This window comes from Hyperolius riggenbachi, chromosome 9 (genome assembly GCF_040937935.1).
Source record: "Hyperolius riggenbachi isolate aHypRig1 chromosome 9, aHypRig1.pri, whole genome shotgun sequence".
Taxonomy (NCBI): Eukaryota; Metazoa; Chordata; class Amphibia; order Anura; family Hyperoliidae; genus Hyperolius; species Hyperolius riggenbachi.
The window spans coordinates 73,770,571-74,012,350 of NC_090654.1; the positions used below are offsets into that span (position 1 = coordinate 73,770,571).

The window sequence follows — 241,780 nt, forward strand, 5'->3', positions numbered from 1 at the left end:
TCTCTCCGCAGAACTTTAAAGCTCTGTGTGTAACCCTTCCAATGCTGGTCTAGTAAAAAAAAAATGCTGGTTGCATATAATATGCTGTAAATAATGTTTTAGAGCAAAGTTGATATACAGGGTTATATTCCGCTTTAAGCCCTCGGTCGTTTTCACTTTATGCATCCGAGCAATGTTCACCTCCTATTCATTCGCCTATAACTTTATCACTACTTATCACAATGAACTGATCTATATCTTGTTTTTTCAGCCACCAATTAGGCTTTCTTTGGGTGGTACATTTTGCTAAGAGCTACCTTACTGTAGATACATTTTAACAGTAAGAATAAGAAAAAAAACGGAAAAAAAACATTATTTCTCAGTTTTCGGCCATTATAGTGTTAAAATAATACATGCCTCCATAATTAAAACCCACATATTGTATTTGCCCACTTGTCCCGGTTATTTCACCGTTTAACCACTTGCCGACCGCACGCTTATACCGTGCGTCGGCAAAGTGGCAGCTGCAGGACCAGCGACGCAGTACTGCGTCGCCAGCTGCAGGCTAATTAATCAGGAAGCAGCCGCTCGCGCGAGCGGCTGCTTCCTGTCAATTCACGGCGGGGGGCTCCGTGAATAGCCTGCGGGCCGCCGATGGCGGCTCGCAGGCTAAATGTAAATACAAGCGGAAGTAATCCGCTTTGTTTACATTTGTACGGCGCTGCTGCGCAGCAGCGCCGTAAGGCAGATCGGCGATCCCCGGCCAATCAGCGGCCGGGGATCACCTCCATGTGACAGGGGACAGCCTGTCACTGGCTGCACAGGACGGATAGCGTCCTGTGCAGCCTCGATCGCCGGGGGGGCAGCAGGTAGGAGAGGGAGGGGGGAATTTCGCCGCGGAGGGGGGCTTTGAGGTGCCCCCCCCCCCGCATCACCCAGCAGGCAGAAGAGATCAGACCCCCCCAGCACATCATCCCCATAGGGGGGAAAAAAGGGGGGCAATCTGATCTCTCTGCCTGCTACCTGATCTGTGCTGGGGGCTGCAGAGCCCACCCAGCACAGATCAGTAAAAACAGCGCTGGTCCTTAAGGGGGGGTAAAGGGTGGGTCACCAAGTGGTTAAATTATGTCCCTCCCAATCACAATGTATGGCGACAATATTTTATTTGGAAATAAACGAGCATTTTTCCCATTTTGCATCCATCACTATTTACAAGCTTATATATATATATATATATATATATATATATATATATATATATATATATATATATATATATATATAAATAAATAGAAATATTTCATCTTTACACAGATATTTAAAAAGTTTAGACCCTTAGGTAAATATTTATGTTTTGTTTTTTTTGTAATTGTAATTTTTTTTTTTTTATTATTAACCATTTTATGTGGGTATTTTTGGGAGGGTGGAATGTAAATAGTATTTGGCCGTGGGAGCGCACATGTCCTCCTTGACATAGAACTACGTCAAGGAGGACAAAGTGGTTAAAGACTGGGTTCCACTGTTCCCCGCAGGTGAATATACTTTCAATAACTGTATTTTAACATTTAGTACAGAGTTCAAGGTATGTATGTATATATATATATATATATATATATATATATATATATATATATATATATATATATATATATATATATACATACACACACACACACACACACACACAGAACGGAGTCCCTAGTATCCAGCACCAGCGGGGTGTCGGCTGACACCAGGTACATGTGCTTGCCAGTTGCTTGCACAACCTACTGCTAACGCACAAAGCTTCCTCCCAAATACTCACCGGGCTTCCAGTGATGTCTTTCATTCTTCCTGTTACTCCTAGTGGCTTTCCGGCATGCTCTGTGCATGGAAGCCGGCATGTCACCTGACCTGCATGGGGGTCACATGACACGCTGTTACCTGTGCATAGACGCTGGAAGCCGCTAGAAGCCCTCTAGGAGCTACAGGAAGGCTACAAGATGTGGCTGGAGGCTCAGTGAGTATTTTCATGCCTGCAAACACCCCCAAACAAAATCCATATTATCCCCTCAGGCATGCTGGTTAGCTGACACTTTTGGATGCCTGAGTTCCAGATAACGGAGACTTTGCTGTGTAAATATAATTAGCGAAGCCAAAAAACAAGCGATAGCTGGAGATTCGAGCATTTCTGACATTTAATTTGCCATTGATAAATGCACCGAAGCTGTGCATGCAGACAGAGCCATGTAGATCTTTTCCCTATACTCCCAGTGGTGATGACTTTGAGTAGAGCTGCTTTGCTGCTAGACAAATAAGCCGCAAGGGTTATTCAAATTTACTAAAGCAGCTGCTACACACTCCGTTGCATCACCTGATTGAGTCGTTAGATAGAGGCAAGGCTGACTACAATATATTAGGAAATGATTAAAGTGGACCTGAACTTTTGCACAGGACTGAAGAAATACATAGAGAATTGCAACCTAGTGTTGGGCGAACAGTGTTCGCCACTGTTCGGGTTCTGCAGAACATCACCCTGTTCGGGTGATGTTCGAGTTCGACCGAACACCTGATGGTGTTCGGCCAAACCGTTCGGCCATATGGCCGAACTAAGAGCACATGGCCGAACGTTCCCCGAACGTTCGGCTAGCGCTGTGATTGGCCGAACGGGTCACGTGGTTCGGACCCGAACGCGCTCTGATTGGCCGAACGGGTCACATCATTTCTCCGCCATTTGTCTGTGGGTTTAGCTTTGGGTAGGCAGGCAGGGTAGTTCTCTCTCCAGCCAGGCTAGCCAGGGTCCCCCCAGTCATTGTGTCGCTGCTGGGAACAGTAGTACACCGCTCACCCACACTATATAGCATTGTGTTTACTGCCACTCTGTGTACACCGCTCACCCACCACTGTATAGCATTGTGTTTACTGCCACTCTGTGTCTCTGCTGGGAACAGTAGTACACCGCTCACCCGCCACTGTATAGCATTGTGCTCTGTGTCGCTGCTGGGAATAGTAGTACACCGCTCACCCACCACTGTATAGCATTGTGCTCTGTGTCGCTGCTGGGAATAGTAATACACCGCTCACCCACCACTGTATAGCATTGTGCTCTGTGTCGCTGCTGGGAATAGTAGCACACCGCTCACCCACCACTATATAGCATTTCTGTACTGCCACTGTACTACTGCCAGTCAGCGTGTACTTTAAGGATAAGTGAAATGAAGAAGAAATCCTGTGAAAGAGGGAGGGGCAAGGGAAGAGGTGTTTCCCCTGACGGTTCACGTACAGGCCACAGTGGAGCACCGAAGAAAACCCACTCAATACCGCCCATGTTGTCCAGGAAATCAACCCTCACAAATCCAAAAGAACAGGACCAGATAATTAATTGGATGACCTCTCAAGCGTCCAGCAGTGGGTTAAGCAGCACCAGCACATCACGCACGAGGTCCGAGTCCTCAGCCAGTTACAAGGAGCCAGTGGGCACAAAGCTGACACAACCACGCACACAACTGCCATATAACCAGTCCGAAGAATTTCCTCAGGACACAATGGGGTATTCGCAGGAGCTATTCCCAGCCCAACAAACTTCCACCTTTCAAAGGTCAATGGAACAGCCAGAAATGTTGTGCCCGGATTCACAACCATTTACTGTGGGAAATGCACTGCGCACTGAAATGCAAGGCGAGTCCGAGGACTTTGAAACCCAAATCCCAGAGCAAGTTGGGCAGGAGGGGTTTCAATTGCAGGAGGTCGGCCGAGAAAATCTGGAAGACGACGTTGGAGTGAGCTGCGCAGAGGTTGTTCTGGGGAGCTCTACTCCACGGCGGCGGCCCACAATCACATATGACGAGTTTGAGGAGATGGAAGAGGAGGGTTTGGACAATGTGGACACAGACCCAGATTTTGTATGTGAAGGAGAACATCGCCGTCGTAGCAGCACAGATGAGTCTGTTGAAGAACCCACTGCTGCACGAGTTCGCCTTGTGCCACAAGGTAGGTGGCGCGAAATTTCAGGCACCACAAGCGTGGAAGTTCAAGTGAGACGCAAAAGAGGCACAAACAGAAATCGCCAGCAAGGCAGGTGCTCCAAAGTCTGGCCTTTCTTTGAAGACTGCAGTGAGGATGGTACCATGGTGATTTGCAAGGTGTGCAAGACCCGCCTGAGCAGGGGGAAAAATATTAACAACCTCTCCACCACCAGCATGACCCGCCACATGGTATCCAAACATCCCACTCTGTGGGCAAACGCGGCAGGACAGGGTACCAGCAACACTGCCTCCCTTGGGGTCACCAGACTCACCACCAGACCCTCCTCAGCAGCAGCAGTAGCCCAGTCATTGCGTGGTTCACAACAACATTCACAAACATCAGACGACGCTGACACTGTCACTTTCCGGAATAGTGCTCTTGAGGTCTCCCAGTCTTCATCAAACACAACAACCAACAGCCCTTCAGTGTGCAGCCCTACGGTTCAGTTGTCTGTCTCGGAGATGTTGGAGCGCAAGAGGAAATTGCCAGCAAATGACCCCCGGGCCGTGGCACTAACAGCCACGCTTCTGGCCTGCGAAATGCTGCCATATCGAGTGGTGGAGACAAACAGCTTCAAGGGCATGATGTCAGTGGCCATCCCACGTTACGTGGTTCCCAGCCGCTACCACTTTGCGCGCTCTGCAGTGCCTGAGTTGCATGAGCACGTGGTCAGCAAAATAACCCGAAGCTTGAAGAATGCCGTTGCCTGCAAGGTTCACCTCACCACTGACACCTGGACGAGTGCGTTCGGCCAGGGTCGATACATCTCCCTTACCGCGCACTGGGTGAACCTTGTGGAGCCTGGCAGCGATTCCTCACCTGCTACGGCGCGGATGTTGCCCACGCCGCAAACAGCTGCACCGCCGTCCCTCCCACTGCACAACACAGCACCTACCTCTCTGACTCCTTCTCCTCCAACGCATCTCAAAGCTGTACCTCATCCGGAAACGCTAACCCAGCAGCAGTAGGATCGTGGAAGCAGTGCAGCACAGCTGTTGGCATGCGTCAGCAAGCGTTGCTGAAGCTGATCTGCCTTGGGGATAAGCAGCACACAGGGGAGGAAATTTGGAGGGGAATAAAGGAACAGACGGATTTGTGGCTGGCACCGCTGGACCTGAAACCGGGCATGGTTGTGTGTGATAATGGGAGTAATCTCATTCGCGCTTTAAGGTTGGCTAAGCTGACACACATCCCTTGCCTGGCACACGTGATGAACCTAGTAGTTCAGCGGTTCCTGAGGACATACCCAAGCGTGGCCGATCTTCTGTTGAAGGTGCGACGAGTGGCCAAACATTGTAGAAATTTCAGTACTGATTCGGGGGCACTCGCCAAGATGCAGGAGCGCTTCAACCTCCCCCACCATCGCTTGCTGTGTGATGTCCCTACGCGCTGGAATTCTACGCTGCACATACTAGCCCGCTTTTGCGAGCAGAAGAGTGCAGTGGTCCAGTACATGACGGCGCAGTACCGAGGCGCATCCGGACAGCTGCCAAGCTTCTGTGGATCTGCCAAGTCCTCCAAAATTTTGAGCAATCCATGTTGCTTGTGAGCAGTGACAACTCTTCAGTCAGCATTACCATACCACTGCTGTGTTTACTGAAGAAGTCAATGTTGAAAATCAAGGAAACAGCTGTCATGATGCAACTGGGGGAATCTGAAGGAGAAAACGATCAGCGTGATGATACCAACATCAGGCCATCTGCCTCAGGAAACGCTGGCCCCAGCAGCTATGACGAAGAAGAGGAGGAGGAACAGCTGGAGTTGGAGCAGGAATTTCATGCCACCACTGACGAGGGCCAGAGCGGTGCACGTTGGACTTCCACAATTCAGCGCGAATGGTCAGCAGAAGCAGACCAGGAAGAAGGTGACGACTATGATGCATCACAACTATCACTACGCTCACAAGAGGATGATGAGGATTCTGGCAGGACTCTGGCACACATGGCTCAATTCATGCTAGACTGCATTGAACGCGACCTACGCATTGTGCGCATTCTGGACAACACCAATTACTGGGTTTATACCCTTCTGGATCCACGGTACAAACACAATGTTCCAAAACTGCTTGAAGAAAGAGTCAGACAGGTCAAAATGGAAGAATACCAGCAGGCCCTTGTGGAGACTTTAGAGAGGAGATTGACATCCTCCCCCTCCTCTAGCCAGTTGTACGCCAACAGACTGACTTCCGCAAACCCAGGACGACCAGGAGGGCAGCAAACAACACAAGCCGCAGCTAGTGCCCAGAAGGGAATGGTATCGGCAGTGTCCTTGGAGTGGGAAAATTTTCTGACACCCATGCAGCAGCCCACAGAACAGCAAGCGTGCAGATCCACCTCCAACACCGATCGCCTGGAGAAGATGGTCAAGGACTACATGTCAGATGGCGTAGCTGTGTTGAACAATCCATCTGCACCCTTCAACTATTGGGTATCGAAGCTAGACACCTGGCACGAACTGGCAATGTACGCAATAGAGGTGCTGACTTGCCCGGCAGCCAGCGTTATGTCGGAACGCTGTTTCAGTGCTGCCGGAGGCATTGTCACAGATCGGTGTATCCGCCTCTCCACAGAAAATGCAGACCGTCTGACTCAAATTAAAATGAATCAATCCTGGATTGGAAACGACTACGCAACACTCCCGGACCCCAACCAAGTAACATGAACAACGAACATCTGTGATGGGTGAGCGTTTCCGGTCCCTGTTTATTGAACCTCTCATCTGTATTACATTTATGACTGCATGGCGACAAAATGCATTGCTATCCGCACGCTTCTTGTCCTCATGCAAGGCCTGGGTTGCGCCTCAAAGCGTGGCCTTCTCCTCCTGCGCCTCCTCCTGTTCCATCACGTGTGCTGCTGCTGGGTTAGCGTTGCCGGTCCCTTTTTACGGAACCTCTTATCTGTATTACATTTATGACTGCATGGCGACAAAATGCATTGCTATCCGCACGCTTCTTGTTCTCATGCAAGGCCTGGGTTGCGCCTGAAAGCGTGGCCTTCTCCTCCTGCGCCTCCTCCTGTTCCATCACGTGTGCTGCTGCTGGGTTAGCGTTGCCGGTCCCTTTTTACGGAACCTCTTATCTGTATTACATTTATGACTGCATGGCGACAAAATGCATTGCTATCCGCACGCTTCTTGTCCTTATGCAAGGCCTGGGTTGTTGTGTCTCAAAGCGTGGCCTTCTCCTCCTGCGCCGCCCTCCTCCTGTTCCATCACGTGTGCTGCTGCTGGGTTAGCGTTACCGGTCCCTTTTCCTGGAACCTCTTATCTGTATTACATTTATGACTGCATGGCGATAAAAAGCATGTTACCTGTGCAAAGAAAAATGACATTTTCCACATTTAAAAGACATTTTTTCCTTTGAAACTTTACAATCAATTTTCTCAAAAACTATAAGCTCTTTTTCAAATATTTTTTTCCCTCTTGTACCCACTCCCAAGGTGCACATACCCTGCAAATTTGGGGTATGTAGCATGTAAGGAAGCTTTACAAAGCACGAAAGTTCGGGTCCCCATTGACTTCCATTATGTTCGGAGTTCGGCGCGAACACCCGAACATCGCGGCCATGTTCGGCGAACGTTCGCGAATCCGAACATCCAGGTGTTCGCCCAACACTAATTGCACCCTGTATGTATTTAGAGAGTTTAGCCTGTTTAATTCCCCCTTATTTGTGTCTAATCACAAGTTGTAATCTGATCTCTCCCCTGTGTCACATAACTGCCTATGGCAGAGATGGCAATTAGTATTAGGTGTAACAAAGAAATGTTTTTTGTTTAAAGGCTATTATGCTGTTGCGTATCTTTTAGAGCAGACACGACGTTCTGAGTTCAGGTCCGCTATAATGAGAATGAACCTCCCTCCAGTGACTCTGAAAGCAAGATGAAATGGTGAAATACAGAATTTGACACATCTGATTATAGATTTCTTGCCGAGAGGAAAGGTGGGGGTGAGACATGAACTTCTTTTAGAAGCAAGGTGTGAAGTTGGTCAGATGCAAATGTGGAAGCTAGAAAATAGAAACATGGCTTTTAAAATACATTTTTATTCTTGATTTAGATATTGAAGGCAATTCTATATAGGAAGAAGCAGTCATCTGGTCCAGAAGGATGCAGAAGATACAGGTTGGGGTTCCAAATGTGGTAACTAAGGGGAGGGAGGAGCAGAGTGATGCTGGGAATACACTGGTCGATTCTGGCGCTCGATTCTGCGACCGATCGTTTTGCCCACTTGATTCTCTTATCTTCCGCTCGTTTTTCTTATATTTTTTTAATTCACTTCAATGAGAAATCAAGTGGCAAAACGATTGAACGGTGATCGGACATTATCTATCGAGCCATCTTAATGGCTCAAAATCGAGCCATGTATTCCCAGCATAAGGCTCGAAACTTTGGATTGTAAGAGTTCAACATCTCAGGATGCTTAAGCCTGGTACATACTTTCAATCGTGATTGGCCAATCACTGACCAATTTACCACCTGTATGTAACAGGAGACTGGATTTACATATGACAGTGTGAAAAAGGGAAGTTTTTTGCATATGTGGTTGCATTTGTGTAATGCATTCTTAATGCGTTTTGCATTCCACATCTGCGAATCACAGGTGCGATTTGGCTGCGTTCGTATGCGTTTGCGGTCCATTAATTGCAATTTTATTTACCTGGGTGACCCCATAATGGCATATATTTGGAGAGACAAAATGGTAAACTAAATTTCTTTCTGTACATCAGTACACATAAAAAGGCAATAGAACTTGGAAAAACAAAAAATGGAATCTTGTGAGGGGCCTCTAGATGGGAGTCTCTAAGCTGTATCCTGTTTAGCTTAAAGGGAACCTGAAGCAAGTAAAATTATTTAAAATAAACACATGGGGCTTGATTCACAAAGCCGTGCAAACTGTTTAGCACGGGTTTGCTAAACAGTTAGCACGTGAAGTGCCGTTCGCGGACCTTTGCGTGTGCAAAGTGCCGCGATTCGCACGATCGCGGCACTTTGCGCGCGCAAAAGTCCGCGAACGGCACTTCACGTGCTAACTGTTAGCACACCCGTGCTAAACAGTTTGCACGGCTTTGTGAATCAAGCTCATGATGTAGCTGCAAATGAATATTACACACTAACCTCACCATCAGTTCCTCTCAGAAGCTCACCATTTTCTTCTTACAGTGATCCCTTCCAGTTCTGACAATATTTTGTCTGAACTGATATATACCAGTTGCTGTTAGTTATATATATTAGCAGCGGTCAGTTACAACTGAATGTGCAAGGTAATGTCCATGTTTCCCTATGGCTCAAGTGGGTGATATTACAGTTTAACAGTGTGTTGACCAGGAAGTTGTTATGGGGTAATGGCCTTTTTTAAAATGAAGGATGGAGAATTTCATTGATCACAGTCGACAAATGGGACGCAGGAAAGGACAAAGAGATGGAGGAGTAGACTACACAGAAGGTAAGTATGACCTGTGTATTGTTATTTTAACTTTTTTTATTTTCAGTTCAGGTTCTCTTTAAGCAGTTCAGCCTTTCTGGACGAGGATGTTTGTCCAGATAGGCACTGCTGCTGCAGCGCGGTGCGCGCGATCGGGCAGGCTCCCGCCGCCTGCCGCTAGCCCCCCAATCAGTGAATGGGAATATAGTTCCCATTCACCGATCTAAGTGTTCTGCAGAAAAACCGACGATCTCTCATCAGAGACCGCCGTCTTTCTGCCAAAAAAAAGTTCCCCGTCCTCTTTCTAGTTCCTGGATGCGAGATTGTTCGCATCCAGGACTTTTTTGACTGTGGCCGTCTTGTGGCCAAATAGTAAACTACACCCGCATACATTTTTTTATTAAACAATTACATTATTTTACATTTAAAATTAGCGTTTTCCCTCCCACACCAAAAATTACCCAAATACAATTTTTAATAAAAAAAAACAAAAAACATAAATAGTTACCTAAGGGTCTGAACTTTTTAAATATGCATGTCAAGAGAGTATATTATTATATTATTTAAAATTATAAGCCTGTAAATAGTGGTGGCTGCAAATTGAAAAAATGCACCTTTATTTCTAAATAAAATATTGGCGCCAAAAATTATGATAGGCACAGCATTTAACCACCCTGGCGTTCTATTAACTGCGCCAGGGTGGTGGCACAGCAGTTTTTTTTTTAAATATATATTTTTTTAAATCATGTAGCTAGCCTAGCGCTAGCTACATGATGCCCCCCTCCCTGCGGCGTCCGGCGTGTACCTTCGATCGCCACCGATGCGAGCCCTTCTAAGGAAACGGGATTCCTGAACGGGATTTCCTTTAGGGCTTCCCCCGTCGCCATGACGACAATCGTGATGATGTCAACGACGTTGTGACGTTAGACGGAGTCCCGATCCACCCCTCAGCGCTGCCTGGCACTGATTGGCCAGGCTGCGCAGGGGTCTCGGCGGGGGTCGTTACACGGCGGCAAGCGGCGGCAATCGGGACCAGCACGCAGCAAGCAAAGTGCTTTCTGCGTGTTTTAAAAAAAATTTGTGAAAATCGGCCCAGCGGGGCCTGAGCGGCGCCCTCCGGCGGTCATGGATGAGCTGAGCTTGTCCATACCGCCAAGTGTAACGGTCGGTGTCGGCACACAGAGAGTATCTGATTATTGGTGATCTGCAGTATCACCAACAATACAGATATATACAGTACCTGATTATTAGTGATCTGCAGAATCACCAATAATACAAGTATGGCTAACCTCTGGACACCAAATAAAGTGTAAGTGTTTGGGTGCAACCGTAACTTTAATAGTTTGAAGAAACCTCACAAGAGGGGCTGGTGAGGTACAATCAGTACACGCAGCGTGCACTCGCGTACAAGTTCCAGCAATCTGGAGAACCAATACTGAAGAGGCTGAATCTCCCGGGGAGCGGGTGATTCAGAATATACTGCTGGCAAATGAACACCCATGGGGCGGGTGAGTCAAACTGTACTGCAGCCTAAGAGATACAGTAATACTAAAATGACAGATACCTAGTGAGCAGGTAATTAAGGCTGAACTATAGCCTAGCAGAGTTGCTAAACCAGTGGAGCTGGCGCAGTACACACCTCACCAATGGCGAGGGCCCACTGGCGAGTAGAATGGTCAGGCAGGCAAGGGTCGGTAACAGAGAGGTACGTATCGGTACAAAATCGTGAGACAAGAGAGTAAACGGTAATCAGGCAGAGGTTCAGCAACAGGAAGATACGTATCGGCACAGAATCGTGAGACAAGAGAGTAAACGGTAATCAGGCAGAGGTTCAGCAACAGGTAGACAGATGGGCGAAAGTACAGGATCAGAAGGCAGGATCAGAGTCAGAGGAAATAGCTAAGAGTCATACACAGGAGATCAATACAGTAGTAATATCCTAGTCTGGGTGTGAAATCCGTGGCATCAACACCCGGGAACTAGTCTACAAATAACAATAGCAATACAGCAATCCTAGACTAGGTATGAAATCCTTAGTATCAACACCAGGGAACTAGCCTAAGGTCTGCGCGCTAACACGCAAGTATTCACTACAACAGACAATACCAAAATGAAGCCCGAAGGCTTATGAAGCAGAGGAGACCCCACCGGCACACCCCTCCAGGATCAACCAATCCTGGGCGCCGTGGGACTCCTCTGACGTCAGCCGACCAGCCGGTCAGCTGACGCCTCTCCTCCCAGAATAAAGGACCTGTCTGTGCGCGCGCCCGCGCAAGACAGCGACCCTGTGTGTGGAGGAAAGCCCTACACGCCGAGAAGACGGGCAGGTGCACAGAGACGGCGGCTGCGGCGGCGGAGGCGTTCGCCGCAGTCGACGTCCCCCAGGTCCCCTCCGTGGAGGCAGCTGCAGCGACGGCACCGGTGTAATAACCGGGACAAATGGGCAAATAAAATACATGAGTTTTAATTACGGTAGCGTATATTAATTTCAAACTTTAATCGCCAAAAAACTGAGAAATGATTTTTTTTCATTTCTTTCTTAATCTTCCTGTTAAAATGGATTTAGAAATAAATAATTCTTAGCAAAATGTACCACCCAAAGAAAGCCTAATTGGTGGCGGAAAAAACCCAGATATAGATCACTTCATTGCGATAAGTAGTGATAAAGTTATTGGCACACGAATGGGAGGTGATCGTTGTTTGGATGCATAAGGTTTTCGACACTGTGGGGCTAAACCGGTTATCGCTACCTAAGGTAAGCACAGAGGTTTATTCATGCTGAATCCACATACCTCCAAAGCAGGTTATATCGGTGCCCAGCGCTCAAGCTGGGCACTGTCATAGCAGCAATGCTATGCTACGCGCCTCGCGTAAGGTTAATTTGGGGATCCAGTGATCACCAGACCCCGAATTACACATCCGATAGTATTTAGCGCCACCGGGGTATTGAGCATCAGCAGGGTGAGCCGTCATACCGCTTACCCTGCACCCAGCTCACTGGTGGTGCAAACATACGTACGCGATACCTCCTCTCCCTATCACCTCCATAATCACTCTTTGAGAACGCTGAGATCATTGCATCCAGAGCCAGTGACCTGTTGTGGGAGCATCTATCGGCTAATACTGGTAAAACTTCAAAGGTAATTCCAAGGACATGTTGGAGGTCAGACAACGTAAAAGTTTAACAGGACACCCGGGCAATGATTATTTTCTTTTTTTCCTCTGTGACGCACAATGACCAGGGTGAGGTTTTCTCCTCTTACTGAGGCACAACCACTAGCATCCAGCATTCAAGTGACCCAATTAATCATTTATTCTCCTATCAATCTTTCTCTTTACAATACAGCTTAAAAATATTTACTCACCACTGTTTTCCAGCTGATGAGTAACCCGGGTGTTAAGGAGCTCGGAGTGTGAAATTACTGGTGCACACGGTAACCTGTGCTTAAAATACCCATCAGTAGCAAAAATAAATAATCCAAGTTCATTTTCAGAATTGGTATTTCCTAGGATTGACAAACTATTTATAAAAAGGTCATTATTGCTGCTTATAAAGACAAAAATCAGAAGAAAACTTTCCTTTACTTGCTCTGCTCTCTGCCATGTTCTATGTATTTTCTTCAAGGATACCTGATCCAGGCAAAGCTACCTAAGATACTCACCAGAGATACATATGTTCATGCTGGATCCAAACTCCTCTGTGCGTTGTCTGTTACTGTCCTCGTTCCCCCCAGCCCTGTAGTCAATCCTTGTAAAAATAAGTAGTGATAGGAGAGAACATCACTACAACCATGCCTCTTCCTGACTGAAAATTTAGTCCAGTGTAATTTTTTTCGTTCCATAGTGGTCATGCTGGGCCGCTCCGAACGGCGGCCATGTATTTACCTCTCTGGCTCCAGCTCAGGTACAGTAGTGCCTCTCGGCTTGGGGATCAATCTACTGCGCAGGCATGAAAGAGCTTTGCACCCACAGCAACTTAGTAGTAACCATTGGACTTTGGCACCCACTGGATTCTTAAAACCTACTGTACCTTAGTAGCCATTGCACCTTAGCACCCCCTGCAACTTGGCACCCATTGATGCTTAGTACCCAATGTACTTAAGCACCCATTGGACTTGGCACACATTGACGCTTAGCACCCAGAGCAACAGATTTTACAAAACCTTAAATCGTGTACATTTGCATTTTTTTGACTTTCCATTAGCTATATCGTAATATTTTTGTTTTTGATGTTATAGAAAAAAAATATGAAAAAAATGAAAAATCTAAGTATCAACAATGGGTCAGATCTAAATACATATATATCAGGTATGACTAAAATCTTTTCAACAGAGCCGATCATCGTTTTCCTTGGTTTAATTCTATAAAACTGATTAAACTGATCAGCTTCTTGTGGAAAAAGATTTGATAAAACTAAAAGATAAGTAGAACACAATAATCTGTATGTGGCTACCTTGAGTCAGCTATAACTTTTCACTTTAGAATAGGCAAACTTCTGTAACTCATCAAGGCTCCACTGAGTAACATTAGAGAGTAGCCTGTGCTGATGAGCTGATCTACAGTATTTACTATACAGCCTTATGGTTGGATAAGGAATCAGTGGCCCATTACAGGGTCACTTTAAAATGGGTTTCAACTTTCAAAAATAAAAATTTGGCAAAAAATAGTGCCCCAGAAATACATGTAACCCCCTTTTTTTCTAAAGTAGGTTCCTATATGTCCCCAAACTTTTTTTTTCTTCTTACCTGGTCTTGGGGCCTTTGCCTAACTGCAAGAACTGTGCAGTGCCAGCAGAATTGTGGGAAGTTTTTTAAGCTACAGAAACAAGCTTATCTCAGCATGCAAATAACACAAATTTTCTTATTTCTGATAAGATAAGGACACTATGGCCAGAAAGTAATTGCATTCCCCCTCCTTTTGAAGATTTTACACAGTGATGTAAGCCTGTTCTCTAGGTGTTGTTTGATGTGGGAGGGACAGTAAGTAGGGTGGAAAAATTAACATTGAGTTGGGTTGTAAAAAAAAATAAAAAATTGGGGGGCAGAAGTAATGTCAGAGAAACCAGCAGAAATATTTTCATATCAAATTCTACTAAATTTGAAAGTAAACACTAAAAACAACAGGATAGGCAAGATAAATAAGTAATTTCTTATTAGATTTATTTATTTTATATCACTTATTATAGAGTTTCATGTCACTTTAATGAGTTCCTGCAAAATGGGCATTTTAAAATGTCCTGTTCTTTTGCACTTTTTAGTGCAAAACAGACAATTGGAAATGATCTGTTTTGCAGGGGAGACCATTTGGATACACCCACCAGTGCTGCGCGCGCGGGTGAGGGGTACGTGTGCGTACGTGCACGTGTGGGCACCTTCCGCCGACAATGGGCTGGCAGGAATTGGTTAATCTGTTGACTCTCCAGTCTCTCCTTCTGGCCTTTTCCTGTATAAAGGTGGGTACAAACGTCAGATAAAAGTCTTTGGAATATGAAAGAACACAGACCAATTTTACCCCCTTCCATGTAGTATGAGAGCCATACTCTACACAGATTATTCTATGGAGCTGAACTCCCCATCAGATACAAATCTTTGCAAGATCCTGCACACACAGATGCTGTACACATTCAACAGATCAATATCTGCAAAAGATCTGTTCCTGCAAAAGATCCGTTTCTGCAAAATGCATTCAAAGTCTATGATATCTGCAGATCTCATACACACCTTGTTTAACAGACATTCATCTGCAGATCAGACAATTATCTGCAGATCCAACCTGGTGGATCTGATCTGCAGATAATTGTCCATTAAACAAGGTGTGTATGATGATCTGCAGATATCATAGACTATGAATGCATTTTGCAGAAACGGATCTTTTGCAGGAACAGATCTTTTGCAGATATTGATCTGTTGCATGTGTACAGCATCTTTGTGTGCAGCATCTTGCAAAGATTTTTATCTGATGGGGAGGTCAGCTCCATAGAATAGACTGTGTAGGTATGGCTCCAGGGCCGGATTTCTGGAAAGGCCAGAAAGGCCACGGCCTAGGGCGATAAAATTAGATAAGATAAGAAGGGCGGCATGACTTGGAGAGAGAAGAGGTCATATGTCAAAGTAAATCATCTCTTCTGGTCCCGCAGCACAGCCAGCCAGCGCCCTGCTCTGCACTAATAGCTGAATTCCACAGTTCCCCAATCCCTGCATCTCTCTCTCTCACTTCCTGATGTGTTAAAACAATCAGGATCAATCATATCGGTCATCTGATAATCCATTCCTTTCTTTGTATGATAGACTTACAGATCGATGTGAGAAATACCAGGGATTTACATTACAAAGCAGATAGAACTAAGTTCCGCTGAGTTTTAATGCCAAGCATTCCCAAACATCAGAGAGCTCGGCAGTTTCTTCACCACTTTTACAACTTTGACACTGACCTCAGCTAATTTATCTAATCCTAATTTATGACTGTTTTAGCAGTGGCTCGGCAGTTTCTTCACCACTTTTACAACTTTGACACTGACCTCAGCTAATTTATCTAATCCTAATTTATGACTGTTTTAGCAGTGGTCGCTTCTCTTCCTTAGTTAACTCTTTCCTGACTCATTTTCTGTCTTCCAGCTCCTACCATCTATGAGACTGCAGGATAAAAAATGCTGTTTTCTTCCCTTTCATTGCTAAATTGTCATTTTAAATGACACCTGAGCAGTGGTGCTCATCCAATATTTGGGTATCCGAACTACCCAGATAATCTGAACTTTTTCCACTATCCGAACTTTGAATAGCAATTCGGATATTTTTTTAAAATCTGCACTATCCGAGAAAACTCGGATTTCCCATCTGAGAGAGAGATTTTAAGTCCCCACATCATTAAAAAAAACATGATGTTACATGCCTCATTTACCCTAAAAAACGTTTTAAAGGCAATTTAAATAAGCCTTCTTTGTTCCCGTATACTGCCAATATGTTAGAGCACACCACCATATGTACATTCAGCATTCAAAAGAGATGCATAGATTTTTCAGCAAATATAAATAAATGTCATTCAGATGCTTTAAAGTGAAGCTGAACTCTTGCACAGGACAGAAGGAAAACAGAGAAATGTACCCTGTATGTATTTCGAGAGCCTGTCTAATTCCCCCTCCTCTGTGTCACAAGTTGTAATTTAATCTCTACACTGTGTCACCTGACTGCCACAACAGCTAAGCTCATTTGAAAGCACAGGATGTTAAACATATGTCTGCTTCCATAAAAGCAGGAAGTAGACACACTGCAGATTTATTGCAGGATTTGTATCAGCTGTAACAAAAAATTTTTTATTGAAAGGTTATGTTGTTGCGTATCTTTTAGAGCAGAGAGGAAGTTCTGAGTTCAGGTCCACTGTAATTACAACAGAACATCCAAAGTGGGTCTTGACAGGATGTTTTCTACTTACCTGTTCTCTGTTTTGGATGGGCTTCTCTCCATTGCACTGCCCTGCCACCTGTTGGTGGCTCCGACTGCAGCCAGTCGCACAGAGGACAAAGAAGCAGCGCATGCTCTGGCCACTCGCGCTCCCTGTCACCTGTATGTGGCTCTGACTGCAGCCAGTCGCACAGAGGACAAAGAAGCAGCGCATGCTCTGGCCACTCGCGCTCCCTGTCAGTCACCTGTATGTGGCTCTGACTGCAGCCAGTCGCACAGAGGACAAAGAAGCAGCGCATGCTCTGGCCACTCGCGCTCCCTGTCACCTGTATGTGGCTCTGACTGCAGCCAGTCGCACAGAGGACAAAGAAGCAGTGCATGCTCTGGCCACTCGCGCTCCCTGTCACCTGTATGTGGCTCTGACTGCAGCCAGTCGCACAGAGGACAAAGAAGCAGCGCATGCTCTGGCCACTCGCGCTCCCTGTCACCTGTATGTGGCTCTGACTGCAGCCAGTCGCACAGAGGACAAAGAAGCAGCGCATGCTCTGGCCACTCGCGCTCCCTGTAATATCTCGCTCCTGCCCAGATGTGCTCAGCAACTGAGGCCGGTACAGTGTTATGCATTCTTGACAAGTACCGGTCATACATCAGCGTCATTTCTTAAGTATGCATGCCCAGAACACTATCGGCTGCTGTGCACATTCGGGCAGGAGCGCAAATTACAGGAATTATTTGTTGAATAGGGGGTAGAGCAGAGCAGCACAACTGAAATGAGCCCATTCAGACCAGTGATCGCTAGTCAGAGTGTTGGACAATTTTTTTTTGGGGGGGGCGCTTGGTGACAGCAGGCCTAGGGCACTGGAAAGTACAAATCCGGCCCTGTATGGCTCTCATACTACATAGAAGAGGGTAAAATTGGTCTGTGATCTTTCATTTTCCAAAGACTTTTATCTGACGTGTGTACCCACCTTAAGTTTCATTTACACCTGCTGACAGAGTCTGGTGGGTATATGTTATAATGTTAGAATTCTATTTGTTTGTTTTTTATTCTGCATGCTCTAAAAAAGTTTGAACTAGTGTGGTACATTAATTTCCGTCTTAGGAAGTTGTTGAGCAATTTCACTTGTGCAAATGGGGAAAAGAGGGGTGAAGGAGAATAGATAAAATTAGGTTAAAAACAATAAATTAAGTAATCAGGAGCTGACTTACCTCATGGATGACAAATTGTAATGAAAGAAAAGCACATTTTATCAGACAAGGTCGGCGCATTTTATGGGCTCACCCCGCTTCATCAGGCCCAGTATTTTTGCCAAAACAATAATGCAGCTGAGCTTTGAGCTCTTATTGTTTGAGCACACACATTTGGCCTGAAGAAGTGGTTAAGCCCACGAAATGCATCACCGTTTCCTAATACAAATGTTTTTTTTCAATCACAATTTGTCATCCGTGAGGTTAGTCACCGCCTAATTATTTTATTGGTTTTTAACCTAGTTTTATCTACTCTCCCCGGCACCTCTTTCCCCCATTTGTATTATTAAACTCCCATTGGGAGCTTTACAAAATGCCAGGCATTAACAGGTTTGGCTGGAGCCCCTATTTCTTTGTAAGAGACAAACCACCCCAAGTAGATCCAGCAATCACCCCAGTGGAGACGGGTTTATAATCTCCACTGGCCTATTTGGTTGGTTGTCCTCATTAGCAACCTGATTTTGTGACTCTACAATGCAAAAACATAACCTACGGCACCATCTGGAACCCCATGTTTTTTTTGAAGGTGCAACATCATCTCATCCCCCTGCAATTTCACTTGTGGGCATCCTGTAATCCACACACTGACACAAGTATGTCACTTTAAGTGATGAAAAGCTGGTTATTGGGAACCAAGCCTGGAAGATGGGCACGACTGCCCGGCTGTCACACCATGCTGTGTGTCATTGTCATATGCAGAGGACAGCCGTGTCGCTGACAAGGTGAGATACAATCTGGTCACATGCTCCGGATCATTTATTGGGCCATGGCTTAGGCTGGCAAATCCATGACAAGAACGAATTAAATGATTAGACATGACTGGCAAGTCACACCTTTGTTTAACAGCGCTAGAATGGATAGCTAGGCCAAGGACACAGAGGTTTTTATGCCAGCCACCTGGGTGTTCTGTTCCTGAAGAACATGGAGCATTCAGAACTGTGCTAGGTGGTAAAACACTGCAACCAATCAGAAATAAGGCTGGTCTGTTACCATGCAAGTTTTGTCTTAGTGGGCCTGTCACAAAAAGATCATCTTACACAAGAATCAGTGAGGTATAGCTCTGTATCACTTAGTGCCAGGTTTATTATGCATCAATTGAAGTGGGATTCCTCTTCTGTTAAACACACTTAAAGAGAACTTGAACTGAATATAAAAAGTCAAAATAACCATACACAAGTCATACTTACCTCCCGTGTAGTCTACCCCTCAATCTCTTTCTCCTCCTGCGTCCCATTTGTCCTCTGTGATCAATGGAATTCTCCGTCCTCCATTTTAAAAATGGCCGTTAGCCCATAACAGCTTCCTGGTCAGCACACTGTTAAACTGTAATATCGCCCACTTGAGCCATAGGGAAACACGGACATTACCTTGCAGATTCAGTTGTAACTGCCAGCTGCTGATATATAACTGACCGCAACTGGTATATTTCAACTCTGACAAAATATTGTCAGAACTGGAAGGGATCACTGTAAGAAGAAAATGCTGAGCTTGAGAGGAACTGATGGCGAGGTTAGTATGTAATATTAATTTGCAGCTACATCATGTGTTTATTTTAAATAATTTTACTCGCTTCAGGTTCCCTTTAAACAATCTGATCACTGCTGAACAAGTCTTTTATTTAATGTTATACAAAAATGAACTTGAACGAATTTCTAAAAATAATATTAAACTCAAAGTGCACCTGTCTGCAACCGTAATCTGGAGTGCCAACTGCCCAGAAGTTCCTATGTTCCTGCACAGTGCAGGAGTCCCTATTACCTTCTTTGCCACATGGACTGATAAGTGACTGACAACAGGCTGTGATTAATCTATCTGGCTGTTTCAGCCAAAATCACGTTGGAATATTTTAAGCATATAAATATGTAAACAAGCTGAGATATTTGCCATTAATCCTTGCAATGAAATAGAAAAAAAATTGAGGCTTCTTTACTGCCTGACCGACACCTTTAAAGGGAATCTGAAGTGAAAATAAACTTATGATATAATGATTTGTATGTGTAACACAGCTAAGAAATAAGACATTAGTAGCACAGATATGAGTCTCATATTGTTTCCAGTACAGGAAGAGTTAAGAAACTTCAGTTATCTATGCAAAAGAGCTGTGAGCTCTGCGACTTTATAAAGTCCTGGACTTTCGAAGCACTTATCTCAACTGTCTCATTGTTTCTTCTTTGTTTTTTCTGCAGAGAAAAGTTCAAACGGTCAGTAGCCTGCTCTGTGAAATCATTTAAACTGCTGAGTGTATTGTGGAAACTGCAATTATTAGAGAATGATGTAGTTATATAAGAAAAAAAGCTAAATACCTAAAAATAAGATACAATTTTCTTTGCTAATGTTCTATTAATTATCTGTACTCTTGTTATGGGTGTAAAGATGATGATGTCCATGCTTGTTTTATGACCCTTGTAAAACGGGCCTCAGGATGTGTCACCACTTTTAAGCAAGGAGAGGGAAACAAAAGTTGGCCTAGAGATAAAAAAAAAAAAGTATAAGTCCTGAACAGAAGCCGGTGATATTATTTTTAGGGGCAGCATAACAGCAGCATAGAACGGGAGGTAAAGTATTTCAGTTTACCTCCTTACCGGTAATCCCGAGTCAGGCTCAGTCCAGAATTCCGCAGCTCAGAGCGGTAATCCCGAGCTGGATCCATGGGAGGGGTGTAATGTGCAGGGCTGCCGTAGATTTATCTAGCGGTATGATATTTAAAGGGGATCCGAGATGAAAAACTAAATATAACAAGTGACTTGTCTATATATCTAATCTAAAGTTTTGATAGTTTACACAGCAAATCTATCTTCAAACCGCTTCAACAGTATATTAATATTTTTTCCTGTGATACAATGGGAGCAGACATGTTTTCTGCTTGTCACTATTACACAATTACACACACAGGCAAGCTTATCTGTATATAGGCATGCTAATCTGCATATTCTGTGAAAACTCCACTCTTATCTCCTCCATTACACAGGCAACTGATCTGTATCTGCACTGCAGCTCTCAGATTGTAAAAACTCTGCCTCTGAAATCTATAGCTAGTAACACCTTTTTCACCTGCCCAGACTGAAATCCCACAATCCCTTGCAAGCGCCAAGGCACTCTGGAGAAGCTGTGGGTGTGGCTTGATTAGTTTATAGGAAATTAGAGTATTAAAACAAAAAAACAAGTATTTGGCATGAGGAATGCCCTATAAACTATACGTAAGGAACACAATTATGCAAGGAGTAAAAGTTCATCTCGGATCCACTTTAAGTTCTAAAAGCACGTGAAAAAATTGTATCACTTTCAGACACTAAAATCCGTAAATATAACGGCAGGGAGGAAGTACTGTTTGTCTATCTCATATAACCCCATCCACTTAAAGCTAATGAGTACCAGTTTTAAAAAAAAAGTCAGATACTCATCGTAGGAGAGGGAGGCTCTGGGTCCCATAGAGCACTCCCTCTTCCCTCCTGCTACTGTCCTGGCTTCCCCGTAGTGGTATTCGACTGTTTCGGCAAAATACCGCTGTCTCCCGGCCAAAGGGAGACTTCGGAAGTGCTTCGAGAGCCCGAGTGCTCCCGAAGACTGGCCGCTCTACACTGCGCACGCCCTCTATGACGCACTCGTGTGTGCGCCGCCTGTCTTCGGGAGGACTCTTCAATCCTTAAAATAACTCCAGAGTTAAAGGCAGGCTGTTTATTAACTGCGTGTGAAAATAACTACAGCGGAGGTAAATTAACTACAGAGAAGGTAACTTAAAGCGGAATATAACCCTGCATTTCAACTTTGCTCTAAAACATTATTTACAGCATATTATATGCAAAAAGCATTTTTTTTTTACTAGACCAGCATTGGAAGGGTTAAACACAGAGGATTTAAGTTCCATGCAGACGTTCAGATAGTTACATTCTATTTAGTTATATGTATATATTTAGAAATGTTACACTCTTTGGCTGTCCTCCAACTCCTTCTTGGTGAGAGAAATGAGTCACAATAAACACTTAGATACATTTATGTAAACAAAAAGTATCTAACTCAAGTTTGGATGCCTCTGCAGAAATCTCCAGGGACTTTAAAGCCCTGTGTAACCCTTGCAATGCTGTTCTAGTAAAAAAAAAAAATGCTGGTTGCATATAATATACTGTAAATAATGTTTTAGAGCAAAGTTGAAATGCAGGATTATAGTCCGCTTTAAGGAATGGAGAGAGAAGATAACTATCATTGTGTGGAGGTAAGTTTTCTCTCGCCTTATCTCCAGCATGATATTAGTGAATTGAGGCCATTATTCGATGTTAAAGTGGTATGAAACTCAGCATTTCTTATTTGCTTTGCGTTGTTCTGAAAGATTTACAGCATAAAATCTACCATCCAAAAAAAAACAACCTTTGTAGCAGAACAGCATTCAAAAACAACTTTCTTCTTCAATGGAAAGCTTGCTGCTGCATCCAAAGAGGTGATAACATTATCTTTTGTTTACATTCCTAAAATTAGCTCTCTCTGCTGTAGAAGCAGAGCTGATTAGTGATCACTAGACAGATTTTAAACACTTCAGCCCACAGTGTTGTTCACTTTATGCATCCGAGCAACTTTCACCTCCCATTCATTCGCCAATAACTTTATCACTACTTATCACACTAAAATGATCTATATCTTGTTTTTTCCACCACTATTTGCTAAAAATTATTTTATTCTAAATCCATTTTAACAGTAAGATTAAGAAAGAAATGGAAAAAATGTATTATTTCTCAGCTTTTGTCCATCACAGTTTGAAATTAATACACGCTACCGTAATTAAAACCCATGTATTTTATTTGCCCATTTGTCCCGGTTATTACACCATTTAAATTATGTCCCTATCACAATTTATGGCGTCGATATTTTATTTGGAAATAAAGGTGCATTTTTTAAAATTTGCATCCAACACTATTTACCAGCCTATAGTTAATAAAATTATATTAACATACTCTCTTGTAATGCTGGGGAGGCATACTTTCTGACCACCCAGAACAACAAGGCTAAGTAGCTGGATAACGGAAGATGCTATACAGATGGACACAGGAGTAATGAACAAGGGAGCAAGATTGCCCAGAGGAACTACAGCTCCGGGTCGCCCCTCAGGGTAGATACTATGTAATTAAATACACAACAGACGTAGTCTGTAACAGGCTTGGGTCATACACGATAGATTAGATGGCAGTAATACAGAAGGGCTAGGCAAATTCGTAGTCAAGAGGAAGGCAAGGGTCAGAACACAAACAATACACAATATTACAATACTGACTGACTAGAGTACATATATATCGCGCTGATGCGCAATATATGAAATGTAGCTCTCAAATAACTCACTAGCTAAAGCACAAGTAATGACTATTAACAAGACAGACAACAGACAGACAGACTGCTTATCCAATCTAGTCGCTGCTTCAGCGACAGCAACATTCACACTGATAGACAAGACTAATGCTGGGAATACAAGTTTCGTTTTTACCTTCGTTTTAGCCTTCGATTCGTTCAGTAAACGAATCGAGTGTTGAAAATGTATGTGAAAATAGTCATAATCTCATTATAGTTTCAATTAATAGACCCCAAAAACGAACGACTAGTGATCGAACATGTTTGATATTATCTCTCTTTATCCATCTAATCGAGCCATTGGTAGGCTTGATGGCTGTTCAGATCGATTATATATTCGTTTATGTTAGTCCGTCCCTGTAAAAAGGGATTTTCGTTTCGTTTCTTTGCAGCCTTCGATCATTGGAAAAACGAAACCATCAGAATCAAAAAAAAACAAAAAAAACCATGGGTGGTGATATTAACTGTACGTTCGATTATTTCGGGAACGAAAAGGACAAAAGGCACAATCGAAACGAAGGCTAAAACGAAAGCAAAAACGAAACGTGTATTCCCAGCATAAGGCCTCTTGCACACTGCAAGCAATTCCGATTCAGATTCCGCTTTTTAATCTGTTTTTACATCCGATTCAGATTCCGATTTGCAGTGTGCAGGGAGCAAACTGCAAATCTGAATATGAATCGGATGTAAAAACTGATTAAAAAGCGGAATCTGAATCGCTTGCAGTGTTCAAGAGGCCTAACAAGTAGGAGCGTAACTAATGGCAGCCGATCACTGCAGTGCTTTCCAGGGGGACAGCAGTGTCCCCAGTACACTTCTGCCTTAGATCACAGCGGTTTCACCGTCTAACAGTCTCTTAGCGGTGATCGCCGCTGGAAGGTTGATGGCGGAGCAGAGCTCAGTCATTGATGCAGAGATGCGCGCATATGCGATCTCCTGCAAATCCCCACCCCAGGACTTAATAAGCTTTGTGAATCATGCCCTATGTAACCACAGACCAGCACCCGGAGTACTGCAATCAATGCGATAGCCCCATAGGAACATCATTGCATCTGTATTGTGATGTTATACTGTCTGTTGCGATGCAACAGACATAGGCCTAGTGTTCACTTAATTATATTTTCACACCTTGTCATATAAGGCCTTTTTAACTACCAACAATAAGAAAATATTTAAAATAATTTTGATAGTATTTTTTCCAATTGTAAAATGCTGAAAAGTTAGATTAAAGAAAATATAACATTTATCTCCTGAAGAGTCAGCAGCAGCTACTTTAAATCACTATACTACAAAAATGAACTTTTTGTAACAATTTTAAAATTCAACTTTTGCACATGATAGACAAATGCAAGGACTTGATAACCGACATTTGTCAACAGCATGTGCTTGGAACTGAACCCTGATCTCTCTGAACAGTTATAGTGACGGTTGTATTTTACAGAAAGCCACCATGCAATTTTTTATTGAATCCCAGCTATCTAGGAATGCATTAAACCAGAATGCGGATCATGGATCTACTGTACAATCACTTATGGAGACAGCTTTCAGCAATTTTTTTTCTTTTAATATGATAGCGAGCTAAACGTTAAGCACTTAAAATTATAATTATTTGTTTTTACAAAGTTGAGGTTTACTAGATCACTTATGGCATTCTTACAAGAGATTCCTTAGAATCACTGAACATGTTTTAGTAGACCAAGCACAATATTCAATGTATTTGTCTATTTTTACCAAATCCTTGAAACCTACTGATGTGTATTTGGCTTCCCAGAATACTGGCCATTCTGTGTGTAGCAGTGAGAGGTGTCAGACAGCAACGGGATTCCCACCATCTTCAGCTATACACCTGTGTACTGCCCATGTACTGTATACTCCAGGAATAGTACATCTCTCACAGGTAACCGCTTGAGGACAGTCCAGAAGTAACAAAAGTCAGGGTTTTTTTTTTCTCTTTTGAGTCCCGATCAAGAATAGCCTCCAACTTCAGGTTAAATTCTTCAAATAAAGGCAATTTCAAGCAAACCTGATGTGGGAAGAATACGCAGGTTGTCATCTTTATTCCTTGAGGAATTAGATAACCCGAGCTGAAGGGGGTAAAATAATTAAAAACTTACTTAGGGCTACCTCCAGTCCCATGACCACCGTTTGTCTTCCTCACCATCCTTTCAGGTGGCTGTTTGCCTACAGTCAGCCCCGGTAAACCTTGTTCAGTCCCACCCATCACCGGAAGAGATCTATGCAGTTCATAGACTTACATTATATGCGATTTTACAAGTATTTTCTGCTATGGGGCAGACCGTATGCTGGTATAAAAACAAAAAGAAAGCTAAATCTTTATTTAAAGGGAACCTAAACTGAGAAGGATGTGGATTTTTCCTTTTAAAATAATACCAGTTGCCTGACTCTCCTGCTGATCCTGTGCCTCTAATACTATTAGCCATACATCCTAAACAAGCATGCAGATCAGGTGCTCTGACTGAAGTCAGACTGGATTAGCTGCATGCTTGTTTCAGGTGTGTGATTCAGCCACTACTGCATCCAAAGAGATCAGCAGGATGCCAGGTAACTAGTATAGTTTAAAAGGAAACATCCATATCCCTCTCCGTTTAGGTTCCCTTTAAGCAGACCATATGTTATTCAGATAAGTGTGCTCCCTGCTTCACAGTATTAGAGACAGCACCAGCACAGAAGTCAGACAACCAAGGCAATTAGAGCTATACACCCCTCCCCACACCCTCGCTCTACCAGTAAGATGAATTTGGTTATCCCCAGGATCCACTTAAAGGATACATCCAGGCAGAATAAAAAGAAAAAAACATTTACCTGGGGCTTCCTCCAGCTCCTAGCAGCCATCCTGTGCCCTCACCGCAGCTCCAGTGGCTCCCAGTATCCTCCACTGCAGAAGCCAACTTCGCCAGGTCGGCTTCCTGTGCATATCACCATGTGGGTCATGTGGTCTGGCCAACGTTATCAGGTCTGTTCTGCATTTGCATAGTACAATCTTGATCACGTCAGCCAGACCACGTGACCCGTTCAGTGGAATGCACAAGAAGCCGACCTCTGCCGCGGAGAACACCAGGATTCACCGGAGCTGCGGCAAGGGCACAGGACGGCTGCCAGGTGCTGGAGGAAGCCCCACGTAAGTGGATTTTGTTTTTTTTATTCTGCCTGGAAAACATTTGGTGGTCGGGCCCTTTACTATGCAGCCCCTACTCTATAGAACTCACTTCCACAATTAGTGTGAGAGGCTCCTTCTCTGGACAGCTGTAAGAAAAGGCTAAAAATCCACCGCTTCTCCTGAGCCTTTGAGACTGCAGAATTCAGGGTCACAGCGCTTTGATTTCCCAGAGAAAAGTGCTATAACAATATTATGATTCAAAATATCCCTAGTCTCAGAAGATATAGGACATTATGGGTTTTCAGGTGGTTAAGCTGAGTGCAATAGCCCATTAGTGGAAATCGCTTACATTTTATCCTAAAATATTATCAAAGCCATTGCGACTAATTTCACAGTGGCCATTGTACTGCATATTCTGCAATAGCAGGAATACAGTAGATGGGACTGCAGCGCCGCACATTGTGTTGGGTACAGCGAAGCATACAGTGAATGAACTGTATACTTCAATTCTACTGTTACAGTAATGTGCTGCATGTAGTGCATTACAATACTGCAACCATTTATACCACAACACATGCCAAACTGTGATCATTGCATAGGTGGTGCATTGCAGCAAGCCACACTGCAAAGCAGCCATTACACCACACCAGGGCTGTGGAGTCGGTACAAAGATCATCCAACTCCACAGGTCTATGACACCACTGACTCCAGGTACCCAAAATGACTCCAACTCAGACTCCTTAGTCTAATACTTACCAGGGCTGTGGATTTGGTACAAAGTCATCCGACATCCAGTTTATGAAATCATCAACTCCAGGTACCCAAAATTGCTCTGACGCCAACACCCTGCACCACACACCTGTGAACACGGCCTTCGCGTGTTCACTCTCCTCCAGTTTAACCTCCATCCTATATCCTCTAGCCACTTACTAATTACAGCTGTGCATAGGGATTGAAAGAACCATAAAGCAGCAGAAATCTATACTTATCAAGACGATCTAGTCCCTTTCAGTGTGGTAAGCATACTGAGATAGTAAAGAGTTGCCGCAGAACTGATCCAGTCACCCCCCCCCCCCACACACACACACACACTTTGCAGAGTAGTAGGGCTCTGGGGTTTACACAAAATCCAGGGTGTGAAGTATGCAAGAATTCTAGTTTTCCAATAAAAAAATAAATAAATGTGTAGCATTTTTTACATCGAGTTAGCCAAAGCTCTCACTCAGCTCTTACTTTGCCGTTATGCCAGTGGCCTTAATCTGTGAGCAGCTACCAGAAATAGACTGTTTGCATGCTCAATGAGATGGTCATGTTTTCAAACTGCAGACTACTATAATTTACCAAAGCTAATACGAAGCTAAGATTTCAAATCTGGTTAAAAAAAATACAAGCACGGCTGTGGAGTCGAATTTAGGATACCTGGTGTCAGAGTCTTCATAAACTGAGTGGAGTGTTATACTTTCAATGAGTCAAAACCACATAAAATGCATTTTAACATGCATACCTACTAAACACACGACAAAGTAACCCTCCCTCTCATTTACAATCCTGTAATAAAAAAAAAAAATGAGTGAACTCTGACAGGAAGGCTTAAAAAGATTGCAGTCTAAAATAAGAAGGGATCAATGGCAAAAAAGCAAGAGGCTAGATAATGGTGCACCACGCCATCTAGTGGTCAAAGTTCTACAAGCCGATGTGAGATTTATTGTGGCATCTCAGATATATTTTATATTAAAAAAAATAAATAAAAAAAATAAATAAAAAACCACACACAAAGTAATTTCAGTCAGCTCCAGCAAAGGTTTAGTTGACAGGTTACAAAAAGAATAAGCATCGGCAACAATATATACTGAAAGGGCACTTTTACAGCAAAACCAAACTTCTTAGATACAGTAAAACCTGTATGACTTCTACTGCCGACAATCAAATATAAAAAGTAAACTGTGTGGACTTTCACAAAAGCACAGATGGGGGAAAAAAAATTCTTGACACTGGCATCTGCCAGCAAGTTAAAGAAAAAACAAGATTCAGTAATGTTAACATTGAAGAATGGGCGTGCCAGTGCAGAACTGGTGTGTGCAATAGACAGCCACATCAGCTATAGGCAACCTTCAGCACTGTAGCTGATTAGCTATCACAAGTTCCTGAAAGATTTTGCATCACCAGTTCACAAGGTATGCTGGAACTTGTAGTTTCTATCATATGATGGGTTTGTTCATTGTCATTCATTACAAGGGCCTCCGTATGGAACAACAAAAGCCCACTTTAGAAGAGCGTGTCCAGGATTTAGGTGTGAAGAGAAGGAGCGCGGTTACTGAATTCTTGGCCTGTTGTGGTAGTTTTCAGCAGAATACATCATCCTACTCTTAGAGGAGGAGCTACAAGAACAACACCATCACCTCGAACAAACAGCATGGGGATGTTCCTCTTTGTAGACTGTAAGAGAGAGAGAGAGACAGGCAGATACTTCATTAAATAGTGCATACAGGGCAAAAAGCCACAATGTTTGACAACATAGAACTTGTATACCCTTGTGGGACTAGAAGATCCTGTAGCAAAAAAAAAAGTGTCCCTGGGGGGTACTTAACTCGTGAGGGGGAAGCCTCTGGATCCCCTTCGCAGCTTCCACCGTCCCACAGTGGTCTCGCTGGGCCCCTCCAAACGGTGGCCACGTAAATATTTACCTTCCCCAGCTCCGGCACAGGATCAGGCGGAAATAGCCGATCCCAGTCAGGTCTGCTCTACTGCGCAGCTTGCCTGACAAGTTGTCAGCTGTGAGTTTGGAGGGGCCCAGCGAGACCACCGTGGGAAGGAGGAGAACTGGGGAAGCCTCAATAGGATCCAGAGGATTCCCCCTCCCAAGGTAAATAACCCCCAGAGGCACAATTTTTTTTTTATTACAGTCTATTTAGGGGGGGGGGGGGGGGGGGGGGCGTGAATAGAAATGAAATGGTTTACCTATATAGTGTTCTCCCCAAGCTTGGCTAATTCTGGTTAGCGCCCGGCTGTCATAGCTCCCTTATCAGGGCAGCACATAGAGAAGATGTGGGGCGAGCCAGCAGGGCAGTGAATATTAAAAAGAGAACCAGAGACGAGGCGCCCTCATGTATTTTTCCTTATAAATCAGTAGAAACATGACAGTAAACACCTAATTTGCTCTTTGTTTCATTGTTCTCTGTTTAATCTGACTTATCACCTCTGATAAGAATCCCCGACTGAGCATTCAGTCTGGCTTTGCTATGGAATGATTATAGCCGAGTCTGTCTTCCCTGGTGTCTTTTCAAGCCCAAGCCTGCCCCCTTGTGGCTCTGCTATAAGGACTGAGCTATAATCATTCCCAGAAAAGCCAGACTGAATGCTCAGTCAGGAGATTCTTATCCCAGCTGATAACAGACACTTTTAGCAGTGAGGATGAAACGGAGAGCAGGGTAGGCGTTTTCTCTAATGTTCCCACTGATATATATGGTAAAATACATGAGGGTGCTTTGTCTCTGGTTCCCTTTAAGAGGTGGGATCACACACACTCACAGCTCTCTGGGCCCGCATGTCAGCAGCAGATTGGGAGAAACATCGTCTCCTGTACCAGTGTACTGTGCTGCTGCCCCCCAGAGTTTGCTGCCTGAAATTACCATCATGCAAACCTGAATCATGCAATTCACACAACAAACTCTGGTTCAGCAGCGCTATTCACAGGCACATTGAACAAACTTTCTCAAACTGCTGCTGACACACAGACTGGAAAGACGCACGGGAGCATCCCACCTATTACCGGTAATTATGTGCTGCTTTCCTGTCTGGCCCCGTCTCCTCATCATGCTGCTGCCATACCAGAGAAAAGCTTCTCTTATCTGGAGGTGTGTTTGTTAGTCTGAAGGAGAGGCAGGAGCACCTAATGAAGTATATTAATAAATGGGTGCTAAAGACCATTAGGGAAGCGAGACTTTCTCCTGCCTGAGAGTGCGATTCTAAAGATAGCTTAAAGACAGACGGTGAGTCCACAGCATATCCCTAGCAGAAATGCTGTGCCCTGTCACATGTCCAGCCACATCTTCCAATCACCGATGTGCATCTGTTCCACTGCCACCGTCAAGTCCCCGCTGCCATTCAGGTCCTGTGCTGCTTCACCATCATTCAGCTCACTGCACAGGAGACTCGGGCACTTTATAGACTGGAGTCCTGGCAGAAGCAGGTGGACATCGAATTACACTAAAAATCCTGCCTAGCAACAGCGAAGATTCTCACTGGTCCACAACACAGTGAACCAATGAGAATCCTTGTTGCCAAGCACGATTCTAGTTTTTTGTAGTCTAATGGGAGCCTGCTTTTGCCCTGGTTCCGATCCAGTGTTATCCCCAGGACTAATTCGGTGTGCGGGCCGCCCGGCTGTTTTAAATCACCGCCCAGGTGGCATCATGTGCCCAGCTAGGGTGCCCCATGGGTGATTAATTGGCAGGGGTGATGTGAGGGGCAGACACGCGATGCTGTGCACTTACTGTAATATGTGCTCTATGCACCCGCACCGCTACCTGACTTCCGCCCCTCCACGTCATGTGCATGCATCTTGTTTGCTCTGTCTGCTGCTGCTCCAGTAGGTGTGTGCTGATTGGTGCTGGGCTCACCCTGGCTGGCTGTTGTCAGTCACGCCAAGTTGGGTAGAGTTGCTCCACCCCCTCCCCAGTAGGTGCCTGCCGATTGCCTGCACAGAATATTTGTGAATCGCGGTCGCTGGATACGGTGGCCACCATCTTGGTTTCGGCGACAGGCCTGGAACGCGAGTTATATAGAAGCATAGAGGGCGCCATTGTGGCCGGGAACACGAAGAATCACTCGCATTCCCGGCTCCTGTCGCCAAAACAGGAAGTGGCTGCCGGCGGGGGCCAGGAGCATCTGATGGAGTCGGCGTGGGCACGATACAGCTGCAGGGGGGGTGCTGGGAGCCCCAGGTGAGTAAAATTTTTTTTTTTTTTTTTTTTTTTTACAGAGACTTAAGTGTCCCTTTAAGCCATAGACCCTGAACTAGCATGCAGATCGGATGTTGGACAAATCTGACGACATTAGCTGCATGCTTGTTTCAGTGTGCGATTTAGACCCTACTGCCCAGAAAGATCGTCAGCACTGCCAGGAAACCGGCATTGTTTAAAAGAGTTAATCAGCCAAAATCTACAAAATGAGCTTTGCTCATCTGGGGCTTTCTCCAGCCTCTTGCAGCCAACTGTCCCACGCCGACCGCTCCACCGTCCTGATCTCTGAGCACGGTGCGGAGCCGACCCGTCCTCACTGCGCTAACCGAGCCTGCACAGTAAGACGCGTACAAGGTGGGCTTGATTGACAGCGACGGTTAGCACAGTAGAGACTCCGCACCGTGCTCGGAGACCGGGATGGCAGATCGGAGCGGTCGGCGTGGGACAGTTGGCTGCAAGGGGCTGGAGAAAGCCCCAGGTAAGTAAAGCTCATGTTATAGATTTTGGCCGATAACTCCTTTAAAAGGAAACAAACATGGCAGATTTCATAGGTCTCATACCTCAGGTTTCTTTTAAGTTGAGAATAGCTGGTTTTAGAATACATGACTACTGTACTTACAAATAATCTCACAGAAACGATTTGTAAGTAGTGTGTAAACTAATACCGATGTGGAGACGTTGCTGGTGTGAAAAAACAGCACATTTTCAGGTTTTGGCTTTGAATCCAATAAAGAGGTAGATATAATCATGTTACACTTCCATACCTTATAAATCTCCTCATAGGTTTCCTCGTCAATCTCAATGGTGGTCACAGTTTCCTCCACATCCCCAAGTATCATGTTTAAGTGCTGATCATAAGCCTGTATGAACAGGATAAGAAATAAAATGAAGACCACATGGTTACTTTGAACCTGTAGATGGATCATAGGGACTCACATGTAAGCGTCCTCTGAGCTCTCGATCATTTCTCATCTTCACGTAAATCCGCTCATCTAAGCTCAGCCGGATCAAGTCCAGAGGCTCCTCCACAGTGTTGGTAGTCGGCTGCAATTCACAAATATAAGTTAGAAGGAAAGCATCTGTAAAGCCTTTTCCTGACAAACTACTGCTAAACAGTAACCACCGACCTCTATCCAACACTCCAAGATTCTGACAAAATGATCTGAGAGAGAGTTAGTGTCATTACTATATATACCCTGTAAGGCCTCGTTTGGAATGCAAACGCATGTGATTGCACACTCTGCATTGCGCTGCTGATCCCGTTCATTAGGGAATGAGATAAGCGATGCGCTGTGCGGAAAAATGCACGCAGCAGTGGGATAGCACATCGCACTACTATGCAGCACCCAAAGTCTGAAGGTCAGAAGTGCTGTCTATGCACTTCTGATGTTCTTCCTGATCACACACACCATACACGCAGCTGAAATACACACGGCAGTGTGTGTAGTGAAGAAGGCCTAAAGCGCTGCACAAGATGCAGGCACTCATGCATACCTCTCACATAAGGCGGCCAGAGAGGATTGGAGGGTGTGAATACTGATATGTAGCACTCAAAAAAATTCTAAGATCTGGTACCAGGGGCATAGCTACAAACCATCATGCCCCCCTATGAAAACCACCTTAGCAAGTGCAGCAAATTGCCACAAGTGTGGTCTTTTTATTCCCTCCTCCCCCAACAGTTGTGGCAAACTTTCCCCCACCCATAACAAATGCCATTTCAAACCCCAAGAAATTGAGGTTAACAAGCAAGCCGGATCTTTACCTATTCCCAACACCCGAGCACTGCCTGATTGCATGGTTTTCCCCCACCCTTTGGAAGCCACTTTTTTGTTCATTCTTCCTCCATGACCCCACCCTGTAGCAACAGACACGGGGCTAGCCTGAAGGCTGACAACGCATCTGTACAGCATCGGCAGTCCTCTGTTGCTCAAGAAATCATGTACCCGTCCCTGCCAGGAGACAGATGTCCCTCCGGTGTGTATGGGGCTAGTATTGGTTCAAGTGAGCAGGCAAGAAAGTGGATAGGGAAATTCAACTAATGGATGGACAACACCCTCTCAAACAGCTTGTTTTCAGATAGGTTGTAGTAATACACCAACAATAATCTGCCAATTTCAGTGCTTCAAGTTGCAGACAGAGAACTATGCCCTATGGACTTTCTCACTGCCTCACCTCAACCACACTAGCTACTGAGCTTTAGCTAGTTCGTGTCATCAAACACCCCCTCCCTCACTGTAAGGGCCGGTTCACACGGACGGCAGGCGGCGTCTACCACCAAGCGTTCGGGACCCATCGGCTAAACGCTCCCATTCAAGTGAATGGGAGCGTTTAGCATTGCGCGGTTACCGTCGATAGCATAAGCGTGGCGTTCCAATCCCGATTTAACGCGTCGTTTCGGCCGTCCCTAGAAGCCGCATGCGACGTCCAGGGACGGCTAGCCGACGTGGCTTCATGTCCCCCTGCGGGGAGGAGAAACGCCGATCGCGACGATCTCAGTACTGCCGCCAGCGAACAGGACGTCACAGGACGACACGACTTCCTGGCCGCCCCAACGCCGCCTGCCGTCCTTGTGAACCGGCCCTTAGTGTGGCCTGTATACAAATGTAAAGCCTAGTAAGTGTTGCCTTTACACATATTCCTCTCCCCTCCCTGGAATGTCCAGCCTGTATTCAAATAAATCACATGAGTGTTCAATCTCATGTGTTGAGAAAAGTAGATCAGGTAAAAGGCCTGAAGGTGTCCCCCTCCCCCATTTACAAACAGAGGTAAAGATCAGCCAACTGCATAAGGCCAAAAGAGTATGCCTGCAAAAAACCCCCAAAAAATAAGGATAACTATGGCAAATAAATTTGTCTAAAGGCTAGTACACACTAGCAATTTTGATTGGCCAATGATTAGTCAATTTTAACCACCTCCATGTAGTATGAGGGTCAAACAGATTTTCAATTCTATGCAGATTATATAGGTAAATGGTCATACTACATGGAGATGGTAAAATTGACCAATGATTGGTCTATCAAAATTGCTAGTGTGTACTAGGCTTTACTCTTCACCACACTATCCAAAGCTAAAACTTCTAATTGAGCTGGTACTGATAGCTGGAAGCAATCAGATAATCACTTCCTCTCATACTATGGCTATCATTCATAAAAGGCTGTGCAGGGGAAAAAAAATGGCCGTGAAAGTACCGCATTTGGTATTTTACACTTTTGTATGCCAATTCATAAACATCTTCACAGCTGCAATAGAAGTGCTGTGTTTTACCGAAGCCTCCGTTGCCCCATGGTGTGCCTCCAAGACCCCCCTGCACGCCGCTATACCCCCCGCAGTGCTGGCGACACGCAGCGTGTCGCCAGCACAATGTTTACCTCTGCCTGTCTGTTAGCGCCGCTCCCCCACATCGGCGCTACCCGCCCGCGTCACTTCCCTCCAATCAGCGGGAAGGAAGGGACGCGGGCAGCGCCGATACGGAGGAGGCGGGGGAGCGGCGCTAACAGACAGGCAGAGGTAAACATTGTGCTAGCGACACGCTGCGTGTCACCAGCACTGCGGGGGTATGGCGGCGCGCAGGGGGGTCTTGGAGGCACACCATGGGGCAACGGAGGCTGGTGTTAGTGTGCACAACCAGCCTCTGTGCCCCACTATCATAAGTAAATCCCACCTCGAGTTCTCTTTAATCTACTTAATTGACTCAGCGTAGAAGAACTTCCATAAACTTAACACATGGCAGGCTTTTTGATGTGAAATACACAGCCTAAGGTATTCAGGGGAAGCCTTGTTTGTTCCACTCTCGCTGCTGCTGCATGGGAGATCTCACTGCTTCTGCTTTTCAGTCTCCATTAACTTTGCTCTTATCGTTCTTTTATCACCTCTTCAAAGCAGGCGGTATGTTCCGTGCCATTACCGCCTGCTCTAATCTTTATTAATTGACATTTACTGACGTGTTGAGGTACCGGTAATTACCGCACAAGTTGGTAATTTACTTCACTGCTCCAAAATTTCAGCTTTTCATGCGGTACCTGCTTTTATGAATTGACATTTTGCAAAGTGCTCGGTAAAGTCAGCTGTTTTCTGCATTACCGCATAATGCAATGCTTTATGAATGATAGCCAATGCTCCAGGTAATACAAACATGGATTCAAGTAACTTAAATGTACCATTCCTACAAAGCAGCAAATGGACATCTAGTGTCAGGCACAGTGAGAAAGGACTCCCATACAGGACCCACCTTGCAGTGCTGGGTCCCAAGTCCCAATCAAAGCTCTATTTGCACATAGTTTGTATGTTCTCATGTCTGCATGGGTTTGCTCTGGACACTGCAGTTTCCTCCAACATCCCAAAAACATTTAGAAGTTGGCACGAGTCCAGTTAAGGTGACCCAGCAAGAAAAGGGAACAGTTCTCCAATCACAGCACAACGCATTATGATTGGTCGAACAGTGTAATATTTGTAGAGTAAATACTGTGGCGCCCCACTTCACCGTGAACAATAAAATTGCCGCTGTGTTAGGATAAATCCTTGTATCCAAGTAGTCAATATTCTAGTTGCAGTTCACAGCGCAGGTATATTCTTTCTTAAATATCTTTCCACTCCACCATCTGTATGCACTCAAAGTGCAAAGGTTTATCCCCGGATGATGGCAGATAGCCAAAACTTGTCGGGACATGAGCGGGCAGAACGGAGCAGGGTCGATTACAGAGTTTTAGTACCACATTGGGCTCTATTCTCAAAGAGCCAAATTTTCCGCAAAATGTTACCGCTATATTCCCGCCAGCAGTAAACTCTGCATTTTTTCCACATTCACTAATATTTTCCGCATGCGGGGAAAATGATGCGGAAACAGCCATTATTCATGCGGGAATCATGCGGTAAAAAGGTCGCATGAAAAAGTTTAAAAAAAAAAAAAAAAAGTTAAAGTCCAGCAAGCACAGCCCTTAAGCCTCCAGACTTCATTAAAGTCAATGGGATGCAGAATATATCACCTACTATTTGTAGGTGATAAAAAAAAAAAAAAAAAAGACGGTAATTAACGACGAAATGGTGCGCCTGAACATTTTTGAGAATTGATCTTTTATTGCGGAAAATACCGACTTTTGCAGAAATTTTTCCGCATGAATCCTGCACTTTTACCACACTTTTTCCGCATGCGGAAAAAAACATGCGGAACATTTTGAGAATTCCAACTTGACGGTATTTTGGGTGCAAACTTCCCGCATGCACTTTACCGCATGCGGGAAGTCTTTGAGAATAGAGCCCATTGGGTGGGAAGCGCTACACACCTGGGGAGGGTCCTAAGTGGATTAGGGCCCTCTAGAAGTAAGGGTTTACCTCGTATCACCTGTACTGCCCTTTTTATCCAGAAATAAACAAGAACTGATATTATCCACTGAAAGCATCCCGATTTGCTTTTTTTGCACTTTGAGTGCATACAGGTGGTGGAGTGGAAAGATATACATCTAAGGAAGACTATACCTGCGCTGTGAACTGCTACTCGAATAGTGTAATATGCTTATCATGTTATAGACTACAAAGAATAGGATTATGATAGGATATTAGATTGTGAGCGCCTCTGAGGGAGTTAGGGACCTATGCACTCTGTAAAGTGCTGCAGAAGATTTCATCTATACATGTTGAGTTATGATAGAGTGAAAACTATTTCATTTGGTTTACAAGTCTAGTCACATAGAAGGCAACACTGTCCTATGTCAGTGACTGGAGATGCACTGGAAATGAATGAGGATTGCAATGGTTGTTCAGCCAACCACTCCAGCTCATGGACTCTCTCCGCGCCTCTGTGACTCAGCCCGTCAGTATATAATGGGAGACCCCGGCTTCACACTGCGGAGGTGAGAAAGTATGGGAATTCATTCAACCCCACCAAGGCAACCCATTCCCACCTGCTCTCCATCGTCCGCCATGCTGCAGGTGGCGCGCACCGGAAGTAGTCAGTGTGTAGGAGAAAATAAATCGCGCTCTCGCGAGATATACGCGTCTGACAGGAGAGGAGCCGGCGCGTCAAATCAGATGCGCGCTGCGGGTCATGTGACTTCCTGCGGGTTTGTTATACAACAGCAGCATGTGAGAGCTGTCTATAGGGGGTACCGGGGAAGATGGGGAAGAAGACTGGAGTGCTGGAGAGACCCAATGGGGGGAAGAGACTGCGGGAACCGGAGCGGCCCAATGAGGGGAAGACAGCGCGGAGACAGCCAGCCAAGCGAGCTCAGGGTGAGGGGGGAGCTCAGCAGCCAATCACAGTGCAGCATTCATCACTAGGGAGGGTGTCATCTGCAAGCCAACAGCTGATTGGTTCATACGTCTGCAGTTATTATTTTTATATTTATTATCTTTGGTATGAAAGATGATCAGCGAGATGCTAATATTCTAAGCTATTCTAAGCTGCATGCAATTTGCATCAAAGTCAGAAAATTAACATTTTATTGATCACTTGTCAGTTATCTTTTTTAGGGGGGATCATCAGGTACTAAAATAAGCAGGGTCTGTACTTTGCATGGGGCTAATTAGATAAAATCATTTTATGCATATTTAATAACTCAAATCGATAAAAGAAGCCAGGCTGGCACTGCTGCAGTAAACATGTGTGCTTTATTGGTAGGCAGGTATCAGCAACTTGGCATAAATTGCATCTCAAAAACAGATATTGTGCATACCATGATTCCGGGGAGACGGCTGTTTTGCACCAACCAGTGCTTCCTCCGAGGCTTTGTTGACATGGGGTTTTATTTTTGTCATGAGATTTAGGCGATGTTCACAGTGGTCAGTTGCATAATTCACACGTTATAATGACTGTGAACTGCAATGGATGGACCGAGTTAGAATAACATGATCCGCTACTGTGAACTGGCCAATACAATTGTATGGGCAGTGAGTTGACATGCAGAATTATTCTGCAACCCAACTGACCACTGTGAACAGGGCATTACTCATATTGATGCAGTTGGGAAATGGGCCAATTAAATGCAGTACCTGATAAATTTGATTGGACCAATTCCTGACTGTATGTACACTCAAATTGATTACTGTCTCATGGACCTTCTCTAGTAATGACTGATTACTCAAACTCTCAGTTTATTAATTGAACTGTGTTAGCCATCAGTAAGGGCCCATTTCTGCAGAGGTGCCTGGCTCTTCTACTGACCACATATGCTATTGCTCCGTTGTTATTGCCTGATGAAGCGGGATCAAACCTGCAAAACGCGTTGCATATTTGGAGTTCATAAATAAAATAAATTGACTGTCTTTACTACAGTCGTTGTGTGTCTACTTGGAGGAAGTAAGTCCACCACTACAGTGTTCTCCCCAGAATTTTTTTCCAGCCGGGTGGCATGAAAAAGTAGCCGGGTGGGTTGAGATGAAAATGCAGGGCAACTCTGCTTACAGCATAGAAGGAGGTGAGCCGATGACAGCCGGGTGGTCACCAAATCTAGCCGGGTGGAGCACCCGGCTAAAAGAGCCTGGGGAGAACACTGCACTACCTCCTCTATTTACCAAAAATTTGTTTTTTAAGCTCATTTAGCTTCCTTTTATCCTTTTGTTCTCCTGCATTATATTTAGTCCACCCTGGGTGGAGGGTTGAACCCCTTTTTTCTCATCTACAGTGAGCTACTTCTTATTACTGAGTGGGGTCAGGAATATCTCCCCACCTGCCTTTACAGTGGTTGCCTAATGGTAACCCTGGTTTGTGAGTATTAATATTTACTCTATTTAGTAACCATTTACCAGTACATATTACACTATTGGGGCTCTTGGTGTTCCTTGTTTTTAGCTAAGACCCTTTGTTTACTCAATCCTACCATAACTGAGACTCTGCTTGTCACAGAGGCATCATAAATTCTGAGTTCAAGAGTTAGCTTTTGATGTTGCATGTATATAGCACTTTTTAGCATACAGAATTCAAGTCTGATGAAGGCAGAATAGCCAAAAGCTTACGCTTATTCTTTTATGTTAGGTAATAAACTGTATCATCTTGATTCATAACTTCTTGCTCAGTAACATCTATCTGTTCTAGGGCTAATTTACAGCGACTGTGCTGTCACACCCTATTGCCACCCAGATATGGTGCCAATACAGTGTAATGGAAATGCATAACACCCTGCTGCATACATTTTCAGCATACGGCAGTTCCATCGCCATTACAATGACAAAGGCATAAGATATGCCTGGCAACAGATGCGTGGATGCAGCCCATTTACTGTAAACCGGCCTTAACTGTGCAAAGTTATAGTTCTGAACCTGCTAATTCTGGATGAAGTAGAACTAAAAACACTATGGGCAAGTCTAATTTAACATTTAACTGTAATTTATTATATCAAATCCCCCTTTCCAGGCCCAAATGTTTTAGCATAGTCGGGCTGCAGCACATCATGCCTTTGTAAGCGAAGCAAAGAAAAGAGTCATCAAAGGCACAATGTACTGCTGCCTGACTGTGCTTGTCCTTCCTGTCATTCCCCAAGTGCACGTTTCCTTGCTTTGTTTACCTTGATAAAGGGTACATTGTTGCCACGAAATGTCAGATTTGTATTAAGCAGCAAAAAAATAAATAAATTCTTCTGCAATGTTGGAGTGCCTTTACATTATGACAGGTTCATTCAGAAACCACAACTTGAGCACCCAATGATTTATTTATGGGCTACGCCATACAGAGCGCATCATCGTCACTTTCTCTACCATTAAAGTAGAATGAAGTCAGCCGACACCATCCGGATGGTGTCGGCTGACTTCCTTCTACTTCGTGAATCGTCTGGAGTACTGTTGGACACAGCCTAGGCACATCCCATACTGGCAACAGGAGGAGTGCATCACACTACCTAGTTCTACACTTTCTCTACCATTAAATAAATCACGAAGATATTGGCCACTGCTTGCAACACTATAGTCAGTGCTATTTAACTGCAATCTTCTCAGACTGCCCAAGTAGAAGAAACATCCACACTAACAAACTTACTAGCTGTACTTAGCTGCTTCCCATGTCCTGTGTATGACACTGTGTAGCCACAGTCCAGTCAGAGTGCCCATGTTGAAAGCACCTACAGTGGCAAGTGAGCATCAGAACCAGACCATGTAGCAATGGAAGAATAAGACTTGGTCTGATGAATAATGTTTCCCCAGGCCTCAGAGTTCCCCAGATCTCAATCCAACCGAGAATATGTGTGATGTGCAGACCCGTAGAATTATGCCAATTTACATGAAGAAGAAAAAAAAAAAGTTGGCACTACGGCTGCTATCCATATGACAGTTCATATCATTACCAAGGGATCGTCAAGGAAACTTAACTCACCCCTATTACAGTTCTGCGTGCTCTGGAGCAAAAAGCAATGTGATGTAGCAAACAATAGAACATGAAAGCCATCGCGTATGGCTGCTGATCACGTGATCACTACGATCGCCGGCGGATAGTAGTGATCACTTTGACAGCGGCGGCAGCAGGGGGGGAAAGAAGAGGATCCACTCACCTTCCTGCCGTTCCAGCAACGATCGACACCCCCCTCTGCTCTGGCCGGCATCTCTGCTCTGTCTGATGTCCGCGCCGGGTCCCGGCTTGATGACGTCATCAAGCTGCGACCTGGACCTGAGCGTCATTTGGAGCGGAGATGCCGGCTGGAGAAGAGGTGGCTACCGCGGCTCATCACTGGAGCCTGGAAGGTGAGTGAAAGCTGCCAGCTACAGGGGGGACACCTGCCTCCATGGGGGACACCATGCCCAGCCAGCCACAGACGGGATCCGGCCACCCGACACCCCCCCCCCGCCCCCACCCCCCCGAAACGTGCCCCCCCCCCAAATGTGCCCCCCCCATGCAAATTGCCCTGGTCCATAAAGGGGGTTAGGCGGCCGGCCCCGAAGTGGTTAAACTTCCTGCCGGGACAGGAAGAAGTGAAGCCTGCCGGACTCGGAGCCCAGCGGAGAAGGAGCAGCGGGGACACGTGCCGGCGGAGCAGGTAATGTATTGCCGCTGTATTGCGTCGGCTGTCGGACATTCGAACGCCGTTATCGACGCACTCCCGACCCGCCGGCGATCGAGCAAAATCTTCCGCACGGACGGGAATGATCGATTTTGGTCAGAAATCGATCGTTCGGTCAACGTTTGCGCAACGATTGTATATCGGCAGGAAAATCGTTAGGTGTATGGGCCCCTTAAAGGGAAGGTCCAAGCAAAATAAAAAAATGAGTTTCACTTACCTGGGGCTTCTACCAGCCCCATGCAGCCATCCTGTGCCCGCATAGCCACTCACTGCTGCTCCAGTACCCCGCTGGCAGCTTACCGACCTGGGAGGTCGGCGGGCCGCATTGCGTACATTTTTACGCATTCCCGCTAGTGCAGGAACATTAACACATACATTTTTACGCGTTAGTGGTTTAATGCATACATTTTTACGCATTGATCCACTAACGCATAAAAATGTATGTGTTAATGTTACTGCATTACCTGGAATGCGTAAAAATGTACGCAATGCGTCCCGCCGACCTCCGAGGTCGGCAAGCTGTCAGCGGGGGACTGGAGCAGCAGTGAGTGACTACGAGGGCACAGGATGGCTGCATGGGGCTGGTAGAAGCCCCAGGTAAGTGAAACTCATTTTTTTATTTTGCTTGGACCTTCCCTTTAACAAGACACAGAAAGGCAGCTTGCAAACCCAGAGAGCTAATATTGCAAAAAATGGTTCACAATCTATTTCAAAACATTTTGCATTGAAAATGATGATATATTCAACACCATTTGCACAACAACAAAAAATCACAAGCCTGAATTATGCAGGTACACATGAAGGTACACATGATGCAATTTTCTGTCAAATTTACTGCCAGATCAGTTATTTCCAACATGTCCAATCTGATTTCCAATTGATCGAGTGATTGATTTTCCGTTCACTTCTATGAAAAAATAATTTGAAAAATTGATGGGAAAACAGATTGGACATGTTGGAAATATACAATCTGACAGTAAATCTGTCAGAAATACCCATACTGTATTTTGGCATTTTTTGTTTGCTGAAAGAGAACCCGAGGTGTGTTTAAAGAATGTTATCTGCATACAGAGGCTGGATCTGCCTATACAGCCCAGCCTCTGTTGCTATCCCAAACCCCACTAAGGTCCCCCTGCACTCTGCAATCCCTCATAAATCACAGCCATGCTGTGAGGCTGTGTTTACATCTGTAGTGTCAGTCTCAGCTGCTCCCCCGCCTCCTGCATAGCTCCGGTCCCTGCCCCGTCCCTTCCCTCCAATCAGCAGGAAGGGATGGGATGCAGGCGGGGAGAGCAGCAGACTGACACTATAGAGATAAACACAGCCAGCTCTGACAAGCTGTTTGTCAGCAGCGTGGCTGTGATTTATGAGGGATTGCAGAGTGCAGGGGGACCTTAGGGGGGTTTGGGATAGCAACAGAGGCTGGGCTGTATAGGCAGATCCAGCCTCTGTATGCAGATAATATTCTTCAAACCCACCTCGGGTTCTCTTGAACTGCCAGGCTTCTGGAGTGCATAGGAAGGCTTGGCTGTTTGTACTACAGTTTAGGAAAATGTCAGTGCACTGTGAGGTACTTGACTGCACAAACCTGCAAAAATAGAGATTTCTGCCAACTTTTAAAAATAAATTCAGTGATGTTTATGTGGATACATGCAATGGTGAAACATTTATCCTTGAAGAGTAAATGTGTGGATTCTAGAGCATGTTGGGGGCATTTAGCTTCCTTGCATTAATGGAGCTTTCAGAACATGCTGGGAATTGTAGTACCTTAGTCACTAGTGTTGTGTCTGTACAAGCAGTATCAGTAGCTAACCACTTCTGGTTTCTGTTTGTGCCTTGAACTTGCAGATGGCAAGGGAGATGTGCCTGAAGATGAAACGTCACCTCAGAAGAAAAGCAGAACTTCAGCCCCAAGTGGCAAAGCCACAAAAAAGGCAGTTAGAAATGATAGCAAGACAACAGGTGGAGAGAAGGCAGCAAAGACAACTCCAAAGACTAGAAAGGTTGCTGACAAAGCAATAAAACCAGAAAGTGGAGAGAAGGCAGCAAAGACAATTCCAAAGACTAGAAAGGTTGCTGACAAAGCAATAAAACCAGAAAGTGGAAAGAAGGCAGCAAAGACAACTCCAAAGACCAAAAAGGTTGCTGACAAATCAGTAAAACCAGAAGGTGGAGAGAAGGCAGCAAAGAAAACCCCAAAGACTAAAAAGGTTGCCGACAAAGCAATAAAACCAGAAGACATGGAGAAAGAAATTGAGTGAGTCCTGAAAGCAAATGATTCATGTGGAATTGTTCAGAGAAAACACACTTTGGGAGGGATAGTAAGGCTGCCATATTTATTTCCTTTAAAAAAAAATACTAGTTGCCTGGCTGTCCTGCTGATCTCTTGGGCTGCAGTAGTGTCTGGATCACACACCTGAAACAAGCATGCAGATAATCTAGTCAGACTTCAGTCAGAAACATGGGTAGCACAGTGGTGTAGTGGCTAGCACACTCGCCTTGCTGGTTTGGGTCCCAGTTCGAATCCCAGCTAGGGAACTATCTGCCAGGAGTTTGTATGTTCTTCCTGTGCTTGCGTGGGTTTCCTCCAGCACTTTGGTTTCTTCCCACATCCCAAAAATATACAGATAAGTTAATTGGATTCCTCCTAAATTGGCCTTAGACTACGATACATACACTACAAGATACATACATAAATGTATGGCTATGGTAGGGATTAGATTGTGAGCTCCTCTGAGTAATGGGATTTGGAAAGATCCCCTTTAGAGGTGCGATCGGGCAGTCCCAATATAGGCAACTCTATATTCCACTATGTAGATAAAAGACAAAAAAGAGAGAGCACTCTATGAAAGATCTGTCGGTCTGTATAATGTCCTGTCCAGGACAGGCCTCACCTGATTCAATTGTGGCTGTTTGCAGAAACCAGCCAGAGAAGACGTGTCCCTTTTAGGCCAGCCAGGGACCAAGCGATCACGGAGGGGGCCAGATGTAGAGTCCCCCAGGGGAGGCAGCACAGACTCCTTTGTTAGATGGCGTTGGTCCGGGTATGTATAGGGGACGCCGACTCAACCCAAGTGTGGTAGTAATGGGGAGTGGCGACCTCCCAGCTATAGCCGTTAGCAGATGTAGGCAGGGTAATGATCATCATGCGGTTACTAGGCAGTGCTGCAGCGACTGAAGTATTCAAACAGCGAGAAATGCTAGGTGGCTTGGAAAGACTTATTGTGCATACAAGATAAAGGGGGGTACAGACAACGCGTTTCACGGAGGATCAGCCTCCGTTTCCTCAGGTCAGTCAAACCTAGCATTTCCCGATGTTTGAATACTTCAGTCGCTGCAGCACTGCCTAGTAACCGCATAATGCCCATTACCCTGCCTTTATAGCTAGGAAGACACCGCTCCCCATTACTGCCACACTTGTGTTGAGTCAGCGTCCCCTATACATGGACCAATGCCATCCAACGAAGGAGTCTGGGCTGCCTCCCCTGGGGGACTACATCTGGCCACCTCTGTGATAGCTCGGTCCCTGGCTGGCCTGAAAGGGACACGTCTTCTCTGGCTGGTTTCTGCAAACAGCCACAATTGAATAAGGTGAGACCTGTCCTGGGCAGGACAATATACAGATTGACAAATCTTTCATAGAGAGCTCTCTCTTTTTGTCTTTTATCTCAGTTAAGTGACAAGACACTATACTCTGTAAAAGCTGCAGAAGATGTTGGCACTATATAAATGCAAAATAATAATCTGCATGCTTTTTCAGGGTCTATGGCTAAGGCTGCTTTCACAGTGGGACGTTACCGGTGCACGTTAGAGCAGCCTGTAACGCAGCCCAACTCACAGTAATGAAAAATCAATGGGCTGTTCACAGTGCCCACGTTGCGTTACAGTGTAATGCTGGGCATACACTATTCGTTTTTTACTTATCAATCGAGCCGCTGATGGCTCGATTGATAATATCCGACAGGTCCGATGACCCGCCGGATAGATTTCCCGCTCGATCCCCACGGGTGGACAATAGCGGGGAATCAAGCGGAAGATAAGGAGCTCCCGCGGGGAAGATGGGCGGGAGTCGATCCAGCGGCTATACGAGCCGCCGGGTCGACTCGTCTATGCCCAGCATAACGCTGCACGTTCAAAGAAAGTGCAGCATGCTCTGCGTTATAGGCGCTTTTAGCCGCGTTAGCCTGTTTGCACATACTCCGTGCAGGAGAGGAGGAGGGGAGAGTCCGCTATTGTCCCTAGCCGCATGGCTAATTAATATTCACTGCACTGTGTGACGTGCAGCGTTTACTTCCTGGAGCGGCCGCTTTGTGTGGCGATTGACTGGCGGGACCACGTGATGCAGAGTTTTCCGATCACGTGGTCTCCACAGTCTTTGGACGCATGCGCCGTTTTCATTCTACCAGTATCCGAGTTTGGCGTTGCGTTAGGGGAACGTTATGCGACCTTAACGCCCCCTCTAACGCAACGTCTCTGTGTGAAAGAGGCCTAAAAGTATTAGAAACAGGATCAGCAAGATAGCCAGGGAACTGGTTTTGTTTAAAAGGAAATAAATATCCCTTGCTCGGTTCAGCTGTCCTTTAAAGCAAATCTCTACCCTGGAACAAAACTTTGCATTTGTGATCTTAGCAGGCAGCAGTACTAGTTGTTATCCAGCTAGTCATTTTCCTGGTTTTATTCAGTCTTTTTGTAAAACTCCATTATTTCCTCTAGTTAAGTAAACCTAGTTGAACTGTTTAACATGCCCCTAGGGGCCCATTGACTCTTTGCTGATTGCCGGAAAACAGCAGAGCCCTGCTGCAGAAGCGCTTCTCAAGTAATCCTATGGGATTACTCTACCTGCAGTGATTGCAGCGCATTTACGATTATCACTGATCGCAAACGCATACATGCAGCATTTTACCGGTGGTTGCGTCGCGATTCTTATTCACTGGAATCAGAATTGATAATCTCAGTTGCGTAAAATCACAGAATAGCGCAACACAAAATCGCGATTTTGCGTTCTCGAGTGTAAACGGGGCCTCAATAATCTTATTACTGGTAAGAGTAATTAAGAATTCTCATTGTCTTTGGGATGTTTGTTGATACCCACCTGTACAAGATCAGCACTGGGCCAGCCTGTTGATTTTATTACTATTATGTGAGATAACCATCTATATTATCTGTTGTGTGTTGCGCAGAGATTTGCTAAGTTTGGAGACTAAAGCAGCCATTCCAGTTGTGGTTATAAAAGACAGCAGCAGTTCGGAGGAAGCAGAGGACAGTGACGAGGAGTGGGAAGAAGTGGAAGGTATTACTGACTTTTTCAAATTTAGCACTTGTTGTGTCTGATTTATTTATGTTGTCATATTGGTGTTAATTTAAAATTTTATTTATTTTAAAAACGTGTTTACTAACTTTAACTTCCTGTCCTGCATTGTGGAGTGTGGTAGTCAAGTTTTTCTTGTGTAAGGCTAGGTCCACACTAGGTCCGTTGCAGATCGGATCCGTTTTAAATAGATCTGTTTTTCAAATGTTTTTTTCTTCGCCGCGTCACTGCCTGCAATGCCGCCCTCTATACTTCGGAGGGCGGCATTGCAGGCAGTGATGCGGCGAGCGAAAGTAGAGAAAAGGTAAGCTCCTCGTTTTGCTGCATACAAACGTTGTAATTACTTTTGCTCAAACTAGCTGGAGGGGATAGCGGGGACAGGGGACCCAGGTGAGGGGGAACGTCCCGCCGATCGCTGCCACACCCGTCCTGGCTGCTATCACCCTACAGCATGGTGGCCCCCTCTCTCCACAGCCTGTGACACAGAAACTGATCCGTTTCTGTGTCCAAATCTGCCTGTGTAGACGGGGATCCATTTTTCCATTGCCTGCCACTACCCCTGCGTGTATCAGGATCCAGATCCATTGCGTGAAAATGCAGCAGATCCGGACCTTCCGTTCAGGTTTTAAAAACGTTTCCCCGCAAACACCGACAGATCTATTTTTTGTTTGGGTGAAGACAGCTGCTATTTTTAACATTGCTATCCGTGGCTCCGGTTTTGATCAGGTTTTAAAAACGGAGCCATGGATATGTTTCCGGACCCAATGTGGACCAGGCCTAAGGGAATTGTCCCAGAAGTCCATATGCTTCTGCACTGCTTTTACCTTCCATTTTACCTGCTTATATCCATATTATTGTTATTAATACTTTTAGTGGCTGAGAAATTGTAACGAGGACGGGTTCTGCCTATTTCTTCCATTAGGCTTGGAAGCAAATGTGACTTGTCTGAAATTTATGTTTTTTCCACTTATCATTGATATGCTTCCTTCACATCACACTTCTCTACAGGGTGGAGACTGATAGTTGTCCATGCTCTTTGTGTTAGGCTCGGTTCCCACTTATAATTCCCACAGTGTAGTGTTCGCTCTGATGGTCTGCAGTGATGCGGCTGGAGCCTGTGGCAGATGCGCTCCCCATAGGTTATATGAGGGAACACATCCGTCTGGCCCGGGATTATTGTGGACTGCACAAAAGTGCGGCCCGCTTACTGCAACGTATCCCGCTGATCCATTGCAGCATGACAAGTGTGAACGGCTCTTATGTTATATATAGCATAAATATCATAGATTTTCTGTTAAGGGGCCCATACACTGGTCGATTTCAGCCATCGATCGATCAGATATCGATTCTATCAAATTCCCAGATCGATTGATTTGCGGCCGATTTCGATCGATTTGATCGAACTGACAGGATGGAAAATCTAGGTCGATCTGCTGCTGGCAGCAGATCAATGGCCCAGAGGGTTGCATTGGATCTAATTGTGCAACACAGCATTTAGATCAATTTCCAACAGATTTCATTCTGAAATCTATTGGAAATCTGTTCCTAGTGTGTGGCACACATCAGATAGATTCCTGTCAGATTCAACTTGACAGACATCTGACAGAAATCTATCTGGGTACACTCGTTACCTTTTTTCGTGCAATTTTGCGACCGATCGTTTTTTCGGCACGATTCCGCACTCGATTCTCTTATCTTAATTAGTTTTTATTATCTTTTTCCATTCACCACTATGAGAAATCGAGTGCGGGAAAGATCCGGAGCAATATCGGACATGACGGATTTTATCTATCTGATCCATCTATTGCACAGAAAATCGTACCGTTTGTACCCAGCATAAGGCATTAGGCTGCTGCTGCTTTGTCTGTGCTCATTTAAGGTGATTGCATATCTCACTTGAAGAAGCTAAGGGAAGCAGTGATTGGTTCCTTTCTTTGTTTGCCCAGGCAGGACTAGTTTGTTGTCAGCACAAGGAAAACACAGATTAATCCACCCTTCTTATGTTTAGAGCGAAGAGCCTAATTCCCCTTAAGTTGCAAGTAATCACAATTATAATTTGAGCTCTCAGCTGTGTTAGCGCAGGAATCTTGTCTGCCTCAGCTAATTTGTCAACACGGGATGTTAACCCTTTGTCTGCTTCCATGAAAGCAGGAAGTAGCCACACTGCAGATTTATTGCAGGAGTTCTTTGGGCTGCAACAAATGTTTTTCTGTACAGGTTATTATGCTGTTGCTTATCTTTTAGAGCAGAGAGGAAGTTCTGAGTTAAGGTCCACTGTGAAAAATGTGTTTAGTATTCCTTTTTTTGTCTTGCGAGCTGTAGAGATTCCTGCACTAGGAAACTGCGTGCTTGTGATCAGAAGCATGGGAGGGAATGGTATGGTCCACTTCATCATGCTCATCAGAGTGTCTGGAAAAATGAGCAGTTTCTGTTTTCTGTATTAAATCATGGTATCATCCCTTTTCAGTTGAATACTGGCCTTGACAATTGTATTCTGTATTCAGTTTGTTGATACAGGAAGTATAAACAATTCTGCTTTCAGGCACTATATACCATACATGACAAACTCTCTGGCCCATGGACCAAATCAAGTTTGGTCGGCAAGTGGTTTTCTTAAAGGGAAGATCCGCGCTGTTCATAAAAAACAAACTGCACTCACCTGGGGCTTCTTCCAGCTCCTGGCAGTCGATCGGTGCCCTCGGCGCAGCTCCTCTCCCTCCGGCCGTCCATCGCTAAAGAAGCCATCCTCGCCGGGTCTGCGTCATGTGCGTTTCACGGCGCGGGTCACATGATGTGCATGCCGTCATCGGGTCTCTACTGCGCAGGCGCAGTAGTTCTGCGCCTGCGCAGTAGAGACCCGATGACTTCTCTACACCATGTGACCCCCCCGCCGGGGAGTGCATGGAAGCCGACCTGGCTTCTTCACCGCTGGACGCCCGGAGGGAGAGGAGCTGCGCCGAGGGCACCGATCGACTGCCAGGAGCTGGAAGAAGCCCCAGGTGAGTGCAGTTTTGTTTTTTTTTTTTTTTTTTTTTTTTTTTTTTTTTTTTTTTTTTTTTTTTTTAGCACCGTGAACCTTCCCTTTAAAGGGAACCTAAACTGAGAGGGATATGGATGTTTCCTTTTAAACAATACCACAATTTCTATCTGTTCAGAACTAAATGAGCCAACATTGGAGTCATTACAAGCCTCAACATCTGCTGATCAGGAGACTTCTGCAAAGCCGGTGGAGATAGAGATTGAGACAGCAGAGGCAGAAAAGAAAAGACTTAAGAGGTAGGAGCCCAAGGTTTCCTGCACCAGTAGGTGCCGTGGTGATGGGAGAGGTTTGGCAAATGGACACATCACTGGCATCCTGGATAGATGGTAGAAACGGGCAATGACTAATCAGTTTTTTCAGGCCTTTTAGTTTACTATTATGATTGTTGGGGTTTTGCTACTCTGTAATTTTGCATAAGTGAAGTGTGGAACCGTGGGAATTGACATATATTGTAGGCACTCAAGGTCCTAGGGTGTTTAAGTATTTCCCTAATAACCTTTCAAGAGGTCTCTTGGCTGGACTACAGCCTCTTCCCAGCTTATAGAGGAACTGTACCGAAAATAACAGTATTAATAAAATTGCTTATTGTTTACAATATTCACTGATAGATTTTTTTTAGTCAGTGTTTGCCCATTGGAGAAATGTTGGGTACCTGGAGTCTGAGTCAATGGTTTCAATAAACTGAGGAGTCGAAGCCTGATGATTTTTGAACCAAATCGATAGCCTTTGTGAAAATTAAACTAATGAGTCGGAGTCCAGGAGTCGAAGCAATTTTGGGTATCTAGAGTCTGAGTCGGTGGTTTCATAAACGCAGGAGTTGGAGTTGGATGATTTTTTTTACCGTCTCCACAGTCCTGCAGGTAATCAGTACGGAATGTTCGTTTACTGAGAGTTCTATGCACAGAGGGAGGTATTGCTTGCTTGGCAGTTGGAAAAAGCCATCATTTCTCACAATGCAATTAGAGTCACAGACAGCAAACTGTCAGGCCCATGGTCATGGCATGGCACTTTGGGAGGGGTGGGGATTATGAACCCATATCCACTCAGTTTAAAAAGTCATCTTTGTAAAAAACAAAAAACTTTTAAAAGGGTGGTAGAGGTGGACTTGCCTCCAGGTAGTCAGACTCACAGGCCCATATGCAATTCACCTTTTCACCTGAGTTTTCTCCCAGGTGATATTTTCCCAACTTCTAAATAAATGCCTTTCACACCACCAGCAAGCAAATACTCAAAATAATTTTGACAGTACTTTTTCACCTACTGTTTGGTACTTTTTCCATTGCAAAGTGATAAAAAGTTCATTTAAATTGGAGATGAAAATGTATCTCCTAGGAGAAAACTCAGGTGAAAAAGTGAATTGCATATGGGCCACAGTGTCTAAAAGTAGTTCTTTATGCAAAAGATAAGAGAAAACAGTAACAACAACAACTCCACTGCAACGCGTTTCATGGCCGTACCCGCTTCCTCAGGCAATAAAATGGAGCATCTGGGAGGCATAAAACAGTATGATCAGGATGAAGAATTTTACAGTAGTAATAATAAACTAAGATGTATAAATATTAATCATGTAATAACATGAAAAACATTCATATTCTCATGGTCTTCTCTTCATACAAAGCTAAAAGCAAAACATCCAATGAATATAATTCTAGACCAAAGATAGAGTAACCTCTGGATGCTTAATTGTAGAAATCAAATATGCTAAAATGTCGCAATCCACAGGTATTAAAACCTAACAACTCCCGGTGGAGTGCAATACAGAAGAGTAAGTGAATGATATTAACATAATTGGGACCATCGGGGTGCAGTAAGTACTAGAGCTGCAATATGCACTATGCACAAGGTTGTAATGAGCACTAAAACCCCCCATGGCTGCAGCAACCACAATCAGACCCCAATGCAATAGAATAGATGACTGAAAATACTGTAATCCAAACTCATCCGGGGATAATATGCAGATTAGTAAATAATAGATGATGGATGACGCCATTCAATTATACCTGCTAATCCAAGCAAAAAGCCTGGCACCTCTGTGGCGAGCAAGCTGGAAGTGCTTTTGCGCTGGCGCCAGGCTTTTTGCTTGGATTAACAGGTATGATTTAATAGTGTTATCCATCTTCTATTATTTACTAACTAGGCTACCTAAGTCCGTTTAAAAATAGGCTCTAGGTAGTCATTTAACCGCGCATGCTCGCCGCGCTCCCCCTCGCCGCGTGCGCACACCCGCGTGCACACACGGCCACCCTGCTCCCTGGCCTCAGCTCCCGTCCCAACGGCTTTCTGTACTGCGCACATGCGCAGTAGAAAAAAAGCTTCGGACGGACAGACAGGGAAAGTGGATGACGCAGGGACAGTTAGGTTTTATTGTATAGAATCTGCATATTATCCCCGGATGATTTTGGATTATAGTATTTTCAGTCATCTATTCTATTGCACTGGTGGTGTCTGATTGTGGTTGCTTGCAGTCATGGGGATTTTTTAGTGCTTACTGCAACCTTGTGCTTAGTGTGTTGGAAGTATCAACAGGATTATTACCTAAACTGCAGTATAGTAAAACAACCACAAGCTGTCACTCTCTGTAAAATGGGATGATGATCTCGTTGGCCTTGTTGTTTTCTGTATTCACTCGGCGTTCCTCTCTGTTCTAAGTAAGCTGCATTTCCTGGATGGTGGTGTATGATTTATTGGAGTCGAGGAGTCAGAGCAGTTTTGGGCACCTGTAGTCGGTGGTTCCATAAACTGAGGAATCTTGAGTCGGGATTTGGATGAGCTCCACAGCCTTGGTAAGTATTACACTAAAGAGTTGGAGTCGAGGAGTCAGATTTTGGGAACCTAGAGTCAGTGGTTTCACAAACTGAGTCGTCGGATGATTTTTCTAATGACTCCACAGCCCTGATTGCAGCTCTAGTACTTACTGCACCCCTATGGTCCCAATTATGTTAATCTCAATCACTTACTCTTCTGCATTGCCCTTCACCGGGAGTTTATTTGTAGCCATGCATGGTTATTCACATGTCCAAGTATATATTAGAGCCAGTGCACACCTAAAAGCGCTAGCGTAATCGCAAAAACGCTCAGCACTTTTAGAAGTGATTTTTCTAGTGATTCTAGACATGTGCCTAGCCATTTTCTATTGAAACCTAGTTATTTTGGGAGCGTTTTGGTGTAGCGATTATACAGTAGAGCTGCAAGTGTACTTGTTTTGTATAAGAAAAAACGCTTGGAAACTTGCTGTGCTCTAGTGTTTTTCAGAGTGCTTTTCCGCTTTCCCATACTAAACATTGAGGCTGAATTGCCTCAGAAATCAGCAGAAATGCTGCAGGACCTGCGTTTGCTTTTGGAAAAAAAAAATCGCTCTGGTGAGCTCCATCCCATTGCAATACATTAGCCAAGAGCTTTTTAAAGCTCTAGCATTTTTAAAAGAGCTCAGAAGCGCTCTTGGTGTGCATCAGCCCTTAGTTTTTATAAGGTTTTTATGTTTTAATAGCTGTGGATTGTGACATTTTCTGGATTTAAGTTTCCAGCATATCTCATTTTTCCATGTACCGTATGTCTTTGGTCTAGATTTATATTCATTGGATGTTCTGATTTTAGCTTTGTATGAAGAGAAGACCATGAGAACATGAACATGTTTTTTATGTTATTACATGATTGTTTATATATTTTAGTTTATGATTGCTACTGTAAAATTCATCATCCTGAGCATACTGTTTTATGCCTCCCAGATGCTCCGATAATTGCCTGAGGAAGTGGGTACGCCCGAGAAACTTGTCACAGTGGAGTTGTTGTTGTTACTGTTTTATCTTTTGAATAAAGAACTACTTTGTTAAAGCAATATACAGTGTCTGACTACCTGGAGGCAAGACCACCACTACCTCCCTTTTAAACCATTTTTAACTCTAATTTGGCATCTCAGTTTCAATGATCACCAATAGTGGACAATGGTAGAGATTGAGGAGGGGTGTATCCCCATTATACCTTCTACTACAGAGAGCGACTTTGAGAGTGGGCATGATTTTATGATACCCACCTGTCTATACAGTGGTTACTCTGGTGGTAACCCACTTTTGTGAGTATTAATCTAGAGTGACGACTTGACGAACAACTACAAATTTATATTTCGTTACTCAACTGGTGAACAACTAATATGTGCTAGTTAGTAATGAAAGTCGTTGAAAAGTCATAGCAGACTTCTGTACACATTGCCATGTTGGACACAACTTCTCTCAGTTGTTTGTCAAGTCAATCCAACAGTTGGATTGACTTGAGCTGCGTCTTATCAGTGATAAGGCCTTGTAGTTTGCACATCTTTTACTTGACAAAAATCGTCCAACTTCTTCAAGTTGTTTGATAATCGTGCATTTAAAAGACTTGTTGAGCGTGTGTATGAGCCTTTAGGACAGGTCTAGTGTTCACTGTATGACTGATGATAATTGTTTAAATTTAACAGGGAGAAAAGGAAGGCAGAGTTTGCTGCCTATCTGCGCAGAATGATGAATCGCTTCAGCAAGGATCTCCGAGAAGACACTCATAAGGTGAGAACTGATAAAGGGGCGAGAAAGAGCATATCCTGGAGAGCAGCAACCAAGCATTGCCTTAGGGGAGCAGCACTGGTACTACCAATGCTGGGAAGTAGAACATTAAAGTAGTCTTCTATGTGAACTATAGATGTTTCCAGTCTTATGTATATTTTTTGAATGCCCTTCCACACACATCTGTCACTCTCCAACATTTGAAATCTTGAAATGCTTCCTCAAAACTTACTTTTTCCAACAAGGATATGCGCTAAGCTCTATCTTCAGCCATTCACCTTTTGACCTCTGGCCAAGTTGTACTTCTTTACTAGATAACCTAAAACCACACTGCCTGTACGAATACAGCATACTCCCCCCCCCCCCCCCCCCACCTTTAGATCAGGGCTATCAAACGCAAGCACGTAAGGGTTCAAAATTTAGAACACAGTCTAAGTTGTGGGCCAAATTGTTTATTAATGAGGATCTGTAATAGAGGAAGCCTCTGGATCCTAACGAGGCTTCCCCCGTCCTCCAATGTCCTTGCAATCCAGCGATGCAGTCCCCCGAACCGCGGCAATGTAAATATTTACCTACCGTGATCCTGCACAGGCTTACTGGCAGCTCTTTGTTCGGGTAAGGAGGAAATAGCCGAACTCGATCGTATCCGGTCTATTGTGCAGGCACGAGTCCTTTGCGCCTGCGCAGTAGAGCGGATACGATCAGGCTCAGCTATTTCCGCCTACCTCGAACAAAGAGTTACCAGTACTCCTGTGCAGGATCGCGGAGAGGAAAATAAATCTTTGCTTGCCGTGGGTGGATTCGGGGGGAGCCAGCGCTAGATTCCTCCAAACTTCAGAGGTCAGGGAAGCCTCATTGGGACCCTGAGGCTTCCCCCTCCCCTAAATTACAGAGTCTTTTTAACCTTCTGCCGCCCGCGTCAGGTTGACACGGCTGTCCCCATGGGGGACAAGAGAGCGATCGGCTCTCATAGGCAGAAGCCTATGACAGCCGATCCCCATAATTGGCTGGCTGTGGGGAGGGAGGGAGGGAAGAAATTTAAAGTAACGGGTTTAAAAAAAAAAATAAAAAAATATTTATTTAAAAAAAAATAAACATGGGGGGAGCGATCAGACCCCTCCAACAGAGAGCTCTGTTGGTGGGGAGAAAAGGAGGAGGGGGGGAATCACTTGTGTGCTGAGTTGTGCGGCCCTGCAGCTTGGCCTTAAAGCTGCAGTGGGCAATTTTGCTAAAAATGGCCTGGTCACTAGGGGGGTTTAGCCCTGCAGTTCTCAAGTGGTTAAGAATTAACATTTATCAAACAGTCTCAAATAAAGTGGCATAACTCTTCTGCAGTGGGTAGTGCAGTGGAGTAGTTTTATATTTTCCTGCTGCAATGCTGCATCAGGCCTCCTGCTTACATTTGGCTGTGAATGCATGTCACGTGATCAGGAGTAGGAGGTTTGGAAGCATAGAGCCAGCAGCTGGAGCAGGTAAGCAGGTAACTATTCTAGTGCTCTGCTGCACTACAATGTAGTAAAGGTGTGTGTGTGTGTGTGTGTGTGTGCGTGCGTGCGTGCGATGCACATATGAATCTCTTGAGGGCCACATAAAATGGCAATTTGACACCTGTACTTTAGACTGTAAGCTCGCGAGGGCAGGGCACTCTCACCCTTTTTTGTCTTGGAATTAGTTATTCATTACGTAGATTACACTCTGTTATACATCATATTTATCATGTTACATTTGTCACTATAATTCTCAATTCCATATCTTGTACCAGTGTCCATATGTGATGTATACCATTGTCTGTACAGTACTGTTATGTACCCTGTGTCTATTTTTCTTACTTAGTACAGCGGACGTAATTTGTTGGCGCTTTATAAATTAATAATAATAGAAAAGTACAATCATAAGCAGGATAAACGTTTTTATGAACAATATCCAAGATTATTTGTGCATCTCCTTTTCTGTAATAGCAATTGCTAAACATAATAATGTAAGTAAAACAAAAAGTGAAAGAATTACTGTACCTCCGACGTTTATTGGTGCTCTGAGCTGATTGCAGGCTTGTGTATTGCTCCAGGTGCACATCATCTGCCTCCTGGCCAATGGCTTTTATCGCAGTAATATATGCAACTCACCTGATCTCCAGGCTGCGGCGCTGTCTGTTGTTCCCGTCAGGTTTGCTAATATCCCGGCAGCTAGAGTGGACGTGGTGTATTTGACCAACTTAGTGAAGTGGTAAGTCCATCTACATTTGGGGTAGCACCAGACCACTTCAGATATGTAGTATTTGCTGTGATCATGCGACTAAGGCTGGTTTCACAGTGGGACGTTACAGGCGCACGTTAGAGCAGCCTGTAACGCAGCCCACCGCACAGTAATGAAAAATCAATAGGGCTGTTCACAGTGCCCACGTTGCGTTACATTGTAACGCTGCGTCACAAGACAGCGTACTGCATGCAGTACTTTAGACGCGGCTGAGCCGCGTTAGACTGCTTGCACATGCTCAGTAATCTTGTGGAGGAGCGGAGAGCGGCCAGGCACATGGCTAATTAATATGCACTGCACGTTGTGACGTGCAGTGTTTACTTCCTAGAGCGGTCGCTCTGTGCGGCGATTGGCCGGCGGGACCACGTGATGCCGCATGCGCACAAGAGTGCGCATCACGGCATCACTGACGCCAGAGTGAGCTGCACAACGAGGCTCACTCTGACATCCAGATCCAGCACCACCAGGCGTTCCGTTAGGGGGACGTTATGCGGCCTTAACGCCCCCTCTAACGCAACGTCCTGGTGTGAAATTAGCCTAAAGGTGCGTACACACCTCTAATCTTTATAAATATGGTTCATTTTACCACCTCCAGGTAGTATAAGAGCTTACCTACACAATCTATTCATAGTATTTAAAACCTGTTGGCCCTCATACTAGAAGGAAGTGGTAAAATTAGCCAATCAAAATTGGATGTGTGTACTTAGCTCACATTGACAGTTGTTTTAAACCTCTGAGAGCCGAGCGCCGAAGCTGGGCGCCGTCATAGCAGCAATGCTATGATGCGCGGCCCGCGTAGCGGTAATTACATCTCCCTCCAAGTTGCGACAACTCAGAGGGGGAATAGTATTTAACGCCGCCTCGGAGTTTAGCGGCAGCGGGGAGAGCCGTCATTCAGCTCTCCCTGCGCCAAACTGAGTGGCGCCGTGATAATATGTACCCCAGTTTCCAGGCATTTGCATGATAGCATATCACTATTTACTTTACCAGCACTCCTGTTGCATTTATATTTTTAAGTAGTCTCAACTGTGCTGCCCCTTACCACTGAGCGGTTACCATTTTTGTGCCTCTTTAATGGTAATATAATACTTGCCTGTGGTTTACCACCCTCAAGATCATCCATGTGAGTTTAGCCTGAACTTTAAAGAAAACCTGAACTGAAAATTAAAAGTCAAAATAAACATACATAGGCCACACGTACCTCCCGTGTAGTCTACTCCTCAATCTCACTCTCCTCTCCTGCGTCCTGTTTGTCCACTGTGAACAAGAGATTTCTCCGTCCTCCATGTTGAAAATGACCATTACCCCATAACAGCTTTCTGGTCAGCACACTATTAAACTGTAACATCGCCCACTTGAGCCATAGGGAAACATGGACATTAAAGGCCACATCAGTTGTCCACTTAGCTATAACTGACAGCAACTGATATATAACTGACAGCAACTGATATATAACTGACAGAAACTGATATATTTCAGTTCTGACAAAATGTTGTCCGAACTAGAAGGGATGATTGTCAGAAGAAATTGGTGAAAATGGTGAGGAACTGATGGCAAGGTAACTATTTAATGTTCATTTGAAGTTACCTCATGTGTTTATTTTAAATAATTTTACTCAGTACAGGTTCCCTTTAAAGGACACCAGAGCTGAACCATACAATAAAAACAGGGGGGAGCAGGCATGTATATGGAGTAGTCCTCCTGCCAACTGCTCCTCTTGTTCTCCTCCTCCCCTCTCTTTTCTTGCGCAAATGCCCACTGCAGGTACTTCCTGGTTGGCCGGGTCGGGAGCGCTCTGCACATGATGTACCGTACTCGTGATGCCATGCGCAGACCTCTCCCAGCCATGGGCCTACTTCATATACATGCTCGTTTTTACTATATGGTTCAGCTCTGGTATCTTTATTTGCTGTTGTTTGACAAGCAAAAAAAAAAAAAATTGCATGAGAAGCTCACAGGAACCCCCCATGTTGACAGGTTTACGTCTACATTCACCCTGAATCCTGAGATGTCGCTGGATGAGCGGGAGCCTCTGTCCACCACTCTGGAGAGGAGGTTCGGGGCGTATGGCGTCAGAGATGCAGAAGAAATGGTTCATGTAAGGACAAAACCTTGCTCATTACAATGCATTATGGGTGGTATTTTGTGGTCATTTGCTGGCTGCTTCTCTTGTTCTATGCAATGCTTGTTCTGGGTTATGATTTAGAACCTATTATGCAGGCCACTTATGTACAGATTTGAATACTACCTCGTCAAACTATCAGTGTTTAGAATGGTTGTATGTTTTGATTTTTTTATTATCATTATCGAATAGATCTGAATGTTCTTTTCTTTTTCTTTTTTTTTTGCTGTAATGCCTGTAATTTCTACTTTAGCACCAGTGCTTTCCTGGCATAGTACACCACTTCCCCCATGAGAGATCATTTATAACTCCTAGCATACAGGTCTTAAATAAAAGAACTACAGGCAATTGCAAGGTCTCCTATATGAAGTGAGTTGTTAACCAGAGGACAATACCAGACACAATGTAAATAGTCAGCCTGTGAGGCCCCACACTTAAAGCAGCAATCATTATGTTTAGTACTCATGTTGCCAACCTGAGGGGGGAAAGATAGACCTGATGATACTACTTTTAATATGTGTAGTCTGTCTTGTTCAATTCTCTGCCCAATAGTATGGACTGTCCTTTGCAGGTGGGGAGAGGAAGAATACATCAGCAATCAGCTAAATAAATACCATACAGTCATGTACTAAAGGGGCAGGACTCCTGTACAAGCATCCTGTGAAAAGATTGTTGGCACTAAGCTTAAAGCTCAACACACACCATACAATCTTGGTTGTACAGATTTACTAAATCTATGTAGTATAAGGGCCAACAGATTAAAAATACCTTGAATGATCGATTGGATAAGCTCTTATACTACATGAAAGTGGTAAGATTGAACAACCCAGATTGTATGGTGTGTGTTGAGCCTTAGGCTCACAGTGTTCAGCTGCATTCCAGAATAATGCTGCATGTCCGCTTACTGCCCATACATTTCTATGAGCCTGATCACAGTACTGCGTTGTAACTGATTGCATTATTCTAACTCGCTGTATGCTGGCTTTGTATTAAAGTCTATGTCCAGTCTCTATTGCAGTTTACACACATTATAATACGTGCCTTATGCAACCGACCAATGTGAATCCAACCTAAAGGTGGCCACACACCTTGCAATTAAAAGATCCAATTTTAACCGATTTGATAAATATGATCGGTTGTCCCTAAAAATCGAAATTTTTTTTTCCATTGGACATGTTGGAAACTTCAGACCAATATTATCAAGAATTGTATGGTGTTGCGTGATGGAGTGTGAAATTGTATTCAACCAGAAAAAAATTGTATGCGATTATTCAGTGGATACCAAACTTTATTTAATCACTTTTTTTCTCTTGATTTTTCTTCTAACCAACCAATTTTTGGGAGTTTACAATCTTTTATCCCAACATTGCAGCAATCTCGAAAATACGTGTGTTGTACCTCGAAGATTCTGATCGAAACTTCTGATCAATCGGAAATTTGGATCAGAATGCTCAAATTGAATTTAAAATAAAAAATGTATGGCATTGGCTACCTTTAGGTTAGGTTCACAGTGGGATGTTGCAGAGCCATGTTATAACATTTTATAACACCGCTTACCACCCTGCAATAAAAAGTCTATGGGATGTAAGCATTGCATGGTAAAGTCTTGTGTTATGGTAACATTGCACACGTTACCAGGTACAGGGAAGCATACTTTTCATTGCCTGTATGCGTTACTGTATGCGACGGTAACGCATTTTTTTTGCATTGCATTGTAAAGCTGCATTGCGACTAACGTCACATCACAATGCAACGTCCCACTGTGACCCTAGCCTTAGTCTTTTGTGTTTTCTTTGTGTTATACAGTTTAGTACAGAAAATACTGTATGCAAATCTATAATCAGATATGATGTAAGCTGATGGATAATTTCCCTCTATGATCTCTCTCACCTCTGCAGCTATTCCTGATCCTCCTCCGAGCTTTACAGCTGCTGAGCCGCCTGGTCCTGTCGCTGCAGCCCATCCCGCTGAAGGAGCCCCCGGCCAAAGTAAGATCTGCTCCTCTTTCCTGCCTTCAGGCCTTTCTTCCAAGCAAGCCTTGCTGCTGTCCCACCAGTGTTAATAAAGTCTTTCAAACTGTCTTGGTGTATTGACCACCAATTCTTGTTTCTGTGATCCACTCCAGACTTACTTTGAATAATCCTATTCACCAGTGATTCCCTGAAAAGAAAATGTAAAATTCTTCTTTTGCTTAACCGGTTCAGCGCCGCAGTGCCGAAAATCTCATGCATCCGAGCAACGTTCACCTCCCATTCATTCGCCTATAACTTTATTGCTCCTTATCACAATGAATTGATCTATATCTTGTTTTTTCCGCCACCAATTAGGCTTTCTTTGGGGGGGTACATTTTGCTAAGAGCCACTTTACTGTAAATGCATTTTAACAGGAAGAATAAGAAAAAAACGGAAAAAAATCATTATTTCTCAGTTTTTGGCCATTATAGTTTGAAATTAATATACGCTACCGTAATTAAAACGCATGTATTTTATTTGCCCATATGTCCCGGTTATTACACCGTTTAAACGATGTCCCTATCACAATTTATGGTGCCGATATTTCATTTAGAAGTAAAGGTGCATTTTTTTCAATTTGCGTCCATCACTATTTATAAGCTTATAATTTTAAATAATATAATAACATATTCTCTTGACATGCATAATTAAAAAGTTCAGACCCTTGGGTAACTATTTATGATGATTTTTTTTTTTTTTTTTTTTTTTTAAATAAAAAAAGTGTATGTGGGTAATTTTTGGTGTGGGAGGGAAACTGCTAATTTTAAATGTAAAATTATATATTTTTTTTAATCAAAAATGTATGTGGGTGCAGTTTACTATTTGGCCACAAGATGGCCACAGTGAAAAAAGTCCTGGATGCGAACGATCTCGCATCCAGGAACTAAAATGCTGGGGAAAAGTTTCCTGGGGGCAGATATACCACGCTCTCTGGAGAGAAAGCATCGGTATTTCTGCGGGGACGCTAGATCGGTGAATGGGAATTATATTCCCATTCACTGATCGGGGGGCTAGCGGCGGGCGGCCCGATCGCGCGCACCACGCAGGTAAAACAGCAGTGCCTATCTGGACGAGGAAACTCGTCCAGATAGGCCGAACTGGTTAAAGGGAGTTGGAAGCGAAAATGAAAAAAAAAAACTCAGATACTTACCTAAGGAGATGTAAGGCTCTGGGTCCTATTGCGCCTTCCCGTTCCTCTCCTTCTCCCGTTGTTCCTGTACTGGCTCTCCCTATAGCAGTCTCTGACTGCTCTCTTCCACTTCGTGTGGGCTTCCGGAGCACTTGGACTCGCGCATGCGCAGTACAGGCCGCCACACCGTCAATCTGCGGTGTGAAGCCGGCCTTAGGGATAATAGCCATATGACTAGAGGGAAACCTTTTTCCAGGCCACATCACAGCTCATTTTAAGACCAACTGATTTTCTTTAGCTGAGTCTTTTTTTTTCAAGCATGTAAATCCACTCCAGCTCCTATATACTTCCTCATGAAGTAGAAAGTATGTGAGAGCTGGAATGCGACATGGAAGGCAGCAAACAGAGGCAGCGACAAGGGTGAGTTAACAACCCCTGCTGCTGATGTGCGAAGATTCGGGTTTTCATTGGAATAATTTGGAACAAGGGTCTGAATTTTAACATTCCAAACATATCAACACTAATCTTGAACTCGTGCTCTGTTGTAGGTGAAACGCAACCCCAAAGCAAAGCCAGCTGCTAAAAAAACCACAAGCAAGTCACAAAAATCCCAGAAATCCGCTAAAGGGAAATCGAAGACAGGCCCAGGTCCAAAAAAACGGGGAAGGCTGAAACAGGAAGAGGAGGCTTCTTGGGAAAGTGGGGAGGATAAAAATCCCAACAATGGAAAAACTGGTAAAAAAGCCAGAAAATCAGTCAAAAAAAGTGCTAAAGATGACAGCAGTGAGGAAGAGGAAAAGAGCTTGAAAGTTGAGAGCGATGAGGATGTCAAGGCAAAAACTGGACCCAAAAACAAGCTTCGGAGAAGAACGGCCTCTAAGGTTTCTTATAAGGAAGAAAGTGACAGTGGCACAGGTGGTAGTGGCTCTGATTTCTCCTACAGTGGTAGCGAGGAGAGCGACTTCTCAGACTGGGATGAGTCCTTTGAAAAAAAAGTAAAGCAAGACACCAGTCTTTTGAACCAGAGTAAAAGGAAGTCAGGCGAGGGAACAACAAAAAGCCCTGGGCAGCCTAAAGCTAAGAGCTCCCCAAAGACCAACAGCGGTGAGCCAAAGAGGAGAGGTAAGATCATCTCATCAGATGAGGAGGAGTTGGAGGTGGAGGAGGTCACGCCAGCAAGCCCTAGTGGCAGTGATCAGTGGCTGGAAGTCTACTTGGAGAAGGAGGAGAAGTGGATCTGTGTTGATTGTGTTCATGGGAAAGTCAATCGGCCATCAATGTGCTTCAAGGCTGCCACCAAGCCAGTCACTTACGTGGTGGGGATCGATAACACCGGCAGAGTGAAGGATGTGACCAGGAGATATGATCCGGAGTTTATGACAGGTAGTCGCAAACGACGTGTGGATCAGGAGTGGTGGGAAGAGACCTTGATGCCTTATAAGAATACTGACATGGAACGAGAGGATCGGGAAGATGCAGAGGTAGGGACAGGGATACTGTTTTTTGATTGTATCTTTATAATGATAACAATACTCTTAATCTCTGATGAGTTGATTCTCTTTTGCCTGCAGTTTGAAGCTAAATTACTAGAGCAGCCACTGCCAACCTCTATCAACGAATTTAAAAATCATCCATTGTATGCCTTAAAGAGACATCTACTGAAATATGAAGCTATCTACCCAGACACTGCTGCTGTCCTAGGCTACTGCCGAGGGGAGGAGGTCTATTCCAGGTAAGTCTGGCTTAAACTGATTGATATATATATATATATATATATATATATATATATATATATATATATATATATATATATATATATATATATATATATATATATATATACAGGGGTTGGACAAAATAATGGAAACACCTAACGTTTTGGCATCATAACCTTTGAACATGTTTTAAGCAATCAAAACTTGAAATATGTTAAATTTTTTTGTTTATAATTATTGTAATTTGCTATGTATAACTAAAACACTTGTTTTTTACAGATATTTAAATCAAAGTTGGTTATAATTTATAAAAATGGCAGATCTCTCAGACATTCAAAGAGGCCAAATTGTTGGTGCTCGTATGGCAGCTGCTACTGTAACAGAAACTGCCCGAATGCTTGTCATTTCCAGAGGTACTGACTAAAAAGTAATGACAGTGTAACGATCGGTGTCAGCACGTAGAGAAAATCTGATTATTGGTGATCTGCAGTATCACCAAGAATGCAGATATATACCTGATTATTGATGATCTGCAGAATCACCGATAATACAGATATATTGCTAACCTCTGGACACCTATATAGTGTGAGTGTTTGGTGCAACAATAATAACTTTGAGTGAGGACCACCCGAGGAGCAGGTGGTCCTTGGCAGTATGAGAAATACCTCCCTTTGGAAGTGCAGAGATCTTGCAGCAGCCTGAGACATCCAAGGGGGCGGAGTCCCAGGCTGAGTAGCAAGAAGACCCGGTGGCTAGTGACCCCTGGAAGATGGGCGTCACAAGCAGGTCTGGAGGATAACACAAATGATAATACAGTTCCCTAGTCTTGGGTGCGAGGTCCGTGGTCTCAGCACCCTGGAACTAGTCTGGAGTATAACACAAATGATAATACAGTTCCCTAGTCTTGGATGCGAGATCCGTGGTCTCAGCACCCTGGAACTAGTCTGGAGTATAACACAAATGATAATACAGTTCCCTAGTCTTGGATGCGAAGTCCGTGGTCTCAGCACCCTGGAACTAGTCTGGAGTATAACACAAATGATAATACAGTTCCCTAGTCTTGGATGCGAGGTCCGTGGTCTCAGCACCCTGGAACTAGTCTGGAGTATAACACAAATGATAAACAAAAGTAATCTGGCTCAGTGTGAATTCCCAGGTCCTTCTGGTTCAAACACACTGTAGTATCTGACTATGGTCTGAATGCTTCCACGTAAGTGTTCGCAATGGCAGACAACTTGAGACTGACCAGCAATAACTATATATAGAGCGGCGCTCCCCGGCGCCACCCATCGCTGATCAACCAATAGCCACTCTCTCTGAGATCAGCTGACCAACCTGGTCAGCTGATCCCTCCTCGTTTGTCATAAAGGTTCTGCCTCTCAGCACGCGCGACAACCAGCAACTGGCAAGCAAGCTATATATATAGTTGCAGGACTCTGCCGCCCCGCCCGAGCCACTCAGCCAATCAGGAGTCCAGCAGGAATCAGCTGATCGTCCTGATCAGCTGATCCATCTCCTGCTGGCATAAAGGTCCTGACTTCTGGCTCGGGCGCGTAGTTCTCCATCCAGGTGCACTAACAGACCCAGCCACACCAGACGCACGCTGCTGCGTGCAAACCGCCGTGTTAGGCGCGGAAACAGCCGCCTTGCTGCCAGTACATGCGGCGGCTTTTCCGCGTTTTCTCACAGACGGCCTTTGAAAGAGAAGGAAAAACGGCCTCAGCAAAGCACAGTTGTGGCTGAAAGTCGAAGTTGTCTGAGAGAGACCATCGGACTCTAAATCGAATTGTTAGAAAAGCTCGCAAGACCACGGCTCCTAAAATCACTGCAGAGCTGAATGAATACCTACAGAACCCAGTTTCCACAAAAACTGTTCATCGGGAGCTGCACAAATCTGGTTTCCACGGAAGAACTGCAATTAGAAAACCTCTGCTCTCAAAGACAAATGTTTCAAAGCATTTAGAGTGGTGTAGAAACAACCAGAATTGGTCCCTCGAGCAGTGGAAAAATGTGATTTTCTCTGACGAATCATCGTTTACCTTCTTTCCGACCTTCGGCCGATTGTACGTTTGGAGATAGCCGAAAGAAGCATGGCGGGGGTTCTGTGATGATCTGGGGTGCAATTTCTTGGAAATCTGCCGGGCCAATGATTTCCCTTCATGGAAGAATTAACAGTCGAGACTATTTAGGAATTTTGGGCGACCAAGTTCATCCTATGGTTCAAGAACTGTTTCCAAAGGGGAATGCCATCTTTCAATATGATAATGGCCCAATCCATACAGCTAGAATTGTTAAAGAATGACACGAGGAACATTCTAATGAAGTTGAGCATCTCATCTGGCCACCACAATCTACAGACCTCAACATTATTGAGCATTTATGGTCGTTATTAGAGATTCAAGTAAGAAGTCGATTTCCGCCGCCATCCCCTCTAAAAGAACTGGAGGGTGTTTTAACTTAAGAATGGGCTAAAATTCCTTTGGAAACAATTCGCAATTTGTATGAATCAATACCTCGGAGAATTGAGGCTGTAATTGCCGCAAAAGGACGACCTACACCATATTAAAATATATTTTGTTGATTCACAAGGTGTTTCCATTATTCTGTCTAACCCCTATCTATCTATATATATATATATATAACACACACACACACACACACACACACACACACACACACACACACACACACACACACACTCACTCACTCACTCACTCACTCACTCACTCACTCACTCACTCACTCACTCACTCACTCACTCACACTCTCTCTCTCTCTCTCTCTCATGGTTCAGTGACAGAGGAGGTTAGTAATGAATTTTCTGCATTTTCTGAGACAGCTAAAAACAAATAGGATGTGCACAGTTTAATGCCCAGGACTGATTGACACTTACCTCTTTCACTGATCACACCATTCTCTCTGCATGTGTTCCATAGATCCTGTATTCATACGCTGCATTCCAGAGACACTTGGCTGAAGGAGGCCCGCGTGGTGCGGCTCGGGGAGGTACCTTACAAGGTAACACAACTTGCTGGGAATTGTACATGGCTGGTGTACAGGATATTTCAGAGGCTCATGTGTGTAGGTAATGAGCCTTTGTCAGTTGCCCATATTTCCTTAGAGCAGCAAAATCTTTACTACCTTAGGCCTGAAACCCACTGCAAAACGCTATCGCTAATCGCAAGCGCTAGCATTTAGTATGAGCAGTTTGTCAGCGGTTTCATGAGCATTTTAGGAAGTGATTTTACAAAGTGTATCAATTTGTCTGCGATTGTGTAGCGATTAGCGTTTTAAAGTCTGATTGGTCCTTTCAAATAATTTTAATTTTGTTACAGTGTGTGGTAACGTTAAAACGCTAGCAAAATCGCTCCGTGCAGGTTTTGATGAGCGATTACGTCAGCGTTTATATACTTTACATTGAACAAAATGCTGCATGTCCTGCGTTTGCGATTTGAGGAATTGCAAACGTTCCAGTGGAAGTTGCCCCATCCATTTACATTAGCTGAGCATTTTGGCCAAACGCTAGCGTTCTGTAACGCTCCACAAATGCTCTCAAAATCGCCCTTGTGGGTTCCAGCCCTTACAGTGATTAGGAGGGCAAGTCTATGAATAAATATGCTAAATCACTTCCCAGCTGCCCTTTAAAGGGAGCCTGATGTAAGAGACATATGGAGGCTGACATATTTATTTCCTTTTAAACAATGCACATTACCTGGCTGTCCTGCTGAGTCTCTGCCTCTAATGCTTTTCGCCATAGATCCTCGACAAGCATGCAGATCAGATGTCTCTGACAAAATCTGACTAGATTAGCTGCATGCTTGTTTCAGGTGTGTCATGTGACACTACTGATCCCAGAACGCACAGGACTGCCAGGCACCTAGTATTGTTTGAAGGGAACACAATGTGAGAGGGATATGGAGCTGCAATATTTATTTCCTTGTAAACAATGCCAGTTGCCTGACAGCCCTGCTGATCATCTGGCATAAGTAGTGTTTGAGTCAAAACACTAGAACAAGCATTTGGCTAATCCAGTACCTGATCTACTGCAAGCTTGTTCAGGGTCTATGGCTAAAAGTATTAGAGACACAGGATCAGAAGGACAGCCAGGCAACTAGTATTGTTTAAAAGGAAATCAATATGGCAGCATCCATATGTCTCTCACCTCGGGTTCCTTTTAATCTTTGTTGATGAGCCACAACATTTAAACCAATGACAGGTGAAGTGAATAATGCCAATTACCTCATTACAAATAGCGCCTGTCAAGGGGTGGAGATGTACTAAACATCAAGTGACCCATCAGTTCACTGGCATCAGGTTTATGGATACTCGGGACGCATTAATGAACTTGGGGTATGAATGCTAGCCAGACTGGTCCGATCCAACAAGAGAGCTACTGTAGCACAGATTGCTGTAAGACTGGTGTGCATGACAGGAAGGTGTCCGAACACAAAGTACGTCAAATCGTGCTGCATGTGGCGCTGTCTAGCAGCAGAGCCATCACAGTGCTCAAAATGAATCCCTGTCTACAGCTTACAGCACCCACAACTGACACATGGGCATCAGAGCTGGACCATAGAGTAGTGGGAGGAAGCAAGGGCGTGGCTTGGTGTGATGAATCCGATTTTCTTTGGCCTCCATATTTCCCAGATCTAAAGCTGCGTACACACGTATGAGGCTAGCGGCCTGTTCTGATGCTCTTGAGGCGGGGGGGGGGGGGGGGGGGTGATGCAGGAGTGAACAATGCACTCTGCCAAATCGATCTGCCAAGTTGATTACTGGCCTAGGCGTCAGGGGGGCCACTGTATGCACGTTATATTCTTGGCACAGATGTTCATTATTGACCGCCTTAGCTGAGTGTCATCTAGTGCAGAGTTCCCCAAACCTGTCCTCAAGGCACAGTACATGTTTTGCAGAACACCACAAACATGCACAGGTGAGGTAATTAGTGTCTCAGCAGCGCTGATTAACTACCTCTGTGGATTTCCACAAAACATGCACTGTTGGTGGGCCTTGAGGACAGGGTTGGAGAACACTGAGATTCTAGTGTATGTATGACGCCTAAAGCAAACCCAAGCCGGCATTAACAAATAAAAGTTAGATACTTAGCTAAGAGGGAAGCCTCTGGAACAGCCTTCTTGACCCCACCGCCGCTGGCCTGGACCCTCTTTTATTTACTTCCTGGCACCTTTTATTTAGCTCCTCTTTGGGCACAAGCACAGATGTACTTTGTCAGCGCAAGTATGGCCGCACCTGGGCAGTAGTGTGGAGCTGCTTGTGGATAAGTGGCTTCGGCTTGCTGTGCGGATCTGGGTGCTGCCGCATTCCTACACAGCGGGGATTATTGCCATGCGAAATATCCGGCAAGCTCTTGTGGGATATGAGGGTCTGTTGAGGTTGAGATGGGAAGCCTCTGGACTTTTTTTTAGCTGCTTGGATTCACTTTAAATGACAACTGAAGTGTAAGTGATATGGAGGCTGCCATATTTATTTCCTGTTAAGCAATACCAGTTACCTGGCATACTGCTGATCCTCTGCCTCTAATACTTTTAGCCACAGACCGTGAACAAGCATGCAGCAGATCAGGTTTTTCTAACAATATCAGATCGGTGAAGATTAGCTGCATGCTTGTTTCTGGTGTTATTCAGACACTTTAGAAGCCAAATAGATCGGAAGGGCTGCCAGGCAACTGGTATTTTTTAAAAGGAAATAAATATGGCAGCCTCCATATACCTTTCACTTCAGTTGTCCTTTAAGTCCAGAAAAGAATCTTTGGGATGTGCTGGGAAAACAAGTTTCATCCTTACACCCACCATATAACTTACGTCAGCCACACACAGGTCAGGTTTTTGTCTTTTTTGTTTTTTTGTTCAACCAGAAAAAAATAGTTTCTCCCTAGATTTTACTGTTTGAAAAGTAATTTGAATTAGTTGTACACTATTCAATTTCCTGAAAATACAGTCACAATTTTCCGCCATGGTCAATCAGATAATTATCGGAAAATGTTTTTTTATTTAGCGAAACAGTAATGGTCTATGATTGAATTATTGATCAGAGGACAATCTTGAGCTGATTTGGCATAATAATAAGTCTGTTTATCTTTGTAAGCCCTCCCCATCTCAGGGGGCCAGGGTCACTCCAGGGTCACTTGCTTCATGTCAATGTCTTTCTTGATGTCCTTCTGCACAGATGGTGAGAGGGTTCTCTAATCGAGCGAGGAAGGCCCGTATGGCAGATCCAGAGAAGAGGGAAAGTAATGACCTTGCTCTGTTTGGCCCGTGGCAGACGGAGGATTTCCAGCCGCCTGTCGCCGTGGATGGGAAGGTAAGACGCTCTGTCCTCCGTCATGTACGGCCAATCACTCTCCCAGGGTCACCATGAATGACAGACATAACCACATAGTGTTAGGCTATAGATTGTCCACCATGTGTGCAGATACCTTCTTTCCTTTGAGCCCAGAGTACAGGGACTACATACATGTGATTTGCATGCACAGTTATTTGGGTGCCAGGCATTGCTGGTATATCGGTAATGTGCCACTACCAATAATCTATCACTTTTGGGAAGGGGTTTCGGTTCTGTTCAATTGACCAGCTATACCTTTTCAGTTCCATGCTCCTTCCTAGCACCTATCCTCCCCTCTAATGTAAACCGCTTCCTGTAGTCTATCCCTAACCGTCCTCCCCTCCTGGCAGTGTTTCCTATCGCCTAGTCTTAATTCCAATCCCTTTTTGCGATCACGTTTGTCCCTGCAACACTTAAAGGGGAACTATAGTAAGAGGTATACGGAGGCTGCCATATTTATTTCCTTTTAATAAATACCAGTTGCCTGGCAGCCCTGCTGGTCTATTTCTCTGCAGTAGTATGTGAATAACACCAGAAACAAGCATGCAGCTAAACTTGTCAGATCTGACTTTAAAGTCAGAAACACCTGATCTGCTGCATGCTTGTTCAGGGGCTATGGCTAATAGTATTAGAGGCAGAGGATCAGCAGAGCTGCCAGGCAACTGGTATTGCTTAAAAGGAAATAAACATGGCAGCCTCCATATAACTCTTTTCAGTTCCCCTTTAAAGTGGACCTGAACTCGTGCACAGGACAGAAGGAAAACCAATTGAAATGCACTCTGTATGTACCGGTATTTAGAGAGTTTAGCCTGTCTAATTTCTGTGTCTAATCACATGTTGTAATTTGATCTCTCCCGTGTCACCTGACTGCCACCGCAGCTAATTTGAAAGTCCATGATGCTAACAATATGTCTGCCTCCACGAAGCAGGAAGCAGAAACACTGCACATTTATTGTAGGATTTGTATCAGGTGTAACAAAGATATGTTTTTCTTTAAAGGTTATTATGCTGTTGCTTATGTTTTAGAGCAGAGAGGAAGTTCTGAGTTCAGGTCCGCTTTCATTTTTTTGATGTCCTGGGGGAAGTGGGTGTTCATTACAAAATTCTGCAGGGGCAGGAATTTCGGAGGGTCTCTACCTCCTCGCACTGAAGCAAAGAGGGTACACGGTTTTATTCAGCAATACCGCCACCTAGTGGCAGCTATTTTTCTTAAGGTGGTCTATGTCCAACATTGGACCTATGTTGTAAAATGCTAATGTTGGACATGGTCTGACATAGACATGGAAAGGGTTACATTTAACCTCCCCTTGCCCTATTCCCTAAGGCCTCTTTTACACTATACACTGAAAACTGATGCGTTTTAACTTTCCATAGCAGCGCATTGTGAAAAAGCTTTTAGTTAAAATGCGTATAGTGCGAACTGAGCCATAGGAAAACATGGGCATTACTTTGAAAATCACTTGTCCTGTCATTTATAACTGAGAGCAACTGACTAAGTGTAAAAGCAGCCTTCGGGTCTTTTTACACTATATCAGTTGCTGTCAGTTGCAACTGAAAGTACAACTGTTGTGTAGTCCTGTATCCATGTGTTCCTGAGGCCTCTTTCACGCTGTACACTGAAAAACTGAAGCTTTTTCACAATGCACTGCTATGGAGAAAAAAATGCATTAAAATGCAACGGAACGCACAGCAACGCATTGGGCTCGATTCACAAAGCGGTGATAACTCAGTTATCACGCCTAAAAGACTTTAGGCGTGATAACCTTTGCACTAGCAAAGTTATCACCGCTTTGTGCTCTAACTCGCGCGAAGCTACCGCGCGTACGCGCGCAAAGTCCCATAGGGCTTAATGGGCGCTTCGCGCGTAGCGCACCGCGCTAAGCACGTAAAACTTTGCGCGCGGGAGTTCGCGCGAATTCCTTCAGATCACGGCTAAACTAAGTTTAGGCGTGATATAGGACTTTTCACAGGCGTGCAAAGTGTTTGCACCGCTTTGTGAATCAGGCCCATTATGTGTAAAATGGTCCTTACACTTAGCTCCCGTTTAAGCACCATCTACACGATACGATTCTTTATGCGATTTGATTACGATTCTATTTACGGTCTGATTAAATCTGACATGTCCGACCGAGATTCAATGGCAAATCGAATTGAATCGAATTGAATCCCGATCGGACATGTCAGATTTAATTAGATCGTAAATAGAATCGTAATTAAATCGCATAAAGAATCGTATCGTGTAGATTGGGCTTTACACTTAAAGTGAACCTGAACTGAGTAAAATTATTTAAAATAAACACGATGTACCTGCAAATTAATATTACATACTTACCTCACCATCCGTTTCTCTGAGAAGCTCACCATTTTCTTCTTACAATGATATGCTTCAGTTCTGACAAAATCTTGTCAGATTTAGAAGGTATCAGTTGCTGTCAGTTATTCATCAGTTACTGTCAGTTATAACTGAAAGGACAATTGTTGTGCAAGGTAATGTCCATGTTTTTCTATGGCTCAAGTGCTCGATATTACATATTACAGTTTAATAGTGTGCTGATCAGGAAGCTGTTATGGGGTAATGGGAATTTTCAAAATGGAGGGTGGAGAATTCCATTGATCACAGCGGACAAACAGGACGCAGGAGAGGAGAAAGAGATTGATAAGTAGACTACATGGGAGGTAAGTATGACCTGTGTATGTTTATTTTGACTTTTAATTTTCAGTTCAGGTTTGCTTTAAAGCGGAACTGAAGATTACTGTAAAACAAACAGTTTCACTTACCTGGGGCTTCCCCCCATGCTCCCAGCAGCCGCCCTGTCCTGCGCCGGTCCTCCATGATCCTTTGTTCTCCCGCCGCCAGCTAGTTTCGTTACCGTCGACTTGTAAGTCGACGGCAACTGCGTCTGGGCCATGCTTATCTTTCTTCGCCTTACCGTCCTGCAGTGGACGGTAGGACCGGCGTGGGACAGGATGCGGAAGCCCCAGGTAAGTAAAACAGTTTTTACAGTAATCTTCCGTTCTGTTTTAATGCATTGGTATGCATTGTTGTTGTTTTTTTTTCTCCACAGCAGCGCATTGTGAAATAGCTTTGTTAAAACGTGTATAGTGGGAACTGAGCCATAGGGAAACATGGACATTATTTTAAAAAAATCAGTTGTCCTTTCAGTTATAACTGAGAGCAACTGATTAAGTGTAAAAGCACCATGACTCTCCTAAAAATAATACTCAACTTCTAGCGAACACTCCTTTTCTGTAGTTTTTACTGCTGGCATTTAGCACTTGTTCTTGGCTATATTTATAGCTGCTGTCAAGCATCTAACAGTTTTATGGATTAAATGGGACACCGGAATTCGGTTCTAGAATAGCTGAACGCAGTCGGTGAAAGTAGAGTAGCTGAGCGCCATCATTCAAGCGGAGTACCCGGAACCGCCAAGCTGCTGACTTGCAGTTTTTCCCCAGCACTTAAAAAAGAGGCTAGATTGAACATGTTGCTTTATAGCTGCCCTCTGCAACTTCACAAAGCACAGCCAGTTTGCATTGTGCCCTGCAGCGTTATTTCCTAAGTGGGTGGGTGAAGCCTAATCGCAACAGAAGGTGGCCCATTTCATCTCTGCTCAAACTGTCCTAAGCACAGCCAGCCCAACGTAGAATGGGCTCAGTTTTGTGTTGGTATTGATGCATCTATTTACCTTTATCTAGTATAAGTCTAGAAATGTAGGTATGATTTGTCACAGGAGCCCTGGTGGCTGGAACGCGAAATGCCTTCCAAACGGTTCCAGCGCACAGATCGTGCAAACTGGGGTCGCAGTCAATGCGAAGAAACCGTTGGGAATTGGCCGCAGACAAACCAGAAGGGAGCCTGTGGGTTACGGAAATACACTTTACACACTATTTCAGGGTATATCTGCCACCACCGACTGACTGTGGTCCCTACCGACTGACTGACTGATCCTGCAAATAAAACGGTTAAAACACGCTGTATTCTGTCTAGATATCAACAATTGTATCGACTCCTCAGAGACCTGAGTTCAGTTTCTGTGTATGGCTGTATAGCAGGTGTAGCGGAACAGTAAACGACTTTGATAAAGTCTTTATTTACGTGCAATATAAATAATTAATATATATACAGACAATCATTAAAATCAACAATTATAGAAACATTAATAGCCAGTATGAAATAAAAAGGGAGAAAATACTTAGGGTTTGTGGAAATATGTCCGTTCTGGGAAAATCATAAAGTTCTTGGTTCAGTTCAGTTAGTAACAAAGTTCTTTTGTACTAAAGCAAGTCCAAACAAGATGGCTACCACTTGTTCCTCAAAGTGGCAGCAGCTCTCATGAAGGTGGAAATGGAGGAATGAGGGAAGGGTCCCTCGCAGACACTTTTGAACAATGTACATCTTTGGGTGGAGTCTCAAGTACAGCCCAGGGGTTGGACAGGGGCGGTTAGCTCCCTGGGTGGGTTTCCCATACCCACCAAATATGACATTTGTCATATCTCGGCTTACGCTTTCCGCACACGCATGACCATCACATATTCATATGCCTCAGAATATGCCAGTTCATATGATACCAAACTTGCTTAGGGTAGAGGATTCAGTCCCTGAGAAGTTTAATAACTGGGTTGTAGGGGCCCCGGGCCCCTCTCGTCTGGTATCAAGAGATTCAGCATGACCCTACGGATCCAATGATACTGCTCTCATAACTACCCTATTTACGGTATTCTGTAAATAGGCAAAAAATTATATAATACCTGCATCTGCCCTTGCGGTACTCGTCAGTCTGTGGGAAGCAGGTTTGGAATAGGCTTCCTGCTGGGAGTAGCTTCCTGGCTCTCCCTGTATGAAAAGGCTCACCAAATGGTGGGCAATTGACATCTGCCTGAGGTAATTAAAAATAAACATTCTTCCTGGACGCAGGCCTGGCCCAAGCTAATTAACAAATCAAAAGACCTCCTGCACCTAAGTACTGCTAGCTCTCTGCTGAGACAAGAGAGAGCCCAGATTGACTGCAGATGCTCCTACACAACCAATCTAGATTCTATCGATCTTAACCGCATCGATGCAGAGAATCGATTGCGATCGCATGTTCTGCACGGGCGGTTCAAGGACGCGGCTGCGGCTATGCAACCGTCCGTCACATGATTCACTTCCTAAAAGTATAGAGGTCGACTTATACACGAGTCACGGGCAACACTGAGCACACTGAGTAATGTTTGTACTAATAGTGACATTCCCATGTGCAGCAATTTACCTAGTGGTAAGCGATACTTTGAGGAAAGGAAATGCCAAGAAAAAACAGGTCTGAAAGTCCTGACCACAACAATTACCAAGGAAAGGGGCAGGGGTGAAATACTGGGCTGCATAAAAGGGAGAATAATTGCAGCACTTGGGGGCCTGGAGGAGGTATTGGCTGCACTTAAGGGGCAGGAGGAGTTAATGGCTGCAATACCGTATGCAGTGCAGTCATTAACCCTTCCTCAGCCCCAAGTGTAGCCATTAACTTTGCTGGGTAGACTTATACTTCAGTCAGTAAAAAAAAATCTAGCTTAAAGTGGTCTAACACCCAGCATTTCAACTTTGCTTTAAAAGATTGCTTACAGCTTATAAACTATTATGCCAGATTTTTTTTTTAGCAGAAATTCACTGAATGGATTAAACATGACATTTTAGTGCTGCATTTAGCTAGAAATGCTCCTCGTGCTTGCTTGTTTAGTTACAAATGTATCTATCTACAATGTAACAAACAAATACTGCTCTGAGAGAACAAAGAGGGCTTCCCCAGCAGGCTTTTCAAAGGTCTATTTGTATTACAAATAAAGATACATTTTGTAACTACAGATAAGAACGGGTGCGGATTCCTAGTTAAATCCAACACTAAAATGTCATGTTTAACCCATTCAGTGAATTTCTGCTTAAAAAAAATCTGGCATAATAGTTTGTAAGCTGTAAGCAATCTTTTAAAGCAAAGTTGTAATGCTGGGTGTTAAACCGCTTTAAAGAGGAACTCCAGTGAAAATAATGTAGTAAAAAAAAGTGCTTCATTTTTACCATAATTATGTATAAATGATTTAGTCAGTGTTTGCTCATTGTAAAATCTTTCCTCTCCCCGATTTACATTCTGACATTTATTACAGCTATTTCCTGTCTGTGAACCTTGTTACATTGTAACAAACTGCCAAAAGTACCGCGGTCCCAGAGCTTCTTGTGGGAGGGGTTTCAGCACAAAATCAGTCATACAGCGCCCCCTGATGGCCTGTTTGTGAAAAGCATTATATTTCTCATGTAAAAGGGGGTATCCGCTACTGATTGGGATAAAGTTCAATTCTAGGTTGGAGTTTCTCTTTAAGAGGGTTGACTATACTGTACTGTATACTCTACTTGCAAGGCCGGCGCTACCATAGAGGCAAAGGGGGCAATTGCCCCAGGAGCCTGTGGGGGCCCCCAAGGTGCACCTCCTCCCCTCCAGCAGTGGTGCCCTATGAGAAATGGGATGCTGTGTGTATACTCCGAATAGGAAAAGGAGGAGTTGAATAATAGGAACCCCAAAAATACCTTTACGGGACATGAGATGGACACCTAATGATATTGTGTGACGGGAGGGGGGATTTGATCGGGGCTGACAGATGGCTCTGGGGGTGATTGGTTGCAAGGGGGGCATCACGGGGGCCTCCAAGTGACTTTTGCCCCAGGGCCCTATTGTAACTTGCACCGGCCCTGTGTACTTGTATCTACTGTAGTATAAATAAATCTTTTTTCAGTTCATGTTTCGAAACTTTTCATTGCAAGGCTTCCTTTTTTTTTCACTCTGCAGGTTCCACGTAACGAGTTTGGAAACGTTTACCTGTTTAAACCCTGCATGCTTCCGATTGGCTGTGTCCACCTACAACTTCCCAATCTGCACCGTGTAGCCAGGAAGCTGGACATTGACTGCGTCAGCGCCATCACCGGATTCGACTTCCACGGTGGCTACTCACACCCTGTGTAAGGCTGAGCGGCCCCCTGCCATAAGCATTGGGGTTTGTACTGAATTCATCTAGCATAAGTAGCAGTTACACCCCATCCAGGACAATCAGGCCTGTGCTTGATTCTGCTTGGTTTTGTCTGAATAGCTCTAGTTGCCTTTAGTAACTAGATAGAAGTTGCCACATTGTCAATAACATCCCATTAACACAACACAGCTAGAAATGTTCACATTGTATCTTATAACATGCACAGGACTCTGTCTTTGCTGAAATTAAAAAAGAAACCGTGACCAAGAATTGAATTTCATCCCAATCAGTAACTGACACCCCCTTTTACATGAGAAATCTATTACTTTTCCCAAACTAATCATCAGGGGGCACTGTATGGCTGATATTGTGGTGAAACTCCCACAAGAAATCTGAGGACCATGGTCCTGGCAGTTTCCTGTCTGTGAACCTCATTGCATTGTGGCAAATAGCTGTTTACAGCTGTTTCCAACTGTCAAAAAAACAAGCAGCAGCTACATCATCTGCCAGCAGTCAAAATGTCACCATGTGATAAATGTCAGAATGTAAATCGGGGAGAAGAAAGATTTTACAACTTTCAGTTTTTTCAGTTTGGCACTGACTAAATCATTTATACATAATTTTTATAAAAATGAAGCACTTTTTTTTATTACATTATTTTCACTGGAGTTCCTCTTTAAGCGATGGCCTTAAAATGAACTTTAAAGCAGACCTGAACTCAGAACTTCCTCTCTACGCTAAAAGATAAGCAACAGCATAACTTTCAAACAAAAACACTTCTTTGTTACAGCTGATACAAATCCTGCAGTTAAAGAGACGCTGGAGCGAGTAAAAAACTTGCTTCTTCTCTTATATTCAGCAGGGGCATGTGTGCCCCTGCTAAACCGCCGCTATCCCGCCGCACAACGGGGGTCCCTTACCCCCCAATTTCTCCCCCCCCCCCCCCCTGCAAAATCTACGACCAATTTGGTCGTAGATTTTGCTGCTTCTAGAGGCAGGGCTAATGGCTGCAGCCCTGCCTCACAGCGCATCTATCAGCGGCGCATCGCCGCCTCTCCCCCGCCCCTCTCAGTGAAGGAAGACTTGAGAGGGGCTGGGATGAGGCGGAGATACGCGCTGACAGACGCGTGAGAGGCAGGGCTGCAGCGGTTAGCCCTGCCTCAATGCGGAAGAGATCCCCGGCGAGAATGGAGGGGATTTGGGGGGTTAGGGACCCCCGTTGTGCGGCGCGATAGCGGCGGTTTAGCAGGGGCACACATGCCCCTGCTGAATATAAGAGAAGAAGCGAGTTTTATACTCGCTTCAGATTCTCTTTAATCTGCAGTTTGTCTACTTCCTGCTTTCACAGAAGCAGACATATTAACATCCTGTGCTTTTCAATTAGCCTCTCTGCCATGGCAGTCAGGTGACAGCTGAGGGGGATCAAATTACAAGTTGTGTTTAGTCATAGATAAGGGGATTTAGACAGGCTAAATTCTCTAAATACATACAGGGAGCATTTATCCTGTGTTTTCCTTCTGTCCTCTGCAAGAGTTCAGGTCCAAGTGAAAAACAATATTTGCCCATTTACTTACCTGGGGCTTCTTCCAGCCTCCTGAAGTCCTCCTGCTCCCTCGCCGTGATTCTGCGCGCAGCCGTTCCTCCGCTGACCCCTCCATAATCCGGCCACTGCACATCTGTGGTGCGCCGGCCACGTGTCTCCAATATTGTGCACCTGAGTTTGGGAGCATGTTGGAGGTGGCACACAGTGTAGCACATCCAGCATTGGAGGCGAACACCAAAGGAGCGGCTGAGTGCTGGATGATGGCAGCGAGAGACCAGGAGACCTTCAGGGGGCTGGAAGAAGCCCCAGGTACGTAAATATTTTGGTTTTTTTTTTCCTTTTTCGGTTTAACGCAAACTTAAAAACCAACCACAGCAGCAGTACTATGGAGCACACATTATCCAGACAAGTAGCTGCACAGATCAGGAACCACTATTGCTCAGTAAGCACACCTGCACTAATCCAGTAACTGGCTGCAATTTTTAACTCTGATCTGCCAGTTTCTATTAAAAACATTGTCTAGCAGGTATTTTGTTGCCATATATATAAAACCAAGTACGCAAAATTAAAGTGGGGCTTGCCACTAAAGGATAACTGTATGTGCAAGAACTATTTACAAGGGCCCAAAGAATCATGGAAAAGAAATGTATGAGATGGGTAACTATATCTGTAAACCTAATCCTGAATGTAACTGTCCTGGAGTCCCTGAATCTTATTTTATATTTTAAGGGTTGAAAACCAAGGTTTGAAGTTTCAGCCAGATATAACCTCAAACTGACATGGCTGCTGTTAATTTGGGTCCCACACAGAGAAATGATGACTTATTGGACTTTTCATTACTGTCCTGCTATCATGATTGTTTGCCCAGCCACACAAGTTTCATGTCCTGTAATTTAGTTTTCAGGAGTGCTGCCATTGCAGAGATCATGCATTAGTTTATTAACCCCTGCAAGGAGCAAAAAATAAATACAAAATGGAATACACATTTTGGTAGAATTGATACTATTTGTAGACATTTCTCTCATCATGGCAGGTCACTTTAGGTATGCTAACTATCCCTTCAGACTGTAAAGCAGATGAGAGGGAGTGTGGATGGCTGGAGATGATTGTTTTTGTTTAGATTTCCCATTGAATTGTTTAGTTATAGCCAGCTATACTGCTCAGCCTGCAGATCATGAAATTCTCCATGAGTGAGCACACTGTATGACCCCTTAGCCACTTTATCCTTATATGTAATGCTGTCGTCTCCGATTTGATCTCCAGAACGGATGGTTATATAGTATGCGAGGAGCACAAAGACATCTTACTGACAGCCTGGGAGAATGAACAGGTGGAGATAGAGCGTAAACAGAAAGAGGTGAGTCAAAGAACAGTCTTCCTACCATGGTAATATAAAATAACATCTGGAGAGATAATGCAGAGTTATCATCAAAGCTCTGGAGTTGGTACAAAAATTATCCGACTCCAGGTAACCAAAATTACTCCGACTCCCTAGTCTATCACTTACCAGGGCTGTAGAGTTGGTGAAAAAATCTTCCAACTCTGACTCCTCAGTTTATGAAACCGACTCCAACTCCAGGTACCCAGATTAGCTCCGACTCAGACTCCGTTTCAGACTGCACAGCCCTAGTTACTCCTGCAGTAAGATTTCTGATGACGCCTGGTCTTCCTCATCTGTAATCTACGGGATTCTTCTGCTCCCCAGCAGTGACAAAGAAGCATCCAGTGAGATCTAAGGGTCTACACATGACACCCCTTCCAGTAATCAAACAATGGCAAACAATAATCTGGTCTCTTCTCCAAGAGGTCCTCTATGCCATGCCCCTTCCAGTTGGGGAAGCTTTGGTGAGGGCAGCTTTGTTTAATGGCTCTGTTAGATCAGTCGCTTCATGGTTTGGGGAGGGGTGTGATTTAGAGGGAGAAAAAAAAAAGACCAAGGCCTATTAGAAATTTCAGATGGAGGGAAAGAATTTGCTTTCACCCTATAGATTTTTTTTTTTTTTTTTTAACCAGAGATATGCCTCCTGTGTTTGCTTGCTTGCTGCCAGGCTGTAAGAATTGAGTGCCGTCTGCTTTGCTGGCAGAGAAGGCCAGTTAGCCCTGACGTAACAGTACAGTTAGAGCAAAGCTGTTGGTGAAAATATCCTTTGCAATAAGTTTGGATACCGTAACAAATGATGGGTTTCCTTTTGTGTTGTAGAAGCGGGAGAAGCGAGCTTTGGGGAACTGGAAGTTGCTGGTGAAGGGACTTCTGATCCGTGAGAGGTTAAAAGCTCGCTATGGCAAGAAGGTGAGATGATTACTGCCAATAAATATCTGCTCAAAGGGGGAACTACAGGAATGTTTGTGTTATTTAAAGTGAAACTTGAAGTGAAGATAAACAATTGTATCTTTTCCCCTACTCTTAAAAATGACTTTTAGATATGCCACAGTTTTATGTTTAAAAATGTAAAGTTTATTTATTTTTGTCTTGGTTCAATGACACAGTCTGTCCTGTGTCTCAGAGTGTTAAAATATGTGCTATTGTCCTTTTTAGCTTTCCTGTGCTCTTAGAAGCCCAGTTCTCTGCCAGGAAAGTATTTTATGGTTGTAATTCCTTATCAGTGAGGGACGCTATAGTCTGAATGGAGAAAAACTTGTCACTTACATAGAGTATTAACTCTTCTGGACAGGACAAAAAAAAAAAAAAAGCACAGCATATTTATTTGTGTGCTAGGCACTGCACATACACGTCTATCTCATCATGTCACTTATAGGAAACCTAAGATGGGATAAATTGGGTGGGGCTTACTCCAGGCCTATGAGGTGCAAGGGCTCCCTCGCTCCATTCACTTGATATGCCCCCACTGTAATCTGGCCGGTCGCACGCACACGACTGGCCCGATTACTGGGAGAGATATTGAGTGAACGGAGAGGAGAGGGAGGCAGCCCACACACCTCCTGGGGCTGGAGAGAGCCCAGGTAAGTATAAATACACCTAATTATCCCATCTCAGGTACACTTTAAGATTCCCTTTAAAGTGAAACTCCAGTTTTGATCAATGAGAAAGCCTTTTAGTTCAGCTCTATATAGTGCTAGAATAAGCGGGAGATGTGGTTTTAATTTTCTTCACTTGTTTTTGACTATGTAAAATAGAACCATTCCATAGTGTTCCTAACAGACATTTTAGATGAATCAAGGCTGCTGCCAGTCACTTAAAGAGAACCCGAGGTGGGTTTGAAGAATATTATCTGCATACAGAGGATGGATCTGCCTATACAGCCCAGCCTCTGTTGCTATCCCAAACCCCCTTAAGGTCCCCCTGCACTCTGCAATCCCTCATAAATCACAGCCACGCTGCTGACAAACAGCTTGTCAGAGCTGGCTGTGTTTATCTCTATAGTGTCAGTCTGCTGCTCTCCCCGCCTCCTGCAGAACTCCAGTCCCCGCCTGCATCCCTTCCCTCCCTGCTGATTGGAGGGAAGGGACGGGGGCAGGGACCGGAGCTATGCAGGAGGGGCGGGGGAGCAGCTGAGACTGACACTACAGATGTAAACACAGCCTCACAGCACGGCTGTGATTTATGAGGGATTGCAGAGTGCAGGGGGACCTTAGTGGGGTTTGGGATAGTAACAGAGGCTGTATAGGCAGATCCAGCCTCTGTATGCAGATAACATTCTTTAAACACACCTCGGGTTCTCTTTAAAGCCCAGCCATACGCTCGCGTTGCTTGGCAACATAGGTAGTGGGTTACAAAAATTCTCAGCACCTCTGTCGCTATGTAGTTACATAGAATGGGAAAGGTCTGCATTGTGCACAAAGTGCATGCAGCAGTGCGTGGTCAGACCATAACTGTGCCCAACAGACACTCCTGAGCAAGGTAAGTGTACCCAGGTCCTTAGTTTATGTGTGGCCTATGAACAGAAAAGCCTGGTTACCTGTGGCCACCTTAATTATCAGGCAATAATTAACTTGTGTACATGGCTTTAATGTACAAACTGGCCTGCAACTCAGCCAACTGCTAGGGGGAACACATTTCAATAAGTGGGGTTAGGACACAAAAGAGAAGACAATGCTTTTTAAAGGGTACCTAAATAAAACAAAAGTGCCCAGTTTAGCTTGCCTGGAGCTTTTTCCAGCCCCCTGCAGTCCTTCAGGTGTCCTGCAGTCATTCCGCTCTGCCCCTCCAAAAGCTGGCTGACCGCGACAGTCACAGGCTACTCAGTCACGCTCCCATTACTGGGAGTGTTCTGAGCATACTTTAGGTTTCCCTTTAAAAGATTGGGTGGACAGGGAACCACTTTCCATCTCATTGGCCTAGCAGTCATGCTGTAAATTCCTATGACTGACTTATGCTGGACTCCAGATTCAAAAGACCAGGGCCCATATGCAATTAAGTTTTTCACCTGATTTATCTCCTAGGAGATAATTTTCATCTTCCCTGTAAACTAAATTTTCAGCATTTTGCAATTGAAAAAGTACCCAAACGTTGGTGAAAAAGTACTATCAAATCTATTTTGAGTATTTTCTTGCTCGTTGGCAACTTAAAAGGCATTTTATGATAAGGTGTAAAAATATCACCTAGGTGAAAAGTCAGGAGAAAAAGTGAATTGCATATGGCCCCAAGTCTCTCTCTTTCGCCCCCACCCCCCTCGCCTCTCATAGGGCTAAATGCTGGGGAGTGAAGTTTGGAAGGCGTGGCCCTCCCAAGAGTAGCTCATTCATTGGGGGATCTACAAGAAGATGCAGCAGGCATGTGACCACCACTGGAATGGGAATTTGATACCTCCCAGGCTCTCGTCTTCTCTTACTCTGAACTCCATTATTTCATTCTCTCATTGCAGGATGCAGATAATTCACACTCTGCATTGGGGGAAGGAGGATTCTCATCTGATGAGGAGGAAGCGGCAGCAGCGACTGAGACACCAGCTCAAGACACGACCGTCTCCTGGCCTCAGAACAGGCAGGCTGAGGAACGGACGGGGAAAGCCAAGCAGAAAAGCAGGAGGGAAAAGAAGGGGGAGGAAAAGAACTTGTTCCCGTTTGAGAAAATCTGATGTTATCAATGCTTTTTGTCCAGACAGGACACTGGGAGACTACACGTCTTAAGGCAGACCCCCCTGGCACCTGTGGCAAGTGAAGAAATCCAGGATGACCAAGACCTAGGGATGGTCAATGAGCTGCAAACCATTCCTAGATGCAGATTTTATGCAAATTTGTGCAGCTTAAAAGTGGGCCAATCAAACACAAAAGCGCTTGATGTGGGTGGTCCAATTCCAAGCTGTATAAATGTGCATAAAATTTGCATTAAGTAAGTTTTGTTAGCATCTCATTGACCATTCCTTTCAAAAACTAAGTCTATTCCATTTCATACAACTGACATGAGTAGAATGCTATTAATACTTTTCAATGGATGTAAAGATAGTTTTGTGTGTACAAAAAAAAAAAAAAAAAAAATCCACACTTTTTTTCACCATAATAAAACCATATTTGTAGAAGTTTGGAAATGTTTGACAGAAATCAGACACAGATATGGGGTACTCATGTGGGAGAAATTCATGTAGAACTGACCAGTCATGTGCCCATGCAGGAAGTGAGTTACTGTATGATCACACTGCTCCATTCATTCCTATGAAGGGGGCAAAGAACCAGCATATATAAGGCGGAGCTAGTATGTTTGAGGCTAGCCATCGTGAAAGTCCATAGGTAACCGTCCTCCTCACAGCAACATCTAGAACTTGACCTATTTTAACTGGCTGAATAGTGTGGGTGTATTAGTACTACAAGCTATCTGAAATTCAGCAGTTAAAGAGGGTGCCTTAGGCTGCTTTCACAGTGAGACGTTACAGGCGCATGTTAGTGCAGCTTGTAACGCTGCCCACCGCACAGCAATGAAAAAATCAATGGGCTGTTCATTGTGCCCATGGTCAGAATCAGAATCAAGTTTATTTCGCCAAGCATGACTGGGTCATGCCCGGAATTGGGTTGGGCACAGACAGAGAACTCAGCAGCAAAAACAAAAGCAAGAAGACAATGAGAAGGCAACAAGTACACATCTAACATCAACCATAACATCTAACAACAACGACAGCAGCAGCAACCAATGGATGACGTATTACAGTGAAGAAGCAATAGTACAGTGGTAGATGTAGCTTAAACAAGGGAGGCACTCATTTGGGGCAATGGTGGCTGGAAAGCAGGGCACATCAAACACATATGGTATAACTACCGGCCTGAGGAGGGGAGCCAGTGAATGGTATTCAAGAGTTCAACGGCAGCAGGGAAGAAGGAGTTCATGTGCCTAGCTGTCTTGGTGGAAATGGACCGTAGCCTTCTGCCGGATGGGAGCACGTTTTAGTATCGGTGGCCTGGGTGTGAGCGGTCATTTGCAATCATTTGTGCTCTGGAACGCAGTCTGGAGTTGTAGAGGAGGTCAAGCGAGGGGAGTGGTTTCCCAATGATTCTCTCCGCTGACCTGATGACCCTCTGAAGCTTGTATTTGTCTCTGTTTGAGGAACCAGCATACCACACCAGAATGGAGGTGCAGATGACGGATTCTATAGTGGCAGAGTAGAAGTTTGACATAAGCTCCTGTTCCATTCCAAATTTCCTCAGTTGACGAAGGAAGAAGAGTCTTTGTTGGGCCTTCCTCTGTGTGGTGCTCGTGTGAGTCTTCCAGCCCAGGTCACTGGAGATTTGAATTCCCAGGAGGCGGACACTAGATACCTTTCCAACCTCTGTGCCGTCAATGAAGATTGTGGGGTGGGGGCCTGCTTCCTGAAGTCAATAACCATCTCAACGGTTTTGGTTGTGTTGAGGACCAGCTTGTTTTCCTTGCACCATCGACAAATGCTATCGACTTGTTGACGATAGTCATGCTCATCATTTTTGGTCACAAGACCAATGATGGTGGTGTCGTCAGCAAATTTGACGACCTTGACTGAGTCTGCTGTGGATCTGCAGTTGTTGGTGTAGACGGAAAACAGAATTGGGGACAGGACGCAGCCCTGTGAGGCACCTGTGTTGGTAGACCTTGCTTGGGAGGAAATCTTGCCCAGCTTGACGACTTGTGATCTGTTGGTCAAGAAGTCTGTGAGCCAGTTGTAGGGTCGAGTGGACGTCAAGTGCCTCCAGGTTGTTCTGGAGGATGCAAGGGCAGATTGTATTAAATGCTAAGCTGAAGTTGAGAAGGAGGATTCCGGCGTATGAGTCAGGTTTATCCAGGTGATCACTGATAAGCGCTAGGCAGATGTTGATGGCATCGTCAGTGGACCTGTTTGCTCTGTACGCGAACTGGAACGGGTCTAGTCGGGGTAGCGTGGAGTTCTTGAGTTCAGATAGGACTGCCTTTTCTAAGGTCTTCATGATGACTGAGGTGAGGGCCACAGGCCTGTAGTTATTCAGGTCGGATATGCCTTGCTTTTTGGGGACAGGGATGATTGTGGACCTCTTGAAGCATTTGGGGACTCTGCCCTCCTGTAGGGACTTGGCATAGATGGAGGAGAGTATGTGCAGAGTTACAGAGTAACGCTGCACGTTCGTTTGAAGTGCAGCATACTGTGCGTTCTAGCGGCTTAAGCCACGTTAGACTGTATGCACATGCTCAGTATGGGTTTTTTTTTATTTCAGGGGCGGAGAGGAGGCGGGGAGAGACCGCTACATAGCCAGGCACATGGCTACTTGACATTCACTGCACTTGCAGTGTTTGCTTCTTGGAGCGGCCGCTGATTGGCTGGCGGGACCACGTGATGCGGAGAGCTCCGCTCACGTGGTCTCCGCAGCGCCTCCGACAGAGCAGGCGCACCGAGAGTAGAGATGGGAAGTCCGGATCTTTTCAATGATTCGAATCGGATCATTCAAAAAGATCCGAATCTCAAATCATTTTACTAGGGAAGCATTCGGGGGAAATGACTAGCAGGACAGGACTTTCCCTGCAGTAGACAGAGAACGAGAGGGGATGGACACAGAAGGGGAGATGGTGAACAGAGAAGGGAGGAGGTGAACGAAGAGGGGTGAGCAGAGAGCAGAAATGTTTTTTGCACACATTACCCACACGTTGCAATCATATGCTTTAAATATATTTCACCTATATGTTCATCTGTATAATTTGAATGCAAACGTCTCACAGTGAAAGAAAGCATTCCCCAATGTGTCCTTTTCTCACCTCCAACACTCATCATAAATTTAGGGAGAAGTTAAGTGCAGCTGTTTAGAGCTAAGTGCAGGAGGATCATATTGCACTGCAATCACAGTGCCTGCCCTGTCATTCTAGCCCAGCACGCTGTCTGCAAAGTTACTGAGCTGTGCTTCTGAGCCAAAACTTTCCCATTTGTTCACTATGCACAACTAGGGAACAGACAGCCTAAAATGAGCAGCACATTACAGCCAGTATGTGTGCTCTACACATATCTGGCAGTGGCACCCATGTCCCCTCTCTCATCTACCTGTCCCTGCAAGGCTGGCTCCCCTCCAACTGAGCGATCCATCTCTGCTCCCAGGACCCCGATGCCCGCTGAGAGTGGGGTGTGCCGCTCCTGGCTCCACCCCCTTTGTGAACCGAATCGTTGATCCGGATGATTCAACTCACATAAGATTTGTATCAAAGATCCGAATCATTCATGATCCGGACAACACTAACCAAGAGCTGCTTGTAACGTGGCTCTTGGTAGCGTCCTGCTCCAACACCACCAGGTGTTGCGTTAGGGGCACGTTATGTGCTCTATAACATCCCCTAAACGCAACGTCTTGGTGAGAGAGCAGCCTTAACCACCAATCAGGTTAGTGGAATTTCCCTATGGACTTTATCACTGGTTTACCTCAACCGTAGTAGTGCCCACAAGACTATGATCTGAAAGTTTCAGGGACCTTGAAACCACATCCTGAAGGGGATTCCACAAATGCATAGTTTCCTTTGAATTCTCCCCAGAAATCTCATAGGAGGTATAATTATGTTGGCGGTGGGGAGGAGGGTTAGAACAATTCCGCAGTATGTAATCAAAATCCATTTTTAATCATGTTATAGTGGACATGTGACGTCGGAACCTGTGGGAAAAGAATAGGCATGCTGGGTAGCCAAGGCATCTTCAAGGACTAGAACATATTCACCTGAGCAGCTTTATTGTCCTGTCTGCTCCTGACATCCATTCACCAGTGTGCTACTAATGTGTCCCTCACACTGCCAGGCTGTGAATCAGTTGCACCCTCTGTGACAATCCAGATCATGGGTGTGGCACTGTGAAGGGCAGTGGCATGGTGGTAGTTTAGAAAGGGGGGGGGGCTTTTTTTTACAGACTCAGCACTCCTGGACCAGGAGGCAAATTATTTGAGGTATGCTTTTAATTCCTAGTTCTTGGTTTGTTTTTAACCTGTAAGTAGAATAGTAAGAGCCCGTTTCCACTACAGCGAATCTGCATGCGGTTTCTGCATGCAGATTCGCATAAGCAATAGAAGTGGATGAGCCTGTTTCCACTTGTGCGGGATTCTGTGCGGTTTGTCGTGCAGAAAAAAATCTGCACGGCAGACCCATCAGAATTCGCACACCACACTCGCGATTCGTCGGTAATGTAACTAAATAGAAAAACTGCAAGCCTTTTAGTCTTTCGGTTTTCCATGCGTTTTCGCGTGCGTTTACTCTTAAAAACCCATGTCAATGCATGCCGGCATTGACATGGTTAAAATTGCATAGCACAAACCGCGAGTGATTCCGCATGAAAAAACGCATACAAACGCTAACGAAACCGCACCCACATGTGGATTCATTAGCGCGATTTTCACCAAAAAATCATGCCACAGCAGTGGAAACAGGCCCTAAGTGGTGGTACATGTTCAGAGCCTATGGGCAAACACCTCTAACCTTGCCCACCCATATGTGCTTTGCTTCTAACAATCTGCATTGTAAAAGGGAGAGCAAGGCGGAGAGGACTATAGATGGCAGCACTTGCCACAATGGTGGGCTGGAGCTGTACTTACTAGCAGTAATGTGGGGAAAACCCGTAGGAACCTTGGCACCTACATGCCTGATTGGAAAGGTGATCTTGCATAGAGCCTGAATCCACAGTTCTGGGTGACCTTTAACATTATCCGATGTGCTGTATCTAGTAAGAAAAAATATTGTACTCACGGCTCATGTTATACACGGGGTCTACTTGTCATCTATCTCATTTCAGATCTGTCTAGTATAATTCTAAATTGCAGAAAATCTAGGCCGCTACTACGGTAGGCTCTGCCTGCATTCCACTCACTTCTACAACTAAACCAACAGCTGGCCAGCTGAGGCAGGAGGGATGTCAGGGTTGCAGATTTTCCTGGAGGGTTCTACTGACCTTCCCCACTTACCAGTTGGATTAGTATTAACAATAATAATTTAGGTCACTAATCAAGTGATGTACAATTCCAAGCTACTGTGCTGTTCTTCATGTGTAATGATAGCATGTCTAAAAATTAAAGACAGAAAAAAAAAACACATACACAGAGTTGGTAGAAAAGCCTTATATTTGGACAGAAATCACAACAAACTTCAAGCGTTTTATACATAATGACCTACCATGTGTCCCCCCCCCCCCCCAGTGATGTGACACACAGATTGCTGGAGGGACTCGCACACTGCAGAGCTCTGGGCTTCTTTCCACAACCTTTACTGTGGGGCAGTCCTGCTCACTTTAGTTACAATGGAAGATTAGAAATACAAAAATTTGGAAAAAGGATAATGGGGATGGTCAATAAGATGCAAATTTCGAGTTAATGCAGTGTTATGCAGCTTGAACATGAAGCAATCAAATTTTGCTGAGAAAATTTTGATTGGTCCATTTTCAAGCTGCATAAATTTGCATGTAAAATTTGCATTTATTTGTGATGGCGCCAATACTACAGTACTCTGACATTGCAAAAAGGTCCCAAGTAAGCTGATGGCACCTCTTCTTCAGTACTTCACCACTAACCCCCAATACAACAGTTTCTTGCCAAAAGTAAACACTACCAACCACATATTATAAAGTTGTCAATTTTTCTAGGCTCAAAAAGTGCATTCTGGAACAGCAGTATCTCCAACTGTAAAAACCTCAGATTTACATATGCTTATTGGCCTTTAGGCTGGATTCTCACTGTGCATTGCAGAACGCACCATGCTATGGCAATACATCTTAAAGAAAGAAAAAACTATTAAAAAACTGCGACTGCAGAAAAATGCTGTGGCAGTATTCAAGAGGGAGCATGTCTAATCCTGTCTTTTCTGTAACAGAGTCAATTTCTAAAGATGTATTCACGTTACTCTACTATAAATTCTGGGGAATGTGCTGACGGCGTGGAATTTTTTTTTTTTTTACACTTCAAGTCCACTTTAAGGGTTAGTGAATATAAATGTTTGAGTCCAGTTAGCTTTCCGAGGTAACCTGAACAAGGGTCTGTGTACACCTAACACCCCCACACTTTTAGGCCTCTTTCAGAGTGCGACGTTAAAGTCGCACATTAAAACAACACGTAACGCAGAATAACTCACAGCAATGAAAAATGAATGGCCTGTTCACAGTGCAGACGTTGCATTGGTGTCTTAACGCTGCATGTTAACTGAAAATGCTGTGCGTTATACACGTTTTTTAGCTGCGTTAGACTGTTTGCACATGCTCAATAAGACTTGGCGACATACTCTTCATTGCCTGTGTTTTCTACTGTATATGCTGTATGCGTTGGTAACGCTGCATTGCAACTTTTTGGCCACGTGGCATGTTAGTTTAACGCTGCATCAAACCGCAACGTCCTAATGTGAAAGTAGCCTCAAGTACAAGCGATTTGAAAAGCTCTTACTAATGCAATGGTATGGGGGATTTTTATAAAATCACATTGCTTAAGTGAGATCACACCCATAGCATTACATTAGCAAGAGCGTTTAATATCACAAGCGCTTAGAAAAAGCTCTTGCAGTGTGAACCAGCCAGAAGTCTTGGGGAACTAAAATTTAGATAAACAAAAGAATTTCATGTGCAAAATAAAAAAGGTTTAAATATTTAAAACCCATGAGAATGCAGCAGTTTTTGTAGTGAAAATGACTCCTATTGCTAGGAGCGGAACACATGCAGCCTGCTCATTCTGATTTTGCTTCTCTACAATACACAGACTGTACCTAAAATGGGTAAGAATGGGCGAGTTTTAGGAGTAATACAAAAGTGCAACTGAACAAAAAAGGCTTGTGGATCGGAGGTAAAAGGCTACTAGCATAAGTCGTCTTTGGCAACAGAGGAGCAATAACATGAAAAAATCCAGCTCAGTATAAAAAAAGAAATGGTGCATTAAAACGCATATCTGTACACTAGCGATGGTCAAGTAGATGCAAATAACTCAAAGTTGATGCAAATTTATGCCAATGTTTATGCAGCTTAATTAAACCAATCAAATCCTGCTGATGTAAAATTAGACTGGTTCATTTACATCTACTTGACCATCATCACTACTGTGTGATGCCATCACAGAAACATGCTGTGGGCCCAGAAGATTCACAACTGCACACTTGACAAATGAAAAAGTGCACGCAAGTGTACGTTCCTTCTCCACCATGCTGAGTATACGATCAGAATGGGGCTCAAGTAGCCCAAACGCATGCTATAAGTGGCCATTGCAGATCTTTGCAGAAAGCTATGAACCATCTGGCTTCCGGACAGACCCTGACCTGAAACAAGGCTGCAGACAGCGAGGGACTGTGCCATAATTACAGTAAGGAATTGTAGGTCAGTGTCATAAGTTGCTAGGTCTGCAATGGCAGCTTTCATAGCAATCTAAGTGTACAGTTCCTTTAACACTATGTAAAACCTTTAAAAAGGGCACGTCTGGAAATGTATTCTTTGCATTTTATTTATGTTTAGCAGGTAAAAAAAAATTCAAAACCTGAACAAGGTAAATTTAATACAAATCAAGAAGAACAGAATATATAACCGTGAACCGAAACAAGTACTTGTTTCACAGGCCAAATATGCTTCCCGCTGCAATACAATCGGCCTCCTCTCCTCTCTGGATTCAGTTGCATCCTTGTCATATGTTATAGATAGCATGCTATCTGCCATGCCCCATGCAATGGATACAATGGAACTACTGAGAACAGGGGAGACTTGCCATGGAAAGAGACAACGGATCCAATGTCATTGTCCATGCCACACAGACATAGTGTGCACCCTGCCTTACTAATGCACAGGAAGTACATGTGACCTGTTGTAAAACCTGATCTCTGCTAACAGGAAATAACCAGCAGGATATGTATGGATAGCAGCAAAGAAGCAACGAGCACAGCTGCACAAAGGATTTTTGCATTTTGAAAAGTAATGGTATGCCACTATACATTCCCTTTAAAATCAGATCTGCCAGAGGCATGGAGGCTGCCATCTTTACCTGCTACTAAAATGCTCATTCCCTGGCTGTAATAATGCCCTGGCTTCAGTGCTTTTTGATTTAAGGGCTGGTTCACACGGATGCCTGATGGTGTTTACCGCCAAGCGTTTGGGACTCGTTGGCTAAACGCTCCCATTTAACTGTATGGGAGCGTTTAGCATCGCGCGATTACTGTCGATTGCGCAGACGCGGTGTACCGTTCCCGATTTAACAAGTCGTTTCAGTCCGGCCCTAGAAGCCACATGTGACGTCCAGGGTTGGCTAGCCGCCGCGGCTTCATGTCCCCTAGAGGGGACAAGAAACGCAGATCGCGACGGGAAGCCAACGACCGCCGTACCGCCACTCCCAACAGTGACGTCACAGGACGACGCTGCTTCCCGGCCGCCCCAACTCGTCTGCTGTCCGTGTGAACCAGCCCTTACACCCCTGGAACAATTATGCAGACATGTTAAAGGAATGCCAGGACACCTGGATTTTTATTGCAGCCATGAAACTTGACGCTAAAGGACCTCGCGGGCTACGGGGGACTGGAGGAACCCCCAGGTAAGTTCAAATTCCATTTTTATTCTCTGTTCAGGGTCCTTTTAAAGTCAAGACATCAAAGTCCTAAGACAGATGTACTTCAAGTGGTTAACATGCACACACACAACATGAATATCCTTAATATAAAAATATATTGCATAGTGATACAAAATACCTTATTGCAATAAATCAACCCAGATTTAGCAGTCTGGGAAGAGTGCCAACAGGAAGCACTATTATCTTCAAGCAAAACAGTGATAACCAAACTGCTCCTATTGGTGCTTCTTGGATGGTACGCGGGATCGGGCGAGGAATATGATGCCAATCGCTACTGCACTCAGGAGCAGCGCCAGCAAAGGTCGGTAGAAGAACCATCCAGCAGCGATAGTCAGCAGGGAAAGGGAAGAGGATAAACAAAGTGCAAAGAGTTTGAGGCCGAGATTGACGAGATCACGGACAATGGGAAACCAGTCCACTGTGGAGGAAATGGACAAAACCTTCAGTGACCAGCTGAGTGATAATAAATACAAATTAAATATGCATACAGACGACTTACCCAGTGTGTGGAAAATCTTCATCATTAGGCCAATGCCAACGAACATCATAAACCAACCAGAACCACGCAGCATCCAGGTCTTCATGGAGTTACTCTGATGTTCTGCATGGAAGATCTCCTGCAACAGCCAAACCAACCCATCAGACAGCTATGTGAAGCAGTACAGGACTACCTAATGGTGAACAGGGGCTTCCTGTACGCTTACAGTATGTTGTGTTTACAGATTCCCTCACTGCAGAATCTGCACCTTCCTGATGCTATGGTGATTAGAATAGATAGATAGATAGATAGATGTGAAAAACTATTTGCCCCCTTCCTGATTTCTTATTCTTTTGCATGTTTGTCACACTTAAATGTTTCTGCTCATCAAAAACCGTTAACTATTAGTCAAAGATAACATAATTGAACACAAAATGCAGGTTTTAAATGATAGTTTTTATTATTTAGTAAGAAAATAAACTCAAAACCTGCATGGCCCTGTGTGAAAAAGAAATTGCCCCCTGAACCTAATAACTGGTTGGGCCACCCTTAGCAGCAATAACTGCAATCAAGCGTTTGCGATAACTTGCAACAAGTCTTTTACAGCGCTCTGGAGGAATTTTGGGCCACTCATCTTTGCAGAATTGTTGTAATTCAGCTTTGAGGGTTTTCTAGCATGAACCGCCTTTTTAAGGACATGCCACAACATCTCAATAGGATTCAGGTCAGGACTTTGACTAGGCCACTCCAAAGTCTTCATTCTGTTTTTCTTCAGCTTCAGCCATTCAGAGGTGCATTTGCTGGTGTGTTTTGGGTCATTGTCCTGCTGCAGCACCCAAGATTGCTTCAGCTTGAGTTGACGAACAGATGGCCGGACATTCTCCTTCAGGATTTTTTGGTAGACAGTAGAATTCATGGTTCCATCTATCACAGCAAGCCTTCCAGGTCCTGAAGCAGCAAAACAACCCCAGACCATCACACTACCACCACCATATTTTACTGTTGGTATGATGTTCTTTTGCTGAAATGCTGTGTTACTTCTGCGCCAGATGTAACGGGGCACACACCTTCCAAAAAGTTCAACTTTTGTCTCGTTGGTCCACAAGGTATTTTCCCAAAAGTATTGGCAATCATTGAGATGTTTTTTAGCAAAATTTAGATGAGCCTTAATGTTCTTTTTGCTTAAAAGTGGTTTGCGCCTTGGATATCTGCCATGCAGACGGTTTTTGCCCAATCTCTTTCTTATGGTGGAGTAGTGATCACTGACCTTAATTGAGGCAAGTGAGGTCTGCAGTTCTTTAGATGTTGTCCTGGGGTCTTTTGTGGCCTCTCGGATGAGTTTTCTCTGCGCTCTTGGGGTAATTTTTGTCGGCCGGCCACTCCTGGGAAGGTTCATCACTGTTCCATGTTTTTGCCATTTGTGGATAATGGCTCTCGCTGTGGTTCGCTGGAGTCCCAAAGCTTTAGAAATGGCTTTATAACCTTTACTAGACAGATAGATCTCAATTACTTTTGTTCTCATTTGTTCCTGAATTTCTTTGGATCTTGGCGTGATGTCTAGCTTTTGAGGTGCTTTTTGTCTACTTCTCTGTGTCAGCTCCTATTTAAGTGATTTTTTGATTGAAACAGGTGTGGCAGTAATCAGGCCTGGGGGTGACTACAGAAATTGAACTCAGGTGTGATAAATCACAGTTAAAGGGACTCCGAGCAGTGCAGAAACTATGGAAAGATGCATATCATCTTAAAGCTCTCTTTCTCCTCTTTCCGATGATATATAAACCGCTGCCCTACCCCTTTTAGTTTTTGCTATGTTCGCGATTGAAATTGCCGCGGCCGCGATTTTAATCGCGAAAATAAAGAAAACTAAAAGGCGTAGGGCAACGATTTAGGTGTCGCCAGAAAGAGGAGAAAGAGAGCTTTAAAATGATATTCATCTTTCCATAGTTATTTGTATTACACAGAACGACTTTTTCTGCTGAATGGAGCTGCTGACACTGGGGAAAGTGTCGTCCTGTGTAATACAAGTAACTATGGAAAGATGGATATCATTTTAAAGCTCTCTTTCTCCTCTTTCTGGCGACACCTAAATCGTCGCTCTACGCCTTTTAGTTTTCTTTATTTTCGCGATTGAAATTGTGGCCGCAGCAATTTCAATCGCGAAACTAGCGAAAACTAAAAGGCGTAGGTTGGCGGTTTATATATCATTGGAAAGAGGAGAAAGAGAGCTTTAAAATGATATGCATCTTTCCATAGTTTCTGCACTGCTCGGAGTCCCTTTAAGTTATTTTTTAACTAGGGGGGGCAATCACTTTTTCACACAGGGCCATGTAGATCTGGAGTTTTTTTTCTCACTAAATAATAAAAACCATCATTTAAAAACTGCATTTTGTGTTCAATTATGTTATCTTTGACTAATAGTTAACGGTTTTTGATGAGCAGAAACAATTAAGTGTGACAAACATGCAAAAGAATAAGAAATCAGGAAAGGGGGGGGGGGGGGGGGGGGAGAGAGAGAGAGAAGGGCCACAGCACACAAAAAAAGACTTGAAGTGGAACTGCAAGGTCAAAGAAAAAAAAAAAGTCGTGGGCATGAGCACAGGATGCTGGAGCTGTGACATACCGATCCTCCATTCCCCTGCCGTGGCTAACTTCTCTTCTCGTAGTGGAAGCCGACTTCTAAGTCTACCTCCACTGCACCCTGGCCACACGTATCCTCGTACGCGTTCCCTGGGCCAGGTGCGCCTGCACAGTACGCTCCTGGCGACAGACACGTGAACGAGGATGTGCGTGGCCAGGCCTGCACAGGCGCGAAGTGAAAGTGAGCCGCAGCGGGGGAAACAGGATCATTTGGTAGCTTCGTGGGCACAGATCAGCTGCAGGGGGCTGGCAGAAGACCCAGGTAAGTGAAACTCTTATTTTTTTATTAGACCTTTCAGTTCACAAGGAGAAGTGGGGAGAGCTCAAGCACCCACTTGTACTAAAATATCCTGAAAAATGTCAACCACTGGAGTTCTAGCATTAACCGATTAGGTATCTGTAAGGTATGGTATGGTGGGGACAATGACAAGGATAATTCTAGGCCTCGAATTTCAGACATTTCCCCCCCCCCCCCTTCCCTTCCAGAACCTGTATGTGCCAGCCCCCCTCTTTGTACTTGGCAAAATAAACGATTCTGATATGCACGTTACCTTACAAACATTATCACAAGTAGTATGTATTCAGGTGTGTATGTATATCTGGAGTTGACCAATGGTAATAATACCCATTAATACTTGTCAGAAACTGAAGGATTATGGGATCAGGACTGACCTCAGAGGTGTGGCTGCCCAGGTACAGCAGTTCCAGCTGGTCTCCAGACTTGGTCTTGTATGGGGCCAGCTCCACCCCTCGTTGCCGCGCAATAACACTCACCTAATGGAGGAATAATTAACATCAGCAGAATCTGAAAAGAACATTTCTCTAAAGGGAACAAGCTTGCTTTATTTATACTGTACTTTAGGTTTAGTTGCTATATTTTTTACCAGGAGTACATGAAATACTAAAAATGACAATGTTTTAATACCAACTTCTGGTAATTCTGACAAATTTACTATTAAGAAAATGACAGTACTATGCAACAGAAGTCAAGGTGACCATACATCTACCGATTTTGTGGCCCAATAATTTTATTCGGGTTGAAATCAGTGAAATGCATTGATCAGACATGTTGGAAAGATCTTGGTCGTAAGCGCTTGATCACGTGCATGGTGGAAACGGCAGTAAATATTGCGACGAAAGCCACCTGCCTAGCCGTACCCATGTGTAATTGCTCCCCCCTGGTGCCCCTTTAGTATAAAATGTCACCTGCCCTGCAGACATGAGTCCTGGCCTCCTCTGTCGTCACCTCTGTGTGACACCAGGTGCATGTGTGATGCCATATGCACCATGTGGTACAACCCCGCCACACAGTGGTGGTGGTGATGGAGGAAGAGGCTGGGAGTTGCGGCAGTGCATCCAGTCGCGGGTACTTCCGGTTGTCTTCTGAAAGTCTGGATGCGGCTTCCTATTAGCGCCAAGGGGAATGGGATGCCTGCTGAGAGAATCTGCAGCATGCATCTGATTCTTTTTCCAGGTTGCATCACATTGCGAATTAAAATTTGCATTCAGTGGAAACTACTCCATTGACTTGCTTTGGTTTCAGTTCGGATGCCATGTAAACCCATCATTGCATCGTATCGCGGCCAGTGGAAACGGGCCCTTAGGCTATGTTTGCACTGGCCACTGAGAACAACAACTGATATGTTTTAAGTTGTTCTGCGCGTTCTCTCTCAGTTGCTGTGCATTGTCATTTGCTTTTATATGTACTGGATCCACAACAGACACAAAATCTTTTTGCAGGCAATGCGTTGTGAAAAAGGTCAGAGTTACAACGCACATACATGTAAAATGACCCATAGGGAAACATGCAAGATTTAGGGGCCATATCCACTATGCCCTAATATGGGCTGAATCTGCAGCTTTTCCCTGCATGCAAGCTGCACAGGGAAACGCTGCCCATCTACTGTATTTCATGTCCTGCCTCCAGATCACACTTCAGTGCGAATCTGGACATCATGCTGCAGATTTCTGCAGCACACAGTCACCATAACCCTGCATGGCACGGCTTAGCGATTCGGGCTGCAGCTATGCAGCAGAATGGGAGCTGCGGCTGAATCGGCAACGGCCGCGGCTCTCAGTGGATATAGGCCCTCATTCACATGCGCTGTCCATCAGTTGTCCGCTGTGTTACAACTTACAGAAACTGATTCAGTGTAATCTAGCCATTTATCAGTAGGAAAAAAGTAATTTATACAAAGCACTATACTCACCAGAATCCAATGCTAGAGGGGACTGGCTAGCTTGATGACACCTTGGGCCACTCCACTTGCTAGTAGAAAAAAATGGGGTGTCTGACAGACCAACCGTGCGCCCTCCCACAATCCATGTACCCATCATCAGGCTCCACTGCAGGAGGGAAGGTGAATGGCGGCATTAATCACCCCCCCCCCTCCCCCATTAAGAACTGAGAGGGTAGATGAGTGGCAGCATGGACCAGGCTACTTCCCAGGTGGCACTGCAGGAGGCGATAGGGCAAATATTCCTTAAAGTTCACCTGAATGAAAGATTCATTACACACAACTGAAGTAGTTCAAGCCTTTTATTGTTTTTCTTATTGATGATTTTGGCATACAGCTCATGAAAACCAAAATTTCCTAAAGTCAACCTTCAAAATAATTATGTTCAGTTATGCACTCAATACTTGGTCGGGAAACCTTTTGCAGAAATGACTGCTTCAATGCGGCGTGGCATGGAGGCAATCAGCCTGTGGCACTGCTCAGATGTTATGGAGGCCCAGGATGCTTCGATAGCGGCCTTAAGCTCATCAAGAGTGTTGGGTCTTGAGTCTCTCAACTTTCTCTTCACAATATAAGCTTTTCAGCAGATGGAAGCATGAACCCACTTTTGAACCATAAACAGCGGCAGATGCGCCTGACCTCGGCTACAGAGAAGCAGCACTGGACTGTTGCTCAGTGGTCCAAAGTACTTTTTTTGGGTGAATGCAACTTTTACATGTCCTTCGGAAATCAAGGTGCCAGAGTCTGGAGGAAGACTGGGGAGAGGGAAATGCCAAAATGCCTGAAGTCCAGTGTCAAGTAACCACAGTCAGTGATGGTCTGGGGTGCCATGTCAGCTGCTGGTGTTGGTCCACTGTGTTTTATCAAGGGCAGGGTCAATGCAGCTAGCTATCAGGAGATTTTGGAGCACTTCATGCTTCCATCTGCTGAAAAGCTTTATGGAGATGAAGATTTCATTTTTCAGCACGACCTGGCACCTGCTCATAGTGCCAAAACCACTGGTAAATGGTTTACTGACCATGGTATTACTATGCTCAATTGGCCTGCCAACTCTCCTGACCTGAACCCCATAGAGAATCTGTGGGATATTGTGAAGAGAAAGTTGAGGGACGCAAGACCCAACACTCTGGATGAGCTTAAGACCGCTATCGAAGCATCCTGGGCCTCCATAACACCTGAGCAGTGCCACAGGCTGATTGCCTCCATGCCACGCCGCATTGAAGCAGTCATTTCTGCAAAAGGATTCCCGACCAAGTATTGAGTGCATAACAGAACATAATTATTTGAAGGTTGACTTTTTTTGTTTTAAAAACACTTTTCTTTTATTGGTCGGATGAAATGTGCTAATTTTTTGAGATCGGAAATTTGGGTTTTCATGAGCTCCATGTCAAAATCATCTATAAGAAAAACAATGAAAGGCTTGAACTACTTCAGTTGTGTGTAATGAATCGAAAATATATGAAAGTCTAATGTTTATCAGTACATTACAGAAAATAATGAACTTTATCACAATATGCTAATTTTTTGAGAAGATCCTGTATAAATAAATTATTGCATCATTCAGGGGAACTTTAAGGAATATTTGCCCTATCGCCACCTGCAGTGGATGCTATATACCGTACCTGAAAATAAAAAATATGATACTTTTTTCTTTGCTACTAATGGTCTATTAATCATCCCTACTACACAACCAATTCATTATGAGGTTTTGTTTTTTTTCACTTCAGTGTCACTTTAAACAATACCAGTTGCCTGGCAGTCCTGCTGATCTTCGTTGCATCAGTAGTGACAGAATCAAACACCTGAGACAAGCATGCAGTAAACCCAGTGAAACTTCAGTCAGAAACACTTGATCTGCATGCTTGTTCAAGGTGTATGTCTTAAGCTACGTACACACATACGACAACGATCGTTCGTTGTGAACGACGAACAAACTTTTAATTGACGAAAGTGTCATATCATCGCAGCTAGTTATGATGCTGGGATCATATGCAGAACACAGAAGCCATATTTTCCCATTTTTTCTGCCTGTGTCACATGTGTATGTCTGCTAAAAGGAAGCTGTTACCTGGAGTTACTAGCTTGGGGCAAGGAAATGGCTCATTAGGCCACTAGCCAGTCACCTTTGATCTGCTGTCTCAGGTGGGATTGCCTGTGAAACTATGTTTGCATTAAGTTCCTGGGGTAGCAAGGAACTGCTAATTAGCAGCCACTTGAGGAAGAATAGGCTGGTCTGAATGGCTTTTGAACTCTGTAGACAGTCCATTGTCCCAATATACAAAGCAAGACTACCAGGGTCTGGGGACAGTGGAAGCTAACACAGGAAAGTTTGAAATTTACATATGACCGCCTACTGGAAGTGGGTGAAGGGTTTCGAAGTCCTTTTTATACAATTTTTACCTGTGGAAATTAGAGCTATGGAAGGGTTTTGAAATCTCTGAAAGATCAAAAACTAACACAGGAAAGCTTTGAAGTTTGCATATCACAGAAAGGATATGACCAGATGTCACAATCTGGGAAATTGCGTTAGTTTTGGGGACGGAACATTAAATGCCCAAGGCTACCAAGGGGACTATATAACTCAGCCTGGGACATTCACAGATCATCTTCTCTTGGAGGTAGCGCATAGCTAGGGATGATCCCGAGCGAATCGGAAACAGCGTTCTCCCGCCAACCACGTTCTAACCTACGCTGGTAATGTTTTTATTTCCCTTTTATTTTTGCAACTTGTCTTGTTGTGTATCCTTGTAACTTTTATACTTAGTTTTTGTAAATCTTTTGTATATATTATTTTCTGCATTGTTCCACTTTTTCCTGGAATATGAAATCGTTATTTAATAAGTTTGACTTCTGCTGCACTAAACTAACGCTCATAGCCTAGAAGGAGAGACTGCAGTGTAACTTGCATTACAAGTTCCGTGCCTGATTGTGCCTTACTACTGTACGATTGAATAGTGTGTGTGTGTGCATGGCGTTCCCGTATTCGGCCTAAAGCACAAAGCTGACCTGAATATGGAACCGTGGATTGCATGCAGATCACTCGACAGCAGAGTGGAAGTGTCTAGCGGCAGCTAGTGGTGGCAGTGAGAAGTGTTCTGAGGGGTCACAGCCTTGTTTTAGCTTGAATAAGGCTGCTCCCCGCTTGATCTGGTCAAGCCCGCAGTCGGGAACCGTATACGCAGGCGTGCCGCAGGGCCGGGTTCCTGACAGAAAGAACGACCTAAGTAAAGTTAGTTTTTAAAGTTGTGTAACGATCTGATCGTTAGAACGAATGTTACATCACGTAAAGCAACTATTGCACTTGCGCATAAAAATGAAAAGTTCCATGGAGAAATAACGAAATGCGCATGTCAAACCTAGTACGAACGACCTTTCCAACGATGTACTACTTTTGCAAACGATCGTCGTTGGAAAAAATCCGCCAAGCTAGATCGTTCGTTTTTTAACGATCTAGCTCGTCCGTCGTTAGCCGTAATGGTCGTTGGCTGCTTTTTTTTTTTTAAACGATCGTCGTTTGAAATGATCGGGGAACGATCGTTTCAAACTACTATAGTCGCATGTGTGTACGCACCTTTAAAGTATTAAAGGCATTTTGCTTGACTTCTATTGATACATTAAATGGCATTTTATTGATTTTCTCATTATGTCACTGTTTGAAGACAACAATGTATGAGAAATTTGTGTAAAAAACTGTGTGATTGTTTAAAAGTCCAATCAGAATTACTTGACTGCTGGAATTTGTCCCATTAAAGCAGATATCTGGGAGAAAATAAATATTCACCTTGTTATTGCACTGTTGAGAGACTCAGTAAATAGCTTTACACAAGTTAGATATACTGTATCTTTAGTAACAGAAGTATATAATACATAAAGAAAGAGCTCATCTTACCGTGTCTACCGTGCCTAAAGAGTTTCCCATAGAAGCTCCGGCGTACCAGAAAGATATCCGCAGGTCCCCCACCTGAAATGACAATACAGGTAGATGTATGGACTAGAGAAGTGCGGCGGTGAAGAGGTCGGCTATCCCTGCAGGTGCTGCTGGAGAGGTAAGAGCCGCAGCTACAGCTACAAGGACACAGTATTAAGCCCAATCTACACGATAGGATTCTTTGTACGATTTGTTTACGATTCTACTTACGATCCGATTAAATCCGACATGTCCGATCAGGATTCGATTCAATTCGATTTGCCATTGCAAAACAATGGCAAATCTAATTGAATCCTGATCAGACATGTCGGAATTTAATAGGATCGTAAATAGAATCATAATCAAATTGTACAAAGAATCCTATCGTGTAGATGGGGCTTTAGAAACACAAAGGGACATTATTAGAAACACATGGAGGTAGTGGGGACATGGGGGAGAGAGGCGGGGAGAGAGGCGGGGACACGGGGGAGATAGCGAGGCAGGAGGATGGATGCACAGGACAGAGCGGGCACATAGGCAAGAAATCCCTGACGTGGCGACGGGTCGCGGTTCATATAAGCAGTCGTTCAGAAGTCGGGGATTTCTTGCCTTTGCCATATAAGACGCAGGGGCCCATATGCAATTAACTTTTTCTCCTGAGTTATCTCCTATGAGATCACTTTCGTATTCTCTTTAAAATACATTTTAAGCATTATACAATTGAAAAACTACATAAAAGTAAGTGGAAAAAAAGTACTAATCAGGTATTTTCTTGCTTGTTGGTGGTTTAAAAAGCATTTTATAGCGAGGTGTGAAAATATTACCTAGGAGAAACTAGGAGAAACTATACGGCGGAAACTACGATAATAATTTTTCCACCGTCTCTGATCACCGCTCTGCCAGAAAATCAGAGTTAGTACCTGCTAACGCTGTTTTGAACAATCCTTCAGGGCAAGGTGAGACGTTGCCCCACCCAAACGCAGGAACAAGCAGCACTTCCCCTATAAAACAATCACATGGTTAGTCCACCCTCAGTGCTTTTAACCCAAGTACCCGACAGGTGAACATCCACTAACCCACATACGTGCTACTATAGGACATAGACAATAAACACCCGGGTGGGATCGTTGCCCTGAAGGATTGTTCAAAACAGCGTTAGCAGGTACTAACTCTGATTTTTTCCCACAATCCTTCAGGGCAAGGTGAGACGATTAACAAGTAATACAACCTCAGGGTGGGACCACCGCTTGGAGAATTTTTCTTCCAAACGCCTGATCATGAGCTGAAATTGCATCAATTCGGTAATGTCGAATAAAGGTCGAAAAACTTGACCACGTGGCTGCCTTGCAGATCTGTTCTGGTGAAGCCCCTGTATTATTGGCCCATGATGCCGCCACTGCTCTAGTCGAATGAGCTTTGAATGAAGCCGGAGCTTCTAATTGCATTGCCTTATATGCTTCAACAATAGCCAACTTTATCCAATTAGCAATAGAGGAATTTGATGCCCTCTGACCTATTGTTTTCCCTGAAAACAACGTAAACAAAGAATCTGTCTTTCTAATCTCAGACGTCTTTTTTAGATATTCCATAACACATCTTCTAACATCCAGAGTGTGAAAATTTTTCTCTTACTCACAACCTGCATTGACACAAAAAGTAGGAAGCACAATTTCCTGAGATCTATGAAACTTGGACATAACCTTTGGGCAAAATTTAGGATCAGTTTGTAGTACAATTCTGTCTTGGAAATCCTGAAAATATGGATTCTTTACAGATAACGCTTGAATTTCGCTAATTCTCCTGGCTGAAGTGATTGCCACTAAAAACACTGTTTTCAATGTGAGCAATCTAAAGGAGCAATGTTCTAAAGGTTCAAACGGTTCTTTACATAAACCTTTGAGCACAATAGATAGATCCCATGGGGACACATAAGGTCTAAAGATCGGAGACTTCCTAGACAGGGCCTTGAAAAACCTTATAATTAAAGGTGAGGAAGACAAAGGCAACCCAGAAAACGCAGAAAGTGCTGCAACTTGTACTTTCAGTGTACTTATTGAGATACTCTTATCCCAGCCTTCCTGAAGAAACTCCAGAACCGCTGGGATTGACAAGCTATTAAACTTTGAATTTTCCAGCCAAGAATGAAATGTTTTCCAGTATTTCATATATATTTTTCTTGTCACCAGTTTGCGACTACTAATCAAAGTAGAAGCCACTTTGTCTGACACCCCCAATCCTCTAAGTAACCTTAGTTCAGGATCCACACTGCTAGACTCAGATAATCTGGGTGAGGATGCCATAGCGGACCCTGATACAGTAGATCTGACCTGATTGGGAGTATCCAAGGCTCCTCTACTACCAATGATTTCAGAGTTGCAAACCAACTTCTCCTTGGCCAGAAGGGAGCAATCAATATTAAATTTCCTTCTGCACTTTCTCCACTTGCTGATTACTGCTGGAATCAAATTCAATGGAGGGAAAGCGTACAGCAGTGGAAACTCCCAGTTCTGGTTGAATGCATTTACTGCTAAACAATTGTCTCTCGGGTTCAGTGAAAAGTACTTCTGAACCTGCGCATTTTCTTCCATGGCTAAGAGATCTACGTCTGGAAGACCCCATTTCGCCACAATCTCTGCAAACACCTCCTTGTTGAGAGACCACTCTGAGGCCAGAAACTGATTGCGACTCAATTTGTCTGCCTCCACATTCAAGGTACCCTTGAGATGTACCGCTTTCAAGGACAATATGTTCTTTTCTGCCCATGAAAAAATCTGTTCTGCCATCTCCTGTAACAACTGGGATCTTGTACCTCCCTGTTTGTTTATAAACGCCACGGTCGTCACATTGTCTGATTGGACCAGCACATGGCAGTTGGCTACCTCGTGTTGTACTTGTAGCAGAGCCATGTTTACTGCTGTTAACTCTCTCCAATTCGATGACTTTTGGGATTCCCATTTGGTCCACTTTCCCTGGACCGCTAGGTGCCCTACATGAGCTCCCCATCCCCACGCACTCGCGTCCGTGGTAAGGATCCTTTCCACTGGTTCCTTCCAAAGCCTGCCTTTCCTCAGGTTGGACTCCTCCAACCACCATAGCAGAGACGACACAACCATTTGTGGAATCGTAATTTTGAAGTCTAATGTCTGGGGACGTCCATCCCAATTTTCCAACAGACACTTCTGCAACAGCCTTATATGTGCTAATGCCCACGGCACTGCCACAATTGTTGAAGTCATTAGACCCAGCACCCGAGAGATCTCTCTGAGTGACACCTTTGGATCCTTTATTAAAGACTGTATTGCCAGCATTAATTTTTCTATCTTTTCCGGTGGCAAAAAAATAATTTGTCTTTTTGTATCTATACTCATTCCCAAAAACACTGTTTCCTGTTTTGGAATTAGCATGGATTTTTCCAAATTTATAATCCACCCTAGAGATCTGAGATGATCTGAAACCATCTCTAAATGATTTTCCAGTTCCTGTACTGAACTTCCTAGAATCAACAAGTCGTCCAGATAAGGAATGATCTGAATTGACTTTTGTCTTAGAGGAATCAATGCCTCTCCCAGAACTTTGGTAAAAATTCTTGGGGCAGAAGTGATTCCAAACAGGAGGCAAACGAATTGGTAATGGTTTACAATTCCGTTTACTTTTACGGCAAATCTCAGAAACTTTTGGGATTGCCTGTGGATTGGAATATGCCAATATGCGTCTCTGAGATCTAGTGACGCCATAAAGGCCCCTGGAAATAAAAGATCTCTCACGGAAAAAATTGATTCCATTCTGAATCTTTTCTTTTTCATGAACGGATTTAACTTTTTTTAGATTTAGGATCAGTCTGTATTTGCCTGACGGTTTTTTTACAACAAAAATTGTGGAGTAAAACCCCTCCTTTTGTTCCACTTTCGGAACCCTTCTTATCACTTTCTGACTTAACATATTTTCTAAAATCTTGAGAATCTCTGGAACCAGATCTGGCTCTTTTGGAGACTTTGTGATTACAAATTTTGACGGTGGAGGATGACCAAACTCTATTCGATAACCGAATCTTATCAGTTGTCGTATAAATGGACTTCCTGACATCAGAGACCATTTTAGATTGAAGTACCTTAATCTTCCTCCCACCGCCTGGAATGAGTCATTGTGATTTAGGCTGTGTTTCAGGGTTTTTGGATTTAAATCCCCCTCTCGCAGACCTATCCAAGGTCCATCTTTTGCCTCTTCTTTGATCTTTAAAAGATTCCTTTTGCTCATTTGCTGGCTTCCGAAAAAACCTCTTTTTAGGAGTCGGTTTTTGTTTTTTCGGAAAAACCTTCTTCTTATTAGCTGTTCTTTCCAGAGCCAAATCTAACTCTGGACCGAACAGTAAATCTCCTGAGAATGGAACTCCACAAAGTCTGTTCTTTGACGTTAAGTTTCCGTCCCATGTTTTCAACCATAAGGCTCTGCGGCCTACATTAACCAGAGCTGTCGTTCTTGCAGTGAACCTGACAATCTCTGCTGACGCATCTGCCAAATAGGCAGCCGCTTTTGTAAGTATAGTAATGGAATTCAACAATTGTTCCATAGGAGCACCTGCTAAAATACTAGCTTTTAACTGATTTATCCAGAGCTCCAACGTTCTGGATACACAAGTAGCAGCCACAGCCGGCCTAAATGTAGCCGCACTGGCCTCCCACGATCTTTTAAGATAAGCATCAATCTTTTTATCAATTGGATCCTTTAGATCTCCCAGATCCTCAAAAGCCAAATCCCCCTGTTTGGTTACCTGAGAAAAGGGCGTATCTAATTTTGGACATTTGTCCCAGAGAACTGTATCTTCAGCCGAAAAGGGAAATCTCCTTTTAATGGCTTTAGACAACAAAAGCCTCTTTTCAGGCTCATTCCATTCTTTCACAATTGTTTGTTTAATAGCTTTATGTACAGGAAAAACAAGGCCTTCTTTTTCTTCCATACCTTTATAAAGTTGATCATGTAATGACAAGTTTGAAACTACGTCTTTATTTAATTCTAACGTTTCATAGATTGCTGAGATTAGTGTCTCAGTATCTTCAATGCGGAATTTAAACCTTGAAGAAGTCTCTGTCTCCAATTCTCTGGATTCAGATTCTTCTGAACTATTTTCAGCCTCAATTGGTTCCTGACCATCTTTATCGGGTAAAGCAGGCTCAGAAACAACTTGAGCAGATGATGTACCTGCCTCTGCAATGGAGGATTTGAAGGAAGCTAAAGAAGCATTGATTTCCTCTCTAAAAGCCAGCAACGTGTCCTGAATGGACGACCCAGGCTGTTCCCCCAACACTTTTTCCATACATAATTGGCACAAAGTTTTAGCATATGGCAATGGAATTTTTATATTACAAACAGGACATCTTTTGTAAGTAGGAGGCTTTGGCCTTTCTGACGACTCTCCAGATTTTGCCTAGAATGAAACAAATCAAATGGCAAAATAACGAACCACCTGTAACTTTAAGAACCCTTTTCTTAACAATTGCTAAGTATATAGCCTATTCCTCCATATGCGCATACTGAACAAATATACCTTTAATCATAAGATATATACAGCCACAGAAAGAGAATGACCCCACCATCTCACCTTCTGGGCGGCTGAGGTGCTGTCCGTTTTGTCAGAAGTTGACATGGTTATGTCCAACACAAAACGGCGTCTCAATGAAAGCACCTGCTCAGCCCGCGCTTCCTCCCTTATACTTCCTGTCTATGACGTCACACGAGGCGGGGACCGAAGAACCATAGAGACGCTGGCATAAAGAGCGTCTTCCGGCATACCCGCCGGAAGTTACGCATACCGGAAGTCCCATGCGAACCATTGGCCGCCTGGACCAGCCGCCGACGCGGCTGCACGCTTACCACACCAGCCAACGGTCAGCACGGCGTACCTGATGGCAACAGCCCATTCTGCCACTGCAGTCTTCTCCTCCTGCCGCCTCCGTTACAGACAGTCCGGGAAAATCGCGCCCTCCACACTTGCTCCCCATCAGCCTGGGAGAGAAAGGTAGGCTACCCACATAGTATCCAGCATGGGGTAGTAGGCTAGACTGCCTCAGTTCCACAGTCTCAGCCACCCACGGGAATTCAAACCTGCAGCCCAGCACACAGATCCAACTCCCAGGGGAGATGCTGACCTGCCTGGACGCAGGAACAAACAGCACAGAGGGTGGACTAACCATGTGATTGTTTTATAGGGGAAGTGCTGCTTGTTCCTGCGTTTGGGTGGGGCAACGTCTCACCTTGCCCTGAAGGATTGTGGGAAAAACAACAATAAATGTTAACATCCCCATAACTTCAGTTCCCAAAGCACAGGGTAATATTTGACTTCTCTCTCTCTTTTGTTCCTCACAGTCACTCCCTAACTCTCCATCTCAGAAACATATCTCGCATTAGTCCTTTTCTAACTCAGGTTACAACTAAAATGCTATTACATGCTCTTATAATATCTTGTCTGGACTATTGTAACATACTGCTTTGTGGACTACAAACAAACAGACTGGCACTGCCCCAATCTGTACTGAACTCAGCTGCTTGTCTCATTCATCTGTCTACTTACACTTCCTTCTGCTGCCCCTCTCTATCAAGCTCTTTATTGGCTTCCAATTAACCAGAGGATCCAGTTCAAAATCTTAACTCTAACCTACAAAGCTCTCCACCATCTCTCTCCCCTGCACAGCTCCTCACTAGTTTGGTTACATTTCCACATTAGGGTTCAGTCACAAAGCATCTCATGCTATGCTCTATTTACATCAGTCGAATACACTTATGATACACAGAAGTTTCATTACCTCTGGATTTTTGGGATTATTGCTGTGATAGAAGTAGTTCCCCTCTTTGATAACAAAGGCCTGGGGGTTCCCCATGTTTGTCAGACTCAGCTGACTGAAACTGTCTATCTTCTCAATCAGACCTGACAGGAGCAAAGGGAGAAGATCAAATGTCAGCACCATTCAGATCATTACGTATATATTTGTATTAAAAAAATGCATTAAAAATGGAGAAAGCCGTTATGACTATCCTTTTTCTTCATCTTTCAGGGGACACTAGGAATGGTCCAGGCCAATGTGGAATTCAATTGATCCATTTTCAAGCTGCATAAATTTGCATACATAATTTGTATAGTCCTGCATTGAGCTATTTGCATCTCATTGACCTCTCCTAGGAAACACATACTCATAACCCAGCTTTGGTATACTGTAAAGATCTCAACCTATTGATATTAAAGAGGGCTATGCAATATCTGAGAACACAAGGCTGAAGAATTAAGACTGCTGTGGAGAACTTTGTCATCTTCAATACTTGCTTATTAGGTAGGCCATGTATCTAGGCAACAGCTCAATGCTTTCACATGGAGTGCTGCACTGTGCGACCACAGGTAGTAAGATGTTCAGGTCAGAAGTAGGGAGAGTGGTGGTTAGGACTAGAGTAAGCCTCATGTTTTCTTCAATACAAATTGTGTAGAATGTACCATGATTTGAAGTGCATAAAAATAGTTTTACTCATTGAACCTAAACCAGTTTTGCATTATTTACTTATTACCCTGCTGGCTGAGTTTGCAACGTTGACTTCCTGTATGTATATGTCAGATATTGCTTGGTTAGGCCTGGTTCACGCTGGCAATAAAAAAAAAAAAAAAAACACGGCCTGCCGCGTATTGTAACAGAACGTATCCTAACGGATGCGAATGGATCCAATGTTAACCTATGTATCCATTCACATTCATCTGTTTGAACGGATCCGTTCCGCACGCTCCGCAGGTTTGGTGCTGCAGCGATTCTTCCAGACACTTTGGTGATATGGGTCTGGAGGGATATGGGAAAACGGAACTGAGTCAACTGAACGGGAACGGAGCAACAACGGATCCATTTAAAAGGAAATTGGATCCGTTTTCACAGATCCATTTACCACTTAAAGGATACCCGAAGGGACATGTGACATGATGAGATAGACATGTATATATATATATATATATATATATATATATATATATATATATATATATATATATATATATATATATATATATATATATATATATATATATATATATATATATATATATATATATATATATATATATATACACATACATATACATACATATATATATATATATGCCAAGCACACAAATAACTAGGCTGTGTTCCTTTTTTTCATTTCTCTGCCTGATGCTTTGTTCACATTAGACGAGTCTTTTAGAAAAATGTAAGCGCTAGCGTTTTTTCAAACGCTTTACACCATGTTGTGCTATGGTGTAGTTCAGACTAAAGCGTTCCGTGCACTGTCAGTTTTCAAAAGCGGTGCTTGAGCCATTTTAGGGCATTTTTGCTATAATGGGAGGTATAGGAAAAAAAGCAAAATGCTCACAAAACCTCTTTGTGGAGCTATTGTGTTCGCGTTTTTAAGAATACATTGTATTTATTCTTTTCAGGATCAAATAACTCACTTCCTGACTAAAGCCCGGGTAAAATGCATCGGAAACCGCTAACCCCCCCCCCCCCCCCCCCCCGAAAAAAACCCACCCGCCTAAGCACCAGGAATCGGAAAGAAAAAACGCCTCAAAATAAGGCCACCGCGGACGGACACGCGAGTCGAATGCAATGTGAACAAGGCCTGAAAGAGTATAATAATATAAATAACAGCTATGTAAGTGGCTGACTCAGTCCTGACTCAGACAGGAAGTGACTACAGTGTGACCCTCACCGATAAGAAATTCCAACTATAAAACACTTTCCTAGCAAAAAAATGGCTTCTGAGAGCAGGAAAGAGATAAAAAAAAAAAAAAGGGTCAATAGTTCATAGATTTTAGCTCTGGCATACTACAATGAATGTGTCATTGAGCAAAACCAATAGGAAAACTTAAAAAGTAGATTTACACATAAAATAAAACTGTGGAATATCTTAAAAAGTAATTTTTAGGAGAAGGAAGATAGATACAATTAGTTTATTTTTCGCTTCGGTTGTCCTTTAAGTGCCAGTGGGAACCGGCCCTTAGACTGTGTAAACACCAGCTTACATAAGGGGGTACATGCCATAATTATACTGAGAAACAGAGATGCATAATGAGATGTAAATAAGTTCACCTAAAATTCAAACTTCATGTAAATTATATGCTGCTTGAATTGGACCAATACAAACTGGCAGGAAGTTATTCTGATTGGTCCCATTTCAAGCTGCATATCAATTACATGAATTTTGAATTTTAGGCAAACTTATTTGCATCTTGATGATCATCTCTATTGATAAAAAGTATGTATAAGCAATAGGGCTCACCTTTAGACAGATAGTAACTTCCAACCTGGACATCTGATGCAACCGCAGTGAAGGACTCTACTGCCATGGCACTGCAAGACAGGATGTGTGTCACTTCTTAAGCGACCAACTAATATGCAATCTGGATGACAACAGCTTACAAGGTCTGCCTAGCAGAATGATAAGCAGAACTCCGTCCACTTCCATTAAACCTCTTTCACATGGTCAGCTAACAGGTGTTGCACTTAGCACAGGCAAAAGAGTGGCATCCTCCATTTTTGTGCACATCTAAGCATGGCAGTAGCTACACCTTGATGTATGATGGGGCAGTTTTCGGCTGCCATGTAATTGTACCTGGTGTCAACACCTGCATTAAACTGCAGCAAGAGGGCACTCATTAGTGGGCATCGGGGTTGGGGATCCTTAAAGGCTGCCAGTGGGACCCCAGAGAGGACCAGAGCTGCGGCAAGGGACCCAAATGACTGCTATGGGCTAGCCCCAGGTAAGTAAAAGTACATTTGTTGGCCTCCCGAGTCCTTTAAAGTAGACCTAAACTCAAAACTTCCTCTTTGCTCTAAAATATTAGCTACAGCATGATAACCTTTAGGGAAACAAAATGTATTAATTACAATTTATGGAAGTCCTAAAAAAACCCTGAAGATTTAACTTGACATCTCTTTCCTGGGAGCACTGAAAGGGTTAAGCCTCAGTGTTATATGTTCAGGCAGAGAACTGTGGTGCTGGGATTCACAGCTGCTAATAAGAGCTAATTGGACCCTTTGATCTAGATGAACAAACACAAAGAACAGTGCAGTGAATTTCTTAAGCAACTATATGCCCATTAAATACTTTTCATTGTGTGCTGAGCAAGAGTTTGGGTCGACTTTAAAAGCTATAATAACACTCATTTGTCTAAGCTTTAAAAAACGGAAAAAGTCCAGAACTACCATCATGACTGGAGACACCCTTTGTAACACTGAGCGAGCATGCTGGGGCCAGTCTAGTTAACTCTATTGGGAAAGTAGGTGCAAGGGTCATCCTTCTGTGAGTCAGTCTGTATTGTGCTCTAATTTGACCTTAGAAGTCAAATGGAAATCTTTTGTATTGAGCTCCTCCACCTGTGTGTAGCAAATGGTATTTCGTGCCATACTTCAGATCTAACAGATTAAGCATAAATATAAGAAAAAAACATAATAGACAGATTACACACTGCCTTACAGAATAAAGTTCTGGATTTACCACCATGTCTAGCTCTGTGCTTTTTGGCTGCTTTCATCATAATCTGACCGATGTAATCGCAAATGCTCACCTGGGATTGCGATGGGCGATTTCTCGGTCGAAATGTCTGCTGCTCACCACCTCGGTCTTCCATTCTGTGTCTAATGAAAACAATATGTGTTCATGAGTGTTCAGTTTTTAGCATGTTAAATGCATAACCAAGCATTAGATTCTCCAATCAAATACAAAAACACACCTCTAAAATTAATCGAGAATAGCAACCCAGTTGCTTATTATGAAAACTAAATATCCATGCTTATGCTTAATAACTGATTTCTGAAGCATTCCTTACCTACAACAAAACTATTTTCCAAGGCTGTGGAGTCGGAGCAATTTTGGGTACCTGGAGTCAGAGTTGGAGGTTTCATAAACTGAGGAGTCGGATGATTTTTGTACCAACTCCACAGCCCTGCTATTTTCATTCGCAAGGCACGGCTTGTACACAAACAGCATCAAACATCTTCATTTCTGGGCACTTTATTGATAGGCACCTATATACTGTGTATTGGTTTAAAGTAAACCTGTAACGGAAAAAAAAAGCCCAAAAAACCAAAAGAGCCCCTGGGGGTACTTACCTTGGGAGGGAAACGTTTCTAGATGCTAATGAGGCTTCCCCCATCCTCCTCCATCCTGCGCTGGGACCCTCGAACAGTCCAGGACCATAACAATCCTGTGAGAGCCAAGCACAGGCACACTTGCGACTTTCGTCGGGGCTCAGGCGAAAATAGCCAAGCTGGACTGTATCCACTCTACTGCTCAGGCACCTCACACACCTGAGCAGTAGGGCGGATCCGAACGGGCTTGGCCATTTCTGCAACTGCGCCTGTGCTAGTTTCTCATAGGGTTGTTATAGTCCCGGAGCCTGATATTTGGGGGCTACCAGCGCTGGATTGGGGCTGCAGGAGAGGACGGGGGAAGCCTCAGCAGGATCCAGAGCCCCTCCCCCCACCCTTTCCGAGGTAAGTACATCACAGGGGCTCTTTTTAGGTTTACTTTGAGCCTCGTACCCTCATCTATGAGGCATGTCAATCAGAACCCAATCCCTCAGGCAACATTGCATGGCTGAGGCTGTACAGGCTGGATTCTCAGCAAAGCCGGTCGTTATCGGTCGAGTTTCATATATTGTACATACGGAGCTTTACACTATAGCACTTTATCACCTTATATAATTTAGGCTTTATTCACACTATGAGCCAACATGGTCCTTTTCTGATGTATGGAGAGGGAAGGAGAGTGGGAGCTGCAGACAGCAGTCATACGGGTTAGTCATTAAAGGGAACCTGAAGTGAAAATAAACTTATGATATAATGATTTGTATGTGTAGTACAGCTAAGAAATAGAACATTAGTAGCACAGATATGAGTCTCATATTGTTTCCAGTACAGGAAGAGTTAAACTCCAGTTATCTGTGCAAAAGAGCCATTGAGCTCCACCACTTTCAAAGTTGCAGAGAGCTCTGTCTTCTGAAGCTTATTATCTCAAGTGTCTGTCATTGTATTTTGTTATTTTTCTGCAGAGTAAAGTTCAAAAGTTCATTAGCCTGCTCTGTGAACATATAGAATGCTGAATGTAGTGTGTAAACTGCAAATATTAGAGAATGATGCAATGTTATAAAACAAAACAAAAAAAAAAAACCTTTATAACTGAAAATAAAAATATGAGACTATTTTCTTTGCTACTAATGTTCTATTAATTATCCGTACTACACATCATTTTTTTTCCCTCTTCAGTGTCACTTTAAGCATTGCAGATTGCTTCACAATGTTGTAGGACACCTGTACTGACACTAGAAGATTGTTTTAGGAAAAGATAATCTAGCATCTGTATGTACATTAAGAAAAAGGCTTAATGTACGTACAGATGCTAGGCTAGGGTAAAAATAAATAAATAATAATAAAAAAAATAATATCTAAAAATGCTAAAAGCAGAAACTTTTGCAAAACACAACATTTGTTTCACTACTAAAACCTTTTGGCAATGCTGTACCCTTTCGCTGACACTCACTGTAAGAGTATCTGGTCTCTGTTTTTTTCTCTCCTCCTTCTTCATACTCTCTGTGGAATACAATAGAATTTGACATTTTAATAAGAAAACCTAATGAGAATACAGAGTCTCTCGTATTGCTGTCATGCTGTAAGGAATTTGCCAGGCTCTTGGCAGATACTTTGGCCGCAGCCCTGTCTGAGTCACATACTTGGACAAGGCCTGCAGCGGGAGGTGCCAGGTCACATGATCAGCCTGAATTTGTTCCATCTCTGTGTTTTCAGATACGTTGGAAACAGAGAAACACCGCCCCAGCTACTACATGCCAAGCACTCCAGGCTAAACCCTCTGTGTGAGAGTATGCTGAAACCTCTAAACCATGCAAAATACACTGATCAACCTCAACATTAAAACCACTGACAGGTTAAGTGAATAACACCAACTATATCGCTAGATTGTAAGGTCGCAAGGACAGAGATCCCCTCCTAGTGTTTCTTATTCTGCTGTAATTTAGGAATGTGTACCATGATTGGCGAGGTCTCAAGCCACACATCACCTATGCTTGTATTTGTGTTGCTGGATGTCCTGATCGTACAGGGTTTTGAACTTCATGTATCTATGCTCCCCACTATTTATTTTTGTACTATGTAAAGCGCTACGGAAGATTTGGCGCTATATAAAATACAAAATAATAATATTACAGCGGCACCTGTGGAGTATAATAACAAGTAAAGTTAGTGTAAACTCATTTAGTACTGGCAGGCTCTGGCCCACCGCAGAGAGATCTCTGTCCTCCCGGTGGCGCTGTAACCCTATAGTGACATTGCAGGGGGATTGGAAGGAGAGAAAAACGAATGGCGGCTGACCTCGGGATCCCCCGGGAAGTAAAAAGGACTGCTGCACACATTGCTCTGCATAAACTTTCTGGTGGCTAACATGAGTACAGCTCGGGGTTACCGCTCCTAGCATGTTTTTTCCAACCCGAGCTGGACTCATGATAACCGCTAAGAGGGTTAAGGACCAGAGCCTGTTTTTCCATAGCTTTGTTTGTGATTACTGTGATTGGCTCACAGTGATCACCTAGTAAGGAGCCGATTAAACTGGCTTTTTAAAAACAAACAAACAGGGTTATTGATGATACAAATATGAAAACAGCCATACAGCACTATAAGAGTGATAATAAACATTAGACATAAAATGCAAAATAAAGAATGAAAATGGTATGCAAAGTCTATGCATTAAGTCACACTGAGTTGTGTCTTACGGCTGTACTGTAAAACATTTTAGGGTGCCGATACCCAGAACTTAAGCATATACTATAAGACAGTAGTTGTATCAATCCCTAACAATGCGTTATCATGCGATAATAAACAATTACACATCGGTGAACTCCAAACATGCTGTGTCACTATCTCCAAGATACCTCCGAGGCTTGTCAGCTCAGTTCACATCACATGTTCGATATTTAATGTAGCATCATGCCCAAATACCAATGCCAGCCTATTTAAACGTTTCCAGACGTCAGCAGGGATTCTTTCCAGGCTTCCAGCTATTCCACTGCCAGATACTTCCTAGGACAATCTCTATGCAGGTACAAAACTCATGGTGTGGTAAGATATTGTTCACAATTTGTATCAATTGTTGAATCATTGGATGAGTATTTGCCATCCGCAACTGGCTCCTTAACAGTAGAACAAAACCTCAGCTGTCACATGACAGCTGAAACAGTGGCCACACGCGCAACTGATTGGCTTAGGACCATGTGAAACCAGCTGCGTAGATTTGCATCAGAGATAGGGAGCTGCAAGTGCGGTGAAAAATCCTATGCATGTGGTTCCGAGCCGGTTAACTCCTCCCCGAACGCATATAGGCGTTGGGGAGGTGGCAGCCCCAGGACCCAGTGTTCTCCCCAGAAATTTTTTGCCAGGTGGGGCAATATGAGAGAAAGCAGGGCCAGTGCTTCTGTGCGCAACTCTGCTTACAGCATAGGAAGAGGTTAGCCTGTGACAGCCGGGTGCTCATCAAAACTAGCCGGGTGGAGCACCCGGCTAAAAGAGCCTGGGGAGAACACTGGGACCGCCTAACTCCCAAAGGCGTCAAGTCCCGTTGCGCGCACATCCCCACTTGAGTGACTGAGCTCTGCTCCGTCATCAGTCTAGCAGTGGCGATCGCCGCTAGGAGACCATTTACATTGTACAGTGCTGCAATCTATGGCAGTGCTGTACTGGAAACAGCCGTGTCACTCGGCTGTCCCATGGAGAGGCTCACAGAGTGATCGGCTCCCATAGGCTGATGCCTATGAAAGCCGATTGCTGTCATTGGCTGTCGGGGGGAGGGAGGGGTTAAAACATAAATAAATAAAAAAAAATAGTACATAAACAAAAAAACACCAACTTAATAAAAAAAAAAAAAAAAAAAAGCAAACTCTGCAGCAGCGATCAGAAAAGGGGGAGGGAAATCACTTGTGTTCTAAGTAGTATGGCTTTGCAGCAAGATATTAAAGCTGCAGAGCACTAAATTTAATTGTAAAAAATAGCCTGGTCACTAGGGGGGTGTAAGCCTATGGTCCTGAACTGGTTAAAGACTAATATATATATATATATATATATATATATATATATATATATATATATATATATATATATATATATATATATATATATATATATATATATATATATATATATATATTATATATAGAATATTGGAAGTGGTATTTCTGAGTGCGAATGGTGCCTTGCAGCAAGAGGTGGACCCAAAGTCTGTACAGCTGATTTATCAAGACAAATGCAGAAGATAATCAGCAGGAAAAAGGAAACCAGTTGCCCAACCAGAAAGCTGTTTAAATAACAACTAACATAAGATTTGTTCCTCTGGGCAACTGCTCCAGCTTTGCTCTAATTTTCCAAGCATCTGCCTTGATAAACCAACCATGGCATAGATTCGTTTTTTCATGAAACTTTTTCATGAAACTCACTACTGATACTATAAGTCAATTCTGCCATTTCCCCCAATTCCCTAATGCCCTATAGAAATTAACAGGATTAAGAGAGGAGCCTGTGCAAGTCAGTAAGGCCTGGGACCCACTAGAGCAGATGTCCCCAACCCCGGGCTGTTCTGAGCCGGGCCACGTCCTGACTACAGAGGGAGATACTCGGTTTAGCGTTACTGCACTAAGATGCTGATGAGAAGCAGAGCTGTCTGCAGACTCTTACTACTGCCACCTGGTATCTGTAATTTTTAAAGCAGCATGCTTTTTGTCTGTGCAGACACCGGGTGGCAGCAGGGAGGATGGCTGAGACACCTTGGTCTCTTGCCAGCCGAAGAGTTGCATCTCTCTGCATGGAGGTGAGGTAAGCAGCTGATTCTAGAAGTTAGTGTAGGGAGAATGGAAGGCTTAGTGAGAGTGGGGAGTGAGGGGAGGAGAGAAAAGGGACTGACTGACTGACTGACTGAGGGGAGGCAGATGAGGGCAGGAAAGGCTGGAGGGGACTGTCTGCACCAGTAGATCAGGAAACCCACTACCTGTCACACCATGTGCATCTTGTGCTGAATGGAGTACACTGCTCCATACTCAAATAGTAAACTATGGTGAGTCATGCAGCAGCACTGTGCTAGTCAACCAAACAAAAAATAAAAAAAACTGCTAGAAGTGATTAGGTTGGTGGTCAGGGACCAGTGCCGCCAGGACTTCTTTAGGTCTGACAATGTCCGTAGGAAAAAAAAACAAAAAAAACAAACAAAAAAAACTGTTTCCTTCCCCCCCACACACACACTTGCCAAAACTGCCTGATGTGGAAACGGTCCTTCAGCCAAAAGAGGTTGGGGACCACTGCACTAGAGTGTTTTTGGCAGATGTTTGTGATTGCTTTCAATAGCTGGCAATGTACCAAAAGGCTTTGCCAATGTAAGTGTGATTAGGGAAATCACATTCACAGGACAAGCAGCATTTTGCGAGCATTTCCACTTTAATGTATTGTATAGGAGCATGGAAATTGCTTCTAAAATCGCTTACAAAGTGCTACAACAAATCGCTAGCGACTGTGATAGAGTTTTGTGCTTTCTGGTGGGTCCCAGCCCTAAGAAAACTTTTTAGGCATTAAAGTTAAAGGGAACTTGAGATGAAAAGCATCTCAGGTTCCATACTTACTTAATTAGGGCCGCTCGTCCCTCGCTGTCTCCCTGGATGGCTCCGGTCTCTGGCAATTCAGCCTGAAAGCCTGGCCGAGTCGCAGTTCATCACGCATGCCTGGCTAGTCATGCTCCCTTCCCTGGGATTGTTCCGCTCCCTTGCAGTATTTCTATCCAGGCGCAGATTGTTCCCAGGGACAGAAGCACAAGGGGGGAGCACACCTGGCCGTGCTTGGGCGACGAAGTGCGACTCAGCCAGGCTTTCGGGCTGAATTGCCAGGAACCGGAGCCACAACCGGGGAGACCGCAAGGGATGAGTGGCCCTAAGGGGGCTTAAGGAAGCCCCAGGTAAGTATGGCACCTGAGACGCTTCTCATCATAGGTACACTTTAAAGTCTGAATGCATGTTGAAAGACCAAATAAGTATAACAAATGATGCAGTTTTCGAAAATAAATACAGTAAGGCCAGAATTAGAAAAAGAAACAGAGGGAAGAAAGATTAATATCCTTACAGCAGCCTCAAAAATGTGTTCTGATATCTGATATTGTTACTTTCCCACAATGCATCTATAGACCAGGCAGGGGACCATAAAGCAATAGTTTTTACAAGAAGTTATGAACAAGTCCCCCCTCCCATAACCAGGTTTTTCTAAAGTCCTTAAAGGAATACTATTGATTCACATATTTTTTTCAATTGACACAGGAATTGTTTGGGAAGTGCTGCTAAGTACTGGTGTATACATTTTAGTAGCAACTTCTTTGTTTACTGTTAGCAAAATACTTTCAATCTTTACTGACGCCAAAACTGACGCTGACTGAGCCATGAGGAGAGGGGAAATTCCCCTCACACTTGATCAGTTAACTCTATGTGCAGCTCTGTGAGTGACAGAGAAGAGAGCTCCCAACAGCTGCAGCTGCTGTGTCCTGTGTTTCTGACTGACCTGTCTGAAGAGAGCAGAGGAAATATAACTAATTGTCACAGCTTTTCATACTGTTTTTGCTTTCAGAGTTTGATATTTTCTTTCTGTAATCTGATATGCAACTCTGGCTGTGCATTGAAGCAGACACCCCTTCTGCCATTGATTTGTCCCAATATAGCTAAATCCTACCCTCAATAAAGTACAGCTTTTGCCTCTGATATTTAACATGAAAAGTAGGAAAATGCTTACACAGCTACTTAGACATTATTTGCACAGTGTCATTTTAGAACACTTGGGTATCGATAGTATTCCTTTAAGCATGCCAAGGCTAGAGCTCCACAGAGATGCTAATAGAATATACAATTATTGCACTTACTTCGATTCCTCGTACTCCACCCACTGGTACATTTCCACCTGTCGCTTTAGCTTCACGCATTGCAGAGTCACCCCATAGTTTGGATCAAACAGTGGCTGCAATCACACAGAAGCAAGGATGAGATTTTCAAGACTAAAGCTACGTACACACATGCGACAACGATCGTTCGTTGTAAACGACGAACAAACTTTTAATTGAGGAAAGAACGACCTAAGTTAGTTTTTAAAGGTGTGTAACGATCTGATCGTTAGAACGAACATTACATCACATAAAGCAACTATTGCTCTTGCGCATTAAAATGAAAAGTTCCATGGAGAAATAGCGAAATGCACATATCAAGCCTAGTACGAACGACCGTTTTCCAACGATGTACTACTTTTACAGACGATAGTCATTGGAAAAAATCCGCCAAGCTAGATCGTTCGTTTTTAACGATCTAGCTCGTCCGTCGTTAGACTTAATGGTCGTTGGCTGCTTTTTTTTTTTAAAACGATCGTCGTTTGAAACGATCGGGGAACGATCGTTTCAAATGACTATAGTCGCATGTGTGTACGCACCTTTGGTCATCACTAGGGAAGATCAATGTGATGCAAATATTTCTAAGTTCATGCAGAGATATATATAGATAGATAGATAGATAGATATACACACACAGCTTGAAAATGGACCAATCGATTTAAACTTGGATGTCCCAAGTTGATTGATGCATTTTCAAGCTACATATATTTGCATAAAAATGTACATACATCTGCATGAACTCAGAAATATTTCCATGTCATTGATCATCCCTAGTCATCACTACATGTAATAAATGCCAAATAAAATGAACAGTATTTTCGAACAAAAGACTCTCAGTTCTAATTGTAGACAGCGTTGTATGTATACATTACTGATGACTCACTAGAGCCAACGCCCCTCAGCCTCTCCAGCATTCATACATTCTTGGTGAAAAAAAGACACATAGAAAGGGGTAAAAGAGGAAGGAGTCGGCACTGCAAAAGATTCACATCTGTTATATAGGAGTCCGCAGGGCTGCAGCGGGTGAATTTTTAGGCATACTCAGCGTGCTCTGACTAAAGTGGACAGATGTCAGATGAATACAAAGGAAGAGCTAAGCCGGCACTGCTGTTGCTGTGTTCTTTATTAGCCAGATATTGCTGTCGTCACAGGGTGCATAAAGTTGATACAAAAAAATCACATACCGTGCAAAAATGGGCTGGTAGCTGTGAGATGGTGGTGGGCGCTGGGTGCAGGAGTAGCCTGACGGCCGTTTCGCGCTGTCTAAGCGCTTCTACGGAGCCTCCGTAGAAGCGCTTAGACAGCGCGAAACGGCCGTCAGGCTACTCCTGCACCCAGCGCCCACCACCATCTCACAGCTACCAGCCCATTTTTGCACGGTATGTGATTTTTTGTATCAACTTTATGCACCCTGTGACGACAGCAATATCTGGCTAATAAAGAACACAGCAACAGCAGTGCCGGCTTAGCTCTTCCTTTGTATACATTCTTGGTGTACACAGACCTCCAGGAGGCCACTGCACTGCAGGTGTTGGACAGCCTTCAGAGCGTGCATTGTGCTTCACCCTGCTGTTGTCAGTTGTACTGAAACGCTACACAGCCCCTCTATTCGCACTGACAACAAGGAGGAAACAGTGAAGGTGATGAACACATACAGCAATTGAGGGTGGTTTATGGTCCACAAAAGGTGCATAAAGTATCTATAATAAGTGCCCTCAAGAGTTCCATTTTTAACCATGTGTGCATGGGTTGAGAGGTTTCCATAGGCCAACCCTGTTTTAGACTCCGTTAAACATGTGGATTTATAGTTTCTAAAAGTCAACAGAAGTTCTCACAGTGTGGTCTGCCCCTCTCCACAGAACAGAACAAGGCGTCTGTACAACAATCATTTAATTTTAGCCATTCCAAAATAATGCTATCCTTACTCTCTTCGGCCTTTTTTCCATGAATGGCTGAACTGCTCGTTTGTCGAGCTGTTCAGCCTTCTGGCTGCAGGCCACAAGCGTTGTTTGGCTGCAATTATATGCAGCTTAATGGCAGCGTTTAGTTATATGTATATATATATATATATATATATATATATATATATATATATATATATATATATATATATATATATATATATATATATATATATATATATATATATATATATATATATATATATATATATATATATATACATACATATACACATATACACATATACACATATATATATATATATATATATATATATACACATACACACACATACACACACACACACACACACCTCCCTCGCCATCCTCCTGCACCTCCTGAATCCTTTGCTAATCGGCCTGTAAAGTCCTTCAGTCGGGGCTAATTGGAGAATGCGCACTCCCTCCCTCCCCCCCCCCCCTCCCATTGTGCGAATGTCACTGGAAGCATACTGCGCAGGCCGGTCCCAGCCACACATATGCAGTATGCCCCAGACTCAAGGACGTTACAGGCTGAATAGCAGAAGATGCAGTTGGAACAAGAGGGTGAAGCAGCGATCAGCCTGAAGGGGGCTAGAGGAAGCCCCAGGTATGTGTAATGTTTTTTTATATCCGCCATCTTAGGTTTCTTTTGAGGTGGCCATTAATGGTACAATTCTCCATCTGGTTCGTTTGTATAATTAATCAGAAAGCAATCGTTCAGGCTCACTAACGGAAGGAAAGCTGCGATGCAATTGGATCAAATTATTCCATCAATCTCATCAGATTGCTTAGCAGTTTACCTTCCATTACTGCACCTAAACTATCATTTCCGATCGATAATGCGATTGAATCGGACGAACTATTATCCGGAGAATTGTATGGTTAATGGCTACCTTTACAATGATAAAAAGGGCTGGGACCCACTAGCAGTGCTTTTCTAAGCACTTGTCATTTGAAAAGCTCTTGCTAATGTAATGCTATGGGTGTGATCCCACTTGAGAGATGCAATTTAATAAAAATTCCCCGTAGCATTGCATTATCAAGTGTTTCACAAATCACTAATGCTTACAAAAGCGCTGCCAGTGGGTCCCAGGCCAAACACAGGAATTTTTTTAAACTCTTTCCTACTCTACAAAACACATTTTATTTGTTGCAGCCTTAGGCCTGGAACCCACTACAAATCGCGAGTGCAATCGCTAGCATTTTTAATTAGCGCTTTGTAAGGGATTTCACGAATGTTTTCCAGCTATTTTGGTAGCGATTTTAAAAAAGTGAAAGCATTTTGCCAGCGATTGTGTAGCAATTTGTGATTAGCGGTTTTAATTCTGAAATGGATAGCTATTTAAAGCGCTCCCTAAACGCTAAAAAAAAAAAAAAAAAAAAAAAAAACGCTCTGGTGGGTTCCAGCCCCTGGTAACTTTGAGAGATTTCAACACTTCCTCTTTAGACAGGAAGTGAGAAATTCTCACAGATGAGGACACAAGACAGTAATAAAAATACAATAAGGTTTAGTAAATCAGGTCCTACACATCATTACAGCAATGTGGCGCTCTACTCAAATATCACAGAAAACACTAAAACCGCTTGGAGGTTTGCTATAATACTTGAAATTCTTTTACAAGAAACAAGACAAGAATTCCTTTCATACTATCACAGGCGTACGTCAAGGAAAGAGTACGGGCAACCTTCATACTTACTGCGGACGTCTGCAAAACGCCGGTAATGTGGACTAATTTTCCCTCATGTTGGGGGTCAAGTCTTTGGATATTTCCGATTGAAACCACCACTGAGAGTCCCTCATCCAAGGATGCCGCCGTCTGCACCGCCCGCCCCTGGGAGCAAGATTTGCAAAAGTTACAAAAACAAAGTATTGTTCAGTTGTGGTGTTGGCGTGAACAATCTGTAGCTTTGCTTTTGTGCAAACAGCAGCGTGCACCAACCAATTGAAAACCTATTACTGATCTGATTGCTGTAACATTAAATAGGATTGGTCCACAATGCTATCTGTCATCACTGCAATCTGAACTACAAAGAGGACTCGTTACAAAAAATACAATAGCAAATGCTAAAACTTAAAGGGAACCTAAACTGAGAGGGATATGGATGTTTCCTTTTAAACAATAACGGTTGCCTGGCAGTCCTGCTGATCTGTTTGGCTGCAGTAGTGGCTAAATCACACACCTGAAACAAGCATGCAGCTAATCCAGTCTGACTTCAGTCAGAGCACCTGATCTGCATGCTTGTTGAGGGGCTGTGACTGAAAGTATTAAAGAAACAGGATCAGCAGGAGAGTCAGGCAATCGGTACTTTTTTTTTTTAAAAGGAAAAATTCATATCCTTCTCAGTTTTGGTTCTCTTTAAAGGGAACCTTAGGTGAGAGACATCTGGAGGCTGGTATTCATTTCCTTTTATGCAAAGCACATTGTTCAGCAGTCCTGCTGATCCTCTGCCTCTAAAGGTGCGTACAGACATTAGACTATAGTCGTTGGAAACGATCGTTACCAACAATATCGGCAGACGATCGAGAAAAAACTGCACCAACTACCTTTCCAGCGACCGGCACACGAGGAATGTCGTTGGTAAAGAATGATCCATTTTGCCCGATCGTTTCAAACGACGGTCGTTGAAAAAATAATGTCTGTACAACGATCGGCCATGGATCGTTCATTTGCACAGGTTTGCACATGCTCAAACAGTTCTTTTTGACATGTCTGTTTCAAAAGAGTTTACACATCACACACACGATGTATATGATGTCATATCCTGTTGCGTACGCAGCGATCGTTCGCACTCAAACAATCTTCTAAGTAGTCTTTTAGCAAACTATCATCGCCCGATGCTTACTTTGATATCGTTCGTCGTTTACTACGAACGATCGTTATTGTATGTCTGTATGTACCTTAACCACTTTGTCCTCCTTGACGTATAAAAACGTCAAGGAGGACAGGCGCGCTCCCGCGGCCGATCGTGCGCGTGCACACGCACTCCCGGCCGCGGATTCGGTAGCCCAGGAATCAATGTATCGGGCTATGGTGCCCGATCACGGATTCCTCTCCCCCGCTGAAAAAGCGACAGCTTCTCTCGGAAGCTACGCTTTTTCTGAGACTATGTGCCTCTAAGCGTACATTGTACGCTTAGAGTGACGTCATGTAAACAAACTCGAGGTTGCCATCTTGTGGCCAAAGAGTAAAACTATATCTAAAAAAAAAAAAAAAAAAAAAAAAAATTACATTACACACACTTTTCCCTAAATAAAACACTATTTACTTCCCCCCCCCCCTCCCAAAAATACCCACATAAACTGTTTAATAAAAAAAAAAAAAAAAACACATTACAATAAAAAAAAAAAAAAAAAAAAACACAAAACAAATATTTACCTAAGGGTTTAAACTATTTAAATATCTATGTAAAGATGAAATATTTATATATATATATATATATATATATATATATATATATATATATATATATATATATATATATATATATATATATATATATATATATATATATATAATATTTTTTTTTTTTTTTTTTTTTTTAATAAGCTTGTAAATAGTGATGGATGCAAAACGGGAAAAATGCTCTTTTGTTTCCAAATAAAATATTGGCGCCATACATTGTGATAGGGACATAATTTAAACGGTGAAATAACCGTGACAAATGGGCAATTACAATACGTGGGTTTTAATTATGGAGGCATGTATTATTTTAAAACTATAATGGCCGAAAACTGAGAAATAATGAATTGTTTCCGTTTTTTTCTTATTCTTACTGTCAAAATGCATTTACAGTAAGGTAGCTCTTGGCAAAATGTACCCCCCAAAGAAAGCCTAATTGGTGGCGGAAAAAACAAGATATAGATCAGTTCATTGTGATAAGTAGTGATAAAGTTATAGGCGAATGAATGGGAGGTGAACATTGCTCGGATGCATAAAGTGAAAACGACTGAGAGCTTAAGTGGTTAAGGGCTCATTTCCACGAAATACAAATTTAGGTATCAAAACTATAACCAATGCATGTCAATGGAGGGTGAATTTTCAGGTGCGTTGGGATGCAGAAAAATTACGGATCGCATGCTGCAGATTTCTGCAGCACGCACAGGCTCGTTTGAAACTCTCGATTAATGAATTCAATAGGATAGTGTTTGCAATGCGGATTTCTGCATGTGTAAGGCAGAAGTCTGCAATTGATCCACAAATTTCAAAATCGTAATGCGAAAATTTGCATCAAAAATGGCATACAAACGTGATGCGATATTGCACATCACTCTGTATGCTAGTAGAAATAGACCCCAATCCTTTTAACCATAGACCCTTAACAAGCATGCAGATCAGATGTTTTTGACAAAAATCATTTAACAAGATTAGATGCATGCTTGTTTCAGGTGTAGGAGTCAGACACTACTGACTAGAAAGATCTGCAGGACAGCCAGAGTGGGAAGAATATGGAGGCTGCCATATTTTTTTTTCCTTTTAAACAATACAAGTTGCCTGACAGCCCTGCTGATCTATTTGGCTGCAGTGGTGTCTATATAACACCAGAAACAAGCATGTGGCTAATCTTGTCAGATCTGATGATAATGTCAGAAACATCTGATCTGCTGCATGCTTGTGTAGGGTCTAGGGCTAAATGTATTGGAGGGAGAGGATCAACAGGGCTGCCAGGCAACTGGTAATGCTTAAAGGGAACCTGTACTGAGTAAAATTATTTAAAGGGGAACTGAAGTAAGAGGTATACGGAGGCTGCCATATTTATTTCCTTTTAATCAATACCAGTTGCCTGGCAGCCCTGCTGATCTATTTCTCTGCAGTAGTATCTGAGTAACACCAGAAACAAGCATGCAGCTAGTCTTGTCAGATCAGACTTTAAAGTCTGAAACACCTGATCTGCTGCATGCTTGTTCAGGGGCTATGGCTAATAGTATTAGAGGCCGAGGATCAGCAGGGCTGCCAGGCAACTGGTATTGCTTAAAAGGAAATAAACATGGCAGCCTCCATATACCTCTCTCTCCAGTTCCCCTTTAAAATAAACACATGAGGTAACTTCAAATCAACATTACATAGTTACCTCGCCATCAATTCCTCTCAGAAGCTCACCATTTTCTTCTGACAGTAATCCCTTCCAGTTCTGACAACATTTTGTCAGAACTGAAATATGTCAGTTGCTGTCAGTTATAGCTGAGAGGAGAACTGATGTGTCCATGTTTCCCTATGGCTCAAGTGGGCGATGTTGCAGTTGAACAGTGCTGACCAGAAAGCTGTTATGGAGTAATGGCCATTTTCAAAATGGAGGATGGAGAATTTCATTGATCACAGTGGACAAATGGGATGCAGGAGAGGAGAAAGTGATTGAGGAGTAGACTATATAGGAAGGTAAGTATGACCTGTGTATGTTTATTTTGCCTTTTTATTTTCAGTTCAGGTTTTCTTTAAAAAGAAATACGTATGGCAGCTTCCATATCCCTCTCACTTCAGGTGTCCTTTAAAAGGAAATAAATATGGCAGCCTCCACATGTCTCTCATCTTGGATTCATTTTAAATGAAAAAAAGTACAGTACATTGTTACTGACCAAGAATCAGCATGCAAATCAGGAGTTCTAACTTAAAGGACAAATGAAGTGAAAAGAATATGGGGATTGCCATATTTTTTTTAAACAATACCAGCTGCCTGGCAGCCCTGCTGATCTATTTGACAGCAGTAGTGTCTGAATCACACCAGAAAACAATCATGAAGCTAATCTTGTCAGATCTGACAATAATGTCAGAAACACCTGACCTGCTGCATGCTTGTTCAGGGTCTAAGGCTAAAAGATTTAGAGGCAGAGGATCAGCAGGATAGCCAGGCTAGTATTGATTAAAAGGAAATAAATATGCCAGCCTCTATATCCCTCTCGCTTCAGTTGTCGTTTAAAGAGACACTGTAACGAGAAAAACGTCCCCTGGGGTCTCGCTGCAGCCCTTCAAAGCCGGCGCGACAAATCCGACAGCCTGTTCAATATTGCTGTTTTGGCTCTTCTGACGGAGATAGGCGGAAATAGCTGATCTCTGTCAGGTCCGCTCTACTGCGCAGGTGACTTACGCCTGCGCAGTAGAGCGGCCCGCCGGAGATCGGCTATTCCCGCCTATCTCCGTGGGAAGAGCGGATACTGCGCCTGCGCTGGAGCCACAGAGGTAAATATTTACATCGCCGCCGCCCCGGGAGGATTATCGCCACCACCGTGGGACCGAGGAGGACGAGGGAAGCCTTAATAGGATCCGGAGGCTTCCCCCACCCAAGGTGAGTACCCCCCAGGGGACATTTTTTTGTTACAGATTTTCTTTAAAGTGGTTCTTAGGTGCACATAGAACCAACTACAAATCAATGTATCACTGCTTTATACTCTAGCCCTAACTGCAGTGTTCGATTCCAACACGAAGAAACACACAGACAGCCCCACAGAAACATCTCCCCCCCCCCCCCCTTTCCCTGTCCTGATGTTTACAACTAGGTATGATCATTGAGATAAAAATAATTTCTACTACTTCAACTACATGTAAATGTTATGCAGCTTGAACACGAACTAATCAAAATTGACAGGAAGTTATCCTGATTGGTCCAATTTCAAGCTGCATATATAGCGTATCATTTACATGAAACTTGAATGCAAGGAGAAATTTTTTGCATCTTATTTTATAGGGATTATTTATAACTTCTGTGACATGGAACTTGACAGCCTAGTTAAGTTTTGATGAGAACAACACTGTCAGAAATAGTTTCTGCTATATTATACACATACCAAAAGATGGTGGCTGTAACAGTACTATTGTGGTGCCTGGCTTTCTCTATGGAAACCTCATGTATTTAAATGTCACAACAATGATCTGTGCTGGTAAGGCAATTAGACAAAATGTCCCATGTGCTCTTTTAATTTACCAGGGCAATAAGGGAAAGAGGAAGAGCCAATGGGATTGCTGTTTGTAAGTAGCATAGAAGGGTCTTCTGTCAAGCCCAATATAAGCTGAGTACATGTGACTTATCCTCACCTCGTTAGTGAACAGGACATAAAAGGAAAGGCAGAAGGCGATGAAGCCGACCAGCATCCCTCCAGCTGTGTCACTGAGGCGCTCCAGGAAGCCGGCGTTCGGAGCGCTTTTCACTGTAGTGTGCTCCTTCATGGTGTCTGTGTGCTAAAAATAACAGGGCTCATTACATATACAGACAGGAAGAGAACTTAGTCTACATACACACGTCAGACCATAGTATTTTGGAAATGAAAGATCACAGACCAATCTTACCACTCTTCATGTAGTATGAGAGCCATACTCTACAGTCTTTTCTATGGAGCTGAACTCCACATCAGAAAAAAATCTTTGCAAGATGCTGCACACACAGATGCTGTACAGACACAAAAGATCAGGATCTGCAAAAGATCTGTTCCTGCCAAAAATCCATTCCTGCAAATTGCAATGATAGTCTAGGAGATCTGCAGATCATCATACACACATGATTTAACTGACATTCATCTGCAGATCAGATCCACCAGGATGGATTTTCAGATCTGCAGATGATTGCTTGATCTGCAGATGAATGTCAGTTAAATCATGTGTGTATGATGATCTGCAGATCTCATAGACTATCATTGCAATTTGCAGGAATGGATTTTTGGCAGGAACAGATCTTTTGCAGATACTGATCTTTTGTGTCTGTACAGCATCTGTGTGTGCAGCATCTTGCAAAGATTTTTTTCTGATGTGGAGTTCAGCGCCATAGAAAAGACTGTGTAGAGTATGGCTCTCATACTACATGAAGGGTGGTAAGATTGGTCTGTGATCTTTCATTTTCCAAAGACTATAGTCTGATGTGTGTATGAGCCTTTAGGCTGGTTTCACAGTGGGACGTTACAGGCGCACGTTAGTGCAGCCTGTAATGCACCCCACCGCACAGCAATGAAAAATCAATGGGCCGTTCACAGTGCCCACGTTGCGTTACACAGTAACGCTGCGCCATTACACAACGTACTGCATGCAGTACTTTGTAAGCGGCAGAGCCGCGTTAGACTGCTTTGACATGCGCAGTAATGTTGGGGAGGAGTGGAGAGCGGCCAAGCACATGGCTAATTAATATTCACTGCACTCAGTGACGTGCAGTGTTTACTTCCTGGAGCGGCCGCTCTGTGCGGTGATTGGCCGGGCGGGACCACGTGATGCCACATGCGTCCAAGAGTGCGCATCACGGCATCACGGACGCCAGAGTGAGCTGCACAACGCGGCTCACTCTGACGTCCACCTTAGAGAGCACCAGGCATTGCGTTAGGGGCATGTTATGCGACCATAACGTCCCCTAAAACACAACGTTCTGGTGTGAAACTAGCCTAAGTCTACTAAGGTCAGACCAGACCAATGAAAGGTGAACTATGATTGGTTACTGTTGTTCCGTGTGTTATGGAGTAAGGTTATGCATGGAACTGGATCATGATTAACACTCATTTTTAGAACCATTTAGGCTAGTGACACACCAGGACATTGCGTTTAGGGTACGTTATAGGGCATATAACGTGCCCCTAACGCAACGCCTGGTACTCTCTGGTGTGGACGTCGGAGTGAGCCGCGTTGTGCAGCTCACTCTGGCGTCCGTGATGCCGTGTAGTGTTGTCCGGATTATGAACGATTCGGATCTTTGATCCGAATCTCTTTTGTGAGTCGAATCATCCGAATCATCAAAATGAGTGATTCGGATCGCAAAGGTGGTGGGGCCAGGGGCCTCTAAGCGGGCAGCGGGGTCCTGGAAGCAGAGCAGAGATGGATCGCTCTGTTGGAGGGGAGCCAGCCTTGCAGGGACAGGTAGATGAGAGAGAGGGGAATGGGTGCCACTGCCAGATGTGTAGAGCACACATACTGGCTATAATGTGCTGCTCATTATAGGCTGTCTGTTCCGTAGTTGTGCAGTGAACAAATTGGAAACTTTTGGCTCAGCAACTTTGCAGGCAGCGTGCTGGGCTAGGTCAGGGCAGGCACCGTGATTGCTGTGCAATACGATCCTCCTGCACTGCTCTAAACAGCTGCACTTCACTTCTGGGAATGCTTTGGGGAATGCTTTTTCACTGTGCGACGTTTGCATTCAAAGTATACAGATGAACATATAGGTGAAATATATAAGCATATGATTGCAGCATGTGGGTATTGTGTGCAAACAAACATTTTTGCTCCCTGCTCGTCCCTTCTCTGTCCACTCCCTGTCCTCTGTCCATCTTATCCCCTTCTCTGTGTGTCCACCCCCCTCCCCTTCTCCTGTCCTGCTATTCATTTCACCCCCGAATGCTTCAGTAGTAAAATGATTCGAGATTCGGATCAAAGATCCGGATCTTTTCAATGATCCGATTCGAATCATCTCTTGGACGCATGCAGCAACACGTGGTCCCGCCTGGCCAATCGCCGCACAGAGCGGCCACGCCAGGAAGTAAACACTGCACGTCACTGAGTGCAGTGAATATTAATTAGCCATGTGCCCGGCCGCTCTCCCCTCCTCCCCAACATGACTGAGCATGTGCAAACAGTCTAACGCAGCCCACTTGTGTTACATTGCTGTGCGTTGGGGGAGCGTTACAGGCTGCACTAACGTGCGCCTGTAACGTCCGTGTGCAAGAAGCCTTAACCAACTGTCGTGCTGACTTTTGGTCTCTGTGTTAGGGCCTGTCCAAACTCATGCATTTTTTAAGTACATAAAGATTCTGTTAAAATCATAGAAAAAAAAACGCATACAAAAATGCATGCATTTATCAGTGAATGATTGTACACGTAGCGCTGTACCACTCAGGAAACCATCATTTGGTCATTGCTGCTTTCCTCACCTAAGCATGCAGAGATTTTCCAGTGTATTCAGTCAACCTTTTGTCTGATCAACTTTTCACTGATTTTGGGAAGTTTATCGATTTAGGCACGTAAGGAGAAACAGATTTCTGACAGGTTTTATCAAAGTGAATAGAGGCCTGTACACACTGGCTGCAATTTTAGAATCTTATGCGATTTTTCAATCGCAAAGCTTTTAAGAAAATAAAGCAAATCGTGAGGTGCTGTACACAGTGGTGCGATGCAATTTTAGAAAATCATAATTGCAGTGCCTGCAGTACTTTTTAAATGCTTGTGTTTAGGAAGCGCAGAAAAAAACGCAACACATGCTATTTTCATTGCGTTTTGGGGGGTAAACAATCAGGAAACCAGGAAAAGATAGCCTCATCATAATCGCAAATGCACAAAAAAAAAAAAAAAGCCCTAAATGGGGGTTAAAAAAAATAAAAAAATCAATTTCTGCATGATGTCTACAAGGTCATTTAGTACAAATTAGCAGCCTAAGACTACATTCACAGTGTTCCAGTGGCACCCCAATGCACACGTGAGTGCGTTAACAGTGAAGCATACTTTTCATTGATGTATAAGACACAACAGAGGTGTAATGTGTGGTGCGACTTTTCCATTCCTCTTTACAGCCAACTCAATGTAATTTCCACTGTGAACCTGGCCTTTTAGAGAGATCACAAATGCAGTCAGAAAGGCGTAAAACAGCTGGAATCTCCTCCTTGGAGCTCAGATTAAGCTCACCTTGATAAGGTAGCGAATGCCGGTGCACTTTCTCTGCAGGTCCACCACTCCTGCAAACCGAATACTCCACCACTATAGAAAAAGGCACTCCACAGGCTTCAAACTTGCGTTTGTGGTTTATTGAGCTCAATAAACCACAAACGCAAGTTTGAAGTCTGTGGAGTGCCTTTTTCTATAGTGGAGGCGTAAAACAGCTAAACGAATAGCTTTGTTATATACAAAAATACAGTAATAAATAACACTGACAGATCCTATTTAGTGCCTCATGACTAGTGAAATAGAACACTCAGTAAACAAATTAACATGAATAGAACGCTGTAGGAAAATTGTAAGGACAAGAGAGAAAAAAAATCCAAATACTACCTGGCTCCTGGGTTTTGTCCAGCTCTGAAAGTAGGTAGCATGAAGTGGTTAGCTCTCTTGCCTAGACTGCCAAGTTCAAATCCAAGCAAGGACTCTTTGTGTAAAGTTTCTAAGTTCCCTCTCTGTTTGCACAACTTCCCTGGGTGCTTCCCTTACCTCCCACAATCTAAACACCCACTAGTAGATAACGTCAGTACAAAATTGGCAATGTGGACTGTTCTCTGCAAGGTACTGGAAAATTGTGTCAGTGCTTACATTATAAGTGCATATTAGTATTAGTAACAATAATAATGGGCACATAGACTACAAAATGTAAACAGATGCTAGAGATCGGAGATGTAGCTATACTGTACACAAATTAATATATGAACATATTCTAGATACAATTGATGCACCTGAGAGAGAAGTTAGTATAGAGGAATGATAGACAGAACACAAGGGATCTCTGAATAGGGACAAGTACCCAGCAGCCAATCTCTGAACAAAGGCAGGTAATGCTGGGAGTTACGGTGCCCCATCAGTTTACCCCGGTCTGCTAGCAGTAGGACATACTTGTCTGGCCATGCAAGATCCCAAGTAGGAGAAAGGGAGGGAGAGAGGGTGGAGTACACACAGTGCACAGCTGGATTTCAGCTCCAGAACTGGCTATAAAGTTGACTGCCAATCATATACGAGGAGGTTCTGGGCATGCTCACTAACTCCTCTGGCTTTGGAAATCTGCGCTGTCTGTAGAACGGTCTGCGCATGCTCCGTATCGCCTGCGTTGTGGAAAGCTCTGCGCATGCTTACTGGATCTGATTGGGGCAGATTTTTTGAATGATACATATGTATATGTATCAAACAGAGTGTTTTTTTTTTTTACATATACAATCACTATCTTCTCTCAGCGGACTGTAATGTAATGACATGGAACTGGCAGTGTCTCGGGCAGCTTCGGCTTAGGCCCCCTCATGTGTACCCCGGCTGACGTCATCAGAGTGCGCGTGGAACCGGTGTGTGTGAGCTGCAGCCATGTCCTACTGCAGGCAGGAGGGTGAGCAAGGGCAACAGGCGGGTTCGTTGCTGAGGGGGGTGGAAACTGGGGGCAGAAGTGACAACACGTTCTCTTCATTCTAATGGACAACTCTGCTGTTGAGTCTGACTTTGTGACCTCCATGCCAGACCATCCTCTAGCACTGTGTGCTTCCATATTATATAATATTATGTATTTATGAATTAATTATCATTATGTTCGTGTTATGTATTTTATTGTGTATTACATAATACCAACTCCAGCTATGAAATCTAAATTATGTATAGAACACAGAACAATATATGGAGTCCTGAAACCCAGTGATACTGATAAGAATGTGTGGCTGCGCTTGTCCCTCTTTGTATCGTTATGAAGAGAAAGCTATTGCTGTATATCCAGCAATGGCTTTATTATAATTTTGGATTCAAGAGCAGTTGTTATAGAGATGAGCTGAAACTTCTGTTTTGCATTATAATTTTCATGAACTAGAATTAGTGGGATCTGACATGGAACTTTGCTCCAGGCTTATTAGATTCAAAATAAGTGGACAACTTAATTAATTAACCATCATCTTTCCAAATCATATTGGCCTGTCCAGAGTTTCGGTTCAGTCACCTGCTAATTTTGGTTAATGTAAAGCAAAAATAAAGTGCACAAAACAGAATTAGACTTTCCTATAGATGGATAAGTAGATAGATTTAGAAGAATAGGAATTTTAGGAGTCAAACCAATGTTTGGGTCTAATCCAATTCTGGGAGTGAATAACTGACCGCCGATCAATCGGCCATCCATTTCTGATCGATTTGATCAATGACTGAAATAGACCAGTGTATGGGCCCCTTAACTTCAATTAACCTTGAAGCAGGAAGTAGAAAAATCTGAGGTCAGACACAATAGATTAAGAAAGCAATCTCTTGTTTTCCTTAGTATTTTAGTAAGGGGGCTTTTAGGACCGTTGTAGCCCCTCACACACTCCCAATGAGTTCTGGTTCACCATGAGCTTGCTGGTTAGTCTGTACCTCTCGGTGTTACAAGCCCTACTGCATAGAGCCAAATTAATCCATGCCATGCACTGATGAGGATCAAACAATCCAAAACAGTCTGTATGCATGTTGGATTATTATGGCTCTGTACAAATTAACAAGCTGACACATTGCATTCCAGCGGTTCTGGAGGTGTGTTTAGCTTCTAAGGGCAACAATGGTTAATTTGCATATATTCAGCAGTGATGCACTGGGAGACATTTCAAGCTCACTCCAACCTGAATTGTTGCAAATTCTTTCTGTTTTAAGAAAGCACAATAGAAAATATAACCTTTCCCCTCTGTCTGCAAGAGTTATGTATGTCTCTACTCTTTTAACTAACCCCTTTATAAATACATTAGGGAGAGTGTGGCAAAGGTGCAATGCTTTTTTTTAACACATTATTCAGGAATGGGAAGATAACTTATAAACCATGTACATAAACTGCTGGACAAAATGCCTGTTTGACAAGCCCAGTGTGTTTGAAAATGCAGTTCATGTTTTTTCTCTACTCTCTGGATTCAGCAGCTGGGCGGGTCAGAAAGGTGTGATCATGTGAAATACAAAGTAGAAACAACAGCAGGTGCCGGGCTACATTTCTCAGAATCCCAACATTTTAGTAGAAATCATGTGGGAATTGGTGCATCATGAAAAGTAGATGTGATCAATTGTTACACCTCAACTCAGCTAACAAAATATAGCCGACAGGAACGGTCTCAAAGTGAGTACGAGATGCCTCGAAAAAATAATTACGTAATTAGAGGGAAGTATGGATATTCCAAAAGTTTCCATCTCCTCCTTGCCCCCCCATTTTTGCACACAGACCATCTGAACATATATGACTAGAGCTTGTTGGATATGTTCTCATGGTCACACTCCCTGCCATGTATGAGCCTGGCAGTACTATGCATGCATGAGTATGGCTGTGCTTGTGCAGTAAGCCATACTCATGCAGGTACACTTTAGGTTACATGCATACCGATATAGAGGTAGATACCATAGAGCAGAGTTCCCCAACCCTGTCCTCCAGGCCCACCAACAGTACATGTTTTGCAGAAAACCAGAAACATCCACAGGTGTGGTAATAAGTCTCTCAGCAGAGTTGATTAACTACCTCTGTGGATTGCTACAAAACATGCAGTGTTGGTGGGCCTTGAGGACAGGTTTGGGGAACACTACCATAGAGCCTTCCCGATCCTCGGTCCATCCCTCTGTTCCAGCGCCATCCCCTGTTGAAGATCTGCGACCAGCTGTGTCTTTGGTTCTCCTCGGGCAGCCTTTGAAACTACTTGTGTCCCTGAGTGCTTCCGAAGATGGGGGCAGTGGTACTGAGCATGTGTAAAACTGGATGTTCTCCTTTTTGGAAATACTCGGAAGTAAGTAAGGCTACCCGAGCAGGGCTGTGGAGTCCGAGTAGGAGTCGGAGCAAAATTGGGTACCTGGAAGTCGGAGTTTGAGTCAGTGGTTTCATAAACTGAGTTGTCTGAGTTGGAGTCAGATGATTTTTGTACCTGAGGAGTGTCAAAGAGATATTCTATGTAGCAAGTCAAATAGCTTCAAATGGGGGACAGGACGGACGGACCAAGGGATGGGAAGGTTTTATAGCATCCAGAGCCTTCCCACTACATACTTAAAGAGACACTTAGGCTACTTTCCCACCAAGACATTGCGTTTTTAGGGGACGTTATGGTCGCATAACGTGCCCCTAACGCAACGCATGGTGGTGTTGAAGTTGGACCTCAGATTGAGCTGCGTTATGCAGCTCTCAAAGCAGCCGCTGGAGGTTAGTGATAGGAAGTCCGGATCTTTTTAAGGATTCAGATCATTTGAATCGGATCATTGAAAAGATCCGGATCTTTGAACTGAATCATTTGAATCATTTTACTAGGGAAGCAGACTGGGTGAAATGATTAGCTGGACAGGACTTTCCCTGCACTGTACATTCTGTATGTTCCTGTTTCTTCCAGACAGACATCCACTGTGAACCGAATCTTTGATTGTGGTGATCCGGATGAATCGACTCACAAAAAAGATCCAGATCAAATGAACGATTCGTTCATGATCCGGACAACACTACAGTCCCACCACGAGTCTCCACAGTGCAGTGAATATTAATTAGCCATGTGGCTGGCTGCAGAGGAGGAGGGGAGACCTCCTTTTCCAACATTACTGAGCATGTGCAAGCAGTCTAACGCTGCTTAGCCCAGTATAACGTACAGCATGCAGCACTTTGTTTAAAGGTGCTGCGTTACTATGTAACGGAACGTGTGCACTGTGAATGACCACATTGATTTTACAGTGCTGTGAGTTAGGCTGCGTTACTGGCTGCTGTAACGTGGGACTTTAACGTCCCACTGTGAAACCAGTCTGAAGTGAAAAAAAAAATGATTTAATGAATTGATTGTGTAGTACGGATAATTACTAGAACATTAGTAGCAAAGAAAATGTTCTCATATTTTTATTTTCAGTTATAGTTTTTTTTTTATAACATTGCCTCATTCTCTAATATTTGCAGTTTACACACTACTCAGCATTCTAAATGATTTTACAGAGCAGGCTACGGAACCTTTGAACCTTTCTCTGCAGAGAAAAAGAAAATACGACTGACAGTTGAGATTACAAGCTTCAGAAGACAGAGCTCTCTGCAACTTTGAAAGTCGTGGAGCTCAATGGCTCTTTTGCATAGATAACTGGAGTTTCTTAACTCTTCCTGTACTGGAAACAATATTAGACTTATGTCTCTGCTCCTAATGTTTTATTTCTTAGCTGTACTACACATACCAATCATTATATCATAATTTTTTTTCCACTTCAGTGTTTAAGTATCTGACCTGTAGTCACTTCCGGTTCACGTTAATGCCTGTCAGATCCGCTGCATTTCTAAAACCACCATGGAGTGAATGTGTTGGGCTCGCTAACAATGGCTTTCTGAAATATGACTATTCTATTATAGGAAAGGACAAAATTATCTTTGTTACCAAAGAGGACCATGAAACGCCAAGCAGTGCAGAGCTCATTCCGGATGACCCCAATGACCCTTATGAGGATCACGGTGAGTGAGGCAGAACATTTTCTGCTTGGTTACGTATTCATTGCTGTAAGTTGAGCATTTTCTTTATATGCTTGCTTATTTTTACTTCTGTCATGGGAAGAACAAGGTCTGCAGGCGACCAATAGGGATGGTGGGGTGTGCAGGATAAAAGTATAAAAAAAATAAAGTGTTCACGGATCTCCTCCACATGTCGATCTAAAAACATTGAAGGTACTGAAGTTCTATAATAAAGTAGACTTGCAAACAAATAAGAGAATTCTGGTAAATCTGAATGCTCTGCCTAGTTGAGATCTAAACATTAGATTTATAAGTATACTTGAAGTGAGATAAAACTGAATAAACCGTCCCTGTTACTCTGTAACTGAAGTGTGTAGTCGCATACAGGATTATCTTGCTTTCTCTTTAGTTCAGGATCATCTAAGGCCTCTTTCACAGTGGGACGTTGCGTTTGATGCGACGTTAAAGTCGCACAATGTGCCCCTAACGCAGCGCATGTAGGTTATAAAATTTAACGTTATTTTGCACTGAGTTGTGTCTCTTGGTGCACCGTTTTCGTCGAATACTGATGGAACGAAAACCGCGCATGCGTTTCATTTAAAAAAATAAATTACTGAGCATGTGCCACACACAACGCAGCAAATGTATTGCTAAACGCACAGCATGCAGCACTCTCTAAATATTGCTACACGTTACACACAATGCAACGTGTGCACTGTGAATGTCGCACAGACTTTGTATTGCTGTGCATTATAAATTTTTATAACGTGCGACTTTAACGTCCCACTGTGAAAGAGGCCTTAAAGCAGTAGGATTAGCCATACTATGCCAGGGAAAAAACACATATATAAGTAGATAAATACTTGATCTACTTAACACATGTATTGTACTGTCCACGTTTTGATTTCAGTGAATCTTGTATAGTAAATGAAGAGAATTCTGTTCCTGGTGGGGGCCATGTCTTTTGCCCACAGTTTGAGACTAAATCCTGATGTCATTTCTGCCCTTTACTTTTTTTTTTTCTCCTCCAACCGCTGAGTCACCTCAGCCTTCCTTCTAAACACAAGTGAGCAGGGGATCGTGTTTCAGATAGGCAGCTAGGCAGAGAAATAAATGGAAGAGGAGGAATATATTATCGATAAAAAGAACCCCCAGCATGCAACTGTTTGGCGCTGACTATTAAAGGGCCATTGCTCCTTAAGTATGTGATAACTCCAAACCATAACAGCAGAAAAAGTTTTGAATGCAGGATTAGCATCTTTATCGCTTAATACACTCAGACCAGTTGCTGTTGAAATTTGATTTTTATGGTGACAATCCTGCTTTAAAGTTGATTTATTTAACCAATTCCGGAAGTTGCTTATTGAAATCTTCGTCCTGTTTGGGACCTATTATCCCTCTCCCATCACTGCAGCCCATGCAGTCGGCTGTGGCTATGACAGCAGAGCTCCGTGAGTCGGTCAGTAGCCTATTTTTATTGGCTCCTGATCATGTGATCACAGCGCCGGGAGAGCAGCACAATTGGTAAAAGTGACGGGTCCATGCGGCATGATGTGGATGAGTCCCATTTCTGTACCAGAAAGTCTCTCGTCTTTAAGGGGCCAGAGATGTCTGGTACTTAATGATTAAGAAAAAGCTAAAGTCCAATACTTACCCCGGTAGAGGGAAGCCTCTCCATATCCTCCTCCAGACCACCAATCCAGCACTGGACACTCTGGAAGTTCACAGCCATGAACGAGCCCGGCTGTGCAGATTATTATTATTATTATTATTATTTAGTAGTGGGAGGTTTTTTTTTTGTTTGTTTTTTTTGTTTTGTTTTTTTTATGCCTTGCTCCTGATAAGAAGTGAATTTATATTTACTTTTATCGGACTACAAAGCAGCCTATAGGTGACATGTACAGGATATATTAAGTCACTTTATTACACTGCGGTTATTTTGAATATGGTTAGTAGAGAGGCACATTGCGATGCTTCTGATTCCAGCTTACATGCTATTGTATAGCAGATTGTATGAAGCTGAAACTGGGTCAGTTAATGTGATTTGCTTTACACTTGCATGCCAGCTGGAATTTCTAGCATCTCATTGGCCATCACTAATGATTAGCATAATTCCTCTGCACAGAGCCAACCCCTTATCCTTCCCCTGTCCTCCCACTGCTCCCTCCAGCGTGCATAGTCAGCTCAGCGTTCTCGGGATTAGACTGGATCCTCCCTGACTTCCTCCTGTAGGTGGTGATGGGAAAAGAGGAGGAGTTTGTACAGATTGCTATGTAGGCTGTTCGAGCCACCTCTGGCATTCACACTGGAGGTCAAATTTGCTAGATATTAATCAGAAACCTCTGATCTGTGTGCTTGTGTGGGGGGCTATGTCTAAAAGTATTAGAGGCGCAGGATGGGAAAACATGTCAGCTTCCAAATCCCTCTCATTTCAGGTGTCCTTTAAGATTATTTTTTTTTGTTTTGTTTTTTTTCTTTTATTGGAGAGGTCCCCTTTAACATGGAGATGTTGACCATAGCTTGAACTGTATGCAGAGCGTTGACCAACCCATATACACTCTGTGATCTAATTCACCATCCATCCTACTCTCTCTGGTTCTTCTGCTCACGCCAATCCCTTGTGTCACTCCTATAAGCTGCTATATTTAAGCAGTGCTGTGCAGTCGGAGTCGTGGAGTCGGGCAATTTTGGGTGCCTGGAGTCGGAGTCGGGAAAAAATGCACCGACTCCTAATGAATTTGTAACTGTAATTAAAATAGAAAATATGATAAAATGTTCTATTTCTCAGATAATAGTCATTAAAAATAATGTATATATTCAGTAATAGCTGTGCTTAGTCCACAAAAATGAAATAAACCAATCAAAATTAGTTACTTGTGCTGCTTCAATAAAGCAGTCCCCGTATTTTTAAGGTCAGATATACATATCTGATTGTTACTGTATATATGATGTGTACACAGGAATCTCTTATATATACTAAATAACATCTATGCTGTAAGAATAAAGCCTGATGTGTAGCTGTGTCACTAATAGAGATGGTCAACGAGATGGAAATAATTCTGCATTGATGCTGATTTATGCAAATGTATGCACTCCCTTTGCTGATGAAATCAAATAATTTGATATGTTGTTAAAATTTGGTTTGGTGACTACAAATTAAAGGGTAACTGAGACGGATGAAAAGTAAATTTATTTTTTTTATTTTTTTTATACATAGCTGGGGCTTCCTCCAGCCCCCTTCAGGCTAATCAGTCCCTCGCTGTCCTCCACCACCCGGATCTTCTGCTATAAGTCCTGGTAATTCAGCCAGTCAGCGCTGTCCAGCCGCATGCCGCTCCCACAGCCAGGAACATTCTGCACCTGTGCAATAGTGCTGCACAGGTGTAGTATGCTCCTGGCGGCGGAGTGTGTGCATGCGCACTACGCCCGACTGGCTCAAGTACCTGGACTCATAGCAGAAGATCCAGGTGGTGGAGGAGGACAACGAGGGACTGATTATCCTGAAGGCGGCTGGAGGAAGCCAGGTATGTATAAAACTTTAATTTTATCTGTCTCAGGTTTACTTTGTTACACAGTAGTACTGTACTCTACATATGCACTCCCCACAGAGCTGCAGGGAATCCACTGAGAATGTTGTGCACATTGAACACAAGGGTGTTGTTTGTTTACAATCTCCTCATTCCCCTGCAGAGTACCTGCACATCATTCGTACATGTACCCACACTTACATTACCTAGGGCCTGATAGATGTTCTTTGTTCCGGTTGTACCTTTTACAAGTACTCTTACCAAGGACTAGTTTTAGTCTAAAGGGAATAAATATAGTAGTCTACATATCCCTCTCACTTCAGTTGTCTTGTAAAATTCCTAAGCGTTGGCAGTTAAGAGACTAATTTCATGTTACATACTTTTAATCAACAAAATTGTAATATGCAAATTAGAGCAGTCGGAGTCGAGGAGTCTGAGTCGGTGGATTTTTGGACCGACTCCACAGCCCTGTATTTAAAGAGACACTGAAGCGAAAAAAAATGATGATATTATGATTTGTGTGTGTAGTACAGCTAAGGAAAAAAACATGAAGATCAGATACATCAGTCTAATTGTTTCCAGTACAGGAAGAGTTGAGAAACTCCAGTTGTTATCTCTATGCAAAAAAGCTATTAAGCTCTCCAACTAACTTGGTCTTGGAGAGGGCTGTTATCTGGCTTTTATTATCTCAACTGTAATTGAACTGTTTACTTTTTCTCTGCTAGGGGAGAGGTCATTACTTCACAGACTGCTCTGAAAGACTCATTTTGAATGCTGAGTGTTGTGTAATCTGCACATATTATAGGATAATGCAATGTTAGAAAAAACACTATATACCTGAAAATAAAAGTATGAGAATATTTTCTTTGCTGCTAATCTTCTAGTAATTATTCATAGTACACAACCAATTAATTATATCATATATTTTTTTTTCGCTTCAGTGTCTCTTTAAGGGTGGTATTGCTCTGCATTTGTTTCAAAATCGTTTTAATTTAAGTGACTTTTGTTGCTCACGTTGTAACAACTTGAGAAGTTGTATTGCTTGTTTACACTGGTTTGCTGTAGCTCAAGTCTTTGCTAGACCCAGAATTTCTGCTGTACTCTGTACAGTTCCCGAAATTCCCCTGCAGATGGCAGTCTTCACTCACTCTTTTTGTCTTGTATCCATCCACACAGTACCCAAAGTCAGTGTGTTCAGAGCTCCAGAATGTGGAGTTTATACTCCACTATGTGGCATTGGTTGCTAGATTATAGCAAATTCATTGGCCATTCCTGCCTTCCAGAATGTGACTGGGGAGCCGGTAAAATTTCATCTGCTTCAAGGGGTTAAATTCAGATAGCTGCTGATCCAAATACAAGATTATCCCAGCATGCCGAGTCAGCGGATGGCTCTGTGCATGTCCTGGTATGGCAGGCACGTCCCTGCAGATTATCTGTGCGTGTTCATTAAAGGGGGAGGAGCTATGAATGCAGCATGTTTTGCATATAGTGTAATAAGAAAAAGACTAATGTGGCACTCCCCTCTTGATTAAACAATAGAGATCACAGAATGTGGATACAAAGGCAAATTGACACTCCCCACTGCTGCAGAAATTCCAACTGGCGTTGTAATGGATGTGTGCTCCGTGGAACCAGCGTGAAGAAAGAGCAGTGTAAGTTTAACATCAGAAGAAAAAGATCGTGCACCATCCGTCCATGGCCAAAGTGATTTATTGTGCTTCTGGCAACAACAACATGTTTGAAGTAGCATAAACTATTTTATACATTGGATTGATCAACTATGTTATACATTCAACATGTCTATTGCAGCTGTGGGGTGAAGGTGGGTTCACTGGGAACAAGTGGGATCAACAACGGCCATTTCACATCCTCCTAGAGGCTTGGTCACACTGCGTTCCACTAAAACTAGCATCCCAGAGGACACGAAACAGCTGTCGCCGATCCAGGAGAACCCACCTCCACCCCGCAGCTGCAATTATTGTTGCCAGAAGCATAATAAATCACTTTGGCCATTGACGGATGGTGCACAATCTTTTTCTTCTGATTTGCATATAGAACCTAAAGCCTTCCTGAGCCAATAGGATTCAAACATGCAGTGTGCATAATATCATATCTTGTGCAATCCAAGGGATTTATACATAAAGATTACGATAAATATGCATCCAACTCCATTGAAGTAAAGCGAACCTTGTGGAAACCTAATACAAGTTGCCATGATATTTTTGGTCCATGTAGGGCTTGGGAGTCGTCATTTGCTAAAATTGGCTATTTATATGTGCACTAAGTGAGACTTCGGCCTAAGTCATATAAATTGTACTTACCCTTTCCTCCTGCTCCCAGTTGTCATCTTTTGCGATCTTTATTGGGCTTCAACTCACCCATTAAATATGTTCATAAAGGTGCCATTATTTAGGTGCACTGCACTGGAGTTTACTTTTAACTAGTATTTTCTCCAAAGCCAAGTGCTGGGTCTAAAGGTAGCCACACATCTAGCGATTTTGGCGGCCGTTCGTTCAAGTGAGATCTCTCTCTGATTGAATCTGAATCGCACCAGATTCAGAAACACCTGATCTGTTGCATGCGTGTTCAGGGTCTAGGGCTGAAAGTATTAGAGACGGAGTATCAGCAGGGCTGCCAGACAACTGGTATTGCTTAAAGAGAATCTGTACTCTATAATTCTTACAATAAAAAGCATACCATTCTATTCATTATGTTCTCCTGGGCCCCTCTGTGCTGTTTCTGCCACTCTCTGCTGCAATCCAGGCTTGTAATTGCCAGTTTTAGGCAGTGTTTACAAACAACAAACATGGCTGCTAACCAGCATGTGATAGGCTGAGAGAAGCTCAGTCTGTGACTCATGCAGAGCCTGGAGGGGGCGTGAAGAGGTTGTATATAACTTCTACCTATCACATCAGAGCAGCACATTCCTGCCTGAGCCGACAAAGCTGACAAAGGAAAGATTAGATTATATAACAGAGATAACACAGCCACTGTGCAACTAGGAAAGGCTGCAGTAAGACGGACCACATTCGAACAGGTATAGGAACTTATAGGATAGAAGAAATAAGGCTGAACATTTTGTTAAAGAGTCTCTTTAACCACTTGAGGACCCACCCTTTACCCCCCCCTTAAGGACCAGCGCTGTTTGATGGGATCTGTGCTGGGTGGGCTCTGCAGCCCCCAGCACAGATCAGAGGGCACGCAGAGCGATCAGATCGCCCCCCTTTTTTCCCCCCTATGGGGATGATGTGCAGGGGGGGTCTGATCGCTCCTGCTGGTGGCATGTTACGGGGGGGGCACCTCAAAGCCCCCCTCCGCGGCGACATTCCCTCCCCCTCCCTCTCCTACCTGTCTCCCCAGTGATCCGGGCTGCACAGGACGCTATCCGTCCTGTGCAGCCAGTGACAGGACGTCCTCTGTCACATGGCGGCGATCCCCGGCCGCTGATTGGCTGGGGATCGCCGATCTGCCTTACGGCGCTGCTGCGCAGCAGCGCCGTACAATGTAAACAAAGCGGATTATTCACGGAGCCCCCCGCCGTGATTTGACAGGAAGCAGCCGCTCGCGCTAGCGGCTGCTTCCTAATTAGTCAGCCTGCAGCTGGCGACGCAGTACTGCGTCGCTGGTCCTGCAGCTGCCACTTTGCCGACGCACGGTATAAGCGTGCGGTCGGCAAGTGGTTAAAAGGAAATAAGTATGGCCGCCTCCATATCACTCAGGTACAATTTAAACCACTCAAGTGTTGCTTTAGCAGTATGCTTGAGTTCATTGTCTTACTTGAAAGGTGAACCTCCGACCCAGTCTCAAATCACTGGCAGACTGGCACAGGTTTTGCTCAAGAATATCCCTCTATTTAGCACCATCTATTTTTTCCTTGACTCAGACTAGTTTTCCAGTCCATGTTGCTGATAAACATCCGCATAGCATGATTCTGCCACCACCATGTTTCACTGTAGCAATGGTGTTCTTGTGGTGGTTGGATTTGTTGGGTTTGCCCGAGACGTAGTATTTTCCTTGGAGGCAAAAAAGTTAAATTTTCGTCTCCTCTGACCAGAGCATCCTCCTTTAAACATTAGGGGCGTTGCACACATGTCTTTTGGCAAACTCAATATGTGCCTTCTTATTTTTAACGCTAAGCAATGGATTTTTTTCTGGCCACTCTTCCATAAAGCCCAGCTCTTTGGCGTGTACGGCTTATTGTGGTCCTATAGACATTCCAGTCTCCGGCGTGGAACGCTACAACTCCAGCAGGGTTACCTTTGGTCTCTATGTTGCATGTCTGATTAATGCCCTCCTTGCCTGGTTCGAGAGTTTTAGTGGGCGGCCCTTTCTTGGCAGGTTTGTTGTAGTACCATGTTCTTTCCATTTGATTATGATAGATTTGATGGTGCACCAGGAGATATTCAAAGCTTTGCTTTTTAATTTATTTATTTATTTATTTTTTACTTCAACCCTGACTTGTACTTCTCAACAACTTTGTCCCTGACTTGTTTGGAGATCTTCTTGGTCTTCATGGTGTGATGCCTCCTGCTCTGTGATTTTAAAGACTCTGGGACCTTTCTGAAAAGGAGTGTTTATACTGACATATCATTCTACAGTAATGATACCCATACACGGTACAATAAAAACGTTTGATTTTTCCAGTCTTCTCTTCCACCAAACCGATCGAACCAAATGAAAGTTGAAAATAATTTTTTAAAAAAAAATTTTGATCAAGAAAATCATTATCCCGTGTTGTTGTTTTTTTTCCCTATAAAAATCCGATCAGACATGTTGGAAAAATCTTTATATTCGGTCTAACGGAATAATCAAACTAAATTATCTAATAAAAGAAAAATAAAAAAATTGTACCATGTATGGGCACACAGGACTTCATTTCACAAATTTGGAGACTTTTGAAGATACAGTAATTGGTTACACCAGGACTTTTTGGGGGCATAATACATATGCACATGCCAGTTTTCAGTTTTTTTTTTTCTTCTCCTTTTCACTTCACCAACTTTGTGCAGATCCATCACATAAAAATCGACATATTTCTATTACAGGTTGGAATGTAACGAAATAGGTACAAAGACAAGGTGGTTGAATCGTTTTACAAGGCACACTGTATATGTGGAGGGGGGGGTAAAGCTAGGAGAAGCAGTGAGGCTGCCCAGATGAGGCATCTACTTTGTTCCTCATAAGTAATGGGTACAATGTAAGCTGTTTTGATGGCAGGTACTGAAGTGAACAGTCCGTACAGCCTGTAAAATTGCTGCCCAGAACATGCGTGTTTATACATTCGTAGAATCCATTAAATCCTTTTATATTTCTACACAGGTTTGATCTTGCCTAATGGAGACATCAACTGGAATTGCCCATGCCTGGGAGGAATGGCCAGCGGACCCTGCGGTGAGCAGTTCAAAGCTGCCTTCTCCTGCTTCCACTACAGCCAGGAGGAAGTGAAAGGCTCTGACTGCCTAGAACAGTTCCGAGCCATGCAAGAGTGCATGCAGAAATACCCCGACCTCTACCCCCAGGAGGATGAGGAGGACAGCAGCAAAGACAAGCCAGGAACAGAAGAAGTAACTGCCCCGTCAGAGGCTGCACTAGTGGAACCTGAGGAAGACAGCAGCAAAGATCAGCAAGTTACAGAAGAAGGAACTGCACTGTCAGAGGCTGCACCTGTGGAAGCCAAGGAGTCCAGCTAATGACAGAGGGAGGAGGCACATGCCTCCAGGATAGAAGCTGTACCTCATACTGTTCTATGGACCACAAACGCAGAAAGAGCTGTGCTCCAACACGGTACCGGCCCACAGCAGAATACTGATCCCCACCAAGTGCGAAAGAGGTTACTGATCACATCTACTCCTTCACCTATGAACCTGTAAGCTAGAAAGACATTGCTAGTATGTATAAATGCTACAAGCTAGTAAACCGGATATTCTGTGGCACTTTATAGGTTATGCTAATTTCTTATGTTCTTTCTGTGGAATCTGTAATCTGGGAACAACCAGGAATTCTTTCTAAACTCATGTACTCTATCTTGCAGTTAATATCAATACAAGATTGTGGCCTAAAGGGAACTGACCAAAGATGGGCATTTAGAATAATCTGAATCTTTGCTGTGCAATAGCCCCAAGATTGAAGTCTTACCTGTGAGGCATAGCTGTGCTTCCTGGTATTTATTGCTGAAAAAACCCCACAGAGGTTGTATGGTCTCTGCCTGACGTAAAGTTGGTAGTCTACTTGTAACTATGTGTGCTTCAATAACATAAAATGATACTGTGGCTAAAATGCAATATACAACTGTTTTTGATTTTCATTCATGTCAACCTACAGAGTTTGGCCCCTTTTCCACAGATGGCTGAACTGCACGATTGTTGCCTTTCAGCTGCAATTTCATGTAGTCAAATGGCAGCGTTTGATGCTACACATGCCATCGTTGGATATGTGGTTGTGTTACCCAGCGTCAAAAGAAAAATGACAGTGCTTCCAAGCACGGAAGGGGGGGGGGGGGGGAAGAAGAGGAGAGAGAGAGAATCCTTTCCAATGCCTGTGACAAACACCTGACTGGTGCACAGAAGCTCCTGTTTAGAGATGTTATCAGCACTTGCATAGAGAGGTGATAATGTGTTCACAAGGTGGGGGGGGGGGGGGGGGTATTTGAGACAGAATACTCAAAGACCAGCACAGACTGTAGCTTGTTTACTGGTTATGTAAAATCCCCTTTATAGTAAACTTCACCAGGCCAATTACTGCCGTAGTTTACTGTTTCAGCAGTTTTACTACTGTATATTAGAATTGGTCACACATTGTATATTCACAGACGCATGGTCAGGACCTGGGGACTGAGTTAGCCAAAGCCAGAGGTTTACTATATCAGTTTACTATAACAAGATTCTACTGTAGTATAAACAGTGTAATAACTTTTTAGGAGTTAATATGATTGTAAGCACACCTAGTTATCAGTACATTGCCACTGTAGGTGCTGCTACCACAAGTTCTTCGTTACTTGTAAAGTTGATCTTCAACATAATTCTTAAAATTTTTCATTATGTATTCCAGACAGCAGCTGTGTTTGCAGTTTTATGAGTGTTGGCTGTTGGTAATGGGCCCAGGCAGCAGATGAAACAGCCCAACACAGTGATAAAAGGGCAGACAAGTAAAACAATGACAAGTCTCAATTTAAAGTTAACCTCCGGACTAAAAATCTACTCAGCAGAACTGAAAAGGCTTGGTGTTTCTTTAACAGTTTTTCTTACCAAAGCATCATTTTTAGCTGCATTTTTAGCTAAGCTTTAGCTAAGCTCAAAGAAAACTGCCCGGGCTTTTTTTCCCCTGATACTGTGCAAAGCATGATGGGATTTCCTATGTTGTTGTTCTCGTTGCCTAGCAACTGGAGGGGTGATCAGCACACAGGACAGTTGGAACTGTATCTTCTGCTCCCTGTCACCTCCTTTCAACCAAAAAGATGGCTGCCCTCATGAAATCAAACATTTGCCTGTCCTTTTGAAACGGGGTGGGTAAGAGATTATATTAACTACTATCTATTTTAATTAACATAACTAATGTAACTTAATGACAATATGTTTGTTTAGGCTGAAGTTCCTCTTTAAACTGCACTGGGACACAGCAGGGATTCAGATTGTAATTATCATCTGTTCATAAACGTTCTCTTATCTCATGTAGGAACAGGGTAACTGTAAAATATTCCTTTCCAACACAGGCCTTGTTAAAGTCCACTACATCCAGCCAAGCTTCAGTTTAAAGTGCTGGACAGAAAGGCAACTTCTTAACATTAACTTGACGAGTGTAAGTTTTACATGTACATGTTTAAAGTGTATCTGTAGGTAAAGTGCCCCTACGGGGTACTTGGCTCAGAAGGGGAAGGACTCTGGATACTAAAGAGGCTTCTCGTCCTCCCCCACCGGCCCATTTCAGCACTGAGACACCCAAAAAATAATTTGTCAACAGCTTGCGCATGCGCACTAGAACAAACCTGCCTTGCTTTCTTTGGTAAAAGTTGAGCCCGATCGGGTCCATGCTACTGTGTATGTGCAAGCTGTATGTGCAAGCTGTATGTGCAATAGCATGGACTCGAACTGGTTTGGCTTTTTCCGCTAAAGTCCGAGCATGTTCATTCTACTGCCCAGTTGCAGTGTGGCCGCACTTTGGGGTCTCAGCGCTGGATCCAGCCGATGGAGGAGGAATGGGAAGCCTCTTTGCTATAATTGCCTAAATTCAGGTGGAGACCCGGTCGTCCTTTTCTACGTCCCAGGTTTGCTTTAAGTAGACCATACACTTCTGTAATGAATCTGTTTCACCTGTAGTGAGTCTTTGCCTTACCCCCTTTTATGCTGTGGATGCTGTTCTTTGATCTTGTCTGTGCCTGAACCCCGGATCTCACCGCTGCTCTGTCCTCCAACATGCACTGAATCAGCCGGACTGCACCTATCATGCCGTGCACAAAGTGTTACTTGAAGTGATTAAACACCTTTTTACCTTGTGACTTTCCAAGATTTGATTCTTTTCTTTTGCTAAAAAATTTTTTCCAGGATATTAATTTTGTAGGCAAGTCACAGATATAGTTTATAAGCTAAGTAATGTGATGTTGGGTACTTTTACTCTCCGACTGTTTTCCCTGATCTTGCAGTTTTTTTTTATGTGTGTAGAACCTCCTTTATTAGCTGACCTCCAATAAATCACTTTTCAAGGGCAACTGAAGCTAAAAGGGGTTTGGAGGCTTCCATATACCAGTCGCCTGGCTATACTGCTAATCCTCTACCTCTAATACTTTTAGCCATAAACCCTGAACAAGCATGCAGCAGATCAGGTGTTTCTGACATTATTGTCAGATCTGAAAGATTAGCTTCATGCTTGTTTCTGGTGTTATTCAGACACTACTGCATCCCAATAGACCAGCAGGGCTGTCAGGCAACGGGTATTGTATAAAAGGAAATTAATATGGCAGCCTCCATATATTTCTCACTTCAGTTGTCCTTTCAAATGCCTTCTCAGAACTGGTCAGTTACTGCATTGCTATACTTAGTAGTCTTCTCAGACTGATTTTGTGCCCACCCCTTTGCAGCCTGAACAGTAAGTTGATGCAGTCTAAGCAGCAGCCACACATGGAGCCCAGTAACTCAAAGTGACACTTTGCATCCATACTCTATATCAGTGGTCCTCAAACTAAGGACCTCGGGCCTGAGGCTTTTTTTTACTGCCCACACACAAAATGTATTACTTATAAATGCAGTCTGCTGCATCTTTAAACATTGCCAGGCCGCATATAGAATAGCAGTGCTGGCACCAACCTTCCACATAGAAGCCAGAGAGCAGTCATTTGCTGGCTTCTGGGTTGTGCTGCAGGCTTTTGCAGGTCATTGGGTGACATTATGGCTCACATATGACTTGCTATGTTAGGGTCACGATATCTGCACTGTATTGGGGACCTAATAGGCTGCACATGCTGTGTTGGGGGGCATACTATCTGCACATGCAGTGTTGGGGGGCATACTATCTGCACATGCAGTGCTGGGGGGCATACTATCTGCACATGCAGTGCTGGGGGGCATACTATCTGCACATGCAGTGCTGGGGGGCATACTATCTGCACATGCAGTGCTGGGGGGCATACTATCTGCACATGCAGTGCTGGGGGGCATACTATCTGCACATGCAGTGCTGGGGGGCATACTATCTGCACATGCAGTGCTGGGGGGCATACTATCTGCACATGCTGTGTCTGGGGGCATACTATCTGCACATGCTGTGCTGAGGGGCATACTATCTGCACATGCTGTGCTGAGGGGCATACTATCTGCACATGCTGTGTCTGGGGGCATACTATCTGCACATGCTGTGTCTGGGGGCATACTATCTGCACATGCAGTGCTGGGGGGCGTACTATCTGCGCATGCAGTGCTGGGGGGCGTACTATCTGCGCATGCAGTGCTGGGGGGCGTACTATCTGCGCATGCAGTGCTGGGGGGCGTACTATCTGCGCATGCAGTGCTGGGGGGCGTACTATCTGCGCATGCAGTGCTGGGGGGCGTACTATCTGCGCATGCAGTGCTGGGGGGCGTACTATCTGGGCATGCAGTGCTGGGGGGCGTACTATCTGCGCATGCTGTGTCTGGGGGCATACTATCTGCGCATGCTGTGTCTGGGGGCATACTATCTGCACATGCAGTGCTGGGGGGCACACCATCTGCCCATGCAGTGTTGGAGGGCACAACATCTGCTCTGGTTAAATGGGAGAAATGAGGGCTTCCCATTTTAATAGGCGCAGTCTAGAATACCTAGGCTCAATGTTGTTTTTCTACATCATTTCATATATACTCCGGCCCCCCAGCAGTCTGAAGTATGTTGACCCGGCCCTTGACCAAAAAAGTATGGGGACCATTGCTCTATATTCTAATGCTGGGTACACACAATACAACTTCCCATCCGATCGATGGGAAGGAACCATTTATTTCCGACAAGGCCGATCAGCTACCGATCGATTACGGGAACAATTTTGGGAAGATATCAGAAAATCAATCCCGCTATAAATCGAGAGTAGTTTGGACATGTACACACAATGCAAATTCCTGTCAGATTACCTGTTGATCTGCTGGGAAATTGCATCATGTGTGTGCGGCGGGAACACACTTGCTCGTGCGGGAATGGAAGTCAATTTCCTGCAAGCACTTTGCCGCACCATTGTGCGATTTACAGAGCGTTTTAACTAGTGCTTTTTTTACAGTAGCTATTGGAAAACTGCAAGCGTTGTGTGGAAAGTAGTGCACGTTGTGTCTTTTCTTTAAAGCTATACAGAATCACATATGCCTCAGGAAAACACAACACTATAGACTATCATTATATGCGATTCCGCATGCACTTTTTTTTTGTCTGCGGCAAAACTCTGCTGATTTGCTCAAGTATGACCCCTACCTTTCACACAGTGTCACACAATTCTAAGCCAACATCTTTTAACTATTTACCTTTTTGATCTATCCCCTACACTTATAAGCTGTTCTCTGGCAGGAAAGAATTTTATTACTGTAATTCCTCATCATTTAACAGTTCCTGTAGTCCGACTAGGTGGTGAATAGAGAGAAACCGTCACTTGCACACCTGAATATTTAATTCATTCAGACAGAAAAGGGAAACCGCAGCCAAGTTATTTGTATGCTTGGCACTGTACATACACATGTTTATCTCAATATGTCAGCTCAGGTACCCTTTAAAGAGACCCAAGCACCACAAATATAAAACAAACCTCCCCTAAGGGTATTTTTTGGGGTAGGCACATACCTACCTTACTTACCTATGGTGGACTGCTCCATAGCTCCCAGTCTATGTGAGGGCCTCCATTTATCTATCCCTGTGCTGCAGAAACAGAGGTTGCACTATCTGTGGTGATGTGGTGCCCCTGGCCGTTGTTGTGCATGGTGGGAGATTGTCCATACACTGCATTACATCTCCCGGCCGTGAGATGTAATCACATGAACGGACTACTACATCTGCTATTCACAGCAGCCAGGGATGCGCAACATTACTACAGACAAGAGCTTGTGTATTGAAGGTCGGATTACCTTCTCAATGAAGACACAACCTACAGATATTTACCCTTTATTCACAATCCATTTGACTGAACAATAGTAGCAGGTGCTTTTAAGCCTCTTTACTCTTTAGAAGTGTACCCCAATGCAGTCTTCAGTTAATTAACAGAAGTTCCTCCCACCTGGACCCTTACGTGGAGTACAGAGTGGAATATCCCCAGAAAGGAGAGCAGCTGGAAAATCTATTACCACCACAAGGGAGGGAGGGGGGGGGGGGGGTGTCAGTTCTAAAGATTTCAACTGCCAAAGTCATATTATTGGTGAAGGAGGTTGGCTGGGTCCTGACTTCATCAAGTTTACTCCAGACACTATAAGAGACCAGGATTTGCGTCGGCTTGACGGGTGAGCCATCAATAATGCACGGGGTACACATAAACCCTTGGGGGGGGGGGGGGGGGGAGTAGGAGAGGGGTAGTGGGCGCAGGAAGATTTCAAATAGATTTCATAAAGGTCCTGATCTATTTGCCCTAACCTCCCTAAGTATACCCACCTCCCCAAGACTACCCCATATCTATACATCTCCCCCTACCTTATTGACTAGCGCTAACCTACAGAGCTCCGCTATATTCTAGCCAAGCCTCAGTCCTATCTCCTAACAGTGACCCAACAGGTTGGCATCACCGAGCCCACATGCATCCTCTGAATAGCTGGCACCCAAAATGAGCACTTGGGACCCCATAGCCACAAATTCAACTGATCCAAACCAAGGCACCTAAAATACAGCAGAACAGAAAAGGCTGCACTTGGACTTAACAGTGGAACATAGAACACAATTCTGAATGGATTTTACTTGGGTTAAAGAGACTCTGTAACTTGAAAAAGATCCCCTGGGGGGTACTCACCTCGGGTGGGGGAAGCCTCCGGATCCTAATGAGGCTTCCCACGCCGTCCTGCGTCCCACGGGGGTCTCGCTGCAGCCCTCTGAACAGCCGGTGACAGGCCCGACTGTAATTTCAATATTTACCTTTGCTGGCTCCAGCGGGGGCGCTGTGGCTGCATTCGGCTCGGAAATAGACGTAAATACCCGATCTCCGTCGGGTCCGCTCTACTGCGCAGGCGCCGGAGACTGGCGCCTGCGCAGTAGAGCGGACCCGACGGCGATCGGGTATTTCCGCCTACTTCGGAGCCGACAGCCATCAGAGCGCCTGCGCAGGAGCCAGGAAGGTAAATATTGCGTCACGGCTGTACGGAGGGCTACAGCGAGACCCCCGAGGGACGCAGGACGGCGTGGGAAGCCTCATTAGGATCCTGAGGCTTCCCCCACCCGAGGTGAGTACCCCCCAGGTTGCGTTTTACCGTTACAGTTCCTATTTAACACTGCTGCTTAAAGGACACCTGAAGTGAATGAGATATGGAGGCAGCCATATTTATTTCCTTGTAAACAATACCAATTGCCTGGCAGGCCTGCTGATCTATTTGGCTGCAGTAGTGTCTGAATAACACCAGAAACAAGCATGCAGCTAATCCGGTCAGATCTGACAATGTTAGAAACACCTGATCTGTTGCATGCTTGCTCAGGGTCTATGGTTATAAGCATTAGAGGCAGAGGATCAGCAGGACAGCCAGGCAACTAGTACTGGTTAAAAGGAAATAAATATGGCAGCCTCCATATCCATCTGGCTTCAGTGAATGTCTAATGCAATGTCCGTGTACAGTTGCCCTTAGGGCTCTGGGTGTCTGCAAGACTTGAGTGAGGAGAAATTCACCAGCAGTGACGCAAACAGAGAAAACCGAATGTAAAGTATGCCATGTCACTGCCCATTATTCCATCAGATCAATGGTTTAAACATAACCTTTATTTACAAAAACAGATATTTTATAGCGCTCAGGATATCGCCAGAAAAAAAAGCTGGCTGTTACTTTGGTTTGTCCATATGCAGAAAGCCAAAGGCAAGTTAAAATATTTCTTTGCAGCTTTGCCATACAACGCAGCGGCTGTCCTCAATTGAATATGAATTTTCTTAGCTCTCTTCCTGATCTGTGCTTTGCTTCCCAGTACTGTATACTCCACATTGTCATATTTCCATAATTATGACAGATCCAGGTACAAGACTGTTTTCTGACAACTTTGCATACAAGACACCTGTATTTAAAGCATCATTGGCTACAGGAAGATAATCAAGCAGGCATCTTGGCTTCAGCTGTGCTGCTGTACGGGTTCCAGATTGTCATATGAAGACCTATAAGAGACCGGTATCCAAAAGGTTGTCTATTAGATGCATACTGAGCCTTCGGGGAGGGGGGGAAGCCAGACATTTGTTTTTTTGTGCAGATGGAGGAAAGGGTTTACTACTGCCAGAGATGGGGGATAGACAAAAAGACCCCTCCAGGAATGCAATACCGGACAAAGGGCCACAAGTCTCTTTAAAGTTCAACTCCTACTTGCAGCCAGACCGGATAAAATCAATGGCCTGTTTAGCCCAGATGGCCTTCCATGGCTTGACCAGGCTATTCATGTTGACAATGAGTTTGTTGGTCCGGCTGTCTTCTGCTCCAGCGATCAGGTAGTCTGTCCCTGGAAATAAAAGGATATGTTAATCCAGGCAGGGACTGAGCTCCGCTTTAGAGTGCTCTCTGTAACTAAGTAAAACAGAATTTTGCCATCTTAAAACAGAAGGTATTTGCGATTACTCAGGTTGGAGTGAGCATATGAGGTCTCCCACAATGCATCACTGCTGAATATGCAAATCATCCCTTTGTTGTCCCTGAAAGATAAGCACACCTCCAGAACCACTGGAATGCAATGATGTGCCAGCTTGTTAATTGTACAGAGCTATACTAATCCAACATGCATACAGACTGGTTGGTCCTCAACAGGGGATGTCATGGATTAATATGGCTCTATGAGGCATGATTTTAATCACTTCCTAGTTAGTTTTTTTCCCTTTTAAAAACCAGAGTGATTTTCACATCACACTCCTCCCATTCATTTGCCAATAACTTCAACGTTACTTATATCGATATTATATATATATATATATATATATATATATATATATATATATATATATATATATATATATATATATATATATATATATATATATATATATATATACAGTTCACACAAATTAGGCTTTCTTTGGGTGGTACTTTTTGCTAAGAATTAATTTATATGGATTTTTAAGTGAATAATAAGAAGGAAAGAAAAAAAAAATTATTTCTCAGATTTCAGCTATTATTGTTTTAAAATAAAATGTGCTACAGCAGATAAAACCCACGTTTTACTGTGTTTGCCCATTTGTCCGGGCTACTGCAATGTTTAAATTGTGCCCCTAGTACAAGGTTTTCCCTGTCCCACTCACGCTGTCTCAGACCTCCAGATCAGCGTGGCAACAGACCTCCAGATCATTGCAGGACCGGAGAGCAGAGTGGCCACAGCAACTGTGCGCATTAATTCAAATGCAGGAAGTGATGAGTGACATCACTTCTGCATGTGAAGTCTACGGTACTGTGCGCTGCGCTGCCTCAGGGCCTGTGCTGATCTGCAGGTTGGTTTGTCTATCGCCGCGTTGATCTGAGGTCTGAATGGGGCAAAAGTGAAGGCAGCAGGACTAATGGCCCTTACAGTTGTCTCCTTTGCCTATATTGTGGGGCCAACCCTGGTTTTGGATAACAGTCCTGAGAACTAAGCAGAATGTTCTGCAGTGGCAACGCCAGGGGGGTGCTTGGGAGTCCTCAAGCACCCCCTAAATTTGTCCAAGCACCCCCAAAGCACCCCCTGGCGTGAACTGACTTCAGGCGTCTAAGAGACGCCGAGTCAGTTCACAGCGGCAGCCCGAAGCAGCAGAGCAGGGCTACGGTAAGATGGCCGCCCGAAGCCCTGCTCTGCAGACTTGGAGTCTGCAGTGCAGGGCTTCGTGCGGCCATCTTCCTGTAGCCCTGCTCGCCGGGTAATGCAGGCTGCAGGCAGGAAGTCACGTGAAGGAAGAGGATCGTGGGAGCTGCGCGCCACAAGGAGGTCGGGACAGGAGGAGGTCGGGACAGGAGGTCTTCTGACTGTAGGTGAGTAAATTGGTTTTTCTTTTCTTTTTCAGGTGGTGCTGCTGATTGTGGTCAGAACTGCTGAGCATTGTGCATATTGGGGTCAGATCTGCTGAGCATTGTGCATTTTGGGGTCAGATCTGCGGAGGATTGTACATATTGGGTTCAGATCTGCTGAGGATTGTGCATATTGTGGTCAGATCTGCTAACGATTGTGCATATTGGGGTCATATCTGCTAACGATTGTGCATATTGGGGTCATATCTGATAACTATTGTGCATATTGGGGTCATATCTGATAACAATTGTGCATATTGGGGTCATATCTGATAATGATTGTGCATATTGGGGTCATATCTGATAACGATTGTGCATATTGGGGTCATATCTGATAACGATTGTGCATATTGGGGTTATTGATCGTGTTTTTTGTTCAAATCTGCTCACATTACGTGTATTTTCTTGAGAAAACCTGCACAATTATGTGAATTGTCTGGGGAAAGGGTCACCAAAACTTGGGCCCTCTGTCTTTGCGTTGCGTTGCACTTTTAAAGGGAACCCGAGGTGAGAATAATATTGAGGCTGCCATATTTATCTCCTTTTAAGCAATACCAGTTGCCTGGCTGCCGTGTTGGTCCTCTACCTCTAATTCTTTCAACCATAGACCCTAAACAAGCATGCAGCAGGTCAGGGGTTTCTGACAATATTGTCAGAACTGACAAGATTAGCTGCATGCTTGTTGCTGGTGTAATTCAGTTCACTACTGCAGCCAAATAGATCAGCAGGGCTGCCAGGCAACTAGAATTGTTTAACAGGAAATAAATATGGCAGCCTCCATATCACTCTCACCATGGGTTCACTTTAAATTAGTTAGCCCCGCCCTCATCCGGTCATGATGGCCCATTTTTTCGCCGCGGCTGTAGCCATACCCATTTTTCCGCCGGTCGTCAGCTACCCCGGAAATTGGTCCAGCACCTGCATAGCACCCCCTAAAAAAAAATTCCTGGAGCCGCCACTGATGTTCTGTAATATGAAGAGGCGAGGACATGCAGGAGGAATCCCGCTACAATCTGTAGAAGAAACTACAGTAATGGTAAGCTAAGCATTATCCAACTAGGTGGTTGCTGAAGAGAATGGAGGGAACCTTTCTGCTCAGGACAGACTGTCACCCCTGACAACCAATGGAATGGAATCCAGTGTGTGTACATAACTGTCTGTCCTATAGAGACCATTCATTCCCTAATCATGGAGTTGGGGAGCATGTTGTCACTTGAGATGGTCAATGATAGGTTCAAGTGATTTAGGTTCGTGTGCAAATTCCAAGCTGCTTGGAAGTGGGCCAATCCAAGGCACTTCCTGTCACTTTTGATTGGTCCATTTCCAAGCAAGCTGTAATTATCTGCATCTCATTGACATTGGTTTGTAACTATGCATTAATATAATGACAATAGTTTACTATGCATTCAAATAATCTTGCCACATCTATTGACATATTTGGGTAGGAAGACGCGATCAGCTGCTGCGGATGGAGTGGACAGAGGAATTCTGGAGGCTCAGTGTCTGTGGAGCTGGCACTGCGGAGGGGAACAGGCTCACATCTCATGAACAGTCCAATTCATTCAGCTGCACTTGTAGAATGAGACTTTTGGACAAGAGACAGACGCAACTGATCTGGTGCCCCGAGCAGCCCAGACGTGCGGGAACAGAGGGCACTGTGTCTGTCAGCACTTTCCGGGAGAGAATAGAAAACTGGCATTCACTGCGAGGTTCCCACTCATGACCCTTTAAGTACCGGATGAGAGTGCAACAGGCTGCACACCGTGACCGCGTGCCCACCACTAACAGCTGCTGATGGCTGCTTCCTCTCTGGCCTGATCCACAAATGAAATTGTATGTCCACTGAATGTAGAAGGATAGCAAACATGAGATTGTGCGATCTGATCTGCCATTGTCGGCTCTACAGTATAATCTCGGTATTATAAACTCGGGTACAGTAAACATTCGGGTATAGTAAACTACCTCTCCAGGTCATGGCCAATCTCCATTATAAGTCTATGGGCGCAACACCCGGTATAGTAAACACTGATATAGTAGAACTTCTGTTATAAGAAACATGTTTTTTGGCCCCTGCGTGATGCTAACTCTAGATATAGTAAAAAATGGATGGTGCATGCATCATATGTCAGTGTGAAATCCATGGTCTGCTGCTCTATTCAGTGACAGCTGCAATTAAGGAGCCCTGGATACTGTACCAGCAATATGTCCAGCCTGGCTATGCAGCCCTAAGGTATACTTAATCTTGTAGTCCATCAAATGTGCTAGTGCATGTACTGTACTTCCAATGGGAGGACAGAGTTGCTCCTTTGCAGCAGATAATGTAACAGGGCATGCTGGGCTGTTTCTAGGACAATTTCTAATATAGTAAACTTATGCTATAGTAAACAACTTTTCCCGGTCCCTTGGAGTTGACTATAATGAGACTATACTGTATTGCCATACTGTTGCAGGATGTACCTGGGTTAAGTATGGGACAAGTGCAGCCACGATTGGTCCAGGATTCTGGGTAGATGCTTCTGTTGTTTCGTCCAATTTTCACTTTGCCGGATTTCAAAACCTTCCGGACTTTCACCACCACCTCCGCGTGAGTGCCTTTGTCGTGAGCTGACAGGATGCGGGCTTTAATCACTACAACAAAAACAATTATACATCGGTTACAGTTTACTAACCTGCTGAAAGTCTAACTCCAGCCCCCTTTCTAAAAAAAAAAAACCTCAAATCTACATAGTGCCCAAATGTTACCTTTCTTTGTTTGAAGCAAGGATTCTGCAGCTAAAAATCAGGTTTGGTCACATTACCTGAAGTACCGGTAGCTAGTTGGAGCCATCTTGTTAGAGAATGTAGAGTGTGTACTGGGTGTGTCCCCAAGGCTGCTTAAAGCAAACCTGGAGGTTCTACAAGGTCTAAAATTGTGACACTTGGGTGGAGGCAAGCTTCAGGATCCTCCAAAGGCTTCCCTCATCCTCCTTCTGACTACCAATCCAGCACTGGGACTCCTGTATGCGAATGAGCGTGGGAACACAGTGCAGGAAAACTTGCGCTTGTGCAGTAGCAAGGAGTCACCACTGGGCTTGGCAGAAAACGCTGAGCCTGTTCCTGACTCCATGCTACCGTGCAGCCAGGTGTACAGTGTGGCCAAGCTCAGTCAACAAGTTATTGATGATGGGCTTTAGGGGGGTCACCGTCCCAGTGCTGGAACAGTGAAGGGGATGGGGGAAGCCTCTGGATTATTCAGATCAAATGTCAATAGAGTGGATAAGTTGGAGCAATAGCTTACTGGCAAAGTCAATCCAAGTGATTGAATTGGTCAAAAATCAATCAGAATAATCAAAGTACTTATGGAAGGTTTTATTATCCTTAAGGCCATTTTAACATTCATGCAAACTAACAAAATGCAATCCAGAATCTGATTGGTTGCTAGGACAAAGCCTACTAGCGCTGTTTATCCTAAGGCTCATTGTTTACAAGACTGCATCGCAGCAGAAGCAGACACCACTACAAGCAGAGCAGACTGTGTGGATTCAGGACCACAAGAGCTTGGACTTACCATAAGCATATTTCATCTGACAGAAATCCGTGATGCTCCCCAACATCCGCTCTTTGCACACACACTTCTCTGTGAACATGAAAAGGGAAAGAAGAGCAAAGATGAGAATATTTACAGAATAAGTCAATCATCTCTGCTAACACAATTTCACCAGCATTGCAACTAACAAGGTAATATGAAAGGGGCTTTGGTGTGGTGCAATGATTTCCTGTGGCAGCCTCTACCGCTGCGGGAGAACCACACCGCAAAATTGTAAATCAGCCTAATGGGAACCAGTAGTACTCGTGTTCCCGTGTACTTCCAAAAAAGAGCGTGTCTGTACTGCCCACATGCATACTCAGTACGGATGCACCTGAGGACACAATTGCCTATGAAGCTTTGCGAGGAGTCCCAAAGGTGCGGACTTTCACGGGGGCCAGCGGGGGAACGAGGGCACAAAGAGGACCAGGAAGGCTCTATGGTAGCCAGAGACTACCCTAAATGTAGGTGAGTATCTTTTTCTTTTTTCCAGGGTGGCTTCAGGTTTGTTTAAAGGGACCCTCAGCACTAATTAAAAAATGAAATTGGGACTTACCAGAGGCTTCCTCCAGCCCATTGTAGGCTGCAAGGACCCCCGGCATCCTCCTTGCTCCCCTCCCAGTCCCAGCTGGTGGCTCCGTAATCACGCCAGGCGGCTATGTGTCGTCACGTAGCCGTCATGAGAGTCCTGTGCTTGTGCAGTCCTCTAATATTGAACCACGCTTGTGCAGGACTCTCATGCCGGCCGGCGTGATGACGCATATAGTCAAAGCAGGAAGCAGCCCTGACGACTTCAGGCTAAAGTCGTCTATTAACCAGCTGAGCGGTCTGGACGAGCTCAGCTCGTCCAACACCGCCAGCGGCTGCCGCTCAGGCCCTGCTGGGCCGATTTTAACGAAATAAAAAGCAGCACACGCAGCCGGCACTTTGCCAGCCGCGTGTGCTGCCTGATCGCCGCCGCTCTGCGGCGATTCGCCGCGAGCAGCGGCGGAAGAGGGCCCCCCTAGCCGCCTGAGCCCAGCGTAGCCGGAACAAAAAGTTCCGGCCAGCGCTAAGGGCTGGATCGGAGGCGGCTGACGTCAGGACGTCGGCTGACGTCGATGACGTCACTCCGCTCGTCGCTATGGCGACGATATAAGCAAAACAAGGAAGGCCGCTCATTGCGGCCTTCCTTGTTTATTCTGGGCGCCGGAGGCGATCGGAAGATCGCCTCCGGAGCGCCCTCTAGTGGGCTTTCATGCAGCCAACTTTCAGTTGGCTGCATGAAATAGTTTTTTTTTTATTTAAAAAAAACCCTCCCGCAGCCACCCTGGCGATTTAATCAGAACGCCACGGAGCCAGGATGCCGGGGGACCTTGCGGTCTACGGTGGGCTAGAGGAAGGCCCAGGTAAGTCCCAATTTCATTTTTAATTAGTGCTTAGGGTCTCTTTAAGAAAAATACCTCCCCTGCCTACCCCTAGAGAGTCAGGAAGACATGCTATGTGTCTTCCCAACCAGCAACACAGGCAGTTTTGGATTCTTCTGAGGCTTCCCATGCTGTCCTCCGGTCTCCGCTGCTTGCTGAAGACCCCTCAAAACTGGAGCTGCCCTTCTCTTCTAGCATGAGTGGGGCCGTGCTATACCCAAGCGAGCACAGCCACACCTGCACAGTAGCACAAAGCCGCTTGTGTGTACTCTGCAGGAACTGTACGGACCCGCTCACGCCTGCAGAGTGTGGTCTTTATGTGATTACCAATAAGCCCGGTATGTCTGCGCTTTGGCGACCGGGGCCTAAAGGATGGTGTGGGAAGCCTCTATAGCACGTGTCGAACTCCAAGCCTGGAGGGCCAGATCCATGACAGTGTTTAGGATGGACTGAGAAAGAGAGGAATGTGTTCTACCTGATGGACCACACCTTTCCTGATTCAGACCCTTCAATTCATTTGAGCTGTGTCAAAAATGTGTGAGGACCCCGGCCCTCGTAGTACCGGTTTGACATCCCTGCTCTATAGGATCCAGAGGCTTCCCTCTTCTTAAATATTTACTTTGTAATTACATGAGTTGCAGTTAGGCTATGTTGCCAGATAAGCAGAGGGGATAGGTATGAGCTAAGCTTATGACTTGCTGGTATCTATAGTGCACTCTGGATGGAGCAGAGCTGTGGACCCGGTTTCCTTTTCTGTTTCTACATTACCTGGATGTCTTAATGCTGAAAACCCCTTTTCGCTGTCCCACTTCCAGTCATCCTCGCTGTCATTGGTTGGAATGTCTATGAGGTCAGGAATTCTCCCACCAATAGGAATGTTGAAATAATGTTCATTCTCTTTGCTGCAAAATAGGGTATTAATGCAACATGAAAATAGAAATCAGAATCAAGCTGTGCTTAAACATATCTTTTTTTTAAGTAAAGATGTATTGCTAATAGAAATTCTCTAGCAAGTTACAAATAGGGTTGATTCACAGAGCAGCATTTTTCTGTAATGCATGGATTTATGCTGTTAGTTTATAGTGTAAACTCTTAGTGCTCAAAACATAACATCTGTTAACTATATAATGCATGAAATAATGGCAGAGTGACCAGATAACAGGTGTAGAAAATATACATGGCCTCCCAGAAGGCTCTGGGAAGAGAACAGCTAAAGAGCCTAGGCTGTGACATCACTGAGAGGGCAGGGCTACCAATATACAGCAATAGGGATGATCAATCAGATGCAAATATTTCTGAGTTCATGCTTGATTATGTAAATTTGTATGTACATTTATGTAGCTTGAAATGGACCAATCAAGTCCCACCAAGGTTTAATTTGATTGATCCATTTACAAGCTGCATATGTTTGCATAAAAATTTACATAATCCTGCGTGAACTCGGAAATATTTGCATCTCATTGATCATCCCTATACACCAATATAAATATAGGAAGTGTTTCTGATGGTGAAACCAGGCCAATTAATGCAAAAGTAGGCATCCTGAATAGTTTACTGCATTCTACCAGAGGCGTCACTAGGGTTGGTGTCACCCAGTGCGGAAACTCATGGTGTCACTTGAGGTGGCCACTAACGATCCAATTTCTAGTGAAAAATCATTTGAGCGATCCGATAATTCTGATGTCAAGAAAAAATGTTCACTACACGATCAACGAACCAATTCCTATCTATCATAACCAACAACAAAATCCAAATTTTGGTTTAACCAAAATCCAATCGGACGACTATTTTTTTTAGAATAAGTACATTGTATTTATTCTTTTCCGGGTCAAAGAATTCACTTCCTGACTTGCGTGCTGACTTGAGTCAGGGAGTGAATTACAAAACCACTCTGGAAAAGCGCTTAGAAAAGAGCTTTTACCAGAAATGCAGCATGCAGTGGAGCACCGGGAGGGGAAAAAAAGCACACAAAAACGCAAAATGCTTGCGTTTTCGGTGTGAATGAGGTCTTGAGCTTGGTCCACCTCTCTGGTTGTGACACCTGGTATGGTCTGCTCCTAACGCACCCACCTAGTGATGCCACTTCATTCTACTACATGTCACTGCACTCTTTAACTTTTGAGCAGTAACACTTTACATGTGTAAACTTTTACTTATGTAAAATTAAAAGCATCAATCTAAGAGTTACAGCATAACACGGCTTTGTAAATCACCCCCATAGTTATCTCAGCTCCTAGAAAATGTCATTAAACTGTGGCGTACCTGCTTCTGCACTCTCCGTTATCCGGGTCACAGTCCCTCGCACAGTCACATGGGCGGCAGCCATTTTCTCCGAACCCCCAGTACCCCACCAAGCAGCTGTCACAGTATGGGCCGGCCACACCGGGTTTGCAATAACAGAAGCCCGTCCTGGGGTTACATTTCCAACTGCGATTTAATGACCCATTGATGGAACCAATGGCGTTACAGAAGCATTCTGCGTGGAAAGAGTATGAACTTGTCACTGCATTTCTATAAACAACAACAGTCATATTCTGTTATGGCATGTCATCTCTCTTTAAAGGACACCTGAAGTATGGTGGTGTTCATTGTTTTATTCCTTTTTTAAGGTGAACCCATGTCCAAATGTGTATGGCAGTCCTTAGTCATAAGTTGTACCCACCCTTCCTCTCTCATTAAGCTGCTCTCATTGGCCAACTGTCACTATCTCTGGTCATGTGACTGTGGTGACAGGTTATGTGGGCACTGGTCAAGAGACAGTTGACCAATAAGAGCACTTTAGTGATAGAGAAAATAGTGGTGGCAATTTAGGACTGGAATCACACTCCCCCCAATTTTTTTTAAAACTCATAAGTTTATTGAGTATATTAATAGAACATACATACAGACACAATGATAATGTGTATAAAATACATGTAATCATACATGTACGTAAATATTATGGCAACGATTTGACATGCTTCTTTACCAAAATCTTTAGGTCAAACATTTGTTAGAGAGTCTTCGGGTCCCCAAATATAATAGTGTATTGTCTGCCTAGAGCGATATTCGCTCTTCTAAGTTCCCAATGCGGATCCCAGTTATATTGCTAGCTTTCTTGATCATCATTGCCCTTGGTTCTATTGCCATTGCAAAGAGAAAAGGTGACAGTGGGTAGTCTTGTCTAGAGCCGCACTCGATTGGATTTAGATCTGGACTTTGACTGGGCCATTCTAACACATAGATATGTTTTGTTTTAAACCATTCCATTGTTGCCTTGGCTTTATGTTTAGGGTCATTGTCCTGCTGGAAGGTGAACCTCCGCCCCAGTCTCAAGTCTTTTGCAGTCTCCAAGAGGTTTTCTTCCAAGTTTGCCCTGTATTTGGCTCCATCCATCTTCCCATCAACTCTGACCAGCTTCCCTGTCCCTGCTAAAGAGATGCACCCCCGAGCATGATGCTGCCACCACCATATTTGACAATGGGAATGGTGTGCTCAGAGTGATGTGTAGTGTTAGTTTTCTGCCACACATAGCGTTTTGCATTTTGGCCAAAAAGTTCCACTTTGGTCTCATCTGACCAGAGCACCTTCTTCCATATGGTTTGCTGTGTCCCCCACGTGACTTGTGGCAAACTGCCAACGGGACTTCTTATGCTTTCTGTTAACAATGCCTTTCTTCTTGCCACTCTTCCATAAAGGCCAACTTTGTACAGTGCATGACTAATAGTTGTCCTATGGGCAGAGTCTCCCACCGGAGCTGTAGATCTCTGCAGCTCGTCCAGAGTCACCATGGGCCTCTTGACTGCATTTCTGATCAGCGCTCTCCTTGTTCAGCCTGTGAGTTTAGGTGGATGGCCTTGTCATGGTAGGTTTACAGTTGTGCCATACTCCTTCCATTTCTGAATGATCGCTTGAACAGTGCTCCGTGGGATGTTCAAGGCTTTGGAAATCTTTGTGTAGCCTAAGCCTGCTTTAAACTTCTCAATAACTTGATCCCTGACCTGTCTTGTGTGTTCTTTGGACTTCACGGTGTTGTTGCTCCCAATATTCTCTTAGACAACCCGAGGCCCTCACAGAGCACCTGTACTTATACTGACATTAGATCACACACAGGTGCACTCTAATTAGTCATTAGCACTCATCAGGCAATGTCTATAGGCAACTGACTGCACTCAGATCAAAGGGGACCGAATAATTATGCAAACACCACTTTGCAGTTATTTATTTGTAAAAACTGTTTGGAATCATGTATGATTTTTCTTCCACCTCTCATGTGTACACCACTTTGTGTTGGTCTTTCATGTGGAATTCCAATAAAATTGATTCATGTTTGTGGCAGTAATATGACAAAATGTGGAAAACTTCAAGGGGGCCGAATACTTTTGCAACCCACTGTATGTATATATATATATATATATATATATATATATATATATATATATATATATATATATATATATACGGTATATATAAATATAAACCTGCATCGTCACTACTTGCCTGGCTATTTTATCAAATTCTCCACCCTGAATCACTGATACAAAATTAGTTTAAGATCAGGTATTCTTGCTCTATGCTGACTTCACTGGCTGCAAGCTTAATCCATGTGTATTCTTTAAAGGAACTTCACTTTGCATTTCCATTAAACTAGTCACAATAAATGTTAACTCTCCTCAATTTGTTGTTTTTAATCTTACAAAACCAGTGTGAAACCATTTTTATACCAGCCACTTTAACCAGCTGAGCGGTCTGGACGAGCTCAGCTCGTCCAACACCGCCAGCGGCTGCCGCTCAGGCCCTGCTGGGCCGATTTTGATGAAATAAAAAGCAGCACACGCAGCCGGCACTTTGCCAGCCGCGTGTGCTGCCTGATCGCCGCCGCTCTGCGGCGATTCGCCGCGAGCTGCGGCGAAAGAGGGCCCCCCTAGCCGCCTGAGCCCTGCGCAGCCGGAACAAAAAGTTCCGGCCAGCGCTAAGGGCTGGATCGGAGGCGGCTGACGTCAGGACGTCGGCTGACGTCGATGACGTCACTCCGCTCGTCGCTATGGCGACGATATAAGCAAAACAAGGAAGGCCGCTCATTGCGGCCTTCCTTGTTTATTCTGGGCGCCGGAGGTGATCGGAAGATCGCCTCCGGAGCGCCCTCTAGTGGGCTGTCATGCAGCCAACTTTCAGTTGGCTGCATGAAATAGTTTTTTTTTTATTTAAAAAAAACCCTCCCGCAGCCACCCTGGCGATTTAATCAGAACGCCAGGGTGGTTAATAAGCATCAGTCTTTCCACAGAGTTGCAACAACTGAAAGATGAAATCAGGCTTGCTGTGGGGGATCTTTAACCACTTGCCGACCGCGCACTCATACCGCGCGTCGGCAAAGTGGCAGCTGCAGGACCAGCGACGCAGTATTGCGTCGCCAGCTGCAGGCTGATTAATCAGGAAGCAGCCGCTCGCGCGAGCGGCTGCTTCCTGTCAATTCACGGTGGGGGGCTCCGTGAATAGCCTGCGGGCCGCCGATGGCGGCTCGCAGGCTAAATGTAAACACAAGCGGAAATAATCCGCTTTGTTTACATTGTACGGCGCTGCTGCGCAGCAGCGCCGTAAGGCAGATCGGCGATCCCCGGCCAATCAGCGGCCGGGGATCGCCGCCATGTGACAGGGGACGTCCTGTCACTGGCTGCACAGGACGGATAGCGTCCTGTGCAGCCCGGAACACCAGGGGGGCCAGGTAGGAGAGGGAGGGGGGGGGATTTCGCCGCGGAGGGGGGCTTTGAGGTGCCCCCCCCCCCGCAACACCGGCAGGCAGGAGCGATCAGACCCCCCCAGCACATCATCCCCATAGTGGGGGAAAAAGGGGGGCGATCTGATCGCTCTGGATGCACCCTGATCTGTGCTGGGGGCTGTAGAGCCCACCCAGCACAGATCACAAATAACAGCGCTGGTCCTTAAGGGGGAGTAAAGGGTGGGTCCTCAAGTGGTTAAAGCACACCTGAACTGAGAGGGATATGGAGGTATATTTATGTCCTTTTAATCAATGCAGATTGCTTGGCTATCCTGCTGATCCTCTGCTTTTAATACGTTTCGCCATAAACCATGAACAAGCATGCAGATCAGAAGTATAACTGGATTAGCCACATGCATGTTTCAGATGTGGGATATTAACGATACATGAAAAATCAGCAGGGTCACCAGGCAACTGGTACTGGTTAAAAGGAAATAAATATGGCAGCCTCCATATCCCACTCAGTTAAGGTGTCCTTTAAAGAGACACTGAAGCGAAAAAAAAATATATGATATAATGAATTGGTTGTGTACTATGAATAATTACTAGAAGATTAGCAGCAAAGAAAATATTCTCATACTTTTATTTTCAGGTATATAGTGTTTTTTCTAACATTGCATTATTCTATAATATGTGCAGATTACACAACTCTCAGCATTCAAAATGATTCTTTCAGAGCAGTCTGTGAAGTAATGACCTTTCCTCTAGCAGAGAAAAAGTAAACAGTTCACTTACAGTTGAGATAATAAAAGTCAGATAACAGCCCTCTCCACGACTAACTTATGCTGGGAATACACGGTTCGTTTTTGCCTTCGTTTAAACCTTCGATTCGTTCGGTAAACGAATCGAGTGTTGAAAACGTATGTGAAAATAGTCATAATCTCATTATAGTTTCGATTAATAGACCCCAAAAACGAAGGACTAGTGATCGAACATGTTTGATATTATCTCTCTTTATCCATCTAATCGAGCCATTGGTAGGCTTGATGGCTGTTCAGATCGATTATATATTCGTTTATGCTAGTCCGTCCCTGTAAAAAGGGATTTTCGTTTCGTTTCTTTGCAGCCTTCGATCATTGGAAAAACGAAACCATCAGAATCGAAAAAAAAACGAAACCGTGGGTGGTGATATTAACCGTATGATCGATTATTTCGGGATCGAAAAGGACAAAAGGCACAATCGAAACGAAGGTTTAAACGAAGGCAAAAACGAACCGTGTATTCCCAGCATTAGTCGGAGAGCTTAATGGCTTGTTTGCATAGAGATAACAACTGGAGTTTCTCAACTCTTCCTGTACTGGAAACAATTAGACTGATGTATCTGATCTTAATGTTTTATTTCTTAGCTGTACTACACATACAAATCATAATATCATAATTTTTTTTTTCGCTTCAGTGTCTCTTTAATTATCATCAATCTGTCTTTCCACAGAGTTGCAACACACCAACTGAACTCTGAACTCAGACTTGCAGTGGAGGATCTTTAAGCCAGTAGATTGGAGGGAGAAGGGATTGCAAAAAAAATTTTAATACATAAAAACAAATAAATAAAAAGTAAATTGTGCTATACATTAATTTCTTCCCATGTCGCTGTCACTTCCAGTGGGTAGTAGAAATCTGACAGAACTTTCAGGTTTTGGACTAGATCATCTCCTCATAGGGGATTCTCAGGGTTTTCTTTATTTTCAAAAGCACTTGGTGAACGGCGGTTGTTCCATCCAACTGCCAGAACAGTGCGCAAACAGGTAGGGGGTGTGGCCTGCATCTTTGTACAGATCCTTTCCATGGAGTGAGTGCTTTTATAAAGAATAAATGAAATACTGAGAATCCCCCATGAAGAGATGGACTAGTCAAAAATATGTCAGTTCCGTCAGATTTCTACTACCTACTGTAATTGAAAGCAACATAGGAAGAAACGTACTTCTTATTTGTTTATGTGTATTTTAAAATGTACTATCTTTTGTATCAGTAATCATTTAATGCATAACTGCCCTTTAACACAGACCATAATGAAGCTGTTCCGATAGTGCCCCCCCCCCCCCCCCCCCCCTCGCCTCACTCACAGCTGTGTTCCGCATACACAGGCTCGCCGGATTATCAGGCTACAAACAAAAAGCCAAGACTTAATTGAATGAGCATAGCTAATGCCACAGATGTATCACAGAAGGAGACAGAGGCTTAACGGAACAAAGCACTGGCATTACAGCCCCCGTGAGGAGTAATGCCCAGCTCTGAGCAAAAATCCCAGTTCCACATGAATCATATCACACCATATCAGAACCCAGGAATCCGGTGTTGTGCCGTAGCTGAAGGGCAGGTGTGTGTCAGGCGTCTGGCTGACTTTCATCTCCGCTCTCCCTTTGTGTCTGAGGAGCCCGAGATGGCACACAAAGTGTGGCGCATTTTCTAAACCCATTTCCTGGCAGGGAGATGAGCTAAATTGCTCACCAATGCATCCCATGGCACCCTCTCCCTTCCTCTCTGCCGTCTCCCTCAATCTGTCTCTTACCCCTGCTATTTCTTGGTTTCTTCCTATGTTTCTCTTTATCTGTGCCAGAGGAGCCACTGAAGTTTAGGTGCCCCATAGGTGCGCATGTTAATTGTGACTAGAAAGGGAAATTCGCACCCCTGGGGCCGCCCACTTTTGGTAGCCGCAGTCTGTATAGCGGTCACCTCTGACACCCAAATTTCCCTTTACAGCCGCAATTGACCTGGAGGCCTAGAGGGCACTTACATTTCTGTGTCACTCAGTACTTTTCAAATATTGCGGATATTGGTGGGTTTGCGGGGGGGGGGGTTAGTGGTAGTTCGTAGGCGAAGTTTAAGAACTACACTTACGCATTTCCGAGTAGTCGTAGTCCCGCTATGCGTAGCTTTGCCCGCTACGCGTAGTTGACGTATGTATTGCGAAGTCAACTACACGTGCGGTAACTGCATTGATATGGGTCATTGCGCATGCACAGAAATTTTATTGCTCTTTGTACGCATACAATTCCGCATTTGATGTTGGAATGTATGCTTAAATTAGTTTGTGTATGCGCATAGTTAGATTATTGCGGAATTTTTTCCGCATAAGGGCATAAGCGGTCGCATCAACTACGCTACGCAATACGTGTAGCTTGTGTATTTTAATGCGTAGTCTACGGTATGCTAACGTAGCGAAGTGGCTGATTTCGGAGCCGTAGATTGCGAAGCGTATTTGCGTAAAAATACGCGTAGTTCCAGCGTAGCGAAGTTGGCTGCCTACGACCATCCCTGAGTAGAGGGAGGGCTTGGGTAAGAATAGGGTTTAGTGCCATTGTCCAATAGTAGAATATCGTAATTTTACCAATATTCTACTGGGGACGTTTTCTAGCACCCATATTTCTCTGCCGCCCTTTTTGCATTAGTGATCTAACATGAAAGACTGCTGGCAGTGACATATGTGCCATTGGGGGACACATGTTTCAAAACTAGATTTTTACAAATGATCTGTCCATGATAGATGTAACTGGCTTTTTCAGAAGCTGATATAGCGCTCACCACCCTATACTGTTACTTGGTATGCGGCCAGCTGTCCAAGAGTGAAAACCAACAGATTCCCCTCACAAGGCTGAGTTAAATTCACAGCAGCGCGTCCAAGATTCTTCCTGTGTCGTGCCAACTAATCATACACCTAGGTCAGGGAAATAAAAGCACATAGCGCATGATCCCTTGTCACTAGTACACCCTGTGTTTAAACACACACACTGTGCAAGGGATTTTCAGCCACCGCATGCAGGATTGGGGATCACTCTCCCCCCCACGTTTCCCTGCTCACCAGAGGTGTTCTTTAAATCAGGCACATCAACATAGTCATCAGTAAACCTCAGCGGCGAAATCTCTAAGAAGATATAAACAGACCGCCTCTCATAGCATAAAATCCTCTTTAATCGGAATAAAACCCGCAATCAAATTTGCGTACCAAATATAAAAGTATAAAAAGCGCATCTCACAACTCCATTAGTGCCCTCCAGGCTTCCCCGCCATAGCACCGGCTGTGTCCGTCCGTGATGTTACTGGCCAAGCGTGCGTGCTCAGAAGCTCCGCCCTACGCGTTTCGTCACTCAATGGGGCGTGACTCATCAGGGGCTCTGAGCACGCCGCACGCTACAAGGAACTTAATATGCGAATGCCCGCCCATGCTACCTCCCACCACACTATGACCTCGACTAGGGTGCTCGTCAATTGGCTCAGTCGGTGGTGGGGGCGGAAACCTGGCAGGCTCACAGCACACATGCTATTACGGAACTCCGTATAATCATAAAAGTACACCTTCCCCACATATCCACCCCCTACGTGTATTACAATCCCTCATCCCCTCCGTATTCAATCACGTTTCAGATTCCGCCTCGCCCATACGTATATTAGGTAAATTTAGACATCACAACCACTATATCCCCACGTACCCCTACAATTACACATTGAATATCCCCGAGACCTCGCAAAGTCTCACCCCCCCCCCCCCCCCGCCCGAAGGGCTCCAAAACCCAACGTGTTACCTGTCATTACTAGTGTGCTACACACCAACACTCTACCACTCTCTCACATAAGGCAGCCCCGTTCCCATTTTTGAAAGACACAACCACTCTTGAGTACTTATGTCTGCTACATTACCAAAGCCCATTCAGATATTTATATGTAAAGAATTCATGGGCAAAAACAAATACTTAGACACACTTGGAGAATTAAATATCTACATACATTGCTGACATCAGATAAAAAACCTTAGGCTATATAAGTTTAGCCCACCTTCACATCCTGCAGGTGGCCAGGCTATCAGATACGATTATCTTTTTGTACATTAGTCATTGGAAATAAAACAGTTAATATCAACCTCGATGTTTAGTCCATTCGGTGTCAACGACCCCAACCTATGGATCCATCGGGTTTCCAATTTCGACAGCTCTCTCAACCGGTTGCAGCCCCACCAACTTGGGGTCGATTTCTCTAACACACAAAAGCTCAAGCCAACTGGATTGCAACCATGTTTAGTTTTAAAGTGGGCAGAGACACTGTGGTCCTCATGACCCTTTTTGATTTTGTATATGTGTTCACCAATGCGGGTTTTTAGGTCCCTAGTGGTTCTACCCACATATTGGACCCCACAGTTACACCACAAAAGGTAGACCACATACGTAGATGTACAGGTGACAAAAGACTTTATCTTAAAAGTTTTACGATTATAGTGGGAAATGATGGACCTAATTATTTCCCTCCTATTAGTCAGGCCACAGCCCTGGCATCCTCCACACGGATAGAATCCAGGGAGTTGCCAGCTGCTGGCTCCCCGGCTCACAGGTGGGTACACACAGCTAGGGACAAGGGCATCCCGAAAGTTGGGTGCCCTGCGATAGACAAAATTGGGCTTACTAGGTAGTGCTCGTAGCAGGACCGGATCGCTGGTCAAAATGGGCCAATACTTTTTAAATATTTTCTCCACCGATTTATATTGCAAGCTATAATTGCTGATAAACGTAAGCTCATTATATGCCCGTTGTGCCGTGGGTTTTACCCCTACCAATGCTTTTCTGTCCAGATTTCTTACCTGCTAAATGGTAGAATCCAGCTGGGCCTCATTATACCCCTTTTTTAAAAAGCGGGTCTTGAGGACCCTAGCCTGTTCATCATAATCTGTCAAACTTTGACAATTTCTACGCAACCTCACCATTTGTCCCTTGGGGACCCCCCTCAGCCATTGTGGGTGGTGACAGCTTTCGACCGGAATAAATCCATTTCTGTCTGTTTGTTTGAAAAAACACTTTGTTTTTAACTCCCCACCCTCCAAGTAGATACTGAGGTCCAGGAAGTGTATACACTGCTTATCAAACTCCAAGGTTAATTTAATGTTTGGCCACATTATGTTGAGGTCCTCAAAGTACTCCTTAAGAGCCACCTCTGACCCTCTCCATAGCACTAAGAGGTCGTCTATGTACCGACCCCATGTAATGATATTAGGGACGCCCTTCGCTATGGCCAACTCCTCCCACCTGCCCATATATAGATTCACCAGAGAGGGTGCGAAGGACGCTCCCATAGCACATCCCAACCGCTGTAGACAGTAATCCCCCTTATACCAGAAATAGTTCTTAGTTAAAGCAAACCTCAACAATTCCAATAAAAACTCAATTTGGTGTGCATTTAGGCAATTATCTTCCTCCATGTAGAATTCAACGGCTTGTATTCCCTCTTCATGAGGAATGTTAGTATAGAGAGAGCTTACATCAGCTGTTCCCAACAGCATCCCCTCTTCCACCCTAACCCCCTCAAGGACCCTAGAGTGTGTGCCCCGTGTCCTTTAATACTTTCGGGAGTTTTGCCACTAGGGGTTGCAAGAAAGTGTCAAGATATTTACCCAATCTATGGGTGATTGAACCTATCCCGCTAATGATTGGGCGCCCCGGCGGTTCAGTCAGATTTTTGTGGATTTTGGGGGTTTGGTAAATTACTGGCACCCTAGGCGCTGAGGGAACCAAGTAGCTGTATTCGTTATCAGTCAACAACCCCTCATCCAGTCCCCCCCTCAGGATTCCAATGAGTTCTTGTTTGAATTTAGCCGTGGGGTTCCCAGGCAATTTGCTATAGGTATTTACATCAAAGACAATTTTGTCAAGTTCCCCAAAATACTGTTCTTTATTAAGGACCACTACCCCGCCCCCCTTATCAGCAGGGCGTATAACTAGATTCTTACTTTCCAGAATATTTTTAACCTCCTTCTTATAGCCCCCCACTCTCTGCTCTGGCAGCCTCTCGATTTCCCCACTAACTAGTCTCCTGAAGACCTCCACACTGTTCTGACTACTTCCCATTTGGGGGTTAAAGGTGGAATTATTACGAAGCATCGTATGTTGATACCTCGTTGTAACCTGGGCCCTCTGAGTAGGCCCTTCTCTGTCAAGGAAGTACCGCCGTAAGTTCACTTTTCTTACAAACCTATGCAAATCAATGTACGTATCAAACTTATTCAGATTTTTTGGAGGTGCAAATTTGAGCCCCTTATCTAACATTCTCAGCTCCCCCCTTGTTAGTTCAGTGCCACTTATGTTGAAAATACCTTCCCCCACTAATTCCTTAGCCTTTTGTATTCTGTGTCCTGCTCTGCATCCCCTTCTGCTCTTCTTTTTCTTTGCTGGCCTGGTGTGTACGGAAGTGTGTCTATTTCCCCTCTCAGGTGCTCCCCATAGTTGTGATGGTGTCCCTTGGCTAAAAAATCCCCATATGGCTGTTTGGGCTGGTCTTCTAATTGCTGAAACCTGTTATAGGTTGGTACTCCATATGAGTATCTTCGTGGTGGTCTGCCTTGAAAGTCTCCCCCCCTCCCCGGTCCTCCTCTTGGTGGCGTGTATCCCCCATAATGGCCTCCCTGTGTGTACCCCCCACATGCCCCCCCCCCCCCCGACCAGAGTAGACCCTGTTGCGAGGCTGGTGAGGGACACCCCCAGGGGCTTGATACCGTGTCCATTGGGGTTGGGTTGGGTTATTCAAAGGTCCTCTATTAGCTAGACTTCCCCTATTCTGATTCCCAGGGTAAGGGACCTGTATCGGGGCTTGTGGCCTCTGGTTGGGTTGGTTACCTACAGGTAATGTAGGCTGTGGATTATTTACCTGTTCCGCTTTTTTTTGCCATTTATATGCTGTTTTGTTCTTATAAGCCTCCGTATCCTTTGTGTATTGTTTGTGTTTATCCGAAATGATTTCTTTTTCGATTTTTAATAGTGAATCCTGTATGAATTTAGATCTCCTAGTGTACTCTTCCTCCTCCTTGTGTGGTTCTAGGCGGAGTCTAGTTTGTTCAATTTCTCTACCCAGCCTGTCCAACCTATGTTGTTTTCTTTTTATACACAGTTTTACCAAACCTTGCCCACATCTTTCCATATAATCATACAATTCAGCATCATTTTGTTCCCCCTCTTCCCCATCATTAAGAAAAACCTCCCACCTGTACCTACTAGGTACTATTCCCTTTTTGGCATACTTCTCCAGGGTAGCCACATCCCACCATGTTTGCAGCTCTTTCCCCATAAGCGTATGCAAAAACTTAAAGTCCTGTTCCATACTGTGTGTGGTGGGATTAGGGAGTTCATCAAAGAGGGTATCAATATCCACCTCCCGTTTTCTTCTATACTCAAAAAAGTCCATGTTAGTGTGCGCAGCAATCCAAAAACACGTAAGTGTTAAAACCAAATTTTCAGAAGCTGATACAGCGCTCACCACCCTATACTGTTACTTGGTATGCGGCCAGCTGTCCAAGAGTGAAAACCAACAGATTCCCCTCACAAGGCTGAGTTAAATTCACAGCAGCGCGTCCAAGATTCTTCCTGTGTCGTGCCAACTAATCATACACCTAGGTCAGGGAAATAAAAGCACATAGCGCATGATCCCTTGTCACTAGTACACCCTGTGTTTAAACACACACACTGTGCAAGGGATTTTCAGCCACCGCATGCAGGATTGGGGATCACTCTCCCCCCCACGTTTCCCTGCTCACCAGAGGTGTTCTTTAAATCAGGCACATCAACATAGTCATCAGTAAACCTCAGCGGCGAAATCTCTAAGAAGATATAAACAGACCGCCTCTCATAGCATAAAATCCTCTTTAATCGGAATAAAACCCGCAATCAAATTTGCGTACCAAATATAAAAGTATAAAAAGCGCATCTCACAACTCCATTAGTGCCCTCCAGGCTTCCCCGCCATAGCACCGGCTGTGTCCGTCCGTGATGTTACTGGCCAAGCGTGCGTGCTCAGAAGCTCCGCCCTACGCGTTTCGTCACTCAATGGGGCGTGACTCATCAGGGGCTCTGAGCACGCCGCACGCTACAAGGAACTTAATATGCGAATGCCCGCCCATGCCACCTCCCACCACACTATGACCTCGACTAGGGTGCTCGTCAATTGGCTCAGTCGGTGGTGGGGGCGGAAACCTGGCAGGCTCACAGCACACATGCTATTACGGAACTCCGTATAATCATAACAGTACACCTTCCCCACATATCCACCCCCTACGTGTATTACAATCCCTCATCCCCTCCGTATTCAATCACGTTTCAGATTCCGCCTCGCCCATACGTATATTAGGTAAATTTAGACATCACAACCACTATATCCCCACGTACCCCTACAATTACACATTGAATATCCCCGAGACCTCGCAAAGTCTCACCCCCCCCCCCCCCCCCCCCGAAGGGCTCCAAAACCCAACGTGTTACCTGTCATTACTAGTGTGCTACACACCAACACTCTACCACTCTCTCACATAAGGCAGCCCCGTTCCCATTTTTGAAAGACACAACCACTCTTGAGTACTTATGTCTGCTACATTACCAAAGCCCATTCAGATATTTATATGTAAAGAATTCATGGGCAAAAACAAATACTTAGACACACTTGGAGAATTAAATATCTACATACATTGCTGACATCAGATAAAAAACCTTAGGCTATATAAGTTTAGCCCACCTTCACATCCTGCAGGTGGCCAGGCTATCAGATACGATTATCTTTTTGTACATTAGTCATTGGAAATAAAACAGTTAATATCAACCTCGATGTTTAGTCCATTCGGTGTCAACGACCCCAACCTATGGATCCATCGGGTTTCCAATTTCGACAGCTCTCTCAACCGGTTGCAGCCCCTCCAACTTGGGGTCAATTTCTCTAACACACAAAAGCTCAAGCCAACTTAATTGCAACCATGTTTAGTTTTAAAGTGGGCAGAGACACTGTGGTCCTCATGACCCTTTTTGATTTTGTATATGTGTTCACCAATGCGGGTTTTTAGGTCCCTAGTGGTTCTACCCACATATTGGACCCCACAGTTACACCACAAAAGGTAGACCACATACGTAGATGTACCGCATTGGTGAACACATATACAAAATCAAAAAGGGTCATGAGGACCACAGTGTCTCTGCCCACTTTAAAACTAAACATGGTTGCAATTAAGTTGGCTTGAGCTTTTGTGTGTTAGAGAAATTGACCCCAAGTTGGAGGGGCTGCAACCGGTTGAGAGAGCTGTCGAAATTGGAAACCCGATGGATCCATAGGTTGGGGTCGTTGACACCGAATGGACTAAACATCGAGGTTGATATTAACTGTTTTATTTCCAATGACTAATGTACAAAAAGATAATCGTATCTGATAGCCTGGCCACCTGCAGGATGTGAAGGTGGGCTAAACTTATATAGCCTAAGGTTTTTTATCTGATGTCAGCAATGTATGTAGATATTTAATTCTCCAAGTGTGTCTAAGTATTTGTTTTTGCCCATGAATTCTTTACATATAAATATCTGAATGGGCTTTGGTAATGTAGCAGACATAAGTACTCAAGAGTGGTTGTGTCTTTCAAAAATGGGAACGGGGCTGCCTTATGTGAGAGAGTGGTAGAGTGTTGGTGTGTAGCACACTAGTAATGACAGGTAACACGTTGGGTTTTGGAGCCCTTCGGGGGGGGGGGGGGGATATAGTGGTTGTGATGTCTAAATTTACCTAATATATGTATGGGCGAGGCGGAATCTGAAACGTTATTGAATACGGAGGGGATGAGGGATTGTAATACACGTAGGGGGTGGATATGTGGGGAAGGTGTACTTTTATGATTATACGGAGTTCCGTAATAGCATGTGTGCTGTGAGCCTGCCAGGTTTCCGCCCCCACCACCGACTGAGCCAATTGACGAGCACCCTAGTCGAGGTCATAGTGTGGTGGGAGGTGGCATGGGCGGGCATTCGCATATTAAGTTCCTTGTAGCGTGCGGCGTGCTCAGAGCCCCTGATGAGTCACGCCCCATTGAGTGACGAAACGCGTAGGGCGGAGCTTCTGAGCACGCACGCTTGGCCAGTAACATCACGGACGGACACAGCCGGTGCTATGGCGGGGAAGCCTGGAGGGCACTAATGGAGTTGTGAGATGCGCTTTTTATACTTTTATATTTGGTACGCAAATTTGATTGCGGGTTTTATTCCGATTAAAGAGGATTTTATGCTATGAGAGGCGGTCTGTTTATATCTTCTTAGAGATTTCGCCGCTGAGGTTTACTGATGACTATGTTGATGTGCCTGATTTAAAGAACACCTCTGGTGAGCAGGGAAACGTGGGGGGGAGAGTGATCCCCAATCCTGCATGCGGTGGCTGAAAATCCCTTGCACAGTGTGTGTGTTTAAACACAGGGTGTACTAGTGACAAGGGATCATGCGCTATGTGCTTTTATTTCCCTGACCTAGGTGTATGATTAGTTGGCACGACACAGGAAGAATCTTGGACGCGCTGCTGTGAATTTAACTCAGATGTAACTGGCTGATGCAGATCAAGTGTGTGGACATAGGTACTTAGCAGGGGCGTAGCTAGAGGGGGCCCAGAGCAGTGGGAGGCCCCCAACTACTAACCTTCCCTTCCTCCGATACAGGGTACAATACTTCAGATCAGGTGTTTTTGTGGCTACACTTGTTATATACTTGTAATGTGAAGATCGTGATGGCCACACGTTGTTATAAGACCCTTGTGAGATGGGCTCCAAGGCTGTGAAGGGCACAAAGGGGAGGCAAGGGAAGGGGTGGGAACATTGGAGGGTCCCATCAAAGTTTCGCTAGGGGGAGCCCATGAATTGTAGTTACTCGTCTGACTTTATACTTTCCAATTTTGCTTGCTTTTCTATTTCTATCCTTCTCTCTGATTATCTTCTTTTTTATCTTCTTGTTCCATTTCTTCAATTTTTTGTCTCCAATTCTTTGTTCTTGTTCCATTCTATGCATTTCCCATTCACTGTCCTCTGCATCTATTCTCTCTCTTCTTTCTTTCTTCACATTCTCTGCTTCCCTTCATTCCCCCCATTTCCACCTCTCATGTTTATTCCTCTCTAGGTAATTTTTCCTTCTCCCTCTTGCGGCGTCTGTTCTCTTCTGGCTGTACACGACTCTTAATATGTCTTCCATTTATCTTTTTTATGATGGCCATAGTCAAGACAGGATTCATATTCTTTACGCCCCTAGGCCTACTTTATTGTTGGTCCCCATCTATGTGCTATAACATCCCTCTCATTCCATGTGGAGCCCCCCACTTCCATTTGTAACAGCCATGTCCGCAGCCCCTCTTTTTTATGTATAGCTCCCTTGTGAAGCAGCTCCCCTTTTCCATGTGTCCCCCCCCCCCCCCCATTTGCAGCCCCCTTTTCCATATACAGCAGCCTCATTTCCATGTCCAGCCACCGCCTTGGGCAGCAGCCGCCAAAGGCCTGGACCTTTCCAGAAATCCGACCCTGGTCATAGCTGTGGATCCATAAAGCTAACCTGTGTCCACCTGTTAAACCATTTCAGGGTTCCAGGGTTTTTACCCCTTATAGTAAACCAGAGATCTTCAAAAGTAAAGATTTGATACTTACCCAGGGTTTCCTCCCGCCCCATAAACACGTCTGAGTCCAACGCTGTCCTTCTGTGCAGTAGACCCGGACTGATGCCACTGAGCCAGTTACCGGGGCTGATCACGGCTGATCGGTAGACCGCAGGAGGAAAGTGTGGGACTCAGACGTGTTTATGGGGCAGGAGGAAGCCCCGGTAAGTATCAAATCTTTACAAGCTCTCTAGTACACTCTAATGTTCCTGACGATTTGGGCATATCAGCTATGTCACTATTGATACAGCAATAACTTTTTATTACCTGTGCCATCAAAATTATACTTTTTTTTTCAGGACAATCTAGGCTTTTTTGGGTAATATTTTTTTTCAAGTATTATTTAATTTCAAAAGCAATTTATTGGGGACAATTAGGAGTAAACACACAAATTACAAATTTTTTCTTGTCTCCCCCCCTTCCCAATTTTTACATGACAAGCCACTTTTCTTATATTCTGTGATTCTCTTTCAAGTGGGTCAGTTCCTTATGATTGCCGTGCAGCTGATGTTTTCCTCCTATTCAAGAAGGGAGAAAAATCAGAGCCATGTAGTGTACTTGGACTTTGCAAAGGCTTTTGACACTCTTCCTCAAAGCAGACTGGTGCAGAAGCTAAGGATACAAGGACTAGGAGAAAATGTGTGTATGTGGATAGAGATCTGGTTAAAGGAAACCTAAACCAATGGATGAAAAAGAGATATACTTACCTAGGGCTTCTCCCAGCCCCCTGCAGCAGTCCTGTCCCATGCTGGTCCTTTACGATACTCCTTTCTCCCGCGCAGCCTTAACCACTTGCCGACCGCCTACTTCATATTGGCGGCGGCAAAGTGGCAGCCCCAGGACCACGTAACGCAGATTGGCGTCAGGTCCTGGGGCACTCTCTGGCCGGGGATCGCGCGCTGGGATGCGCGCGCATCCACCGGCAATAGGCTCCGCCCACCCGCGACGTCAACCCGCCGGCCAATCGGAAGCGCCGGCGGGTTGTTAACCCCGCGATCGCCGCTACAAAGTGTATAATACACTTTGTAATGTATACAAAGTGTATTATACAGGCTGCCTCCTGCCCTGGTGGTCCCAGTGTCCGAGGGACCACCAGGGCAGGCTGCAGCCACCCTAGTCTGCACCCAAACACACTGATCTGCCCCCCCCCCTGCCCCCTGATAGCCCACAGTACCCCTCAGACCCCCCCCTGCCCACCCCCCAGACCACCATTTGCACACAATCACCCCCCTAATCACCCATCAATCACTCCCTGTCACTATCTGTCAACGCTATTTTTTTTTTAGTCCCTAAACTGCCCCCTGCTCCCTCCTGATCACCCCCCACCCCTCAGATTCTCCCCAGACCCCCCCAGACCCTCCCCCCCCCTGCGTACTGTATGCATCTATCCCCCCTGATCAACTGTCAATCACCTGTCAATCACCTGTCAATCACCCGTCAATCACCCCCTGTCACTGCCACCCATCAATCAGCCCCTAACCTGCCCCTTGCGGGCAATCTGATCACCCACCCACACCAATAGATCGCCCGCAGATCCGACATCAGATCACCTCCCAAATCCATCGTTTACATCTATTCTCTCCTCTAAACACCCACTAATTACCCATCAATCACCCATCAATCACCCCCTATCACCACCTGTCACCCATCAGATTAGACCCTTGCGGGCACCCAATCGCCCGCCCACACACTCAGATTGCCCTCAACCCCCCCCCCCCCCCCTTATCGATTCGCCAGTGCATTATTTACATCCGTTCTTCCCTGTAATAACCCACTGATCACCTGTCAATCACCCCCTGTCACTGCCACCCATCAATCACCCCCTGTCACTGCCACCCATCAATCAGCCCCTAACCTGCCCCTTGCGGGCAATCTGATCACCCACCCACACCAATAGATCGCCCGCAGATCCGACATCAGATCACCTCCCAAATCCATCGTTTACATCTATTCTCTCCTCTAAACACCCACTAATTACCCATCAATCACCCCCTATCACCACCTGTCACTGTTACCCATCAGATTAGACCCTAATCTGCCCCTTGCGGGCACCCAATCACCCGCCCACACGCTCAGATTGCCCTCAGACCCCCCCCTTATCAATTCGCCAGTGCAATATTTACATCTGTTATTCCCTGTAATAACCCACTGATCACCTGTCAATCACCCATCAATCACCCCCTGTCACTGCCACCCATCAATCACCCCCTGTCACTGCCACCCATCAATCAGCCCCTAACCTGCCCCTTGCGGGCAATCTGATCACCCACCCACACCAATAGATCGCCCGCAGATCCGACATCAGATCACCTCCCAAGTGCAGTGTTTACATCTCTTCTCTCCTCTAAACACCCACTAATTACCCATCAATCACCCCCTATCACCACCTGTCACTGTTACCCATCAGATTAGACCCTAATCTGCCCCTTGCGGGCACCCAATCACCCGCCCACACCTCAGAACGCCCTCAGACCCCAGCCCTGATCACCTCGCTAGTGCATTGCTTGCATCTATTTCCCCCCTCTAATCACACCTTGAGACACCCATAAATCACCTCCTGTCACCCCCTAGCACACCTACCCATCAGATCAGGCCCTAATTTGCCCCGTGTGGGCTCCTGATCACTCGGCCAAACCCTCAGATCCCCCTCAGACCCCCTTCCGATCACCTCCCCAGTGCATTGATTGCATCTATTTTCCCCTCTAACCGCCCCCTGAGACACCCATCAATCACCTCCTGTCACCCCCCTAGCACTCCTATCCATCAGATCAGGCCCAATACATCCTGTCATCTAAGAGGCCACCCTGCTTATGACCGTTTCCACAAAATTTGCCCTCTCATAGACCACCTGTCATCAAAATTTGCAGATGCTTATACCCCTGAACAGTCATTTTGAGAAATTTGGTTTCCAGACTACTCACAGTTTTGGGCCCGTAAAATGCCAGGGCAGTATAGGAACCCCACAAGTGACCCCATTTTAGAAAGAAGACACCCCAAGGTATTCTGTTAGGTGTATGATGAGTTCATAGAAGATTTTATTTTTTGTCAAAAGTTAGCGGAAATTGGATTTTTATTGTTTTTTTCACAAAGTGTCATTTTTCACTAACTTGTGACAAAAAATAAAATCTTCTATGAACTCACCATACCCCTAACGGAATACCTTGGGGTGTCGTCTTTCTAAAATGGGGTCACTTGTGGGGTTCCTATACTGCCCTGGCATTTTAGGGGCCCTAAACCGTGGGGAGTAGTCTAGAAAACAAATGCCTCAAAATGACCTGTGAATAGGACGTTGGGCCCCTTAGCGCACCTAGGCTGCAAAAAAGTGTCACACATGTAGTATCGCCATACTCAGGAGAAGTAGTATAATGTGTTTTGTGGTGTATTTTTACACATACCCATGCTGGGTGGGAAAAATCTCTCTGTAAATGGACAATTGTGTGTAAAAAAAATCAAAAATGTGTCATTTACAGAGATATTTCTCCCACCCAGCATGGTTATATGTAAAAATACACCACAAAACACATTATACTACTTCTTCTGAGTACGGCGATACCACATGTGTGACACTTTTTTGCAGCCTAACTGTGCTAAGGGGCCCAAAGTCCAATGAGTACCTTTAGGATTTCACAGGTCATTTTGAGACATTTGGGTTCAAGACGACTACTCACGGTTTAGGGCCCCTAAAATGCCAGGGCAGTATTGGAACCCCACAAATGACCCCATTCTAGAAAGAAGACACCCCAAGGTATTCCGTTAGGAGTATGGTGAGTTCATAGAAGATTTTATTTTTTGTCACAAGTTAGCGGAAATTGATATGTATTGTTTTTTTTTTCACAAAGTGTCATTTTCCGCTAACTTGTGACAAAAAAAAAATCTTCTATGAACTCACCATACCCCTAACGGAATACCTTGGGGTGTCGTCTTTCTAAAATGGGGTCACTTGTGGGGTTCCTATACTGCCCTGGCATTTTAGGGGCCCTAAACCGTGAGGAGTAGTCTAGAATCCAAATGCCTCAAAATGACCTGTGAATAGGACGTTAGGCCCCTTAGCGCACCTAGGTTGCAAAAAAGTGTCACACATGTGGTATCGCCGTACTCAGAAGAAGTAGTATAATGTGTTTTGAGGTGTATTTTTATACATACCCATGCTGGGTGGGAGAAATCTCTCTGTAAATGGACAATTGTGTGTAAAAAAAACCAAATAATTGTCATTTACAGAGATATTTCTCCCACCTAGCATCTGTATGTGTAAAAATACACCCCAAAACACATTATACTACTTCTCCTGAGTACGGCGGTACCACATGTGTGGCACTTTCTTGCACCCTAAGTGCGCTAAGGGGCCCAAAGTCCAATGAGTACCTTTAGGATTTCACAGGTCATTTTGCGACATTTGGTTTCAAGACTACTCCTCACGGTTTAGGGCCCCTAAAATGCCAGGGCAGTATAGGAACCCCACAAATGACCCCATTTTAGAAAGAAGACACCCCAAGGTATTCCGTTAGGAGTATGGTGAGTTCATAGAAGATTTTATTTTTGTCACAAGTTAGCAGAAAATGACACTTTGTGAAAAAAAACAATTAAAATCAATTTCCGCTAACTTGTGACAAAAAAAAAAATCTTCTATGAACTCACCATCCTCCTAATGGAATACCTTGGGGTGTCTTCTTTCTAAAATGGGGTAATTTGTGGGATTCCTATACTGTCCTGGCATTTTAGGGGCCCTAAACCGTGAGGAGCAGTCTTGAAACGAAATTTCTCAAAATGACCTGTGAAATCCTAAAGGTACTCATTGGACTTTGGGCCCCTTAGCGCAGTTAGGGTGCAAAAAAGTGCCACACATGTGGTATCGCCGTACTCAGGAGAAGTAGTATAATGTGTTTTGGGGTGTATTTTTCCACATACCCATGCTGAGTGGGAGAAATATCTCTATAAATTGACAATTGTGTGTTAAAAAAAGAAAACAATTGTCATTTACGGAGATATTTCTCCCACCCAGCATGGGTATGTGTAAAAATACACCCCAAAACACATTATACTACTTCTCCTGAGTACGGCAATACCACATGTGTGGCACTTTTTTGCAGCCTAACTGCGCTAAGGGGCCCAAAGTCCAATGAGCATCTTTAGGCTTTACAGGGGTGCTTACAATTAGGCACCCCCCAAAATGCCAGGACAGTGAACACACCCCACAAATGACCCCATTTTGGAAAGTAGACACTTCAAGGTATTCAGAGAGTAGCATAGTGAGTCCGTGGCAGATTTCATTTTTTTTTTGTCGCAAGTTAGAAGAAATGGAAACTTTTTTTTTTTTTTTTTGTTACAAAGTGTCATTTTCCGCTAACTTGTGACAAAAAATAAAATCTTCTATGAACTCACCATGCCTCTCACTGAATACTTTGGGATGTCTTCTTTCCAAAATGGGGTCATTTGGGGGGGATTTGTACTATCCTGGAATTTTAGCCCCTCATGAAACCTGACAGGTGCGCAGAAAAGTCAGAGATGCTTGAAAATGGGAAAATTCACTTTTGGCACCATAGTTTGTAAACGCTATAACTTTTACCCAATCCAATAAATATACACTGAATGGGGTTTTTTTTATCAAAGACATGTAGCAGAATAACTTTCGCGCTCAAATGTATAGGAAATTTTACTTTATTTGAAAAATGTCAGCACAGAAAGTTAAAAAAGTCATTTTTTTGACAAAATTCATGTCTTTTTTGATGAATATAATAAAAACTAAAACTCGCAGCAGCAATCAAATAGCACCGAAAGAAAGCTGTATTAGTGACAAGAAAAGGAGGTAGAATTCATTTAGGTGGTAGGTTGTATGACTGAGCAATAAACCGTGAAAGCTGCAGTGGTCCGAATGGAAAAAAAGGCTCTGGTCCTTAAGGGGTTTTATGACTGCAGTCCTTAAGTGGTTAAGCTGGCCATACACTAGGCCGATTCCCCGACGATCGACAGCAGATTCGATGACTGGGATCGAATCTGCTGTCACATTGTTCACGCTACATGCTAAATTTCGATCTATTTCGTCCCGAAATAGATCGATCCCGTCGATCGCTCCGTGCGGGAAATTACCGTCGATCGCCCGCGGGTAGGGAGCGCGTCGCTAGCGGCGTTCGAGTGCTCGACGACCGACGCAATACAGCTGCAATACATTACCTGCTCCACCGGCGCGACTCCCCAGGTCTCCGCTGTCTTCTCCGCTCTGGTCTGGTCCCCAGGTCCGGCATGCTTCACTTCTGCCTGTCCCGGCAGGAAGTTTAAACAGTAGAGGGCGCTCTACTGTTTAAACTTCCTCCAGACAGGAAGAAGTGAAGCATGCTGGACCTGGGGACCAGACCAGAGTGGAGAAGAAGACAGCGGAGACCGGGGGGAGTCGCGCCTGCTGGAGCAGGTAATGTATAGCTGGTGGGGGACAGCGGCAGCGGCAGCACCACCACCACAGATTGTGATCAGTTTCAGGCTGAAATCGGTTCACAATCTGTTTGCAGTAAAGGCAGCCATACAATCCCTCTCTGATCAGATTCGATCAGAGAGGGATCTATCTGTTGGTCGAATCTGATGGCAAATCGTCCAGTGTATGGCTACCTTTAGTTTTGTTTTACATCAACTAGGAGTTGGTGAGCCACTGCGCCTGCTCGGCCCTCTCCATGCATAGCTTTGCTCGCATTCCCGTCCCCAATAGCGTCCTGCGCATGCGCGTGGCCCCACACTACGTTACATACACTACACTATACATACAGGCATAGGGATAAAATTGTGAGTCCATCCGAGGGACAGTGAAGTAACAAGGCAATACTCTGTGCAGCGCTGCATAAGATGTCATCGCTATATGCACAGATATATGCATCCGCTGTGCTGAATGACGGGAGAGTGCAACTGTGCGAACGTGAGCTCCCGTCTAATCTCTCCTTGCGAGATGGCGCGAATGAGGAACGAGAGAGCCACTCTGCTGCTGCCATCCTGCGTTAGGCGATCGCAGAGTGGTTAAAATACAAAAAAATATTCAAATTCTCTACCTTACGAAAAACGATGTGCATTATTACACTACAGCTATTCTTTAGTACCTCTGATGTATCCAAGGCAGCTCACAGTAGGCTCTTACCTTTACAGGCCAATGGGGAGCTGATGGGCTCTGAGTAGTCCCTGTAGTAGCCGACTTGGCATCGCTGGCATCGGTACCCCTCCGTGTGATGCTGGCAGTTCTCACAGATCCCTCCGCTCTTGTTTCCTGAAGCCAGCCAGACATCATGATCAAAGCGGCAACTGAGGGCATGATTGTGGCAGCGACATTCTAGGAGACACAATAGGAGCAAATGATATCAACCAATCTGCCGGGATAAAAAACAATCATGCCACAAGCTCGCTGCTTCCTCTTCCTCTGTACTCACTCTGACACTCATTCGGCGCTCCTGTTTTCCCTTCCCCCGGCTGCCATGGGTGATCGTTATACAGCGGGGCGCACCTTTCACAGTGATCTCCGGCGGTATTGTGCTGACAGATGCACTTACCAGGGACCTGTGATGATAAACGGAAACAAGATCAGAATCATAGATAGTATAAGGATAAGTCTAATGGCATATAGAGAACTAAAGTGGAATATTTCTACCCATTGGGGCAACATGGAAGGTGCCTATTCAGGATTTTTTTCCAAATGAGTATAAATCAATTGGGCCCTTATTCAATTTACTTTTTCTCCAAAGTTTTCTCCTAGGAGATAATTTTTCATCTTCTGTTTAAAAATAACTCTTCATCACTCTGCTATTGAGAAATGAAAAGGTAGGTGAAAAAAGTAGCGGGCGTAACTACAAACCATGGGGCATCCCAGCAGTGTGGCCCTCCGGATCTTCACACCCATAACAAATGTAGCCACAAAACACCTGATTGGGAGTATCAGAGGATGTGAAGGTTAGTAGTTGGGGCCCCCACACCTCTGGGCCCCCCTGCAGTTGCAGGGGCTGCTCCTCCTAGTTTCACCCTTGAAAAGTAACATCCAAATTATTTGAAGTATATTCTTGCTTGCTGGTGGCTTCAAAATGCATTTTATTGATTCATTGTGAAAATATCTCTTGAAGAAAACTTAGCAGAAAAAAGTGAATTGAGATTTCTTCTGTTTTTCTTTGGTTCACATTGTTGGTGTTCCTATAGATGTCATTGCTTCTTTTCTGACTTTTCAAGTTGTTCTTTTGTTTTTGTACTTTATTTACTCTTTGCTGTAACAGAACATCCAGATTTCACTGTAAGCCCCCTCTTCCTTTACCACACGAACTAGTCCCTCCACTTACTCCTTGTGGCACACGGAGGTTGGGAGTATCCTTATCCTTCTTTCATCATAGGAATATTGCAAAAATGAAGCTCCTCTTTCAGGGGCGTCGCTAGCCCCAAAGATCAGTGGCATGTGCCCCGGATCTATTATGGGGTGCCCCAGATGTCCCCCAGGCAGAGGAGAGCCACCACAGCACCAAGCATGCCCCACAGAAGCACCACAGCACCCAGCATGGAACCAAAACATCCAGCATGACATAACATCTCCCAGGGTTCCCCTTGGAGGCACCACAGCACCCAGCATGGCACCACAGCACCCAGCATGCCACCACAGCACCCAGCATGGAACCAAAACATCCAGCATGACATAACATCTCCCAAGGTTCTCCTTGGAGGCACCATAGCACCCAGCATGGCACCACAGCACACAACAATGGGGGTATGCTGGGTGCCTCTATGTGGGCATATTGGGTGCTGTAATGCCATGCTAGATGCTGTGATGCCTTTATGGGGGCATGCAGGGAGCTGTGGTTCTTCTATGGGGGCATGCTGAGGGTTGTGGTGCCTCAATGGAAGGTCCGTGGGAGCATAGGAGGGGTTCCACTTGAAAGTCAGGGAATGCTGCCAAGTTAACTTGACATTCTGTTGAGTTAAAGGGACTCCGAGCAGTGCAGAAACTATGGAAAGATGCATACCATACATGAAGCTCTCATTCTCCTCTTTCCAACGACACATAAACCGCCGCCCTACGCCTTTTAGTTTTCATTATTTTTGCGATCGAAATCGCATTTGCCGCGATTTCGATTGCGAAAATAGCGAAAACTAAAAGGCGTAGGGCGGCGGTTTCTATATTGTTGGAAAGAGGAGAAAGAGAGCTTCAAAATAGTATGCATCTTTTCATAGTTTCTGCACTGCTCGGAGTCCCTTTAAGTACGGTGACCATATGTCCCGCTTTACCCGGGACGCGTCCCGCCTTCGGGGGGCGCTGTCCCAGGCTGCATGAGGTCCCGGGAAACGTCCCGCTTTTAGCAGCGGGACGTCCCGGCCTCGGGACTCTGGCCACCGTACAGTGAACTAGACGCTGCGCTAGTTCATTCCCCGCAGCCCCGCTCCAGCCTGCAATGTTCTCCTCCGGCAGGCACAGGCAGAGCAGGGCTACGGGAAGATGGCGTCCGAAGGCGGAGCCCTGTATTGGAGACTATTTGTCTCCAGTACAGGGCTCCGCCTCCGGACGCCATCTTGCCGTAGCCCTGCTCTGCCTGTGAGAGGCTGAGTGGGAGATTGAAGATCGTCCAGGCCAGGGGGAGCTGCACACACCAGAGGCCGGCTGCGTGAGGGGACGTCTTCTGCCAGGTGAGTAAATGCTTTTTCTTGCAGGTGAAGTGTTTGCCCACATTTTGTACTGACAGATTTGCCCAAATTGTGTTCATTTTGTACTGACATGTTTGCCCGCATTGCATTTATCTTGTACTGACATGTTTGCCCGCATTGCATTTATCTTGTACTGACATGTTTGCCCGCAGTGCGTTTATCTTGTACTGACATGTTTGCCCGCAGTGCGTTTATCTTGTACTGACATGTTTGGCCGCATTGCGTGTATTTTGTACTGACATGTTTGCCCGCAGTGCGTTTATCTTGTACTGACATGTTTGGCCGCATTGCGTGTATTTTGTACTGACATGTTTTCCCGCATTGCGTTTATCTTGTACTGACATGTTTGCCCGCAGTGCGTTTATCTTGTACTGACATGTTTGCCCGCAGTGCGTTTATCTTGTACTGACATGTTTGCCCGCAGTGCATTTATCTTGTACTGACATGTTTGCCCGCAGTGCGTTTATCTTGTACTGACATGTTTGCCCGCAGTGCGTTTATCTTGTACTGACATGTTTGCTCGCAGTGCGTTTATCTTGTACTGACATGCTTGCCTGCCGTGCGTTCATTTTGTATTAACATGTTGCCCGCAGTGCGTTTATTTTGTACTGACATGTTTGCCCCCATTGCGTTTATTTTGTACTGACATGTTTGCCCCCATTGCGTTTATTTTGTACTGACATGTTTGCCCCCATTGCGTTTATTTTATGCTGACATGTTCCCCGCAATGCGTTTATTTTGTGCTGAAATGTTGCCCGCAATGCGTTTATTTTGTGGTGTCTGGGGTAACTGTTGCTGCATTTATTATTTAATGGTCATAGTTGGCTGTGTTTGCTGCTTTGGGGTTATGGCATACTATTAAATAGCATCACACAGTTTCTGCACACCTATGATGTGAATCCACGTTTGACCACATCACGGCGTAAACAATGCTTTCTTATGCCTCGCTGTTGCATCATTACGTTAGCTCTGCCCATAGAATGTCATGGCCACGCTCATTTTTCGCGCGCGCTGCAGACACCACATTTTTCGCCGCGGCATCCCCTGTTTCCCCCCCCCCCCCAATCCCCCCCGTCCCAGGTTGAGCCTTCAAAAATCTGGTCACTCTACTTTCCTAAAGGATGAGGGTGGGAACTCAATGGTGGATGACCAAGGTAAGGCAGAGTTATTAAATGCTTTCTTTGCTTCTGTCTTTACAAAGGAAACAGCACTGTTGCAAATTACAGAGGCGGAAGAGTCTCAATCTTCTAACTGTAATATTAAATACTTAACGCAGGAAGAAGTAAAGGCAAGACTAAATAAATTAAAAATAGACAAGGCACCTGGCCCGGATGGCATGCATCCTCGGGTCCTAAGGGAATTAAGTTCAGTTATAGATAAACCCCTTTATCTTATCTTTTGTGACTCTCTTGCAACTGGCAGAGTCCCAGTGGATTGGCGTACAGCCCACGTTTTCCCATTATTTAAGAAGGGCAAAAAATCAGATCCAGGAAATTATAGACCTGTAAGCTTAACATCAGTTGTATGCAAACTATTTGAGGGGTTACTAAGAGATACTATACATGACTTCATAGTAGAAAATAATCTTATTTCTCAGCATCAACATGGGTTTACTAAAGACAGGTCCTGTTTGACTAACATGCTCAGCTTTTATGAGGTAGTGAATGCTAATATGGATATTGGGAATGCTGTAGATGTGATATACTTAGACTTTGCTAAGGCATTCGACACTGTTCCCCACAAAAGTCTGGTGCAAAAGATGAGGATGCAAGGACTGGGGAAGAGTCTGTGTGCATGGATAGGGAACTGGCTAATGGACAGAAAACAAAGAGTTGTGGTCAATGGATCATACTCAAAATGGGAGACTGTTAGCAGTGGGGTCCCACAGGGGTCTGTACTGGGTCCAGTGCTCTTCAATTTATTTATTAATGACCTAGTGGATACAGTAGTGAGCAATGTTGCTATTTTTGCAGATGATACAAAATTGTGCAGAATCATCAACTCTAAGGAAGATAGTGTTATATTGCAACAGGATCTGGATAGGATGGCTATATGGGCACATACATGGCAGATGAAATTCAATGTTGAAAAATGTAAAGTCATGCATTTTGGTCGTACCAATGGTCTAACACCATACAAAATAAATGGGATACAGTTGGGGACATCAAACTTGGAGAAGGACTTAGGAGTACTCATCGACAACAAGTTAAATAATCGTACTCAATGCCAAGCCGCTGCAGCTAAAGCTAACAAAATTTTGGGATGCATTAAAAGGGAAATAAAAACTCGAGATGCTAGCATAATATTGCCCCTGTTTAACTCTCTAGTAAGGCCACATCTGGAATATGGAATTCAGTTCTGGGCACCACATTACAAAAAAGATATTGCAGTTTTAGAGCAGGTGCAGAGACGAGCAACAAAATTGATACGTGGGATGGAAGGTCTCACTTACCAAGAAAGGTTAGATAAACTGGGTTTATTTAGTCTAGAGAAAAGACGCCTTAGAGGAGATCTAATTAACATGTATAAATACATCAGAGGGCAATATAATAGCTTGGCGGATGAGCTTTTTGTCCCTAGGCCTTCTCAAAGGACTAGAGGACATGATCTGCGCATGGAGGAAAAACGTTTTAGCCATTTATTTAGGAAAGGGTTCTTTACAGTAAGAGTGATTAAGATGTGGAATGCATTGCCACAGGAAGTCGTTATGGCAAACTCTATACCTGCATTTAAAGGGGGCTTAGATGCTTTCCTTGCGTTGAATGACATCCATGGCTACAATTACTAGGTAATGCCAATGATGTTAATCCAGGGATTTTATCTGATTGCCAGCTGGAGTCGGGAAGGAATTTTTACCTTGTAAGGGTTTTTTCGCCTTCCTCTGGATCAACAGGGATATGTGAGGGAGCAGGCTGGAGTTGTACTTTGTACTGGTTGAACTCGATGGACGTATGTCTTTTTTCAACCAAAGTAACTATGTAACTATGTAACTATGTAACTTTAAGTGACATTGCGTATTTATGTGATGTTCTGCATTTTTGTTTTGTAACAATGGAGAGGGAGCTTCATCCAAATTTTGCTGGGCAGGCCTACTTAGACCACTATTAAATTCATGTGAATTTTGCTCCACCCATGACCACACCCACATTCCAGTGCATGGCCACACTCATCTTTCGGCTGTGCCCCGGATCTCTTAGGATCCTAGCAATGCCCCTGCCCCTCTTTCCTTCAGAGGATCTTCCAACCCGTGTTCACGCCTTCATCACATCACGGCTGGACTATTGCAATGCCCTTTATGCAGGCCATCCAAATAAAGACCTACACTGCCTGCAGCTAACACAGAATGCTGCCCCAAGACTGTTAACAAGCCAACCCCACCATTGCCACATAACACCAATCCTTTGCTTACTACACTGGCTAGTGGCTACTCATGAAATGGAGAATCCTTTTCAAAATTGGCATGTTACATTAAAATCCCTACACAACCTAGGCCCAGGATACCTGAATGATTTGCTGCAACTGCATCACATCTCCCGCAACCTCAGATCAAAAGGATACAATAACTTGACCACCCCCAGAGTTCAACTAAAAACCTTTGGAGCCGGAACTTTCTGGCATGCTGCCCCTACCTTGTGGAATGCCTTGCCAAATGCAATCAAGAGAGCTCCAACCCTGGACACGTTTAAATCAAAATTGAAAAGCCAGCTGTTTAGTCTGGCATTTATCATAATATAACTTTTTCCCTTGTACACATCACTGTGTGCTGATCTGAGACAACTTTATACGCTTTGGGTCCTCTGGGAGAAAAGTGCTTAAAAGTAAACAGAGACGGGAAAATTAAAAAGATTTTATACATACCTGGGGCTTCCTCCAGCCCCATACGCTCCGATTTTTCCCACATCGCCGTCCTCCGCTGGCCGCAGCTACAAGAACCGGGTCCCGTCACTGACATCATCAGAGCCAGCCTACGCAGGAGAAGTGCGCCCTCTACGTATCTCTCCAGCGGCTGCTGGAGAGATACGCAAACAGCGCACGTCTCTTACGCTTAGACTGGCTCCGACTGACAGAAGTGCGGGCAGCAGAGGACAGCGGTGTGGGAGCGATCAGAGCGTATGGGGCTGGAAGAAGCCCCAGGTATGTATAAAATCTTTTTGATCTTCATCTCTGGTTCCCTTTAAAGGGATACTGTAGGGGGGTCGGGGGAAAATGAGTTGAAGTTACCCGGGGCTTCTAATGGCCCCCCGCAGACATCTTGTGCCCGCGCAGCCACTCACCGATGCTCCGGCCCCGCCTCCGGTTCACTTCTGGAATTTCAGACTTTATAGTCTGAAAATCACTGCGCCTGCATTGCCGTGTCCTCGCTTCCCTTGATGTCACCAGGAGCGCACGGCGCAGACACAGACCATACTGGGTCTGCACAGTACGCTCCTGGTGTCATCAGCGGGAGTGAGGATACGGCAATGCAGGTGCAGTGGTTTTCAGACTTTAAAGTCTGAAATTCCAGAAGTGAACCAGAGGCAGGTCCAGAGCATTGGGGAGTGGCTGCACAGGCACAAGATGTCTGCGGGGGACCATTAGAAGCCCTGGGTAACTTCAACTCATTTTCCCCCGACCCCCCTACAGTATCCCTTTAACAAATGTTTAGTTGTTGTTGTTATTCTCAATACTGAGGACAAGGGTACTTTACAGGGGGGAAGATGTGCCTCCATCCTTCTCATGTCCCCCTCAATGTTGAAAGTTGTACGGCTTTTTTATGATCTAGGAAAGGAATCTGCACAGAATGGCGTAACTAGTGGAGGGCGCAGTGGGCAGCTCCGCACTGTGGATGGGAAGACTCTCATGGTAGTAGCCCAAGCTTGTTTTTGTTTTTCTGGGAAGGAGGAGACACACTTGTTGTTTGGGAGGTCAAGACTGGATAATCTATGGTGGCAGACTTCACATCCCCTCTTACTGAAGAGTCCCTTTAAGGCTGGGGTCCCTTTAAGGCTGGGGTCTCCTCAAAGGAGTATATTCACATAGCTATGGTAAAATTGCCGTGTTTAGGCACAAGAAGCATAATGCATGGTACACTAGGTAATGCAGGTTGCAATATTTTTGCATGTAACATACTTGATGTAAGTGAATTGCCACAAGCTAATTTTAGAGCAATTCCATGTTTATCCCCCGAAATTTCTTCCATGCCCTCTTGCTGTGTAAGGCAAGGTTCCTATTTGTGTGCAGTTTTCCACAATGCAAACTCCCATTAGAATGACAGCGCATGTAAATAAATGGGCTTATTCACATCTAATACAAATTTTTGCATGCGGCCAGAAACAGCCTGTTACATTTCTTGGGGAACATTGCGCATAAATACTCTATTACTAATTTTTTACATTGGCTACAGAGCCAAAACGCAATTTTTTTTTCAGATGTGAAGGGAAAAATTAGTGCAAAGGCATGCTTTCTGTGTATACAAGTATGACTATGCCCAAAACTGTATGACGATGTTGAGTAGAGATGGCCCGAACGGTTCGCCGGTGAACGGTTACCGGCGAACGTCCGTGGTTCGCGTTTGCGGAGTACCGCAAACTTTTCCGGAAGTTCGATTTGCCCCCATAGTGCATCATTAGGGTCAACTTTGACCCTCTACATCACAGTCAGCAGGCACATTGTAGCCAATCAGGCTACACTCCCTCCTGGAGCCCCCCCCCCCCTTTATAAAACGCAGGCAGCGTCAGGCATTGGACTCACTCGTGTGCCTGCAGTATTATGCAGGAGAACAGAGGCGCCAAAAGGATAAAAGGAAGCTAAATGAGCTTAAAAACCAAATTCTTGGTAAATAGAGGAGGTAGTGGTGGACTTACCTCCTCCAAGTAGACACACAACGACTGTAGTAAAGACAGTCAATATATTTTATTTATGAACTCCAAATATGCAACGCGTTTCGCAGGTTTGATCCCGCTTCATCAGGCAATAGCAATGGAGCAATAGCATATGTGGTCAGTAGAAGAGCCAGGCACTTGTGTGCCTGCAGTAATTAGAGAAGGGAGAGCTGCTGTGCAGAGACCTATAGGGAAAGCTTAGTTAGGCTCTTGTAGGCTTCTTAGCTTGCTCCTTGCTGACTCTTATTGCTAAAAAAGCACCCCTCAACAGCTCTTTTGAGAGCTAATCTTGTTCTTGTGATCTATTTTTTTTTTTTTTTTGTGGCCCACTTGCATTATATACAGTTTTGTCAGTCAGTCGCAGCTGGCCTTTGGCCCCTTGGTGGTAATTACTACTGTGCCAGGTGCAGATTCCTAATACCCATCACTGCATATAACTACCTGTTGTTCACAGTGCACCCACCTACCTACGTGAACGCACGCCTGTCCGGTACCTGTTTGTGTGTGACAGGTGCACATTATAATACCCATCACTGCATATACCTACCTGTTGTTCCCTTCAGTGAACCCACCTACCTACGTGAGCGCATGCAGTGTCACTGTGCCTGTCCGGTACCTGTCTGTGTGTGACAGGTGCACATTCTAATACCCATCACTGCATATACCTACCTGTTGTTCCCTTCAGTGCACCCACCTACCTACTCGAGCGCACGCAGTGTCACTGTGCCTGTCCGGCACCTGTGTGTGTGTGACAGGTGCACATTTGTAATATCAGTGATTGCATAATTGTTCACATCACCTTTGTGACCGCAAGCTGTGTAATATACCACTCCGAGCATACCTGTTAACTGCACCTGTGTGACAGCTGCACATTGTATTGTAATACCAGTCACTGCATACCTTTCACTGCATCTGTGACTGCACATTGTATTATACCTGGCAGTCAGTGCATACCTTTCACTTGAATGGATGGCAGACTTGCCCTCCATAACAGATTCTCGTTAAAGGTAATAAAGTTGATTAGTAGTGTCCCCATATACTGCAGGGACTCGAAAGTCCTCCTGCTTTGTTATTTTTTTGCCACTACCTCGGGACTTGCATGCCATGCCTGCTGCCTTCCCTGGATGTGTGGTGGTAGCCGTTTCTCAGGCTCCATCTCCGGACTGGAATCGAACCCTGACTCCCTGGCCGTACGCTTTCTTTAACAATGGTAGAGAAAGAACCATTGACAGTATGAGCAGCGATGGACTACTGGGTGCGCAGGCTTTACCTGTGGCCAGAGCTGTCACAATTTGCCATCCAACTTCTGTCTTGCCCTGCCTCAAGAGTTCTGTAAGAATGGACCTTCTGCGCAGCTGGAGGCATTGTCACTGAGAAGAGAAGTCGCCTAAGTCACAAAAGTGTTCAGTACCTCACTTTTATGAAAATGAACGAGGCATATATCCCGGAGGGCTACTGCCTGCCCAGTGGCGGCTCCAGGAATTTTTTTTAGGGGGTGCTATGCAGGTGCTGGACCAATTTCCGGGGGAGCTGACGATCTGCGCCGCGGCAAAAAATGGGCGTGGCTTAGCTACAACCTGCGCCGCGCAAAGCGCGCTGCGGCGAAAAATGGGCGTGGTCATGACCGGATGAGGGCAGGGCTAACTGTAATTTAAAGTGAACCCAGGGTGAGAGTGATATGGTGGCTGCCATATTTATTTCCTTTTAAACAATTCTAGTTGCCTGGCAGCCCTGCTGATCTATTTGGCTGTAGTAGTGAACTGAATTACACCAGAAACAAGCATGCAGCTAATCTTGTCAGTTCTGACAATATTGTCAGAAACCCCTGACCTGCTGCATGCTTGTTCAGGGTCTATGGTTGAAAGAATTAGAGGCAGAGGACCAACACGGCAGCCAGGCAGCTGGTATTACTTAAAAGGAGATAAATATGGCAGCCTCAATATTATTCTCACCTCGGGTTCCCTTTAAAAGTGCAACGCAAAGACAGAGGGCCCAAGTTTTGGTGACCCTTTCCCCAGAAAATTCACATAATTGTGCAGGTTTTCTCAAGAAAATACACGTAATGTGAGCAGATTTGAACAAAAAACATGTTCAATAACCCCAATATGCACAATCGGTAGCAGATATGGCCCCAATATGCACAATCGGTAGCAGATATGGCCCCAATATGAACAATCGGTAGCAGATATGACCCCAATATGCACAATCGGTAGCAGATATGACCCCCAATATGCACAATCGGTAGCAGATATGACCCCCAATATGCACAATCGGTAGCAGATATGACCCCAATATGAACAATCGGTAGCAGATATGACCCCAATATGAACAATCGGTAGCAGATATGACCCCAATATGCCCAATCGGTAGCAAATATGACCCCAATATGCACAATCGGTAGCAAATATGACCCCAATATGCACAATCGGTAGCAGATATGACCCCAATATGCACAATCGGTAGCAGATATGACCCCCAATATGCACAATCGGTAGCAGATATGACCCCCAATATGCACAATCGGTAGCAGATATGACCCCCAATATGCACAATCGGTAGCAGATATGACCCCAATATGAACAATCGGTAGCAGATATGACCCCCAATATGCACAATCGGTAGCAGATATGACCCCAATATGAACAATCGGTAGCAGATATGACCCCCAATATGCACAATCGGTAGCAGATATGACCCCAATATGCACAATCGGTAGCAGATATGACCCCCAATATGCACAATCGGTAGCAGATATGACCCCAATATGAACAATCGGTAGCAGATATGACCCCAATATGCACAATCGGTAGCAGATATGGCCCCAATATGCACAATCGTTAGCAGATATGGCCCCAATATGCACAATCGGTAGCAGATATGACCCCAATATGCACAATCCGTAGCAGATATGACCCCAATATGCACAATCCGTAGTAGATATGACCCCAATATGCACAATCCGTAGCAGATATGACCCCAATATGCACAATCCGTAGCAGATATGACCCCAATATGCACAATCCTTCCTCAGCAGTTTTGACCACAATAAGCACCACCTGAAAAAGAAAAGAAAAACCCATTTACTCACCTACAGCCAGAAGACCTTCTTTCCCGACCTCCTGTCCCGACCTCCTTGTGGCGCGCAGACTTCCTGCTTGCATGCTGAGAGCATGGCTACGGGAAAATGGCCGCCCGAAGCCATGCACTGCAGACTCGAAGTCTGCAGAACAGGGCTTCGGGCGGCCATCTCCCTGTAGCCCTGCCTGCTGCTCCGTGCTGCCGCTGTGTGAACTGACTTGGCGTCTTTTGGACGCCTGAAGTCAGTTCACTCCAGGGGGTGCTTTGGGGGTGCTTGGACAATTCTAGGGGGTGCTCGAGCACCCCCAAGCACCCCCCTGGCGCCGCCCCTGTGCCTGCCCCAAGACTAGGTCAGTCCCCACACACAGCATCTCTGCCTGCACGCCGTGTGACTGGCTGCCTGCCCCAAGACTAAGTCGGTCCCCACACAGCATCTCTGCCTGCAGGTTACTTGACAGCCTTCTCCGCCACCACCAACAGAGTCCAGGACTACAGGCGGATTCCTGAATTTTTAAGGCCGCTGCTAGTATTGGCCACTATAATAATTTTTCTGGTGCATGTACATGCCTGCCTAATTTTTCTGGCTGCAGCTGCAACAACAAAACAAAAGGCATGTACATGTGTCAATTCTCCTTCGTTATCGTTACCTTGCCGTGGTGAAGGGGCTTGCGTATCATAATGAAGCAATGACCGCCGACTATATGAGTGTCTCAGGGGGGGGCACACCCAAGATAATAAGGTTGTTGCTTCATTGTGGACAGACCAAATTCAATCAGCTGGACAGTCACTGTTGTTCTACCATTGAGCTACCACAGCGGGCTTGAAAACTGCCACGGCCTGCACTCTCGCCATGGTGCGCACCAGTCCAGCACGGCCGTCACTACACAAATAGCTGTTTGCGGTGCGTTACACAGTGAGTTTCGTGTGTCAGTGTGAAGCAGTACACTAATTACACTACCTGATTGATGTATACACATGCAAGATGTTTTTAAGCCCTTTAGGCCTCCAATTTAGCATGCAATGTGGTTTCTGCCCTTAAAACGCCGCTTTGCGTCAAATCCAGATTTTTCCCGGGGACTTTTGGCGTCTATCACACTCCTCCATGCAAAAATTCAGATGTTAGACCCCTTGAAACATCTTTTCCATCACTTTTGTGGCCAGCATAAATGTTTCTAGTTTTCAAAGTTCGCCTCCCCATTGAAGTCTATTAAGGTTCGCAAAAGTTTGCAAGTTCGCGAACGTTTGAGGAGGTTCGCGAACCTAAAATCGAAGGTTCGGGCCATCTCTAATGTTGAGTCAAAAAGCAGCCTTGTCTGCAGAGCCCACTCGGCCACGTGCTCACCTGGCGAGGTCAGCATCTGCAATGGAGGGTTTCCCGGCCGGGACACCGGAGCCGTGGCAAGGGCCATATCGGCAGCCAGAGGCTGGAGGAAGTGCTGGGTAAGTAGATCTTTTTTTTTTTTCTCCTGGAGTAGATCTTTTTTTTTTTCTCCTGGATGTTTCCTTTAAAGAACAACTATAACGAGAGGGATATGGGGCCTGCCATATTTATTTCCTTTTAAGCAATACCAGTTGCCGGGCAGTCCTGCTGATCCTCTGCCTCCAATACTTTCAGCCCCTGAACAAAGCATATGCAGATCAGGTGTTTCTGACATTATTGTCAGATCTGACAAGATTAGCCACATGCTTGTTTCTGGTGTTACTCAAACACTTCTGTAGCCAAATAGATCGGCAGGGCTGCCAGGCAACTGGCATTGTTTAGAAGGAAATAAATATAGAAGCCTCCATATTCTTCTCACTTCAGTTCTCCTTTAATTCCATTATATAAGCTGCCCCAGGTCATCAGGCTATATTTTTAAAACAGGACTTTAAGCAACAGCAATCTTATTTAATGCAAAACGTGTAACATTTGGTAAATATAAAAGCACACGGGGTTACATATTTTTTTTTAATTATCTAAGTGGTCAATAGAGGGTGTTTAGCTTTAAATGCTCCCTGTGTCTCTTGATACCAGGTCAGTTCCGGGCACCCATTGTTCCTTCTATTATATTAATCTCCAGCGAGGGCAGGGCACCCGCAGCAGCGTTGGGTGGCAACCCTCCCCAACACACACACCATCCCCCACCCCCCGGGCACAGCCAGCTCTGCAGCCTCATGTCCCTGTCTGGGTTGTGTTTTTTTCCTCTCCTGGCACTAAAACATTTTTTTCCCTTCCTCCAGCTGCCCTTTGAATCGCCGACCCAACAACAGAGCGGCGCAGAGCCGGAGGGTCACCCAGCCTGGCACTGCCTAGATCAGATAGTTTGGAAACTCTGCTGGGGATTAGGAGGGGGAAAGGCACAAGATGTTTGAACAAGAGATAACTTTTAGGCATGGAGGAGAGTGACAGAAGGAATGTGAGCAAATCCAGCAAGAAACTGCTGTGTGCACAAACAGGGCTGTCCTCGGGTGACCCCAGCCTGGGGGCACGAGGGGCAGAGGTGTGGGTGCAGTGCCTAGAAACGCAGCTCAATACCCACAATGCAACAATAACCAAGCTATGCACTATATATACATGTACCATGTATTGCAGTGCACAATACTGTCTATGCAATCTGTAACAATGAAGATGATAATGTTGCTAAAAGAGCACAAAACGTACTATAACCTTGCCAAAGCAGAGACAAGAGACATACCACAGCCCTAAGTAATGATAGCCAGACACGGGTCAACTATTCCCACAGATTCAATCACTTCTAGGAAGACAATTCACGGTCACCTTTCCAGTCTATAAATATTCGATTTATTTGAGTCAATATTTCAACAGGGCCAGATTTGTACTGTTTGTTTACCTCCCAAGGTCGACTATCACCAAAACGCAAATCCTCACATAGTTGCTCCCATACATCATTTACGATATAGATTTTAGTTTCCTGGTTAGGGATGATAGCTAGGCCCCTTCATAACCCCACAGCAAACTGAAAAGTCTAGTAATCGCTATGTGAGTGACTACTGCCTATGTGAGTATTCACCCAGAGAGGGGTTTCTACAGTGATGTGAAAAACTATTTGCCACCTTCCTGATTTCTTATTCTTTTGCATGTTTGTCACACTTAAATGTTTCTGCTCATCAAAAACCGTTAACTATTAGTAAAATATAACATAATTGAACACAAAATGCAGTTTTAAATGATGGTTTTTATTATTTAGTGAGAAAAAAAACTCAAAACCTACATGGCCCTGTGTGAAAAAGAAATTGCCCCCTGAACCTAATAACTGGTTGAGCCACCCTTACCAGCAATAACTGCAATCAAGCGTTTGCGATAACTTGCAACGAGTCTTTTACAGCGCTCTGGGGGAATTTTTGGCCCACTCATCTTTGCAGAATTGTTGTAATTCAGCTTTGAGGGTTTTCTAGCATGAACCGCATTTTTAAGGTCATGCCACAACATCTCAATAGGATTCAGGTCAGGACTTTGACTAGGCCAGATTTGCTGGTGTGTTTTGGGTCATTATCCTGCTGCAGCACCCAAGATCGCTTCAGCTTGAGTTGACGAACAGATGGCCGGACATTCTCCTTCAGGATTTTTTGGTAGACAGTAGAATTCATGCTTCCATCTATCACAGCAAGCCTTCCAGGTCCTGAAGCAGCAAAACAACCCCAGACCATCACACTACCACCACCATATTTTACTGTTGGTATGATGTTCTTTTGCTGAAATGCTGTGTTACTTCTACGCCAGATGTAACGGGACACGAACCTTCCAAAAAGTTCAACTTTTGTCTCGTCGGTCCACAAGGTATTTTCCCAAAAGTCTTGGCAATTATTGAGATGTTTTTTAGCAAAATTGAGACGAGCCTTAAAGAGACTCTGTAACACATTTTTCAGCCTTAGTTCTTCTTTCCTATAAGTTCCTATGCCTGTTCTAATCTGCTCTGGCTTGCTGCAGTCTTTCCTAACTGCACTGTCTCTGTAATAAATCAATGTATCTTTCCTCTGTCCTGTTTGTCGGGCTAAAGCTTGATTGTGTGGAATGTGCAGGGCTGCTTGTGATTGGTAGAAGCGATACACACCCTCTGCAGGCCCCCTGCATACTATGAATGACTCACACTCTATGCTTAGCTGAGCCTATTAGAAGCTGGTTAGTTTGTTTGTAAACACTGCCTAAAACTGTTAATTACAAGCCAGGATTGCAGCAGAGAGTGGCAGAAACAGCACAGAGGGGCACAGGAGAAAATAATGAATAGAATGGTATGCTTTTTATTGTAAGAATATTAGAGTACAGATTCTCTTTAATGTTCTTTTTGCTTAAAAGTGGTTTGCGCCTTGGATATCTGCCATGCAGGCCGTTTTTTGCCCAGTCTCTTTCTTATGGTGGAGTCGTGAACACTGACCTTAATTGAGGCAAGTGAGGCCTGCAGTTCTTTAGATGTTGTCCTGGGGTCTTTTGTGGCCTCTCGGATGATGTTTTTGCCATTTGTGGATAATGGCTCTCACTGTGGTTCGCTGGAGTCCCAAAGCTTTAGAAATGGCTTTATAACCTTTACCAGACTGATAGATCTCAATTACTTTTGTTCTCATTTGTTCCTGAATTTCTTTGGATCTTGGCATGATGTCTAGCTTTTGAGGTGCTTTTGGTCTACTTCTCTGTGTCAGATAGCTCCTATTTAAGTGATTTCTTGATTGAAACAGGTGTGGCAGTAATCAGGCCTGGGGGCGACTACATGTGTGATAAACCACAGTTAAGTTATTTTTTAACAAGGGGGGCAATCACCTTTTCACACAGGGCCATGTAGATTTGGAGTTTTTTTTTTACTAAGTAATAAAAACCATCATTTAAAACTGCATTTTGTGTTCAATTATGTTATCTTTGACTAATAGTTAACGGTTTTTGATGAGCAGAAACATTTAAGTGTGACAAACATGCAAAAGAATAAGAAATCAGGAAGGGGGCAAATAGTTTTTCACATCACTGTATATGCATTTCTGCATTCTAACTTTGAGAATGCTGAACAGATACAGTGAACCTATTGTTTTGTCATAATACCTGTAGCCCCGCTGCTGCTTTTGTCCCATCACTTCCTGTATTTGAAGTACATGGCGTGGCTGGATACTGCTTGCCCTCACCCATTGGCACCACTAATGATCTGCTGGTCCGCAAATGCAGTACAGCGAGATAAGGGGTCTTTGTAGAGGAGAGTACCTGTCTCCCATTAACATCGGACAAGTAGGTGGGTGGGCAAGGGAAGCGGACAGACAGCAGACGACTACACAAGCCAGACACAGTGGGTAACACAGCTGATCAACTGCACCAGCTGATCAGCTGATCAACTCAGCTGCCCAAGGCCACAGCCTATGTGGCCTGCCCACAAATCCGGCCATGGATTCAGAATCAGAATAATTTATTTCGCCAAGTGCAAATGGGGGGCTGTACCCGGAATTGGTTTTGGCTTATACAGGTTCTGGAAGAATGGGGGGATAATGTCTGAAAGCCAAGAGCTGAGGCTGCCATACTATGGCATCACCAGTTGCACTGGGTACAACTCACGGATTGGCTGATGGGTCAGTTGGCACCTTCATGATTTTGTTCTGCACAGTTTTGTACAGCATGGAGTACAAAACCTGCTGGACAGCAGTGCAAAGTGGTGCATCAGTCACTACTTTCCTCTCAATTCCATTTGGAGAGTAATTAATCCACCCATATTTGTCTTTCTAAAAAGTAAGCGCCCTTTCACACGGGCACCTGACAAGCCGTGAAGTCACCACCTGTCAGCTGCTCTCCAGCACGCACCGGCCAGGCACCCGGTACTGATACTGTACAGGCGGCCCAACCACGGAGTGAGATATGAGCCGCAGCCGTGCTCTAGCTTAACATGTTGCGTTCCTCTTCTGTCCAGTAATGCCACCAAGAGTCAAGGCTTGACACGTCTGGTGTTACAACCGCTGCAATTCCGCTGCATTTCATTTGCACCCGAATTGCACTGGTGAGCGGCATACGGGAGGCAGAACTGCTCAGCAAACATGCAGTTCAGCCACTCGTCTGAAAGGGACCTTAAAGTCCAGCCTGCACCTGTAGCAGATGATTGTGAAGTCCTGGCAGGTTGAGACTTTTTTTTGTTACTGGGACACTGGAAAACCACCTTTCTGGCTCTTGATAAGTTAATTGCAGCCAGAGGTGTAACTAAAGGGGAGCAGCTCCTGCTACCGCAGAGGGCCCCAGAGCTGTAAGGGGGCCCCCAACTAATACTTCACTTCCTCCGATAAAGGGATCCATCCTTTAGATCAGGTGTTTTTCTGGCTACACGTTATGGGTGTGAAGATTACAATGTCTACATTTGCTAGTTTTATGACCCTTGTGAGATGGGCTTCCAGGCTGTAAGGGTCACCAGGTGTCACCAGGGGTAGGCAAGAGAAGGGGCGTGAACATTGGGGAGCCCCATCAGAGTTTTGCTATGGGGGCCCCATGATTTGCAGTTATGCCACTGACTGCGGCTTTTCAGGAGTAGCGGTAAATCAGTATCAGTGAGGGTAATGCTGCCGCAGGACACAATGTAATTTCTAGCCAGATCAACAGGTCGAATGGATAATTTCCAACATATCTGATCTGCTCCCAATTGATTTTGTGCAGAAGTGATCTGAAAAACGATCCAGTGATTAATCAGGAGAAGATCCAACATGTCGGAAATTATCGATTCGACCCATCATGTGTACCTAGCATTAGGGTTATGTTATGTACACACACTCAATTTTCACTACTCTACTTGAAATGACCATTTGGTTGCCAGTCTTGGCAAAGTCAGTGGCCAACTACTACCATAATGTTAAATGCTTCCTACTCCTTCTCTTCTCTTAATAGGACAGAATGGACACCTCAGTACACTGATCACGGGTACACAGTCACCTGAAGCAAGCACTAAAGATTATTTTGAGTGGCATTTATCCGAATTGTGAACATAGCTTTAAAGTTTTAGCGATAAGGGCATGATGGAATCACCTCAGCCGTTTTATTCATTTACCTACTGCTAGTTTTATCCATAACCCTAACAGTAATGGCTCTGGTGGAAGGGTAGGCCTTCTCTTCACAGAGCACTGCTCCATTACGTCACTCAATCCCATCTCTTCACCATCTTCTGAGGTTCATTTTTTCTGCATCTTTTTTTCCCTCCCACCTACAAACTGTGATTATTCATTGACCTTCTCGTTTTCCTTAATCATTTCTTCACATGACTTCTCTACTTTCTACTGATATTCCTACTTTCACAGTGGCGTTCCTAGCGCTAAGCGGCAGGGGTAACTTGCTCCTGCCGCTTAATGGCGGTGAGGAAGGGGGGGGGGTGACACCTGGAGCCCTGTGCAGCCGCTCATGTCCGCTGTGCTCGGCTCCTCCAATGTTGACTGACAAGTATCTCTTCCCATGTCTGTGTCCTCCAAACAGTACAATGGATAATAGAATGTGGAGTCTGCGCCTGCACCAGGTAGGCCACGCCTTGCACAGTTATCTGGAGCCACTTGTGCATAAATGGCTCCGTGCTACTATGCATGCGTGGCCACGCTCGTGCCAGCAGAGGAGTATGGACCCGATTAGCAGGAGGGTCCTGGCCAGTGGTGGAGGACCATAGGATGCCAAGAGAAGCCTCAATACATTCCAGAGGTTGGGTTCATACTGCACCTGTGGCAGTATGGCCACGCCTGCACAGTAAGCTGGAGCCGCTTGTGCACGAGTGGCTCCTTGCTACTCTGCATGCGCAGCCACGCTTGTACCAACATAGGAGTATGAACCCTATCAGGAGGAGGGTCCTGGCCAGCGATGGAGGACCAGAGAATTCTGAGAGAAGCCTCAATACAATACAGAGGTTGAGTTCATACTAAGCCAGCAGCAGTACAGCCACGCCTGCACAGTTAGCCGAAGTCACTTGTGCATAAGTGGCTCCTTTCTACTGTGCATGCATGGCTGCGCTTATGCCACCATGGGAGTATGGACCTGATCAGGAGGTCCTGGCCAGCGGTGGAAGACCAGAAGATGCTGAGAGAAGCCTCAATACAATCCAGGTAAGTATTTGTTTCTTTGGCTCTAGTTCTCTTTAAGTAGGAACATCAGACACTGCAGTTGCACAGTTTACCGCAATAAATGCTCCTGAAATGCACACAACAATGCGTATAGTAGGTAAGAACCCTTCATATTTTTTTACATATGGCAAATATGGTGCAACTTTACTAAATAGAAGGGAGTGGAGATCACTGGTAAGGACCGGTTATAGAAAATTGGATCAGACTGTAGTGGGCGACCTGCCAGCAGGGTGGTATGTGCTGGGCGGGGAGACAGGGCTTTAGTTGAGCCCAGCCACCGCTTGGCTCTGGAGGTCAGGTCGTGCCAGCGTCCCCCGGGGCCTCATGCTCACTGAGTGTGACATAAACTGGGTAATGACAACACTAGACTCAGCTGACCGAATTATCACTAGCACAACACAAGTTGCTATTATCCATTTCGCTAAGGCAAGATAGACCTTTATAAAACCAATAATATACATTATAAAAAAATCATAATCACAATGACATAATACATTCTCACAGTTGTATTTTCATATGCAAAACGGCATGTAAAATACAGTCAGTTTTGATCAACCTGAAATGTTACCTTAAAGTGTATCTGAGGCGATATGTGACATGATGAGATAATCATGTGTATGTACAGTACAAAATATATTAATAACCAGGCTGTTTGACCTTTCTGGAACAAAGTGATAGCTGTATCAGAGAGGTGACGGGAGTGGAGCTGGAGGATAATCCATGGCAGGTCTTGTTTCACCTAGCCCCTATCTCTACCAAAAGATATAGATCATCAGCTCTCCCCTTCCTGTTGAATGCAGCAAAGGGCCTGATTCCTACTACCGTATATACTCGCATACAAGCCGAATTTTTGACCCCCAAAAAGGGGGTCAAAAGTTGGGGGGTCGGCTTGTATGCGAGTCTGGTGCTGGTGATGGTGGTCCGAGCCCCCCGCACTAACCCCCCCCCCCGCCCCCCCCGCGGCCGCCGCTACTGCTGCAATTACCTGCCCGGCGCCGCTTCTTCTATTCCCCTCCTGTCCGGCTCCGTAAATCACTGCAGCGCTCTTCACGGCGGCTGCAGTAGAGAGAGAGAGCGGTTCCCATAGCAACCGCCGCTACAGGAAGCCGCGCTCTTCGCTGCTTCCTGTCTGATCACAGCAGCCACCGTGAAGAGTGCTGCTGTCCTACGGAGCCAGAGAGGAGGGGAATAGAAGAAGCGGCGCCTGCTAAGGTAAAAGCAGCGGCGGCCGCAGGGGAGAGGGGAGGCGGGGGGGGGGGGCACTGGGGCACTACCTAGCGATACTGGGGCACTATACTAGCGATACTGGGGCACTACCTAGCGATACTGGGGCACTATACTAGCTATACTGGGGCACTATACTAGCTATAATGGGCACTATACTAGCTACACTGGGCACTATACTAGCTATAATGGGCACTATACTAGCTATACTGGGGCACTATACTAGCTGCACTGGGCACTATACTAGCTGCACTGGGCACTATACTAGCTATAATGGGCACTATACTAGCTATAATGGGCACTATACTAGCTATAATGGGCACTATACTAGCTATAATGGGCACTATACTAGCTATACTGGGGCACTATACTAGCTATACTGGGGCACTATACTAGCTATACTGAGCACTATACTAGCTATACTGGGGCACTATACTAGCTATAATGGGCACTATACTAGCTATAATGGGCACTATACTAGCTATAATGGGCACTATACTAGCTATAATGGGCACTATACTAGCTATAATGGGCACTATACTAGCTATACTGGGGCACTATACTAGCTATAATGGACACTATACTAGCTATACTGGGGCACTATACTAGCTATACTGGGCACTATACTAGCTATACTGGGGCACTATACTAGCTATAATGGGCACTATACTAGCTATACTGGGGCACTATACTAGCTACACTGGGCACTATACTAGCTATAATGGACACTATACTAGCTATACTGGGGCACTATACTAGCTATACTGGGGCACTATACTAGCTTTACTGGGGCACTATACTAGCTGTACTGGGGCACTATACTAGCTGTACTGGGCACTATACTAGCTATACTGGGCACTATACTAGCTATACTGGGCACTATACTAGCGATACTGGGACACACTAGGGGAATAAGGCGGCCAGCATTTCCTACCCCCGGCTTATATGGGGGTCAATCATTTTTTACTGGTTTGTTAAGTAAAAGTGGGGGGGTCGGCTTATATGCGGGTCGGCTTATATGCGAGTATATACGGTAAGTGGAGGTTGGCCTCTCCCCCAACAGTTACTGTAGTTGCTGGTTCCTATGGTTCAATCGTCTACAGGAGGCTATCTTGTCTGGGAAGGATTTGATAAATAGACAAATCTGGTTACCTTGGATTCTCTATCAGGATACCACGGAATATCATAGTATTATGGATGAGGATGCCTCGGACATGGTGGGAGTAATGGGGTTACTGGATAGGAAGATCTGGAAAAAAGTGTATTTTCAAACGATAGACTAAGCTGGAATAATGAAGTTGACCTGACGGAGAGGATGTTTTTGTGTTTTTTTTCTTTCTTTCTATCATCAGTTTTCTTTCCTCTGATTAATATAATCGATGGAAAATATGCTGCTAAATACATGTCTGTAGGTGGCATTTGAGGTTATTATGCAGACAGAAGAAGGGACACTGGATACTTCTGGGGTAATCAGTTAAATGGATGGACTGAGATGCATTTTAGGTCCAGACAGGGCCGGCCCGCTCATGAGGCGAGATGAAACTTTTGCCTCAAGAGGCACATTTCTAGGGGCGGCATCCGCTCGTCGGTGGGTGCGGGGAGCCGGCCGCCGAGCTGGAGGGGTAGCGGGCAGGACGGGGGTATTGGGCCTAGCGGCGGGGAGGGGGGTCGGACCCCCCCCCTCCCTCGCCTGGGTCCCCCGTCCTCCGCTCCCCTCCAGCCTTAAATAGATCAGAAGCGCTACTCGTAAGAGGCAGTGGGCGGGGAGGACTCACCTCTTCCTCGATCCAGCGTGCGCTCCACTGACGTCACTTCCTGCAACACCGCCCACTGTATTGTAAGTGGACGGCGTTGCAGGAAGTGACGTCAGTGGAGCGCACGCTGGATCGAGCGAGGAAGAGGTGAGCCCTCCCCGCCGCTAGGCCCAATACCCCCGTCCTGCCCGCTACCCCTCCAGCTCGGCGGTGGCGGAGGCCCCCGTGGGGGGGGGGGGGCGGTGGCGGCTGCAATACTTTTTTCAAAATTTGCCTCAGGCGGCAAAAAGTCTAGGGCCGGCCCTGGGTCCAGAAACTTTTCTTATTGAAAAATGTTGCCCAGGAATTTGTGGATTTAATATTATGCCTAGGAGGAACAGATGTACCTGTCTTTATATATTTGTTCTAAAAGAACCTTCTATACTGTGCCTTTATACATGTCATGGATATACAGGAAGTGCAGAATTATTAGGCAAATGAGTATTTTGATCACATCATCCTCTTTATGCATGTTGTCTAACTCCAAGCTGTATAGGCTCGAAAGCCTATTACCAATTAAGCCGTAAAAAGCCGTAAAGCGCGTCCGCATGACGCGTCTTGCGTCATGCGGACGCGCTTTACGGCTCCTTACGACGGGGAATGCGGAAGAAGAGGACGCTTTGCCGGAGGACGACTGGCAGTCGGCCAAAAACAAAACTTAGCCACGGAGGGAGACCGGAGGGCACCGAAGGACCGGCGCGGGCACAGGACGGCTGCAGGAGGCTTGGGAAAGCCCCAGGTAAGTGAATTTTTTTTTTGGCCCACAGTTAAGGTTCCCTTTAAGTTGCCTAATAAATATGCACAGTAATAGTCACCTGCACACACAGATATCCCCCTAAAATAGCTAAAACTAAAAACAAACTAAAAACTACTTTCAAAAATATTCAGCTTTGATATTAATTAGTTTTTTGGGTTAATTGAGAACATGGTTGTTGTTCAATAATAAAATTATTCCTCAAAAATACCACTTGCCTAATAATTCTGCACTCCCTGTATGATGTAACCAATATGTTCTTTTTCCAAAATAAAAATTACATTAAAAAAATAACCAGGTTGTTTTACTTGATTTATTTTGCTGCCTGAAAGAGTTATTTTTTTTGGCATGGAAGTGACAGCTTCTGTCTTGTCGGTACCTTCTCGGGAACATAGTACATATCACTGATAAGCAAATTACAGCCATAAAAGTTTTCCTGGCAGAACACAACTTCTGAGGTCAGGGGGAAAAGGAGGATAAACATCATTGTTTATCTCATCAGTTTATATTCATCTCAGGTTCACTTTAAATGTTTAGCAGCTGTGACATTTAAAAGTAATTATAATTTACATTCCCAGACACTCACCGCCACGTCCAAACCCAACGCGTTTCCAACCTGCTCACACTCCTCAGCGTGTCCATTGCAGAAGCAGCTTCCGCGGATGATGAGGTCATAAATAGCATAGTGAGCAAATCTCTGAGGCTTCTCCAAGTCTCCCGGTAAAACCTGGCAGGGGCATTCCTGCCTCTTCAGGAGCTGGAGTCGTAGGTTGGTGATCTTCAGCAAGTCTTGTGCCTGCAGACTGTAGGGGTCCTCGATCCGGTTTGCTGGTGTGATGGCACGAAATATCACCTGAAGAAGAAGGAGGAAGGATTGTTCTACAGCAGAGGTGTCAAAACTCAAATGCAAAATAGGTTGAAGTTGAACGTTCGGAGCAAGTCAGGGGCCAACCTCAATGTTTAGTGGCCACCTCCCTCCCTTATAAAGGTCCCTGGTGTCTAAATCCCCCCCCCCCCCCATACAGTTCCCTGATGTCAAGTGGCTCTCCTCCCTCCCCTTAAAGAGACACTGAAGCGAAAAAAAATTATGATATAATGATTTGTTTGTGTAGCAAAAAGCTAAGAAAAAAACACATTAGCAGCAGAGACACAAGTCTAATGGTGTTTCCAGTAAAGGAAGAGCTAAGAAACTTCAGTTGTTATCTATGCAAATTAGCCATTGAGCTCCACGACTTTCAAAGTCGCAGAGAACTCTGCCAGACACTTGAGATAATAAGCTTTAAAAAACAATGTTTCTTTTTTTCCCTCTGCAGGGAAGATTTTACAGAGCAGGCTAGTGAACTTTTGAACCCATTTAGAATGCTGAGTAGTGTCTAAACTGCAAATATTAGAGAATGATGCAATGTTATAAAAACCACTATATAACCGAAAATAAAAATATTAGAATATTTTCTTTGCAACTAAAATTCTAGTAATTATCTGTATTATCAGGGCCGGTTCATGGGGCCCTGTGGCAAACTTCATCGTTGGCCCCATACACACACACACCCCATTGCCCCGCTGCTCCCCGGGGCCCTGCTGCAAGTATTTTAGTAGCCATAATTACCTTATCCCCGTCGGGTGAGCGAGCGGGCAGCGGCTACACTCGGAGACATGCTGTCTCCCTCCTTCTGTATGACCCGGTGCGTCATGTGTAAACACACGCCGGGTCATAGAGTGGGAGGGAGACAGCATGTCTCCGAGTGTAGCCGCTGCACGCCCGTCCGCTCGCTTACCCGACAGGGATAAGATAATTATGGCTGCTAAAATACTTGCAGCAGGGCCCCGGGGAGCAGAGCGAGCGGGGAGAGGGGGTTGGGGGGGAGAAAACATAGCAGGGTCGGCGCTGCTGGGGCCCAAGCAGAGGTCGGGGCCCCGGGGCAAATGCCCCTTTTGCCTCTATGGTAGCACCAGCCCTGCGTATTATACAACCAATTAATTACAGTATATCATACATTTTTTTTTTTTCGCTTCAGTGTCTCTTTAACAGTACCCTGGTGTCTAGTGGTTTTCCTTCACACCTCTAAATGGTTCCCTGGTCTCTAGTGACTCCTCCTCCTTCCCCTATACAATTCCCTGGTGTCTACAGCTTTCCTTCTCCTTCATTTATATGGCTTCCCTGGTGATCTATGGCTTCCCCTCCAATATAGCTTTCCTGGTGGTCTTGAGTGGGCCAAACATAATGCAAAGTGGGGAAACCACTTGTGGGCCAAATTTGAGTTTGACATGTATGTTCTAAAACCACCCAGCACTGACACTATTCTCATGGGAACTCAAGTACTTACAGTTAAATGTGCAGTACTGGAGGGAAAAAAACAAAGACAAACGGGAGCCCAAATGGTGCAGTATGTCACAAGTATTGGGTATAAAAAAGTACTTTATAGAAGGGTACTCACAAAGGTGGGTTGCAAAGGGGGCAACCGACCACTTCAGGCAGGTGGAGTGTTTTAAACCTCACTCCACTCAGGTCTACCAGCAGTCCTGGACTAGGTTGATCTCTTAGCAAAAAAACCTGCGCCCCTTGGATAGGTGTGCAAGGCTCCCCTCCCAGAAGGGTGGGGGGAGTAAGGTACAGTAGAGGGTAAAGAGGCGCCCAATGTATATAAAACACTTTAAAATCAATAAAAATGAAAAAAGAGGTGGCTTACCTCACAGACGACAAACTCACTTTAAGTAAGGAAGTTTAATTGAATATTAAGCACAGGCAACGCGTTTTGGGGCACCCCGAATGCGGCTTACAGACTGCTAGGGCTTTTTTATTTGGCCTGAGGAAGTGGGCATAGTCCCACGAAACGCGTTGCCTGTGCTTAATATTCAATTAAACTTCCTTACTTAAAGTGAGTTTGTCATCTATGAGGTAAGCCACTTCATCCTTTTTTCATTTTTATTGATTTTAAAGTGTTTTATATACATTGGGCGCCTCTTTACCCTCTACTTAAAGTAAAATCCCCCAAGACCAGACCTAAATCAGTAAAAAAAAATACTAAGCAACACTTTATTGTCAGGTGTGGGTTTCGTATGTAGTCCTGAGGAATGCACTGATAGTGGGGATTAGACTAAAGTCATGTGCAATTACAACAACCTAAAAAGGCAAGAGCAAGTGGTCTATTAGTGTATGAATACGGTACTCTCCAAACTGTTACACTCCCCTCTGTGCTCATTACTATAGAACAGAAAGATTGACCTTATTTCAGAAATATAAATTCCTAAGTAATAAATAAATGCATAAAACTCCAGTTCAGGCACAAATGTCTACTTGGACTCGTTTTGGGCGCTCATTTTTCGTCTATGTTGGAGCTACCCAATAAGCTAATGTCACATTTTTAAAGTCCGGTGGATAAACTTCAATCAATTATGAACCCCAGAATTTGCGAGGAAGAAAAGGCAGAGATCACCAGGAGCGCCAATATGCTGTAGTGTTTAACACAATAGGAAATAAAATTACACACAAATTCTACTTAAAAAAACAGTGTTTGCTAAACAACAACCACAATAACAAGCAAATCTAGTTTCAGATTGCCCAGCAAGCTCATGGTGAACCAGAACTCCTAGGAGAGTGTAAAGGGCTAAAAATTACCAAAAAGCCTACTTTCTAAAAATGCTTTGCAAAACAGAAATCTGCTTTCTTGAAACAGAAGGTATTTGCAATTACTCAGGTTGGAGTGAGCATATGAGGTTTCCCAAAATGCATCACTGCAAATTGTCTCTTTGTTGTACCTGTAAGCTAAACACGCCTCCAGAACTGCTGGAATGCAATGATGTGTCAGCTTGTTAATATTACAGAGCCACACTAATCCAACATGCATACAGACTGTTTTGAACATGCTGATCCTCATCAGTTTTAGGCATGGATTAATATGGATCTATGGGTAGGACTTGAAACACACAGAGTTACAGATTGACCAGCAAGCTCATGATCAATTTGTTAATATTACAGAACGACACTAATCCAAAATGCACGTTGGGTTAATGTGGCTCTGTAATACTAACAAGATGACACATCATTGCATTCCAGCTATTCTGGAGGTGTGTTTAGCTTTCAGGGACAACAAGAGGGTATTTTTGGCATATTCAGCAGTGATGCATTGTGGGAGACATCATATGCTCACTCCAACCTGAATAATCGCAAATACCTTCTGTTTTAAGAAGGCACATTTCTGTTTTGCATATTGATTTTAGTAAGAAGGCAAATTTCCGTTTTTCATATTTTAGGGCTGTTTGCTCATTTTTAGCTCTTTACACACTGAGAGCAGGTGGAGAATTTGATCTTCATGTGGATCTGTTAATGGATCCTTTTGGAACTATGTCGATCACTCTCCAATCAAAAACAAGAACCAATGGATGTTTGTCACAGGAAGGTAGCTCCTGTCTAGGGGAAAACACTGGAGTGAATGGGAGGAGGTACCCCCCAAAATAAGTGGTATTATAAAGTCGATTGTATATATCATATAATCAATTTTATCTCGCGTGAGGAATAGGGTATCAAAAATGACAATTTTATTGGACACTAAAAAGATCACACATTTCATGGGTCTTATGGGTCATTTCATTTATGCAGATTTACAGCAAAGACCATCATTTTGGTAAGTATTTGGTCATTTTAATTGAGGTCCACTACTTAATTGAAACTGGGACTACAATATTGTGTTGGTGATAATTCATTAACTTTTGTATTTATTTTAAATCACACCTGAACTAATCAGGGCATACAGGCTCCTCCTTTGAGGACAAGGAGATTAGACCCCATAATACACACAGGTCCATATGCAATTCACTTTTTCTCCTCAGTTATCTCCTAGGAGATCATTTTTATACTATCTTTAAAATAACTTTTAAGCATTTTACAGTTGAAAAGGTACCCAAAAGTTGGTGAAAAATGTACTATGAACATTATTTTTTTTATTTTCTTGCTTGCTTGTTGATTAAAAGGCCTTTTATGACAAGGTGTGAAAATATCACCTAGGAGAAAATTCAGGAGAAAAAGTGAATTGCATATGGGCCACATTGTCATATCTGTTTTAACAATTTGTGGTTATTTTTGGTGTCCTTTAATTTAGCGTAACCAGATAGTTCTAAAATGTTGCTACGTTTTTTTTTACTATTGGAACCACTACAATGTTTATGGAAACAAAAAAACAACCTCATGAAAGGGTTACCTGGTACCTCAGTCACGTCCATTTGAACAGGGCGCCTAGAAAAAGGGCACCTGGTGTAGCCCATATATGCCAAGTTCGTCTACAAAGGGAACCTGGTGTAGCCCATATATGCCAAGTTTATCTACAAAGGGCGCCTGGTGTTGCCCATATGCCAAATTCGGATACAAAGGGCACCTGGTGTAGCCCATAAGCTACAGAGGGCAGCAAGTGTAGCCTATATGCCAAATTCTGCTACAAAGGGCACCTGGTATAGCCAATATGCCAAAATCGGCTACAAAGGGCACCTGGTGTAGCCCATATGCCAAATTCGGATACAAAGGGCGCCTGCTGTAGCCCATATGCCAAACTCGGCTACAAAGGGCACCTGGTGTAGCCGATAAGCTACAGAGGGCAGCCAGTGTAGCCCATATGCCAAATTCGGCTACAAAGGGTGCCTGGTGTAGCCAAAAAAGCTAGTTTTAGTTTATAAAAAGGATGCTGTTATATGCAAAATTTGTTGGGCTATAAAAGGGCTCTAGATGTAGCTGAAAAAAGTGATTACTATGACTGAACTTCTCCGTACTCTCACACAGAACCCTCCCCTGATGGTGCCTAACACTAAGACCCCCTGGTGGTGCCTAATCCTAACCCCTCCCCCCCCCCCCCCTTGGTGGTGCCAAACCCTAACTCCCTTGGTGATGCCTAACCCTAGCCCGTTCCTGATGGTGCCTAACCCTAGGACCCCCTGGTGGTGCCCAGGGCCGGATTTGTACTTTTTACCGCCCAAGGCCAACTATATCGTCTGTATGGTTGTTAGCTCTGTGTGCCCCAATGAGAATTCAACTTACTTTCCATCATTGGTGTCACAGACAATAGCTATTTTAGTAATGTGTGTATAGATTATATGTTATGTTTTGAACTTTTATGGTATGCTTGCCATCTCGTTGACGATACACCCAATGTGTCACCATGAGAGTTAGGCTGATGTGTACCTGCAGGATAGAGCTTACATATCTTGCAGGGACAGCACAAGTACAGGACAGAGAGTTCAAAGGTTAAAGCTGTCCTTGTAGATAGGGATGGCTGCATAGAACAGCATTACTGCCACTCACTGAGCCGCCCCTAAACTTCTGGTGCCCTAGGCCATGGCCTATGTGGCCTTGCCAGAAATCCGGCCCTGGTGGTGCCTAACCCTGAGACCCCCTGGTAATTACTATGACCTAACTTCTCCCTACTCTCACACATAACCCTCCCCTGGTGGTACCTAACACCCTTCCAGTGGTGCCTAACTCTAAGACCCCCTGGTGATTACTATGACCTAACTTCTCCCTACTCTCACACAGAACCCTCCCTGGTGGTGCCTAACCCTAAGACCCCCCCCCCCCCCCTGGTGGTGACTGACCCAAGACCCCCCCTCCCCCAGTGATTACTATGACCTAACTTCTCCCTACTCTCACACAGAACCCTCCCCTGGTGGTGCCTAACCCTAAGAGCCCCCCTTGGTGGTTCCTAACCCTAACCTCCTCTTGGTGGTGCCTAACCCTAAGACGCCGCCTGATGGTGCCTAACCCTAAGACCCCCCTGGTGATGCCTAAGCTATAGGACTCCCCCTGGTGATTACTATGCCCTAACCTCTCCCTACTCTCACACAGAACCCTCCCCTGGTGGTGCCTTACCCTAAGACCCTCCCCCAAAGCAGTGCCTAACTCTAAGACCCCCCCCCCCGCTTGTGATGCCTAACCTAACCCCCCCTGCAACCCCAAATCAAAAATATCGGCTATAAAAGAGTGCCCTTTTGTAGCAGAATCAAAAACCTTGTAGCCGAAAACCTTGTAGCCAAGAACCTTGTAGCCGAATCAAAAATATGGGCTACAAAGGGGTGCCCTTTTGTAGCAGAATCAAAAACCTTGTAGTCGAATTAAAAATATGGGCTACAAAGCGGTGTCCTTTTGTAGCAGAATCAAAAACCTTGTTGGCGAAAACCTTGTAACCGAATCAAAAATATGGTCTACAAAGGGGCACCCTACTGTAGCAGAATCAAAAACCTTGTAGCCAAATAAGAAATATGGGCTACAAAGGGGTGCTCTTTTGTAGCAGAATCAAAAACCTTGTGGTCGAAAACCTTGTAGCCGGAAAAAAAAAATATGGGCTACAAAGGCTCTCTTTTGTAGCAGAATCAAGAACCTTGTAGCAGAATGAAAAATACGGGTAACAATGGGGAGCCCTTTTGTAGCCAAATTGAAAACCTTGTAGCCTGAAAAAACCTCGGGTGCCCTTTTCACCACCTTGAAGCCCATATTTGCAGAAATAACATTGAAGTCTATGGAGGTGCCCTTTTAATACAGATAACTCAGGCACCCTTTTCAACTGATTCCCCTCAGTCAAAATGGAGTTCCTCTTTAAAATGTTATGAAACTGACATAACATTCAATAGAAACATGTTTTCCTATTTTTTATTCCTCATATAGTTATCATATTTGCTTTTGTGCACAAGTACTTTCCTCTGTTTACAAGGTTCAAGTTCCTAAAGTACAGTTAAAATGCTCTGAAAGCTGCCATTGCATTTATTGTATAGCTGCTGTATTTATATATTATAAAGTATCTAGTGACCATTTCTCTCCTTTTTTAGCTTCTGTGAAACATGCAGCTGAGATAAAGCACTGTCAGGAACATTTACTGATTGTGGTTGAGAAGGAAACATAAACAAAAGACAAAGTAAAGGCTGGTTCACACAGATGTTTTGCTGGCATTAAACACTGTGTTTTAAAACTAACGTTTTAAGGGATCTACTGCCTTCCCATTGCAAGTGAATGGGAGCGTTTAGTACAAGCTTTTGCAGGTTTTCATGAAAGCCTGGCAGTTGATGCCGGCGTCTCGTCTCAAAAGCAACATGCAGCTTCTAGAAGGCATTTGAAAGCCAGAAAAAGCCACTGAAAGCCCATAAAAGCTCAGCCATTTCCCTATACTTCTTGCGAAAGCTCAGAAAATGCAACACTTTCCTAAAAGCCATTAAAAGCCCTCAAAAGCCATTAAAAAGCTTAGCTGTTAAAGGCTAGTATTCTTGAAAAAAACAACACAGCGTTTGAACGAGACACTGAGCAGAAGCTCAGCAGAGGTCGTGTGAACTAGCCCTAATCACTTTCTCAGAAGAAGAAAGTACTCTGTTTAACTGTTTGAATGCCATCCTACTCCAATTTTTTTTTAATAGTAGTTCTTATGCTGTAATTATTCAATAAGGCTTGTACACATGTGCAAATATTCTAGCCAACTACAGTATTGTCCAAACTTAGTCTGTAAGATGATAGTTGGGTGTGTGTACAAATGTGTGGCAAATGACTAGACGAGGGACTGATAACAAGCAGGTTGCCAGACCCAACTGGCGGATCAATGCACACTACTGTTGGGCTGATATAATGCAGTTGGCCACGTGTGTACAAGTCATTTGAATGTATGAGTTGGTTCTTTAGTTGGTTGGGGCAACAGGTTGTCATGCGGTTGGTAATGTCCGACATGTGTATGAGTCTTTGGAGCAGAGAAGAAATGCTGAGCTTCATACCACTTTAAATTCCTTAGCAGTATCTTACCTCTCCTCGAGTACAGGGCCAGGCATTTGAATACCTGGAAGTGCAAAATGCTCCTTCCTCAAACATATCATCCGGCAAACCAAAGGTGGCTGTGCAGTTAGTTGCAAAGTATTTATAAGGCCGCCAGGTCTTGCCATAGTCACTGGATCTCTCCAGCACCATAGCTGCTGGTCGCGGAGATTTGAAGACCATGATAACGTGGGTCAAGTAGAACTCCGTCTCAAAGTCCATTCTGATTTCCTCTCGGAGGACACCCTGCGCGGACTGCCACCAAGTAGCGGGACTGGAAAACACATCGTCCGTCATGTGAGCAGGAAGATGAGAATTTTCTGGCTGGTTGAAGCTACACTTTGTACACTGGGGCTGGCCGCAGGAAACCGGAGATTTGTGGAACAAATGCCCCTCTGGATAAAAGCAGTATAGTTCACTAAGGTTCTTCCCACAGGTGCTGAGAGTAAGGGGCATCCGGCCAGTAGCCAGGTTCCCAACCGGCGGGTTACACGAGTGACCATCGCAGCGATGCAACTTGGCTGAATCTATAACAAGGAGAATAAAAATGTATAACTTAGAGGTGAATACGAATACACAATTCTATATATGCGATTTATTAGGCTAAATGGTAAGGATAATGGAATTCACAAAGGAAATGGCCTATTTGTCAGCCTGATAGGTTATCTTAACCTAATGGTTGACAGCCTTCAACTTGTACTGGTTACTAACTGGTAACCGGTCCTCAGCAATCCTCGAAACTAGCTGGCGGTGGGGGATCGGAGGATCGATGAGGACCGGCACGAGCCGGTCACAAGGATGTTGGCTGTGGTGCAGGCGCAGTAGAGCCTGCAATATTTACCTTCCCCAGCTCCAGCACAGTAACGGCTTCCTGATTGAGCTCAGGTGAAATTAGCCGAGCCCGATCGGATCCGCTCTACTTCGCAGGCGGTAGTCACTTGCGCAGTAGAGCGGACCCGATCGGGTTCGGCTATTTTTGCCTGGGCCCAATCAGAAAGCTGCTACTGCGTCTGTGCTAGATCGCGGTAGGTAAATATTTACCTCTCCATTGTTCGGGGCTTGCCAGAGCTGGAACCGAGGGACAGAGGAGGACGGGGGATTAGGATCCAGAGGATTTCCCTTCCCGAGGTAAGTGGTATTAACAGAATCTCTGTAAATGGTCTCTCTGTCTAATTCAGAATTACTGACATAAATTATTTTTTGCATGATATTTGAATTTTTCAAGTTTCACCTGTACCTTACCACACAACCAGGAATCTACAAGTATTAGAAGGCTCTCGATCAAAAGAGCTTACAATATCTTTATGGAGGGAAAAAACGTTATAAAAGACAAATACTGGACTGTACTGCAGACTTCTTAGGGTAACCCTGCGTCATGGAGCGAGGCGATGCCAGCTGGCACTATAAGCCTGGCACCCATAAAGGAGGGGCAGACAGACCCCCAATAATTCATAAAATGCTGACGGCTGGCATTGCTGCCTTATCTCTTTTGGAGCTGCTGTTGCATACACTGATTCACGGCCGGCCGCGGCCGAAACTGACTATTCTCCAATAATCATCCGGCATCCTGTCTAATAACCCCCGGGATAAACCAGTGTACAGACCTGCTCTGTTAACCGTATGCTGGCCACTCATCTGAAACACGCAGACCTGCTGAAAGCTTATCATGTAAAAGTTTACTGTTCATAATTTTATTATGGATTTATATAGTACTGACATTTTTCAAAGCGCTTTACAGGGTAGATTTGGCTATTCACATCATTATATATCCTTCAAAGGCACTCAAGCTTTAATTTCTACCATAGTTATAATTTGCTATAGTTTTTAAAGTGTACCCGAGGCGACATGTGACATGATGAGATAAACGTGTGTATGTACATTACCAAACATATTAATAAGCAGGCTGTTTTTCTTGTTTTATTTTTCTGCCTGAAATACAGTAGTTAATTTCTAGGCATGGAAGTGACAGGAATATAGTAAACCTCACATATAAGCAAATTACAGCCATAAAAGTTTTCCTGGCAGAATACAAATTCTGAGAGCAGAAGAAAGATATAAAAAGGTCAATAGTTCATGTATTTTAAGTCTGGGACACTTAATAGGCTTCCACTGATTAGAGACAGTAAAACATTCAACCTACTATGTGAAAGAGAACACTGGGATACTTAAAAAAAGTTATTTTAGGAGTAGGAAGATAAATAGAATTGTTTATCTCATCAGTTTATTTTCACCTCGGGTTCACTTTATGGGAACTTGAAGTGAGAGGTAGGTATACAGTATAGAAACTGCCATATTTATTTCCATTTAAATAAACAGTATTCAACCTGAATAAATTGTTTGTAACTATTCAGTACTGTACATAGCAAACGTTATTTATTGCTTGTGTACACAACAAAAAAAGTGTGTTAAATAAAGTTAAGTAGCAATGTGGTGTTCAATGTTAACTGTAATGCTTAAAGGGAACCTGAGACGACTGCAGTCTCTGGTTCCATACTTGCCTGTGGCTTCGTCCAGCCTCCTTGAGGCTGCTAGTTTCCTCGCCGTCTCCCGGGCTGCTCCTTTCCCCTGCTAGATGGCCTGATACTCTGGCCGAGTCGCACTTCGACACCCATGTGTGGCCATGTGGGACAAAGTGTGACTCGGCCAAAGTACTGGGCCTTCCAAAGGGGGACAATAGCGGCCCAGGGAGAAGGCAATGGACTAAGCAGCCTCAAGGGGGCTGGAGGAAGCCCCAGGTAAGTATGGAAGCTGAGACTGCTGTCGTCCCTTGTACACTTTAAAGGGAACCTGAGATGGGCGATTACCAATAAAATATACATACCTGGGTCTTCCTCCAACCCCCCTCCGGCCTGATTGTTCCCACGGCATCCTCTTCTCCCTCTCTGTTCGCCCGCAATTGGCCTGAGAAAATCCTCCAACTGCACATGTGCGGCCCGGCCATGCGTGCGCTCCTGGCGATGCGATCGAGACATGGGATCGGGCCTGGCTGGGCTGCGCATGCGCCAACTAGCCTCGACTGACGGATTGCCAGTTGTGGGCGAACGGAGAGTTAGAAGAGGATGCCGTGGGATTGATCAGGCCGAAGGGGCTGGAGGGTGCCCCAGGTATGTATATTTTATTGGTAATTGGCCATCTCAGGTACACTTTAAATTAAACCTGTAAGGGAAAAACAGCTTGGGAGGGGGGAAGCCTCTGGATTGTAACGAGGCTTCCCTGCCTCCCTCTGCTAGCCCAATCCAGTGCTGGCAGCCTGGAAGAGAAGATGACCACAATATTTACATTTGAGCTGCTCTCCGATCGGGCTCCGGGTGGACATAGTCAAGCCCGATCGGGTCCACTCTACTGCACAGGTGCAGACAGTTCGTCTGCGCAGTTGAGTGGACCCACTCAGGATCAGCTATTTTCACCAGACCCCGAGCGGAGAGACGCTACTGAGGACGCGCACAGGTCGACAAGCGCCAACAGGAAGATCTTCGGGAGGTCTCAGCACTGGATCCCCTCTGCTGCAGGGGACAGGGGGAGCCACTTTAGGATCCAGAGGCTTCCCCCTCCCAAAGTATTCCCCAGCAGCTCTTTTTCCCTTACATGTTTACTTTAACAGATAATGATGATGGCATGAGATATTAATAGACGTACAGAAATGTTAAATTCATATTTCAAAAAATCCATATTAAAAAGATATTCATATTAAAAAACTCGATGGATGTATGTCTTTTTTCAACCAAAATAACTATGTAACTATGTAATCAAAAGTTAATTATTGAGCGAAATGTATTTCAATCAAACATATTCGCCATGAATGATCATGCTACGGACCGGTCTAGATCAGACGCAATACTGGCAGTTTTCTAACTAACCTGAAGGGTCATCAAGACTGTATATTTTTCAAGCCTGCTTATATCCTACAGAACTGGTGCAAACCTGAGTGCACCCTATAAAAATAATATTGGCCAAAATTCACTAAAGGCAGTTCGGGGAAAACTTTTAGTTTGGTAAAATATCGCATTCGGTATTTTACACTTTTTTTTTCCAAATTCACTAAAGATTTCCCACACTTTGCCTGATTTACTGAATGCGTAAATCTTTATGAATTGCAATTTCTTGAAGTTTCTTAGGGTATTTACTGCATATGGCAGTAATTCTAATTTTCTGTGCGGTGATAGGTTTAGTGAATTGGAATTTGAGGTGATCGGTAAAATCATCCGTTTTCAGCAGTACCAAATGCAGTAATGCTTACTGAATTGACACACGGCAAAGTCAGCAGAATGCTACCGTCGGACTTCTGCAGCAACATAAGTCATGTAAGTCAATGGGCCTGTGGGGGCGTGCAGAAGGGACGGTGCACTTCACTGCAGGGTCATATGAATGTAGTTTTTGGTGGTGCTTGCCTCAGGTGTGAAACTTGTCTAAAGTGTACCTGAAACAAATTAAATGAAATTAAAGGGAACTTGAGACGAGAAGCGTCTCAGGTTCCATAATTACCATGGGCTTCCTTAAAGAGAACCCGAGGTGGATCTTCGAGGGGCAGATACCCCCACCGCCGTGCTATAACCCTACGAGTTTAGCAACAAGATTTGTCGCTAACTCGGAGGTAAACGCAGGGGAGAGGAATTCCCTGTTTAAAACGCCTGCCAGGGGAGTTCCTACAGGGTTTACAGAGCTGCCATTGGGCAGCTCTCTCTTCTTGGCCGCGCCCCTTGCCGCTCCCCCACCTCCCTGCACGCTATGAAAGACACACAGTCTCTCAGCGCAGCGTCATGACCCAGGGGTCATGCAAGTGATAGTGAACCATTGCAGCCCACAGGAGCAGCGGGGAGCGGCGGTTTTTGCGGCTACCTGATCCGCTCAGGTAGACTACTTTTTTTATTTTTGGAGCCCACCTTGGGCTCATTTTAAGCCACCTGAAGGCCGCTCGTCCCTCGCCATCTCCCTGGATGGCTCCTGTCCCCCGCAGTTCAGCACGAAAGCCTGGCCGAGTTGCACTTCATTGCGCAGGCGCTGCCTGGCCAGGTGGGTTTCCCTGTCGCAGTCCCATCCCTGTGAGCCCAAGCGCAGAACGCTCCCAGCTGCAGAAGTGCCAGGCTGCCCATGCGCAACAAATCGTGACTCTGCCAGGCTTTCAGGCTAAATTGCGGGGTTCATGCAGCCACCCAGGGAGACGGCGAGGGATGAGCGGCCTTAAAGAGAAACTCCAACCTAGAATTGAACTTTATCCCAATCAATAGCTGATACCCCCTTTTACATGAGAAATATAATGCTTTTCACAAACAGACCATCAGGGGGCGCTGTATGACTGATTTTGTGCTGAAACCCCTCCCACAAGAAGCTCTGGGACCTGGGCAAACTGCCACAATGTAACAATGTTCACAGATAGGAAATAGCTGTTTACAGCTGTCTGTAACAGCCAGAACAGCTAGGAGCAGCTACATAACCTGCCCACAGTAAAAATGTCACCATGTAATAAATGTCAGAATGTAAATCGGGGAGAGGAAAGATTTTACAATGAGCAAACACTGACTAAATCATTTATACATAATTATGGTAAAAATGAAGCAATTTTTTTACTACATTATTTTCACTGGAGTTCCTCTTTAAGGGGCTTAAGGAATCCCCAGGTAAGTATGGTACCTGAGACACTTTTCGTATCAGGTACACTTTAAAGCAATAGGTACACTTTAAAGCTCCTATCCTCCACTGGCCGTCACAGTATATATGTTAATTTGCACCCGGCCACACGAGCGCCCCTATCGCGTTCTGTGCCTGCATTAGACTGAACACTGAGTGGATAGGATGAGTCAATCCCCAGTTCTGTGGCTGGCGGCTGGTTTTCATTAAAACAGATGATCAGTTTTTTATCCCAGTGCAGTTATAACAGAAAATCAGTCCGAGGCTTCGATATGCAATCCAAACATCTGTGAGTCTGTGAAAGCGCCAGGTTCCTGTCATCTAGACGAATAAAAGATGAAAGTCCCATGGCGGCTGGCGGACGACCCTGTGATCAGGAGAATGTTACCTCGAGACTGTTCTTTTTTTGTTGGTCACCATGCATAACCTACGTACGCCTGCCTAAAGTCCAACTTTAAAACTGCATTCATTTCCTGGATAGAGTGGATAAAAATTAGAACTGAACCCCTTTTGGGTTCTACTGCTGTTCCCCTCACTTTTTGTGCCTTAGACCTCTTTGCGAACGTATATGTAAAAATAGCGCTTGAAAATGTTAACGCACGGTAAAGTCATAATTCCGTTTTGTGTGCCAGATGTCGTAAAATATCAGTAATGTTACCGATATTCTACGATCACCCAGGGAAGGTTCTAGGCTAAATTGCACCCAGGGCGAGGGTGTGAAAATTGCACCCCCACCCCCATGGACTTGTGAACCCTTACTCTTTAGGGACAGTCACACAGCCACAGGTCACAAGTAGATGTCTACTTACTAGTGACCAGCCGCTTATCCAGGAGGAAGCAGGGACCAGGAAAATTCACAGGTGAAGAGAGCCCAGAAAGCTGACTCCTCCATGGGCGCCGCGCACTGACAGCCTGCAGTACCGCTACAGCAATCAGGTGTCATCACACGGTGGTGACATGATGATGACTTGACATTTGACGCAGGCAGCCCTGGAGGAGTCATGGAAGGTGATTACGCTGGTAAACTTCTTTCTTCATTCATTTGGTTGCACCGCGCATCACCAACTCCCTAGCGGTTATGTCCTTCTGTCTGCAGACCCACCTTCTTCTACTTGCCGGTCTGCGCCCAGGAAGGTGCCCTGACTGCAGTGCCCAAGAAACTGCCCTGCTATCGCCTATCGTAACCTAACTCTCACATTAACCCTCTCCTACCTATGCCTAACAATAACCCCCCACACTGCTAATTGAAACCTCTAATTTGGTCTGCCGATAAGTGCCACTGCTACCACCACTGAATACTGAGCGGCATAATTAAACAGTGGTCCTATGTAGTTATTCTCTATGGTTCTCTGTAAAATGTATTAGCTACAGGCTCACTAAAACTATACAACAGCGGTTCTGGATGTGCAGCCTTGATATCAAGGGCATAAAGAGATGATTTGCATATTTCTGAGTGATGCATCATGGGAAACTCCAGTTGCTCACTTACAACTGAATTATGGCAAATACCTTCTGTTTTAAGAAGGCAAAATTACATTTAGCATTGCTTTTTAATCAAGTGCTTTTTGATCTACTTAAGCCCTTTATACCTTCCACGTGGTTCTGGCTCACCATGAGCTGGGTATTCCTTAGTGTTGGTCCAAGCCCTATCCCATAGAGCCATATCAATTCATACCATGCACTAATGAGGACCAATAAGTCCAAAACATACTGTACGTATCTTGGATTGGCTCTGTAAACCACTATACAGCAGTGGTTGTGGATGTGCAACCTTGCTTTTAAGGGCATAAAGAGATGATACATGTTCAGGGAGGGGAGGGTGTCTTTATTATTTTTCATATGTTGTGATGATTTTTGTCTTTTGTACCCCTGACAAAGACCAATTCGGGTAAAACATGTTGAGTTTAGACACGTCACCGTACATATAGTGCACCCCCTCTATATTTCACTGATATGTTTCATTTATGGCAGTACTTTATCTGTAGGTGCAATTGAATGAAGCCACCAGCAGAGCTTCCTGTTGCATGTGTGCTCATTAATATTTTTGACCGGATGGTTCCACTGTTTGGTTGAACCACAGACGCATGAACTCTGATCTTTATATTTATACTGGGGTAGTGCAGTGAGGATTAGTTTCTGAAACCATACAGAATCGTCCAACCACACAGGTCGAGCAGAGGGTGAGCTACAATCAAAGGTGTGTGTATGTGTGTGTGTGTGTGTGGGGGGGAAATGCCTCTTATACTACACCTGTGTCAACCCCAGTTTGTCAGAGCTATTGGCATCCTGCTTTCCTCGTGTATATATGTTTTAGTCTTTATAAGCCCTGGAACCCACTAGCAGCACTATTCTAAGCTTTTTGTAAGCACTTGTGATTTGAAAAGCTCTTGCTAATGTAATGCCGTGGGTGTGATCCCACTTGAGGGATGTGATTTTTTAAAAATACCTTATAGCATTGCATTAGCAAGAGCTTTTCAAATCACTAGCACTTAGAAAAGTGCTGCTAGTGGGTCCCAGGCCTAATAGACTCTTTAGGCCCCTATAGTGCGTTCTGTCCCTTGGACCTCATGTGACATGCTTTAGTAAAGTCCCAGCTATAGGTTCAGTCATCTGGCTAAGCCACTTCTGAAGATCGACATTCTTTAGATGCATATGATAATGGATGCAATGCAGTACATTTTGTGTATTGCATGTCAATACTTTTTTGCAGTACATGCACTGAAATTCCCTAGGTTCTGATTTTGGCAGATGTCTAAGGGCTCAAAAGCACTAGAAGTCTTTTCTAAGCGTTAATGATTTGAAAAGCTCTTGCTAATGCAATGCTATGGGGGATTTTTCTAAAATCACATTGCTCAAGTGGGATCACACGCATAGCATTACATAAGCAAGAGGCCAAGAGCTTTTCAAATCAAACGCGCTTAGAAATGGCTTAGTAACATACTACTAGAGGGTTCAGGGCCTAACAGATGCTGATGCAAGGTATCGGTATTTGGGCACCAGGGGCGATTAGTTGGGTGCACGATGCACCCAATACTAGCTATCCAGTCATCTACTATGTAGGGAACAAGCTGATCCCATCGGCTATTAGTAGCCAATTGGCTACTAGTACTACCGTACATCGTATGTTTGGGTGCTGGGGGTTTGAGTTAAGCATTAGGAGGGGACATTACTGTTAAGCATTAGGAGAGTACATTGGTGTTAGGTATTAGGAGAAGGGAGGGGGGAGCCAGGTAAGTCTATAGTAAAATATTGGTAATATTACATTTTAACTATTGGCATCACTAGGAGCCCAATACAAGAACTCGCAATGCTGAAGTAGGTACTCAACCCTCTTTTTATAAAAAATTGGGAGGTATGAGAAGATATTGGTTATGTCTGCTGTAAAAAGGGCTGGGTTACACTGACTCAGTCGCTATCAGCTGTAACACAAGGCACAACTGGATGCGCAGTGCATGTAAATTATTTTCCATGTTTTTTTATGGGTCAGTTTCCATCTATGCATTATAACTTACAGCTTTTTCATAACATACAGCCTGCAGCATTTTTGTGTGCGTTGTGCATCCAATACGCATAAAAACGGATGCCAATGTACAGCAACTGAAAGAGATTGCAAAAAGCTACTGATCACTTTAAAGAGACACTGAAGCGGAAAAAAAATATTATGATATAATAAATTGGTATTGTACTACGGATAATTAATAGAAGACTAGTAACAAAGAAAATATTCTCATATTTTTATTTTCAGTTATATAGTGGTTTTTTATAACATTGCATCATTCTCTAATATTTGCAGTTTACACACTACTCCAGCATTCTAAATGATTTTACAGAGCAGCGTACTGAACTTTTGAACCCTTCTCTGCAGAGAAAAAGAAAATAGAGTGACTGATAGTTGAGATAACAAGCTTCAGAAGACAGAGCTCTCTGCGACTTTGAAAGTCGTGGAGCTCAATGGCTTTTTTGTATAGATAACAACTGGAGTTTCTTAACTCTTCCTGTACTGGAAACAATATTAAACTTATGTCTCTGTACTACACATACAAATGATTATATCATAATTTTTTTTTTGCTTCAGTGTCTCTTTAAATGCATCAGTTGTTATCAGTTGCCAGTGTGAACCCAACATTTCACTGTAGATTTTTTTTTAACTGGAGTGTTCCTTTAAGACCCATTTCCACTGACGTTAATTTGCAGTGTTTCTCCACATGCGAATTTGGAAGGGGGAAATGCAGCATATTGAAATCAAAGTCTGGTGTCCGATTCGCATGTGGGGGGAGAAAAATCAGACGGCATACGGCATTTTTGCAAAACACACATACAAATCCCTGTAGCCATGCATGGCACGGCTATAGGGGTTAGGATGTGTCTCGCATGATCGCATCACAGCTTTGCCGGCATCACGTCTAGCAAGACACATAACACACGTGCACAGTGGAAACGGGCCCATCAGACTGATTCAGTTGTGTTGCATAGCAACGATCAATATCGATATGATGCAATGATATTGCTATTAACAACAATAACATTTCTATAGCGCTTTTCTCCCATAGGACTCAAAGCGCTTAGGCTCTCTCAGATTCGGTAATTGGAAGTAGGATGAAGTGTTAACACAACAAAATTATATTTCTGCAAATGCCAAACTGCACAGGTGGGTTTTCAGTCTGGATTTACACATGTCCAGAGATGGAGCTGTCCTGATCTGCTGAGGTAGGGAGTTCCATAATGTAGGAGTGGCATGACAGAAGGCTCTGGGACCAAAAGTTGTCATGTGGACTCTGGTACGGTGACCATACGTCCCGCTTTACCCGGGACGCGTCCCGCCTTTGGGGGGCGCTGTCCCAGGCTGCTTTCAGCAGCGGGACGTCCCGGCCTCGGGACTCTGGTCACCGTACATGAACTAGCCGCAGCGTCTCATAGACGCTGTGCTAGTTCATTCCCCGCAGCCCCGCTCCAGCAGCCTGCATTGTCCTCCGGCAGGCACAGGCAGAGCGGGGCTACGGGAAGATGGCGTCCGGAGGCGGAGCCCTATACTGGAGACTGTGTCTCCAGTACAGGGCTCCGCCTCCGGACGCCATCTTGCCGTAGCCCCGCTCTGCCTGTGAGAGGAGAGCGGGAGATTGAAGGAGGATCGTCCGGAGGAGCTGCACACACCAGAGGCCGGCTGCGTGAGGGGACCTGTCTTATGTCAGGTGAGTACATGCTTTTTTTTTTTCAGGTAAAATGTGCCCCCATTGCGTATTTGTGCTGACATGTTTGCCCCCATTGCGTATTTGTGCTGACATGTTTGCCCCCATTGCGTTTTTGTGCTGACATGTTTGCCCCCATTGCGTATTTGTGCTGACATGTTTGCCCCCATTGCGTATTTGTGCTGACATGTTTGCCCCCATTGCGTATTTGTGCTGACATGTTTGCCCCCATTGCGTATTTGTGCTGACATGTTTGCCCCCATTGCGTATTTGTGCTGACATGTTTGCCCCCATTGCGTTTAATTTGTGCTGACATGTTTGCCCCCATTGCGTTTAATTTGTGCTGACATGTTTGCCCCCATTGCGTTTAATTTGTGCGGACATGTTTGCCCCCATTGCGTTTTTGTACTGACATGTTTGCCCCCATTGCGTATTTGTGCTGACATGTTTGCCCCCATTGCGTATTTGTGCTGACATGTTTGCCCCCATTGCGTTTAATTTGTGCTGACATGTTTGCCCCCATTGCGTTTAATTTGTGCTGGCATGTTTGCCCCCATTGCGTTTTTGTACTGACATGTTTGCCCCCATTGCGTTTTTGTACTGACATGTTTGCCCCCATTGCGTTTAATTTGTGCTGACATGTTTGCCCCCATTGCGTTTAATTTGTGCTGACATGTTTGCTCCCATTGCAATTAATTTGTGCTGACATGTTTGCCCCCATTGCATTTTTGTACTGACATGTTTGCCCCCATTGCGTTTTTGTACTGACATGTTTGCCCCCCTTGCGTTTTTGTGCTGACATGTTGCCCTTCAATGCGTTTATTTTGTACTGACATGTTTGCCCGCAGTGCGTTTATTTTGTACTGACATGTTTGTCCGCAATGCGTTTATTTTGTACTGACATGTTTGCCCGCAATGCGTTTATTTTGTACTGACATGTTTGCCCGCAATGCGTTTATTTTGTACTGACATGTTTGCCCGCAATGTGTTTATTTTGTACTGACATGTTTGCCTGCAATGCGTTTATTTTGTGCTGACATGTTTGCCCGCAATGCGTATATTTTGTGCTGACATGTTTGCCCCCATTGCGTTCATTTTGTGCTGAAATGTTGCCCGCAATGCGTTTATTTTGTGCTGACATGTTTGCCCCCATTGCGTTCATTTTGTGCTGATATATTGCCCGCAATGCGTTTATTTTTGTGCTGACATGTTGCCTGCAATACGTTTATTTTGTGCTGACATGTTGCCCATTGCGTTTATTTTGTGGTGTCCGGGGTAAGTGTTGCTGCATTAATTATTTAATGGTCATAGTTGGCTATGTTTGCTGCTTTGGGGTTACGGTATACTATTAAATAGCATCACACAGTTTCTGCACACCCATGATGCGAACCCTCGTTTGACCACATCATGGCGTAAACACTGCTTTCTTATGCCTCGTTGTTACATCATTAGGCTTAGCTCCGCCCATAGAATGTCATGGCCACGCCCATTTTTCGGCACGGCACCACGTTGGTTAGCGCAGCAGTCCCCCATTTTTGGGCCCCCGCCGCCACCCTGTCCCAGGTTGAGCCTACAAAAATCTGGTCACTCTGGGTATGACAAGATGATTGGAGCCTGTGTATCTGAGATTGCAGGGAGTGCTACGTAGCTGATGCATTTCTTTCAAGTATCCAGGGCCCAGATTATGAAGTGACTTAAATGTCAGTAGGCCGATTTTGAATAGAATCCTCCATTCTATAGGTAGCCAGTGAAGGGAGTGCAGGACTGGCATTATGTGTCAGTGACGGGGTTGGTTGGTTAACAGTCTGGCAGCAGTATTCTGTATCAGCTGTAGGCGGTACAAGGACTTTTTTGGATGGCCGATGTAGAGAGCATTACAATAGACCAGTCGGGATGTAATGAATGCATGAACTAAGGTTGGGAGATCTTCTGGGGGGATGAGGTGCTTGATTTTTGCAATGTTCTTCAGTTGAAAATAGGATGATTTCACCACAGCAGAGATGTGGGTTCTGAAGTTTAGATCCCCATCAGAATCAGAATCATTTATTTCGCCAAGTACAACGGTGGATTGTACCCGGAATTATTTTTGGCACATACAGGGTCGGTGATGGTACAGTAAACATACATTAAGCATTACACAAAGTTGAGCAATTACAGTAAGCATACATTAAGCATTACACAAAGTTAAGCATTTTGCAAGACATACATTACATAGAACACATTGAAGAAGAAAGACCAGAGGGGTCTGACCAAGAGCTATGTCGAACGGAGCTGCCTGCCACAATCTGAGCGGCGCTCACTACTCTGCAGCACTCCAGACCCCCCCATATAATGAGAGATAGAAACATAGTCCCCTCGTCCCCATGGTTGTGAAAAACAGTCCTCAACTCCTTGACAGTTCTTGGCCCTACAGACTCCCAATGCCTTGCTTGCAAATTTAGCCCCTGGCTTACGGGCCCCCTTTAAAGCAGATGGTTCAGATGTCTGGCAGGGGGCATAGATTTAAAGGGGCTGATGGTGATGTTTGCTGTTGAATGACTTGGTGGTGTGATACCGGCAAGACCTTTGCTTCCCTGGCCGCAGTGGTGGAGTTGTGTGATACAGGCATAACCCTGCTTCCGTTGCCACAGTGGTCAAGTGGTGTGTGGGCGCAGGCCGGACTTTGCTAGCCTGGCTGCGTTGTAGGATGAGCTACAGGCAGGACCTTGCTTCCACTGGTGGTGCAGCAGTGTGTTGTGCTGCCATCGATGGCGGCAGCGGCAGGGAGTCAGCTTTAGTGACCTGAGCAGATGTGACCCGGCAAGGGTAACAGCGGCAGCCTGGTCCTCCATGGCTGCGATAGTGGAGCGGCTCCCAATCCAGTATCCTGTGTCGCAAAGGCAGCGGCGGCTCACGTGGCAGGAGTAGCAGCAGCAGCCGGGTCCTCCATGGCTGCGAAAGTGGAGCGGCTCCCAGTCCTGTTAGCTAGGCATCATGGGTTACTGGCAGCGGCGGCTCACGTGGCGTCATTTACTGGAGAGTGGAGCAGGAGGCGGGCAGGCTGCGTGCATGGAGGTCTCCGGCCAACCACGTGGGTGACGGCCCGATCTTAAAACGAGCGGATTCTCGTGACCGCTGCCGCTCCGGTGACCGGCGCCTGGCCTGCCTGTATCCCCAGGAGGAGATTAATCCATCCCGGCAAGAAAATCGGGTGAATCACGAGGGAGAAGGGGGAAAGAAAATGGAGAGCCGGAGCCCTGTGTGCCACGGCGTCCTGCTACAGCGCCATCAATTAGAACTCCTAGGCTACGCACATGCTCAGAGCTGTGTAGATCTGTGCCTCTTATTCCCAGTGGTGAAGACTGCAAGTTAAGTTGTTTTGTTGTCATGTGCTGCCCTCCGATCAGAAGGACTTCAGTTTTGTCTGCGTTTAGTCTCAGCCAGTTGTCACTCATCCATTGCTGTAGTTCCGCTAAGTAGGCGTTTATAGTTAGAGTTGGGTCTGTCACACCTGGCTTGAAGGAAAAATATAGTTGGGTGTCGTCAGCATAGCAGTGGTAAGTCAGGTTGTGGTTTTGGATTTGTTTTCTAAGCGGTAACATGTAAAATGTGAAGAGCAGGGGAGAAAGGATTGAGCCCTGGGGCATCCCATACTTAAGTGGTACAGAGGTGGACAAGAAGGGCCCCATAGACACTTTTTGGGGCCCTTGCTATTGGGTTTTCTCACTGATTGCAGTGAGTCCCATTGCAGCAATGCCAGAGGCGTATCTACAGGGGTGCAGGTATGGCATGTGCCATGGGTGCCACTGGGAGCACTGCTCTGTAGCATCCCTGGAGCTCTCCATACAGATTCTAGTTTTTACCCAGGGGACATTCTGCTCCCTGGTTACATCTTTCGGGGGGACAAGCTGCCTAACTTATTACTGACCTATTGAGATAATCCATTCTTACAGGCCGTGCTTCACCTCAACTTGGGCACAACAAACTCAACTGAGACTAAATATTTGGAGGGTGCCCCCGTTTCCACCGAGGGTGGATTTCAGTGTTTGCCATAGACACCGGTTTCCCTAGCGCCTCTGAGTAACGCACAGCATGCTGTGCTTTAACAGGGCAACGTACGCACTTGCAATGGAAGTGAGGCATACTTTCATTGTACTGTATGCCTCACTGTATGGTTATACTGCAGTAGTCCTGCGTGGTGTGTCATTTTGGATAGATTGCATTGTGATGCCTTCACATTGAATCCGTTGCATTGCAAAGATATGCCTATTGTCTGTTCACATTGGATGCGTTGCATCGGTTCCCGCCGGAGTAACCTACAGCGTACTGTGAATTTACCGAGCAACGTGCCCATTTAGGCCTCATTCACACCTAAAATCGAAAACGCAAACGCAAGTGTTTTGCGTTTTTGTGCACTTTTTTCCCCCTCCCAGTGCTCTACTGCGTGCTGCGTTTCTGGTAAAAGCCCTTTTCCAGATCGTTTTTTGTAATTCACTCCCTGACGCAAGTCAGAAAGTGAACTCTTTGACCCGGAAAAGAATACAAAGTATTTATTCCAAAAAACGTGACCGCAATCGCCACATAAAGAGGTTTTGTGAGCGTTAAGTGCTCTTCCTATACCTTCCATTATAGCAAAAACACCCTAGCACGAACCGCGCTGATAAGAACCTTCTCACAGAGATTCATTGTAAAAGCATTTTGTGGGCAGTTTTAAAAATCGCCTGCACTTGAAAAAAGGCGAAAATGCCCCTAGTGTGAACGAGCCCTCACAGCGGCATGAAGCAAACTTACATGCCCAGTGTGAACGTACCATAGAAATATTGCATTGCGTACCATAGAAATATCATTGCATTGCGTACCATAGAAATATCATTGCATTGCGTACCATAGAAATATCATTGCATTGCGATGGGATGCAATCATAAGAGACCATTGCGATGGAATGCTGTGGATTCAGTGTGAAAGGACCTGGAGGCTGTAGTCATACTTGTCTATCAGTTTTCTGTGTGTGTTATTTTGCATGTGTTTTCTGGACACAAAATGTGTGTTTGCATTTAGTAAACTACCTGCGTTTTATCCACAGAAGCTAATGTTATTGATAGGGAAAATACACATAGAGCTGCACTGCTGACAGTTTTCTTTCGGCATGTGAAAAACGCATTGAAGTGAGAACTAACCCATTGATTAACTTTGGTTTGCAGTTTTCCTATGCAGAAAACAGACAAAAAAAAAAGACAAGTGTGAATACAACCCTGAGGGAAAACCTAGTTTTATGTTTCTAAGGAAGGGATCACACTGGTCTGTCAGTTGTTTTCCTGCATGCGTTTTCTGCACACTATGGGCTTGATTCACTAAGACAAATAACATGCCTTATCTGAGTTAACACGCCTTATCAGAGATAATGCGCCTTATCAGAGTAGCATAGCGAGCGCTACGAACCCGCAGGGGCTCAGGGCAGGACAAGTGGCTTGCCAATTAGCAGGCATAAGTTCGTAGTGCTCGCTATGCTACTCTGATAAGGCGTGTTAACTTTGATAAGGCGTGTTATCTCTGATAAGTCGTGTTATTTGTCTTTGTAAGTGAATCCAGCCCCATGTGTGCTAGTATTTGAGAAAATTCACATGTTTTTTCACAGAAGCTAATTGATGTGAAAAATTCACAAAGTGCTGCACAGCAGACAAGAGTTAACCCTGCCATACTTCCTAAGGCTGCTTCAGGCGAACATCTGAATCAGCCGTTGGCTTTCGGTGGCATTTCCCGACACGCTGCGGTTTTCATCCGCAGAGGGACACAGTAGTGTGACAGTAAATGATCCCGGAAGCAGCAGATAAGCGACGGGCAGATGACGGCAAAAATCGAGATTGAATAGTGGCGGTTGCACAAACAAGGGTAAGCAATAGTACAGAGTTAAAGGATACCAGAGCCGAAAGATTTATTTAAAGGAGAACTGTAGTGAGAGGTATATGGAGGCTGCCATATTTATTTCCTTTTAAGCAATACCAGTTGCCTGGCTATTCAGCTAATCCTCTGCCTCTAATACTTTCAGCCATAGGCCCTGAACAAGCATGCAGCAGATCAGGTGTTTCTGACAAATTTAGACAGATATGACAAGATTAGCTGCATGCTTGTTTCTGGTGTGATTCAGACACTTCTTTAGGCAAATAGACCATCAGGGCTGCCAGGCAACTGGTATTGCTTAAAAGGAAATAAATATGGCAGCCTCCATATCCCTCTCACTACAGTTCTCCTTTAAAAGGGGGGGGGGGAGCAGGCATATATTAGATGCTTTCCTCATGCCCACTGCTCTCTTCCATCCCCCTCCTTTTTACCCTAAATCGCCACTGCAGCTCAGCTCAGGCCACCTAGGTCAGCAGGTAGTGGGCAGGCGCACGCGGCCAGGAGCGCTCTGCTCGTGAGCTCAATGTGCACTATGACGTCATCATGCCACCATGCTCCTGGCCTCACTCGCCTGTGCACTTCCTGCCGACCCAGACGGTCTGGACTGAGTTGTGGCAGGGGATTTATGGTATGAAGGAGGGAGACGGAGGAGAACTTGGGGAGTGGTGGACATGAGGCCTGCATCTAATCAGAACTGGATTTACAGCTCAGGAGCCTGTAGGCTCAGGAGTTCTGGTGCCCTAAACTCCGTCCCTAAACTCAGGCACCACCCCCATATTAGGTAGGCTTCCCTCCTCCCCAGGCTAGCTAGCCAGATTTTTCCCAGTATTTGGTAACCACATTAATTACAGTAATAGATGTGCTCCCCCAGTATAGGGAGCCAGATGTGCTCCTACCCCAGTATTAAGGGGGATATTTGGGAGGGGAGCCTCCTCCCCTACATAAGGTGCTTGTAGGCACGGGCCTACAATGCCTTTGCCTTATAGTAATGGTATGGCAACACATGCCTGCTCCCCCTGTTTTTAATAACTCTTTCCGCTCTGGTATCCTTTAAGTGTTGAGGACTGTCATTCAGTATCGCTGAACAATCCGTGTGGACCAGCCCGAAACCCGCCATGACTTCTGGTAATTCCATAATGCATAATAGATGAGTGTCAGGGGAGATGATGTACAGTTATGGCTGTACTGTGAATGTGATATGTCATCAATACATGTTGTGTACGTGTTCCCTTGCTGTACAGAACACACAGCCCTCTAATGAGAGACACGTGTGCACTCTGCCTGCTCCAGCATCGATCCTGTGGCAAACATTCTTGGATGTGATGCGCAGAAACATCAATAAGAAAATATATTGCCACAGACTCACAGAGGATGATCAGGAAATCCTATAGACTACAATCCATCCTATAGATTACAGCAGACACCACAGGGCCTCTTGGAAGTGATGATTCTGTCAAAGAGGTTCTGCAGCAGCTGAGGTTTTTCCAGAAACTGCCAATAATCAGACTGTCATGTGATTTTAATGCAAATCATCAAATCTATCCATCTACTGTATATATGAAGCTGATTCACTAAAACTTCTCTGATAAATGATTTCACATAATTGCTTGTCACCTCAGCTATAAGGAGAGATAATTTAAGAGAGAGAAAGATAAGGAAGGAATGGGATATATGGGGCTTGATTCACTAACACAAATAGCATGCCTTATCAGAGATAACATGCCTTATTAAAGTTAACATGCCTTATCAGAGTACCACAGCGAACTTATGCCTGATAATTGGCAATGACTAGAGCTCCACTCGTCCTGCCCTAAGCCCCTGCGGGTTCGTAGCACTTGCTATGCTACTCTGATAAGGTGTGTTAACTTTGCTAAGGCGTGCTATTTGTCTTAGTGAATCAAGCCCATGAAGAGATAAACAGATGAGGAGAGATACACTATGCGTTAAAGTAGATTAAAAGAACATAAAATATAGCAGGAGAGATCATTTATAATGTGTTTTATATGAATAAGCACAGTGTCTCTTTGTCCACACAGCTGCCTTTTCTAGATAGATATATACAGTAAGATAGATAGATAGATAGATAGATAGATAGATAGATAGATAGATAGATAGATAGATAGATAGATAGATAGATAACTCTACCTCATAGCTGTAAAACGTGATATGTTAAAGAAGTTCTGTGACTAATAAATGCCGACTATCTATCTATCTATCTATCTATCTATCTATCTATCTATCTATCTATCTATCTATCTATCTATCTATCATCTTCTATGGTTATACTCCCTATGAGCAAACACACAACAGAATCATGAATTAGGAGTGTCACAGCATTGACAGTACAAGTGTGCACAATGATCAGGTCAGTGAGGGACAAGGCAGCTCTCCTCATTTTTCATATCAGGCTACGGCAACACCACAGTGGGGGGGTCATTTCTACAAGCCATTTAACCCTTTATGTTCCTTCTTGCAGAAACTATAGATTGTTTTCTCTGATTTCTGCAGTTCGGTGACAATAAACGGAACTTAATTTTAAGAAAACAGAGGAAACAGACAAATATGCTCAAGGATTAATTGTAAGCCATAAATGATATTCACAGTGCCTGTATCTAATCAATGACTGGTACATTATTTCAGTAAGGTCATGTGACAAGCAGAGCTGCCTTGGAAGTGGGCTAGGCTGGGGGGTGGGGGGGTCTTACCTGATTTAGTGAGCACTAGGAGGACCATCCACTCCAGGAAGACGGTGAGGGGGATCTTGTTCTGCATGTCAGAATCTCAGTCCCAGGCAACAGGAAGATCAGAGTACCCAATCACAAGGAGAACCCTTCAGTGCTGCATATTCTGCACCCCCTGATCCCTCCAGAGAGCGCCTGAACTGCTGGGGGTCTCTGATGCCCTCAGCCACACATCACAGCAGCTGCTCACATCTTTGGCATGACATTAAGGGCTGGGCTGTCTTCTCTGTCTCCCTCCTAAGGTATAATTATATCCAGCACCTCCACATCCCTCTGGCTTTTATCTGTTTGGGCACCCCACCCCCTGCATCACAGTGCAAACTAAGGAGAGTCTAGCTCTGCTTGGCACCAGTGCTTATATTAGCCCTGCAAGTACATCTGCATGTAATCTGCCTCCTATCACATCACCTAATGTATGACCCTAAATATTAAACAATGATGAGTATAGTCCTCTGCAACTGATGGATCATGCATGCAGAGTAGCCAGTAATCCTATTGTCTCCTCCCTTCTCTGCTCCAGGAGGGCAGGTCACCTGCCTAGGTGATGTTCTGCTGCTCTCTCCTTCAGATGCTCCTCACTCCTCTCAGCTGCAAGCCCCAAGGCTGTCACTTTCATCAGGCTCCCCGGAGTTGTTGTCTCTTTAAATTAAATGCCCAGCACGTGGGTAAAGGCTCCGCCCACATGCAGTGGAATGTGAAGGGACAGCGCTATCTGCTGGAGGAGATGGAGAACTGCAGGAATCTGATTTGTGCTTCTTCTGCTTGATAGAGCATGGCAGTGCTGTCAGGATTTTATATTTATTATTATTATTATTATTATTATTATTATTATTATTATTATTATTTATTTTCTAAATTGCTGTTAAGAAGGTCTTATGTACCACAATTTGAGGGCAGGTGTCATGGGAAGGCATGACATGAAAATATTGCATGAAACCGGTGCAGGTTGTGCTATCATTCTTGTGAAACTATTTAAATGAAATAGTATTTTGTGATAAAATGTAATAGCTGAAAACACTGCTGCAGGCCTGATATTTGTCGGAGCCCACTTTAAGGAACAGATTGTATAGATAAGCTTATCTACACAATCTGTCCCTAGTAATCAAAATCTGTGGCCATCATACTACTTGGAGGTAGTAAAATTGCCCAATCAAAATTGGACGTGTGTACGCACCATTAAAGGAACTTATGGAGCTGCCATATTTATTTCCTTTTAAACAATACCACTTGCCTGGCAGTCCTGTTGATATTTCTGGTCAGTAGGGTCTAAAGCCTCATACACACGCTCAACAACAGTCTTTTAAATGCACAATTATCAAACAACCTTTGTTGTGGAAACAACGTTGTTTGAACAATAGCAAACAACTTTTTTTGGTTGTTTCAACTTGTCTCAACAACAAAAGTTGTTTGATAATTGTGCATTTAAAATACTTTCGTTGAGCGTGTGTATGAGGCTTAAAGGGATACTGTAGGGGGGTTGGAGGAAAATGAGTTGAACTTACCCAGGGCTTCTAATGGTCCCCCGCAGACACACTGTGCCTGCGCAGCCACTCACCGATGCTCCAGCCCTGCCTCCGGTTCACTTCTGGAATTTCAAACTTTAAAGTCTGAAAACCACTGCGCCTGCGTTGCCGTGTCCTCGCTCCCGCTGATGTCACCAGGAGCGTACTGTGCAGGCCCAGTACAGTCTGCGCCTGTGCAGTACACTCCTGGTGACATCAGCGGGATCAAGGACATGGCAACGCAGGCGCAGTGGTTTTCAGACTTTAAAGTCAGAAATTCCAGAAGTGAACCGGAGGCGGGGCCGGAGCATCAGTGAGTGGCTGCGCGGGCACAGGATGTCTGCGGGGGACCAGCCGAAGCCCCGGGTAAGTTCAACTCATTTTTCCCTGACCCCCCTACAGTATCCCTTTAAGTCAAACATCTGAAACAAGCAAGCAGCTAATCTTGTCAAATTTGTCATAGACATCTGATCTGCATATGCTTGTTCAGGGTCTTTGGCTTAAAGTATTAGAGGCAGAGGCTCGGCAGGACAGCCAGGCAATGTGTATTATTTAAAAGGAAATAAACATGTCAGCCTCCATATCCCTCTCACCTTGTGTTCCCTTTAAAGCTAAGTACACATCCCTAGCGTTGATTTGATTACTAGGAGAAAATATACCTGGGGCTTGATTCACAAAGCGGTGCTAACTGTTAGCACGCCTGTGAAAACCCCCTTAGCACGTCTAAACGAGCTTTTCGCGCGCAAAACTTTACGCGTGCAAAACGCGCGAAGTGGCCATTAAAGCCTATGGGACTTACCGCGCGCATAGGACTTTGCGCGCGCAATCTGAGAAAACCGGTGCTAACCTACTTAGCACCCTGGTTAGCGCGCCTAAAGACTTTAGACGTGCTAAGTAGGTTAGCTCCGCATAGTGAATCATATAAGTAAACAGATACACTGCAATGAGTAACAGTATGAACTAAGGGCCCGTTTCCACTAGTGCGGTGCGGAATCGCCGCATATCACCGTTGACAAAATCGCATGCGGGTGCGATTCCGCATGCGTTTTTGCCGCGATTTCGCATGCGATTTCGCATAGGCAGGGTATATGCGATTTTAACCATGTCACTGCCTGTGTTAATTTACATTACTTTCAATGCGAAATCGCACGCGAAATCGCGGGAAAAAACGCATGCAAAAAACGCATGCGATTTCCCTATTAAATACATTACCTGCGAATCGCCTGCATTCCACACGCAGGCGAATTCTGCAGGGTCTACCGTGCAGAAAAATCCTGCACAGAAAAACGCAAATGAAAACTGACAAGTGGAAACAGTCCCATCCACTTGTATTGCCTATGCGAATCCGCATGCGTTGTCTGCATGCGAATTCGCGCTAGTGGAAACGGGCCCTAAGAGTTTCAGACTACCCAGCGAGCTCACAGTGAACCAGAACCCATTGGAGTGTGTAAGGGGTCACAAAGGACCAAAAAGCCCGCTTACTAAAATGCATGGAAAATAAAAGTTTGCCTTCTTAAAGGGACTCTTAGGCCCTTTGTTTGTAAAACAAGATGTGAATGAGATCTCCAGATCTCATACCTTACAAATGGGACTTTTACAAATTATTATTATTATTATTTAGTATTTATATAGCGCCGACATATTACGCAGCGCTGTACAGTGTATATATATATCTTGTCACTAACTGTTCCTCAAAGGAGCTCACAATCTAATCCCTACCATTGCCATATGTCTATATTATGTAGTGTAAGTACTGTAGTCTAGGGCCAATTTTTAGGGGGAGCCAATTAACTTATCCGTATGTTTTTTTGGGAATGTGGGAGGAAACCAGAGTGCCCGGAGGAAACCCACGCAG

At 44.6% G+C, this 241,780-nt stretch overlaps 5 protein-coding genes across 9 annotated transcripts; 2 read left to right on the top strand and 3 right to left on the bottom strand.

Annotated features, from left to right (window-relative positions):
* Positions 1–28,279: 28,279 nt before the first annotated feature.
* LSM3 (LSM3 homolog, U6 small nuclear RNA and mRNA degradation associated) lies at positions 28,280–37,462 on the bottom strand. Its single transcript, XM_068253070.1, has 4 exons — positions 37,358–37,462; positions 32,397–32,504; positions 32,225–32,320; positions 28,280–28,935 (listed from the first exon to the last, which is right to left on the bottom strand). The coding sequence occupies exons 1-4, from the start codon at positions 37,376–37,378 to the stop codon at positions 28,855–28,857; spliced, it is 306 nt and encodes a 101-aa protein (XP_068109171.1). The 5' UTR covers positions 37,379–37,462; the 3' UTR covers positions 28,280–28,854.
* XPC (XPC complex subunit, DNA damage recognition and repair factor) lies at positions 37,461–87,652 on the top strand. 3 transcript variants are annotated; one of them, XM_068253064.1, is made up of 16 exons: positions 37,464–37,685; positions 43,286–43,694; positions 46,618–46,727; positions 49,901–50,021; positions 54,236–54,320; positions 56,383–56,540; positions 58,548–58,668; positions 60,591–60,680; positions 62,383–63,315; positions 63,406–63,566; positions 66,486–66,567; positions 69,736–69,870; positions 76,701–76,870; positions 79,685–79,778; positions 80,622–80,711; positions 83,245–87,652. In XM_068253064.1, exons 1-16 carry the CDS (start codon positions 37,571–37,573, stop codon positions 83,455–83,457), a joined length of 3,087 nt encoding a protein of 1,028 aa, XP_068109165.1. In that variant the 5' UTR covers positions 37,464–37,570; the 3' UTR covers positions 83,458–87,652. The 3 variants fall into 3 exon arrangements, with proteins under 3 accessions (XP_068109167.1, XP_068109166.1, XP_068109165.1); XM_068253066.1 differs by lacking the exons at positions 76,701–76,870; positions 83,245–87,652 and having other exon boundaries at positions 37,461–37,685; positions 80,622–80,709; XM_068253065.1 differs by lacking the exons at positions 80,622–80,711; positions 83,245–87,652 and having other exon boundaries at positions 37,461–37,685; positions 76,701–76,905; positions 79,685–79,774.
* Positions 87,653–88,873: 1,221 nt separating this feature from the next.
* Positions 88,874–133,172, bottom strand: TMEM43 (transmembrane protein 43). Of its 3 annotated transcripts, none has more exons than XM_068253067.1 (12): positions 133,012–133,172; positions 128,545–128,688; positions 123,217–123,351; positions 119,559–119,653; positions 114,153–114,202; positions 112,180–112,249; positions 110,892–110,962; positions 108,407–108,528; positions 101,592–101,663; positions 96,138–96,239; positions 92,850–92,967; positions 88,874–92,768 (listed from the first exon to the last, which is right to left on the bottom strand). In XM_068253067.1, exons 1-12 carry the CDS (start codon positions 133,021–133,023, stop codon positions 92,566–92,568), a joined length of 1,194 nt encoding a protein of 397 aa, XP_068109168.1. In that variant the 5' UTR covers positions 133,024–133,172; the 3' UTR covers positions 88,874–92,565. The 3 variants fall into 3 exon arrangements, with proteins under 3 accessions (XP_068109168.1, XP_068109170.1, XP_068109169.1); XM_068253069.1 differs by lacking the exon at positions 133,012–133,172 and adding an exon at positions 132,855–132,956; XM_068253068.1 differs by lacking the exon at positions 133,012–133,172 and adding an exon at positions 132,460–132,782.
* A 234-nt stretch (positions 133,173–133,406) lies between these two features.
* CHCHD4 (coiled-coil-helix-coiled-coil-helix domain containing 4) lies at positions 133,407–147,007 on the top strand. Its single transcript, XM_068253071.1, has 3 exons — positions 133,407–133,492; positions 137,447–137,545; positions 146,389–147,007. The coding sequence occupies exons 1-3, from the start codon at positions 133,471–133,473 to the stop codon at positions 146,757–146,759; spliced, it is 492 nt and encodes a 163-aa protein (XP_068109172.1). The 5' UTR covers positions 133,407–133,470; the 3' UTR covers positions 146,760–147,007.
* A 7,426-nt stretch (positions 147,008–154,433) lies between these two features.
* LOC137532503 (netrin-4-like) lies at positions 154,434–239,058 on the bottom strand. The gene is made up of 10 exons (XM_068253072.1): positions 238,388–239,058; positions 218,986–219,521; positions 210,814–211,080; positions 187,227–187,353; positions 186,941–187,129; positions 163,932–164,145; positions 162,438–162,571; positions 160,246–160,314; positions 159,156–159,326; positions 154,434–155,172 (listed from the first exon to the last, which is right to left on the bottom strand). The coding sequence occupies exons 1-10, from the start codon at positions 238,452–238,454 to the stop codon at positions 155,036–155,038; spliced, it is 1,911 nt and encodes a 636-aa protein (XP_068109173.1). The 5' UTR covers positions 238,455–239,058; the 3' UTR covers positions 154,434–155,035.
* Between the last annotated feature and the right edge of the window lie 2,722 nt (positions 239,059–241,780).

What these genes read in the sequence shown, in the direction of transcription:
- LOC137532503 (XM_068253072.1), bottom strand. Translation starts at nt 238,454, where the DNA reads ATGCAGAACAAGATCCCCCTCACCGTCTTCCTGGAGTGGATGGTCCTC. An exon ending in CTCCCCATTGGCCTGTAAAG is followed by an intron (nt 164,146 to 186,940) that starts GTAAGAGCCTAC and finishes CTTTCCACGCAG; the next exon opens with AATGCTTCTGTAACGCCATT. An exon ending in TTCAGCATTAAGACATCCAG is followed by an intron (nt 160,315 to 162,437) that starts GTAATGTAGAAA and finishes TCATGTTCACAG; the next exon opens with AGAAGTGTGTGTGCAAAGAG.
- CHCHD4 (XM_068253071.1), top strand. Translation starts at nt 133,471, where the DNA reads ATGTCCTACTGCAGGCAGGAGG. An exon ending in GTCCTACTGCAGGCAGGAGG is followed by an intron (nt 133,493 to 137,446) that starts GTGAGCAAGGGC and finishes ATTCTATTATAG; the next exon opens with GAAAGGACAAAATTATCTTT. An exon ending in TGACCCTTATGAGGATCACG is followed by an intron (nt 137,546 to 146,388) that starts GTGAGTGAGGCA and finishes ATTTCTACACAG; the next exon opens with GTTTGATCTTGCCTAATGGA.
- XPC (XM_068253064.1), top strand. Translation starts at nt 37,571, where the DNA reads ATGGGGAAGAAGACTGGAGTGCTGGAGAGACCCAATGGGGGGAAGAGA. An exon ending in GAAAAGAAAAGACTTAAGAG is followed by an intron (nt 50,022 to 54,235) that starts GTAGGAGCCCAA and finishes TAAATTTAACAG; the next exon opens with GGAGAAAAGGAAGGCAGAGT. An exon ending in TCGGGGAGGTACCTTACAAG is followed by an intron (nt 66,568 to 69,735) that starts GTAACACAACTT and finishes CCTTCTGCACAG; the next exon opens with ATGGTGAGAGGGTTCTCTAA.
- LSM3 (XM_068253070.1), bottom strand. Translation starts at nt 37,378, where the DNA reads ATGGCGGACGATGGAGAGCAG. An exon ending in TGGCGGACGATGGAGAGCAG is followed by an intron (nt 32,505 to 37,357) that starts GTGGGAATGGGT and finishes TGTGAATTGCAG; the next exon opens with CCGACTACCAACACTGTGGA. An exon ending in AGCTCAGAGGACGCTTACAT is followed by an intron (nt 32,321 to 32,396) that starts GTGAGTCCCTAT and finishes CTGTTCATACAG; the next exon opens with GCTTATGATCAGCACTTAAA.
- TMEM43 (XM_068253067.1), bottom strand. An exon ending in GCGTTTTGCAGACGTCCGCA is followed by an intron (nt 119,654 to 123,216) that starts GTAAGTATGAAG and finishes GTGTGATTGCAG; the next exon opens with CCACTGTTTGATCCAAACTA. An exon ending in GTGGAGTACGAGGAATCGAA is followed by an intron (nt 114,203 to 119,558) that starts GTAAGTGCAATA and finishes TGTATTCCACAG; the next exon opens with AGAGTATGAAGAAGGAGGAG.